The 267,611-nt window shown below is 35.1% G+C and overlaps 19 protein-coding genes and 2 long non-coding RNA genes across 32 annotated transcripts in view; 9 read left to right on the top strand and 12 right to left on the bottom strand.

Annotated features, from left to right (window-relative positions):
- Window positions 1-14,690: 14,690 nt before the first annotated feature.
- Window positions 14,691-16,301, bottom strand: LOC115988477 (berberine bridge enzyme-like 17). Its single transcript, XM_031112049.1, has one exon. The coding sequence runs from the start codon at window positions 16,299-16,301 to the stop codon at window positions 14,691-14,693; it is 1,611 nt and encodes a 536-aa protein (XP_030967909.1).
- Window positions 16,302-28,743: 12,442 nt separating this feature from the next.
- LOC115991739 (transcriptional adapter ADA2-like) lies at window positions 28,744-39,689 on the top strand. The gene is made up of 13 exons (XM_031115630.1): window positions 28,744-28,904; window positions 29,027-29,216; window positions 29,300-29,460; window positions 30,545-30,610; window positions 30,758-30,883; window positions 30,995-31,070; window positions 32,882-32,942; window positions 33,027-33,082; window positions 34,624-34,725; window positions 35,403-35,625; window positions 38,090-38,300; window positions 38,812-39,120; window positions 39,422-39,689. Exons 2-13 carry the CDS (start codon window positions 29,054-29,056, stop codon window positions 39,611-39,613), a joined length of 1,746 nt encoding a protein of 581 aa, XP_030971490.1. The 5' UTR covers window positions 28,744-28,904; window positions 29,027-29,053; the 3' UTR covers window positions 39,614-39,689.
- A 13,158-nt stretch (window positions 39,690-52,847) lies between these two features.
- On the top strand, window positions 52,848-58,663 carry LOC115992729 (gamma-soluble NSF attachment protein). The gene is made up of 9 exons (XM_031116952.1): window positions 52,848-53,076; window positions 53,174-53,241; window positions 53,328-53,412; window positions 53,516-53,674; window positions 54,413-54,550; window positions 54,845-54,923; window positions 55,445-55,524; window positions 57,634-57,763; window positions 58,378-58,663. Exons 1-9 carry the CDS (start codon window positions 53,030-53,032, stop codon window positions 58,480-58,482), a joined length of 891 nt encoding a protein of 296 aa, XP_030972812.1. The 5' UTR covers window positions 52,848-53,029; the 3' UTR covers window positions 58,483-58,663.
- Window positions 58,664-58,695: 32 nt separating this feature from the next.
- Window positions 58,696-60,226, bottom strand: LOC115992730. Its single transcript, XM_031116953.1, has 2 exons — window positions 59,540-60,226; window positions 58,696-58,774 (listed from the first exon to the last, which is right to left on the bottom strand). The coding sequence occupies exons 1-2, from the start codon at window positions 60,107-60,109 to the stop codon at window positions 58,724-58,726; spliced, it is 621 nt and encodes a 206-aa protein (XP_030972813.1). The 5' UTR covers window positions 60,110-60,226; the 3' UTR covers window positions 58,696-58,723.
- Window positions 60,227-75,580: 15,354 nt separating this feature from the next.
- On the top strand, window positions 75,581-78,159 carry LOC115990919 (FAS1 domain-containing protein SELMODRAFT_448915-like). The gene is made up of 2 exons (XM_031114687.1): window positions 75,581-75,603; window positions 77,505-78,159. Exons 1-2 carry the CDS (start codon window positions 75,581-75,583, stop codon window positions 78,157-78,159), a joined length of 678 nt encoding a protein of 225 aa, XP_030970547.1.
- Window positions 78,160-79,621: 1,462 nt separating this feature from the next.
- LOC115990918 (formin-like protein 14) lies at window positions 79,622-80,788 on the top strand. Its single transcript, XM_031114686.1, has one exon. It carries the CDS (start codon window positions 79,622-79,624, stop codon window positions 80,522-80,524), a length of 903 nt encoding a protein of 300 aa, XP_030970546.1. The 3' UTR covers window positions 80,525-80,788.
- Window positions 80,789-81,733: 945 nt separating this feature from the next.
- Window positions 81,734-89,462, bottom strand: LOC115990335 (lysine-specific demethylase JMJ18-like). Of its 2 annotated transcripts, none has more exons than XM_031114174.1 (11): window positions 89,356-89,462; window positions 88,704-88,790; window positions 87,894-87,971; window positions 87,290-87,790; window positions 86,973-87,197; window positions 85,941-86,102; window positions 85,203-85,571; window positions 83,954-85,076; window positions 83,735-83,838; window positions 82,876-83,064; window positions 81,734-82,379 (listed from the first exon to the last, which is right to left on the bottom strand). In XM_031114174.1, exons 2-11 carry the CDS (start codon window positions 88,743-88,745, stop codon window positions 82,008-82,010), a joined length of 3,165 nt encoding a protein of 1,054 aa, XP_030970034.1. In that variant the 5' UTR covers window positions 88,746-88,790; window positions 89,356-89,462; the 3' UTR covers window positions 81,734-82,007. The 2 variants fall into 2 exon arrangements, with proteins under 2 accessions (XP_030970034.1, XP_030970035.1); XM_031114175.1 differs by lacking the exon at window positions 89,356-89,462 and adding an exon at window positions 88,936-89,059.
- A 5,362-nt stretch (window positions 89,463-94,824) lies between these two features.
- On the bottom strand, window positions 94,825-97,525 carry LOC115991925 (CASP-like protein 1B2). The gene is made up of 3 exons (XM_031115905.1): window positions 97,161-97,525; window positions 96,763-96,886; window positions 94,825-95,301 (listed from the first exon to the last, which is right to left on the bottom strand). The coding sequence occupies exons 1-3, from the start codon at window positions 97,391-97,393 to the stop codon at window positions 95,068-95,070; spliced, it is 591 nt and encodes a 196-aa protein (XP_030971765.1). The 5' UTR covers window positions 97,394-97,525; the 3' UTR covers window positions 94,825-95,067.
- Window positions 97,526-98,465: 940 nt separating this feature from the next.
- LOC115991926 (protein LSD1) lies at window positions 98,466-107,338 on the bottom strand. The gene is made up of 8 exons (XM_031115906.1): window positions 107,195-107,338; window positions 106,987-107,066; window positions 106,397-106,504; window positions 102,926-103,036; window positions 101,041-101,153; window positions 99,239-99,319; window positions 99,018-99,089; window positions 98,466-98,902 (listed from the first exon to the last, which is right to left on the bottom strand). The coding sequence occupies exons 3-8, from the start codon at window positions 106,500-106,502 to the stop codon at window positions 98,861-98,863; spliced, it is 525 nt and encodes a 174-aa protein (XP_030971766.1). The 5' UTR covers window positions 106,503-106,504; window positions 106,987-107,066; window positions 107,195-107,338; the 3' UTR covers window positions 98,466-98,860.
- Window positions 107,339-112,428: 5,090 nt separating this feature from the next.
- On the top strand, window positions 112,429-112,947 carry LOC115990917 (oleosin 1-like). The gene has a single exon (XM_031114685.1). The coding sequence runs from the start codon at window positions 112,429-112,431 to the stop codon at window positions 112,945-112,947; it is 519 nt and encodes a 172-aa protein (XP_030970545.1).
- A 16,592-nt stretch (window positions 112,948-129,539) lies between these two features.
- LOC115991560 (protein ROOT HAIR DEFECTIVE 3 homolog 2) lies at window positions 129,540-147,088 on the bottom strand. Of its 3 annotated transcripts, XM_031115348.1 has the most exons (22): window positions 146,706-147,086; window positions 146,527-146,593; window positions 146,143-146,245; window positions 145,709-145,779; window positions 145,362-145,425; window positions 145,219-145,284; window positions 145,056-145,103; window positions 144,910-144,972; window positions 144,756-144,812; window positions 144,252-144,410; window positions 144,051-144,119; window positions 143,869-143,960; window positions 142,817-142,895; window positions 141,598-141,763; window positions 139,790-139,914; window positions 138,609-138,871; window positions 138,423-138,519; window positions 138,164-138,334; window positions 137,984-138,088; window positions 131,284-131,378; window positions 131,069-131,165; window positions 129,540-130,083 (listed from the first exon to the last, which is right to left on the bottom strand). In XM_031115348.1, exons 1-22 carry the CDS (start codon window positions 146,863-146,865, stop codon window positions 129,793-129,795), a joined length of 2,508 nt encoding a protein of 835 aa, XP_030971208.1. In that variant the 5' UTR covers window positions 146,866-147,086; the 3' UTR covers window positions 129,540-129,792. The 3 variants fall into 3 exon arrangements, with proteins under 3 accessions (XP_030971208.1, XP_030971209.1, XP_030971210.1); XM_031115349.1 differs by lacking the exons at window positions 129,540-130,083; window positions 131,069-131,165 and having other exon boundaries at window positions 131,371-131,447; window positions 146,706-147,088; XM_031115350.1 differs by lacking the exons at window positions 129,540-130,083; window positions 131,069-131,165; window positions 131,284-131,378 and adding an exon at window positions 131,456-134,391 and having other exon boundaries at window positions 146,706-147,088.
- A 6,479-nt stretch (window positions 147,089-153,567) lies between these two features.
- LOC115991687 (protein TRIGALACTOSYLDIACYLGLYCEROL 1, chloroplastic) lies at window positions 153,568-159,084 on the bottom strand. 6 transcript variants are annotated; one of them, XM_031115534.1, is made up of 5 exons: window positions 158,930-159,084; window positions 158,393-158,492; window positions 157,607-157,719; window positions 154,976-155,234; window positions 153,568-154,877 (listed from the first exon to the last, which is right to left on the bottom strand). In XM_031115534.1, exons 4-5 carry the CDS (start codon window positions 155,020-155,022, stop codon window positions 153,878-153,880), a joined length of 1,047 nt encoding a protein of 348 aa, XP_030971394.1. In that variant the 5' UTR covers window positions 155,023-155,234; window positions 157,607-157,719; window positions 158,393-158,492; window positions 158,930-159,084; the 3' UTR covers window positions 153,568-153,877. The 6 variants fall into 6 exon arrangements, with proteins under 6 accessions (XP_030971394.1, XP_030971393.1, XP_030971395.1 ...); XM_031115533.1 differs by having other exon boundaries at window positions 157,607-157,715; XM_031115535.1 differs by having other exon boundaries at window positions 154,976-155,228; window positions 157,607-157,715.
- A 2,770-nt stretch (window positions 159,085-161,854) lies between these two features.
- Window positions 161,855-164,000, top strand: LOC115991686. The gene is made up of 3 exons (XM_031115529.1): window positions 161,855-162,189; window positions 162,950-163,074; window positions 163,560-164,000. The coding sequence occupies exons 1-3, from the start codon at window positions 162,002-162,004 to the stop codon at window positions 163,607-163,609; spliced, it is 363 nt and encodes a 120-aa protein (XP_030971389.1). The 5' UTR covers window positions 161,855-162,001; the 3' UTR covers window positions 163,610-164,000.
- Window positions 164,001-164,259: 259 nt separating this feature from the next.
- Window positions 164,260-172,407, top strand: LOC115990916 (vacuolar protein sorting-associated protein 52 A-like). The gene is made up of 5 exons (XM_031114683.1): window positions 164,260-164,267; window positions 164,423-164,447; window positions 164,501-164,596; window positions 166,549-166,650; window positions 171,789-172,407. The coding sequence occupies exons 1-5, from the start codon at window positions 164,260-164,262 to the stop codon at window positions 171,819-171,821; spliced, it is 264 nt and encodes an 87-aa protein (XP_030970543.1). The 3' UTR covers window positions 171,822-172,407.
- A 7,080-nt stretch (window positions 172,408-179,487) lies between these two features.
- LOC115991912 (trihelix transcription factor GTL1) lies at window positions 179,488-182,004 on the top strand. Of its 2 annotated transcripts, none has more exons than XM_031115894.1 (2): window positions 179,488-180,861; window positions 181,484-182,004. In XM_031115894.1, the coding sequence occupies exons 1-2, from the start codon at window positions 180,178-180,180 to the stop codon at window positions 181,847-181,849; spliced, it is 1,050 nt and encodes a 349-aa protein (XP_030971754.1). In that variant the 5' UTR covers window positions 179,488-180,177; the 3' UTR covers window positions 181,850-182,004. The 2 variants fall into 2 exon arrangements, with proteins under 2 accessions (XP_030971754.1, XP_030971755.1); XM_031115895.1 differs by having other exon boundaries at window positions 179,489-180,865; window positions 181,500-182,004.
- A 10,133-nt stretch (window positions 182,005-192,137) lies between these two features.
- Window positions 192,138-199,207, bottom strand: LOC115992008 (ras-related protein RABF2a). Its single transcript, XM_031116044.1, has 7 exons — window positions 198,992-199,207; window positions 197,809-197,886; window positions 197,540-197,707; window positions 195,843-195,891; window positions 195,563-195,636; window positions 193,018-193,111; window positions 192,138-192,568 (listed from the first exon to the last, which is right to left on the bottom strand). The coding sequence occupies exons 1-7, from the start codon at window positions 199,028-199,030 to the stop codon at window positions 192,468-192,470; spliced, it is 603 nt and encodes a 200-aa protein (XP_030971904.1). The 5' UTR covers window positions 199,031-199,207; the 3' UTR covers window positions 192,138-192,467.
- An 8,889-nt stretch (window positions 199,208-208,096) lies between these two features.
- On the bottom strand, window positions 208,097-208,612 carry LOC115990915. Its single transcript, XM_031114682.1, has one exon. The coding sequence runs from the start codon at window positions 208,610-208,612 to the stop codon at window positions 208,097-208,099; it is 516 nt and encodes a 171-aa protein (XP_030970542.1).
- Window positions 208,613-218,189: 9,577 nt separating this feature from the next.
- LOC115989106 lies at window positions 218,190-219,908 on the bottom strand. Its single transcript, XR_004091780.1, has 3 exons — window positions 219,738-219,908; window positions 219,089-219,141; window positions 218,190-218,553 (listed from the first exon to the last, which is right to left on the bottom strand). It is a non-coding gene; the product is annotated as an uncharacterized LOC115989106 (long non-coding RNA).
- A 10,017-nt stretch (window positions 219,909-229,925) lies between these two features.
- On the bottom strand, window positions 229,926-231,362 carry LOC115989585 (probable aspartyl protease At4g16563). Its single transcript, XM_031113339.1, has one exon. The coding sequence runs from the start codon at window positions 231,333-231,335 to the stop codon at window positions 229,926-229,928; it is 1,410 nt and encodes a 469-aa protein (XP_030969199.1). The 5' UTR covers window positions 231,336-231,362.
- Window positions 231,363-257,474: 26,112 nt separating this feature from the next.
- On the bottom strand, window positions 257,475-259,432 carry LOC115992440. Its single transcript, XR_004092514.1, has 2 exons — window positions 259,286-259,432; window positions 257,475-257,950 (listed from the first exon to the last, which is right to left on the bottom strand). It is a non-coding gene; the product is annotated as an uncharacterized LOC115992440 (long non-coding RNA).
- Window positions 259,433-265,944: 6,512 nt separating this feature from the next.
- LOC115988789 overlaps window positions 265,945-267,611 on the top strand; it is a 7,387-nt gene continuing 5,720 nt past the window's right edge. Inside the window, exons 1-2 of one of the 3 annotated variants that reach the window (XM_031112402.1) lie at window positions 265,945-266,158; window positions 266,475-266,606. In XM_031112402.1, the coding sequence (XP_030968262.1) occupies window positions 266,526-266,606 (81 nt within the window). In that variant the 5' untranslated portion in view covers window positions 265,945-266,158; window positions 266,475-266,525. The other 2 variants (XM_031112403.1, XM_031112404.1) reach the window with 2 other exon arrangements.

The following is a 267,611-nucleotide window of genomic DNA, read 5'->3' as shown; positions in this document are numbered from 1 at the left end:
TGACTTTTATTAGCTAAACAATGGTTTTCATTGTCAATGGAATCAAAATTTATTTTGTTATATGTTTGTGAATGTGATTCTGATTTGTGGTAGGTTATTTATTGTTGATCGTTATGGGATTGATTTTTTTTTTCTTTTAAATGGTAGTTAAACCCAATAGGTTCATTTATGTTATACAGTGGAATTAACGGAATCATTGTCAATTTTGTTAAGCCATCACAAGGCAGTTAGTGTAGATGATGCAATTGCATTTGTCAATTAAGTGCATTGCACAATTTCACTTTTTGCATAATCTGCACATTACTTGATTTTCAAACCCCTTAAGCTCAACTGCAAATTACACAATAGCAAAAAATACACCATTTAGGGAGTACAATTGCCATTTCATTAAAGTGAAAAGTACAACAAATACATTCTCAAAACAGCTGAAAAATACACCATTTGGGGAATAAGATTGTCATTTAATTAAAGTGAAAAGTACAACAAATACATTCTCAAAACCTTAAAAATATCTAACAGAACCAGCAAAATTATCATACATAACTAGCATATGCATTGATACCTGGAAACACATTGACAAAAAACACTCCACTACATTAAAAACTTCTCTCTCTTAGTTTTTTTCTCTCTTAGTTTAAGTACAATAAACCCAGCCCTTTCACCCACCAAAACTACAATCACACAAATGCAGATCCCATATATTGCCAATGACACTGCCAAACACATTGTCAAAACCTTTTTTCTCTAACAATTTGCAACTTCAGCTTGAAGTGTGATAATCTCTCTGCCTCTACTATATTAGCACCTTGTCTTGCTTGCCACACTCACATATCTCATCATTAAGTCATTGAAAAAAATTTCATTAGCAAACAACCTGCAATTGAGTTTACAGAGTTAGTTGGCCTATTAAAATAACATAATTTTGATTAAAGCACTACCCCTACCCTGGTTGTAAGGACAAAGAATTCATAGTAGTTTATATTTTCTTTGCTAAGCTGTTTATTTTCTTTGCTTTCTCATCAACTTAAGAAGCATAATTATTGGTCCACTTCAATTAGGATTTCACAAAATTGAACTTGATTGCTTATACGAAAGCCTCCAAATAAAAGCTTAGTTAGCTTACAAGGATACGAACAAACATGGTGACCCACACATCATTCTAATTAACATTATATCACAAACCCATTATAGGTGGAATAATATTATGAAAAACTTATTCTTAAAATTCACAAAGAAAGTACGCATAACTCACCTACTATTTGGGTTTGTCATTGACGTTTGGGTTCTCTGTTTCTTCATCACTTTGAGGGTCGAGAGCTCAATTGGGAATCGGCAATGGAGTCGGCGAGATGAGAGGAGCTTTGATCTTAGGGATTGGGTAAGAAGAGATGTGGCTATGAAGAAGTAGGAGTTCATGTTCGTTGTGGGTTAGGGTTCAAAATTTCGTTTTGGGAATTAATAATTCAAGCGAGTCTGAGTTGTTGCCTAGTGAGGATGCTGTTAAGTGAGTAATTGAGAGTCACGTAGGATTTTTAATAGGTGAAAATGCGCTTTTGGTTCCTATATTTTGGGCCGATTCTCGAATTGATTTCTAAATTGATTTCACTCTTAGGTCAGTTCCTAATTTCAGAAAATCGTTTTTATTTTGGTCCCTGCCATCAACTCAGTAACAGAAAAATCAAACGTGGCAGACAGAGCACATTGTTAGCATGTTAAATGCTGACGTGGTTAATTATAGAGCTGAAGTGGTCATTAAAAAAATATTTTAAAATGCCATGTCAGCAAACAAATTAATTAAAAATAAAAGAAAAAAAATTAATTTCTCAAATTTAATTTTAATTATAAAAAATGTAAAAAACAAACAAAAAATAAAATAAAATACAATCTAATTAAAAAGAGTTAATTATTTTCTTATTTTCTTTTCATTATTTTTGGAAGAACAATGTAACATGTTCTTCGGGAAAGAACATGAAGGTTGCCCAGAAAATTAAAATAATCAATATTTTCTTTCCTTTTATTACATTTTCTTAGCAAATAAACATGCAAAAATTCATTCAAACTCCCTATTCTCCACCGAAACCTCCAACAAATCAAACCAATAAACCCAAAAAAATCATCAAATCCACATGAAAAAAAAAACCTAGAAATTTAAAGTAACCAGAACAACAACCCGAAACCCAACCCCAACCCACATTGTTATGCTCTACATTTTTGGTCAATGGCCTCCTCGAAACATAGAAAATACTTTGCAATCTGAAGCCTAAACCAACAACAAACCCAACCAATGGTCGCCGATCTAACCAACCAACCAACCAACCAATCCTGCAATCTGAATCCCACATGAACAAATCAGACCACCAATCACCACCATTGTCGCCGATCAGTCCCTCAAATAATTGCTACCCACGCCAACAACAAACCCATCCAACGATCCACCCTCACCCACCACCACTTCACAACTATTCATCCGATAGAGAGCTTTAGAGATTTTCCTAGATCTACGATCTAAGAGAGAGAATTGAGAGTTTTAGAGCTTTAGAAAGATGAAAGAGAGAGAGAGAGAGAGAGGGAGATTTTGATCTGAGAAAGAGAGCTTTAAATATTTTCATTTGGGTAAGCAAAACACCAGCTCTCATACTTGAATCATTATGATTTGAGACTTACTTTTGTTGTTGTTGTGCTTGTGATGAAGGCCACACAGACTGAGGCAAACCCAGATCTACGATCTCTCCCTTCCCCCAACCTCTAACTGAATCAACTCCATCCAACGCAGATTGAGGTCTAGTTCGTCTACGATAGCTCGATCCGTCCGCCGCTACTCCTTTAGCTCCTTGTCGTGGGATGACTCCACCACCACCACCACCACCAGTAAGAGAGGAAAAGAAAGAGGGTGAGTTAGAGAGAGATCTATCCATGGAGCGTGAAGAGAGTGAGAGAATTTGAGATTAGTCTTTGAGTGTAGGGATTTTTTTAAAGCTGATGAGGTTAAAGAAAATAAAAACAAAAAGAATTAAAAAGTTAATGATTTCTTATTTTTTAAGAAATGATTTTAGTATAAATTAGATTTAAGGTTTTTTTTTTAAATTTAATTTACTTTAAAAAAAAAAATTCTGAGTTGGTTTTTTTTATTAATTTAAATGCTGATGTGGCATTTAAAAAATGCTAAATATAAATTTTTTTTTTATTATTTTATTAGCTACGTCAGCAAACAGTGCATTCCGTCTGTCACGTTTGATTTTTCTATTACTGAGTTGATGGCAGGGACCAAAATAAAAATAAATTTCTGAAATCAGGGACTAACCTAGGAGTAAAATCAATTTAGGGTCCAAATCGAGAATCGGTCCAAAATGTAGGGACCAAAAGTGCATTTTCGTCTTTTCAATAACAGTAGAAGCTGATGTGGAAGGCTGACGTGGAATAACTATTTATATTTTAATTTAATTTATGCCATGTGTGCATTCCGTTTGCCATCTAAGCAAATTCCGTTAGTCATCTAACGGTAGGAACCAAATTGATTGTGACTTGAAAATAACAGGGATCAAATTGACTGCTCTCAAAATGTAGGGACCAAATTGACCGTGATCCCAAAATGTAAAGACCAAAATGGTGTTTTCGCCTAAAAATATTAAACCTATCCCCGCTTGGCCCCAAGGTGCGAGGACAAATATTGCCCCACCCTCGCCCCACCACCTTTGCGGGTTGGGGCAGGGCTGGACGGGGCAATATCGTCATCCCTATATATAAGTCATTAATTTTAGGAGTATTTAAAGTATATTTTAATAAAAATATATAAGTAAATTTCTTTAGCAAAATATTTTTGTTGTTTTCCAAAAATGAAGTTATGTGCATTTATTTAGAGAGTTAAAGTTAACGGACAAATTACATTTTTCCACCCTAAACTATACACCAGATTATACTTTACACCCTAAACTATTTAAAAGCACACTTTACATCCTAAACTATCACACTTATTACACTTTACACCCCAATGTTAGTTTTATTGTTAAGTTAGATAGAGGTTAATAGCACATGATTTACACATGATTTTTGCTTAGGTGGCGCATTATTTAAAGACAAAAAAAATCCCTTCACAAACAATTAAAAACAAGAGCTTATTTCATTTTTATTTTTATTTGGGTTGAAGATTCCCCACACCCTACAATGGAAGCTTTGTATTTTGACTTGCTTCTTCATGAAAGTTGCAGTTTTACTCAAAAAGGAACAACGGTAAAAGGCTGCAATTATAGAGTGACTTTTTGTTATCAGGGTATGAGTATCTGTATGATTTTATCAAACCGATTTGAGTCTGCACCTGGTATATGATGTAGTCTCCACCATTTTGTATATGATGCGGTCACCATTTTGAAGTTATTATATTAAAAAATATTTGCTTTCCGTCAATGATGCGCGAGGGAGAGAGAGCTTGAAAAAAAATAAAGAACAAGTTTTCGTTTTAATTGATTGTGAAGATGGGTGTTTTTGTCTTTTAATTTTGTTACATCTAAGAAAAAATCATGTGTAAGTCATGTGCTATTACTTTCTATTTTCAAGGAAACTTGTTATGTAAAAGTAATCAAGTGTGCAAATAGTTTAGAACACGGAATAAATGATATATGTTGAAATACAAGTTGTTACGTTAGAAGATAATACTTTTATTAATTGTTGTCTGAAACTTGACCGAATAAGATCATAGGGTTATAAAGTAATCAGCAAATTATAAGATAATGTTGAAATTTGGTTCTCAACTTGACCTCAGTTTGCTCAAGTCAAGTTAATTCTGAATAATATTGAATTTATGCCATTACAAACTTTGTTGATTTGGTTGAATAACTTTACCCGGTATGTCAAAAACGTGAATTTCTACCTTTGTTTACGCGTAAAATCTGTAATTATAAAATTTACTAATTAATTTATGAGTAAAACTTATGAGAAAATTATTAAGTACTCTCGGAATACCATAAATGCGTAGTCTCTCCTCTCACATGAATGGTGAGTCTCATCATAAATTTATTTAGTGGGACCTACCATTCATGTGAGAGGAGGGAGTACGCATTTATAGTACTCCGAGAGTACACAATAATTTCCCAAACTTATGTACAATGCTTAGGTATTATTCCTTAAGTTATGTTTTTAAAATTCACCTTTGTGGCTTTCTTCTCATGGAATGGAAGTGTATTATTTTTTGTTAAGTAAACATATATTGAATTTTAAAAGGAGAATTTAAGCAACAATATCTAAGGTACTATACCTAAGTTTTGTCTGTAATTAATTTACACTTTGAGAGAAATAATTTTTATATGTAATGATAAAAAATTATATTTTTAAAAAATTTGACTTTACAGTTGCAATGTAATGAATGTATCAATCAACTCAAGTGGATTAGTTATAATCCGGGTGGTCATAATATGTTCAAACTGGACCAATTATGCAATTCGACTACTAACTTGGTAAACTGATGCCTAAGCTGATTTGGTCGTTTAATTGGACAACTTATGCAATTGAACCGGTAAGATCCAGTAAAATCCAATAGTTTTTCTGCAACCTAAATAGATTGCTCCGACCCAACTAATTATATAATTTTGAGCAAAATTACATTTATATGTTGATTGCAATACCATTTTATAAATTTGGAGTATAATGAATATATGAAATTTCATAATGACGTTTAATGTTAGACTTTTTAATAAAGATAGTTTTTCAAGTTTTAGTTAAGATTGTAATCCATTGGATTAAAACAACTAGTGAGATGTGTAATATGCATAAAAGAAAATTGAAAGGTTGCATGGAATAAAAATGTGACATTGATGAAAATCTATCAACCATCATATATATGGTGACTCCCAAAAGTATTTGGAAATCCTTGTACAAAGTTTATACTAAGATCTTTCCAAGGAATATAAGGTACTAGTACTTAGAATTCCTATGACCTGTAGATAGCCCAGTTTGAAGACTTATAAGAGGAGAGGGAATGCTGGTTCTAGTGCTCAAGTACTAATTTAGGATGTTTCAGAGGGGCGAGAGCTCTTGGGACATTTCTTAGTTAGTCTGAGTTAAATTAAGTCTTATTTATTTTTTAATTATTTTTGGATCGGTTTTAGTTAAGTAAGGGCAATTTGTTAAGTATCAGATTTCTTGAATGGATTGTTCTTGGCTGTACAAGTTATGAACTATCCATTTTTATATACATATTTTTAGACATAAAAATACTAAACATAAACTTGTAACAAATGAAAGAATTTAAAAAATATATATCTTATTTTCATTCTATGTGCACATATTTTTTGTACTAAGATATACACATAAAAGACAAAATATGGATAAAAACAACTATTAAGATGTGTAATATGCATAAAAGAAAATGCAAAGGCTACATTAGTTGTTAAGGTTATACATAAAACAATTAGTTATTTTTCTTGGGAAAATAGAATAATTTATATTTATACGTATATCTTTCTTTCATCCAACATAATGTCTATTTGGTGAAATGTGTTTTTTTTTTTTTTGTATTTTTTTATTAAAAAAATTAATAACAAAACTAACATTTTTTGAAAATAAGTCGACTTTATTTTTTTGGCACATATTAAGAATAAGTTTACAAAAAGTATATCTTTATATCATATTTTGCAAATAAGCTACCGAAAACTACATATATCAAACAAATCATGCAAGTAATACTTTCTCCTTTGATTAAATAATGATAATACAGCTACCCCACTTTTTCCTCAAGATTCTTTGATTAGACTTTAAAAAAAAATTATAAAAGTTGATTGGCCACAATGACCAGGGTTAATAGTCATAGTGAAAATTTTCCAAACTAATTGAAAACCTTTTTATCGAAAGATATGAAATTTGACCAAGTTAGATTGAATCCAACCCAATCAACCATGTGAACAACTCAAGTATTTTTTTTATTGGTTTTTGATAGTTTTTAGACCCCTTAAAAACACAATTGGATTAACCTAGGTAATTAGCCAAGTTGTTACTTAGTCTAAATTCCAAATTTAGGTTATTACAATCAAACAATCATATCATGTAAAGCAGCGGAAAGATAAATAAGATAATGATATGATCACCTAGGAAACCAAACCGATAAAAACCTGGGGAGGATTTAACCTAGCTATCCTCAAGATAAACCTGAATCCACTCTGAAAGAATCGAAGTTGTTCAACAAGACTTAGACCACTAACATCCTATTGCTACCCACCAGTAGAATCTTACTAACACGATCACGTGTAAACTCCGAAATCACGAACTCTTTCTTTCTTGGATTCCCCAGGAAGTACAAGCACACCCGCTTATGTTTATTTAAGCTCTTTAGTACAGCAACTAAATGATCATCAAGCTCTTGAATGAATCTCCTTCTTGATAATCCTAAACTTGTGTAAAGGAAAGCTCTTCACAAATCTCACAAGAGATTTACACAAACAGCAATATAAGCAACAAAGTCCTTAGAGAGCTTTTAGGTACCAAACCCTAAATATATAAGAGGCACTCTAATCTCTCTATAACTTCTAAAAAACGTTCTAGGGTTTCCCTTATATATAGGAGAGTTTTACTAGAACCCTAATACGTTTAAATAGAGTTTGGGCTGAACTGGAATTCTGCAGAAAATTAAATTTGCACATGGTTCGATCGATCGAGTCTAATTTTCTATCAATCGAGCCTTGCATATTTAGTTCAATAAATTCTGCAATCACTCGATTCCAATTTTACAAATAAACATACTTTGAGCAAGCCTAAATCTAGACTCTATGTTTTGATCATGTTTTGCCAACATAATACAAATTAGAGTTCTAATACATTAGTTCCTAAAATCTTAGAACCTAACAATCTCCCCCTTTGGCAATCCGTGACAAAACACATCACAAACATGAAATGCTCAAAGTTACAAATAGCCCAAATACAATTCAACCTAACTACTATCTATCAGTTGCAAGTGTAGACAGCAATACAACTAAATCAACCTGTATATTTCCTAAAACACTCAACAAACGCATAAACGCATGTGTGACAGAAAAACAAAAACAGTAAATCAACAAATATGCAATCTAACTCTCCCCCTAAGTTAGATACATCAAAAACAATGTTAACTCCCCCTAATCAGAACATTCTTGTATTTTCCACACATATTTCCACATTTCATCTAAATCTCCCCATTTTTGTCACGTATTGACAAAGACAACTCAATAAAGAGTAAACATACGCAATAAAGGATAACAGAAAATAGAGAATCAAGGAAACACAAAACAATTCAACTCTATAGAAAAATAGAGACAACTCCCCCTATGAAGAACAAAGGATAAAAACAAGCTTCTCCCCCTATAAAAAAAAAAAAATAGGAAAAACAAAACAAGCGTTGGGAAAAATAGTTTTGGGGAAAATTTAGGAGGTGGGGAAAAGAAAAACACACAAACCTAATCTTAAAAAAAATTAAGTTGAGGATACACATAAAGAAAAAATATTCTCTCTTTCAATAAATGCAAACATGACACTATGTGACCCATAAACAGTTGCATGAGTAGAGAAAATATTTGCACATTGATTATCAATCATATCTCTTAAGAAAAATATTTTCTACAGTCCACACATAAAAATAGCATATACTAAAATGTACAAAGGACTCAAAAATTAATCAATCAATTTTTAAATCAAGTTGAGCACCCAATTTAGCAAAGTGTATGCATGCTATGTGTGAAACAATGAGAGATATGACTGTAAAATTGTATGATGGATACAAAAAATCAATGCAATGCATGTGAATCCTTAACATAAATGATGCATGAAAAAAAATTTGGTCAAAAACTTAAAAACTGAAAATTTTTCAGTTTTGATCGGTTGAGCAACAAGTTCGATTATACACTTGCTCATTGATAAGGTGAGAGCTTGTAGTCAATGGAATCTCACATCACCTAGGTATGGAAAAAGTAAGGCTTTATATGTGAGTTGAATATCCAAAAATTTAACAACATATTTTCCTCTACTTTGCATGTGCTTGGGTTGGTAATTTGACATTTTGGTGGAATACAACCAGTTGTTTATTATTTTTCTACTTCTCTAGTTTGTTTTGCCTGAATATTATTGAAGCACCTCATTAACCTTGGTGGAGTATTCGATTATCACAATGAACTGTCTTTTGGCCAAGTACATAACGTTTTTCAATTAAATTCAAGGTTTTTTTTTTTTTTTTTTGGGGGGGGGGGGGGGGGGGGGGAGGGAGGGGGGGGGGAGAATGGACTATTAAATACAATTGAAAAAGCGACAACACTGATTAGTTTATCGACTTTGTTGTGGTAAATTATTAGTTTGGTTTAGATAAATAAGCAAAAGTGTGGTATTGTTAAATGATAAAATGATGTCTTATACCATTTCATGAAGTTTGATAATAATTCTATGATTGTATATTGAAATATATATATATATATATATATATATATTAAGGAGAGTTAAAGTAGGAACGTATCTAGTATTCTATTTAAAAAGTTTTGTTCCTTCTTCAATAGGATCATCAAAACTACTTATTAATCAGTGTGGAGTTCATGATAGAATTTTGTTGATAATGATTATATATGTGTAGAGTAGCAATATAGATACAACTAATTGTTGGCAAAGTAAGTAAAGTTGGTGAAATAATTAAAGTACTCTCTCTCTCTCTCTCTCTCTCTCTGGTTGTGGTGGATTGTTGAATTAGGGCAAGCAAGTGGCTTGCATGGAGTAATAAGGTGGTTTTATTTGATATTGAGAGTGTTGACTGTTTTGTGTAATATTGAATGATTATTGTTGAGTTATTTTTTATTTGATTAATTCTTTTTAGTCTATTGATCGTAATGATGTTATAGTTACCAAATGTATTGATAACTTTTCTCTGCGTTTAAATTCATTGTTTTGTTAGGAATATAGCTGAAAGTGAATGATTAAAGATGATTTATTTCTTAAATTAAAGTGAAATTGTGTAAATGAAATGCGTGTTAACTTTTACTTTGTGCTTTCATGAAATCACATTATAGTTATTTCTTATAAACCACTTTATAGCAATGGATAGGAGTTAAAAGAAAATTACAAATAGAAGGTCACGAGAATATTTAGATGGAGTCCAACAGTTTCTGAATTTTGCATCTAACCATGCACACCCGGATGGAACGATTTCATGTCCGTGTAGAAAATGTGTGCTTACAAATTCGTGGACTATAGATGTCGTAAAGGCTCACTTAGTGTCAAAAGGGATTTGTAGGGGTTATAACCATTGGGTTTTTAACTGTAAATCATCATTTGCACAGACTTCTTTTGAAATTCCTAATAGTTATGTCCAAGAAAACCCGATAGAGTATTCCGATCTTTGTGACATGTTGCATAAATCTGGAAAAATCAGTTTTTTTTGAAAAACAGAGCATTTTAATGAAGAAAACTCCTCAAAGGACATTGTATTATGAATAAAATGCATGAGTATGAGATGAAAAGTTTTTCAAAAAATACTTGAATTCAACCCAGATCTTCCAAAAAAAATTTCAATCAATTTGACCTCAAGTCTCAAACTTTAAACGCATTTTGCATTAAAATCAAGGAACTTTAATCTTGAATGGCCACAACAAGATCACACACAATATAATGTACCAAGTTTAGCAAAGAGTAACTTGTGTAGTGTGTGCAACTAGTAAAAGGTTGAGATACATGTGAGGTAATATGTAAATAGAAATCAATCACAAAGTTTACAAAATTCATCACATAGAATTTGAAAGAGACTATCACCTAAAGAGTTACATCATATAACTCCCACATCTTCTAGAAAATAAGCTTGCAATCATGTAAGTTTCTTGATTTGCCTCATAATGTACACACAAATTTTTACTGTTCGATTTAGCTTTAAGTCCAATAATGTACACATCAATTTTAACATTTAAACCGAGGCTACACCTTATGTTCTTTTTGTGCATGTGCTATACTTTCTCGAGCACAAAATCTTACGATATGTACTAAGATGTTCATGATTGGCTAGTGAACAGTGGTGAAATGGTTATTTATGCTTTTCTCTAAAGGTTCAAGTTCGACAGTCAAAGACATGTGACTTCAAGATCAAGACAAAGTGATCAAAACCATAAACATCTTTCCCACACAACATGCACTACAAAACTCAAACTAGTAAAGTGCAATAAATAAGCTCATCCAAGCTAAACAAGGTACAAAAGACATGTTATGTGAAAATAAATTGGACAACCTTGATTTCAAATCCATGATGTGTAAAACAAAACACATAAAAATCTTTTTGGTTTAAAAATTTTATGACCAAAACTAAAAGCACACTATATGCTAAATGAACAATGCAAATGCAATGCATGACAGTGCTTAACTAAGTTATAGAAGGTACACAAACAAGAAATATCAATTTCTTAATTAACCCATGAGTTATGTACACATTAGTACATACTCATACAAAATTATAAATAGCTTAGCACTTATATAACACATACTATTCAAGTTTCTCCACAATGTCAAGCATGTTCTAAATCAAGAGAGAGATATTATAACACATGTAATCCTCAAAACAAATAAAACAAGACACAAAATAAAATATTTTTGTCTTTTTGAAAATTTTCAATGTTTTTGGATTTCTTTTTAAACTTAAAAAAACAAAACAACCAAAAATAGAAACAAAACATGTCCACAAACAATTGAAAGAATTAAATCAGGGACAAATTAGCAACACTCACCTTAGAGAATCTTTTCTCACCCATCTAGCACAAGTCTTCAGCTTTGTAGGTGAAAATTCATAAGAAGCAGAGTGTATTTGAGGGATTACACCAATCTTCTGAGAAAGACTAAAATTTTGCAAATTCCTTTCACAAGCCAACAAGCTTAAATTTTTCAAAAGAATATGAAACAATTTTATATGGACTTATGGTAGGAGAAATATCATCACATATCCTAGACTGAAACACAGAATGCTTAAATTTCAATTTATGACAATTAAGACGTATGTGACCAGAGATACCACAAAAGTGACAAACAGGAACAAATTTAAGAACATCAGTATTCCTAACAACAAATCTAGTCTCAGATTTTGGTTTTAGCCTTAACAAAGAACAATTTGGTCTAATATGACCAACAACACCACAAAGGTGACAAGTAGGCACAAAAACAGATTTATTATGCTCTCTAACAGTAGGTTTAGACTTAGGTTTAGAAACTTCAGTGTCTACATCAGAACTTTTACCTTTGTCTAACCTAACAAAATAAGCTTTTTCTTTATTATTCTTCTTAAAAGGAGGGATATAAACTTTCTCAGTTTTAGGCTTAAGAGAAACAGAAATACTTCTATTATCAATAGCAGGCTTGGTACTAGTCAAATTTTCAATTTTAGTTTTAGATTCAACTAACTCTTGTTCCAAGCTTTTCATCTTCTCATCTTGAAAGGAAATTTAATTTCTTAAAAATTCATTCTTTTTATTAGATTCATCTAATCTAACAATCAATTCCTCTTTTTCAAGATTAGCCAATTTTAACTCTTCCTTGAATTTCTTAGCAATTTTCATAGATTTTAATAATTCCTTACGAAGAGTTTCACAGGCATCAATAAAATCAACAGAAGCATGAGCAGAAACATGATCAAAAAGACACTTCAAATTATCCATGATAACAGGGGTCAAGGATCAGCTCTTAGATCAAAAGATCTAAAACAAAAGAGCTACCTGCTCTGATACCACTTGATAGTTTTTAGACCTCTTAAAAACACAATTGGATTAATCTAGGTAATTAACCAAGTTGTTACTTAGTCCAAATTCCAAATCTAGGTTATCAAAATCAAACAATCATATCATGCAAAGCAACAGAAAGATAAATAAGACAATAATATGATCATCTAGGAAACCAAACCGGTAAAAACCTAGGGATGATTTAACCTAATTATCCTCAAGGTAAACCTGAATCCACTATAAAAGTATCGAAGTTGTTCAACAGGACTTAGACCACTAACATCCTATTGCTACCCACCAGTAGAAACTTACTGACATGATCACGTGCAAGCTCCGAAACCATGGACTCCTTCTTTCTTGGATTCTCTAGTAAGTATAAGCACACCCGCTTGTGTTTCTTTAAGCTCTTTAGTGCAGCAACTGAATGATCATCAAGCTCTTGAACGAATCTTCTTATTGATAATCCTAAGTTTGTGTAAAGGAAAGCTCCTCACATATCTTACAAGAGATTTACACAAACAGCAATATAAGCAACAAAGTCCTTAGAGAGCTTTTCGGTACAAAACCCTAAATATATAAGAGGCACAAGAGGCACTATAATCTCTCTAAAACTTCTAAAAAACATTCTAGGGTTTCCCTTATATATAGGAGAGTTTTACTAGAACCCTAATACGTTTAAGTAGAGTTTGAGATGAACTGGAATTCTGCAGAAAATTAAATCTGTACGTGGTTCGATCGATCAATTCTAATTTTTGATTGATCGAGCCTTGCAGATTTAGTCCAATAAATTCTGCAATCACTCAATTCCAATTTTACAAATAAACATACTTTGAACAAGTCTAAACCTAAACTCTATGTTTTAATCATGGTTTGCCAACATAATACAAATTAGAGTTCTAATACATTAGTTCCTAAAATCTTAGAACCTAACAGTTTTTTTGTTTGGCCTATATATGTATATGTGAGAGTGTTTACCTTGATTTGCTTGAACTACTTGTACTAGTGGGATTGTGAGCATGTGTGTGTAGGAGGAGTCGTAATGTGTGGAGTTGCTACCAATCATTGAGATTTTTTACATTGTGATTGACTACCTAAGATTTGTGATTTAAGGTAAATTATGGTTCTAAAGGTCCTAGAGTCATCTAACCTAGATTATGTCAAATCGTGTCATGAACCAAGAAGATAGATTTAGGGTCTGCATGGGATGGTGTTAAGCACTCCCTAATGCCTGACCATAGATAACTAATTTTGATTATTACTTTCTAATGTTATGCAATGCAATAAAAAAAAAAAGGATAATTGACTAGTATTGGGGGCATATCACATATGTTCAATGATGTCTTGCATACTCCAAGATTGATACATGAGGAGTGATATTAATCATTTTGGTCTAGGGAAAACCAAGATAGATTTGATTTTGAAAATTCTAATATCAAGATGCACTCAAAATATTGACAAAGCACATCGTGACACATGCTTGATGAACATGTTGTGTTAAGGTTGAGGGATCCTGATATAACAATTAAATGCATCATGTTTGTATTTACCTCTATAGTTGAATACTCACGAGTCGACAAGATACGAACATGACACGCGAACAAAAATTTTCTATACTAAAGAGAGAGAGAGACATGAATAACTTGGAAGGGAACATGCTTGGTTGCTAAAAGGGTATGAAATATGTTCGATTCCGAATCCATGATTGTTTAGTCAAGAGAATATTTTAAGTTGATTTTGTTTTCAAAAACTCAATTTAGTAAGCAATAGAAAATATTATCTTTAGATAGAATAGAATGGAGGAAAATAATCCATACAGTTGACCTTAACTAATTTGTTGAGAATCAATAGCTGACCTCAAATTTTTTGTACTAAAACTTTGGTATTGTTATATTTTTATTGTTTTGGCCAACTAACAATAATCACCAACAAGAGTTTCAAAAAATAAAAATAAAAATAATAATCACCAACAAGTGGTGGGCCATTATTAAGTTTTGATCCCTTCTTTTTCTACTTGTATTTCGGAAGAGTTGGAATACTTTGTTCATTTCTGAAGAAATTATTTGGGTCTACCGTGGTTTTCACACGAACCAATCTCTCGAAATTACCCTTAAAATAGCTAGGTCCATATTCTTGAGCTTTTTGAAAAGCTGTAGCATTATCTGTGGCGGCACCAATGTCAAGGTCCCTGTAGCAGAAGAATGCTTCTCTTGGAGACTTGGAGACATATGGAGTCATCGCATCATATAAGGCTTGTGATAAATCTATATTGTGTTCGGTGATGTTAACTCCGTCCTCCATCCAGAGGAAACCGTACTGAATCAAAAATAAATTTCCGGCTCGGTGTGGGAATGGAGTCTCTGATTCAGAAATCTCTTGCATTCTTCCCCCATAAGGATTCCATTGCATCCATCCAAGCCCTCCTTTGATCATTAGCTTCCATATGGATTCCAACACTTCCTTTGGAATGACTTCTTTTACATAGTCAGACCTACTCTTGTAATATACCACAGGCTGCTTTGGCCTTTCTAGTAAAACATTTATGGATGTTCCAATAGGATAGTCAGCCCAGAATACTGTAGATTCAACCCAACTCATCTCATTGCACTCATTTTGTTGTAGTCCTAGTTGGGGAAAGCTCTCATTCAACAACGAAAGTAGTCCCTGTGTTTGCCCTAGGAAGAGGCCAATAAATGCAATTACTACTGTCTTCTTGCCCTCTTGGGAGTCTTGGCTTGCATTGAACACTTGGGGCATCACTCTTATGAATAAGTCTTCAGGTAGTTTGTGACCAACATGTTGCCACTGATAAGCAATATCCGTTGCACCTTGTTCCAGGGTCCTATTAGCATGGAACACTGTCACAATAGGCGGAACACGAAGCAACTTGATCTTCCATGAAAGAATAACCCCAAAGCTTCCTCCGCCACCTCCTCTAATGGCCCAAAACAGATCTTCACCCATAGACTTTCTATCAAGGATTATACCGTTGACATTGACAATTTGTGCATCAATGATATTATCCACTGAAAGACCATATTTTCTCATCATGTTTCCATACCCACCTCCGGAAAAGTGCCCACCCGTGCCAACGCTAGGACACGCCGCAGCAGAGAATCCATGTTCCTTGCTTTTCTCAGCAATTCTGTAATAAAGTTCGCCAACAGTTGCACCAGCCTGAACCCAGGCGGTCTCATCTGCCAAATTTATATTGATGGATCTTAGATTGAACAGGTCAAGAATAACAAAGTACAGATATGAGGTGTATGAAAGGCCCTCAAAGTCATGGCCACCACTTCGTATTCTAATCTCCAGCCCATGATTCTTTGCACATATAACAGTTCCTTGGACGTGGGATTCATGCAAGGCTGTTACAATTGCCAAAGGTTTTGGGGTAAATTGCGTTGTAAATCTTTTGTTTCTTATATATGACAGCAAAACAGATTGAAAAGAGGAATTTTCGGGAGTGTAAATGGCGTCAAAGATTGGGTTGGAAGGCTGCGAATAGTTTGAAAGACACTGGATGAAATCGTCAACATTACGTGGACTTGAGGTTGCACATGTAACTAAAAGCACAAGGACACCGAAAATTAAGAGTAGTGTAGATCTTGAAAGCTTCATCTTTTGAGGACTCTTTTTCTTCTCTCTTGATTGCTCACTTGTAAATGATTCTGTTTATTTATAGGGAAATCAAGCACTGTAAAATTAATTTTTGGTCATACACTGTAAAAAATATTAAATATGAAATTAATAATTATGATATTTTTTTTTTAAGAATAATTATGATGCTTAGTAATAGGTATCTATGATTGTATTCTTATATGGAATTATTAAATATATGGTTATGATAGTTACTAATAGGTATTTATGAACTTATTAAAAAAATTAATAGGGATTTATTATGATTTTACTTTAAATAGAAATTTCTTTTTAAACCCCTTTTTTTTTAGGTGGAATTTCTTTTTAAACCTATATTGCAATATTTATATAATTATGGTTATTAATGATATATATTTATTATGGATGTGTATGTATGTAAAAGTAAAACTATTTAGCATATCATTTAAAGAAAATAACATTGTAAAGATTTTAGTTGAGGCAAATAGTAATATATGGTACACGTACAATACGGACGGTTATAATTCAACATCTTTTAAGAAAAGTTGGTTTCAAAAACTCAGCAAAGTGTAATATGTTTATATTTTAAAATTTGGCAATAAAAATATGGAAACATTACCATATAATTTTTTGGAGATAAATACCAATTAAATTCAACACATTACAGTCTTATAGAAAATTTCAACAATCTAATTTAAAATATAATTTTTAATAAAGAAAATTATTTCAATAATCATGAATAAATCAACTATACCACTAATTTTTGTTGTGAAAATAATAATCAAATTATGTACCAAATAATGTTCTACTTATTCATAGATCCAAAATAAATGATCTTACCTAAATAAAAATAATATAGTAAACTTTTTCACCTGATTTTTATTTGTCTACTTTAGTTGAACTTACTTACTATTTGCTCTAGAATACATTAATTTATAAACCATGACTCCCCTTAGCCACTCCTATCAATGGGTAGATGGTGTGGTGTGGTACCACCACATCGGATTCAGATCCTCTAGATTTCCTAGGATACTCTAATAATAGATTTCCTTAAATCCTAACTACTCTTTTATGATTTGAAGGTCTAGATTTTGTCATGTTAGCATTCCACTAACAATACTCTTAAAATAATAAAATAATGTTGCAAACAAAACAATTAAGATTATTATCAGTAGAATGATGACATAGCAAAATCTAGACCATTAAATCATTAAAGAATTGTTAAGATTTAAGAAAATCTATTTGGTAGAGTATCCTAGGAAATCTAGGGGATTTAAATCCCACCACATCCCTCGATCTTATCCATCCTTCACGTTTTTGGTTTTCAACTTTTTCCTCTTTTGACCTTGTTTTTGGGCTACGATTTGAAGGTCTTTGAGAGCTTGGATTTCTTTGGAGGTCTTTGAGAACTATTAAATATATAATTATAATAGTTACTAATAGGTATTTATGAACTTATTAAAAAAATTAATAGGGATTTATCATATTTTACTTTAAATAGGAATTTCTTTTTAAACCTTTTTCTGTTGAGGTGTAATTTCTTTTTAAACCTATATTGCACTATCTATATAATTATGGTTATTAATGATAGATATTTATTGTGGATGTGTATGTATGAAAAAGTAAAACTATTGATCATATCATTTAAAGAAAATAACATTGAAAAGATTTTTTTTTTTTTTAAGAGAGTTTCAACCTATGACGTCCACTCATGATAATGCTCTTTATCATCAGACTAAGACACCAATCGGTTTTTGGTGTAGGAGGGGATTGAACTCCAAATCTCTTACTTAACCATCAAAGACTTTACCAGTTGAACTAACTGGAACCCACTCATTGAAAAGATTTTAATTGAGGCAGATAGTAATATACGATACATGTACAATATGGTAAGTAAACAGACAGTTATAATTCAGCATCTTTTAAGAAAAGTAGGTTTCAAAAATTCAACAAAGTATAATATGTTTGTATTTTAAAATTTAGCAATAAAAATATGGAAACATTAGCCATATAATGTTTTGGAGATAAATACCAAAATTCAACACATTACAGCCTTATAGAAAATTTCAATAATTTAATTTAAAATAGAATATTTAATAAAGAAAATTTTTCAATAATCATGAATAAATCAACTATACCACTAATTTTTGTTGTGAAAATAGTAATCAATTAAATTACGTATCAAATAATGTTCTACTTATTCATAGACCCAAAATAAATGATCTTACCTAAATAAAAATAATATAGTAAACTTGTTCACCTGTTTTTTATTTGTCTACTTTAGTTGAACCAACTTACTATTTGCTCTAAAATATATTAATTTAGAAACCAAGACTCCCCTTAGCCACTTCTCTCAATGGGTGGATGGTGTGGTGTGGTACCACCACATCACCTGATCTTATCTGTTCGCCTTCACGTTTTTGGTTTTCATCAGCTTTTTCCTCTTTTTGACCTTGTTTTTGGGCTACCATTTGAAGGTCTTTGAGAGCTTGGATTTCTTGAAACTTGGTGTCCCTAGAAAGTTCTGGATGTCTAGTTTTCATAGGCTTTGACCTCATATGATTTTAAGCTACGGTTGAGATATCATGCCTGGAAGGGGGGTGACGTTGTGCAGAAAATTTAATAGTACTATTTTTGAAAAATTCATTCCTCCCAATCTAGAGAAGATATCATCAGCCATTTTAATGGAAAGTAGCTAACCCATCATGCTTCAATTTGGTTCAGGCAGTTCGCACCAATTGTGGCTGGATTGATACAATTTATTGTGCGAAAACGCCCTAAAAATTTTCCTTGACATGAAAAACAATACATTTAATCATGGTATTTGCATTTTCTTGATATTTAATCCATTTTAACTCCAATTTTGGTCGATAAATTGTTGTTTCGAAGGGAAATTCATGATATTTAAGATGGTTAAAAAATTATCTTGATCAAACGATCAAATTTAAAAATCAACGATTTGACCACTCTTAGTTACGGTTGTAGTGGGCCTTTTTGGTTAAATCAGGCTGGACTGCCTCCTACGGTACTGAGCCCAAATATTCTGAGTAAGGGAGTTGAGACTGGTCCAACTGCAACTCAATTTGGTCCGGTTTGTGTGCAAACTATGCCTCGTCTACCAGGAGCACGCTTTTGGCGGGCATAACTATTTCAGATAAGTCGTGGCAGGCAGATATAATAATAATAAGATAAAAGAAAGTACTTTGACTTCTTTATTAAAGTAAATAGATAATCCCTACTTAAGAAAAGATAATCACAGTTTAACAACAATTATTTTTATAAGGAAAGTAAGGGAAACAAGTAGGTAGTATATGGGTTAATTAAAGGAGGAAAGAAATCAAATTAAATCTGATCCACAGGACCAAAACTAGAGAGGGAAGAACACCTCTTCTCAAAGTGAATAATCTCCCAAGGAGGTCCTGCCATGGAAATTAATCACTTTAAGGGAAACGGACCTGAATGGTTGGTGCACAAGAGAACTCTTTGTTTCCGGCAGAGAGCAGGACTTTGAGAGAGAGAGGGAATCAACCTATTGGTGCATGCCTGCCACTCTAGCTCTCTATCTTTTTTTTTCCTTCTCTTCTAATATTCTCCTTTCTTATCTTTTTTCTTTCTACTTCTTTTTCTTAATACTTGTTTTCTATTTCCTGGTTTTCAAATTCCTAATACCGTGGTGCTTGTGTCGTCCTCCTCCTATACACGGCAATGACCTCTTTATAGTATCTGCCGTGATCGGATTTTACTATTTTAGCCCTTAACCACCTTTGTCTGGTTTGGGTGTACTTACTGACCACCACTGGTCCGTTTGTGTGCCACTCCCCATCGCCAGACAAAAGAAAACTATTTTGTTTGTTTGTCTGCCGTGGCACCCTTTCTTGCTATGGTATGGGTGTCCTCTCTCTCCTTATCCCTCATGGCATGCACCTAGTGGTTCCAACTCAACTTTGTTTCTTTTGGATGGTATGTCATCCCAGCAAGACACTTCCCCCAAAAAAGCCCGAATAGGAACCTCAAAATAGGTTTTTCCCCTCTCCCCACCGCTAAACCATGCCCTCTTACCTCTGACCCATGACCTCAACGTGTCCTATATTGGCTAGGTACAAGTTGCTGAGGTCTGGGCTTTGCGCGTGCCTCTCTTCCATGTATGTCCAAAATCTGTCTGCTGCTCACGCGTTTGTTGTGGTTAGCCTGCACAGTTTGTCGTCCGTTTTTTACTCTTTTCTGGTTTCCCTTTCCTTTATGGCTCACCTCATTTAAGGGCTGGGCCTTGCTTGACGGTGGGTTTTGCCTTTCTTTTGCTCACCATTTTTCCTGCTACCATCTCCTGCCATACCACTCTATCATTCTTGTTGCGAAGTTGTTTGCCTCAATCTTGTTGGGCCTCTTTGGGCCTGCCGTTTATTCTTCTATCAATGGCCCAGTACGGCCATTAGTTCTTTTATTACATCACTGGCGGGCTCCTGTATCCTATTTGTTTTCTCTTGGGCGTCCCTGGCCCATTTGCTTTCCTTGGGCTTCCTCAACCCTTTTCTTAACTTTGCATTCTCATGGGATTTTACTGAGTTCTTTGGGTTTCCCCGGCCCAATTACATTATCCCTCATTCTTGGGGTTCATGGGCTTACTATCAACCCCTTACTTTCTTTACTTTCATTACTTTGGGTCTATCGTGGCCCATTCTCACTTTTCCACATTATATACCGCTCATGGTTTGCTTTTTCTCTCTTTCTAGGCTCCTTTAAGCCCATTTACCCCCTCAAGGTCCATTTGTTTATCTCATGAGCCTGTGATCCATTATTCCCGCCGCTTAGGCTTAATGGGTTTTCTATCCATTTGCCAGCTCTTTTCTGTCCGTGTTGCTAGGCTTCTCATTTTCACTTGGGCTTCCAAAATGGCCATCAACAAAGGTCTAGTCAATGTTAGTCAAATTTTGCCAAAAATGGCAAGTTTAAAATGTTGAAATCTTAGATGGTTTATTTTGTCAATCTGGTCAAGATAAACAAGTGTGTATTTCCCTATTTTCTTAGTCTTGAAAACACAGTTCTCGTTTTTTAAAGCTTGAACTGACCTTTTGACATGCATATCAAGGTCAAACAAAATACCATATCAACAAATATATATTAATATATTGTGATGGCTAACAATGAACCACTTTCATAGAACCGCTTCTTGTAAAATTCCAGAGCAAAAATGTCGGCGAAAATGGGTAATTACCCATCAAAATCGAACTATTTAGTTAATAGGGTCCGTTTGGAAACATATTGGCAAACTAGCAACTCGAGCCTCAGAGGCTCGATTTTGGGCCCCTAAATCGAGTTTCTAAGGCTCGATTTTCATGCGTCGTTCCTCTCCGTTGTGGCGCTTTGTCCAGGTGGCATCTACATGGAAATCGAGTCTCTAAGACTCGATTTACATTTAAAACGAAAACAAAAAAAAAACTAAAGGGCAGCAGGAAAAGAAAGCCCAGAAACAGAGAAGAAAACCAGAGGAAAAGAAAACCCAGAAACAGAGAAGAAAGCCAGAAAACCACAACGCGCTCATCAGAGAAGAAAGAAAAAAAAAAAAAAAAAAACCCAGAAACAGTCGCGCGGCGAGGCGACCTGGGTCGCGCGCGGCGACCTGGGTCGAGCGCGGCGACCTGGGTCGCGCGCGGCGACCTGGGTCGCGCGCGGCGACCTGGGTCGAGCGCGGCGACCTGGGTCGCGCGCGGCGACCTGGGTCGCGCGCGGCGACCTGGGTCGCGCACGGCGACCTGAGTCGCACGCGGCGACTGGGTCGCGCGCGGCCTGGATCTGTCGCCCGGCGACCTGGTCGCGCGCGGCCTGTGTGTGTCGCCATTCCTTCTTCTTCTTCTTCTTCTTCTTCTTCTCTTTCTTTTTTTTTTCTTTCTTTCTGCATTTTCTTTCCGCTGTTTCTGCATTTTGAGTTGCATTTTGGGTGATTAATATTTTATTTTTCGGTGGAAATCGAGTCTTAGAGACTCGATTTTCATGTGGATGCCACCTGGACAAAGCGCCACATCAGAGAGGAACAACGCATGAAAATCGAGCCTTAGAAACTCGATTTAGGGGCCCAAAATCGAGCCTCTAAGGCTCGAGTTGCTAGTTTGCCAATATGTTTCCAAACGGACCCTATTAACTAAATAGTTCGATTTTGATGGGTAATTACCCATTTTCGCCAAAAATGTCACAATGATATACTATTACACTTTGATTCTAGAGCCGAAAACATTGCGGTGTTGCATTTGTCTGAGGAGGATCCGAACCAAAGGTCCAATAGAAAGGGACCCACTACCACTGCTACTTTTATTTTTTATTTTTTTAATTTTTTTGCTTGGTAAGTGCAGGAGAGAGAACCCCTGAGCAACAGGTTACAAAGAAACGGCTATGAGACCATTGGCCACTGCTACTTTTAATAATTCTACTTCCGACCTAGAAACCATAGAAACTACTACGCCAACAGGTACGTGCTTGTAATTATTGCAACAAAGATATCTCAGGGAGAATTCAAATCTCGGAAACCTAACAGGTACCCAGAGCTCCACTTCATTATCTTAAAACCCTTTTTGGTTCTTTCAACAATTATTAGATTGATCTTGGCTGTAATAAAACTTGGTAATGAACGCGATATCAGTCAACATCCATTACACGCACAAAAGAGAGATAGTTTGGGTTTTAGGGATTAAAAATAATAAATAAATAAATATATTGTACGACGCATAAGAAATGGTCTATTCTAAATTGAATAGCCAAGATCAAGTTCCAGATGTATCATAAAGGCATGCAATAATAATGGTTTTAACTTTTAACATACTAAGCTTTGATCATCACATCCCTTCATTTGCTCCGCAGCCAGACAGAGGGGCAGAGTTCAGATATGATTTTCTTTGAAAGTTAAAATGAATTAAATAATTTAAAATCTGACATTTCAATTTTCTTTTCTTTAATAGCTAACATGTCATAATTATTTTAAGGTTTTTGTTCATGGATTATGACATGGTATAATGTCAACAATTTATTTTAAAATGAAATAGTAAGATTAAAAGAAATCAATCTGATAGAGTAATTTACGAACTCTATATGATCTTGATCTAAAATAGAGAGGATTTTGTTACGAATACCTTAACATCTGCCTTCTAAACAAAATTTTGTAATTAATATAAAAATAACAATATCATTTTACCACAGAAAGGGGAAAAAATTAAAATAGTACCGCCTATCTCCTAAAAAATTATCTTTATAAACTTATTCACACACTTACACATCTAATCTCAAGTTTATATTCTTCTAAAAAAAAATCTCAAGTCTATATAAGTATGTATTTATACGTATGTAAATATAAGCATATAATATTATATATACTTAAATTGAGGCATGTAAGTTTTAACAACACAAGGTTGGTGAATTTTATTTTTATTTTTTTACAATATAAGGCATAAACCTTAGAGTTTGGAAAAATTCATATGATTAAGGTGGGAAGTAATATGAATTTCATGTTGAAATTGTTGGTTTAGAATGATCCAATTTTTATTTTTTATTGAGTTAGATTGTCATTTCATCTGAGAGAAGATTAAAACTGAATGATTACGAAATGATTACAAAAACTAAATGTGTAAAACTGAATTTCATTCTCATTCAACATAATGAATACAAAAACTCGGTTCACTTTATATTTGGGCAGAGTAAGCGTGAAACAAAAATACTAACTAACAAACTACTGTCCAATAATAACATGATATCTGTCACCTAATATATACGACTTGTAGTTCTATACACTAATACATACAAGCTACATGTTGCTTACTCTGAGCATCTTAATACTTCCCCTCAAGATTAAGGAACTGAGGACTGCCAAGGGCTTTAGTGAACAAATCTGCTAATTGATACTTAGTGGAGATATGAAAGGTTTTGATGACTCCATTTTAATCTTCTCTTAGATGAAATGACTATTTAACTCAATATATTTGGTCCTCTCTTGATATACTGGGTTTATTTGCTAATGGAGACCAGGTTAAAGGAAAAAGTAGAGACGCAAAGAAAATTTTTAAGGACTAAGGCGGATGTTAATCTAACTGTCTCTATATGTGTAACTTTGACTATATCTCCATTAGGTAGTTTGACATACATATGGGCAATAGAAGTGATGGTGGTAAGAAAATTAAGAGAATAGACAATGTAATCAGTGGCTCCACTATCAAGAATTCAATTATTTGATGAAATCATGGAAGCATTGACATTTGAAGAGAAAACAGAATGCACTATGGAATGTGAAAAATTTTGGAGGTTCAAAAGCTTACATGGCACAACATAAGAAAATCGACTACTCGTCTACCGTCTTCGGTTTTATAGTGTTTATTGATAGATTATAAATTTATAGATTAAATCATTTAAAATCAAACATTTGAATTTGCTTTTTTTTTTAGTAGTTGATAGGGCATTAATATTTTAAAGTTTTTGTTAACGGATTATGACATGGTATAATCTCAACCATTTATTTTAAAATGAAAGATCAAGATTAAAAGAAATAAATCTGGTAGAGTACTCTAGGAAGTAGGAACTTTAGAGGATCTTAATCTGAAATAGAGATGATTCTATTACAAAAAGCCCAACATTTGACTTCTAAACCTACATATGTAACAAATTTAAGAAACTGACATCATTTTGTCATAGAAAGGGAAAAAAAATTAAAAAGAGACTCCCTGTCTCTCTACTCTAGGTTTTTCCCACATGTTTTGTACAGGTTGATACTAGTTTACAATTTCAAAGTTACCGCTATATTCATATATTTACGTAAATAATATATGTTTATAAACATGTACATAAATAAAACATATGTTTTACTTATTAAATGTTTATTAACATATAATTTAAGTAAAGCCCAAATATCAGCTTAAATATGACAATGCAATTTATTACTTTTACCTTCTTTTTTTTTATAATGTACCAACCCAAACACCCGGAAAATCTCTAGTATAAGCTGAAACTACCTAATATTTTATCTTGCACATTTTAGAGATGTACCAAAACCAATTTAATGGCCAGTATGTTATTACATATACTTAAATCAGGTCACATAAGTTTTAACAATAAAAGGTTAGTGAATCTAATTTTTATTTTTTTAGATCGTAAAATAAACTACTTATATCTAATTAACCCTTAAGAAAGAAATTCATGATAAAAAATATAAAAAATAAAAAGGCAGGTGTAGTGGATTTGGACGGAGGATCTCTGGCAGTTTCAGTATCCATATCATGAATTTGGACGGACGGCTGCTGAGTAGGAAAAACAGGGAGGCTAGACTTGACCACCCTAGGTTTGGACGACCTGTGTTTGGCCCTCTTCTCCTTGTGACGACTTGGAAGATTTTCCAAGTCAATGGCCTTTGACAAACTTTTCCTTTTGTCCCCAACAGCAGGATGAGGCTGAGATTGAGCTTCAGGCCTAGCTGCCTTGTCCACAACTTCCTTTCCTTTATTTTCCTTCATGGTTGCCATCCCTAAAAGAAAAATATTGAAGTATCAGCTAAGGAATGTATAACAATCAAATAACTTCTAAGTAAAAAGAAAACTCACGTCTACGAATGGTGAGCTTGTGAGCTAGAGCTTCAATAGAGGGCTCAAGACCAAGACCCCACGTGGCAAGACGTTGTAGGGTCACCAACGAGTGAAAGCTCCTATCAATGTATAGACGAGCTCTGTGGACGCGATCTCGATGAAATTTACTTAAGGTTGGTCATTTAACAGCTTAAACAAAGAAGGGAGAAAAATGTTAGACGATTATAAATAAATAAATAAAAACAAACAAACAACACAAAAACATACCTTCAGGACGAAGGTTGCCTAGTTCTCCAGTATATGGGGCAAATGAATCCCTGCCAATCTCAACAAGGTGCCCAAACCAGAAACCAAAGACGAAGAAAAACTCTGTCTTCCAGTTTCTGTCAGATGTAACCAAGGACTTAATCAATCTACAGTCACTGCCCCTCGCTGTAAATTGATAAAAGCCCAAAGACTGATTAATCTCGGAGGGTTTGTAACAGAAGAGGAACTAGTACACAGTGAGAGGACGATCCCTTTCAAATACTTCTCTCCATAAAACTTGCATAGAAACAACGAGTCTCCATGCATTAGGCTTAAATTGGCAAACTCCTAAACCTAATCTTGTAAGTAGTTCCCTAGCAAAGGCATTTAGGGGTAACCTAAGCCCCCCTAGAAGGTAAGCTTCATAGATGCCTATCCCAAAACGGGGTTGGCAGCACCACTCCCCACGGATGGCTAACCTAGGGTTAAGGTCGTTTGGGACTTAGTACCAACTCTTAAGGGCAGCTAGTCTCCTCTCATTCGTCTTGGAAGGGATACCTACAGCACAACTATATACAATCTCTACCTCATCTACAGGACTGGACGGAGGAATACTCGTTGAGGTACCAGCCTGAGATCCCGAGGCTGCCCTTATCCTAAGCTGCTCCTGGAAAACCTCTAGGGGAATCCCAGGAACACCAGATGTTTATTCCTTGTCGGTGTTACCACTACTATTACTACTACTATGGCTACTAGAATCAGTGTAACTAGTGGAGTCATGATACTCGTCTATAGCCTTATCTACACTATTGTTAGATAAGGAAAGAACATTCTCAGACATTTTGAAATTCTAAGGAAAACCTAAGGAGGATATAGATAGTACCTGGCTCTAGACGGAGGAGAACTAAGGACGCGGAAACACTTCTAGATGAGGTGCTAGACGACAAATGTCAAGGAAGAAAATTTTAGAAATGTGAAGGGTAGGAGAAGAATTCTACTATTTATAGGCAATAGAATTTGGCATCTAAAATGACGTGACTAACCAAAGGATGACACGTGGCATACTTCTCGAAAAAGTGAATCAATGCGACCAGTCACTAATGAGTTCATGACACGTGGTACACATAACCGCTAACAGAAGGACACACGTCCAAAGAATAGCATTAGGCTATATAGTACCTTGGACGACCCCTGGACAAGGGGGCAATGGATGGTGAACTAAGAATTGAACAAACTCCAAGCTCGTCCATGAGAGTCATCCATGTTAAGAAGGTGAGAATGGACCTCCTTTATAGAACTGGTTGTCCATGCACTTAAGGGTCGTCCATTAAGAAAACGTTTGGATGACCCCAGACACTTAGGAAATTCCAAGTGTTTCTCTATAAGAGTTAATGAATTGGACCATGTGTTCTTATTCTGAGGCATGTGTAAAAATCGAGGTTCATTGCCACAACTTCTTACTAAGTGCTTAACTTTCAATAATGGTTACGGAAGATAAGTTCAAATAATCTGACTTCCATAGCGGTCGTGGAAGTTAACCATGAACTTTTGGACCTTCTCAAAAATAGGGGAAGTTACCAGACAAGTAACCGCTTCAAGTGTACACTATATAAATGCTCATTTACATCAAATGAAGGTAAGTTTCTAATATTTCCTAAAAAGTTGGAACTCCAGAATTCAAGAGAGAAATTAACTTAAGCATCAGAGGGTTCTTGGCCGGTCCCCCCCGGTCACATTTGATTGTGTATTTTTCTTTTCAGGTTTCCCAAGCAGTTTCTTAACCATTGAAACCTGAAACATTCAGTCTACTGATTTTTCTTCGCATCATCATCATCATCATCATATATATATATATATATATATATATAACATTTTCATAACATTATTGTTTGAATTATAATGGATTCTAGTATAATATTTAGGTAAAAATTAAAATACATAGTTAGTCCCTAAATTTCATTTATTAAATGTTTTTAGGTCAGAAGTTTTAAGTGTTATTGGTTCCTAAAGTTTCAAAAATAAGTGTTATTTGTCATTTGGTCAACTTTATTTAACTTCCTTGTCTATGTGTCTAACAAAATAATGACATAAACATTTTTTTAATGATGGTGGAAATTTTTTTTTTATGAGTACTGCTATAGATATTACCATCACTACATTAATTTTACAAATCGATGTCTCACCAATTAAAAAGAGACAATTAAATTTATACATATATATATATATATATATATATATATATAACATTTTCATAACATTATTATTTGAATTATAATGGATTCTGGTATAATATTTAGGTAAAAATTAAAATACATAGTTAGTCCCTAAATTTTATTTATTAAACGTTTTTAGGTCTGAAGTTTTTCCTAAAATTTCAAAAATAAGTGTTATTTGTCATTTGGTCAACTTTATTTAATTTCCTTATCTATGTGTCTAACAAAATAATGACATAAATATTTTTTTAATGATAGTGGCAATATTTTTTTATGAGTACTGCTATAGATATTACCATTACTACATTAATTTTACAAATCGATGTCTCACCAATTAAAAAGAGACAATTCATTTTTTTTTTATATATATAAAAAATTCAAAATTTAGTTATAAGAAACTTGAAACTTTAAAGTATATTAGGTTGTTGTGAAAATGAAAATGTTGTGCCTATATAAAAATTCGGAGCCAAAATAGTTCCCTCACGAAACAAACGAAATCGCTTTGTGCACTCCCTTACCTGGAGCTTCAGGCTTCAGTTTTTTCCGATCTCAAAGTTTAGAGTACCGTTAGCACCGTGTTGCGATATCGAAAACTGGTATTTTTTATTTTATTTTATTAGCCCATAAAATAATTGACTCCTCCTTTAATTACAAACCCGGATTTCAATTCCAATTTCAAACCAAACAGCCCCTTCTTATTTATTTTCAAACTTTCTAGGGCTTTGTTCTTCGGTGAATCGGAGCGATGGGTCGGTCTCGGGCGGTGTCGCATTTGTCTGAAGAGGATCCGAACCAAAGGTCCAAGAGAAAGAGACCAACTACTATTACTGCTACTACTACTACTTCCAATACTTCCAACGCTGCCTCTGCTTCCAACGCAGAAACCACAGAAACTGCTACGCCCACAGGTAACTAATTTTGATTCATTCACTACTAACCAACAAAATAACTAACTAACTAACTGACTTACTTTTTTAATTTTTTATTGAAGGGAAACTGGCATTGTACCATTGTAATTATTGCAACAAAGATATATCAGGGAAAATTCGTATAAAGTGTGTAATGTGCCCTGATTTTGACCTCTGTATTGAGTGCTTCTCTGTTGGAGCTGAGGTTACACCCCACAAGAGCAACCACCTTTATAGGGTTATGGTCAGTACTTAATCTTTCATTTTATTGTATCTATACATATTGCTCTCTCTTTCTATGTATATATGCATATGCTTTGTATTTGTAATGTAATCCTTAGCCAACTACAACCTTCAATACCCTTTTCTTATCTTTAAATTCAATGATTGTTTGATATATAAGTTTTCGACTTTGTGTGATAGGGTGTTAGTTGGAGCCTAAGAAGCTTAGACATTCCAAAATTTCCGGGGTGTCCATGTTCGAAATGCACGATCTTGCATTTCTGTTAGAATAAAACAGATTCTTTTATTTTAGATATGTTTATAAAAAATTTAATGTTCGTTGTCGTCGTTTCCCAATTTTTTAAGACTTGCCATGTTGCCATATCTTGTACCATGTTGTGTCCGCGTCAGTGTCCATGTTCATGCTTCTTTGGTTGGAATGATATGTATTAAATTCCTTTCTTTCATGAAGGATAATTTTATGTCATCTCTATTTTGCTACTTTTCCAACGAATTGCGTAAAGTTTTGATAAATTTTCTTGTTATTCTTTTAATAATGAAATTTTTGGTTTTACTTTTGTTTTCTCAGTAGTTATACTTATAGATGAAATGAGAATGTTGAGATTGATTAGTGGCAAGATACAAATTTTATTAGAAATAATGCAATGCAACTGTGAGAAGTTAACATAGTTTTTAAAACCATACTGGGTAAAGAACTGGAAAAAGGAAGTGGTCCTTGATTTTACGGTTGGGAATGGTGGTTGGTTAGGCTTTCAAGAAAATATAATGCAGCATTTGACTTATCAGTGAATTTTGCCCCCAATGAAGCAATAGTGCTGCAAAGGATAAATTTCTTTCTCTTGGAGCATTTTAAATTCCAGTCTAAAGAATAACACCATTTCCTTTATCTATTTTAAGCATGAGTGTGCAAATCTTTTTAGGAGTGCAAATAGGAGCTAATTTGGACTAATATAATGATTAGGAGATGGACTATAAATGTGTTTTATGTTTTGGTTCACTATGAAATGAAACTGGAAATACCATACTGCCTTTGTTATTATTCATGTATATCTTGTTTAAGGGGAGAAAAACATTTTGCTTGGCAGGACAATCTCGCTTTCCCACTTTTGTGTTCGGACTGGAATGTAGACGAAGAGATGTTACTTCTGGAGGTAATTTGTTTACATACCAAGTTCACGTATCACTGAAACAATATTATGTTTTATTTAGTTGTTTTGGTAAATGCTGCTAATAATCTTTCATGAATCTACAATGTCATTGTCCTTGATGTTTGGGTGGTTAATGTGTATTATTTTTAGGGAATTGAAATGTATGGATTTGGTAACTGGACTGAAGTTTCTGAACATGTTGGAACAAAAAGAAGATCACAATGTATTGACCACTATAATGCTGTGTACATGAATTCTCCATGCTTTCCTCTCCCGGTAAGCAAGTTTTGATATATGCATGCATATGAACACTACATACATACATACATACATACCTACATGTGCATAAAAATTAATATGCTAAAAAGTTGTAATTTATGTACCTAGGATATGTCACATGTTATGGGAAAAAGCAGGGAGGAGCTCCTTGCTATGTCTAGAGGGCATGGTGAAGTCAAAAAAGGTTAGTTTGCCTATATTCCATTGACTATTACTTGTAGCACTTATTTTAGTGATTTTGCATGATGAGATTTGACTATTTTGAATTAGTGTTGGTAAATAATTCTTAAAGCACAAAGCTCCACAACTGAAGTGCTTTAGATAGCTAATGCAAAGCACATTCTCAACTGAACCATTAAAAAGGGTTCAAATCCCCAGTTGAACGTGCTCAGGCCCAATGAGCCTGATCCCAAAGATAAGAATCCCATGTTGGGGGCTTATGACCAGATTGACCTGGATCCAAGTAGTGAAGTAAGGGGATTGGGTCAACGGATAACTTGCTTGAGAATTCTCTTGAAACAGAGGAATGTGCTTTAGGTGTGGAAGAAGTGAAAGCTTTGCTGGTGGTTTCTCAGCTCTCATGCTGGGGGCTTATGACTGGATTGACCTGGGTCCATGTAGTGAAGTGAGTAAGGGGATTGGGTCAACAGATGACTTGCTTGAGAATTCTCTTGAAACAGAGGAACAGGCTTTAGGTTTGGAAGAAGCGAAGGCCTTTTCAATGGTTTCTCAGCTATCATTGGTTATTAGAGAGGACAAGACAGGCAAGAAGCAATAGCCACCTTCCCAATTCAGAGCTCAGTTGATGTTTGAACCAGTGACATATCTGGGTCACCATGAGGTTAAAACTATGGTGAGTCTGTTGAAGGAGGCAATTCAATTACTGTAGAAAGAAAATATGAGTTTGGGAGGATCAATATTAGATTTATTAGACATCAATGATTAAGAGTTAGCAGTGGATTCATTGATGGAGGCTTTGCATTCCAACATGCCAAGTAGAGGGCCCTAATATATTGATTTGGAGTCTGAATGGAAATGGTAGATTTAATGTTTGCTCATACTATGAGGTTTTGCAAGGCTCCACTAATGCAGTTTTACCTTGGAAAAGCATTTGGTGTTATAATCTTATGAAGAGAGCTGTAGCATGTTTAATTGGTGCTGTATATGTAGGAGAAATGGGGAGATTGTAAACCACCCGTTGGAGGAATCAGTTTGGTAAATACTTGTTTATTTGGAATTTAACCCCAGTATGCTTGTTGTGTGGATATTGTGGGGAGAGAGAGAGAGAGAGAGAGAGAGAGAGGAATCATTGTACATTTGAAGGCATAAATGTCTTGGTGGTCTAACTGAAGTCATCTTCTATTAGGACTTTGTTTGAATGGTCTGGTGTCTTAGGACCTAATAATTTTGACAATGTTGTTGATTTCATTGGTATCCTTTCTTTTTGTATGTAATCCCTATTTTTGTGCGTAATTATTTTGGCTATATTATGCATATGTTCTGTATGGATAAGGTAGCTTCATTTTTTTTCAATAAAAGTATATTACTTATCCCAAAAAAGCCTTTTTTTTGGGTATTGTATTACTATGAATCCTATGGTGGCTTACATTTTTCAACAATATTATATAATAATTTAAGAATTTTTTTTTGCAGTTCTGTGCATGCTTAAGTAGGATATGTGTTTATTGTCATATTTCTGTTGCTCAATTTAAGTGTTACTTCAAAAGCATACCTTTTTATTTTATTTTATTTTTTTGTTTCTAAGGAGTTGTGTGAATTTTACTCTTATAATACAAAGTATTATTATGTGTGTTATTAATCTTCTCTTTCTCAAACTTGTTAGAATTTATTGATATTTGTACTGGCAAAGCTTAGATGTGATCTTCATCTAGTATACTACCTGTGCACTTAATTTTTTTGGGTTCAATAAAATTTATTACTTATCAAAAAAATAGGTGTGTTATGGCTGTCGACTTTTTCTTTTATTTGCCACAGAAATTCCTAATGTTGGGGAGCTTACGCTGAAAGAAGAGTCTTCATTCTCAGCTAGAGTCAGGTATAGTCACCTTCATAACTCTATAGTTATGTTTCAATTTAGCTTTGTGATTCTAATTTGCTAATTCGTGTCTTGTTTCATCAGATCTGACGAATCAAAAGAAGGTCCAGCTTGGCAATCCTCATCTAGCTTAACATCAGGTAGAGTAGTCAATATCTTGAGGGTTGCTGTTTATCATGATTTTTCTTTTGTGCCTGTTGGCTGTCCCAAAATTAACTCACACACAATAATGTAAATTAATAGCTGTGTTTCATTGCTTAATTTGCTCAAATGAAAAGGAATTAAGTTGAGGAAATTCGAGATCTGGTTGATGGGTGTGGTCTATACAATTGCAGCTGATAGGATTGGTGGTCTTGTTTGATCTGAGGGATCCAGAAGGACGTTCAGATTTGTTGTAGCTGATTATTGGCAGCTAAATTGTAATTTCTGGAATAAGTCCACTAGTCTTAAAACAGTCCAAATAAGCCTTCAAAGATTAAAGATAAAGTTTAAAGCTAAGGGCCTGGAGTGTAAATGGTTTAACAAGGCAGCATTGGCCATTAAAAAGGAGCCTTGAAAGGTCCAAAGATATGCCCTGTTTCCATTTAAAATATGGGCCTAGTTCCAAGCCCATTGCTGGAGATTTTTAAGCAAAAAAATATGTCCATTTTGGGTCCCATAAGTTCCAGATATGTTCAGGAGACAAAGGTCACTTGTTGATATACTCTTAGAGGACATGGGAGCTGAGAATATTGTTCTGGATGAAGTGATTTTCTGTTGGCAGCAAGTGCTAGTTTATAAGAAAATAAAGTTAATGGATGAGAGGGTCATCTAGATAAGGATAAACACAATCTGATTGGTGGGGGAAAAGGTTAATTAGGTCACAAACAGAATCTGATTGACTGAGAAATCAAGCTCTACTACCTCATACCCTATAAATAAAGAGCTGCACTAAATATATGTGCATATATATATAGGGAGAGAGAGAGAGAGAGAGATAGAAGGAAAAGGCTGTAAATTTGATGAATTTTATTTAGAAGATGCTTCTGTTGGAGATAGAATTCTGTTAGCAAAAATGAGGATTTGAAGCATACTCAAAGGAAAGCTACAGGTAGATTTAAAGAACACAGCAAAAATCTGTTGGGGGCTTATTGAATTTTATTTTTTGTCAATGTTCTTTCATTGTCTTTCTGATTTGAAGTCTGAGGATAAATATCTATAGGAATGTATCAAAACTAATTAAAGTACCCTAACAAAATACATATTATTTATGGATAGAGTTTAGGTACAATTCCTCGGGTGCTGTACCTTAGTTTCCACAATAAAATTCAACTACATGTTTGCATTGACCAATGCAGTTCAAACGTGTAATGTTTCCCAAAAATAATTTAATTCAACCACATGACTTATTGGCCATTACAATCACACGGTTTAATTTAATATGGTAACATAAGGTACAACACCTAAGGAATGGTACCTAAGTTTCACCCATTATTTATGTAAATTTTCTAATACATTTTGACTGATTTACCCCTCACATCTATATTACGTTTAAACTTGTGGCAGTTTAGAAAATTAGGTAATATGTACATTCATACTTGCCCTTAGTTACTTCTTCTTCTTCTCTTTTTATTTTATTTATTTATTTTTTATAATGTTTTTGGAGTTATGATTGACAAAATTATAAACATATCTGGCACAGAAACAGGCAAAGGTTTGGGTTCAAGTAGTGGCAACACATTCTCCAGTGTGATAAAGAAGGCTTCCAACAACTCCCAGATCAAGGATGGAATTAAAATGGAAGGTAGGCTTTCTGTATTTTACTATTAGTTGCAATCATTGCTTGCATACTGCTTTCTGCTTGATGGAAATTCTTGTAATAATTTATTTGGCACCTTCCATTTAAATGGCATTCCTGTAAAAAGCTGATATGTAGAAGTAATTTGGTTGCTGGAGACATTATTCAAGTATGTGGATACTCAATAATATGATCAGCCAAAGAACTTCTTTGCTCATCTACAATGAGAAAAGTTGAGGGTTCATCTTGAATAAAGGTTTTGTTGAATCACATTAGGATGTGCACAGTGCACAAAGCTCGCTTTTGCAGGGTCTAGGAGAGGTCATGATACATAGCCTTACCCCCAATATGTTGGAGGCTAATTCCTAGATTTGAACCTGCAACCTATCGCTTTGGGTGGAAGGCCCTTGTCATTGCACCAAGGCTTGACCTCTTTTGTTGAATTACATTCAGTTATAATAAAAATATAATAATAATAAATAAATAAATAAACATTAAACTAAACTAATATTTTTAGATTGATATGTATACAGATTGCATATCCAAAACTTGGGTGTGGGGTGGGAGAGAGAGAGAGTGTGTTTGTGTTTGTTTATCAGGAGATGAGTTGGTGAAGAGAACATAAATATTTCATTTTTGCAAGCTACACTTAATACATTTTTTTTTTCTTAATAATTTTGCAGAATTTCAGTCAGACAGGAGCATTGGTGAGAAAAAGCCTAGGGTTCCAGGGGATGAGGGACCTTCTATGACAGAGTTGAGTGGCTATAACTTCAAGAGGCAGGAGTTTGAGATTGAATATGATAATGATGCAGAGCAGATATTGGCGGATATGGAATTCAAGAATACTGACTCTGCTGCTGATCGCGAATTGAAATTGCGAGTGTTGCGTATCTACTCAAAAAGGTAACCATGTTTTTACTTGAATGTGTGCAGTTTTTGTGAAACCAAAAAAAAGAAAAAAAAAAGAAATAGAAAAGCAATTGTATAGACAAGGCTGATAGATAGCCTGCATTTATCAATCAATAAGGTAGAAAAAGAAAAAAAAAAAAAAAACAATATGATTAATCTGCCATTAAGTTCAAAAGGAACTTCTATAATCTAGCTCATGAAAGGATTTGAGGCATTGCTCTTGATCCATGAATGGTCCTTTAAGAGCAACCTGTAATCTCACAATAGTATGTTGTTTCTTCTTTCCTTGGGCTAGATATCCATTTATTGAGATTCAACTGTCTTCTTGACAGTGCTGATAATGAGTCAAACTAAGCTGGGTATTAAATGTTTAAGATTGATTTCTTTAATTTTACATCAAGTATGGGTTGAGTTTGACCTTCATACCAGAATCTGAGCTATATTTGTGCCCCTGATGAGTCTCAAACTCATGATCTCAACCTTCACCTTGCTCATAGAGTTAGAGCTCATATGTAATCTAAGTTACATGTTCAAGATTGATTAATTAAATATTTGTGTAAGGGCCATCAAATTAGAGTTCATTCAAAACATTTTCAATTATTTTTATTTTTATTTTTTTAAGTAATGAAACTTTATCAATGAACAAAGGCAAAAAGTACCCAAGTATACAGGGAAAAAAATTTCAGTTTATGTTACCACTCATTTATTTATTAGATATGTCCATGTTTTCACATGTTTTATGCTCTCTGGTAGTTGACAATGATTGTTGATTTTGGTGCATATTGTTGTCTGCTGCAGCAAGTTTATTGTCTAGTAAGCAAAACATGCCATGACAAAACATATATCCATTTTCCCCTATTATGTGACGCATGTAATTACCAGCAAATCAAATGCATTAGCAGCTTGAAATTGTTGAACCTGAGAACTACGGTTTCTGGCACAGATCCTAAGTCAATTATAATACCCACGCATGTTCAATATCTCATTATTGTTATAACATTTAGATTTTCCAGCTTTAATGAAATATTAAAAAATTTTATGGCTTATTTGGAACATTTGGCATAACACATTTTGCCCATTGGGCTGTAGACATGCTGCCCCTTTGTTATTGCTGTCTATACCTCAGACAAACTCGTAGCATAATAAAAACTCATCTGTGGCAATGAGAGTTTTTATTCTGCACATATTAAACCTACCCCATATTTTTAGTAAGAGTCATGTTAATGAATGTCCTTAGGGTCCGTTTGGTTAGATGGTGGATAAGTGGGAAGATATAAAATGATAGGAGGATGGAAAAGTGGAAGGATAGAAAAGATTTTAATTCCTGTCTTTTTTGTTTGGTTGGAAGTGGAAAAGTGGAGGGATGGAAAAAGTGAATTTGTATAAATTTACTCATACACCCTTGTTAAAAAATGATGGCCAATTAAAACAAAAAAAAAAAAAGTAAAAAACAACCACCAAAAAATAAATAAAAAAATCGATCACCCAATTTATTTATTTTTTTAAAATCATGTCTAGTTAAAAACAAATAAATAAATAAATAAACAAAAACAAAACAATGATCACACCCTTAGCCCAAAAAAAAAAAAAAAAAAAAAAAAGGCAACTTCCAGTAAAGAAAAGAAAAAAAGAAAGAGATAATGTGCCCACCCACAGCCCAAGAAATCAAAAAATGAAAAAAATAAATGCATCATCCAGAAAAGAAAAGAAAAAAGAGGCTACGTGCCCAGCACAAAAAAATAATAATAATAATAAGAAGAAGAAAGGAACTAGAGATGGGCATTTTTGTCTATTAAGCAACTCTATTTTCTCCCTTCAGTTTTCTTTCTATTTTGGAGAGAAAACTTTTTGGTGGGCCCAGGGAGAAAACACTCGAGCCTTACCATTTATTTTCCTTCCTCCCCACCCAACCAAACACACTCTAAAAATATTTTCCTTCTCATTTTCTTTCCAAAGTTTTCCATCCACCTTATTTTACCTCGAAACGAACACACCCTTTGGGTAATTGTTAATAAACTATAATAGGAAAGTTTTAACACCACTTTCATAGAAAATATAAAAAGCTATCAACAACATTTATTGTTTTATCATTCTCTCAATAAAATATTTTTTAAAATAGTTCCTAACATTTCCCTTTTAGTAATAAGTTAAACATCAACACCCAGCATAACCCAACCTATAGAAAGCTGTCTTTTCAGTCACTACTCGTAACAAGTGAAATTTACCTTCCCTTTCTACTTCTGGACTAATTTATCTTCAGGTGATCCCTAAGAAGGTGAGTGGGCTGAGATCCTTTTTAGTGATCCTGAGCTGCTAGTTAGCAAGCCTTGCCATTCAGATGGAAAAAATTTCATTCTTATTTAATACTCCTTCGTTATCAATGTTTTGGGATGCCTGATTGTGTTGGTTGCCCTAGTTGGCCAATAACCCATTAAAATGTATTTGGACTTTTTGACAGGCTTGATGAGAGAAAACGCAGGAAGGATTTCATATTGGAAAGAAATTTACTTTATCCTGACCCTTTGGGGAAGGGCCTCTTACCTAAAGAGAGAGAGATATGTCAGCGCTACAAGGTCTTCATGCGGTTCCACTCGAAAGAAGAGCATGATGAATTGCTCAAGAATATTATTGAGGAACAGCAGATTGTCAAAAGAATACAAGATCTTCAGGTGTGATGCAGCCCCCGAACTTCAACCTCTATATGCTTTTTTCACTTGATCTTATCTGTTGATATTACTGTCAGTTACTTTAGTTTGGTAAGAGAAACAAACCATGCGAGATACAAATAAGGTTTTTTATTTTTTATTTTCCTCCTTTTTACTTGTTTTGTTTTTTTGGAAGATTTTTCTTTTTGTTGGTAAGTTACATAGCCACATAGGTGTCCATTGGGTTTTGAAACCATGACCTCACCCTCTATCCATTCTTGCTGAGGAGGAAGTGTCCTTTGAGTTAGAGCTCATTAGCATCTGGAAAATTTGAACCTAAAACATACCTTGAGCTAAGAGCATTAGAAATGCTATTTATTTGAAATTCATGAATAACTGGGTTTGTGATCTACATGCTCCTTTCACTTTTTGCCAAGCTCTAACATTCATGTCTACCAAAGGCTGAAGAAGTCTGACTAGTACTTGACAAAAGCTTACTAAGAGCCTTTACAATCATGTAAAAATAATTATGCAGGAAGCTCGAGCTGCAGGCTGTCGAACAGCTGCTGAGGCAAATAGTTTTCTTGAACAAAAGAGGAAGGTGGAAGCAGAAGAAAGTGAACATGGAATTAAAGAAAGTGCACAGGGTCCCAGTGGTAAAGTGTTGCAAAGACCAACTCAACTCAAAGGAGAATTTGATGCTAGTCCTCGGGGAGTTGTCAAAGCTTCCACAGGTCTAGAGCTCAGTGAGAAGGATTCATCTTCAGCAATGCAAGCTATATCGAGTGATCTAGACAAGTGGGACATCACTGGATTTGTAGGGGCTGATTTACTCTCTGAAACTGTAAGAATCCTGTTCCCAATTTCTTTGCTTTATCATGGAAAGATGGCTCCTTGTTTACCCTGGTTCTGATATTTTTACTAATCAGATAGTTAATCTCTATAATGCAAGTCAACATTGTCATAGATTGTAGGTCCAACTTAGCAAATGACTGCCCAAACTAGTGCATCCGATCCATGTTTGAAGAGAAAGAAAGCTTAAAAGATTATATAGCAAATTGTGCATAATTAGGTGGCTGAAGTTTGTATCTTCCAAATATAACTTGAGATTTTTATTATGATCTAGTTATGTTGCTTACTTGCAGGAAAAACAGCTTTGTGGTGAGATTAGAATACTACCCGCGCATTACCTCAACATGCTGCAGATCATATCAGTAGAAATTTTGAAGGGCAATGTCACAAACAGGTCTGATGCCCATGGCCTGTTCAAGGTAGAACCAAGCAAAGTTGATAGAGTATATGATATGGTGGTGAAAAAGGGGATTGTGCAAGCTTGATGACATATCCCATCTCCATCTTTGTATAGAAACTTGTACAGTTATTATTAATAGGAAAATTATTAGTTTTCGTGCATCTTTTAGGAATTTTTTTTCTGGTAGGCTATAATAGTGCTCCAACTTTTTCTGGGCCAATTATTTATAGTTAAAGTCGGATCGGATTTGTCAATTCACAGTTGAATTCCACCCACCCACCCCCACCCCCCCGGCGCGGCGCAACAACTGGAATCAATCTTTCAATTGTTTTGGTGGTCATATATGGTATAAATTCAAATTCTTAGCATATTCAACATAAATGTCTGCTTTAAAAAAAAAAAAATTAGTTCTTTTGAGTTAAAACTCTGAAGAATTTTTTAATGTTAATGACCATCCGAACAACAAAATGATGATGGTCAATGTTTTTTATTATTATTTTAATTTAATGTTAATGACAATGTAAAATTTGATCCAATTGTTTCAAGATTTCAAAATGAATAGACAAGCATTTAGAAGCTCAGGATCTTATAATCGTTCTTGGTACTTAAATAAATAAATTAAAAAAAAAAAAAAGCGTTAATGTGAAGGAGTTATTGCCCTTAAAGGTAAGGGGGAGGCTAGATAAAAATGTTTATTATTTATGATTGAATAGAGAAAATATATATACACATACATACATATATATATATATATATATATATAGTCGTGCATTTGAATAATAAATTAGTTAAAATAGGAAAGGCAAAGTTTGAATTTAGTTGAACTCCAATGAGGCTGGTGTGTGAGTGTGATGTGTGAATGCTATTAAACTGATAAATATTTAGTATTTATTCATCTCAATAAATAAATAAACCCTGATTATGAAAAAAATATTTAGTATTAAATAATATCATGTTATTTGTATCAAAATCTAATAATTGAGAGATGTGTGCAAAATAACCATATCAACATTCTACCCCTAATCTTAGGAGTTTTAGTGGGGTGGGGTGGTTATTTTTGTGCAATGTCTCTCATTTATTGATCATTTGATGTCAAATGCCTTATCATTTATCTAAATGATCTAATGAATCATGGGGTGCAATTTATTTTTTCAGTGTTTTTGAAAATTGACTATTTGAAACTGTAGTTGCACGATTTTCCTGGCCCAAATTCTATTGATCAAGCCTTGACCCAAAGCACAACCCACAATAAATATTTGTAGAGGATGGGTCAAAGAACTTAGCCTCAGTGAGCCTATTCGGTCTGATACATGGACAGTATTGTTGCAGAAATAAAAACACAAGAATGGATCTCTCCCGTATGATTCTATTCCTTCAGTTCCTAATACAGTTTTTCTGTCCCTCTCTTTGAGGGACTCCACTACATTATATAGTTCTTCTCCTCTCATCTCCACCTTACACTTGTTGATCATCTAATCATCTACTTGAGCACCTGTCCTATCAACCGCCCTCATCACTCCCTTTGTGAGTTGCAGAGGCCAAGGTGGTACTGTTCAGGGGTTTTTTCCTCATTAATGCGGCCAAGAGGGTGGTTGGGGCGCAATTAATGTGGTGGTAGCTTTTGTGAGATATTTTGGATTTTATTCATTTTATATGTTGGGAGGATGAACTGAATTGGCTGGGAAGAGTTCCTCGTCTGGGCTTCGTGATGTCCGAGGAGGAGTTACTCCTCGGACAGGTTTCCTTGGCGTTATTGGGATTGAGTAATACTTCATATGTGGTTTCTCTTCGGACAGGACGCTCCTCGGTCGGGCCTGAATTTGGAATAGCCCATTATTTTTGGGCTGGGCCCCACAATAGCCCCTAAAAACTCCGGTTTTTATCTCCTTCCGAGGAGAAAAGCGGGGTTTTGATGTTAGTGAGAGGATGGAAATAAGGAGAGCTTGGGGTGCACGTGCGGACCGTTACTTTTGACGCGCTACAATTTACGAGGCACGACCATTAACTTCTGGAGGCGTTATGTTCCCTTCATCCAACGGTGTGGCATGGATCGAATGGCCATCGTCTTTTCTTGTATTTTTAGGTAGGAGTGATCTTTTCTCTCTCCTCCCGGCTATATAAGATGTCAGAGGGGTTCAGTTCCTTCTTTTTATCTGCATTTCATAAACCTCAAAGGACTCCAGAGAACTCCATCGAATCCCAGAGATATTCGAACACTTGCGTCCGTTACGCCACCGTAGCCGTTTTTTGTGAAGCGTTTCGTCCAAGAGAGATTTCCAGGCGTTCCATTGAGCGTTTTGTGAAGGTACCGGTACATTTCGTTCATCTCGCCGTTTCAATTCCCTCCTCGGACTCTACTTTTCTTCTCAGTCTTTACTTTCGTTTCCCCAGTTCAGTTCAGATGGGTAGATTTGAGAAATTAGTAAAAACCTCAACCGCTATGGAGGCCTTTAGGGCTAAATACCACATTCCCCCGGGGGTTGGGCTGCAGTACTGTCCTCTTGAAGGAGTATTGACAGATAGAGGTGAGGGAGAAGTCGTTATCCCCATGATTGCTTTCATAGAGGGAGGGATGACACTTCTCATGCGTAGGATTACAAGGGAGTACCTGTTCAACCATAGGTTGACGCCGTATCAGTGTGCCCCGAATATGTTCAAGATACTAGGCTGTGTAGATGTCTTAGACGAGCGGATGAATCTAGGCCTTACTTGGCACGATGTGGCTTATCTGTACGAATGTCACCGCCTCGGGGATGATGGGTATTATCTTAAATCCCGGAATGAGGACGTTAGGTTGATCTCTTGTCTCCTAATATCCAATAAGACCGTGAAGAATGACTTCCTTATTGCTTCTGGGGAGTGGTTCGACGGTATTCATTGTCCAACTCGGGCAGGAAACCCAGGTACGGCGTTTTTAGGATCGGTCCTTTTTGGAAAAGGATTTAGTATTGAGGGGTTATTTTTCTTGCTTTCTTTGTAATTGGAAAATTTCGTGAACTAACCCAATTTTTCTTGGTTGTTTGCAGATAAAGTTCACGTCGCTCATCGGCTAAACTTTGTGAACGTGCCAGCGTTGAACTATCTTCTTAGGTCGGAGATTTACGTTTCCGAGGACGGACAGTTGCGTGCGGCCCATCTGGTTCTGGGCTATCAACCTCTTAGCAGCTCTTTCCAGGCTATCGGTCACGCTATAAGGGCTGGCAGTCCGAGGTTGGCTAGGATTGACGTGTCCAAGGACGGGTTCCTAGCTGAACACGATCTCCACCAGTCGTGTTGCCCGGTGTTAGAAATCCCTACTTAGCAGAGCAGCTACCTCCGCCAAACGAGCCTGGTGTTGCCGTTCAGGTTGAAGAGGAAGCTGAATCATCTCGTCTTTCCCTTGAGGAAGAGATAGACGAGTTTTATTTTGAGGAGGAAGTTCAGCAGACCCCCTTGGTGGAACTTTCCGATCCTGAAGGAGAGCGGGACCGACATTCTGCAGTTGGCGTTCCTTCCATCGTTATCTGCTCGGACGATACTTCGGACGAAGAGACGGAGCCCATGGCAGGAAAGGGAAAATCTCTAAAGGAGCTGATGGCCTCTCGAAGGAAAGGTCAGTCATCGAAGGGTCAGTCATCGAAGGGACCACCTCCATCACAAGTCAAAACCCTTCCTCCTGTGGTCCCTCAGGGTACTTCGGAACCTGACCTTAAGGTTAATCCGGACCTGAAGAAGAAGAGGCCAGTTGACACCCCTGAGGAGGGTGAGGTGGTTGCCCAGCCGACCAAACAGCAAAAAACCACTCGTGCTCCAAGGAGCAGAAGGGGTAACTCCTCGGAGAGATGGGACAAGGAGAACATTGCTGAGGTGCGCGCTACTCCGCGTACATGGAGCCCCAAGTTGGAGCTGGATGGGGTTGCCATCCCCTACAATGCTTCGGTTCGAGAGTACAACCGAGGCCGGGCAGGGTACGTGGCTGACGCCTTAGAGCAACCCCTACTCCTTCCTCGGGACATGGAGGCTTATAGGCGGTTTTCTCAGCCCGAGATCTTCCTATCCCTTAAAAGGGATCTCGCGATGGTAAGTAATCCTTTTACTGTTTCATTAATTTATTTGACCTTGTTAGATTAAAGCAATCTTATTTCGTTTGTAGATTACTTAGCAGGTATTTGTGGCTGAGGAATTTTGCCGTGGTAACAGTAGTCGGGCTAAGGTCGAGAACCAGGCTCGGGCGGAGATGGAGAAAACCTTGGGGTCCCTCAAGCACGATCACGTTGAACTGATGGAGAAGTTCAAGGAGTCGGAGAACCGGCGCAAAAGTGCAGAGGCTGGTTTGAAAAGCGCCGAGGCCCAGGCGGAGGACCAGCGCAAATAGCTGTTCTCGACCCAGATCAACCTCGCCACCGAGAAGCAGGCCGTGATGGATCTCAAGATTGCCCTGCAGAAAGTCGAGGATGAGCTGCGGCGGGTCAAAGAGGAGGCCCAGCTGATCCGAGAGGCTACAGAGGCTGAGAAGAGTGTCGCTCGCCAGCTCGGGGCCGAAGAGACGAAGGCCAGGCTATCCGAGGAGATCCCCGAGGTATGCCGTGACTATTGCAGCATCTCATGGGCTCGTGCCCTTGATGCTGCAGGAGTTCCTGCCGATTCGGCGCTGAGACTGCCCGAGAGCATTTTCTATCTTGAGGAGATCCGAGAACATCTTGATGGTGTCCAAGCGGTTTCTGAGCAGGATCTAGTGGTGCCTGATGCCGCCCCTGTGCCTGATATGGCGAAGGATCCTGTCACGGACTCTTCCATCGAGGTTCCTCCCCCTCAGCCCGAGCCAAAAGAAGATCCTCCTGCTAAGGCTTAGCTTTTTAGGCTTTTGATCTTTGTACTCTTTCCTTCTTTCCTTTTTTTTTTTTTTTTTTTTGAATGAGAGTCGTCCTATTTTTTCATTCTTTTGTAAGGACCTCTCTTTCTAATGTACTCGGAATATTAATATAAAATGTTCGTTTTGCTTACTACGGATGTATGCCAGTAACGCTTTTTTTTTTTTTTTTTTAAACATTTGCAACGATATAGATACAGGTAAATGGTCAAAATGAAAGGGGTTTTTGGGCTGCACACTTGAGGGTCGCGATGGTGCCCGACTGCGTGCATGCCTTAAAATGATTTCCTTTAAGTAATAATCCCCCAATCTATCATAAGTAATAATTTCACCTAAGACTGTGGTCCGAAGAGCCATGCAGGACTTAGGTTCTGTTTAAAACTATGAATAATCGCCGTAAGTATTAATTTCCCCTAAGTCTGTGGTCCGTGGAGCCATGCAGGACTAGGTTCTGTTTAAAACTTATAAAAATTGTCATGAGTAATAATTTCCCCCAAGTCTGTGGTCTGAGGAGCCATGCAGGACTTGGGTTCTGTTTAAAACTATGAATAGTCGCCGTAAGTATTAATTTCCCCTAAGTCTGTGGTCTGTGGAGCCATGCAGGACTAGGTTCTGTTTAAAACTTATAAAAATTGTCATGAGTAATAATTTCCCCTAAGTCTGTGGTCCGAGGAGCCATGCAGGACTTGGGTTCTGTTTAAAACTATGAATAGTCGCCGTAAGTATTAATTTCCCCTAAGTCTGTGGTCCGTGGAGCCATGCAGGACTAAATTCTGTTTAAAACTTATAAAAATTGTCATGAGTAATAATTTCTCCCAAGTTTGTGGTCCGAGGAGCCATGCAGGACTTGGGTTCTATTTAAAACTATGAATAGTCGCCGTAAGTATTAATTTCCCCTAAGTCTGTGGTCCGTGGAGCCATGCAGGACTAGGTTCTGTTTAAAACTTATAAAAATTGTCATGAGTAATAATTTCCCCCAAGTCTGTGGTCCGAAGAGCCATGCAGGACTTGGGTTCTATTTAAAACTATGAATAGTCGCCGTAAGTATTAATTTCCCCTAAGTCTGTGGTCCGTGGAGCCATGCAGGACTAGGTTCTGTTTAAAACTTATAAAAATTGTTATGAGTAATAATTTCCCCCAAGTCTGTGGTTCGAGGAGCCATGCAGGACTTGGGTTCTGTTTAAAACTATGAATAGTCGCCGTAAGTATTAATTTCCCCTAAGTCTGTGGTCCGTGGAGCCATGCAGGACTAGGTTCTGTTTAAAACTTATAAAAATTGTCATGAGTAATAATTTCTCCCCAAGTCTGTGGTCCGAGGAGCCATGCAGGACTTGGGTTCTGTTTAAAACTATGAATAGTCGTCAGCAGACCAGCAAGCAGCGGATAGTCATGAAAGAAAAGGTATGCTAAGCCATTCTCATTAATAACAATATCTTCTGAGGTTATTTACATTCCATGGTCGAGGTACAGCTTTTTCGTCCAAATCTTCTAGGTAATAGGCGCCTATTTCGGCCACGGATGTGACACGGTATGGTCCCTCCCAATTGGGCCCCAACTTGCCTTAGGAGGGGTTCTTTGCGCTGCCCAGAATTTTCCTCATCACGAGGTTGCCTGGACCCAGAGGCCGCAGTTTGACGTTAGCATCATACCCTTGTCTCAGCTTTTGGTGATAATAGGCCATATGAATCATTGTTTTTTCTCTTCTTTCCTCGGCTAGGTCCAGACTCCTTTCCAATAACTCGTCATTACCGTTTGGGGTAAACGATCTAGACCTTAGTGTAGGAAAGTTGTTCTCGATTGGGAGCACGGCCTCAGCCCCATAAGTCATCGAGAAGGGGGTCTCACCGGTCGATCGTCGCGGCATCGTCCGATAAGTCCATAAGACGTGGGGGAGTTCTTCTACCCATCTCCCCTTTGCCTCGTCCAGTCTTTTCTTCAGTCCGTTCACTATGACCTTGTTCACGGCTTCGACCTGCCCATTTCCTTGAGGGTAGGCAGGGGTGGAGTATCGGTTAATGATTCCAAACTCGCGGCAATACTCCCTAAAGTTCATACTGTCGAACTACAGACCATTGTCAGAAATGAGTGTACGCGGAGTCCCGAAGCGGGTGATGATGTTCTTTCAGATGAATTTTTGGGCGTTCACGTCCCTAATGTTGGCCAAGGGTTCAGCTTCCACCCATTTAGTGAAGTAATTAGTTCCGACTATTATGTATCGCTTGTTCCCCGCAGCTTTGGGGAAGGGTCCAACTATATCAAGGCCCCATTGTGCGAACGGACATGGGCTAGAGAGGGGGTTGAGAACCCCTCCGGGTTGGTGAATATTCGGGGCGAATCTTTGGCACTGGTCGCACTTCTTAGCGTATTCTTGGGCCTCTCTTTGCATGTTCGGCCACCAATACCCTTGGGTAAGTGCCCTGTGCGCCAACGACCTTCCTCCGGTATGACTTCCGCAAATCCCCTCGTGTAACTCTTCAAGTAGAGATTCAGATTCTTCTGGATGCACGCAGAGTAGGTACGGTCCAGAGTAAGAGCCCCGATATAGTTTGTGGTCCTTTGATAGCCAGAACCGAGGAGCATTCCTACGTATCTTCTCGGCTTCCAATTTTTCCTCCGGCAGGATGTCGTTTTGAAGGAAGTTCTTTATGGGGTCCATCCAGCTGTGACTCTTTCTGATCTGATGGACTCTGGCCGGGCTTCTGCTGATGGGACTTGCCTGGGCTAGATCTTCAACCAGGATCATCCGCGGCAGATTATGTGTCGAGGACGTGGCAAGAGTGGGCAGCGAGTCTGCATGGGTGTTTACACTCCTGGAAATGTGCGTCAGATTGAAGGATTCAAAATTCGTCTGCAGCCGCTTGACTTGTCCCAGATACTCTTGCATCCTAGTATCTCGAGCTTCCAGCTCACCCATTACTTGTCCGACTACCAGTCTGGAGTCCGAGAATGCTTCTATTATTCTTCCGCCCAATCTTTGAACCATCGTCATCCCTTGGAGTAAGGCTTCGTATTCGGCTTCATTGTTTGTAGCCGAGAATCCGAGCCTCAGTGATTTTTCAATGGCAACACTGTCCGGGGATATTAAAACTATCCCAACTCCTGACCCTCTCTGGTTAGCTGCGCCATCCACGTAGACCTTCCAATGCATGGTCCTCCCTGTTGAAATCGCACCAACCGATTTTCCATCCATGTCTTTCTCCTCAGTTATTGTTTCTACAGAGGGCTCAGCAAACTCCGCCACCAAGTCTGCGAGGACCTGTCCTTTGATGGAGGATCTGGGCATATATTTAATATCAAAGGCCCCCAAAAGTGCACTCCACATGGCGATCCTTCCGGTGTAGTCAGCGCTTCGCAGCACTGCTCGAAGGGGAAGCTGAGTTAGAACGATGACCGTATGCGCCTGAAAGTAGTGAGGAAGCTTCCGGGTTGCATGCAATATCGCCAGAATTGCCTTTTCTAAAGGTAGGTACCGCACCTCGGCCTCATGTAATGATTTGCTCACATAGTAAACCGGTCGCTGCACCCCATTATCATCCCGTATCAGTACCAAGCTTACAGCATGGGGAGCTACAGCGACATATGCAAACAGCACCTCATCTGCCTCAGGGCTGGACATGATGGGTGGTCGGGACAGGTAGTCCTTAAGCTGTTGGAAAGCCTGAGTGCAATCCTCTGACCATTCGAACCCTTTCCATTTGTTTATCAGGAGGTAAAAAGGCCGACATCAATCCGCCGATCGCGATATGAACCGGTTTAATGCTGCAATCATGCCAGTGAGCTTCTGCACTTCCTTCGGATTCCGAGGAGCCTGTAGGCTGTTAATGGCTTTGATTTGGTCGGGACTTATTTCTATTCCCCTGTGGGTGACCATGTACCCTAGGAATTTCCCAGACCCGACCCCAAATGAACATTTGGAAGCGTTCAGCCGCAGCCGGTGCTCCCTTAAGATAGCGAAGATTATTTCGAGGTCTTTCACGTGCTCGGACACCCTTTTACTCTTCACAACCATATCGTCTATATAAACCTCAATGATCTTGCCCAGTTGTGGCTCGAACATCCGAGTCATCATCCTTTGGTAAGTTGAGCCTGCGTTCTTCAGCCCAAACGACATCACCTTATAATGATAGTTTCCGATGGGCGTCATGAAAGCCGTTTTCTCTTGGTCATCTAGCGCAAGGGGTATCTGATGATAGCCCTGGAAGGCGTCCAGGAAGCTCATTCGAGGGTGTCCTACGGTTGCGTCCACCAGTCGGTCGATTCGGGGTAGGGGGAATGGGTCCTTCGGGCACGCCTTGTTCAGGTCCGTGAAGTCCACGCAGACCCTCCACTTCCCTGTCTTCTTTCTTACCACCACCGTGTTTGCCAACCATTCGGGGTAAAAGACCTCTTTAATAGCCCCTGCCCTTTTTAATTTCGCCACTTCGTCTCTTACGGCACTGGCATGTTCCTTCGAAGGGCGTCGGGGTGGCTGTTTCTTCGGAGCGGAAGAGGGGTTGACGTTCAAGTGGTGACAAATAAGGCTAGGATCAACTCCCGGGGCGTCGTAGGCGTCCCATGCGAACACATCGACATTTTCTCTGAGAAATCTGACCAGCTCCTCCTTTTCCTGAGAAGGTAATTAAGAGCCGACCTGAAAGAACTTTTCCGGGTCGTCGTTGACAGCGATCTTATCTAAACTTTCACACCCTATCTCCTCGGCCAGCCCATCGCCTTGCCTTGCCGAGGGGGTTGGTTGCTATAAGTTCTCTGGGGCCGAGGACTCGATTGGAGGCCGATGTAAAATGGCGGCCACCATACACTTTCTGGCCACGGCCTGATCTCCTCGGATTTCTTCTACTTGTCCTCTGGATGGGTATTTCACTTTTTGATGAAGTGTGGAGGTTACGGCCTCCAGGGCGTGGATCCATGGCCTGGCGACTATCGCGGTGTAAGGTGAGTAAGCGTCAACGACGATAAAATTCACCTCCTCCACCTCCGACCCCGTCTGTATGGGTAGTCGGATCTGCCCTTTTGGCGTAACAATTTTTCCTTCGAAGCTAAGAAGGGGGGAGTCATAAGCTGCCAAATCTTCTGGCTTCAAGTTCAGCCCCTTGTATAGGTCAGGGTACATTATCTCTACTGCACTTCCCAAATCCACCGACACCCTTTTCACGTCGAACCCCCAATCCTCAACGTGACCACCAAGGCATCATCGTGAGGTTGAATAGTTCCTCTCTTATCCTCATCCGAGAATCCCAGTATCAAAGAGCTTCCCTTTTTTGACCTTTTGGGTTCCCTTTGCCTGCCCTCGGAGGGGAGCCGATCAACAGCCAATACTCTGGGGATGGGCGGCCCCGTTCTTCTTGGTGCAGCGAGGATGACATGTATTGTCCCAGTGGGGGGTCTTAAGGACACGTCCTTTCGAGGCTCTTGTGTTGCTTGGCCGGGGTGGCCACTCGATGGGTGCAGCAGGTGACGTAACTTTCCTTCTCGGACCAACTGATCTAGGTGATTTCATAGATTCCTGCAGTCCTCAGTAGTATGCCCATGGTCCTGATGATAGTGGCAGTACAGGTTCTGGTTACGTTTGGAAGGGTCTCTAGCCATCTTTCCCGGCCACCTGAAATAGGGCTCATCCCTTACTTTCTCCAGTACCTGTTGTACTGACTCTCTGAATACGACATTCACTGTTTGCGGGTTGTTCTGCCCAGCCTGTCGCGAAAAATCTCTCCTCGGCTGACCAGGGTTGTGCCGTTCCGACCTGAAATCATTTGCTTTGGGGGGGATAACCTTCTCCTTTCCCCCCCCCTTGCAGTTGATCTTCCTCTACCCTTTTGTATTTGTCGATCCTATCCCTCAACTGATCAACGTTGGCAACCGGTTTACCAGTGAGGGACTTCCTTAAGTCATGGTCGGTGGGGAGCCCGCTTTTGAATGTGCTGATAGCGACAGCATCATGGTTGTCATCCAGGTCGTTATACACTTCCCAGTATCTATCCGAGTATGCTTTCAGAGTCTCTCCCTCGTACATGGATAAGGACAATAACGAACCGAGGGGCCTGGGGACTCTGGTGTTGGTGATAAAGCGGGAGCAGAAATCCTGAGTGAGTTGCTTGTATGAGCTTACGGAATTTGTCTTCAGGCCGTTGAACCACCTTATCGCCATTGATCCCAAGCTGGACGGGAAGATTTTACACATAAGGGCTTCATTTTGCGAGTAGATCGCTATCTTTTGGTTAAATTGACTCACATGCTCTACCGGGTCTGTTCGACCGTTATAGATGGCGAATGCCGGTTGGTTGAACCGTCGAGGCAGCTTAGCCCCTTCAATTCTATACGTGAAGGGGGACCTTGAAACCTAGTCCAACGCCTTCTTCATGGCATCGTTTCCCGAACCCTTGCTGGATGTGCTCTCATATTTCCACACAGGGCGTGGTTTCTTTTCGTAGGAAAAAGTTTCACTTGGGGGGGTCCTTGATCTCCGTCATTAACTCGCATCCTCCGCATTAGAGCACTCGTCTGAGTCTGAAGGAGATCGCTTTCGCTGTACCTGTCGTAGCTTCCTCTTCAGATCGTCTATCTCTCGCTGCATGGCCTGGTGACTATTTCGCCTCTGGGACACGTGACTACCTATCTGAGTGTGACTCTGGCTTGTCCGGATAGTATGCACACTTCCCTCACGATTTCCCCTGTGGCCTGGGTTGACGGGGTTATTTTGCCTCTGGGACTCGGTGGGTTGTGTCTGTTGGGAGTTAGCCTGGTGAGGATTCTCCTGGTGCGAACCTAGTTCTGCCATGCTCGACCGTTGTGCTAGCTGATGCCCTAGTTCTTCCCACAGACGGCGCCAATGGTAGTTGCACGATTTTCCTGGCCCAAATTCTATTGATCAGGCCTTGGCCCAAAGCGCAACCCACAATAAATATTTGTAGAGGATGGGTCAAAGAACTTAGCCTCAGTGAGCCTATTCGGTCTGATACATGGACAGTATTGTTGCAGAAATAAAAACACAAGAATGGATCTCTCCCGTATGATTCTATTCCTTCAGTTCCTAATACAGTTTTTCTGTCCCTCTCTTTGAGGGACTCCACTACATTATATAGTTCTTCTCCTCTCATCTCCACCTTACACTTGTTGATCATCTAAGCATCTACTTTAGCACCTGTCCCATCAGCCGCCCTCATCACTCCCTTTGTGAGTTGCAGAGGCCAAGGTGGTACTGTTCAGGAGTCTTTTCCTCATTAATGCGGCCAAGAGGGTGGTTGGGGCGCAATTAATGTAGTGGTAGCTTTTGTAAGATATTTTGGATTTTATTCATTTTATATGTTGGGAGGATGAACTGAATTGGCTGGAAAGAGTTCCTCGTCTGGGCTTCGTGATGTCCGAGGAGGAGTTACTCATCGGACAGGTTTCCTTGGCGTTATTGGGATTGAGTAATGCTTCATATGTGGTTTTTCTTCGGACAGGACGCTTCTCGGTCGGGCCTGAATTTGGAATAGCCCATTATTTTTGGGCCGGGCCCTACAGAAACAATTGCACCTAGAAAAAAAAGTTAAGTATGGTTTTAGAATGGGATGCTCAACATGCACGCACTTAATACATATGATAGTCAATGATTTTTTTAAACCACAATGTAACAGGTTGGACGAGGTTTGGAGGTCTTTTTTGCTAAATATTCAGTTTTTGCCAAATAAAAAATTACTAATAAGTCTTTGCTAGAAGTTATTTAGTTTTGTAGACTCTTTTGGAACTCAAGTTCCAAGTCAAAATCAAGTTTAGTGAACTCATGTGTATTGTTTAATTTGATATTTTTAATTAAAATATTCCACTCCAGTTTAGTAAACTTAATTCCATTTCAATAAATTTTCTTTTAGGGAACTCGAGTTTTATCAAACTCAAGTTTCAGCTTGAAAAACAACCAAATGAAACTTGAATTTACCAAACTCAAATTTCATGTGAGATATATTACTTTAAAATACAAAATTACATTATCCACGTATATTACATAACTATAAATTAGTAACCTTTTCATCTTCCTTTTTTTTTTTTTTTTTTTGGTTGGGAGGAGGGGGAGGGCATATCTTTCCTCCAACTACACTACACTAGAAGATTATTTATATATACTTTCAAATATATTACATAACTATAGAGTATATACTGATAAGATGTTAAATGGTTTTTTTTTTTTAAATAAATTTTTTATGATAATTTAGAAAAATTTTAACTCGTTAAAGAGATAAGGCAGTTAACGATATTTTCCTAAATAATTGGGTTCTTCTAACTAGACCAAACAATTTAAGATGGAATGGGTAATATATACTAATGATATTTTAAACCATTACATAATGAGCTAGAGGATACCAATAAGCCAAAATTAAATAAATTTATAATGATTCCAGGCTTAAAAGATCAAATAAATAAGTTTCTTAAAAAAAATCAAATAAATAAATAAATCATTTCCCAAAAAAAAACAAAAAGGGTTTTCCGATGAGGAGAGGAGAGTAGTTTTAATAAATAATAAAAAAGAGTAAAACAGGGTGGAATTTGGAAACTGGACAGTGCAAACTGCAACTGCATCTGCATCTGCATCTGCATCAGGGGATTTCATTTTCATTTGGGTCTAAAACCACGGAATCAGCTCATACCTAATAGTTCATAGCTCATAGCTTATACACCATGGCTTCTTCCGATCCCAACAAGTTGATGGCCAAAGCCGACAAACTGTATTACTTTTCTCTTCTCATCTCTTTTTCTTCATTCTTGATTCTCACTGCTACTTTTTTCTCTCTATTATTCTCAAACATTTTCTTCTATAATCAGAACAAAACTGAGTCTTACAAGGTGGAGTGCCGATTGGAAATCTGCTACCCAGTTATACGAGCAAGCCGGTACTTCCTACTTTCTCCTCTATACAATACAAAGTTATAAAAATTCTTGTTTTTGATTTCTACATTTTTATTGCTTTGGTATATAGCTATTGGGTATAGGGTCGCCAAGAACCATGAAAAAGCAAAAATTGCATTTGAAAAGGCTTCCAAAGGACAAGAAATGCTTTCCTCGTATCCTCTCTGAGTAATTAGTATTTCATTTCTTATGTTGTTTAATGAAGTAGTTGTTGTTGTTGTTTAAGTCCTTTACAAGTTAATAATAATTATGGTAAAGACCCTGGGATGCTGCTAAGCATATGGAGTCGGCTGCGGCTTTGGCTAAAGAAGTAGGCAATTGGACTGAAGTTGCTGATTTCTATAAAAGGGCTTCTGAGCTTTACATGGTCTGCGGCAGACCACAACCCGCATCCGATGCTCTTGCAAAGGGTGGCCGGTAATATTATTTACTTTTATATATACTGATTTCGTTGCGCCTTTTTAGTTTTGCATTAATTGTGAGTAGAATTTGGCAGTCATCCTCATGTATTGTAGTTGTAGCTTAGTGGCATTGCTTGGTTTTCGTTGTGAGGGGAACCGGGGTTTGAATCCTCCTTCCTCACTTGTTATAATATGATTGAATGATCGAAAAGAATAGAGATGGATTAATTTTATGAAATTGTAACATTGATTTCACCGTTGTCCCATTTACATTGATGGCTCAATTTGGATGATAGTTTTGTGCTTCAAATGATATGTGAAAGAAATAATGAGCCTATCAGTGCCCTTTGGATTTTTGAGACCACCATTACTAACTTGGTGAGGAACTTCATTTCTTTTCTATTTTTAACATGTCTCTTCGCTATTTTACAAGTTCTTTAATGCTTAATTTTCTTTACAATAGAACAAAGAGGAAGGTGGACAAAAACTTTGTAAATAGTTTCATTACTAATAAATATGCATGCCTATGCCAATGGAGACTGACTTGTATGAATATGCATGCCTCTGTGTGTGTCTTTTCTTGTGTTTTTATTTCCCTGGTTGTTCTTCTACTTCCTTTCTCCGTATGGCATAGAATCTTAGAACTGACCTTATAGCCTCTTGTCCATGTTTTTCCTCCCTTTTCTTCCCAAATTTTACCATTCAATTTGGAATGTCTTTGGCAAACTAACTGAAGTATTACTTTCTATTACAGTGCTCTTGAAGATGCTGTGCCTGATGAAGCTATTCAACTTTACACTGATGCTTGTTCTATTCTTGAAGAGGATGATAAGGAACAAATGGCCTTTGATCTATATCGTGCTGCCACATGTGTTTATATAAAGCTTGAGAAGTAAGTTTGGATAGTATCAACATTTAATTTCATTTTACAAAGTCTAACTATGGTAAAACATCTATTTATATGACCAAGTGGAAGAAGTGAACAGTGCGTACTTCTCCAATATACTTCTTAGTTCTCTTTTCTATTAACTTCACAGTCATAAGTTGCATAAATTAATAATCTTTTAAAAACATAACCTTCCTGGTCTTCAATATTGGTTCATATCTGGGTAAAATGCAAGTTCATTGTAGTTGTGAGACACTTCTATGCAATTTCTTTTGAAAAGGTAACCTTCCTGACCTGCAGGTATACAGATGCTGCAACTTTCTTATTGAGATGGGGCTTAGCAGCTGATAAATGCAGTGCTACCAATAGTCAATGCAAGGTCAAAAATTTTTGTTTTGGTGTTATATTCTTTATAGCCATAAATTATGTGTCCAATGATTTCCTTCCATTGATTTCCATGGTTATGTGTGAACCATCCATAACCACCCACCCCCTGGTGGTGGTTTTTCTTTCCAATTACATTCTTTTGGTCCTTCCTCTTAAATTCCTTTTATATAATGAACTCCTGATTGATGCTTTTAACTGGAGTGTGATGCGGCTGAACTCATTTGCTAATTTCTCTCTAGAACATTTATGTTCTCAACCATCGAATTCTGTTGCCATATCATCTGGTATGTAAATGTTAAAATGAAAAGCCAATAATATCTATCAGGTTCTGCTTTTACCATGTGATATCTCAAAAAATGACCATAGACTGAATTGTTGTTTTCCCACAATTGTACTTGGAGGCAAATTATATTTTCTTGCAGAGTTAGCCTCTGTGTTTTATTGTTTAAATCGTCGTGTTCAAAAAGTCTTTTTGCATTTAAATCATCCTTGACACACCTTTTTTGGATTCAGGCATATCTTAGCGCAATTATTGTTTACCTCTATGCACATGACTTCAAGCAAGCAGAGAAGTGCTATAATGACTGTTCTCAGTAAGTATATTTTTTCTTGCAGCAACTTCTGGCTTCAGTAATATAGGTATTTTATTAGCTTTCAAATTTTAGGACATGGGAATACTACTGTGCACCCAAACGATAGGTGGAATTTTTTTTATTTGGTCTGGTTTGTCCCCCCCCCCCCCCCCCCCTTCCCTCCCCCCCCCCCCCTTTTCAAATTAGATCAACATCACCCTTCTATCTATTATCAATTATCTCTCTCCAGTCCAACAATCCATTTTTCTTCAAAGGATGACTGAGTCCAATTATTGTCGTTTTAACTTTGGCTTTTGGAGTTTGGACTCTTCTTCAACTGGTTGTGTTATAAATCCTTTTCTTTTTTAAATTCATCAATTTGGAGAGGGAGGATTTGAACCCCAGGATGTCTCCTTTGGTGACACAAGGAGGTGTCAAACTAGTTGAACTACAAGGCTCTTGGTGGTTGTGGTATACATCATGATGGAAGCAAATGAGCAAAAAACTTGCTCCAAACTTCTGATATTGGAAACAATTAAAAGGAAATGGTCTACTTTGTCAAGATGTGCTTTTGCACCAAGAACATGTTACATTACATAGAGCTCATAGAACTAATTGTAATCTTGTAATTTTCTGATATAACAAATCCATTCCTTTCTTATGACGTGAATTTCCACTAGAAAGGATGATGCAGGACAAAGGGTGGAAAATAGAAATAAGGGAAAATGAAAAAAAAAAAAAAAAAATCAAATAAAAGGACAATCCTTGGCTTCACCACTTAGAATTTGCTTGAAACCTTATTCTTCACCACCTAAGGGTGCTTGGAATCACAACCAAACTTAGAGAAACATGTCTAATAGAAAAATTCTTATTCAAATTGCATTGTTTCAAACTATTCTAGGAGCTTCTTTTTAATAGACTTAAGGAATTTCATTAAGGCACAATTACATCCCATAAAATTCTCAAAATCAAAGCCAAATTCAAAGTTCAAGGGTCAAAATCCAAAAATGAAATCTAGAAGATGATAGGCCAAGAGCCTTGTAGCTCAATTTCTACCTTCTAATGTTTTCAATGGAAACATACATGGTTCAAATCCCCCAACTCCATTGTAAATATTGAATTATTAAAATAAAATAAAAGATATCTAGAAGAAAATAGGAAATAATGAATTCTGAAATAATTTTGGTTGTATGGGTCTATGTCTATGGGTTTGAGTGATATGGGTTAGCGGGCAATTTATTTTTCCTCTGTTGGGTTGCTGTTAGTCATGATGGATAGTTTGTGAGTTATTTTTTATTTTTTTATTTATTTTTTTGTGGGTGGGGGGGGGGGGGTTGGGTGGTCATAGTGATTTATTTGATGGGTTTAAGGTGTGGGTTTACTAAGGGAATTCTAGGGCTTCAAGTCTGGAATGGAGAGGGTTGATGGGCTTCACAGATTGTTGAGAATTGGTGGTAGTGACCTTCACTATTTGTTTAGAGGCAGTGGTGGCGGTGCAAAATTCGTGGGGCATCAAGATGTGGTATGACTTTCTCATGACTTTATGGGGGGAGTACTTCACTTAAATATGTGTCATATGGTGGTTTGGTGTAGTATTTTTAGTTTCAGGTTCACAATGGTGGTTGGTGGCAGATTGTAGGTATTGTGGTGGGTGGATTCTCAACTGTTTTTGGGCAAAACTGGATTAAGGTATGCTCTGATACCACTTTGATGCAGGACCAAGGGTGGAAATAGAAACAAGGGAAATGAAAAGAACATGACAAATCTTTGGCTTCTTCTTCTAGAATATACCTGAAACCCTAGGCTTCACCACCTAATGGTACTTGGAATCACCACCAAGCTTAGAGAAGCGTCTCTAATAAGAATTTTTTTATTATTCAAATTGTACTGCCTCAAACCATTTCTGGAGACTCATTTTAATAGGCTTTAAGGATTGCATTAAGTCACAATTACATCCTATAAAATTCCAGCAAAATTAAAACGAATTCAAAATTCAAAAATAAATATGGTTTGAAATTCAAAAGTGAAATCTGGAAGAAATTATGAAATAATAAATTCTGAAGTAACTTTGTTTGTGCTCCCTCCAAAGCATTCTTTTGATCAGACTCCCTGATTATTGGCCCCTTGTAGGATTGATGTTTTCTTGAGAAATGACCATGGTCGTTGTGCTAGTAAGCTTCTCTCTGCCTATTCAGAAGGTGACATTGAAGAAATCAAACGTTTGGGTCAGTCAAGCACAATTTCTAATCTTGACCATGTGGTAAGAATGTCAATTCAGTTGTACCCTGTTAATTGTTCAAATTTGCCTCAAGCTATCTTACACTAATACCATATCTATTGTGAGTTCTGATATGCTTAATCTGTTTCAAATACATTTTGGATGTATTTTTTGAAGTGTAGGACTTGATAAACAGTTACAGATCTGAATGAAAATATTTGACTTGCTGATACTGTTGCAAGTTTCTGATACGAATAATACCATGTCTTTTTTTGAAAATTCTGAATCTTAAGTTTACTAAATTACGACCAACTTTTCTGCATGGAAATGGACACTGCTCATGAACTTCACAAATCACAGGCATGCAGACATAGGATGTTTTTCTATTGTGTCAAACATATAAAGTGGCAATTTTTACAGTTTCATTTTTCATTTATGGAAATCTTCTTTGCCTCATTTAAAATGGAGCTCTAAATTATCCCTATTTTTATTTTTTATTTTATGTTCTAATTTCCATGAATCCTTACCTGAATGCTGATTACTGTGGATTATGTTTTGACATCTTCCAATTATTACTACTATTATCATTAATACTGACCAGATTCTGGCAAATACACTTTGGTTTGCAAATATTTAACTCAGATGTAATGACTCAGATCATCAGGCTTGCAAGGAAACTTCCTACAGGAGAAGTGAGTGCACTAAAGACTGTAGCTGCGGAAGAGCAAGAAGAGCCATTGGATGAAAATGACCTCACTTAACTTCTCAAAGATCGTGTGTGGATACAGTATGTTTGTGTAAAGGATATTATTTCAATATGAAAATTGATTGAGGTTTGTATTGTAAACAGTATGAGTTCTTTTAAAGAAGCAAACTCTTCTCTCTGATGAAGTTTTAGTGAACAGAGTGTAGTCAAATAAAATTGTGTTTATGATGGCTTCACACTGCATTCTTGACTCCTTGCCTAGATTAAGCACAGCATGGAATTTTGAGTTCTCTTGCTCAAGGGAAAGGAATTAGCGTCCTTGTGTCCGGATCTCTCCACCATTGTTTCTAAATTTTATTGAACACATAGGCAACCAAAAGATGGAATTAGACTCTTAAAAACTCTACTACGAGTACAATGTTTTTATGATAATAAACATGTATAAAGGAATTACAACTGCCCTACACTGTAATTTATATTTGTATGATTAAATATCTAGAGCTCAAAGGAGAGCTTCACTGTGTCACGTTGGAGAGCACATTCATTTTGTCAACACGGGGATTGAAGAGGGAAAACAGGAGTTCTTTTTAGGCGAAAAACATATTTTTGTCCCTACATATTCACGCAATTTCACTTTGGTCTCTATTTTTTTTTCCACCGTTTTTACTCCCTATCCTAGAAAATGCATCTCGTTTTAGTCCTTTCCGTCAGTGCCCTAATGGCAAAGTCCTACATGGCAGACGGAACTATTAAAATAATAATAAAAATTTTATTTTGGCATTAAAAAATGCTACGTCAGCATCTAAATTAAAAAAAAAAATTAATTTATTAATTTTAACTAAAAAAAATTAAAAACTAAAAATTATATGAATTAAGATTTAAGTATGTCTTGAACAAGAACAACAAAAACACAAATTTAGATCTAAGAACACAAACCCAGAAATTAAAATCCAAAAATTAAAAATCCAAAAATTAAAAATCTCAAAATCACCATTTTCTCAAACCCAGCAAAATCATCAAATCCTACCAAATCAATCCAAAAATACAACACAACCAAATTAAACAAAAAAATCTCAAACTCAGAAAAACCCATCTCAAGCTAGCAAACCCACCTCAAACATGAGTCTTGGTCGATCCTTGCAATTTATGTTCACAATGGAATAACCCTTTTCGTCACAACTCTCAATCTTCACCATTGTCTTCATCCCGGCCTCCTCATCACTTTCTGAATTTGATGGTGTCGTTGGCAAGCTCACGGTCCTAATCGAGAGCATGAGCTGATGCAAGCGATGTTTGACATTTGTCACGGCGCCTTCTCCTCCAAGAAAATTTGCAATCTTAGCTTCTAGTTGGTTGATACAGTGTGCACGCTTACCACCCCTACCACCGATTAGACACCAAACCAACAATCCACCCCACTGGTCTGGGTCGGGTTTGGGGTTTGAGTTGTGGTAGAGTTTTTTGAGGCCGAGGTCTTTCCAACAACTAGAACATCTCGGAGCTTTGGGAGAGAAGAGGTACAGGCCGGTGCTGGAGATCTCGGGTCTCCGGCGGGTTTTTGGAGACTTCGGTGACCTGATCTCGAAAATGGTGGCGTCATTGACTTGAGGTTTGACCGACGAGAGCTGTAGTGGAACAAGCTTTCCGTCGGAGAAGAGCTTGTCAGCGAGGAGTGTGGCCATCGAATCTAGGTTTGCTTGAGGTGGGCTTGCTGGGTTCAACTTGCTTGAGATGGGTTTTTCTAAGTTTGAGATTTTTTTGTTTGGATTGATTGTGTTGTATTTTTGGATTGATTTGGTACTTTGGGGCTTTAGGATTTGATGATTTTGCTGGATTTAAGAAAATGGTGATTTTGAGATTTTTAATTTTGGATTTTTAATTTTTGGATTTTAATTTCTGGGGTTGTGTTCTTAGATTTGGGTTTGTGTTCTTATTGTTCTTGTCTAAGACACACTTAGATCTCAATTCATATAATTTAACGGAAAGGACTAAAACGATACACGTTTTCCAGGATAGGAAGTAAAAGCAGTGGGAAAAAAAGATAAGGACTAAAGTGGGAATCGCGTGAAAATGTAGGGACGAAAATGTGGTTTTCGCCTTCTTTTTAAAGAGAATATTAAAAGCCAAATTATTATTATTATTATTATTTTACGAAATAGATAGAATTCTACTCTAAAATAATTTAAGTGTATATGTGTATAAAACTTCCTCTTAGAGACTAAAATCCCATACCTTGCCACCTACACCCTATAAGCACTTATATTTGTAGAGTGACCATCATGCAAAGAGTGTGTAGTAGACTAGTGGTTACTCTTAAACTACATATTGAATCTTAAATTTGAACATGTGCACTTAAAATTTACCTTAATATAGTTAGTTAATTGTAAGATTAGATTATGGCGAAAACCACATTTTCGTCCTTACATTTTTGCACGATTCTCACTTTGGTCCCTATCTTTTATTTTTACCATTTTAGTCCCCATTTAGAAAAACGCCTTTCATTTTAGTCCTTTCCGTCAGTGCCCTAACGGAAGAGTCCTACATGACAGAAGGAACTATTAAAATAATAATAAAAAAATTTATTTTGACATTAAAAAATGCCACATCAGCATCTAAATTAAAAAAATTAATTTATTAATTTTAACTAAATAAAAAAATTAAAAACAGAAATAAAAACCAAAAATCACATTAATTGAGATCTAAGTGTGTCTTGAACAAGAAGAACAAGAACACAAACCCAGATTTAAGAACACAAAATTAAAATCCAAAAATCACAAACCTAGAAAAGAGAAAGTTGTGGTGATCAAAATCATAAACCAGTTCTCTGCTTGCTTACTAAGAAAATCGTAACCCAAACTAAAAAGTAGAATTACACATTCAACCTCCTTGCTGCACTTGACACCACAACTTTCGCATCAAAATCAAAACCAATTCCAATTTCAATTCTCAAATCCCAGAAAACTCTTTTGTTCTTTCAATTTCTCAAAAAATGTTTGGGTGTGGAAAGGGAGGCAAGGGTTTGGGCAAGGGAGGAGCGAAACGACACCGTAAGGTTCTTTGCGATAACGTCTAGGGGATCACAAAGCCTGCGATTCATCGTTTGGCTCGCAGGGTGGAGTGAAGCGTATCAACGGTCTGATCTACGAGGAGACATGTGGCAACCAGTTACAGATTTGAGAAGGGAATCGACTGGAGATGGAGTTGTTGGAGAGATCTAGGGTTTAGAGGCTCTGGCAATACTTCAGACTCTCCGGAACCTCACTGGAAAGCTGCATCGTTGGAAGCTGAAGGTTGATGAGCTGGTTCTTCTTCTCATTCCAGCACACAACTCCTTGGAGCTTGCAGATTGAAGCGACGGACGAATTCGTGAAGGTCCATGAACTCAGTTTGTTGGCCGGGTCGAGGCCAAAATTAGGAATTAACACTGGTTTTCAAACAATATAATTAGTAAGCATTGTTTTCAAACTATATTTTTTACTAGTATCTCGAGTCTAAAAGACTCAATTTATGGCCTACAAATCGAGTCTCAAAGACTCGATTTTCATGGTCTAATCACGTTTGATGTGGCATTTTTTTCACGTGGTGACCACCTGGAAATCGAGTCTCTAAGACTCGATTTATAAGGCCGTTCAGCTACTTTTTTCCTATTTCACTTTCTCACATGCACACACACAGTTCCATTGTCACACACACAAACTCAAACACCTTTTCTCTCTCTCTCTCTCTCTCTCTCTCTCTCTCTCTCTCTCTCTCTCTCTCTCGGTAAAGCCTTCATGGCTGATCCGCCTCCATGACAATGGGTTCCTCTGTGGCCGAAAGCAACGCCCGACGAGTTCGACCCCGTCCCACGTATTTGTCGCATAATCCTTGCCGTCTATGAATCGAACCTCTGAAACCCTCAGTGGGAGCCCTCGGGCTGGTATAGGCTCAACCCGAACTAGTACCTGATCTGTTGAATGATGGGTTTTGGGGTTTTTATTTTTTTAATATGGATTTTAGGTGGTTGTTGGGGGTGGATTTGGTTGGATTTATGCTGAGTTGTTGGATTAATGCTCGGATTTGTGGGTTGTATTTGATAGTGGCTGGTCTGTGCTTGTATTCTATGGTGGCTGATCTGTGTTTGTGTTTTGTACTCCAACACTTGTGAAAAATTTTTCAGTCTGAAAGTTTTACAGATACAAATCGAGTATTTAAGAGTCAAAATATAAATCAAGTTTCTAAGACTCGATTTCCAGGTGGACAAAGTGCCAACTCAGATCTAATCAGAACATGAAAACCGACCTTCAAATACTCGATTTATAGCTCAAAATTGAGTCTCTTAGACTCGGGATGTCTATAAATCGAGTCTCTTAGACTCGAGATGTTAGTAAATTATATACTTTTGAAACCGGACCTACTAACTATATAGTTGGAAAAATGGGCTTAATTCCCAATTTTGGCCGTCAGGTCGAAGAGAGAGTTCTTCATGCCTTCTAAGCACATCACATTGTCTTCAATGGAATTGCTTAGAGAAAAGCAGAAGATTGAAGCTAATGAGAGAATCAGAAAAATCTTCATAGTGTTTTAGAGTTAGTGTTTTGATTTTGATTTTTATGTTTTGTTTTTGTTGTTTTTAGTTTGGGTTTTTGAGAGTGAGGTGGGTTTGCTGGGTTCAACTTGCTTGAGATGGGTTTTTCTGAGTTTGAAATTTTTTTTGTTTGGATTGGTTGTGTTGTATTTTTGGATTGATTTGGTACTTTGGGGCTTTAGGATTTGATGATTTTGCTAGGTTTGAGAAAATGGAGATTTTGAAATTTTTAATTTTTGGATTTTAATTTCTGGGTTTATGTTCTTAGATCTGAATTTGTGTTTTTGTTGTTCTTGTTCAAGACACGTTTAGATCTCAATTCATGTGATTTTTAGTTTTTAATTCTGTTTATAATTTTTTTTTTTTAGTTAAAATTAATAAATTAATTTTTTTTTTTAATTTAGGTGCTAACGTGGCATTTTTTAATGCCAAAATAATATTTTTTATTATTATTTTAATGGCCATGTCAGCTTTTAGTGTGCCAACAGTGCATTCCATTTGCCACGTGTGCATTTTTCGTCTCTGATGTAACAGTAGGGACAAAAACGAGACACGTTTTTCAAGATAGGGACTAAAAGCAGTGGAAATAAAACTTAAGGACCAAAATGAAATCGTGTGAAAATGTAGGGTCGAAAATGTAGTTTTTGCCTTAGATTGAGAGAGAGAGGATATTACCTTTGATGGTGGAGGGCTATGCAAGGATGAGTCAGAAACCAAACCGCGATGGAAACCTTTGACAATCGCACAATCTATTTCTATGAATGGGAGGAGATGGAGAATGCTAAAGGAGAGGGCAAGATTGGTAACATAGATGAGCTAAGTGGAGGAGATGCCAAAATAGGAAGAAAGAAGCTAACAGAGAAACTTTAGATATTTAAGTAACTAGTCGGAAACCCGTGCAACGCACAGGATCTTACCTATTTATAATAGACTAAAATAATTTTATAAAATTTTAAATTGATTATGAAACTATACTATTGCGTGAATTACTCCTATTTTTTTGAGTTACAATTTGATGAATAAGCCATTGCTTGAACATGCAATGGGTTGCAAAAAATCTAGCTAACAAATTTAGATATTGAAAAAAATTAACTAAAAAATTCTAATGTTAAAACGTCCGAAAGGAAAAAAAAAAAAAATATATATATATATATATATATATATATATGACTACCAAATAGAGAAAATATAAGAGAAAGATAGGTTACCTTCAAGAGAATAATCCGTAGTTATAACAATTGAAATTTGCTAAATTGTTTCAAATATTGCAAAAAATTGAACCCAAAAATTTAGATGGTCAAACTTTCAAAAGACAATAAAATTTAAAATCAAAAGATTCAGAACCTACAAATTATAAAAACAAAACAAAAACAAAAAGTCATTATTGCGAGACAATTTTAGTAAGGATGGAAAGTTTTTCTAAGTTTTTTTTATCCAATTCTTCCTAATTGATGAAAAAATTGGTTCAAACATTGTCAAACACTTTGAAAGTGCAAATAATATAGGCTTCCAACATAATCTTTAATTAATAAACAAAGAAGCATGACACCATAAGAGAAAACATAAGATAACATATAGTGCATATACCTTACTCCACAGCTGTGAAAAAATATCCACACAAAAGGAATTGAAAACTTGTACAACAAATGCAATAAGCTACTTCTGATGTAAGACAACCTAACATACGTCTCCATAAGGTAAAGCTTAAGGTTATATAATCTAAAATAATATAGAATATAGCATCTTTGAACCACACAAAAAGTTAGCAAACTTACCACAATACTTGTAGTTATACTATATATTGTAAAGTACTACTCCATCGCCAATGAAAGTCATGTAAAATCTCATGGGGCCTAGAAGAACAGACAGCCACAAGATCACCTCCACCAAACACAAAACAAAAGCAAAAAAAACTTATTCACAAAAAAGAGAAAAAGCAATAGCAAGCGTACCAAAGAAATTGAAACTTAGGGTTTTCTCTCTTAGTGGAGACGGACAGAGGAGATTGCTTTAGGGTTTTCAAAGATTTTGTCTCTTTTATATATATATATATATATATATATATAAGAGACTTCTATTAGGAATCTCTCACTATTTAGTTTTAAAAATTAAAATTTTTTTAAATTAAAATGATGATGTGGAAAATTGTGGGAGTTTCAAAGGCTTCGGTTTTATATATATATATATATATATATAGATAATAAAAAACTTGCGTGGAACTTGGTATTTAAAGTATCGAGTTTCATTAGTTCAAAAAGATTTCAAGGAACTCTACTTTTGTAAAAATTGAGTTTTACGTGACTTTTTTTTTTTTTTTAATGGAGAACGCCACATCAATGGCTCAACCATGCAAAAATCACACCAAACTTGATTATCTGAAAATCAAGTTTTACACAGAACTCGAGTTCAAGAAACTCAAGTTCCAAAAAAGAGACTTCAATATCAATATATATAAAAGCAAAGATCTCATGTGGGAGTGTATGAAGTCCTGTTATGTGGCACTCTAATTTTGCATTTAGCATTTTTAACTTCTTTTTATTAAGTTTTCTTTACTGTTATCCAATAGATCATAGTAACTTCTTTTTACTAATATATAAAATATGGGATGCTCTTAGCAATTAGACCAAATTTTATTCTTTACAAAATAGGCTGCCTTTTAAAAACAAAACCAACCTTATGAAAAGCCCAAGCCTAGTTATTACTTTACATATTATGACCCAAGTCCAATCCTTCCTACATGTAGATCAAAGCCAAAACTCTTACTCACTTACAAACTCTCTTCCACCTCTCCCATGCGTAAATGATACTTCTAGAAAATCTCATGCTCATGAAAGCATGTCTATGCAATTTATGCAGGCAAATTCTCTTTGTCATCAACCAGTGCAACAAAAATATATATAAATCTTGAGATTCTTGAGGTTGATGAAATAATTGACAAATGCATATTTTTTAAAATTATTAATAACAATTTTTTTTTTGATAAATAGCATATACTATCTCACAAAATGCCATTTACATAATATTTTCTTTTAAAAAAATTCAATGATAGGAATGATCAAAAACATGATTCTATACAAGAAAGATAAAAAAATACATGCAAAACGATTTTCATAGGAGGATTTATCTTTAAAGAATATGAAGACAATAGAAGAGATCAAATGCATTGAATGAGATCCTACGAAGCAGGTTTATTAATCATTTCAAATTATACTCATCATTTACATGAAACAATAATAATGCATCATCCTATTTACATTTAAAAAAAAAAAATTCATATTAACTTCAAAGTTCATTTCAGGATGTGAACTGTTATGGTATTGCAACAAGCAACATTGATACAACAATGGGTTGGTATTACATTTCATGCGTGACTTATGAAAAGAATGTCAAACCATAATTAGGATCATTTTGGTGTGCAAAATGTGAAAAAAAAAATAAAAAAAATAAATCACCCTATCCCAAGTTTAAAAGCACTCACATTAACTACATACTCTCCAAATATTTATAACATATTCATCTCATTATAAGGACTATATATACAATTGCAAACTACGTCATATACATGATTCAAGTTAAAGATTTTGATGCAACTAACAAAACAACTTTTGTGATATTTGATCGAGATGTTGAGAAAATCCCAATTGAACTTAAATTTAATTGGCTTGACCTTCTTTAACTTCATCATGGCCCTTATAAAAATAAAGTCCATTAGCTTTCTTCTTTGCACAAATCCACTTATTTAATTCCATTCACCTACAAAAAACAAATTCACGCAATAAAATTCAATTACGCACAAAATTGATTATTTAGCATTATTCTAAAACCAAATATAAAATGCATGAATTATCTCAAAATAAGTATGATAATGCTTTCTACCAATGATATAAATATTCAAAATTAAGCTATTATCAATGCACATAAAATGAAACAACAATATTAGAGCTAGATAAGTGTCACCGAAATATTGAAGGTAAATGACATCATCTTTTGTCCATGCGTATTTGAAATGGGATAGCATGAAGGGCAATAAGTAGGTATATATAAAGGGGTAGAAGTGCAAGAGGTGAAAATTGAAAGCTCGAAAATGTGTGAAAACACAAAAGCTGTTTAGACTCCCAAATTAAAAATAACGACTCGGTTGATTTTACTCTAACTTAAACTAAGTGCGGAATATATTAAATGCAAGCGGATAAACAATATAACTACTCTAAGCCATATTCATCAAATCACAGCAGTAAAATGAAAGTTAAAAGAGTAAGGAAGAAGAATGCAAACACAAGATAACACGCCGATGGGTTATCGAAGAGGAAACTGAAGAACTCGACGAAAAACCTCTCCGTTGCCTTCCAAGCGGTAAATCGATCCACTAGAGAATAAGTTGGAGTACACGAATAACAAAAGACCCTCTAAGCCTAGTTTACCCCCTATACTCGAGCCCTCCAAACTCCTGCTACCAACTGACTTCGCCAAGACTTGTCTTCTCTAGCTCTCCAGATCACGCAATTCAGCCCGATTGCATCCACCAAAAAAATGGCTTCTTCCAATGCTTCCCAACAGCACCAAAACCTCATTTTACACTCAGGATGGGTGTGGTAAGTGTTTGGGCTATCAACCTCTCAAAGATTTAAAAATTAAGAGGTAAGAATTGAAGAAAACCATAATAAATTGTGTAGAGAATTGTGGGTATAACAATCTATCACTCTCAAGGGTAGTGGCTAGGGTTTTCTCTCTGAAAAGCACTCCTCAACATATGTGGGTAATGTGGGTATATATAGTGTGGTTAGGGACAGGGTGTATCAGATATGACAAATTGACAAAACAAAATGTTTCGCTTGTATCTCGCAGGAAGGCCTTACTCGTGAGACACTCGCGAAAACTAGTTGTCACCACCTATTATGACTCTTCGCATTCCAGTCATGTGTTGAGCACATGCTTCACTTCACGGGAAGGCTACTCACGAACTACTCGCGAAAACTTCTTTGGTCTTCAATTGCCTTGAGTCTTCACACTCTCTCTCACACACAACTCTTACAATAAAATCCCACATAAAATACAGGGTACAAAAGATTGAACTTAATTACAATCAAATTTTGCACGGAATTAAAACCAACACAAAATAGTTGTAAATCACAACTTTACAATCTCCTCATTTGGCTATTCGGTGACAAAACCCCTAAAACAAACTCTAGACTTAAACGTGAGTTTGGGAATAGTGGTAAAACTCACTCACACCTAATCTAGAAGCTGTGAAGCACTTGCTTGTATATACCTGTAACCTGAAACACTCACACACAAACAAAACTTTCATTAAGCTTATGACAAGTTGAATACACGGTACGTATATGAGCAAGTAAAATGTGATCAAAGTAATAAACACTATATAAACAATTAAGCATATCTTGATCAAATAGGGTCAGTAATTGAAGAATGACTACAATGAACATTTAGCTTGTAAATGATCATCCGGACACGCAATGCAATTAAGAGCAATGCAAAAATCAATTGCATGTCCAACACACAACCAATGCGAAATACAAGAAGTATTTGCATCAAGGATACAAGATCTAACAAGGGCACAAGTGTGTAGTACTCAAGATAATGCAACAAAATCTAAAAGTACTTTAAAAAATGCTACAAAGCAAGGATGTAAAAGAAAATACTGAATATAAACTGAAAGTTTTAAACCAAAGTACTTAAAGCTTTAAAAGAAAGTAATGTAAATATCCAAGAGTTATAAAAACTATAAAGGTAAACATGAAACGAATTATAAACACGACTAGTCCTCAAAAACTAATAAGCTGTAAACTAAACTAGCCAAACAATGGTTAGACTTTCCAAAAGTATGTGTGTATGTGTCAGCTTTCTCCTTTTGAGCACACAAAACTCCCCCTTTCAATATGCACATTTCCCTTCTTATGATGTATCACCCTTCTTGTGATGCTCTCCCCTTTACTATATGCTATCGTCCAATCTATACAATGAGTTGCTCTCCCCTTTTTTGGCACGAATAACTAAAGGCTTTCCTTTAGTTTGCATTGAATCGTATCTAACTGAGTCTCAATGGTTGTGAGACACATTTGAACTTGGCTGTTGGTGGAGTAGATGAAATTTACAAGTCTTGAAATACTCTCACGCAAACCTTCAACCAAAATAGTCAATCTGTCGGCATGAGAGCTAGATTGTCCTGGCTGAGTGCTAGTAGTCCGAGGCTCAGGAATGTGAGGAGATGCAGTCTCGGTATGTCCAGGGGTAGTGTGAGCAGCTGAGCCATGACCGGAAGGAGTGACATGTGGAACAGATTCACTCTTTGGTGTTTTGGATGGATTTTGCTTTTCCCGTTTAGCAGAAGAGTGACTTTTGCTCGTTTGAAGAGACAGCGTGGATATTAGGCACTGGTGAACTAGGATCGTTCCATCTCTTGGCGAATGAACACCCTTAAGTACCATGATTTTCATGATGAGACTATAGAAAGGAAGACACATCCGTACTGCTGTTCTTGTAGCTGTTTTCCCCATAGTCTGGAAGATGTGAGCGCAAGTATCAATCGGAGTTCCTGTGATGAGATTACACAAGAACTGTGCTCTTCCAAGATTGATGAACCCTGTGTTAGATAGTGGGTAGAGATTGGAGAACATAATCAATGTGTGTGTCTTTAATTCAGGTTCAAACTTTGCAGTCCCAATGGATGTTCCTTTGGCTGAAACCTCATGATCAGCTCCAAGAATTTGCAGAATATCTATCACTAGAGGAAGTCTATCATCATATGAGAGATGTCTACATTTGCTAATCAAGTGATGCGAAGGATCTTCACAAGGTAGTTTGGAGTGATGATGAATTCCTTTCCTCTTACCCAGCACTTTAGTTCAACTCTGGTGAATCTAGCATTCGAGTAAAACTCTTTAACTAATTCATCAATCGGATCCTCGAAGTTGCCAAATAGATTAGCCCAATCTTTATCCACAAAGATCCTAGGGATAAAGGCGGATCCTAGTGTCAAATCGGACAATACGCTCTACTACAGTAGGGGCATCCTTAAAAATGCTAGAGAAAGTCTGAGAGTCCAGGGGAGTATTGAATCTCTCACTGTTGGAGACTTCGGAATAATGTCGGGTCCTTTATGAAACAGGTGATGATGTAAGGTCAATCATGGTTTCTTTACCGCAAGAGGAACGACAATACATTTGCAAAAACAGACACAAAGCAAAAAGAAACAAGTGCAAAAATACAAAACAAGAAATATCTAGCATGAGTGATATGCAAAACATGATAAGTGAGGAAGTGTGTGCATCAAGTGTGCAAGTGGTGTGCCTATGTGATGCATGTGCAAGGCATGGCTAAGCACATTTCGGTCAAAGTGTGCAAAACACACAACCAGTGATCAAAACATGATAAACATGTATAATCATGGTAATTTCCAAAGTTTGGAACTCATTGGAGTCCAAAACAACACCAAAATGCCATTTGGACATTTTATCGAACACTTGATATGCATCTATAAAAATAACATGTGGGCAATGCATGAATATGATTGAATCTAGCCTAAATTCATGTTAAAATGCCACAAGGGGCCAACACAAACCCAAACAACCCAAATGGGACAAAGCCCAATCAAGAAATTAAAAAAAATTTCACAAAAATAGAGTTCCCAACCCTTTTTTAAAAATACACCAATTTAAGAAAAACCTAGAAATTTTCTACATAATCTAAGGAAATAAAGAGAAAAGATTGTATAGACATACCTTAGATATGATTTGAAGAAGTTTTCTTTTGATTTTTGGTTGGGTTTTTGAGTGAAAATTAGTTTGGGGTTGAGGGAGGCACGAGGAAGGCAAAGTAAGGGAAAACAAGTGATTTGAAAAACTGTCTACATCAGCCCTATAAAATTGAAAACATGCGTTTTTCGCAGGTTACCTTCTCGCAAAGTTACTCGCGAAAAATGCCTCTGAAGCACAAAACTTTTCATGGGAAGACTTTACTCGCGAAACAGTCGCGACACAATCGCGAAAGTCTTTGTCTGAAATTTTGTATTTTCAATATTTTGCCTTAGCTCATTTTCACAGGAAGAGCTTAGTTGCGAGCTTCTCACTAAAATGCCTCTAAAGAAGTTTTTGAAGAAAAAAATGAAAAATGTAATTTTAACAAAAACTCAAAACATGAAAGCATAAAAACACTTTCAAAAACATATAAAATACTCAAAAATCTTTTTGGGTTTGATCGACAAGCATTTGAGTATACACATCACATTTGATCATGTACAATCACACAAATGAAATAAGCATTCATTGAACAAAAGGCTTGTGTGTTGTGTGTGAGTATCAAATGTGGAATAGTCTTTAATTCAGAGTGAAGTTTCAATGATCAATTCAATCAAGTCATGCATAACTGGTACTAGGTCAAGAGGTCTATCTCAATTATAGAAATGAACATATATGACCTCCCATAAAAATAATTACATATCTTTGAAGCTTTTTCATTTGGCTTATTTACAATTCATAACATTTGATCATTTTTTTTTAACAATACATCTCATTTTGAGATCAGTGCCTGAAATTTTTGATATTTCAATTTTGTGAATAAGCCTTTGGCTTTATGGGACCATACATTTCAATACAAGTCACTTTCTCTTTTTCCTAGTCAAATACTAGTATGTGTGACAACTTTTGCAACTCATTATCTCTTTTCATTTTGAGATTTACGTTGGTTGAGCTCTTTAAGCAAAAACATAAAAAGTGTGGGAAGATATATAGGCACAAGTCTATACAAGTATCAAAACCATCAAAACTATTGATCAATTATTCATGACAAGCTTGAAGATCGATTTACAACAATCACACATAGATTTCTAGATTTTTCCCACAAAGATAGATGTGCATACATAACAAGCTAAGCTTGTAAATGCACTATGCCATTAGTACGAAGGTACTAGGCCAAATTCACATGTGATATACACAACACAAGCGATCAAACTTTTTAGAGATTTTTCAATTTTATGGATTTTTGAATTTTCCAACGCACTCAAAAACAAAATATGTAAAGTAAAATCAACAAAAGTGACAAGTACAAACAAACTTGAAAAGAAACATGCTAACTAAACAGGTGAGCCCTATATAGCAAGTATGCATCACTGAACAGAATAGGGTCACACAAGAGATAGAGTTCAAGGGATGATTCCAACACCAATGGTCTTATGCAAAGACTCAAACCGTGGACCATCAAGAGGTTTAGTAAATATGTTTGCTTTCTGGTTGTTAGTGTTTACAAACTCTAAACACACAATCTTCTCCTCCACCAAGTCTTGAATGAAGTGGTACCAGATCTCGATATGCTTTGATTTCGAGTGTTGAACTGGATTTTTTGACAGGTTTATGGCACTCGTGTTATCACAGAACACACACATAGTGTCTTGAGTGATTCCATAATCATGTAAGAGCTTCTTCATCCACGATAGTTGTGCACAACAACTCCCCGCTGTAATGTATTCAGCTTCTGCTATTGATAGAGAGACTAAATTTTGCTTTTTGCTCATCCACGACACCAAGTTATTTCTAAGGTAAAAATAGCCACCTGAGGTGCTCTTCCTATCATCAATACACCCGGCCCAGTCAGCATCCGAATAACCAACTAAGCACTCATTTGAGTCTCTTGAATACCAAATTCCATAGTCGAATGTGTCATTGATGTAGTGGATAATTCGTTTGACTGCTGTCAAGTGGGAGTCTTTGGGTGCTGCCTGAAATCGTGCACATACTCCTACACTAAAAGCGATGTCCGATCTACTAGCAGTAAGGTAGAGAAGACTGCCGATCATGCTTCGATAGAATGTCGAATCTACTTCTACACCGGCTGCATCAAGGTTTAGCATCTTTCTGTTGTTTCACTTAAAGCCCTAAGAAGTAGTTTAGCTCTCCCACCATGCTCATCTCAAACTTCCTTTTCATTTCTTCCGAAAATTCTTAAGCAAGGTGATCAATCGTGGATCCAAAGACAATGTCATCCACATATACTTAAGCAACAAGGAGAGATTTCTCATCTCTTTTAACAAACAGAGTTCGATTGGCTTGACCTCTCTTGAAGCCATGATCCAATAGGTATGTGGTGAGGCGATCATACCAAGCTATTGGCGTTTGCTTCAGCCCATATAATGCCTTCTTTAGCCTTAGCACATGGTCCGGGAAGTGAGGGTCTTGAAACCCCTTTGGTTACTCAACAAACACTTCTTCGTTTAAAAATCTGTTCAAGAAGGTACTCTTCACATCCATTTGGTTTAACTTCAAGTTCATAATACACGCTATGGAGAGAAGAATTCGGATTGACTCTAGTCTTGCTATTGGAGCAAATGGCTCATCAAAGTCTATGCCTTCAACTTGAGTATATCCTTGAGTCATCAATCTAGACTTGTTTCAGACAACTTCACCATCTTCATAAGTCTTGTTCTTAAAGATCCACTTGATGCCGATTACATGTGTATCCTTGGGCCTTGGTACCAACTCCCATACATCATTTCTAACAAATTGATGCAACTCTTGGTGTATGGATTCTACCCAATTCTCATCTCTTAAAACTTCTTCCACTTTCTTAGGTTCAAATTGAGCAAGATAACAGTTGTATGTCACATGATTCACACTATAGCTCGGTCCTCTTCTCAAACGAAGTCCCTCATCTAAATCACCAATGATATTGCTTGCAGGATGATTGAGAGTTACTCTTGATGACAGTTTCTTGGAAGTGGAGGGTTCCCCATCACAAGAAATTGGAGGTTGAACTTCTGGAGGGGTGAGTAGACTTAAAGATCCTTGTGTTGATCTAGTCTCCCTTCTTGATGTAGGAGGTGTAGACTCATTTTCCGATGATTCTCTCTCACCATCATCACTTTGAGACATGTTGTCATCACCCTCATTCTTCTTAAGACTCAGTCCTTTGCCATCCTCATCAACAACCTTTTCTGAAATGGTGTCATCTATGACCATGTTTATCAATTCCATCACTGTCTTAGTGCGCTTATTGTACACTATATGCTCGGCTGTTTGTGGAGTATCCTAGGAATATCCCTTCGTCACTCTTAGCATCAAATTTTCCAAAATTATCCCTATCATTGAAAATGTAGCATTTGCTTCCAAATGCTCGGAAGTATTTCACCTTAGGCTTCTTTTCCCTCCAAATTTCATATGATGTCTTCTTTGTTCCTGCTTGGAAGAAAATCTTATTCCCAATGTGACATGAAGTGTTCACCGCTTCAGTCCAAAATTTCTATGGAAGGTTTTTATTGAGAAGCATCACTCTCGCCATCTCTTGAATCACTTGGTTCTTTCTTTCAACCACCCCATTCTGTTGTGGAGTCTTTGGAGCTGAAAATTCCTTTTTGATACCGTGCTCATTGCAAAATGCCTCAAATTTTGCATTTTCAAACTCCTTTCCATGATCACTTCTAATTTTGACTATAGAAACTCCCTTTTCAATTTGGAGCCTCTTGCATAACCTTTCCATCTAGTCGCATGCCTCCAACTTCTCTCTAAGAAATTCCACCCAAGAGTACCTTGAGAAATCGTCAACTACCACCATGATATAGTGTTTTCCACCCATGTTTTCCGTTCTCATTGGACCCATTAGATCCACATGAAGTAACTCCAAAGGACGAGAAGTAGCAACTACATTTACTTTAGTATGGGTTGGCTTTGTTTGTTTTCCCAATTGACATGGACCACACACATTCTTCTCAATTTTTCGAAACTTTGGCAAACCAACCACTGCTTCAAGTTTTGAGACTTTTGCCACTTGTTTGTAATTTGCATGCCCAAACCGTTGGTGCCATAACTCCAAGAGATTCACTCGAGCACTTCGACATGATATGCTTGGTTTGGGAATGACACCATAACAATTGTCGGTGGTCCTAAGTCCCTTCAATACTTGAACACCTTCTTCATTGAGGATTAGACAACCTTTCTTTGAAAATTGAACGATAAAGTCTTCATTGCATATTTAGGTGATACTCAGCAGGTTCACTTTTAATCCTTTAATGTACAGAACATCAGTCAATAAGGGAAGTCTTGGAATATCAACGGTTCCTTTTCCAAGAACTTGTGAGTAACTGCCATCTCCAAATGTCACATAGCTGTCTTCCTTCTCCTTAAAAGTTTTGAATAGTGATTTATCTCCTGTCATATGCCTTGAACATCTGCTGTTAAGATACCACAGACACGAATTAAACACTTTCAATGTGGTATGAACAAAAAGACAAGCATGAGATAGGCATTCTTGACCATCAAAACATGACTCATTTTCCTTTACTTCATTCATAGATGAGTGAATCTTTCTTTTCAAACAATCAAGTTTATCACACAATTGTCTATTCCTTCTCTTGTATTTAGCAATTAGGGAATTTGACTCACACAAGCTATTATGAATATCATGATTCCTATGTTCTAAGGATTTCAGCATGTGTACAAAAATTCTAGCATGTTTCTTTGATTTGAATAACTTTAAAAGCTCATTGCTGGGACAATCTCCAAAGATGCTCATAGAGTCATTATCACAAACACATGAACTATCTTCATGTTGGCCTTTGCCATAGCACTATCCATAGTAAGCCATGGGGTCTAGGATCACACTTAGGTAATGAAACCACAGCAAGTGTACCCGCTCTAATACTAATTGAAAGCTCAAAAATGTGTGAAACCACAGCAAGCACATTTCACTCTCAAGGGTAATGGCTAGGGTTTTCTCTCTGTAAAGCACTCCTCAACATATGTGCGTAATGTGGGTATATATAGTGTGGGTAAGAATAGGGTGTATCAGATATGACAAATTGGCAAAACAGAATGTTTCGCGAGTATCTCGTGGGAAGGCCTTACCCGTGAGACACTCGCGAAAACTAGCTATCGCCATCTGTCATGACTCTTCACATTCCAGTCATGTACTGAGCACATGCTTCACTTCGTTGGAAGGCTACTCGCGAACTACCCGCGAAAACTTCTTTGGTCTTCAATTGCCTTGAGTCTTCACACTCTCTCTCACAAACAACCCTTACAATAAAATCCCACATAAAATGCAGGGTACAAAAGATTGAACATAATTACAATCAAATTTGGCACGGAATTAAAGCCAACACAAAATAGTTGTAAATCACAACTTTACAAAAATAGTGAATTAAAATGCAAAGAGTTTTGTGTGAAAAGTGAAAAGTCTTGAAACATTGAACCAAATAATACAAAGAATTTTTTTTTTTAGAAAAATCTTAAAACATTGAACTAAATAAAACAAAGAGTCAATAATTTATTTGTTCTTATCTCTGATGTGGCTTGAATATTTCAATTCTTTTCATAAAGTGAGCCATATGGCAGAATCTCATACTCTCCTGTATATATTGATGTAAAATTGATGTATATTGATGTAAAATTGTAGTAATTTTGTTAAATTTTCCTTTATTTTATATTAATGTTATTACCATTTAAAAATTTTCTTCTTTTTTAAGGTGAAATTAGTATAAATTAAAAAAAAAATGCTTTTGAAAAGTTCTATGCTCCCCCCCCCCCCCCCCCCAAAAAAAAGAAGAATATCATATATAGGGTTAAAAAAAATTATCATATATATTGGTGAGATTATTCTAATAAAATAAAAATAGTGAGATTATTTTTTAATCTCCAAATTACCCCTTAGCTACTAACTAGCATGATCTGGTAATTGGCTGGAAGAATTAGGTACAAATGTCGGTTAGAAATAAGTTAGATCAACTTCCAAAACAATCTTCTCTGCAAACAATTTTCATTTTTGTTCTCTAATGCTATGTTTGGATGTGGGGGGAAGGAGGGAGAGTAGGGTAGAGGGAGGGAGAGTAATTTAAATACCTTGTTTGGATGTTTTTTAAGGAATGAGGGAGAGAGATTTGGAGGGGTTTGGAGGGGTTTCAACTACTTCCAACCCCTCATTTTTAATTCCTCCAAATTGGAGAAATTTGGAGGGAGAGTGGAGCATAAAAATGCTTGATCAAATGAATTATCAAATTTACCCTTACTATATTAACAAAATTACAAATGAAAAGATTTAATTATTCTCCTCCCCCTTACTTGATTTTAAAAAAATCCAAACAAGGTAGAGAATAACCATTCCCCTCTACTCTCCTCTCCACTACTCCCCTCTACTCTCCTCTCTCTCAAAACTTCCAAACATAGGATAAAGAAAGAAAGAAAGAAAAAATTTCAAATTTCAAGAAACACACTCATGACAAACAACCTTTCCCTCCTTCTCTCTATTCTATTGCTCACCATCTCCTTATCCTCCCCAACCCCATCCCCAAACACCACCCATTCGCCACCACCATCCCTACCACCCCCATCACCACCACCACCACCACCACCACCACCACCATATCCTCCTCCACCACCGCCACCATCTCCATCCCCACCTTCACCATCACCTCCACCACCCCGGCGACGAAACCCTCCACCTTTACCACCACCATCTCAATCACCTCCTCCACCACCACTACAAACACGTCCTCATCCATCTTCATCAAGACCAAGACCACCACCATCATCACCCTCACAACCACAATCCTCCCAAGAAATAAACAACATAATCGAGGCACTAATAGGCGCAAGTGATTTCACCAACTGGGCAAATATTATCTCAATGATCAACCCACTAACACTCCCAATCAGCGCAACTCTCTTCATTCCACAAGACCAAGACAGTTCTCTCAACATGAACACAAACATGGACCCTTTGCTCTTACCTTACCACATAGTCCTTCAACGCCTCTCTTTCTCTGACCTCTTCAACACCAACACTCGCCTCCCAACTCTCTTACCAGACAAAACTATCCTCATCACCAACACCTCTGCCACCAATTTCACCCTCAACGACTCTCCCATCACTCAACCCGATGTCTACACCACCAATGCCGTCACAGTCCACGGCATTGCAGTCCTTCTTGATTACTCCATTTACGGCGATCATGACACTGATGGGCTCGGGTTATCATTGCCCAAACCTCCACCCCAGCAGCCACAGCTGCAAGTTTCACCTGCAGATCATGGCTCAACAATACCACATCCTGTAATTTCACTTCATTTGGTTTCAATGCCATATGGAGCCTACTCTCCGATCTATATTCAGATTAATCAACTGCTACTTTTTTCTCTCATACTAATGGGGTTGATGGTGAGGTAATGGATTCAAGAGAATCCATTACCTCTGTGGGTAACTTATTAATAAACAAAACATTTGTTCAACTTTGAAAAGCCTAGTTTTGGGTTGATAGGACTAATTCTCGAATAATTTGCACGTGTACTTCTTTAAAAAAAATTTGGCGTGTCATTCATAGTCCCATAGAGGCACCAAACTATTGTGCTTGACCATCTTGGTAACTCTACTAAAATGAAATTTTCTCGCTGTCACGTTAGAGTGATTACTAGAACCATATAGAAATAATGGCAGTAAAAAGACAATGAGATATGTAAACCAAAACCGTATCAACATACATTGTAAAACTGAAATGGTTGTTATTTCAGAATGGTTAGTAAAATTTTCTAATATACAAGCAGCCTTAACTGCAATTGGTAAATGAGATCAGTATCATTAAATCCAGACCCTGTCAAGGTCTTGAGTAGCCACATTGCAAATATTTGTGCACAACTCAAACCCATGATATTTCTTCCCATTTTATGGATCTTTTGAAAGAATAGGCCTATCTTACTAAATGGAATACGAAGCTACCTTGAATGAAAAGAATGATGGGGACCTATTTCTTTTCCTTAATTTATATACAGGATTTCTGGATCTCCTCTATCAATGATGTGAATGCCACTCTCCATTTAGAACTTTGTGACTCACTGCAGAAAATCCTATGCATTATTCTCAACTCTTCTGGACTTGCCTTCTTTAACAGTCCTCCAAGTACTACCAAATGTACGTCTTCATCAATTGAATTATTACCTGGTCCTTCAAATGGATTATCAGGGTCATGCTTTGTCAAACTGATACCAAAATCCTTTTCTTTTGTGTCTCCTACAGAGCAACTCAATTCAAAAGAGTATTTATTGGCACCACTAATACTGTCCGTAGTTAAAGGCTAATGTGCCTGTGATTCCAGTACTCCATGCATTGATGATTGGGATCAAGAGCCTTAATAGCCTGAGACCAATTTTGTTAGTACCAGAATATAAAATTTATAAGCTAAAGAACATTTGATGGATGACATTGCACGATGGGAATCAATATATATGCATCTGCATGCGCATGAACATTTGGATAAATAAATAAATAAATCAGGGTGTACATGCATTTGCAAGTGTGCGTGCGCGAGCACAAGCAAGCAAGCAAGACATTCATGCTCGTAAGAGTCAACTATCAACTAGCATGATTTGGTAATTGGCGGGAAGAGTTAGGTACAAATGTCGGTTAGGAATCAGTTGGATCATCTTCCAAAACAATTTTCTCTGCACACAACACTTAGAAGCTAGATTCAGATAGAAACACAAACTCACCCTGGATTTGTATATATTCACCTTACAATTATATATACCATCCATATTCAAGAACAAAAATACTCATTTTTCAGTTTTCATTTTTCTTTTCTAAAGAAAGAAAGAAAGAAAGAAAGAAAAGGTTTCAACTTTCAAGAAACACACTCATGGCCAACCACCTTTCTCTCCTTCTCTCTATTCTACTACTCACCATCACCATAGCCTCACCAACCCCATCTCCAAACACCACCCACTCTCCACCACCATCAGCACCACCACCACCACTCCCATCGTCACCGCCACCATCTCCATCCCCATCTCCTCCTCCATCATCTCCATCACCACCACCCCCATCTCCTCCACCACCACCAACTCCATCCCCACCTCCCCCATCTCCTCCACCCCCACGACAACACCCTCCATCTTTACCACCACTATCTCAATCACCACCTCCACCGCCACCATCATCGCCATCACAACCACAATCCTCCCAAGAAATAAACGACATAATCGAGGCACTAATAGGCACAAGTGATTTCACCAACTGGGAAAATATTATCTCAATGATCAACCCATTAACACTCCCAATCAGCGCAACTCTCTTCATTCCACAAGACCAAGACGGTTCTCTCAACATGAACACAAACGTGGACCCTTTTCTCTTACCTTACCACATAGTCCCTCAACGCCTCTCTTTCTCTGACCTCCTCCTCTTCAACACCAACACTCGCCTCCCAACTCTCTTACCAGACAAAACTATCCTCATCACCAACACCTCTGCCACCAATTTCACCCTCAACGACTCTCCCATCACTCGACCCGATGTCTACGCCACCAATGACGTCACAGTCCACGGCATTGCAGCCCTTCTTGAGTACTCCATTTACGGCGATCATGACACCGATGGGCTCGGGTTATCATTGCCCAAACCTCCACCCCAGCAGCCACAGCTGCCAGTTTCACCTGCAGATCATGGCTCAACAATACCACATGCTGATGCAGCGCGCTTGTCCTTGTGCAGTGAGTTTCCGATTGTCTTCTTCTTGATTGTTTGCGCCGGTTTGCTATAGAGCATATATGTCCGTATATATACGTAGGCAACCATCAATGTCACATTGATGGAGTCTTTGATGAGCCTTTTTTTTTAGGGGGGTTTTTTTTTTTATGACATTTCTTTGATGGGTTTGTTCTAAATTTGGAGGAATCTTGATCTCTGCAAAATTATGCAGACCAAGCATGTGATCAAGATTCAAGAACAGAAGCCTTGTGATCATGCTGTACATAAATTTGTGTATTCATTGACATGAATCCTGTAATAACACCATGCAGTTACACAAGTTACAACATATTTGTTCTATTTTTCTTTGCTTACCTCATTTCTTTAATCTCAGCTAGTTATCCTGATTGGGGACAATTTTTTATTTATTTTTAAACTCCATGCCTTTGTTAATTTCCTGCCCTCAATTCTAAAAGCTTCTGCGAGAAACAATAGTTGTGCTGCCAAAATCTGAGAAACTGTAGTGTTCATTGGTGGAGATCAACAAAAATTCTAGAGGCACACCAATTTTCACAAAATGTTGCAGCTAGTAAGTTGTGAATGCTTGATGATAAATTAATGTCAATGACAGACTTAAATGAGAACTAGTAAAAAACCATCAACTCAATTGTTATGAAATTACTCAAGAGTCTTCTTATCTTCACTTTCAGTTTCAGTAGGTCAGACTTTAAGCTCATTGATGGGTTAGACCCAAAAAATAAAAATAAACAAATAAAGGGAAATAAAAAGCCACTAGGTTCACACTCACTATTTTCATGTTTTTTCTGAATTTCACTTCATTTGGTTTCAATGCCATATGGAGCCTACTCTCCGATCTATATTCAGATTAATCAACTGCTACTTTTTTCTCTCATACTAATGGGATTGATAGTAAAGTAATATATCAAGAGAATTCATTAGCTCTGTGCGTAACTTATTAATAAACAAAACATTTGCTCAACTTTGAAAAGCCTAGTTTTGTTTTGGGTTGATAGGACTAATTCTCGAATAATTTGCATGTGTACTTTTCTTTTTTTTTCTTTTTCTTTTTTTTAATAATTTTAGCGTGTCATTCATAATCCCATAGAGGCACCAAATTATTGTGCTTGACCTTCTTGGAAACTCTACTTAAATGAAATTTTGCTCGCTGCCACGTCAGAGAGTGATTAGTAGAACCATATAGAAATAATGACAGTAAGAAGGCAATAAGATAGGTAAACCAAAACTGTATCAACGTACACTGTAAAACTGAAATGGTTGTTATTTCAGAATGGTTAGTAAAATTTTCTAATATACAAGCAGCCTTTACTGCAATTGGTAAATGAGATCAGTATCATTAAATCAAGACTCTGTCAAGGTCATGAGTGGCCACATCGCAAATATTCGTGCACAACTCAAACCCATGATATTTCTTCCCATTTTATGGATCTTTTGAAAGAATAGGCCTATCTGACTAACTGGAATAAGAAGCTACCTTGAATGAAAAGAATGATGGGGACCTATTTCTTTTCCTTAATTTATGTACAGGATTTCTGGATCTCCTCTATCAATGATGTGAATGCCACTCTCCATTTAGAACTTTGTGACTCACTGCAGAAAATCCTATGCATTATTCTCAACTCTTCTGGACTTGCCTTCTTTAACAGTCCTCGAAGTACCAAATGTACGCCTTCATCAATTGAATTATTACCCGGTCCTTCAGATGGATTATCAGGGTCATGCTTTGTTAAACTGATACCAAAATCCTTTTCTTCTGTGTCTCCTATAGAGCAACTCAATTCGAAAGAGTATTTATTGACATCGCCAATATTGTCCGTAGTTAAAGGTCTAATGTGCCTGTGATTCCAGTACTCCATGCATTGATGATTGGGATCAAGAACCTCAATAGCCTGAGACCAATTTTGTTAGTACCAGAATATAAAATTTATAAGCTAAAGAACATTTGATGCATGACATTGCATGATGGGAATGAATATATATGCATCTGCATGCGCATGAACATTTGGATAAATAAATAAATAAATAAATCAGAGTGTACATGCATTTGCAAGTGTGTGTGCGCGTGAGCACAAGCAAGCAAGACATTCATGCTCGCAAGAGTCAACTATCAAACAAGCCAAACAACAATTAAAACAGGGCTTTAAGCATGACCCAGGTTACATTTTACATCCTTTTGATGCTTCTTTTGGGGCCGTAGATCTAAGTACAATTCAATTAAAACTTGGTATATTCTCAACAAATTTTAAAAATTAAAAAATAAAATAAATACGGATATTGCAAAATATTGAAATACAGTCCCATTGTCCACCAAGTGTAAGGGATTAGGTTTTGTCCTTATATGAAGGCAAAAATGAATGAAGTTAAGGATGCATGAAGGTAGCATACCTTAATAATGGACTGAGAGTGAAACCCAAACATGTCAAGCCCATTAACACTTTGCAAAGGAGGCAGTCCTTGTTCTCCTAGACTGCTCCGACTAATGATTTCTTGGTTTAGTCTCTGTAGCACCATTTCCCAGCACAGCTTTGCTGAGACATTTGTGTAAGTCTCACTTGGAGATTCTTCTAAAGTAACCTGGAAATTCATTTAAAAACAAGAGTTTAATACATAAACAGCTTAAAGAACTGATAGTAAATTACAAACTGTTATTGGAGTTGTAATAGAGTTTACTCCTCATAACTTATAAAGAATGTTCCAGTATAATTTGTTATTAGTGATTCATTAGTGAATGCAACTCCCCCAGTTATATAAGGAAGTCATAGTTCTGACACCTTTAAACATCTAAATGCACACAAAAGAGCATGACATATTCAGATTGAAGTTAAATGGTTTTTTTTTGGGTTACTAATTCCCATGCTGATCAATCTGGTCAAGACAAGAAGAGCAATGCATGATTTCAGCTTTGGCAGAAAGAAACATGCCAAACAAACTGCCCCAGTAGCATATCCATCCAGATTAATCAAGCTTGGACAAGACTGCCTAGAGTTAATCTAGGCCCAGGGCAAGTGTAACATGACACAAATAAACTAATTTAAGCTTATGATGGGAGCTCTGATTTCATAGACATGTTCTGGTGACATGTACATATCAAAGACATTGAAGAGGAGGGACTGTGACTTCTTTGTAAAAGCTGTCGTATGCAAGAATCCAAATGGTTGAATATACCCATGTATACTCACCATCAAACTAAAATCCCTACTAAACTGACACAAATATTTAAAACAGAAAGGGAGGAAATTTCCACCTTAAACAGAGGCCCAAGAAGGCCAGCATCAACAACTTCTGATATGTAACTACCAACTTTTGTTGGATTCACCACACTAAAGAACTTGACACGACTTCGAAATCCTGCACAAGTCAACCCAAATTAAGGGAAAAATAATCAATGGAATACTCCTTCAAATTAATTAACAAATAATATGGTATTTTACAAGATCCATGCAGATATGCTTCTTCAGCATACCTTTCGGAAATATGGCCTGCTTACTGCACCAAAGCTTTCCAAACGTGACAGTCCCCAAATTTATAAGTTCGACACAAGGATCCAACTTTTGTATTGGAAAGCTTTGGTCCTTCGTGGTTATCTTTACATCCAAGGTATCCGCAAATTCTGATTTCAATGAGCTGTCCGATGGCACTTTAAAACGGGGACTTGAAAACAAAAGATCAAACCCAAACAACTTGTTACTGTCTCTTAGAAAGGTATGCTCAACATCTCTCGAACATGAAGGAAAATCTTTATTTGAAAGGACAGGTGAAAGTGAGACAGATAAATTATGGTCACTATCTTGTTGCATTAAACATGGTTCCCTTTCTGTATCTGAACTATGAACATTTTCTTGTTCACAGTTTGGTATAAATGTCTCCTCCACATTTGTGATACCCTTGCAATTAAAGCTATCAGATATAAGTCGCAGCCCACTTTTATGCTCATCACACATAACATTGAGATTAAAATCAATACAGCAGTCCTGCCCCAACTTACCTTTCTTGTTCCTGACTAAAGTTTCATCATTAACGATAGCATTATGACTTTCTGTACTGATGTGAGATGCGCCTAAACTAAATGATCCATGCTGGGACTCTGACTGGATAACTTCGGAAGAAACATGGCTATATGAACTGCAGGGCACATTTATGTTCAACTTCTCCTCAGTTCCTTGGCAACAAGATGAATTTTCCATTTGATCAAGATACTTGGTTCCACATGTATCACTTTCCATATCTAGCTTAGCTACACAAGCAACCTTATCACTAGCAGAAACCAAACCAGAGCCCCCTGATACCCATACTTTGATTGAATCCACTCCTCCTTCCAGTGCTGCAACCAAGGTATTTAGCTCATTTATAGTGTAGCGGATAAGAACAAATCTATCGCCCACTTCACATGAACAAAAATGGTTTGCATGTTTAAGACATGAAAATTGATCAGGGGAGCACTTGCAGCCAGCAGCAGATAGGTGTAAGTCATAGAAGCAAGATAAACACTCTCTCTCTTTTTCCAAATCAAAGTCCCTTTCCATCTTTTGCAACTTCAAATGCCTTGGAAGGCCATCTATTCGTTCCTCTTCCATCCGTACTCTTGTCTGTCAATAGTAGTAATGATTAAAAAAATTAGTTCTCTAAATCATGATTCGTGCATGAACATGTGGATATTTATTTCACCATGAAAAATGAGAAACAAGTGAGAGTGAGGGAGAAGAAGAAATTACCTTAAATACCTTGGTAAGTACTCCATCTTTACCACAAAAACTTTTCCATCGCAAATTTCTTGGAGTTTCCTTTCCAAGAACAGATATCTCCCAAAGGGCCTTTACAGCTTCCAGAGCAGACCCTATTAACAATTTGTCATGAGAAATTGATGTCATGCGACGCTGCTCACTATAAAGCTCCACTGCATTTTGGCCATGTACCAACCAATCAACGGGGGCCACATTCACAGCCTCGGCACAGTTGAAGCCACAATTAAATCCAGAGTGATACGCCCTTGGAAAGGTAAGAACAAATTCCCCAGACCTCTGGACAGCTCGATGTACTGGTACAGACTCAGATTTTAGAACAGAAGGAGATAGCTGAGTGACCTGCCCCAAGATGAAAATCATTATATGAAAGCCTGAAATATGGTCATAAAGTTTATAAGCAAAGTAGAGACAGAATAGGATGTAGACACCATAATGTCCCTGTGATATCAGGATAGACACGGAATAGCAGAGTGGTGGTATAAAGCTAGGTACCACCCAACGCAATAGGAATGTAGTGGGATTGAACCCAAACATTGAGCATGGAGAACCTCTTGCTGCGATGGCATTTTTCTTCATTACTTAAAACATAGTATTTAGCATAAACTTAAAATGAAATCACTTTGGGATAATCAAGTATTATGATCATTCATGGATTGTCTAACATAAATTGATAAGAAGACAGAGACAATCAACTATATATCATCATACCAGTTCGTTAAGTAAATTTGGTTGTTCTTCAAATAAATCGGGTAAATGCTTTCTCATTGCATCTTCCAAAGTGGTCGCATGGCTTCCAGGTACTCCATACCATACTTTAGGATCACCCCAATGTAGATAGTTCAGTGAATAGAGGTGGTGGTCCTCAACATGCTGTTCCAAATCGCAACAATAGAGAAACAAGGTTAAATACTAATTTGGAAAAAAAAAATTAGTGCAACATTCGGTTTAAGATCACAGTTTTTTGTTTTTTTTTTTTTTTGGAAGGAATGATAACAGATTGGATGGCCAATTCAACGAAATGATATTGATCTAAAATTTGACTGAATAAAGAAACATCTTCCACTTTAGTTCTTGTTGCATATCCTTAACCAATTGAGTCTCCAAGGAAGTTTAAAATATGTACCATCCCAAAAATAAGAGTGACACAAACCCTTCAACCTTTATATACCATTTAAATATCAACGGCCTTTAGTTTTTTCCTTTTCTAGACAGAAAGCTCCAAATATTCAGATGTTCAATAAAGTGTTAACCAGTGTGTATTTGAGGATTTACTAAGGGAATGTGATTTCCTTGCCGGTCAACCAGGTTTGAAGGCTAGGCTTAGGCTGTAATGCAGGAGACCAAACACTCTTAGAAACAATAATTCTTGTGTAACAAGTCATAATTTAACTTATCAAATAGATAATTTGGAAATCAGTGAAACCTAGTACATAGAGACAGCAAATAAAAATTTTGGCAAACACCATTTGTAGGCTTGGATAAGTTAAATTTCTTTTTTCTTTCATGCAAAAAACTTCAATTTAGGGAGCGAATAGGTCATAAAATTTGAAGATCACCCTGAGAAAATAGGTATAAATTTTTTAGTTTAGTACCTTTCCAGAATGTAAAGAGAATCTGAAAAGGCATTAAGAGTGTGTGTGTGTGTGTTTGTGTGTGACAAAGTCCAATATCCATCATTGTGTTTGATATGATTAACTCATTATGCATGTAGAAATTTGAGAAGTAATTCCATTGACCTACCCAACAGAAAGAAGAAAAGCACATCCCAACATAGAGCCATGGTACTAGAACTCCCGAGATATCACTTCCTTCAAAACATAGTACAGAACCTGGCAGGCGTGGTAAGTTGTTTAGATTCCAACCTGACGTCGCATACTTATCCAAACCACTTTCATTTACCATGGAAGATGCCTTAGGAAATCCACTTCCAAATGGTCCTGTTTCTAAGTCAGCTCCATATATTACCTGGAACACGGCAGAACAGAAATTCACGTCTTTTTCATAAATAGACATACAAATAGTAAATGTAAGAGGCAGAGTATATTCTAATTCCATACCTCAACTTCATCTGTGGGTTGCTCAACTATCCGCCAGTATTCACCTTCAATATCGTCCACAGAGGGTTCCCATCCTTTTTGCTTTACAGTTTCAACAAAGTTTAGGTCCTCAGCATTCTTCATTCCAAAGTAGGACTCCTTAAAATAATCAGCGTGTTTCTGAAAATCTCGAAGTGTGAGGTCTGGTCCAGAATGAAACCCAAACTTCTCATCAGTCTCTGAAGCTTCAGAATTACAATTGGCATGTCTCCTGGTTGTTCCAATTCTAGAGTGCTTCCTTCGTTTTCGCTTCCGGCTTCTGTTTTTCTTTCTCATGGGCTCCCTATTTTGAAGCAAGTCAACATGCTGTGTACGTGTAGAAAATTTAGCAAGTTCCCATTTATCTTTCTCTTTAAGAGGGCAGGGTGGAATCCAGGAAGATGGAGGAACAATCCGACATATGCCATATGGTTCTGCCTTCGGACGTATCTTTGCTATGTAACCAAGTGTATCTTCAAATTCCTGATATAAGAAGAATGATGTGAAATTAAATTGAAAAAGTAATACTACAGCCAAAGAAAAATTAACGATGACATCAGATCTCTATTTCTTGACAGAAGAATACCTCAAGAGAAGGATAAAATACAGGTGCTTCATCGATGAGAGGCCTGCATGCTCCAGCTGGATCCCATCTGGCTGATATCTGCAACATGCCAAAAATTATTGACCATATGTGACAAGAACAAAAGAGAATGGTAGTTTTGCAAAGTTCCTCACAGTAGAGTAAGAAATAATTTAGAAGTGGTAGCACAGACTCCAAAATCAAACAACCTCAAAAAGAAAATGCACCAATTTGAAAAATATGATCAAGAAAAATAGGAACCTTTTTGGCTTATGCCAATCTGGTTCCTTTTCCAAACTAATCAAGAAATGCAATCCAATAATGTAATGTTTCAAAAGTTAAACTTTATAACGGTCTTAGCTTTCTCTAAAACTATTATCCAATACCTCATGTTCATGTATACGACTACATCCTAGATCTGACTAAGTTTGTTGTCCTAAACCTATTGTTCATGATGAATCCTACAAAGACTACAAGAAGGTCAATTTATAACCTAAGATCTAATGAGCATAAGTTTTTTTTTTTGTGAAGGAATGGATAACAAAGTATCATACTCCTCAACACCCAGAATTAGATTACTGTACACAGTTATCCCATAACACATATTATAGCCAAACAAAAATTTACAATAAATAAAAACAAAGGGATCAAATTTGCAATGTGTTGAGGCCTGAGGATCAATTATAAGAGAGGTAATAAAAAGACATGAACAAAAGTAAAACATAAAAATATTCTGATCATGTGAGATGGATGGATAAAACAGATATTTTGGATAAATAGGTTCAACCCAATAGAAAGAATAAGAAATCTAACCTGTTTGATATGAGATTCTGCTGCAAAATTGAACTGTGCCATTGGCTACAATTACAAAAAATGCAAACCCTAATTTACCAACTATTCCTGCAGAAATAGACCCCATAATGAGCAACCCAAATAAAAAAAATGCTGAAACAATTAATCAGAAACAGTTTCTCATTCTTTACAAAAAAAAAAAAAAGACTTAAAATTTAGATAGAAAAAGAAGGCTATCAATATCAATATATACCCAATTCCCAGAGATTCAGTAGCAGCACCCCAACTATCAGTTTTGTTTCTGCTTTCTGAATCAATGCAAACTTAAGCCAAAAAAATAAAATCCCATAAAAGAATGAATAAAAATATAATCTTTATAAGAAAATTCAATAAACTACAATTTTGAAAAAGATAAAATATTTTCTTCCACCCCCACAAAGAAAAAAAAAAAGAATGCAATCTGATTTTTCAAATTAAAAAAACAAAAGGGAATTGACTTAGTAAACAAAATAATTTAATTAAAGAAAAATGATTAGTGGGCAGTAATAACAAGAATGAAAGAATGTGAAAACACAAATAAATAGTATGAAAAAAATAATAATAATAAAAAAAAAATAATGGAAACAATGAAAAAGAATAAAAGAGAAAAAAGAAAAAGAAAGCAAACGGGCACCTCAGGTTTTTTAAGGAGGTATTAAGATTGAAAGACGTGTAAAGTGTAGTTTTTAGTTGAACACTTCTTCTCTCTCCTTCTGCCTCGGCTCCTCCAATTTATATGTATTGTCAATGTAAATAAATACTACTGAATAAATAGAATAATACGTTTTATTTTTGTTTAGGCCTTTAAAATAAGAATAATAATAAAGCGGGATTTGATTAAATGAGTCCTTTTACTAATTGATTAGGAGTCCTAATCCTAAACACCTTCTATCTTTTAGGAATAAAAAAATAAATAAAAAATAAAAAAATTCTAAGCAAACGAGGAAGTTGAATTTTTTTAAGATTATTATAAAAAAAATAGAGGTAAATATTATATTTTTCTATTTTAGTGATATTTATGGTCAAAGGAGAGAGAGAGAGAGAGAGTCAACATTGTATAAGAAACGAACCCGCTAAAACGCACGCCGCACGCACACAGTATTTAACGGAAAGAAAACGGTGTGCGTCACAATCCAACCTTGTATTCTGGTTGTTCTATGGTACTATTCCTCAGTTGTTTTAACTTGTCACACAAACTAAGCTTTTTATTTATTTCTACCACTTTTACTTTTTTTATTATTTTATTTTATGGAAAAATTTAGGAGCACACTTTGTCATGCATCATTAGTGATTGTATTCCATTAAAAAAAAAAAATTTAGTGATGGTATTAGACTGTTTTTCATTAAAAGTGTGTATTTGGCTCCAAATTAAAAAGTCAGCTTATTTTACTATTCAGTTTTTTTTTGTACTATTTACGAGATCCATTGCAGTTTTTGATACTATTCATTCTCACTGTATTATTTCAACTAACTTTTACATTTATTTATAGTATTTTCAGCAAAAAATTTTCAGTTTTAGCAAAATAAACGGATTCCAAATAGACTTTAAATACGAATTGTGGATGATTATGTAAATGATTTAATCCAATCACAAATTGACAATTAATAAAGTGTGTGATCACTAATCAATTGTTATTTTAATTTACCTTTAAGGTACCAGCTTGTGTAACTTTAGGTCATCTAAGAACACGTACTTAGAGCATTTGCATTAGTCAATGCAAAATAAAAACAGTGCTTAATTTTACATATTTAAGTTACAAAATCACTCATATCAGTTAAGTTAAAGATATGTAAATTTGCAAAATTGTTTTAGTAATCGTGTAAATTTGCACGGACATTATTCATTTTACATTTAGTTTTTTATTCTTTTTTTAACATATTACGAGAGTGAAGGACAAGAGTGGATAATAATTGTTTTGAATAAAGAAAGAAAAATAATTTAAAAAATGAAAAAAAAAAATTGATATTTTAATAAAATTAAGTGTATAATTGATAATACGATATAGGCATTTTTGAAAAGTGGTTGTGTAAAATAGAAAAAAGTAAGCTCTTCTACTAAAATAAATACAAATTTTTGCATGAACTAATGTGAATGCTTGTCCGTTTAAGCATTGTTTATTTTTTGTAGTTTATCTTCATAATATGAGACAAAAAGTATAAAAATAGCTTTTTTAAAAAAAATAATAAAAAAACTAAAATTTAAATTATTTGAAATAAAATTGAGACAGAAAGTAATGTGGAACCTGCAAACAAACATAAAATAAACAAAAATCTAGCTTATAATGATTCCCCAAACACATATGTGGAAGCAAGAAATTAGCCCGAGCTTATTACTTGCTTGTAATCACAATTGATTTCTATTAAGGGTGCAATACAATCCACAACGAGAAATTTGAATAAGAACTAGATAACTCTCTACTATATAAAATTGTGTCCAAGACTTTATTTATATAATTTGTTTGTTACATTTCTCACTATGTGTTTCACTCTTCTCTTTTTTGGCTTCTATCTCTTTCTCTAATCCTTCAAAAACCGTCTTCGTTTGTCTGCCTTCTTTTCTTTTATACTCTTCCTCTTTCTTCTTCTTTATTCTTATCCTTTGCTTAGTTCTCTTCATTTTCTTCTCCAGCATGTGCCATAGTAGGTGTTGTCCTGGTGTAATTGGGCAATTTTTTGTCCCATCAGGCTCTTCTTTTCTTGAAGTTGTGATGAACAAAAACTTTCGGAGCATTTTGTTTTATTCTGATATGTTATCTATTGCATTAAATGCAACTATGTTAGATGGACTATTGTAGATTTATCAAGAAGATCTAGAGGGCATCCTCAGATATTTTGCGAATACCTTAATAGGATGATTTGGTTGCTCAAAACATAGATTGGCGTGGGCAGTCTATGTTCTTTTGATTTACTCAAGCTCGGACCAAGGATGATGGGTCTTGTTTGGTCAGATTCCGAGGTTCAGGATCTTGAGGGTGTTTTTGATGACTTCTTGTTTAATTTTTGGTCTGTGTTTCGAGGTATGTATCTTTGTGGTTGGGCTTCATATCTCATAATGATATGTTCTTGACCCGTTCTAATCTAAGGCCCAGTACTTACTTGGGTTTTATGTACCACTCCTATACAACACACTTACTCACACTCTTGTTAGATGTCACATTTTTTTTATTAGACACCTGTCACAATTTGCGTTTGGGGGTGTTAATTGATAATTAATTACATTATTTTTACATTAATCTACTACTTTAAAACACTAAAATCACTAATTTAGTTGATATCAAACAAGTAGAACAAAATATACATACACACTTTGGACTTTTTTGGTGAAAGTAACATCATTTGAATCACTACATACTCTTGGTGCGATGGTCATTTCTTAAATTTAAGTACTTGTGAGGTGTGGAGGGTAAGGATCGGGATTCAAGTTTCTATGAGAGAGTTTCACACACTTACACTTAGGTTAAGTTAGAGTATAATTTTTATCTTAAAAAAAAAAAAAAAAAAAAAAAAAAAGAAAGTGAACTGAGTTGATTAGACTTTAAACAGACGCACGTGAATTAAAGTAACAACTCAGTCTCACTTTTTTTTTATTTTTTATTTTTTTTACTTTTACTTTTTACACGTTCGGTCGGTACTAGGAGAAGCAGTATTGTACATACTAGATTGTATTTTGTTGTACTGTAGTACTTCTCCTAGACCTAGTACCGAATGAATTAGACTAAGATTAGATTCTATTTCTATTTATATATATTTATATATATATTTATATTTCGCTATCAGTACTTTGCTTGCATCATCTTGTCCACGTATATCAAACCATCTTCCCCTTCCTTCGTTTTCCCAATATTATCTCTTCTATACTTTTGATTTAATCTTTAATATATATATATATATATATATGCATTTATCCCTTTTTTATAGCATGTATTTTATCTGTTATCAATTTTTTTTTTAAAGCAAGTATTTTATCGGCTTTGATAATAAATAAAAAATTATCCATTAAGGCAATAAGTTAATATTAATATTTTGATGTAAATGTAAATTTTTGTTGGATGAAAGGCTAAATAAAAATAAATTGTTTACTTTTTAAGGAATGCATAACAACTTTAAATTTTAAGCTACTGCAATTCTGATTCATCCTTTGTAAACAGTAAGTGCCTTGGTGTGATAATAAGTGTGTTCCACTAAAAGCGATATATTGAAAATACCAAAAAGTATCACTAAGATTTATAGTTGAATTGAAAATTTAGTAGATTCTCAGGAAAAAAAAAAAAAATGATAAAACATTGTAATAAATGGAATGGAATTGAATGTTCAAAATAGATTGACACCAAAATATTCCATTATAGGAAAAACAAATGGTCAATAGAATATAATTTTTAACTTTGAGCCAGAGTTATTTTTGCAGTTCCATTTTTCAATGGAACCACCTACATGCTTATTTTATTATATTTCTCAAAAACCATTACATGGGTGATGAAAAATAAGTCATTGATTTTATTTTTCTAAATTAGTGACAAATATTTTTTTTGTTCATATGCTTATATTTATAATTTTTTCTATATATTTTACTAACCGTCATCAGTGTTATGTATCTTAATATAGGAAAATGATAAATTGATTTGTAATACAATTAATCAGTTGACAACGGTGGTTTCAAGTTTGACTTACCAAAATAGAAAATTATAAATTTTTAGTAGGAAAATTCAATATGATTCAACCGGTGGATTTTTTTTTTTTTAAATACAAGATATAAATTTTACTTTAACCTAATCTAAATGTATGCGTGTGTAGAACTCCCTCCTGGAGATTTGAACCCTGTCTCTTGCTCCTCACATCCCACAAGGACTTATAATTGTGGAGTAACCATCGCGTCAAGGGTGCATGGTAATACCAATAGATTTAATTGACTGATGTTCATAATTTTTCCAATTCAATTCACTAATATGAATTTTTTCCCCTTTAATACAATAGAGGAGGGAGTTTTGAATCCACATTTTTCTCCATGAGAAAACTAGAAAATGTCATTTATAAGACTCTTTGACACCGATTTGGTAGGTTGTGAATTGTGATATCTATTTGTTGAAGTCTTCAAAATATTTACACAAACTATTTTACAACATTTTTACAAACTGCTGATGTGGCTTTACTATTTTTCAAATAGTTATTACAAGTAAAAATATGATGTTAGTGATAAACCCATATTAAAACTAGTAAGAATTTACTACATCAGCAGTTTGTAAAAATATTGTAAAATAGTTTATGTATTTATTACTAAAATTTTTGATGTAAGACTAAAATCCCAAGAATTACTCATGCTAGTATGAGGCATTAAGTTCTATTTTCTCTTCTCTCCTCCTTAATTCTCTCTTATTAGTCTTTCCAATTTTGAAGCACAGCCTGCTTCTTTCTCAAATTATTTCATTTTAAAATCTTTTCCACGCTTTCCTTTTTAAATTTTTAACGCTTTCAATACTCTCCTTTTTCTCATGTGTTTCTTAGGCGAAATTTGTAAAATAATAATTTTTTAATATTAATTATTTAAATTGAAATTCTTTTGAAGATATTTAGAAATTTAACATTTTTTTAATTGTATTTTAGAAATATGATTTTATCACTTTTAGACTACATTTCAAAATAATTTAAGAATAATGTCAATTTAATTAATAATTATTAAAAATTTATTATCTTACAAATCTTGTTAGCTTCTTAACTTTTCTCTCTCACAGTAAAAGCATAGGTCAACATCACATATATATAAACTTTGCCAAATTCATAGTCAATTTTATTTTATATTTTATTTTGTTGCTAACAAAGGTGTTTATAATTATTCGGGTACCTAACTATTCAACAAGATGTGTGTAGTCTCCTTTCTTAAAAAAAAAAAGGTGTGTGTAGTCCCTCGTGGAACCCACCAATTTTATCCAATTAAAGAATGTGCGAAAATGGCTAAATAAGTTGGAGACCATGATTTCCATTGAGAAATCAAGTAGTTGTTTTTTAGAAATATCTCATATTTATCCAATTAAAGAATGTGCGAAAATGGCTAAATAAGTTGGAGACCATGATTTCCATTGAGAAATCAAGTAGTTGATTTTTAGAAATATCTCATATAACCGCATATGCGTGGATAGGAAACCAACCATCCCCATATTCACATATCATACAAATGTAGGTTTTTGAATTGGAGAGAATTAACAACCATGGTTACATAGGCATTAATCACAGAGAGAATTACACTTAAGAATTGAGCAAACACAAGTAGTGTGGAACAAAGCTCAAAAGGCTAGCAAATACACAGGTGAGACTGAGAATGGAATTGGATCCACCACAACTACATTTACATAAATTAAATGGTATTGTAGGATTTTGGGTTGAACAATTTGGCAATAGAGATGATATTGATGATCAAGAGAAGAATGAGGCCAATGAAGGAAGCAATGAGAGCTCCACTGCCATGGTCACAAAAGGTTTGGAACTTGTCACAGATTTTGTTCCACCTTGCATGTGAATTACCATTCTTCCCTAGCTCTGCCATGAACAGTGCTGCTCCATCCCCAGCCGCTGCCAGAACCACAATCAACTGCTCTCAAAACAACCAATAAAAATAATTAATATTGTTTTCAACTTATTTTTTTAGTAGAAAGAAGCTGTGATTTCTATTAAAGAGAAGTCAAATCAGCTTGATATACAACATGAAGGTGTGGAGAAACATTGTTCATTCACACTGAAAAATTTGCGACATTAATAGCATGTCTAGCAAGGTTATGAGTTACAAAATTGCCTTGACGACAAACATGTAAAAAAATTAAGAGAATGAAGGATTTTGAAGGTAGAGATAATACGGGCATCCCTAATTTCTTTAGGGAACTATAAGTAGATTAAGGGAACCATGTATAAATATATATGTTGTATGAAAGTTTTTTTTTTTTTTTGTGCGCGCGCGCAAGAAATTCATACTTGGCCACATAATTCATACATGTGACCGGTAGTCCCTTTCCAAAACAAAAATAAAAATCCTTTCTTACACACAACATAAGCAAATCCTTAAAAACAAAACTCAGCTAAGAAAAGCAAAATGACTAGACACATGTGTCATAAAATGTTTAGCTTGCATCTAATATTTTTAGGCACTGAACACGACATGTGTCTTCAAATGGTCATATATCAATTTCCATTCAAATGAGCACCACACAAAAACCTTGCTCTTTGACTAAAACAAGAGAAAGAAAATAAAATTGGACACTAAATGTCAAAAAAGATAATTTAGATTTTAGATTGCAAAAGTGGGGTTCTCAAAAAAAATAATAAAATAAAATAATTGCTAACATGGAATTCGAAAGGCAATCAGTAGCACACAAATACTAGCATGGTTTTTTAAATTTTATTCTCTCTCTCTCTCTCTCTCTCTCTCTCTCTCTCTCTATATATATATATATATATATATAAATAAGAATACTTTTTTTTTATTATTTTTTTTATACAAGATAGAATTTCTACTTTAACCTAATTTAAATGTATATGTCTGAAGTTCCCTCCTGAAAACTTGAATCTCGGTCCTTATCCCTACACTCTACAAGTATTTATATTTGTAGAGTGACTACCGCACCAAGGGTGCAAGGTAGTATATAAAAGAATACTAACATAGTTTATTTTGCCTTTTTTTCATAATTATTATCTATTTCTTTGAATAGCAACAAGTAATTTATGAAATTTATTGAGCTTTACATCACTTCTGAGTTACAATTTTGATGTGGTCAACTGTGACGGTAGAAATAAAGTGACAATTTCATGTAAAAGTGATTGTCCACTACTCATAGTCAACCACTTTAATAAATTATGACAAAAGTTATGACAAATGATATGATGCTAAAAAATTCTTATAATTTTTAATTTTTTGGTTCCAGTTAGTAATACCAAGTCTTTCTCATATTACTTCTCAAAAAAAAAAAAAAAAAAATCCTTCTCATATTCTTCTCAAAAAAAAAAAAAATCCTCATAAAATAAAATAAAATAATAATAATAATAATAATAATAATAATACCATGTCCAAAATGGCGATGATGGCAAGGCGCAATCCCTTGTAGTCAATCTTGTGCCCAACAATTTCCAACAATAATATCAACAAATTATGGAAACTGGCCATGACGTTGGCTACCACAAAGAACCTGTATCAGCAACAAATATTTAATATATACGTACAGATGCATATAAGCACATTAGCATTCTCATATATATATATATATATATATATATATTAGCTTCAATGCAGGTAAGTTCTAACTCAGCTGACACATTATTAGATGTGTGCGTAATTTACTAATAGAAAAACACACACGTACAAACACAATCACTGTTTTATTTTTATTTTTTTGAGAAACACATACACAATCATTGTAAATGTGCAAAAGAGAGAGAATCAAAAGTGAATAAAGGACTAACACAAATGCTGGGGTGTGTTGAAACTTGGCAGTAAGAGAAGCTTTTATTGGGTTGTTGCCGACTGTGGCGACCACCAAGGTATTGGTCTGTTTGTTAAGTGCCATCACAATAGTTGCTGATGCTGTGGCCAAAAATGCAACCAACCTCAGCAACAAAAGGATCCTATCCTTTTGTTTCTGTGCAGGAGTAGAGATGAAGATAGCCTCTGTTTTACGTTCAGTTTCTAGTGCCATTATGATTTGTATCTTTGTGTTTGTTTGTGCGTGTGTGTGTGTGTGAGAGAGAGAGAGAGATAACTGAGTTTGTAACCAGGGAGAGGTGTCTTAATATAGACTATGGAAGAGATAAATGGATCAACAATATTAGTAAAGTGAAGTGTATTAGTAAATTCCTTGGGTGGTGTAACCATCCACTGACCAGTGTGCTTGTATTGGTGTTGGTGGTTTGGAAAATTAGGTCCCGCACATGTGGTTAGATCTTTGGTTGTTTGGAAACTGGTTAAAAGGCTACAGAAAAGTTTGTACACTGCCAATGGTTGTGTCCCATTGATTACAATCTCTTGCCTACCAGGATAGTCCACTCCCATCTCCATCAATATCTTTTCAATGTCTTAACGAATTTTGTTACAGGAATTCCAAACACGTTTTTTTTTTTTTTTTGGGAGAAAACCAAAGCATGTTTAAAAGTTTTTCAACTATCCCACGACTTTTTTATGCTTTGTCTACTGATGCACGAAACAGTTAGATTAGATGTATGTAAAATGGTTAAGCAGTTGTCATCCTCGGACAAGTTTTGCAGCATTCTTCGACTCAAATTTGGCGAACCTGTTCTTCAGAGAGCGAACCCAACACTACCAAATAGATGCTAGTGGTCACTATTCAAGCCTTGAACAACCACTACAGTAGTTTTTCTTGTAAAACACTATTAAAACCAAAATGAAAAACAGCAATAACCGTGCATAGCCGTTACTGCTGAGTAATTTCAGCTCTGTTCCGAGGGTCCATTCAACACTGACAAAACATCTCATTCGCTCCTAAACAACACAAGTACCTTAGGATTGAACCTACTTAAAGGGGCCTCACTGCCATTACTTTTGTTTCTATGACACCCCTTAAACAGCGCATTTTTGACAGAAGATTGTTATCGGGTTTCAGCACAAAAATATTGATAGTGTCTTCAGACACAAGTCCTTTAATAGCCAATGTCGCTTCCTTTGCATATACACCACCAGACACCAAACAACATAGAACAAAGCTCTGAAGTCACCCCAGTACAGATAATGTGACAATATAATAGAAACACAACTTTATCAAACAACAACAAAGCCTTAATCCCAAAATTTGGATGGCTAAAAAAATCCTGTTTATACATTGTTTTGCATTTGAAGAAGACATACTGTATCAGCATATTCACTACTAAACATGTTGCAAAGAATGGGTTCAATATGACATTGACAATCATAAATGACTAGTACAACAACCTCCACTTTTCTTATCCCCTTAATATACATCACACATAAAATTTCTCTCAAGCATTATATTGGAAATGGTTTCTTAAATTATTGTACTGATGCCAATCTCAACAAAATATACACAAACAATTTCCACGTCCATCTCCCAAGAGATGGACGTGGGGAGATGGACGTGGATTGTTTCTTACAATATAAAACTAGCAGCAATAGTTCCTGATATGTCATTGTATTACTTTTTGTCTGTTGTGACCCCAACAACCACATTGCTCACCTGCCACATTCAAAATCTTATCAGTACACCTTTTCCTACTCACAAGATTGGAAGGACAGAGAATATGCCCCCCAGGGGGGAGGGAAGAGAGATAGAAATTGGGTACAATACTTACCAATTTGCCACTTTCATCAAAAGACCTAGGATTCTCAACAACAACTGTTTGGCTTTGAGAGTAAGGCATTGACTGCAGGAAATACAAGAAAAAAGAAGATTTAGTAAGCAACATATATTTCATAACCATCTACACTTTCTCATTAAAAAAGACAAAAAACCAGCAAACTTAAATTATTGATGGTTAGTCCAGTTAAAAGAGAAAAAGAAGAAAGAGCTTACCGTTGAAGTAGAGGGTGTTGTTCCAGAGTAGGCTGTCCCATTAGGTCTGTGCATAGGAATTGGAAGCCTTGCATTGGCCATCTACAAGATATATAACAAAGCATGAGACCGAGACAGCACTCACCATTAACTGATAAAGGACAAGCATAAACCAGGGTTTTTTTTTTTTTTGGGAAAGGGACCAAGGAGGTAATATTTAAAAATAGAAGAACATGATGTATCATCCCAGCAGAGCAGAGATTTCAAAGACAATCACATAATCAGTAAAATGAAAATTTTAGTATTTGTGTGGATTCAAAATAACAAATCACAGCTTCTATGCACTTGCATACATGTGTGTATACTTGTAATCAGAAACTTTACAAGTGCAACAGATGAAAAGCTGAACTCATTAAGCACACCAGATTTTATGGGTTTTCTCAAATCAAAAAGTGAGATAGGGAGCTCACTACAAAGTAGCAAGTTCAAAGCCTGAATAGAACCAAACTGAAATGTATAATGAAACTTGGGTTGATTGCACTAATCCACCCTAAATTATGGGGTCTTTGCACTTTGCACCCTGAACTATTATAACTTGTAATCACCACCTAATTTTAACAAAACTTGCAAACTGCACCCTACAGGCAGATTGGTTGTTAAAACTAACAGTCACATGCAAGTTAAGTGACCTTAAAAAAAGTAAATTCCTCAGTTTTCCCTTACACGGTGAAATTAAAAATTATCCATACTAATTTTCCAAACACATGAGCCACCTCTTCCTCTAATTTCACAGCAATGTGATTCACAAAGGGAAGCACTAGTTGTGCTACACTTGGCCAAGAGGAAGGGTTTAATTTGCACTTCAATCAGTGTGAAAAGGTTGTATGGTAGAGTTTCCGAAGGTGTTTTTTCTGGCTGTGGACCAATTCAAATCAGATATACTATTGAGGAAGATGAAGACCTATTAGCTAGCAAAAAACTATCTTCTGCAGCAATAATGCACCATCCAGAAGGGAGTCTAGAAACTCTTCTACTACATCAAAGTCGACTAAACTTCCTGAGCTTGTAATAGAAAAGTTCAGGGGATAACAAAACTCTGAGAATAGGAAGGGTATATTTTACATCTTGCATCTCAGTCACTTTGAACATAACCCAAAACTTACAAGCTATTAAAAGATGGCTTAGAATTTGGATTAATAGGAGATGAAAAGATGAATTCAGAGGATCAAAATGTCAGCCTACCAAAGTTAATAAGAAGAATGGTTTCTGGAGCATTGATAAAATTAAGAGATGACCCAGAAAGTACTCACCCTACCATGTGCTACAATCAAGCAAACGAGTACAGGAGGTAGTTCCTCCTAATTTCAACAACTCCTCAAACTATATTCTCTTAGTTTATAGATAACAATCTGATGTTGCCAAGGGCTGTGATGGGGTGGGTGAAATTGGGGGATGAGGAGGCTGATTTGTTTGGGAAATTAGTATGGATAGTTTGTAATTTCATCATGTAAGGGTAAAATTGGAAATTTATTTTTTTTAGGGTCACTTGACTTGCACATGACCGTTAGTTTTAACAGCCAATCTGACTGTAGGGTGCAATTTGCAAGTTTTGTTACAACTGGGGTGATGATTGCAAGTTCTAATAGTTTGGGGTGCAAAGTGCACATACCCCCATAGTTTAGGGTGGATTTGTGCAATTAACCCTTAAAATTATTGACCAAGAAGTAAAAAAAAAAAAAAAAAAACTCTGGGATCTGAAGTAAGAAGTAAATTCAAATATAAGCAACTGTTTCTTTAACAAAGATAAGATCAATCCTACTTACACCAACATTAGTAACATAATGACAGACTGCACATTTGACAGATGGAGCTCCATATGGATACATGAGTGTTGTCCGACAGCTCCCACAATTGACATGGGCATACTGAGTAGGTACTTTTTCATAGTCACAAAATCCAAAACAGCAAAAGTCAGTAAACAATCTCATAGCAAAAATTACAAGGAAATGTAGTAGTAGATTATGACCATTCATGCATACTGTCAAATGTCAAGGAATGTATGATAAAACCTAATAAGAAACTGACTAAGCCAGAAAATTTCACATGCTGGCTGTGAAGCATATGGAACAATCGTTTTATAAGTACCAAGCATATGGAAAAGTGTCAAAGGCAGTTTACTGTTTGGTGGCAGATTTCAGTGTTTGGTCATAAGAAGCAAGAGCAAAAGTCTAAAAGATTTTACCATTCCCCAAAAAAAAAAAAAAAAAAAACGGCACCATGGGTGCTTATAAACGAAAAATAAAGACTACAACTAATCACTAGACTAACTGCTAGTTACCAGCCTTACAGTTTTCTTGTTCTTATAAAAGTAAAAAGAATGGCCAATCCACTACCAATGTTCTCAGAAAGCAACTTCTTTTTTGATAAGCAAGCAAGAATATATTTTTCTTTTAATCTAGTCCCCTCCATCGCCCCTTTCCTCTCCAATCACCACCTCCGCCTTCCTCAAACTCCGATTGCCATCCCTCACTCCAACTAAAAAAAAAAAAGGTTTCCAAACTCCAAATCAAAGAGATCTACTCTAAAGGGCTTTACATCTGCTCTAAAAGAAAACTTCTTCATTTTCTGAATTTGAGATCTGAGATTTTAGTGCAGAGCGTTTTTGAGATTTGTGGGTTGTGTTGCGATTTAGTCTATCTGATTTTCGTGGATTTTGATCTTTTGAACTCTATTAGTCTCTCTCAGATCTACTCTCTTTCTCATGGTTGTGGGTTTACTTTTCTTCTTTTCCTTGCCGGCCAGAAGCCAACTACTGCACCAACAAAATTGGCCACTGATGGGGTTGGAATTTCAACCCTGTGGTGTGCGGCAGTTGGGATTTAAAACAACTGACCCTTACAGTGCAGCCCAAATCTTTTCCTAAAATCAGCCTCACCAAACCGTGTTCACTCCCTATGCATCAGCTGTCTTTTTGAAAAATAAGCATGGGCATTTCTATCCATTTTTTTTACTTCTAATATGAAACAATGCACTAAAGAGTTTGAATAAAACTTAGATACAATATCTTAGTGTAGTGCATTAGGTTCCCCAATTGAATTCAAACACTTGGTTACATTGACCAATAAGACAAATAGTGTCATCTTTTCCAAGGAAAATTAAATTCAAAACAACCAAGTGTTTGAATTCAATTGAGGAACCTAATGAACTGCATCTAAGTTTTACCCAAAGAAATTTAAAGCTAAAGCTTGGAATTCCAGCTTTAGACTGGGAGAGAATGCTATTTAACAAACTTACCAAAAGGGTGGCAATTTTTGCTAAACAGATTTAAGCCTGTCTAATGCAATATCATATAGGCCCTAAACATTAAGTATACTAGAATGATGTAGTTCCTGGAAGTTGATTATACAGTCGCACACAAAGACACAGACGCAGCAATTTCATGCACGAAATGATGTTAAAAATACATTGTTCAACTTGTTTCTGATGTAGATTTGTAGAGTTAAAATTCCCCATAGTCATTACAAAGGGCATCCCAACCCCTAAGTTGTTTACTTTGTGAAAGAGTAGGACAAGAAGATGAGTCCTATTGCAACACTGAAGCACAAGATTGAACCATCAACTGCCCAGGCAGAACAGAATGAGATTTGCAATTTCATGACACGTTGACTTACAGATTCACACCTTATGTACATGGAGCATATATTGTACCTGGTGCTAGGTTCACTGTGCTGCAGCAAGAGCATCTAACACTTGTCGCCGTGCGTGTATACATTAGCAATGTCCTGCATCCTGCACATACAAGCTGAGCCATTTCCGTCCCTGCAGAGGCAATGTACAAACTTAGTAATTGAACCCCTCAAAATATGCTTATATCATGAACATGTTAAATACAAGTCCAAAAAGTGTTTGGTCCCACATTGCATGTTGTAGCATCTTCTCCTGCATATGTCAATGCAAATGTTCTGCATATTTCCACTCATAATCACTAATTCCCTCCATACTATCCATTCTGCCAACCACCATATCAGTCTGCATTTATTTTTATGTACATGTTCTAAATTACATACAATTCATGACAGAAGCTCATGTCAACCATCAGCAAACCCAAGTTCCTAACAATATATATACAAAGAGAGCAATGTTTCCTTGCTGCAGGCCAAGATTAACAAAGATTTTGCTACATATGCAACACCTGACTGGTGAATTATAATATGGACGACGGCACTTGTTAAGCCATCAATAGGCAGTCACCGATGCCATATCATTACTTGCAAAAGTACTTTGACAACCATGCCTCAAAGTAATAAGTCAACATCTGACTAAAATCTCCTCCCTGGTTCTAATGGAATTAAATTTCTGTACTGAAAGTTGACTTTGAGGGCCCGTTTGGATTGAGGGGGGAGGGAAGGGGAGTGGAGGAGAGTAGAGTAGAGTTGGCCGGAAATAGGCTAATTTTCGGCCAACTCCACTCTACTCCCCTCCCTCCCCCTCAATCCAAACAGACCATAAGAGAACAGTGGGAATAATAGGTTCTTAGAGATTTACTAGCTTAGAACTCTGAGCAATTAATAATACATGTGCTACATACCAAGGAGGAGTGATGACAGTAGCAAGAGCAGTTTTAGATAATCACCGATTAAAGACAAAATCAAATTTATGACAACCCTACAAGATGAATGGCTCTGGGAAGATTAGTAAGGAGTGAGGCATGGGAAGCTAGACGTGGAGTCGATGCCAAGTTCGAAATCTGGAGGGATGCTTTAGAATTTAAAGGGTTTAGGTTAAGTATGTCTAAAACAGAGTACATGAAGTAAGTTTAGTAACAGGATAAATAAGATGAAAGAGTTGTAAAGCTTAATGTTCAAGAGATACCAAAGAGTGCGTACTTTCGATATCTTGGATTAATAATTCATAAGATGTTGAGATTGAAGAGAATGTGAATCATAAGACAAAAGAATGACGGATGAAGTGGAGAATCACATCAGAAATATTGTGTGATTGCTAGAATACCTATTAGATTAAAAGGAAAGTTCTACAAGACTGCTATAAAACTAGCCATGCTATATAATACTAAATTTTGGACTATTAAGAAATAACATGTTCATGTAATACTAAATGTAGTTGAAATTAGTATGTTAAAATGGATGGGTGGAAATACAAGGTAAGATATGATACAAAATGAAGAAATTTGATTAACAATTAAAGTGGCTTCCATTAACGAAAAGATAACGGAAAATCACTTAAGATGATTTGGCCATGTGCAATAGAGAGCGATTATAAACAAGTGAGAAAGAGTGATTTGATTCAAATTGATGGAATATAAATAGGTATAAAAAGACCTAAACTTACAATAGTAAAGTAGTAAAAATGAGATGCTAATTAAGGAAGTAACAAGGAATATAATTTTGGATAGGATAAAGGTCAAGCCTTGGTGTGTGATGGCAAGTATCTTCCATCCAAAACAGCATGTTGCGAGTTCGAGTCCAGGAATCAACCTTTCAAAAATAGTGGAGAGTGGGGGAGATAAGGTTGCCTACCAATCATTTCTCATAAAACCCACAAAAGTGGGAACATTGTGCATTGGGTACTGCCTTTTTTTCAAAATGACAAAGAAGAATTTGGGAAGAGTAATGGGTATTGAAGTATGATTTCTTTTTAGAGTAAATGCATGGTCAAGTACAAAAATGTATTTAGTTTGAGGGTTTTGAATTGTGTTAAAGGCAGTCAGGCTAAGGGAGTAGATGTTTTTGTTTGTTTTAAATTGTTTACAAATTTTTGTTATCTAGATCTTTACTTAGTGTTGCATGGTCACCAAACTGATTTTGCTGAACCCAAAATCCTGGATATTAGGTGCAAAACACAATGGTGCTTGATCACAAGTGCTTGTGTGGCAATCAAATGGTTGTTGCTGTCTATAGCAAGTGTTTTTTCTCAATGCCCAAATCAAAGCTCTCATGTAGTTTGTTTTTTCATCAAGGCATGTATGAAATAATCAAAGCTTTTTTTTTTTTTTTTTTTTTTTTGGGGGCATAACAGAGAGAGAGAGAGAGAGAGAGAGAGAGAGAGAAAAAAAAAAAAAAAAACAAAAAAAACAAAATAAGAACAACAACAACTAGGTTTTGCATCTTTTCAATGATAAACATAATGTAATTATACCACAAACTTACTTTTACTTATAATTGATACTTGGCTTCATGCAATGATAAAACCATAAACATCAGTTATATATATATATATATATATATTATATACCAACTTGGGGTGCAAATAAGGACTTTTTCGCATGTAATGCATATATATAGTTAATACTAATGTTGCTGCATAAAGATGATTGTATAACACATTATCTATTGAAAAAGCCTTAGTCCCAAACTCAAAGAAAGTTCTAGAAAATAAAAGACTAACTTGGACTCAAAGAAAATAAACCTAAAATACTTAGGATATCCTAGAAAATTTTAGACTCAAGTAAATTATTAAATAAACCTGAATCCACAAATGTTGCAGAAATTACAGTTTTGCACTTGAATACAAATCTGAGCACAACTTGTAAAATAGAAAACCCAAATTAAAAACTGTCATAATCCTAGAACACATATAACTAGACCTTTAAAAACACACTTTTACTTCAATTGGACATTACACATGCCCCCAAACTAAATCTTGAATAGATGAATTTGTTAAGTAGTAAAAAACTAATCTTCTATGGCTGCATCACCTGTAAACCATTGTTATTGATGAATTTCCCTATGGAAGTTAAAGATTTTCAACTGACAGATTAAAATTTAAAATGCCAATCTATAAGGTTTTGGCTTCATTATCTTTTTACTTCTATGCGCCCTTGGGTTCAATTAGTTTCAAAATTCATCATTGAAGACCAATTAGATCCTCTTATCTATTTATCGCATAATTTTGCTTACACACCCATGAATACTCTCGCTCGGCCAAACCTATTTTTCTGATTCAGTGGCATAAACTACTTTAAACATAAGGAACCCACATAGTTACAATTTAAAAAAAGTATCTTTCAGACTATCAAGCTTCCATATACACAGTTACTATCAAGCTTCCATATACACAGTTAAAAAGAAATTCTTAAAAGTATTCGCATATCAGTAAATGTTCGAAATTTGCAATTGTAAAGGAAAAACAAAAAACAAAAACAAAACACAAAGAAATTACCAGGGACTGGTGTCACTGTGTTGCATAATGCACAGCAAACATTTGTCGCTCCTCCAGGATACAGAAGAACGCTCCTACACCCATTACAAACGAGCTGGCTCTGCATATCTGCAATGTCAAATAAAATAAATCCACATTTATGAGACTATACCTTAAACCCACAAACAAAATTCTGCTAGCTTTAAAGACCACTACAAGCACAAATAGACCGGACTTAGAATCTGTCCTACGTTAAAAATGCAGGCCATCCTTATGAACATATCCTATTGTCTAGTCCAACCCCTTACATTATCAATGTAATTCATTACTTCTCACCAACTCCCTCTTCCTTCCGCGACATGGTACTTCTTCCTCTCATATAAAAGTGGGTCCCGTTATTAAAAAAATAACGTAAGATCTGTCATTTATGTATAAGGGTCCCTTGACTTTACAACGTTTTTTTTTTTTTTTGCGAAATCATTTGTTGTTTGTTGCAACAAAGTCAAAAAAATAGAAAATCTCATGAACATGTCCTAAGATTTTAATTTACACTTAATAAAACAATAATTCAATTATTATTATTATTGCACAAAAAAAAAAAAAAAAATTACCTGATTATTTTTCAAAAGTAGCGAGCCCCTTCCCTGGGCCCCCTTCTTCCTGACGATCGCTTGGCAAAGCAGCAGCAGCACTGAAATTAATTGATTTTCATTTTGAGATAAATCAATTAAGAACCAAATTCTCCAAAAATCAAAACTAATCAGATATTAAATTCAAAATTAAAAAAAAAAAAAAAATTTGAGGAATGAAAAAGTGTACCTGAAAGCGCTTGAGGGGATGGATTGAGATCCAGAAGGAAGGAAACGGATTCTCTGGAGGAGAAAGGGGGGAATGAGTCAGAGAAGGAAGAGAGAGAGAAAGAGAGAGGAAGATGGAATTCCTTTCTTTTCTAAATATATGCGATTATATCTTATTCTTATGGACTTTTAACTACTATATACTTAGAAAATTAATCTCCTATTTTAAAATATACTATTTTTTATTTTAATTTATTACGTCAGCTTTTTAGATTAACTCTTTATTATCATATGCCAACATATCACCATAAATTTTTGATGTAGGTAAAAATTTAATATATACTATTTTTATTTCTCAAAAATTATATATATTATTTTATATTTATTTATATACTATATTATTCTCATTATAAGATGTATATATATACTATAAAATATGATACTTTGTCTTTATCCGTGGGATTGGATTTGTGATTTTCCACTTTTAGAATCTTCGGACGTCTAGTACGAACGGAAACCCCTCTTGTTTTGATTTTTTTTACTGGGGACTCTTTTTCGTCTTTTACCTACGGTAAAAATATCTTTTTGTTAGGTATATTTCTGAATTATTTTTATTTTTATCCTCGTGCTTTAGAATTTTTTTTTTTTTTATTTGGTTGGTCTTTGCACTCGTTTAAGTGACAAAAAATACTTACATGATTGATGGATTACGCAATTGAGACAGTTAAAAATGATGCGAATAGCTAATAAATAATAATAAAGAAATTTAGTTGACACAAAAAATATGTTTTATAAAAAATCAACATTTAAGTTGAATAAAAAAATCATGTTATAAAAAAAAAAATTAATTCTTGAATTTTAAAGAATGAAAAAAAAAATTTCATAGAAAAGGCTTAATTTGTAACTTTCTTAGCAACAAAAGCACTAAAAAAAAAAACCATCAATCTCTAATTTCATAAAGGGTTTTACTAACGTGTGTCTTTAAGGTATATATTAATAAACCATTTTAGAAAACTTTATCTGGAAAATAAAAAAATGATTTACTGTTTTGACAGTTTTTTCAATTCCCTAAGGGCATACATTAACCGGACTCTTTCATAAAATCTTCAACTACAAAATCATATAAATTTCTGCAACAAACATGAATTAAACATTTGGTTTTCGATACCTGTAAACCCCAATGCTTTGAGAAAGTCAAAGAGAAACTCTTCCACCTCTAGTTTCTTTTAGATTTTTTTTTAAAAAGGGCAAATTAAACTTAACATCTTCAACTATTAAAATGCACGATTGGACCCCCAAAGTTACAACTTTGTTTCAATGTTTTTTCCTACTGTTTGTTTTGGTGTTAAGTCTAAAAAAATTTAGTATTAAAAAAATAATTTATCCCTCTCTACAAAATAAGAAGTTGAGGTAAATTGGTCTTTTTTATGCTAAATTTTGTTAGAATTAACAGCAAAACAGATGGCAGAGGGATAAGTAAAACATATTTTTGAAATTGACGGGTCGATTGTCCTTTTCAATAGTTTTGGGGTGGCAAAAGTTGTGGCAGAGTGTGTGGTTAAAATACACACTTTGTAATCCAAGCAGTCATGCTCACAACCCATCTCTCTTTTCCTTGAATTCAAACAACCCTAAATCCCAAAACCATTTTGGACAAAGATGTGAGAGATAAGTTTGGTAGACAAGTTAATATTACCTAAAAATATTTGTATTAATTGTTTTGACTTGCATGCAGGGGCGGAGCTACTTAGCTCCTTCTCCCCCCCCCCCCAAAAAAAATTTTAAATTTTCCCTTAGAGTATATATATAGAAAAAAAAAAAAAGACATGGGCTCCTCCAAGAATTAAATCTCCCCCCCCCCCCAAGTTATTTTCAACAACCAGTCCAATACAACTTAAAATCAAACAACAATATTTGTCCACATTCAGCCTAGCTGACCAGCCCAAAATCCTTAATCATACAAAATTCTTCTCCTCTAAACTAAAGGCACTTCCAGCCCAACCCAACCCCAAATCTGAAATCCATAATCCTAATAAAACAAAACAAACTCTTCGGTCATCACCTCAAGCTTCTGCCTAAATTCCTAGTCTTCACGCAGTCACGCCTTTGCGCTCTGCTTGACGGCCTCGGTTCATGCTGCCTGAATTCCCAGTCCTCACATCATGCGGTCACGCCTCTCCGGCTCGCCGTGACGCTGTAGCTCCACTAGCCTTCATCGCTCAACCTCAAATCCTAAAGCCCTCACCTCAATTCCTCAAGGTATCTCATTTAGTCATTCTCATCTTAGTTCTCTCTCTTTTTCTCTAGAACTGAACTAAATACTAAATAGCATAATAGAAATATAAAGTATGAGTATGTGATATTTTTTTCCAGTAAAGCAATTTATATTTATTTGACTTTATCTTCTTGTGTTTATTGTTATTGGATTCTTTATTCTTGATCCACTGACTCTATGACTCAGCCTTTTTGGCTTTTGTGTTGTTTGTCTCTTGAGTGGGTCTGTGTGGGGTGAGGGCCATGAGACTGTATAATTTATTATATCTCTCTTCGAAGTTAGGTGCCAAATAATGAGCAAATGACAAACAATTAATGCATTTTTAAGAAAAAAGTTGTATGTCATTCAAAACTTAGGTAATCTGTAGAACAAATGTTGATACTTCAATGTCTAATGAGCATCCCTCAAATGTTCAAGAATTCAATTTAAAGGGATAGACCACGATCCAGGATCACGTAAATAAATATATGAATTCCCTAACAACGAACAAGAAGAAATTCGACCTGCTTATCTCATAACAGTTCTATCAACCTAGAAACATATAGTATTCATACAAAGGATCGAAAAATTATTGTCGTGGTTTTCAATTTTCGTGGTTTGAATCACATGAAAATTGGTTGAATTATATTTTAGTATATCTCTACTACAACCCGCCCCCCCTCCCCCAAGTAATTATTCCTGGCTACGCCCCTGCTTGCATGTTGTGATTCATTGCCAAATGTCAATTTACATACGAACCCATCAACTTGTATGAGTTACACAAATGTCAATTTGCTAGTATTCCATTGCCAGAGGATTTTGCTGAAGACGCTGCCTATGCTCCTTGGTCCATCTACTTCCGCTTCAGCTCCTCCTAGTGGCATTGAGAAGACATTGGTTGCTTTGTTGGATGATGTGCATCTCTTATGCGATGATGTACGTCAGGTATGCGATGATGTGCGTCTCTTACGCAATGATGTGCGTCAACGAACGCAATGATGTTGTGCCTGGTTTGAGATACTCAATCCTCCCTTACATGAATTTAACAATTTAAGTATATTCCAAAACAAGGACTACTCTACTCAAGATATTACTTGGATACCTGTCGATCACTCTTTTGTAAGAACAAACATAGGTAGCAGTGTTAGGAGATTTTCTAATCCAGCTTTATATATTAGGAAGCATTATGAGGGATGCATTAGGTAAGTGAATGTTAGGATTTTCTCTTCATTCTTGAAATCACATTCACTCATCAAGCTTAAGCAGAACTCTAAAGCAAATTAGACTTATCTGGAGAGAGGCATAATTTTAGTACAGGTCGTTTGGCTTTCTAGGGTATTTCATAACCAAAGACGAAATTAAGACTTGAAGTTAGGGGTGGCTCTACTGCTAACTATGTGCAGCGGAGGCTCCAATGTCTGCTCTATTGCTGCTTAGTCACTGAGTGATTTTTTTTTTTTTTTTTTTGTGCGTTAGCAGCTTGATAAGGACAAAAATATTTTGTCAATTTTTTTTTTAAAGGATCAGGTTTTTTTTTTTTGGGGGTTAAATTAGTTGATTGAACTTAATTTTTTTGGGTTTGTATATTTTGTTTTAAATTTTAAATCTATAAATTTTTTATGGTCTTTAAAATGAAGAAAAGTTTTAAATTTTTTTTTTTTACAAATTATTAATGTGGTGAGTGGTTATTAGTAAGTAAAATAGTGGTGTAAATGGTGAGCCCAAATGCAAACTAATAATAATTTGCTACCTCAACCGTTTGTAAAAATATTGTAAAAAAATTTGTGGCTATAGTCAGGACAGTTTAATGCATTTAGGGGCCTAAGACGAAAACTAAAATTGAGGTCTTTTATATATTTAAATATGATTTAAAAAATAAATAAATGTTACTTAAATTTTATTATCTTGTTTTAAATGCAAAATTTCTACTAATTAACATGAACCACATAGATTTTTTTTTTTTTTTAGAAAGTCTATAGACAAAAAATTTGACAAAACTTTTCACACCTGTTGATGTGACAAATTGATATTGATAAGTAAAAAAGTGATGTAAGTAGAGAATTTAGATAAGAATTAGTAAAAGTTTGTCAACTTACCTTGTGAAAAATGTTGTGATTTTTTGTGTGCATTGCTCTTCTTCTTTTTTTTGGTTGAGAAGTACTACATTCACAATATTTTCACAATAAATCATACGTGTTAAGTTGTTACTAGTTCTAATTTGAACCCATCACCGAAATTAATTTTTTTTCATCAATAACATTTTGTAACAACCTGTCACTTATAATTTATTATGAAAATATTGTGAAAAACATTTGGACTTAAGTAATACTATTATAATTAAAAAAATGACCCTATTAGTTAAAAATTGGGAGCCTTTTTTTTTACTTAGGGTTTTAAGCAACGCATCAAACTTCTATTATACAGCCGGCATTAATTGGCTATAGTATTACTCTTAAAATAATCAATGATATTATTAAGGAGAGGCAAGCTTTAATTTTATAGAATAAAATTGCAAAAATTAGTACTTATATATATATATATATTTTTTTTTTTAATTGAGAAAAAAGTAGCTATGTTTTAGGAATTCAAATTGTTCCCTCCGTCCGTGTCCATAACTAAAACGAGAATTCCTACATGATACTTGGCCTACTTTTCTTTTGAGTGATTTAATTTGAATACATACAAATACTATTAATTTTTTAAATATTTTTATTAAAGCCTCCGAATCTAGTTGAGTGTATACTTTTCCCACTCTGGGTTTTCTAGAAGAGGAAGAGAGGAATCGGTGAGGGATGGATAAGGCCAAAGACCACGAATAGAATAGAATAGAATGGAGAGAATGCTCCAAGAGAGAGGAACACGGAATTCCTTTCTTTTCTAATTGTTATTTTACTAGCATATAATAAGTAGTATTCTTTATTATTGAAAGTCACAAATTAGAAACCCTCTCCGTTTCTCACTCTTTCATTGTCTCTCTCTCACAATATCTCAAGTACTCAACCATGGACATCATTGAGCGTCCCCACCAAAACCATTCCATCGCCTTCTCCAACTCCACCACCCCTGCATTCCTACGTAAAATCAAAGACCATGCACCAACCCTCCTCATCTCAGGCTCCATCTTGCTCCTCCTCACTGGCCTCACTGTCACTGCCACAGTCCTCTGCATCATCTTCTTCTCCCCATTAATCATTTTCACGAGCCCCATATGGTTCCCCATTGTGACATTCCTCCTTGTTGTAACCGCAGGGTTCATGTCCCTATGTGGCTTTGGTGTTGCCCTTGCGGCCGGTCTGTCATGGATATACCGCTACTTCCGTGGGATGCACGCGCCCGGTTCGGACCGGTTCGACAATGGGAGGAGCTTGATTTACGACACTGCCTCTGCAGCTCAGTGTAGGGGTGTCAATGTTCAACCCAACCCGCGAACACTACACGACCCCGACACGGGTTTTTTCGGGTTAGGGTTAGGCCTTAATGGGTTTGGGTCACAAACGAGTCGACCCGAAAGCGAACGATAAGAAACGTGTCATAAACGGGTCAACCCGCATAACTCGCAATAGACACATTTGACACGCCAATTTATTTGTATCAACCCGAAATGACCCACTTAACACAACCCATTTACCTCGTATAACAAATAAATATTTATTTTATTTTAGATTTGTCAAATACCTTTTATATCCAACATATATTTTAAATTTAAAAAGAAAAGTGAGTAATTACAAAATTTTACAAGGGATATAATTGGAAATTGAAACTTTACAGACCCTAATACTTTTTTCTTTATTTTTTTGGCATAGAACTTTCACAAATGAAATTGGATGAGCTTGTGGAAGATGTTATGAATTTGGATATCAACAAAGAATCTATAGATGATAATTGTGGTCATAGTTAGGATTAGTCTACTGTTTACTCAAATTCTTTCAATATTGATACTTAGCATTTGGCAAGTTCCAATGATATTATATTTTTGTTGAACTATGTTATTTTATTTTTGTTAAACTTTGTTATTTTGAATTTGGGTTGAAGTGTATACACTTCTTTTGGAGTGTAAAGAACTTATTTCTAGATGAATGTTATATTTTTGTTGAACTATATTATTTTGAATGTGGGTTGAAAACTTAAAGTGTATGCATTGCTTTTTGGGATGTAAAAAAAAATTTATTTCCAGATGAATGTTATATTTAATATTTTGCAGGTTGAAATGGGTTGTGTTACATTCGTGTCAACCCAACATGACTTGTTTATTAAGTGTGTCAAATGGATTGGGTCAGGTCAACCCGCCTTATTAACAGGTCGGGTTAGGGTTGAAGGATCATGACACGATTATTAAATGGGTCGGGTTAGGGTTGAGCCATTTAGTCGAATACCCCTACCTCGACACGACACGAACCCGATACGCTAACCCGAATTGACACCCCTAGCTCAGTGCGATGGGCGCAGGCCCTGCAGGGAACGGGCTTGAGCGGCTTGGAAGATTTCTGGACCGAACCAGACCGGGTTTTCCTGCATGGATTTTTAATTTTCTTTCTTTAAATGCCCTTTTGTGTTCAATGAGATTTTCTTTGTAAGTATGGAAATTGGGTTTATCAATTAAAAAAAAAAAGTCACAAATTAGTATTAAACTTATAATTTGATATATATATATATATATATATAAATGGGTTCAAGTTACACCTAATGTAATTCTACAAAAGTTATACATTTTTTATACCGTAGATTTTTAAGAAATCTAATGGTTAGAAAATCACTATAATCAATGTCATCTTTAAAATTAATTACTTTTTATATTAGCTAACCTAATTAATTTGAGAAAATATTATATTATTTTCTTTTTAACTTTCTTTCTCTCTCCTAATTAATTCATCCCTAACCTCGCACAAGAGCATATTTCTCAATGTTTATGGGCATGGAGGCAGTTGTGCTGGACTTTCAATTGTTAAAGAAGCAGGTGTCAACTTTTATAGTGACTTTAATTCACTGGTTTGACTAAAACTCTTGAAAGTAATCTTGCAAAGTAGTAGTTAAAATTTGAACTGTGATGTACTGCTTTGTCACAGCATGCTCTCTGACCTTGTAACAGAATCCAAGCCATTGCTACCAAAATTAATCTTGCTTGTAACATTTGAATTTTCTGTGGGAACTAAATACTAAGAAAATTTTCCACCGATAGACTTGTTTAGTTGAGAGACTAGAGAAAGAGGGTCACCTCCTAGGCCAATTATGCCTGATCCTGCCTCGCCAAATGTACCATCATTATTGTGCCCACACCCAAATACAATCTTTGGTATTGTGGCTTGATGACTAGTAGTTGAGCCAATGGTTAAGGTTTCAACACTAAGATCACCATCAGTGAATGATTGGTCTCCATATAAATAACCATACTGGCAGGTGTTTTTATTAGTGCCACAAGAGGCAGTGTCTAATGCCTTGCAAGGACTTGAATTGCAGGGCACATTACCATATGTTGAAGCTTGCCAAGGATCAAAGAGTGGAAGGTTTTGCTTGTAACATTTTTCACATGGCTCACACTGTGTCCATGTTAGATCTCTGCCTGTATCTACAATGAAAGTTGCTTCTATCAATGAAAGTAAAAGTATTTTGAGAGTCTTTCAATACCTACAACAAAGTCTAGAAACGTGGAGATAGAGAACAACTAAAAGCAATAGTTGTGTTATTCAACAAAGTCTGGTGGCTATGACTTTTTTTTTTTTTTTTGTTGCTGCCGGCGACTTGGCCATGGAGATGGAAGGGTTGTGGAGGAGATAGAGAGAGAAATGTGCAAAGAGAAAGAGACAGAGAAAGAGTCAGGCATATAAATTTTTTTGGGTTTAGAAATAAGTATTAAATGTATTAAATAAATGATAATAAATTAAATCAATTAGAATATTAGTATTAATGAGAGTCTTTTTTGACCGTTAGATCTACTTAAATTCAATGGTTTAAAGAAAGTGTAACTTTTTTTTTTTTTTACTGAAATGGTATAAAAAAGTGTAACTTTTTTAGAGTCACACCAAATGTAACTTAAACCTATCTTGTATGTATGTATATTAACCTAATTACCCAAACCCAAAAGTTAGAAAATATATTTCATAAAAGAAGAAAACGTATTATTATTTTTCAGTATGATAAAATATAGTATGAGTCATTGTCTATAATCTATATCCTAGGGATTGGATTTGGGAATCTTCATTTTAGAATATTTGGACGCCTTGTACAAACGGAAAACCATTCTTCGTTGTTTTCTAGAGAAAAATGTGACTTTTCATTTTTTCTTGGTTGGAGTGAAAAATAAGAGGAAAGAAATAGGGTAGATAGAGTTTTCCACTCAAACACACTTTTTTTTTTCTCATCAAATTGGGAAAGTGGATTTCAATTAAGTCAGCTGGAAGGTTTTTTGTCATCAAATGAAGAATCCAAGGTTCGATGACAGGTTGACAACTAATATTTTAGCCTTACAATTAAAAACAATTATCATAAAGCAAACAATATAAATTGAAAATTTATCATATCTATCAAATTGGAGAAAAATGATGAGAGAATTTAGAAGAAAAATAAAAATAAAAACTACCCCAGCCACTTTTTGATTCTTCTATTTTTAATAATAAATGTATAATGGTAGTTTACTTTGTATCCTTACTCCGTGTTCTATCCTCTCTACCAAACACGCATGATGAAAATTGGAAAAAAACATATTTTTTATCCTCTCAATATTTTCTATCCTTTACTTTCCATCCTCCCAACCAAGTAGAGCTTTAACTATAGAAAAACGATCTTTTGATTTATATATATATTTTTGCTTATTTTCATTTTGGTTCTCATATTTTAGAACTTTCAATTTAGTCCTTGACCTTTTGAACTTATTATTTTTTTGATCTTTATCATCATCTCAATGATAAAACTTGCTTGGTTGACGGATTATATAGTTGGAAAAATTAAAGATGATGTGGTTGGCTAATAAAATAATAATAAAAATTTTTGTTTACACTAAAAAAAAAAAAACCACATCAACATTTAAATGGATTAAAAAGCCAAGTCATTAAAAAAAAAAAAATTAATCCTTGACTTTTAAAGTAAAAAAAAAAAAAAATGATAAAAAAGTATTTAAAAGAAAAGGCTTAATCTGATTCCCCCCCCCTTACTTTATTGGCAACAAAGCACGCAACACACCCAAAAAAATCAATCCATCAATCTCTACCACATATTAGAGCTGCGTTGTTTTAAACGCAGCTTTAACATGTCTGGAGCTGCGTTTAGAACAACGCAGCTCTATAAGTTTTGAAGCTGCGTTTGTTAAACGCAGCTCTGAGATATATTGAAAAAAAAAAAAAAAATCCCAGGATGGCTCTAAAGCTGCATTTTTGGAAACGCGGCTTCATTCCTACTCGGGTAAACGTAGCTCCAACATCAGAAAACGCAACTTCAGAGCTGGTCTATGGCCGGGTTTAATAAACGTAGCTCAAATAGCACCCTGAAGCTGCGTTTTTAAAAAACGCAGCTCAAATTACAACCCTGGAGCTGCGTTTTTAGAAAACGCAGCTTAAATTGGCATTTTTAGTAGTGAAACTTCAACTACAAAATCACATAAGTTTCCACTACAAAATGAAAAGTGCATTTCGTTTATGAGATCTATTTCTATGAACCCTATCAATATCATATGTTTTAAGAAAGTCAGAGAGAAACTCTTACACCTCAAATTATAAAAACCCTATCAATATCAATATCATATGTCTTTAAAAGAAACTCTTACACCTTCAAAATGAGAAGAAATTTTGTTCAAACCTGAACATGTTCAGGTTTGAACAAAATTTCTTCTCATTTTTGTTATTGAAAGGCATCTAATAAATTGAAGCAATAATATTTTTTTTTTCCTTACTCCGATAGTGTAGATGAGCATGTACGTCTTCCCCATCAATGCAGGTTGCTATTTGTGAGTTTTATTTTTATTTTTGATACTATTTATATATGAGCTGGTGTCATACTTAAGTACCCAGGGAGCCAACATTGTTTATGAATGCTTGTCTATGTGATTGTGACAGAGACGCTTTTATAATTTGAGGGAGGCTAGAGAACTCAACAACAAACGGAGGCCGGACATGTTTCTTCAACTCAATTACTTCGAGGTCACCAGCCGATTCCAACGTTTTCCCCAATGAAATATTCAACTTTTAAATGAGCTGGTATGAGAATGAAATGTATTGTTGAAGTTTGTGGTGGAAATTTAAGGATTTTAATGAAATTAAGGATTGATTATTTGGGAAAAAATTGGCCTTTACCTTTTTTTAAAAAACAATCTAGCATTTTGCCCTCTCTCCCAAACTAATTAGGGAAATATATCTCTTTTGAAACTCAATTTTCTCAAAATCGATTTAAGCCCTATAATAGCGTTTTTAAGGAGCTTATAATGACGTTTTAAAGACATATAGTGGCATTTTGAAACTCGAGCTCCTTGAAATCGAGTTATAGGCAAAAAAAAGAAAAAAAAATTGCATGTAACTCGATTTCATGGAGATCGAGTTACAAAATGCCATTATAGGTCCTTAAAATGTCACTATAGACTCCTTAAAATGCCATTATAAGGCTCCAGAATTTTTTATTTTTTTTTTTTATAACTCGATTTTGAAAAAATTGAGTTTCAAAAAAGGGGATTTCCCTAATTAGTTTGGAAAATAGGACAAAATGCTGGTTTTTTTTTTAAATGGGCATTTGCCCATTTTCTCTTGATTATTTGATTTGTTTTGCGTATGTTGTATGTTTGGTTGAAATGAGAGAAAAATATAAATTGTCAATTTAAGCTCCTTTTTTAAAAAAATAAAATAAAATTTTCTTTCTTTAAAGTTGAGGAATTAAATTTATGCTTTCTTTCTTCAAATTAAAAAATATTTTTTATATATTTAAATGTTGAGATGGCTTTTCTTAATACCGATTAAATTTCCATGTTATATTTTTTTTTTTTGCCACATATGTGCAATTCAGTAAGTTTTTTCAGGCATTGAGTGGTAGGAATAAAAAATGACAGGAAATTCAATAACTCAAAAACCAAATTTAAAATTCCAAAAATATGATGCCCAAAAAGAAAATATAAGGACAAAAGAAGTATATTTTCTTCCGCTAATAGGATTGGTCCTTACTTTCTTATTATTTATACTTTAAAACCAAATTGAGTGTTAGACTCTCTTTTTTTTTTTTTTTTAACTAAATTACATTTATACTTTTTAAAGCTTAGAATTATTTTGATGTTGTCTCCAAAGTTTCAAATTTAATATGCATTATTCACATCACATAGCATTCGGATTTAAGTCAATCTGTTCTTGTCCTACTAGGAGGTGGCCATTATTAAAAATGCCAATAGTTGAAGTAAGAATGTGTGTGAGGAGCAATTGCCTGTAAAGATGCTTTTTTTCTTTTTTTTTTCCCCATAAATTCACTAGAAACCCTAAAAATTATAAAGAATGATTTTTAAAAGATAACAACAACAAAATTGAGATGTTGGTCGATGATTACCATTTCATTTGTCAACTTATCATTTCATTTTGTATAAAATATGAGGCGTTTCAATACAAAATTTTGTATGAAACTGATTTGGTTAGAAAAGAATGACTTGCTATATATGATTGATAGTCGAATAGATGAATAGTATGGGAGCACATTGAATATGTATAAATGATCATGAATGAATGTGTGTGGTTAAAGAATCTTGGACCAAGTAATAACCATTGAAACTCACTTTGCTTAGAGACTATTGGGACGTGGCAAGAATTATGAGCTTCTGTTTGCATCAAAGGTGAAGCCAAGAGGAGAAGGGGGCAATTGCCCCCATGACCTCCCCAAAACCTCCTTTCATGCAGGAATCATGATTAGTTTGCTCCCTTGACCTTGACAGGATTTATAGATTAGTTTCTAGCACCCCTCTAAGTAATAAGTACAAAAAATTATTTAAAAACAAAAAACATACAATGGACTCACGACATAATACTTTCACAACAACTAAAATTCAATTTCCTGTATTATGGTTTTTTTTTTAATTTTTTTTTTAGTTCAAATCAAAATAATGGATCCCATATTTTAAAAATTAAAAAAAAAAAAAAATTATGGCAATAAATCCTCATTGCCATTTTCTCTCCACTAATCTTTTTTCCCTTCAATCTCTTAACTTTTTCACACTTTCAAATTTTGGGTTTTTACTACAAACTCAAATTTTAAATAATTTCAAGAATAGGGAAAAGAAAGTTATATTTTACATGTGTTTTAAATGCAATCAAGGCAGTGGGCAATATACAACTTTTCAATTATTGCTCTATTTTAAACACTTTTACATTGCTTTATTTTTTTCAATTTATTTTGAGTAATCAAATTACATGTTTAAATTTTATGTATTGAAGCTAATCTTTAATTTGATTTTATTATTAATGAATTGATTGTTTGTTTAATTTATTTTGTTTTTTGTTTTTATCTTTTGATAATAAAAAAATACACAAACTTATAATTAATTGAGATTGTGAAGAAAAAAATATGAGCATAAATAATGAAAAATAAATTATAGCTTACATATATATTACGATTTGTATGAAATTGAATTAATATATAATTGTCTCTTTATTTTTGTTGATCTTGATTGATAATTTTTAGACAAATTTTGCTTTAAATCTTATCTATTAATCTCCCCCTACCCATTTGACACCGAAGTGTTCCAAGATCTAGCAAGCTCAATCTGATATCAATCCGGCTCAAAAGCTTTTCTTGAAAATTAGAAGAACAACACGTTATTTTGAATTTTTTTTTTGTTATTAATAAAGAAGTCAAAACAGTATTTAATTAGTGTTTCTTAGGATGTATCAGAATTTATATTTTATTTTTCCTAGGCAGACAAGTATTTTATTGTGTTTCTAGTTCCTAAGAGTCAAATCTGACTTTGGTCAAGTTAAGTATATGTTTTAATTATTATTTTCATTTTCCTATGCTTGTGGGGTTGTTCCAAGCTCTATTTAAGCCTTTTGGCTGAATCTAATAAAAATCTGAGTGTATTTTCAGAATTAAAACCCTTGTGTTTTTCAGAAGATGGATTTCTTCTAAATTATCTCTTATCTCTTGAGTGGATTCCTTTGGGTGAAGAGTATCGGTTTCTATATCTCTTGGGTGATGTTAATCTGTATCCCATAGTGGTGAGTCAATCTAGTTTTGTATCCTTAACTAAATTCCTTTGGGTTGTGTTATCTGTATCCCTTTGGATTTACTTTGATGGTGAACTTGTCTATCACTTTATTTATTGAGTATTTTTATTATCCCATATACCAGAAAATATTAAACATATTCATCCACCCTACCCTCATTTATCATATTGGTTAAGTTTGGGTTGCCCCATACGAATTTGGTATCACCCTTGGAATAGAAATCCTACTTAGACACTGGTTTGTGTTTTGGTTAATGTTTCCCTGTAATTTATGAATTATAATAAATACAAGCCCCTTTCTTAGTAATGCAAAAGATTTTGGAGTTGATTTTGTAGCATCCACCTCCCCCTCCCCCCCCCCCCCCCAAAATCCTATGTATAAATAGTTAATTTCTTGAAGAACTTAGGCTATATTTGTTTTGGGTGTAAATGGACTTGGGAAAATATTTTATAGCCTCGTATGTGTTTGGGTGCACATGTACAATACGGTCAAACTAAAAATAATTTCAATTGGCCGTAAAATAAGGCCCCTTGACCCATAAATGATTTTACACATCCAATTTACCTTCAATTGCTTTTCCAGACTCACAAACCCGAAGAGAGAGAGAGTGAGCTAGGAACCCAGCCAAGCTTCAGACCATTACCCTGATCATGCGGCCCCACCACCCAGATTGCGCCAGTGAGTTCTCCTTTTCTTCCTCATCTCTTATTCTCTTCCATTTTCGACCTTTGCTCTTCCATCCCTCTCAAACCCAAGCCCAGATCCTCCACACATATCAATCTCACTGCCTCAACCCATCCCCTACCCACGCCGTTGTAGCCCTCTTTGGGTTTTTTATTTATTTATTGTAAAATAACATTTCTTCTTGGGTTTTGGAGGATTGGTGGTGGGTTAATTCATGGGTTTGTGGGTTTTGATAGTGGCCAATTAGGGGTAGCGGATCGGTGGCTGTGGTGGTTTGTGGGTTTCAATGGTGGTGGGCTGTGGGTTTTGGTATATGAGTTTTGATATTGATTTTGAGATTAATGAATTTTGATTATAATTATGATTTTTTAGGTTAATTGGTTATGTGGTTGTTGATGGTGGTGGGTTTATTGTAGCTAGTGGTTGCTAGGATTATGATGGTGACTGGGTTTTCTAAAAATATGTTTTTACATGCAATACCAAACACTAAAAATACTTTTTTGGTAATTTTTACAAGACACAAATAAACAAATGAAATTATTTTCCTTTTAGTAAAATATTTCAAACTAAAAATATTTTACACTCGGAAAACATTATACATATTGCCAAACATAGCCTGAGTTACAATTAAATGAATAAAGGTGCATATTAAAAGAGAATGTTAAAATTTTCTTATTATGTTTACACATATGTTGAACATAATATTTGAATGAAACATTTTTGTACTCAAAAATAACTTTTATAGTGTTAGAGATTAAAGATAAAATTTGGCTTGTTTATACTCATTAATGTTGTGTTTATGTGTGCCAATATGTTTAATATAGTATTTGAAGTGGAAAAATAAATTCCTATTTTGACTCCATTTTTTTTTCTCAACTCCACTTCTTTTACTTTCAAATCTACCATATAAGAAGGGTGAAGTTTAAGAAACAAAATTCAGTATAGAAATAATGTTTGCCTAAAATAATTACTGTTATTTATATGTTTATGAACATGTTTAGGATTCTATATGTTTATAGATATATTTAAGGGATTTTGTGTAAAATATTGTAATTATTTTGTTAATTTACATTTTCTTATAAAATAATAAATTTCACACTACATTATAAAATTTTAATACCAGCACAAGACTGATATTTTTCATAACCTATGTCCAATCATTATTTCAGCATTCATTTCTAAATTTTTTGTCCATTCTTGTTAACCAAATAAAATGACATTAGAATATGGCCCAGAGAATACAATTTTCAAGCATAAACTATATGTGCCACATGCCCAACAACTTTTTATATTCAAAGATAAATAATGGTTTAATTTACAAACCAAATTATGCACCCAAAAAAAAAAAAAAAAACTGATGATATAAGATTGTATGAAAATATTGCGATTATGTAAAATAAATTTTGTAGGACGTTTAATTTCTTTATATCAACTTTGACATAGTGTATATACTAGCTTTGCTGACAATGACAAGCAATCCACTATAATTTTGAACTTCGAAAGAGCCTCAGATATAGAATTACTCTTGATTATTGTATAATATCCTATACAACTTTTTTTATGTTAATTTTATAACCCCAAAAGAAGGTGGTTAATTATATCAAGAACTGAGTTTGAATTGAAAGAACAATTCTTATAAAAAAAATGTCAAAGATTTTTAAGGTGGTTATGTTTAAAATGTTATTATTGTATTTATCTTTTTTTTAGAAGATTATAATTGGATTTATCTTTAAATGTAAGCTTAATATAATAATTTAAATGAATCAACTTCTTATTTGAAAACAATCCCTACAATTTTGGAGTCCCATTAGAGATTAAAGATAAAATTTGTTATGATACTATTCGTTATCATTGTATACATGTGTAGAACTATGTTTTTAAGATAAAACTTAAAGTGGAAAAAAAATCTAATCTTAACTCCAAATTACTATTCTTACAATTCCACTCCTTATAATTTTGGATTTAACATATCATGAAGGGTGATGTTTAAGAAACAAAATATATTATGGAAACAAAAATTTTTTGCTAATAAAATTATTGTTACATAAATGTTTATATTCATGTATATAAATTGTTATGTTTATAATAAATGAGGGATGTTTACATAAAATATTTGAATTCTTTAATTAATTAACATTTAAAGAAAAAAAAACCAAGTAAATTTTTTCTTATAACATAATGAATATCTTACTATACATAATACATTACAATACTCCAATTATTTGCATAAAATTGATATTCTTTGGGGATCACAATGGGGCTGGTTTTCTATTCTTTGCCCCCCACCTCACTCTTGCTTCAAGGCATTTTTTTTTTTCTCGGCCCGTCCTAATGGGTACCAATCAGTAATTGCCCTTCCTATTACACTCGAGTTTTTTTATATATATAACTTATTACAAGTTTATTTGAACTATATCATTGATAAAACTCATAAAATATTATTTTTAAAAAGAAGTCCTAACATTACAAAACCTTCTTAAAGCATAACAATACAACAATTCAAGTATTGCAATACATAAAAACAATTCAAACATAACGATACATCAATTAAAAAATATAAACAATTTAAATCTTAAAATATAAAAATATAAATTAAGCCATACAACATCAAAAGACATCATATATTTAAAGTTTGAAAGCAAATAGGACATATGTATGCCTTATTAAAAATAAATAAAAATTAAAAAAAAAAAACCTCTAATTTTTTTTCAATTGTTTAAATATGAATTGGGCCGGTATGGGGGAAAAAGTTAACCCCTGTCCCCACCCCATTTGCTATGTAGGGTGGGTGAGGCGGATACCCACAATAGTGGCAATGCCACACTATCTCTAGGAGGTTCAAATCAACCCCCTAAGTTAGGGGAAAAAATTTACGTACAATATTTTTATAATTTTTGCTTTGATCACTCTAAAATTAAAATTTGAACTCCCTAAAATACCCCCAACAACAAACCAATTTGATCTAAAATCTTGAAGGAGGGGGGGGGGGGGAGAGGCCCAAAAAAAAAATTAGTAATTTGTTGGTTTTATACTTAGAAAACGACAATTAAGTGGGCACTAAAGTGTAAACACTAAGAGATTATTAAGGGTGAGGTAGTGGGACAATAGAGAGTAAAGACACTTTTTTTTAATGATTGTATTGTTGTGTTAATTCTTAATATAGTAATGCAAAAGATACAACAAAAATTTTTCTTAATGGATTACAAAGACCAATAAATTAAAGTATTCTAAACAATAATAATTAAAGTTCACTTAACCACAATAATTAATAACTTTATGATAGTCAAAGACAATATAATAAATGACATCCAAGATTTAATCCAAGTAACAATAATTAATATATTCATTATACTAAGAAACAATATGTCCAATTAACTTATACCTAAGATAAATGTAAAGTTCACTTTATCCCTTATTCTCTTACTATTACTATGGATAAATTTTTTATAAGGAAATCACGTGTATCACGAGATTCTTCTCCTACCTAAGATTCATCTTCTAAGAGAGCTCGCCTTAACTTGAAAAATCTTCCTTTGAATCATGTGTTACAAGAAAATATATCATTTTATCATCCTAATTAATGATTGAGATGAAATAAGAAAGAACAAGACTTAGGTAAAATACTTAGGTGCTATTCATTAGGTTTCTCTCTTAAGATTCAACAATGTGGCTACTTAACTAAAAAATATACTTCCATCCCATGAGAAAAAATTTACATGGCAAAATTTTAAAAGGGGAACCTAAGGAACAGCACTTAAGTACTGTACCTAAGCCTTGCTCAATAAGAAAATATCATTTACAAAGAGGTCCTTGTCAACCTTTTCAACATGAATTTGAATGACCCTCCTAAAAATATTTCTAAACCCGCTACTAACCCATAGAGTGAGTTTAAATTGCAATCCCTATTCTCTATAACATATGTACAAACATCAATTCAAAGCACATTTCTATAATCTTTTTTAACCTTTATGACTAACCACAAAAATGACTACCATATGCTATGTATGCCACATGCCTAATAATTTTTTAACTAAAAAATATAGAATGTTTTAATACATTCTATACTTATAATGCAAGGTTGCAATTATGTAACCTAATTTAATTTCTAAAAAAACCAATCGGCCTCCAAATTCTCAAAAAAGAAAATATAAAATCCAAAATCTCTCAAACCACCTCTAAAAAAACTGATATGCCCTCAAAACCTAAGAAAATGATCAAAACACCCCTATAAGCTCCAATTGATGTAAATAACCCCAAAATTTTCAAAATGACCAAAATATCTCTAAAAACCTATATTGACCAATAGGGTTGTCCATGGGTCAATCTAGGTTAAGTTTGTGTCCAACCTGAAACCGATCCGACTTAGTTGGGTGACAAATCAAATGACCTGCCATCGACTGAAACGATGATTGGATCTATTCAAGTTGAGCTTGGCATGGGTCAAGTCAATTTTGGTTGGAATCAAGAAGAGGATGGTGCTAGGAGGATCTTGTTAAAGACTTCAATTTTCCTTCAAATCTCCAACGAGATCTTAGCTATATCTAGGAGATATCACCGTATTTTCACCAAATCTAGGCGGAATCTTGGATGATGATGTGAATTTAGATTAGATGACTTGCCACTCAATCCACTACTGTTGGGTTTTGGAGGTGGTCACCCGCTGCTGACCTCCACAGGTGTCGATTCAGGGTGTTTTACTTGATTTTCGGGTGGCTGAGTCTGGTGGACACCCTTATTGACCAAAATAGCCCCCAAAACACCTTTAAACCTTTAAAATTACCAAAACACCTATTGAAAACATCCAAAATTATTGAAATACATCTGAACTTCCAAAAAAAAAAAAAAAACCTAAAAAAAATAGTGAATGAAATACCCTTATGAAGGTTTTTAGACTCCTTAAAAACATACTTGGATTAACCTAGGTAATTAACCAAGTTGTTACTTAGTCCAAATTCCAAATCTAGGTTATCACAATCAAACAATCATATCAAGCAAAGTAGCGGAAAGATAAATAAGACAATGATATGATCACCCAAGAAACCAAACCGGCAAAAACCTGGGGAGGATTTAACCTATCTATCCTCAAGATAAACCTGAATCCACTATGAAAGAATTGAAGTTGTTCAACAGGACTTAGACCACTAACATCCTATTGCTACCCACCAGTAGAAACTTACTGACACGACCACGTGCAAGCTCCGAAACCACGGACTCCTTCTTTCTTGGATTCTCCAGCAAGTACAAGCACACCCGCTTGTGTTTCTTTAAGTTCTTATGGCAGCAACTGAATGATCATCAAGCTCTTGAAGAAATCTCCTTCTTGATAATCCTAAGCTTGTGTAAGGGAAAGTTCCTCACAAATCTTACAAGAGATTTACACAAACAGCAATATGAGCAACACTAAAATGTGGCTAGGGTTTGCCTTTTATACCTAGGGCAAATTAGAAAACCCTAAACGTTTTAAACAAACTAAGGCTAAGTTAGAATTCTGCAGAAAAACGCCTTTGACCTGATTTTCGATTGATCGAATCTAAGCTTCAATGGATCAAACCAGGCCGAGAAGCATAAATGAATCCTACAACAGCTTATTCCAACTTTACATAAAAGAACCAACTTTGAGCAAGTCTAAACACGACTAACCAACTTGTTTTGATCATGGTTTGCCAACAATACACATTAGAGTTCTAAATACATTAAATCCTAAGTCTTTAGAACCTAACACCTTAAAAGATCCAAAATTACTAAAGTGCCTCTAAACCACTAAAGTGGCATATCCTTCATCAAATCTTAAAAATGACTAAAATACCCCTTGAAAACTCTAAAATAATCGAAATAGTCCCACCTCTAATAGTAGAACTTTATAACATTATTCTTTGACAACTAGTCATTAAAGACCAAGATTTAGGTTAAAAATATGAGAAATTTTTTTTTTGAATGAATCGTGTTACTTACTCTCCAAATCAAACATGAATTGACCTATATGGTTGCCGTGTCACAATTCTTTAAAATTACTTGCAAAACTGCTTTCCGCTCTGCCCAATTTCAAAATCCATGTGTTGGACTGTAGACATTGGTTAATTGTCCGAGGGCTAGGTAATGTTGGAAGAACAAAGTTTGCCAACAGCTATGTCATTAATCAACCATTTAAATTTCTAGTTTTTGTAGTCTTAAATAATTCATAAAAAATAAGTTTTATGAATCAAATAGTAAACAATATCTAATTTGAATGAAATTTAACATGCATATTAAGAATATAAAGAACATACAGTCCAACAATTAAATTTTCAAAGAAAACATGTTAGTTTTTTAGTAGGAGTTTGTAGGCAAACTTTATCCTTACTGGAAAAGCTCAAATCCTAGTTTAACTATTTTGATTTTGAGCTACGGAAGTTCAATAACTCAAAGTGCATTGAATTTTTCATTGAAAAATTTACAAGACCTTTTTCTTTTGTGTTGTAGTGGACTCAAGTGAAGTGCCATGTAAAAGTGTGAATTTTTGGAAGAAAAATATGATAATTTTAGAGGCGCACCCAATCGCACATCCAATTTCACAACTTATTGACTTGTGTGACTATCCCAATTTCGTAACTTACTGACTTGTGTGACTGTGAGTAGTGAACATTTTTTGCTCATATGGACCCATCGCTTTTCATCAACTAGTCATAATAGCACAATTCAACAATTTGTGAAATTGGGTGCCCGAATGGTTATGTCCATAGCATTATTGGTAATATAATTGAAGGAACTTTGAGCTGTTTGTTGGGGTGGGTTGGACCCCAGTGCCCAATTGTGTTTGTGGCCCTATACAGCTGCTTTGTTTGTTGATTTATTGGGCTTAAAAAACCATATGTTGTGTGGTGTAGCATTTTGATCTCTCCGGCCTTGTAAGCCTATTTCCGTGTATTGCCATCCATTTATTGACTTGAGCTTTAGACATGGTCGAGCAAGACATACACACACACAACCAAATAAAGGACTCACAAAAGAGAACCTTGATCAACTACCAATTCGTGCGAGCTACAACAAATATTTCTAGAGTCTATAATTTTTTTCATGACATTTTCCTAACAGTTGAGATAGCGAGTTATAACTTGTAAGAGATAGACAATAAAATGATGTTAGTGGTAAATCCATATAAGAATTTGTAACATAGTATCCGTTAACAACTCTGACCACAATTTATGGCGTCCAACCAATGTCATGGACACTCCCTTACGTTCAGCGTACTGTGTACTATTTGTAACGTAGTATCGGTTCTTTTCTCCTCTTTAATGCCTTTCCCACCTGTAATTTTTCTGCTTAAAAGCAGCTCGATTTGGGTACACTTTAGGAACTAAGTAGAGCCAAACCAAATAGGCAGAATTTGTAAATTTTAGAGCTAACAATAGTTAGACAAAGTGTGCAGTTGGCAAATAAACCAAACAGCACCCATTGCAGCTTGACAGTTGACCTACTTTCTACTGCAGTCTGCAGTTTGGGTTAAAGGTTCATATTTTTCTGTCCACAAATGTTAGCATTCCTAGTGCATATATTGTATGATCTAGTTGGTTGGAAGGAGAAGGGGGGAAGGTTAGGGGAAGGAAGAAAGAGCCATTAAATACATAAGACATGAAGGTGAAAGGGAAAGACAACATGTTTCTTTCTTCCGTCCACTCCAAACCTTTCCATCTTTTCTTTCCATCCAAATTTAACCAAGTCTCACTCAAGATTTGTTTGAACCATAGAGACTGTAAGTGGCTAAAATGATTGTAACTTGAATAGTATGACATCAAACTTAAAGCTACCGCATCGGACTTTGCATGGATTCTCTCGCAGGTCAAAAGGTAAATCAAGCTAAAGGACTTTGTAATTAGTTCAGTTCAGGCTAGACTGGTTTTGTATGAGTCGTAAGTTCTCTCTTTAAATATAAATAATTTTTTTTATAGAAAAAATTAACATGTTATTCACTGATCCTGTAGCTAATAGTTGAGATTCTTGAAATCCAGCTGCTCCAAAATATTGCTTGCTCCTCTTTGCAAGTACCCAAACCCTCTGCAGTCATTGGAACTTGTCATTGCATTGAGCTAAGGTTACTCGTGCAGCCAGGATTCAGAAACAGAGTCGTTTCCATTGCTGTGAACTGATTTAATAGTACTTCCCCTCTTAACTGGGGAAAGGAAACGAAGGACCAACAATCACCACTGTTCATCCTTTCCATACTTGCTTCTGTATTGTAAAAGTTTGCAAACACTTCGAGACAAGATGCACAACTCGTAAAATGCCATTTCAGCATCATAAAATAACCACATTATATATATACAAAATATTTGTATGTTATACAGCATCAACAATCTTCACTTTATTTTGTAAAACTACCCCCCCACCCCCCAACATTACCATCTTCCCCCTTCTTTCCTTTTTCTCAATAAAGAAAAGGAGGGAAAAATTTTGAGTAAAAGTGAAAAGCATTGCATGAGGGAGCAGCTATCCTAATATGATACACATTATACATGTAAGAGCAATTTTGCATCAAGAAAGTTCTTCTTGAATGTTTGTAGTACGCCTGTGTATCAAGTTTGGGCTTGAGTAATCAACACCACTATCAGAAAATGAAATATCAGATGATACAGATGACTCAGGAATCGACTTTGAAACAGGATTTGGCTGAGAGGTTTGATTCCTGAAACTCTGAGAAGCCGAAGAATATGGTGGTCTTGGTGCTTCAGGTGTTGGATGCCCTTGAGCTTCTTCAGCAAGTCGTCTTAGAAGGTTCATGACAGTGGGAAGAAACCTTGATGAAATTGATAGTAGTCCAGCCAGCTGATAAGAAAACACACAATATTCAGCATCTGTTCAGAGAAGGACACGCTCAGATTTAAGCAGCCTCTCCTACAACATCATTCCTCAAGGGGCTTGTTATGTTTCTAAACTTTGTTTATCTGAAAATGATACTAAAGTTACAACCAACTAGATATCAAACTATGCAATGTCAAAATTTTGTATGATATGATATAAGTCGGATTTGGCTAAAGTATATGTTTGGTTCCTAAAAAATTAGCCAAATTTCAATTTCATCCCTAGATAATATTTTGTGTCAAGTTAGTCCTAATAATTTTTCAAATGGGTCCATTTAGTCTGATGAGACTATAGTGGTACCCTTTTATTATGACATGGTGGTGCATGCCAAAATAAACATGTTACCTATTCAGTCAACTCTCAAAAAAATCAGTGGTGAATTGTGCTGTGCATTACACGCATGTGCAGCAAAATGGGAAGGAAAATGAGGGGGAAACTCTCCCCCACAAATATTTGGGAGTTGGCTTTCTAAGCAAGATGGGTATTTTGTTATGTATCAAGTAAAAAATAAAAAAATGAATAAATAAAATAGTGCACATCAGCCTTTCTGGTCACAACTGTGTTAAGAGACGAAATTGATTCATTTGATAAAAAAGTGGGGGAAAAACATAAAGAGTAACTTGAAATATTTCTGATAGACAAAATTGAAATTGAATTAAAATTTTAGAGACCAAGCATATACTTTAGCCATTAATGTTTAATTGATAACAAGGGATATATTACCAAAATAATTCATACAGATACAACAAGCCTTACATTGGAACCGTATGGATGTTAGAAGTGGTACCATTTTAAAACTCATGGACCAAATAGCAGTTGCTTATAACAAAGTCATCTGTAACAGGTCTTATTTCATAAACATTAAGAAGTTAGGTTTTATTTTGTTACACCTAAAGATTCATTTATTTTAAATAAAGGGAAAAGTGATTAATTTTCCTTGTATACTTACAGTGCTATTTTGAAACTCTCTAGGTATGTCCATCTGTACCCACAAGGCTTTTGATAGTAAAAGGAAGATAAATAAAACCATGAGATAGAGCGGATTCCTGTTTCATTTGAGAAAACATGTCAATGAACACAAAAAGACTAAAGAGCCAAATGCTAAGAACATCAGACTTAAAATTAACTATACAGGGATTAAGAGACTGCATTAGCTAAAATTACCTTAAAAGGAGCATAAATTCATTAAAACCAAGGACAATCATTGCCAATATCGCCCATGGAGGAGGTAACCAACTATTACTTTTCCTATGAGCCTCCTAGAAAAAAAGGATCATACATGAGTGTGCTGGATAGGTGCCAAGATAAAGTGAAAAGATCATGAGCAACTGCAGAGATAAGAAACAAATGAATGGGGGAATTTTCACATTATAAGACCAAGAACTAAAACACTATAAATTCCCAATACAAATTCATTTTTTCATAAAGACCAAACTGCATTCAACAAATCACTTATGAATAGCAAACTGTTGCAGAGGAGAAGCTAAATCTAAAATAAAGTGAGATATTGACAAACAAGGCAACATATTGAACAAGTTAAACAAATAATTCCTTGTTCTAGTTGTGTACTTAATTCTTAGGACTAAAGTGCTTTTCCCAATATGCATTGGGTCTCCAGAAAACACAATGTCAGTAAACTCAGATTCCACCACAGGAAAACCCTGCCTATGAGCACATTAACAGTGTAGATCTTAGAAGCAGGCATTTTCAATATTGTTAATCACATAAACAGGGGAACCAAACAATTTGTACAAGAAAAATCATCCAATTGGGAAATAAAATTGACTCAAATATAGATGAAGGAATAATTAAAAGCATAGTTTAAAAATAACCGCACAACTACAATGACCTTTTTTTTTTTTTGTGCTTACAAGTGGGAGTGGGGGATTGAAAAGGGTAATGCCACTGAGCCACAAAGCTCTTGGCATTGAGTTTACATAAGCAGATGCAAAGATCAAGTTCCCTAGTAGTGAACAATCCTGTAGTGACATACAGCACAGTCAAATAGGAAACCTCTCCAAGAGAAACAATGCTGACATTAATTTGGCAATCTGCCCACTTCCTCTACTTTTCCCTCAATTTACAAGTTATTTTTCATTCTTTAACATAACACTAGCTCACAACCTCTAAACCTCACATCACCATATTTTATTTACAGTACAATGACACCACCTAGATTTACGAGAGGGAAAAAAGCTGGTATCTTACTTTTAACTCAAGGGTCTTTTAAAGATAATTTCCCAATCATTAAGGGAGTATTCAAAGTCCTAAAAAGCTTCTCAAAATCATCTCCTCTACCCCTTTTTGATATTTTAACAGAAAAAAATGCCCTGATTTAAAAGGAGCCCAATCCTCAATATTCCCAGGTTGAAATTGGGGCATCCTATGCGCTGCCACTAGTAGTGTCTTCTGTTAAGCAAGCTCCACCCAATTCTCAATATTCCCAGGTTAGGTAGTTGGGGCATCTGAAGCACCACCAATAGCAGTAGCTTTCTGCTAAGCAGTTTCCCAGAAAATGTATTCTAGACTCAAAACTATCCTCAGTTCAGTAAAGTATAAAGAAATCAATTCAACACAAATACATCTGGTGCAGGAGCATCTAAGTGCACAGCAAAGAAGGCCCATTAGACCATTTCGTCTAGCCCATAGCTATTACAAGAATAGTTATGTCTCTATGTTATGTTTTCTTTAACATCTCTTTTAGTATTTTAGTGGTCATGTGGCTAGCATATGCCTTTAAATAAAATGGAGGGTTAGGATTCTTTTTGTTATAAAAAAAGAGTAAGGGCTAGGATCCTAAGTTACTAAAAGCTATTAAAAATACTCTCTTTTGAGTTATTGTAAGCAGTCTTTTCTTTACAGATCAAATTTCATATTTCCTATACTTTGGGCCTAGAAATTGATTTTTTAGTGTTCTAACTTCAAATTTCAATCTCATTTTCTTCTCCTAGCTATAATCTTGTTTTACAGCTAGCACTTATTTAAACCCTTTGTAAACATAAATTTGCTTGAAAGGTGGCATCTTTCAACTGGATCATATCAGATCTACACAGGATCTTAAGTTCTCCTTTCCACATAAAATGGGACAAAAACAAAAGAGCCTAGACCTAAGCCACACTATTCAAATCTGAGTTGAAGGTTGTAACTTTAGGCTGTGGTTTAGACGTCATGGGGATATAGGAAATCAAGGCTGGTAGACAAAGATGGCTGAGATGAGTTGTATAATTAAAGACTTTGAAAGGCAACCAAGAAACCTTAAACATACAAGAAGGCGGGCTTGAAGATGAGAACCATGATATAGAAGATGAAAGCCCTTTCATGATGCCAAACTCATGGAATGCCACAGGAGGCAGATTGGAGGATCGGTTGGTGCACTTAGAGGATTATTTAGACTGGGAAGCTAGTTTGGAGGCTTATCTGAGTAAAAGACCATGAGTGAAGATAAAATTTGTTGTTTGTGAAGCTTAAAGTGAAGGGTATTGTGCTTCAATGGTGGAAGAGAGTTGGTGATCAGCATGCTTGAAAAGGCAAGAAAAAAAAATCAAACACAAGAGCACATGAAAGCAAAGTAGCAGTAATAATTTTTGTCAACTAATTATGCAATGGAATTGTGTGAAAGATCCCATACATTGAAACAAAGTGGAATGTTTGTGGAAGAATGCACTTTGAAGTACAAAATCTGTCTATTTCAGTTGGCATCTATCAGACTAACGAGAAAATATCATGATGTTAACTTAATGGTTTAAACCAATTCATTAGAGATGAATTAGGAGTGGTTGATTTGTTTAACCTTGAAGATGCTCAACAATATTCCTTAATGGGAGAAAGTCAGGTGTTGCATTATGATATGAGGAGACCCTTTGTTTGGAAGAGTATACAGTGCACCACAAAGGGGTTCAACAGTTGTGTAAACTTCAAAGTGTTCCATGTTGCCATGTAGCAAAAATGATTGGTTGACATACTATCATAATGATCCAAACAGAAGAGAAAAATGTTTCTAATATTGATAGGAGTAAAAAGGGAAATGACGTAGTAAGATATGAAGTACAAAGCAATTCTGATCTGGCTGATTCCAATGATGGTTGGGGGTCAAAGGTGCTATGTTTTGCATTTCAAGAAGAGGGACACACCTCATATGCATGTCCACAAGGGCGCATGTGACCCGTGTAAAACTTGAAGAGGAAGAAGAGGTGCTACCAGAGTCAAACAATGGTGGTATATGAGTCAAGTCTGTTTAAGCACACAAGCCTCTTGGAACCTAGACATTCACGCCTAATAAAACGTAAAGAAAATATGTTTCAAATATAATATATAATAACATCGAATATAAGGATTCATAACATATACTAGAAGAGAGAATTTAATAAACTCAATTCCACATAGAGTGTTCTGTTTCTGATAGAGGTTTACACCTCAAGAACTCAAACTATATACTTAAAAGAGTAGACAGATTCTAGTTTGGAGTGAGAGAAAGAGATAGAGAGAGAACTACTAAATCTAAAACATAAACTGAAATTAGAAAAAAAAAAATTATGGAAAAAAATTTCAGGACTCTATCCCCAATTCAGTTGGGATTATGGCTTACTTAAGTAGAAATATTTCTAAAGCAAAAGACCACTCCCACCACCACTACTTTATTACTGCCTGATCTTTAGATTAAAATTGATTATCTATATTGCTTCTCTGTTTGTACTGAGGGCTTCTTCTATTCCAAGTTTGGTGAGGCTGGGACTGAAAGATGGGACTTCATGAACCCATGCTACCATCACTCAAGCTAACAAGCTCCACAAGCAGCATTTTCACCTCAAATCCAATAAGGATAGACCCCCAGTTCTTTGTCCCTTAAGTAGCACATTCCATATTCATAATGATAAGAATTTTGCTCCCTTTAATTGTGGTCACTTTTCTTGATTGAAATATTAAAAAAAGAGTGAGAAGCTATTTAAGCAGTTGCCTCTTAAATTGCACATTTCATATTCATAATGATCACGTTTTGCTTCCTTAAGTTCTGGACACTTCTCACCATTGATAAATTAATAAAAGAGAATAAGAAAGCTATTCAAGCAGTGCTAAGCACTTCTAATGAAGCAAGAAAAACATAGACCTTATGTAGACCTTATGTAGGCCTTATCTGAATGTCAATGGCCTTATGGCCAAATGGCATGCCACCAGTGGGGTAATTTCAATCCCCCATCTTACACTCGGAAAAAAAGGGAACGTAGGTATTATCTAATCTAGCCAAAAAGATACAACCTTTCAAGCAAATTTACACTTACAGAGGCTTTAAGAAGAAACTCCAGCAATAGAACAAGAATCAGAGATTTTGTGACTGGTGTGGATTTGTTCAATAGCCTTTTATGTTGATTTGATCCACCCAGAATTAGCAACCTTTAAGCACTCAATGATAGGACTTATGATAGTGCTGGAATTTCTGATAAATCTATTGTAAAATGAGGCTAATCCATGAAAGCTACAAACATCCCCCATAGATCGTGGTACTGTTCACTCTCCCTGATAGCCCTCTCTTTCTTAAGATCCAATCAAAATCCATTTACTGAAACAAGAAACCAAGAAACCCAGCATTGTGACGCAAGAAAGAGCACTTCTTCAAGTTCATAGAGAATTTCGCTTTGTTGATACCTCTAAAACTTGGTTCAAATGATCTTCTCTAGTTTCAAATCTACATCTTATAGCCCAAGAAAGGTTTACCTACCTCAACCATAACATGTATGAAAGTGCTTAACGCATAAGAGTCAAAATGTCATCACTAGCTACTCATTAATCCCATCTAGTGTCTTGAATGTAGTCTTCCATTTATCGCCACTCAATCTAATATGACAATATCACTCCTCAAGTCTATTTTTGGAGAAAACCTTGATACAACTAGCATGTCAAGCATATATGATAAACAAGGGACTGGAATCCATTACTTGAATGATCCTTTTTAGATATAAGCAAGAGCAATGGCAGCACATGGGGGTTTTGCTCTCAAATACCAAACCTTTGGCAGTCAACTCCTCAACTTGCTTTGCATTTCAGCCTACTACATAGGTGGCATTCTGTAAGTTGGCAGATTTGTTATTGCTGCCCTTGTACTAAATCAAAAGCCTGTTGAATAATTCTCATTGGAGGACAAACAGCTCCTTAAAATTTTATAATAGTTGCCAAATCTCTACAGGATAATCATCAAACTCCAAAAGCTGAACTTCTTTCCCAAATTTGTCCCATATCTTGATTTTCAACTTCAAAATTTTCAGCAGTCAAGATGCCATTAACCTGCTGTCTCAAGACAAAATTATGATATCTTCCGTAAGAGGACAAGCTATATTTGTGTTACCCTTCAGAAGGAGTATGTATTAGCTGTAGTGTGATGGATCATGTCATTGTCATATAATCATGGTCTCCCTAAAATGTTGTGACATGCATCCATAGGAAGACACAACCAACTTCGCTTGCTTGTCTTCTATTTTCGGAGTTAGATTAGTGATGCCAAGGACACCTATTAATTTGTTCACTTTGTTGGCAAGGCAAACATGGTCGTAGTCACCTTGCCTTACAATTTGTAGAGACAGGAATAGTCGAGCTTTTGAAGGTGTTGAACTTGCATTAATCTCAATAAAACCTTTATTCTTGAGAATTTTGTATGATTGGATGTCTACCTTTGGAGGGGTTCATTCTACTTTTTTTGCAGATTTTATTGATCTTTTAAACTTTCAATTGTAACATTTGAAAGTAGCTCTAGAATACTACATATATACTAGAGCTTTCTACTCATCTTAAAAATAATTATTTACTTACATATAAAAAAAAAAAGTGATAAATGTAATTTCTTGCTCAATTCTTTGAAAAAGTTCAGAGAAGTTCTGGCACTTCTCTTGGCTTAGTCCATTCCTGAAGCACCTATATACGTGTGTCTTCATGAATCTAATTTATATATATATATATATATATATATATATAAATATATATCCTGTCTGTGTCTATTTGCATGCAAACACTAAAGATAATAAAAAATATAACTATAATTTCTACTCTTTGTGTGTGTGTGTGTGTGGGAGGCAGGGGGGCACATAATGGTTCAATAATTCTACATGCTTTAGATAAACAAAGGTAAATTTTTTACTAGTTGTTTCTGTGAACTTGTAATATTTTCAATAGTCCTAAAAATTATAGTATGAGGGTTTTCCTTTCTATTTTGGGTTGTAAAAAGATTTGACCAAGTCATATATCATATCCACAAGCATTTTCATACAACCACACACTTCAAAATTCATAATATTTCATTACATTTTGAAAACGTTAATTTAAAAATGAGAACTCAGCCCCAACATGCCCCTTCAAATTCATGTATATACTATAATTTATAGTAAATACCAATTAGTAGTTTTTCAGGGATGCAACTCCCCGGATCACTCCTCTGTAGTGCAAATAATCACAATAGCATGGCTTGTTTCACAGAAATCGCAACTCAAAACTCGTAACAGAAACTCGGGTATTAGATACACAAATCAAAATACATGTTAAGAAACAGTTTTGGATGGTGCATACCCATACTTCGTTAAAATCTAAAGCTTACCAATCAGCACATAAGTTAAGGGTCAGAAAGTGATAGACAAAGAAACTTTTCAAATTAAAAAGGTTATTCATTTCTATTCAGCAGAACCATACTTAGCACACATTAAAATATAAAGCTTCCAAGTTCTAATTAACTTAATAGTCAATCCATGATAGAAACTTCAGATTAATGAAAAAGGTTATTCATTTCTATTGAAAACCATTAGTAAATATTGCAGGTACTATTAAATAACATAAGAAAAAATGCAGAATAACTTATAAAAGAGAAACAGAATGCATAGAAATTTACCTGTGCTGAAATAGCTTGAGTAACAGTATACTCAGTCTCCGCTTTGAATTGTCTCCACAAAGACTTACACTGCACTGGTGTAATCAATGTATCCATTGGGGAAACCTATATTATAGCTGATGCTTAATGAGAAATTGTTTTGGTAATAAGAACATTATTGCTAAAAGACACAACTAGTACCTCCTCCCATGTGCTTGAGGCAAGAGGGTCTGTAGAAGCTTTAATGCTTCTATCTTGAGAAGATGGAACAGCAACAGCACCATCCATGAGAGAGGAAAAAAGTATGTTTTCAATCTTATCTGGATTTTCACTCAAGCGTATGGCAGCCAGAACCGATAAAAGCCTTAGAGACTGCCAGAAAGATTGTAGATGATTTCATTTTAGGAATACACAGGTAGATCTTATTAAAATCCATTCATAAAAGTCCTTTAAAGATTACCGCAGAGCGTGCATCCTTTGTAATAGCTCTAATATCTTCCTTCCCAGTCCAAACCCTAGGCATTGAATCATTGTCCTGCTTGAACACTGTTGAGAACCTGAAATTTGTTAACCAATGCAGTAAGCAACTAAAATGCCAAAAACAAAAAGAATAAAAAGAAAAATTCTGAATATTTAAGTTTGTTACCTGTCCTTCATATGGATCAAAGCTTTCCCAGAAACTTCTCTTGCCTTTTTCCTCACCAAGTTTCTTGCGTAATCCCTTAACTTTTGCACCATCGAATCAACTGTTGTTTGTTTCAACTCAAAACCTGCAATCGTATTTGAAAAATCTGATACAGCAACCTCAGTCTCACGTTTAAGAAGCTTTCTTATAGAAGCCCAGGTGTCCCTCCTACCAGCTTCAAGTAGGGATTCTACAGGTTCATTCAATGCTAGGGTAAGTTGTTTCTGCACACAAAATGGTATTTGCATTTAGCGACTTTTTGGAAAACAATGAATTGACTAAAATGAATTAAATACGACTTCATTCTATGCAAATCATGTCATCGGAACAAAATTAATTCATATTCAATTCATGTTTTTGGAATACCAAATAAACTTAATGAATTGAATTGATTTAGAATTCAAGTGAATTGGCCAACAAAGGACCAATTGCATCAAATTTTCCCCAATTTCCAATTAATTACAATTTACTCAAATGATTTCAATCAATTCTGGACAATATTGCTATCTCAAACATATAAATTGAATAACAAAGTCAATTCATGAATGAATGAATGAATTGAATAGTAAATTTGAATTGCATTTCATTTCATCACAATAAGTATAAATTCAAGTCAACCTTGAATTGGTTCCAAATGGAGTGTTTGTGATTCGGCAAATGATATATAACAGGCAAGATTTGAAGAACACCCTGGTCCAAAAGCCAGTCATTACTCTTTGCCACTCCATTTGTTCTGTTGTAAAATGTTTTCAAATGCAAAATATTTTACTTGTAAAACATGTTTAATAAAATATTTTTAGGTGTTTGGTTTGGCATGTAAAATTCTTCAAACACAGACCACCAAAATCGGTGGCTCAGCCACCAGTACTGAAGGTCCAGTGAACAGTACTGCCCACCTTATTGCTGGCACCTGCAGCTCCAGCGACCCAGACATCAGATGGGGGCAGAGCCACAGTTTGTTTTTGTAAAATGTTTTACCAAGGTTTTAAGGGTAAAACGTTTTACAACAGATTTTATGCAAAAACATTTTCAGGTTTGACCAAATATTACAATGAAACAAACATGGTAAAATGCTGAAAATATTTTTTTGTAAAACATTTTACAGCAAAACAAAAAGAGCATATATTAATCATGGACAATACCTCATAAATGGCAATAATTTCAGACAACTTAGCACTACAGACAGATGATGCATGCGCATCAATATCACGACAAAGTTTGTCCCGGACTTCTGAAGCATCCCAATTAGCCTGTCTTATGGCAGCTTCTGAAAGGAGAACATAGAAGGTCATCAAATGGAGGCAGGACTGACTCTATGATTGACTATTAAAATTCCATACAAGATTTAAATACCAATAAGGCAAATCAGTAATTTAAAAGCTGAAATTGGTAGACTACACATAAGATATCCAAAGTAAGATCTTACATCAGAGAAAATTATTTTCCTTCAACACAACTAAAGAGCAGTACATTTAACAAGGCCCAAACTAATTCACAAGAGACTAAAGTGTTAATAAGACCATGCATATAAGCAAACTAGATATCGAACTTTCAGCTAAATATTCATAAAAGAAGACGCATCAGAAATCAAATCTATATCAAACAACCACATTAGAAATGGCCTTGAGTTCCTCTTTCTTTGATATATAAAATTTCACAAAAAGAAAAAAATGAGAACACTTAATTACACAGGAAGCATACCAAAGACTAAGAGTACCCTAACCATTACAATCTAAAGTTCAAAAGATCAATAAAGTTCAAAAAAGAAAGTGAAGGGACATTGCCAATGGCTATCTGATGCAGTGAGGAGAACTTAAGTGTAGAAGAAGAATTTAAGAAGAAATTTCCAGAAATAAAACAAGATTACAGCTGGGAGAAGAAAATAGGATGGAATTTGGAACTGTATAACATTGATCTCTAGGCTCAAAGAGCTCAAGAAATATTCAAATCTGAAATTTTATAGATCAAATAAGAAAAGTCTGCCGGAAATTACTCAAAAGAGGCTATTTATGATAACCTTCTAGAATCCTAATCTTCCTCTTACATATAAAAATTAAATCATTACCATCCTACTTTATCAAAAGTCACATGTTAGTCACACGACCTTTTAAATATTAAATACATACAATAACAACAAAGCCTTTGTCCCAAAACTATGGTCGGCTATGGATCCTCAACAAACCAATCATGATACTTCACCTAAATTCTTTGTCACCATTCTATCCTATCCAAAATAATACTCTGTCACCTCCTTAAAATATAGCAATGGACTAATGGACCTTTTTATTTCCTTTTGGGCTAAAATTCTCCTACATTACTATCATCATCCCTTTTTTTTTTTTTTGGGGATAGGTAAGAAAGAATAATTTTATTAAAAGAGACTACATAATGAATAAAGGTCACAAAGTAGCGTAAAGAATTACAACAAGAAAGAATTATGTACAAAAAGGCAATGACTCTATAAAAGATGCAATAGAATGACTAGTTGTAAAACTCCAAACGCGAGACACTCATATAAGGAACTAGTGAAAATTGCTAACAATTGTTCAATAATCTCATTAACAAAGACATGAGCAAATTCCAATCGTTACATGTAAACCTAGCACAAAATAAGACCCAGTTTTCTTTTTTTTCTTTTTTTTGTTAAAATAAGACCCTGTTTTCACAAACTACATGGACAGAAATAGTAGTCGATTCAACTTTTCACAATGCTTGCACAAACTTCTCAGATGTTGCACATCAAATGTAATGTGATAAACGCATATTAAGAGGCAGCTAGAAAATTCACCAGGAAAAGAAGAATACAACTCCAATTCAATGTAGAATAAACAAAAATAGTAAGCACACTCATCTAATGATTGACATACAACATAGCCACAGACACAAACAGAATGATGTCCCTGCACAAGTGTGTGTATGCTGTATGGATTAAAACTTCATCTGCTATTACCTGCACATTCATGGTCAAACTCAAACATACAAGAGTGAGTACAGGTACAAACAGATGCTGCAAACCCTTCTCCTTTATGCAATGCCTGCTCCAGTCTAGTCTTAAAACTCTCGAGTGCGTTATAATGCAGATGTCCCAACATGGTAGTGTAAGCAGGGTGCACAAACTGGAAAATTCATAAGACACCAATAATCAATTGAAGATAAAACATATTATAGAAATGAAAACTAACAATAAGACAAACTTCTCTTTAAGACAGAGTTTTAAGAATATAAACTGTGTATTTTATATCAGAATATGACGTAGGACAAATGGAATGAAACCAAATCAGATTTGGAAGTTTTGGACAGCCAGGATTTTGAAGAATTAGGATAGGGTTTGGTGGGGAAATTGGTGGAAAATAATAATAATAATAAATATAGGATTTCTAATGGTGAAAAGGAGTAGGAGTATTGGGGATGAAACAAAGGGGAAGACCTAAGATTTGGGTTGCTGTTCCAGGGCAGTGAAGAGCAACCCGGGAACAGTACTTTGGCACTTCGTGGGTTATTCGGGCTATTGAAAAAGTGGGTGATTTAGGGTTTTGAAATTTTGTATTTTAGAATTTTGAAGATGAAAATTCAATGTTTAGTTGCTAGGTTTCAAGTTGCTGGAAATTAAGGATGAAGAAGAATAAAAAATAAACTTCTAGGCATCACACTGAGGGTTTCCTCGACATCACATATCAAAGAAGGTTGCATCACATAAATCTCAATCAAAACTTTCTAGTACTAGTAATATCAGGACTCTTAGTTTGACTAATAAACAAAAGACCTAATAAAGTAATGAATAATAAAAGACTAACTTGTACTCCAAGAAAATAAAAAAACAAAATACTTGGGATATCCTACAAAATTCTAGAATCAAGTAAATTATCACAGTCGCAAGGGCTACAGAAATGACAGTTTTCCCCTAAGTAAAAAAATTGACCATAATTTGTTGAAAAAAAATCCAAATTTAAAATTTTAGTACACATATAACTAGGCCTATAAAACCACATGATTTAACTTCAATTACACTTCACACGTGAGCCCTATAAAAAAAAAATCTTGAAGATATGAATTTACAATGTAATAACAAATTAATCTTCAAGGGTGCATCAAATAGCCAACAGAATTAGCAAATAATGTAAGCACAACTGTGTTAATAACTGAAACATTTGAGAAAAATGAAGCCTTACTTGCAATGCTTTTGACACCAGTTGTTGTCGTTTGGCATTTCTTACACCTTCATCATAGTAGATTGTCTCCATGTCATATCTGTGGGAAAAGAAATTGACAACGCATAAGTAAGATTAGATACGTTAGAAAAAGAAAACAGTCCTAGACTATTTATAACATACTAAAAATTGACACAAGACAAAAACAAAAAATATGCAACAATAAAATTGAACAGAAAAAATAGAGGATAGGAAACCTAAGAGTCAACACCAAGCAAGAGAGAATGCTATAAAACTAAACTATAATTCTAGTTGACATTGGAAACCCAATTATTAAATTACAAAAATACCTTTTACTCTAGGAAATTAATAAAGTAACCTAATTAAAATTAAATTGACATCAAAAATCAAAATAAATATTTCTTAGCTTCCCACATCAAGAATTGTATGTGCATGTGTGTGTGTAGAAGCACTTGGGATTGAAACACCGCTTGCTGATTCTTATTGGGGTAAATCAATTATGGTCAATAGGGCAACAGTGGGATGCATTCCAATTAATAGAATAAAGTAAGAGGTGAATGTCTTCTCAAAAAATAAAGTACAGAGGTGAATGCAGCACTAGATTCAAAGCATGTAGTTCAATCAATGAGTTCTAAATCAAGTGGCACTTCTTTCTCTCACATGAATAGGTGGAGAGTGAGGTTTTGGGTTAAAAACTCATTGGGTGCATGTGTAACTTACCAACAACAACCACAACAAAGAGTGAAATACCCCTCAACGGTAAGTGTTAACAGTGACTGAGCTCAGACAACATAGGATGTATATGCGAAGTCATGAATTATAGTAACGTTACCTTTCCATCTACCAAAAGTAAGGATTGTGCAATGAATGTAGAAGATCAAAGTTAACTAAAATACAGTGTGCAAACAAAGACTATATAAGAAATATTTTCCCTTGATCAAAAGAGTTAAATGAAACTTCTGTGATATTATGCATTGCAAGTCATTTACTGCTTGGATATATATGTGTATTTAGAATTTGAACATCAAATACATAAGAAGAATGGAACTTACTCTGAAAAATACATTTCTAAAACTGAGCTGAGCTTTTCCCCAAAACCTAATACTGGACCTGCTTGAACAGCATCCTCCAATTCCAACCAACCCTAAATTAAATTCAATACTGACTGATAAGGAATATTATTTCTTTGTTTGTCAAGAAGGAACTTTGGAATAGAGGATGCACAAATGAGTACCTCATCAGAGGTCAAACGACTTAGTTTCTCATTGGCAATCTCTTCACACCGGACAGTGGCAACCATTATCTGATAAACAAAAAGATAAATGCATATGAAATTACTAGAATTAATTACATGCACACGCACACGCACACACGCACATAGAGAGAGAGAGAGAGAGAGAAGAAGAAGAAGAAGAAGAAGAAGAAAATACATAACCTTGTGTGCAGGGAGATCCAGATCTTTGTTCTCTTTTATAACTTTCCAAATCTGTTGTGCACTGAATGAAAATCCTGAAGCAGGAACAACACCACTTCTATCACCAGCAAGCCCTCCTGGAGAAATAGAATGGAAAAATCGCTGCCTCAGTTGAGCAACCTGTATAAGATGGCATACAAAGCTGTAAGCCTATAATACCACGCTAAACTCAAGAAAAATGGAAATTTTCCAAGGCCTGATCATATGACACCTGGATGTCTAGAATCTTAAGTTCCAATTATTGAGAAATTTTTTTTTTTTTTTTTTTTTAAATAAGATAACTTGTTATAAAAATCCAGCAAAGCATGATTGAAATACAAGAGAAGCATACAAGTAGCTAATCCAAAAAAGAAAAATTAAAGTTTACATGATAAAGAATCCAAAATTTCCAGAAACGATTGGAGCAACAGTAGAAGGGCCTTCAAGAGAAGATTTTATAAAAAAAAAATAATTTAAATGGAGTACCTCCTCTTTGAAATTCTCCTCCTTCTCTTCATAACTGGATAAAGCAGTGATCTCAACCTTCATGTCAGAAAATAAATCAGAGACACAAGTTAAGATTAATTACCAAGAAAACATAAAATGCACAATAACTGATCAGAGAGAGGGTGTATGTTACATTAAAAAAATCACTTAGAGGAGTATTCTTATGAGCCTGGGGCTTAGGAACTTCAACCCATATCTGCAGAACATATAACCATTGAGATGCTAAAGAAAATTAAGAGAGTAAAAGACAAAAATCTGTATATAAGAATAAAAGACAACCTTCTGAATATCTTCCCTTAAAACAGGTTCCAAAAGTTCAAGTGGGGTCTACATGGACAGCCACAAAGACGTCAAAGATTTAATAAGGAAAAATGGTGGATTTCAAGAAAAGAGGACAAGTATTGAGAAACACATTGCCTAAATAAATCGATCTAGAGCAGACCTTTGTTTTATCACGTATAACAAACATCAGTGTTGTTTTACGGGGGCTGAACAAACGCATCATGACCTACATACCACACAGTACCCATAAGATCACATACTGACCAACAACTGTTGATTGGAAACAACATGACTACACAATACCTGAAAAATTGTTTTTAGAAGCGGTCTATTAGCAGCATGCTCCCGACCAATATCATGGCACCACCTGCACATAATATCTAATCTCTGGTTGGAATCTAAAATGATTCTTCATTACTTGCATACATTAATCAATTAGCATACTAAATGTTGCATGCATATGTGTACAAAATACTGTTAACTTCATATTTTCATCAAAATCTAAGAAACACCAGACCAAAGGCTCATTAATTGAACAGCCTCTCCAAAAAGCACAGTTCTTTCTAAAGACTTATATATTTTAAACATAATATATACATATATATAATCAGTAATAATAATCACGATCCTAAAAAAGAAAAACTACTTACATGTTTATCAGTACAATGTCAGAAATTGCCAAAGCAAATAGTGCACTTTGTTTCTCAAATGTAGTATCATCCTGAAGTGAGAAATAGGACACAGTGAGTATAAACGAAATTCCAACAGAGGTTTATAAGTTTGATAAAAGTTTCAAGTGAAAGTTACTCATCAAAAAAATATATTCATATGTATCCTGTTGTTCACACTAAAACTAAGAAGAGAGAATGGGCCTCAGAATTTAAAAAATGCTCAGACACATCTACCATTATTAAAAGTAAAGTGCAAAGAGACTTCAATGCTAAAGAAACGCTTGAAGAGAAATACACTATACCACAATCCATATACCCTTGAGTGTTGACATCTACTAATACTGCTCTATTAGCAACAAAAGCATAACCAGCATCCCTTTTTTATATTAAAAAATATATAAAAGAGTGAATACCTGGCCTCTTTCTCTGCCATCAGTACCCTCCAAATCCATGGCAATAGTGAAAGGTTGAATGCCAACACATTTTGCTATCCAAATTCCTTTAGTTGTTTGAATCCTATAATAACACAATCAATATCAAAAATAAGGATTTTGTTATAACAACAAGGGGTGCCCTTATGCACTCCATAAGGAAGTTTAAAGTGGGCCCCACCTAAAGTAACAAAACTACAAAAACAAACATCCTTTGAACTGAAAGTGACTTGACTCGAATCCCAATAAAAAACCAACAAACTGAATGCTCTAGGCACCCATTAATCAGAGCCTGATAATAATATTGGATTAGGAGGAGAACAAATAAATAACTAAGAGGGCAGAATAAGAAGAAGAAGAAACAACCTTCCCTTGTAAGCATCCATCTCCCTGAAATTTGTATGGAAAAGATGATTCAATAAGGTGCTCTTCCCTGCTCAGACGAAATAATTAATTAAAAAAAAAATTCATTAAGAATATAATAATTGTATTGGAAAAAAATTAAGAAAGAAATGCAACAAGAAGAAGAAAGTTAATATGAATACCGCTACTTTGAGGACCCATGATGGCTACAATGGCATAGGAGAGGCCACAGTTGATGAGTTTCACTTTCTCCATGAAATTGTCAAGCCCTTCCACATTGAAATTCCCATTAGCGTCAATCAATTGCGTGACGCAGCAATCTTCTACTACTTCTTCCTCCATTCTTCTCTCCACTCAAAATAAAAATAAAAATCCACACCAAAAACTAAGTCTTATAAGCCTTCTTTTTTTTTTTTTCTTATTCTTTTCTTCACTAAACAAAAATAAAAAAAAAGTATCTGGGTTTCAAAAAGCTAACTTGGGACATGGGTTTCGGATTTCTGTGTCTACACTCTTCTAGAGCATTTTCTTTTTATGGTTGCTCCTTATTTATAGTTTGGTTTTATTCCAAAGTTAATGAGTACATGCGTGTGTGTCTATGTCGGGTCTGGTTTTTGTTCAGTGGCTAGTGTCATTGGACACGTTGAATACGCAACACGTGTCGTGTATCCAACGCGTCCAGTGGCCACCGAACAGAAGCTGAGTCCGTCTAATATCTATAATTTTTTATGTATGACATTACAGCAAGTTGAAACGATACGATGTTCCCTTGGCTTATTCACTTGTTTTTTTAATTATTACTACCCAATTTTGTTTGACTTCTTCACTTGTTTTTTTATCATTACTACCCAATTATGTTTCTTCTTGACTCTCTCTCATCATTAACAACAAACAATTCATGCTTCTGTCTGTTGTGTATTCCATACTTATCCACTTATCGCAAAGGGAATTTTAGTTCAATAGTCAAACGGATGAATTGTATAAATACCCAATTTTACAAGAAATTATACAATACTAATGATAGATCCGTCATTTATCTACTATTTCACTAAAAGACACCGGTTTGTTTTAAATTGTTAAGTTATGATAAAAAAATTAATTAAACTAATTCAGCAATTTTAAACATATAAGATCATGAGAGTTTTTCAGTAAAATGATAGACAAGTAACGTGATCTATCATGAAAACCGTATAATTTCTCAAATTTAAAAGTGAAAGTGTGAAAAACAACCAAACTATTTAAAAAATAATAATGCTAGAATCACAACTTTTAACACAAGTTTGCCGCAATTTAGTGAATTGTGAGTGGTAAAGTAAAATTTGTGGTGCCTTTACTCTACCACCATTCACAACTCCGTTGTGTGGTCCTAGCATTTTTGTTTTAGAAAAGGGAAAACGTGGTTATATATACTGATATACATTAATACACATTCTTACCCACAAGTCCCCAACATATGAGACGATTGCTAATTTGGTTTTCAATTCATTTTTTGTATAAACAAGAAAGTGTATTAGCAGGCGTGTAATAGACTCTACTCGAAAAGAAAATTACCCAATTGCACCGTTTTTTCCGAATAGTTTGATATTTTTATGTTATTTTAATTAAATAATCTTATTTTCCTTTCATTATGTAATTTTATTCATGAATTTTTTAAGTCTTTTGTTTTGTTTTTAAACTTGAAATAAATAGCCAAAATATCACTTCAAGTGTTCAATTTTTAGTCATTTCTATGGTTTACTTAAGAATTTCTCACCATTGTTAATTTGATTCTCTTTATTATTTATTTTTCAACATTTTCTTTTGGAAAAATTAAATTTGGTTCTCTTTCTTTTAAATCACATATTTGTATTATTTATATCAAAATAATTGCAGCATTGCTTTATCCATATTGACTATATCACCCTAGAATTCTAGCTCTGATACAAATAATGATGACAAAGAAGATAATATAATAGGATAGATATAAATATGTCCTCTTAAGAGCATTTCGGCTCAAGCAATTTTTTTTTTTTTATCATCTATTTTAGTATAAGAACCTATTTTATTTATTTATTTTATATAACCACTTTTTTATTTCAAAATACCAACATCAAATTACCTATTTTAAAAATTATTTCAATAGATTCTCAAAAAAAATTATTTCAATAAAAATTAATTATTTCATTATTTTTTATTATTTCTGTAAGGGCAGATTTCGAGGCCCAGGCCCAGTGAGCAGGCGATTCTGGCCCAAAAAACCCTCAACAATGAATTTGTAGAGAGTGGGTCGAAGAACTAGGTCAAGACAAAGTGCACGTAACTGTTAGTAAGCCATGCAACCATTAAAACGTGGGAACGTTTTATTAAGCTTCTTGGGATAACAGTTCATGGGACAACAACTTAAGCTTTTCTTACAGAACTTCTCTCTTTTTCTCTCTCCTTTCCTTACTTTTTGCTCTCCAGCTTCCGATCTCCTGATCATGGGGGTTTTCTTCTCTTATATAGTATCCTTTGAATGATAATGACCCTACACTTGTTGATCATCTGGGCCTCTACTTGAGTGCCTGTCCCATAGGACATCATCCTCTTTTTCTGTGAGTTGCACTGGTCAAGATAATACTGTTCTCCTGTCCTCTCCACATTAATGCGGCTGGAAAAGTAGCTTCCTTACATTTAATGCGGCAGTTGTGGTTGCCCCCCTGTGCGTCCAGCATCTTCCTTCGATTTGGGACGATTTCCCACTATGTGAAGGGTGTGCGTTGGATCCCCATTTGATGCGTTCGAGGAGACATTCCTCCTCGGACACCTCTTAAACAAGCCCGGCCCAGCCCAACAGGGTTGGGCTGGAAGTCCTCTAGCCATGTCCTCACTTCTTGTCATGGTTGGGCCCTGCATAGGTGCCAAGGCCCTCTGTTGACTGATGAACTTTACCCCCACAATTTCCATCATGAATAACTACCTCTTTTAAAACACTCACTTCACTCACACACACTAATCAAAAAAGTAACAACTAAGAACGTAATAAAATAATCCTTCTAAAACACTAATGTCTCTCAAAATTTTGTTTGTCATTTTTTGGTGGAATTTTTTTTTCTTGCATCTTTACTTTAGGTTGATAAATTTTTGCATTATTTGGAACTCTACTTTAGGTTAATGTGATTAAATTATGTTTTTAAGTTGTTATATTTTTTATTCTCTTTGATTTCATAAATGTTATACTATTGCATTTTAAAGATAGTATATAAGAATATAATATTTTTTTATTATATAATATAACATGACTTAGATAATTTGGTATTTATTACTTTTTTTCTTCTCATATTATTTTATATAAATTTCTTATTATTCTCTCTTGAAAAAAGTGGTTACTCTCTCTCTCTCTCTCTCTCTCTCTCTCTCTCTCTCTCATGATGAAGCACCGTGATTTTTAAAACTCTATTTTGGGTTCTTTTGCTTTGGTGTTAATTTTTTTGTCCCCATTACAAGTAGCATCTCTTTCTCTAATAGTTTTGGTTTGATTTTCATTTGAGTTAATACTTGATTATTTTGGAAGTAAGAATTTGAGTTTATATCATAACACAATCTTGGCTATGTTAATTACAGATCAGCATTCGGTCCACTTCTTCTATTTGGTCTAGTTCAGTTTACTTCGGTCCAATTTGGCCTACTTCGGTCCACTTCAGTTCAATTAGGTCAATTCGTTCTACTTTAGTCAATTCAGTATAATTCGGTCCATTTTTTTACTTTGGTCTATTTCGGTCCATTCGGTCTACTTTGATCAATTCTGTCCTGTTCAGTCCACTTTGGTCCATTCTATCCAATTTGGTACATTAGGTCCAATTCCGTCCACTTTGGTCTATTTACTTCAATTTGGTCCATTCACTTCACTTAGATCTATTTGGTCCATTTGGTCTATTTCAGATCACTTCGGTCCAATTCGGTGTACCTACTTAAGAATGAGAAAATACAAGTTTGAGTTGAGAGTATTATCAATTATTTGAGTAATATCAATTGTAATTATATGATAAGTTTTGGTTATCATAATAATCTCCTTAAGAGAGTGAGAAATTTGAATAATAACTTTGAAATTTAAAAATTTTAATTGCATCAAAAGAAACTAGGAAAATATAATGCATAATAAAAATAATTAGAAGAATATGGACCATTTCAAAAAATAATAATATCAATCAAAATGATAAAATTATATATTTGTAAAAATAGAGTGATGGAAATTACTTTTTGAAATTGTTTAATTTTTAAAGAGAACAAATTATCTATAATAAAATTTAGAGAATAAATTATACATATTTAGTATGATAACCAAAACTTAATATATAATTAGAGAATAAAATTTTGATTATCATAATAATCTCTTTTAAGATAATGAAGAATTTGAATAATTTATTTAAATAAAAATTATACACACACACACACACACACACACACATATATATATATATATTGTTTGAAGGTATAATAAACCACATGCAGTCTATATAATAATACTAAAAGCTGAAGCGTAACATTTAATGTTACTACGCTCACATTAAGCCACATCAGTAGCCATGTCATTTCCATCCTCTTTTCTAAATTTTCTTACAATTTTAAAATAGTTTTAATCAATTTTAAAATACTAATAAAATTAAAATAATTTCCAGCCCATCTCCACTATAAAGCCCACTTCTTATAAATCTAATTCCACTAGCCCACTTCTTGTAAATTTAATTCCACCATAAAGCCCAAACCCAAGCCTTTTCAACTGAAAACCCTTTGAAAATCACGGTTACAACTTTCTGTATTTCCTTCCCTTTTGTTTCACGGTTTAAAATTCTAGTCTCCCCATGTTTAGTTCCTTCGCCTTCTCCACCTTTTGTTTGTCACGCAAATTTAGTTCCTTCCCCTTCCCCACCTTCTAACGATAGCCTTTCTGTCTTCCTTCCTCCTCTCCTCATAGTATATAAATACTGACAAAAGCTGGATGATTTAGTTGAGGCATCTCTAAATCCCAGTTTGTTTTGTGCTCTATTCTTTTGCTTGATGTTTTTTATTCCCTTTTTACATTTATTTTACTGCCTCTTTCATGCTATGGTGTGGATAGTTTTTAATCAGAGCTCTACCTCTTTATGGTCTATTCATCTTAAGTTTTTGGAATGGGTCTTATCTTGTGTGATTCCAATGACTTTAGTGCGACTCAGATTAATTCGTGTAGTGTGTGCAAAATAAGGCAATGTTATATAAATCAATATTGTTGCCGCTTAAGAAATTTTCCCAATTCCCTTGGTGATAGTGGAATGAGAAATCTATGTATGTAATACAATGCCAAATATTTTGTGTCAGCATAGATTGATACCCAAGGTAATTCGATTAGAGTTTTCAATATTATAGCAGCTTTTCTTTGTGATAGTGGGATGAGAAATTTGTGTATGTATTACAATGCCAAATATCTGTATCAAATTTTATGTGTCAGCGTAGATTGATACCCAAGGTAATTGGATTAGAGTTTTGACTTTGTTGTTTGTCTCCACTTGTATCAAATGTTCTGTGTCAGTGTAGACTGTTGGTACCCACGGTAATTGGATTAGAGTTTTGACGTTGTTGTTTGTCTCCACTTCTATCAAATGTTCTATGTTAGCGTAGATTGGTACCCGTGGTAATTGGATTAGAGTTTTGACTTTGTTATTTGTCTCCACTTCTATCAAATGTTCAATCAGCCCTATGTAGCTATATTTCTCCAACAAAGTTCCCTCAAAAGGTGCCTTGAGCAGTAACACTAGAGAAGGACTTTGCACGATTCTGTTGCTACGCTCATGGCATTTTTGTTTCATACTTTTCAGGCCAACAATATTGATTTCATTCAAAAGGAAGGTGTTAATTGCAATTATAGTAGTTGGAAAATCAACTGTGGAGCAATAAGTAATTTAATGAATTTTTGACCCAAACTCACATGACTGATAAAAAATTCAGACTATTTAATTCTACCATATATTCTGGAAAAAGAAAATATACAAACCAACTAAACAGTACAAAAGTCTATTTTTCCCTCCAACAAACCACTATACTAAGACTATGAACTACTTAGTTTGCATTCCTTTTCTTCAAACAAAAGAACAATTATCAAACTCCTTCATAAATATTTCATTTTGGAATTTTCCCGTGCATCGCACGAATTAGCGACTAGTTCATTTAAAAGTAATGATTTAACAAAAACAAACAGTTTTAATGCACAACCATACATTAACAGCAAACTTGTTGGACATAAGCATAAACTTTTTAACATCTTAGATGTGTAGGTAGATATTCGAAAAATCATTGTTGCTTGAATCTCAAAAGTCAAATATCTCCTAATCATATTTCAAGTTAATAGTTTTGCTAATAATGAAATTGATGCCTAGCTCATAGCCCTTTAGCACCTCAAACTCACATCCTTTCTCATAATTTTGACCACAATGGTTTTTAAGTGTCGTTTGTGGAATGTTGCTTTGCAGTTACTTGACTAGGCTTACCTATCATAACATGTCCAACACTCCAAAGACACAGAGTTAATTGAAATGTTAGCAAACTCCTGCATTTTTCATGTCACCCTATAATAGTCTATGTATATATGTAGGTGCGACTCAATTGGAGTTGCATACAATGCACATGTAAAAGGAGATTGTAACTCATCTTTGACAAATCTCTTTGATAATAAACTCTTGGAACTCATGGTTGACGCCTTTGCCATCCAATATCAATTTGGACATATAGATTTATACACTGAAATGTAAACTCTATAAACATCTTTAAAAGATTATTTTAGTTTTAATTTTGAACTCGTTTTTTCCGAAAGAGAAGTCTAGAACTCATCTTTTGGAAAAACGATTTTTGAACTTGACCTTTGCAAAGACGATTTCAGAATACTCGCCTTTTGGAAAGACAATTTCAACATAGACTTGTTGTCTAGCATTGTCAGGTATGTTATGTGTTGTGTATACCTGAATTTGTCCCTTCAAGAGAGAATTATGAAAAGGCTCCCAAAATATTCAAAGTGATCCTACTTTGAAAATTAATTATTAAAAAAAAGTACTATTAACCAAAATCCCCTTATTCATCTTGTCTTGAATATTAAAAAAGGTGGAATCAACATTGCCTATAGAAGTCCTTAAACAACAAATATGGAAGTCAACATATAATGGGGGAAGCGACATCCCCAACACTTCCAACCTTAAAAAATAAAGTAATAGGAAGGGGTAATCAAGCTGGAATGCACATGGCTAAAAATCATAAAGTAGCAACTATTTATACACGATGTGTGTTTTGCTCATCTAAATTCTAGGCAATATCCATTGACTGACAAGAATGGCAGAAACTCCCATTAAACAACAGACTCACCAACTGTTTATACGCAATTCTTAAGTGAATCTCCAGCACCTTGGAAGAAGACGTAAGAGAGTGCAAAGTCAGCCATAAAGATACCAACAAGTGAGATAACCACAGCTGAAGTAGTAGACTCCCCAACACCTTTAGCACCTCCCAAAGTAGTAACCCCCCATGCACAGCTCACAACAGATATTATTGCACCAAACACTTGCGACTTTATCATCGCACTAATTATGTCCCAAGCTCTAAGTGCTCTCTGAGCAGAATCCAAGATAATGTTAATGCTAATCCCATAAACACTATCAGCCAAGAGCGCACTAGATGCCAACCCCACTGTGAAACACATAAGAGTCAAAAATGGCAGCGCAATACAGGAGGCAATTACCCTAGGAGTCACAAGATAATCAACAGGGTCTGCCCCAAGGACTCTTAATGTGTCAGTTTGCTCAGAAACCTGCATTGTTCCTAACTCTGCTGCAAATGCACTTCCAATTCGCCCTGCAACAACTATTGATGTAACCACAGGGCTCAGTTCCCTTGAGAAGGCCAGTGCTAATACCCCACCAATAGATCTGTTTAATCCCAATCTGGTGAATTCCCTAACAAATTGGATGGTGAAAGCCATCCCAACAAAAGCTGAAGTTAGAAGACAGACACCCACTGATCTTGGCCCAACTCTCTCCAGCTGTTGGATAGTATTCCTCCAGTGGACTTTTCCCTTTATTGTCCTGATAATAACCTGCCCTGCCAGTATAGGAACTGTCAATCCCCTCCACAGATACCTAGGTGGTGACCATTTGCTAAATAAAGTCTCTGGTTCCAGATTAGGTGCGTGGTTGGTATTTGTATCTTCTTCTAACACATGGGCAGATGGGTAACCATCACCTTCGTTGGGAATAGCACACAATCTAGTTGGTGGCACAGGCATTAGAAATTTATGAGTCGAAGGTCTTACTGCAAAGCGATGTTGATAAGAGGATTGCATTTTTGTCTGCCTATCTCGATTTATAGTGTTTCTTCTGCAAATTGTTTAAAACTTAAATAAGAAGTTGATAGGCATCAAGCACAAAGCATGTGCATGCATGCAAGAGAGAGAGAGAGAGAGAGAGAGAGAAACCTGTTAGAGAAGTACAAGGATGAATGAAGATGTGAAACAGTCTGCATAGTTTCCAGCTGTTGATAATCTGATTTCAGGCGTTTGTATGGTAGAGAGAGAGAGCCAGACAGGTGACAAAGATTCTGTAATCTGTGTCACAATACCTCAAAAAATTACGGAACCCAATATCATTGGGTGGAATGGGCTCTTCTAAAAATACTGTAGCCAAACAGCTGTGAGACCAAGCAATAGTTGTCTCAATTGAGGGTGAAACCTGAATCTACCAACAAAATTATAAGAAATGGGATGTGACATGAACAGAGTAAACAGATAATTATGAACATCATCTTCAAAATGGAAGAAACTATCAATAAAATAAAAAATTCAGTACGCTATAAGTGGTCCAATCAACAGAGATCAGGTTAAGAAGTGTAATAAGTCAGTATCAGGTTTGGGGAATCCCATTATACTATATGAAGGTAAGAAGACATCCTGAGATTCTCTTATTATCTTGGAATTTGCTCTATAAAATGTTTACAAATAATTTCAGCACGTATAGCCCATACATAGAAGAACATTAATAATTTAATAATGGAATAGACACAATCTTAATCTTAGCTTCACTCAAACAAAACAATAAAACAATCAGATATAGCCATCTTAGGTTTGAGGGAAAGGGGAAAAAAAAAAATCCTCGAGCTTGTCTATAGAAGTAAAGGATGAAGTTGGATGGGGTGTGATAAGTCCTAAGTTGAAATTATACCAACAATTTAAAAAATAAAAAAAGTGAAAGAAATTACAATGCAAGAATAATGCTATTTTTGCGAAGGCAAAAAGCCTCCCAATGAAAAAACCTACTATAACTCATCAACTCTATATAAGAGGCAACTTGAGTTCTTTTGTATCTATTATTATTTTTATAGATACAATGGTATTTCAAACCTATGGTGCCCGCTCTTTTTCGACAACAAAAGACTTTTTCAATGGAAACTTAATTTTCTTATCTTCATCTATTATGCACCGGAATGTGCCTCCCAAAAAAAACCCACTTATGCTTCATTAAAATGCTCTAGGCATGACCTACTAGTAGAATTTATCATTTATCCAAGACTTGCCAACCAGTGTTATATCAACGCCATCGAAAACACCCACTGTTACTAGATGCAAAACAGGGCATTCACACTGGGTGTTAAAGTGACTTACAATTTTTCAATTCTTGTTTAAAATAGATTTTCCAAGTTTATCAAACAAAACATTTCTAAACAGTTTTCTATATTTTCCATTTTATTTTTTTTGATAAGTGATATTTTCCATTTTATCAAATTGTATCAATAAAATTTTCAATATTTATACCATGATCAAACAATATTGATGAAAATAAGTGTATAACAGATACAAGTGTTGAGCCATTGAGATATTTATTAAATTATGTTACTAATTTAAAGGCAAATTGTAATGGTTTGATTGGAGACATGATTGCATCCTTTTCTAAGCATGAGTGATTTGGATGCATTACTGAAAGCTCTCCTGAAAGTTGATGCCTTGCTCACCTTTCTGTGAAGGTGTTGCACCTCTCAATCTGAGCTGGAGGGTTTGTAAAAGATACCTCTAAGATGAATGTTTGATGAAACTATGCATGATAAACAAATAAAAGATAAAAGAATTTAACTGGATTGGCACAAACCCAGTTATGCCCCCTAACCATTTTCTAATTGTTTGGTGACTACAAATCATCAAATTATTGGACTCAAAGAATTTATGACTCTAGTGTTTTTCCTAGAACTAAGCACGAACACTAATTTTTGTGCATCACTTAGTGCAAACCAGCTCAATTCTCTCATGACTCATCAATTAGAATAGCACAGTAAAATGCCATGATCTGCCCTTCCTAAAGTAGTTGTGAAAGGTTTGGGAGAGGAGGGGTTGAACATGCTTATAAAGTTTGAACACGATTTCACCAAAGTGCAAAGCCAAATCTCCAAGGGCCTTTTAAAATAATTCCCTTATTTTTACAGCCATGTTAATCTTCTTAATATCGCTCCACTATTATGATAACTGTTTGAACCATTAGTTAGATACAATTTAACTATTAAGGCATGACATATCAGGTCCTACATGGACCATAACAAGCTCTATAGTCATACAATTCCCAAATTGGTCTAATTTACTAAATCACAATTTTCCTCTATCCATTATCTCATCAAACAATTAGACATAATGCCAAATAAATGGTTGCCAAGGAGTCATGCAGAACTGGTTATAATTTACTACAACCATGTTTCATACAAAATATCATCAAACATGTAATGCCGACAACATTTTTAAAACAATCTTATAGCTTCGAAGAAAAGAAAATTTGCAGGGAGAGGAGATTTGGAGGTCAAGCTGCTCTGAGGCAAAAGAATTATGCACAAAATAGGGAGTGGCAATTTGTAAGACCCCACGCAAGAGCCCAATCAAACAGAGTTCTATTCAGCAATAACTCCAACCGGGCCCTTGATGTTTCTTCATCTTCAAAAATCTGACTATTTCACTTAAACCACAATAGCCACATCAAACATAATGGGACGAAATTCCAAATATCTGATGAATGATTCCCAAACGAATTCCTGAACCCAAACAAGAGATCCAAGTTACTAGTAATTCACAAACCTCAAAAGTATGTGCAATCCTCCCTCCACGGAAACCACATCATACACAAAGGAATTGCCTTCAAATTTCATCGCTATAATGTTCACCAAAGTGTGCCCTCCAACATTTGCTTCCTCCCAAAAAAAATTTCAAATAGTTCAATTATCGACTTTTGCATGACCCAGCAAATCCAAAACAAGCAAAATACAAGACCCCACATTTCTTTACCTATATCATTATGAAGATATAGGTGCCCTGTATCCATAATTATCTCTCAATACAATTTACACATGCAATTTCCATATACTTCTCCAATGGGTACTAACCATCACCGTCCCACCACAACATAAAAGCCTTGTTACAGGCTTTATCTTGAAAGCACTTGGTAGAGTATGTATAGTGTTTGAAGAAAAGGAAAGCAATGATTTTTTAGTTTCGAATCTAAGAAACGTTGGGTTTCAAACCCAATGAAAGACTATTTCAGAGATGCTGCATTGGAAAATCACAACTGGGTCTGACCTTACTTAACATGGTTTCAGGAAAGCAATCTCTCTCTCTCACACAAACACAGTGCACCATCTAGTACTCCTTCAAATTTTAAAACAACAAATACACATATAGCATAAAATCCCAGCAAATAATCAGGAGCATAATCGATCATGGAAATTATTTTTATTTAAAATTTGATAATAATAATAAAATAAAATAAAAAGAAATTCTTGTGACAGACAGAGATATATAGATAATAGCTATAGATGCAAAATAAAAATAAATGTAATTGTGGAAATGATAGTTACAAAACCTTACCTAAAAAAAAAGTATAAGAACCATTTGGGAGTGAGGCTGCAGAGGGTGGCTTGGCTGTGATTGTGTTGTGTTGTGTGTTCACTGCGTTTCCTGCTGGTGCCTGTAAAAAGGAGAGAGAGAGAGAGACTTATATAATAAAGAATATATATGGTGTAAATACTCTCCCAGATAAACTATACTAAACTGACAAAAGAGTGCATACAAAATTTGATAAAGATGCGGTGTAAAAGGCCATATTTACACCATCCAATGTCAATATACCACATTAGATAAAAACAGAAATTGAACACAAAAGCTAAAGGCAAGGCACAGTTTTGAGCAAAACAGTAGAATTAGACCCCACTTGAGCAGCAAAAAAGAGCAAAAGCAGTAGCAAGAAAATGAAGACACCAAACCCAGTACAAATTTCACAAGAATCTATGAAGGAACGGAGAATATCATATGAACTCAAAAAGTAAGAGAAATACTCTCTATGGCAGATGCAGTTGTGAAAATTTTTGAACAAATGGATTATTATTATTATTATTTAACACCAACCCTGATGACGGTAGTGGGGGGCGGAGTCACCGGCGCCTTCTCTCCGGCGACTTCTTTCCAGTGATGGTGAGGCAACAGTGATGTTGCAGAGGGAGAAAGTTTGAGACAAAAAAAGAGTAGAGGTGTGATAAATAAGGTAGGGTAACGTGGTTTTGTTTTTGCCCATTAGATTTATCATTTGACAGGTGTCTCAAATCTATTTAAAAACGGAGGTAATGGGAGGGTTCTTAACGGGAGGTGAGCCGGTCCCATTTGCAAGTCATCCACTTTCTCCTACAAATTTTTTATTTTTTACTTTTAATTTTAACTTTTTAATTTTTTTTAATATATTTTATTTAATGGTAACAACTTTCAATTTCAGCCGTAAAAGAAGGTATAAAACTTGCCTTTTGCAACAAATTCATTCCAATACAAGGTAACCACCAAGTGTTATATATATATATATATATATATATATATATAAAAAAGTTGATGTAATTTTTTAAGGTATATTTGGATAATATGTACGGGTCAATATCCATTATTGAATTTATTAGTATTAAAAAAAACTCCCATAAGCCTTTTCTGTATTTTATATCAAAATTTCTTTAGTCATCTTCATTTATAGTACATAAAAATTTATTATTTATAAAAAAAAAAAATGTATTAAATATGGCAGATGTTTTTAGTAAAATTTGTGTAATATATTTTTAGTGTTAGTTACCTTCTATAAGACATCATTGAGATTTTTAAAAATATTATTAAACTTATTTGAATCACTTTGGCTAAATCAACCTAATACACCGTACATGCATCATCCTACTGTAGGGGCGAAGGTTAAATCAGAGAGGATTGGGCCTGGTTTGAGCTTTAAAAAGGCTCAATTGTGCGCTAATGAAAGAGAATTAGGATCAAAGTTCAAACCAAGCATTTCAAATCCAAAGTTAAAAAGATTTGGCCCATAGACATAGAAGACTTGTTCGAAAACGGACCAAGGAGAAGGGCAAGCTCAGAAGCATAGGCAGGCAATTGAAGATTATCAGACTACACCTAGGATACAATCTGGCAAAAGAATAATAATTTACTCAAGTGAAGGTTGGAGGAAATTTCCTAATAAAGCAACCATCTCCTCTACATTAAATACATTACACCAACCATTAAATACATTACACCAACCAGCTATGCCGTATTTATGACGAATGACCCTCCAGAATAGTGCTTTGAAAGTTTGTTACCTTCACATCTTAACCTCAAAAGGAGGTGAGGGGAAAGATGAGACAAGTATCTCACTTGAAGAATCATCCACCCTACAAGTGGATAGTTGAGATGGAAGCAACTAACCTATAAATAGGAAAAGATCCATTGTGTTAAGGGATCTTTAAAAATAAGATTAAGTCTGGAGAGAGAGATTATTGTAAAAAACTTGAATATTATATTGTGATTATCACTATGTATTAGCCTTCCTTGGACAAACTGAGGTGAGTTTATAAAAGAACTTTCTTCATTTATCATATCTTACAGTATATAAGTCTTTTTACTTTAAATTTCTTTTCACTATTTTAAAAGTAGTTTTTAAGCCCATTTCTACAAATTAGTTGTTTCAATTAAGGGCCCAACTCAAGAGAGTTATTCGGTTTTTACCCCATACGCCTACCATGATAAATCTGAGCAAAATTTAAATGTTGGTTTTTATTCTATTAACTTTATTTCATATTTTATATATTATAAAAAATGCACCTAAGGTTGATATTTGGTCCAGGGCATTTAGTTTTTCTTTTATTCTCTTGTAAACTTTTTAGACTATTGAACTTTAGACCATAAATTTAAAACTTAATATATTATTTAACCTTGGATTAATTGCACTCCCCCCTTTAACTATGGGGTACTATTCAATCTCCCATAAACTTTTAAATCGGGCAATATCCCCCTAATGTATTGGTAATATGCGAAATACCCAATTGTTATTACCAATTTCTACTAGCTTCACAAATTTAAAGGATATATTCTATAAAAAAAAAAAAAAAAAAAGATTATATTATATCTATAAAAAAAAAAAATCATGAAAAATACTAGGTATACCCTTAATTGAAAAAATTAATAATTTTGTTCATACCTATGGTGAGTGATGTCAACATATTGTAAAAATGTTGTGAGACTTTGTTGTATTCGAATAAAAACTCATTATGAATTTCCATAACGTTAATTTTTTTTTTTAAAAAAAAAAAAAAACCTTTAAACATTGATTCTTTGGGTTTTAAATTTTAAGCATAATTTTTGGTTTTCTTTTTATGTCTTTGTATTTTCATTAAAAAATAATTTTCACTTTTATATAATATAATGTTGTCCTTTTTTTTTTTTTTTTGAAAACTTTAGTTTGGTAGTTGAAAAAAAAAATCACTAAATATGATATCAAGTGATATTAATTGATAAATTCTTTGATTGTTAAATAAAAGATTTGGAGTTCAATTTTTGTTTACACAAAAAATTGAGAGAGAGAGAGAGAGAGAGAGAGAGAGAGAGAGAAGAAAATATAAAAATAGATAGATGGTACGGATAATATAAAAAAATTCTTAAAAAGGGCATTGTTGAGGTTAGGTAGATTGGAAATAGGATTGAGTTAATTAGGAGAAGAGACAGGCAAAAATGGCCCATTACCATCAATTTTGGAAATAATTTGCCCAAAAACACTGTTTCTGAACTATATAGTAATGTACCACTTTTTCGTGTACTCGAGCTCACCAAGCTCGAGTACCATGTTTTTTTAGTCCACCCTAGCCTGCTGACATGTGAGGTACACAGCCCTAAAAACACACTATTATCTCTCACTTCTCAATCTCACCTACCCAGAACACACTCTCACTCTCACTCTCACTTACACCTAAACATACAAACCCCAAACCCTAACACCATCGACGTTAGAAGACTTTCGTCAACGGCGAACCTCTCAGCTCTCTCACTGTCTTAAGAGACTGAAACGACGTCGTTGTGATCTGTTTCGCGTATCGATGATGGTCGGGGGAGTGGAATCGTGGTCTCCGTCGCCGTCGCCTTTAAGGGAGAGGGGAAGGGAAAGCGGTGGTTGTTGGAGGAGCAATGGTAATGGACTTTCCGTTGGATGACAGTGGTGCGACGGCGTTTTCGTCCTCCTCTTCTTCTTCGCCCTTTCTCCACCCAAATTGCCTCGCAGGCTTCGCCGGAGACTCTCGGAGTCTAAGTCCCCGCAGAACTGTACTGTCGAAGATATCGAAGCGAAGCTCCGCCACATCGATCTTCGCCGCCAGGTCTCTCTCTCTCTCTCTCTCTCTCTCTCTTTTTGGTGTGGTTCTTGGTTTGTGAAATTACTTGGAACTTAACTGAGCCAATTAATTCTTCAGGTGGTTAAAGATTCTTGTTTTAAACGTGCTGATTAGTTAATTAAACATTTTGAAGACTTATCAATCTGAATTTCATTTACAGAAAATCTTCAGAGATCACCAAACGGTGTGATCGTTTCATAAAAGTTGGTACAGTCTGTAATTTTCTCAGGAGCCAGATCAAAATTTGATTTTTTTTTTCTTGGTAACCAAACATAGGATTTGGATATAAGCTTCCTGAATCTCAAAGAATCATGGGTTATGTTATTTATTTATAAATAAAATTTTTTTGGGAGGTTAAAAGTTAAAAGCTTTGTATTGAAGGTTTTTTTTTTTGGGGGGGGGGGGGGGGAGGTTGTTAGGTAAAGTTGGGTGCTTCTTCTGTTTGAGTTTTTTCTGTTTTGCACTTTCTGGTCTTTCCTTTTCACGTCTGGTGGGCGTCTCTTTGTTCCATTTTCAAAATATTTTGCTTTTTAACATTCTTTCCTTAAAAAAAAAAAATGATTACTTGTTGAATTGAATTTAAATTATCCCTTACTTTTTCAATAAGAAATTTAGTTTTGTACCCATTTTTTAAAATAGTTTTTTGTAGTCATGAATCCTACATTGGTTTTTTTTAATTGTTCTTAGTCCCTCTGAATAGTGAATCTTACATGAGCTTTATTCTATCATGTTGTTTTGGGTGCAGCAATGCGATGGGAAATTGTCAAACAAGGCTCGAGCAAAGCCCAGAAGCCCATCACGGTCCTCATCTAATGAGGAAGATCTTGGTTAGCGCCTTGAAGCGAAGCTCCAAGCTGCTGAGCAGAAGAGGTAATATTTTTGTATTGCATAACTTATTTTTCAGCCTTTTGAAAATGGGGTTGTTTGAGAAAGCTTCACCTAGGAAAAAATTGAAGTTCAAAAAAGCTGTGCTCTGAAAAAGTGCAGTTAGAAAATGCATGTTTGCATTACCAAACATGCATTTTGAGATCTTTGACTTTGACCAAAATGTCAAAATTTTCAAAATGGACCTATCCTACTCAGTTTTTCGAGTAGAAAAATTAATTGTGGTAGCGTACCTGTGCATTAGGCTTAATGTTAATATCTCGTTGACATGGATTCTGGGGACTTATTTCGTTAAGAAAATAATATAGTCTAGATTTTCCTTGTGACCTATAGTATTCGGTGCTGGATGGCTATAAAAAGCTCAAGTTTTTTTCACAACAAGAACTCAAGCAAACCCTCACTCTTCTACCCCAAACCTTGTGATTTTCTAACCTTTCTTTTATTTTTTTTTTCTTGTGTTACCCAATTAGTAATCCATTATGGGCAGCAAGTTGGTGCCGAGTTCAGTACAACAAAGTGAGCTGAGCGTGTTAACCATGTCCAACCTCGACATCATGAACCACATTTACGCAACCCATGTTCATGGTGACGAAAAGTTTGATGTTGAGTCTCTTTTCGTTCTCGTCGAAAACATCCTTAAGCGTGCCACCCTAATTGTTGACCATGTTGCACTGGTACACTACCATAATTCTTTATTAGAATAAGATGCTCTCTCTCTCTCTCTCTCTGTCTTGTTTATTTTCTTTTTCCTAAAACGGAATTTTAACTTGGACTGAAGCATTCCATAGTTTGGAATACACTATAGTGAGGTAGGGTAGCCATTACTTTTACCAAAGAAATTGAAAAACCACTTCAGCCTTAACGAAGTGGAATAAGCACACAAGGTTGCTTTACATTTTTGTTTCTTTAAAATGAGGGATATGTAATGCAAGTCCATGTTTGGGGACTTGTCTGTGGAGGAGGATGCCAGCAGGTAGGATTCATCCTTATGTTTCTGCGTCTTGATTCATTTACAAATACATTATATTCTCATTCCTGTTATATGATGACATTACCCGGTTCATCAGCCTCCAGTTTGAATATGGCATCTTGAAAATACATTTGGTTTTCATGTTTGACAGTGATGATATATCTTTGGATGGCTAGAGCAAGAACTGGAAGAATGCAAAAATGATGATGTAAGTAATTCCATATCATTTCCTTTGAAAATTCATTCCTTTAGATATATATTTTTTATCAACGGTCCTTTAAGCTGCAATTCTTTATTTATTTTATTTCTTTTGCTTTTTCCTTGTACATTTTAATCGTGTTTTATTATGTAAATTGTTTTCAGTTGCTTACCGGAAGAATGCTTTCATGTTTATTTTTAGAGGTTTATATATTTATGACCCCCGTCTCTTTAATAATGTAGGTAGTTGCAAACATACTATTTGAAGGTACAAAATTAAGGGCGTATACAAAGGGGGTTGAGAACAATTTACGGAAAGTTGAATTGGACTCGATTCAGGTTTGTGCTTACTTAACGAAATCCTTTTTTGCCAATCAATAGTTTTATAATTCATAGAGACATGATTTATTTTTGTAAACTTTCTTACTAGGCTTTGCTTTATTTTAACCGGAAAATTGTCTCACGTAGCTCATAGTTCTATGAAGTTCACAACATAAAAGTGTTTGCTGCTTTGTTGCCTGAAATCCTATAATTATCCATATAAAAAAAAAAATAGTGTAAAGAGGCTTCTCTTCTATGTCAGGAAGTCTTCTTTGTAATGCTTGGTTCTCCACTTCTACATCATATTATATTGTGCAAAACTTTTTCTTCTTCTTTGATTCGTAAGTTTACATGCAATTAGTGAGTTTTGGAACCCAAAACCTTACCCTCCGCCCTTTCTTATTGAGGAGGAGGTGACGTGTTAGCTAGAGCCCATTAGCCATATTGTGCAAAAACTTTGTGGAGCATTGCTTCCTTTTGGAAAGCTTATTGTCATGAGATCATTTAGTTGGTGATTTGGGTGTCGACTCACCATCACTGTTTTTTCATAATGAATTATGGAAAGTTGGTTTTAGTGTCTCATGAGACACTTTTTGCTGAATGTTTTGTTAGTGTAGTTATCCAAGTTAAAACTAGTGGTGATTAACAAATAGACCATGCAGTTATTGGATTGTGATTTATTTGTGTGAAGTTTTGAGAAGCTTTGGTATCAAATCTGGAAGTTTATATTACCGTATCTGCCCTATATTCTAGTACTTTCATATTGCCCAAGTTTCATGCTACTATCATTGTTTCCTTGTGCCAACTTTCTTTGACTGGTTAGATTTTGGACCAAATATATCTTTTTCTGTCCCACCCTTTGTCAATTAACTGCATGGCTCTGTTATCATTTTTATCCTTGTACTCCAGACACATTCTCATTCTCTTAGAGTTGGCAAAGTAAGCCCTACCTCATCTAGTTAGGCTTGCTTGTCTAGGTAGCCTGCATTTAAGGTTATAATAATTAGGTGTAGCACTTGGAGCTAATGGGCCATGAAGGAGGACAGCTTTAGTGACATACACTTTGGGGGCCTTTGGTTCGCCGTGATGTTCAATTACGGCATAATATTACGTTATTGTAATATTACATTAATGTAATCTCAATACAAGAATACAACATTACATTGTTTAGGAATGGATGAGATTAAGATGATATGATATATTTTGTAATTTTAAATTATAGTAATGTTAGAAAAAATAAAATAAACCAAAAATTTTAATGTCACATCATCGTAATATGCATCATATCAATGGTACATCATAGCGAACTAAACGCCCTTTCGTGATGAGCTCTGGTTTATGGTTATTTTTTGGTCATTATTATTAATTAGGTATTTACAATTCTTTAAAATGGTTGTTCTAATTGTGTTGGACATTTTAATTTGTTCTCCTTAGGTTTTGAGTTTGACCAATTTAAAATAGTTCAATTTGTTACTGTTAGCTTGTGTGCCATTATGGGTTTTACAACTGGCCCAAACTTGCCCTAAAATTGTTAGTTTCCAACTTTAGTTACCTTAAGTGTCGCTTTGGCCATGGCATGTGCATGATCATATCTCCTAAGTGAATAGTTGGAGAAGCATCAGATGTTGCAGGTTGTCTCAATTTATGTGTATGGGGAAGATGTGCTTGAGAGCATGTGTATGCACATCAACTAAGAATAAGACTTTTTTGACTTGTTAGATTGCTCATCCTTTTTGTTGTATTGCTCTTCTGTGGCACTATATTAGATTATAGAAACAAGATTTATTTGGTAAGAATTTAAATAGAAAATGTGTGTTTGGTTTATTTTGATTTTTGATTTTTTTTTTCATTCATTGGTAAAGATTTGTGTCGCAGAGATACCTTCAGAATCCTTTTTGAGTACTCTTTTATTATATATTTTATAAAGATTAAATGTTTTTTATTGCATTAAAACTTCTTCAACGTTGCAGGATTACATAAAAGAAAGTGATAATTTAGTGTCGCTTCATGATCAAATTCGTGAATGTGATAGAATCTTGTCACAGATGGAAACTCTCCTCAGTGGATTTCAAGTATGTTGTCCCTTACTTTGCAATAAGCAATTATTTACTTGCTTGCAGCTTCATTGAGACTGTTTCTCATTTGTTTTATACTGATAAAATTTATTTTGATGGATATACACAATTGATCACCCTCTAATAAAACATATTGGCTGAAAATGTAGTTGCATATATCTTTGTCACTTTGCAATGATCATTTCCCCTTCAATGGCGCTTTGTAAGCTCTCTCTCTCCGAAAAATTTGAGTTCTTTTTCTCTTAATTTTCACTAATCCAACTGGTTTTGGCGCTGCAATTCCATGTCTTGGTTTTTGTTTTAAATTTTCAAGAAATTTCATACTTTTTTGAATTTTGGTGCATAATGTGTTGTGAAGAACTTAGCATGTTGATTTTTTTGAAAGAAGTTCTAATTTTTTTATCTGGGTTTTAGTTTTTGGTGAATAATGTGTTGTGAAGAACTTAGCTAGTTTGATTGTGTGGGTGCTGTGAGGTTGTGTTGGTGAATTTGGAACTTAGTGTGTTTGAATGAAAAATTGGAAGCACTGAAGGCTGAAGGTATAAATCTTGGACTTTTATAGTTTTTTTTTTTTTTTTTTTACAGAAGTGATAGAAGACTTTTATAGCTTTAAATTGCACTAATAATGTAAACTTACGTTATAGACAAACAAATCCACATTATTAAACCCCCAGCATTCATTGTAAATGAAAAGAGATACTACTACAAATCTATCATTTAACAAAATGGCGATTTCCACTAAAAAAAGACAGAAAGAAGGGGGGCATTGTTAGTACGGACCAAATTAAGATAAGATGGACCACATAATTGTCTTTGGGGTGACACAAGAATTGTGTTTCCTGCATGTGCTTCATGATTCTCTTAATGTATAAATTCAGTTTAGGATTCTATTATTGAAAAGGAGATCATTACTAGAATAAGTCCACCTCACAACAAAAAAAAGGTTAGTCCATAATTAAGGTTGTGGGGTGTGTATTCTTTGGGAAAAAGAAAAAGGTTTTGAGGGTGCGCATCCCCTGCCCATCTCACCCTAAAATCCATATTTTTCATGTTTCCTGTCTTGTTTGTCCTCATATGTCCAAGCTGACCACATGCCCCACAAACAAAACTCTCTCTTGCAGATTTCTTGTCCTTAAAAACCTTGACTTTATCTCCCGATATTTTGATTTTCTTACTGACTAGACCAACACTTGTGATATCATTCTTTTTCGTTAAAGCTTTCACCTAAAGCTTTCCATACTTGCCTTTTTTCACAATAACATTTTCTACCTCCTTCATGTCTTTATTAAATATCTCTTTGGAAGAATAGGACCCATCAGGTTGGGCAGTACTGATAATTTGCTTGATCCGATTTGTGTTCTCAAAACCAAAACTTGGTTGCAAGCCCAAAGCCAGCCCTGTTTCCTCCCTCACAACTTTAGTCTTTTTCTTCTTCCTCCTCTCAGCCTCATCATCTTCCATCAATATACTTGCATAATTCGGCAGCTTCAACGGCTTCATCTTCATTTTCCTCTTCTGCCTGAGCTATGGATGGGCGCCTTCTCATTTTGAGCCCCTTAACACCATCTGCTTTGTCATGCTTTGACTCATAGTTACCTACTTCTTCCTCACATTCCTCTGCATCAAGAAGATTCTCTAAATCCCCAGCAAATGAATCAAGATCACTATTTCCTTCAGAGTCACTCTCATTTTCACGATCTAAGGCAGAAAGACTCTGAACTTGTCGTTCCCAAATCTCCTGACACTTCTCCCTTGTCTGCTGTTGCAGTTGAAGAAATGACATCTGCTGGCCACGCGCATACTTGCTGATAGTTGTGGGATCAATCTGTATCCCCGATGCAGCTTGCTCACTTGAAAGTTTGCGTATCATAGCAATACGGTGTCACCTAGTCAGTTTCGCAATCTCCTCCTCACAAACATCCAACTTCAGAAGAACCTCCCGTGCTTTGCAGTATTTGATAATTCAACTATTCTTTTAGTCTTCCGGAACTCAAAACTAGGACTTCCATCCTGACTGACCTGGTCCAGGTCAATAATTTCTTTGGGCCGTTTGATTATGATTTAAGATCTGAGGCTGTTCTCTATCTGTTTCTGTAGGTGGATAAGACTGTTTTCTTTTCTTGCATGAGCGTCAGTGATAATGGGAATGGGTTAGAATTCATTGAATTTGTGGTTCCCACTAAGTTTTTTATTTGGGTTTTAGTTTTTGGTGAATAATGTGTTGTGAAGAACTTAACTAGTTTGATTGTGTGGGTGCTGTGACTTGTGAGGTTGTGTTGGTGATTTTGGAACTTAGTGTAGGTAAGTTTAATTGAAGTTTCTCCTTTCTAAGGTGAGAAGATATTCAAAGAGGGAGAGAGAAATAGATCATAGAGAAAGGGGATTTGGTTCCATTTTTGGTATTTTCAGCTAACACACTATAGGTAAATGCTCTCTCTCTCTAATATTTCCACTTTGAAGTTTCACTGATCATAATTTGGTTCCATTTTTGCCTAATCCCTTGTCATTCTCTCTATTTTTTAACAACGGGAAAAAATGGACTGATGATATAGACCTATACAACTGAGAGAGAGTTTGAGTCTGTAAGGTAGAGATTGAAATCTGTGGGTTGCCTCCACTGTCAGCATGGACTGATGGTTCTTTTGTTTTTTATTTTTTATTTTTTATTTTTTGGTATTTGGGTTATATTGGGTTTTGCCTAAAGAAATTGGATTAGAATTGTTTTTGTTTTTGTCTATTTGGGTTGCATTCGTTTTGGGTATCTGTTTAAAATCAACATGCATGCCTTTTTATTTATGTTTTTATTTTTTTTTATTTTTTTTTATTGGTATTTATTTCATTCCTTCTTCCTATGTTCTTGTTTCTAATGTTCTCTTTGTTCGTTTTTGTCAAGTTATTTGAATGCTTTTTATTAAAAAAATTAAAATCAAATTTAATTTTTTCCTTGTAGTTGCGATACATAGGTTACAGCGTTCACAGATTATAGTGATTACGTCATTGCATTAGAACGAGCACCAAAAATTTTGAAAGGTAAGTTTTTATGAATTTCCCCCTTAATTGTTCCATTCTTAATTTAATCTTTTGTTAATAAATGGTTGATTAATTTGTGCTATATGTTCAAATTCCAACAAGATTTGGTTTTTGAGATTAATTTATGATTAGTTTTGGAGTTAGTTTACAAAAGAAACACAGTTGACAAAAATCTACATAAATAAGTAGTTACATGTAAAACTATAGCTGTTGAACAATTATTGATTATGATGTGAGGGGGTGAATTCTATTGAATTTTGAGTCAATTTTTTTTTTTTTTTAAGTTCAATGTAGCCAAATAGATGCATTGAGAATCGAAAAGAGTTTTAGTTTCAGCATTCAAATTTAGTTAGTTGGTTGGTAAATATTTGTTTTTAAGGCATTGAAATCGGAAAGATATGTTATCTATTTGTTTATTATTTTGACTCAACCTATTAACTGAGGATAGAACACAAAAATCATTTACTTTTTGTTTGTGGGTCTGGGTTGATACTCTTCAAACTTTGTATTACATGCTGAGATTGGTAACCTAAATGCATGTGTATGTATGTTTTGTTTGAAATGTGATTTTACAATTAGCTTTTGTTTAGATAGTTTCCCTCACCACGTGTTTGATGTGGAGCAACTTAAATGTTGTAGCCTAACCATCTTTCGACTACATATATTGAACAAGGGCATACCTCGCCTTCCAAATGAGCATCCAAAAGCAAACTTGAACGATGCTTATCCTGCCTCGTGCACAAAGTCTGTATAGCTCCATGTGGGTCCATATCTGGCATTTGGAAACAACATCATTATGGTTATATGCAACATCATTATATGTGATCTGTTTCAACTTTCAAGCTTAATGCAAAAAAGTGAAACATTAGAAGTGCGACAATGAATTCTATTTGTGTGTAAGAGTTTAGAGGCTATATATCTTAAAACACTGCCACATGAATTTGTTCTATATATAGGTGTTACTTTAATAAGCCTATATTAGGTTATAATAAATATTTCGAAACTATTGTTAAATATCTCCTATCTCCTAGAGTTTCACACTTTGAAACATGGCATAAGATTACACAGATAATTCCTAATTTCCTATTAATCACTAAATAGTACGATATGCTCCCTGTATGGTGTATATATGTGTATCATGAAGATCCCTTTTTATTTCCTTAATCTTTGCATTTAAAAAAGAAATACTAATTACTTGTGGAGAAAACAGTAAAATATATTTCATGTCCATTCAATTAGTTCACATTTGTCAAAAGATTTTTTTTTTTTTAAACACTATTTTTTTTCCATCTATTTGTTTTGCATTTATCAGTAATATTTTGACTTTCATTCCATTCTAACCAGAATATTCCGTTCTGGTACATAAATAGGTACACTATATACCTAATATTTTTGTCTTTGTCAAAAGTCAGAAGCCTAAATTGGCCATTTGGACAAAATTTTGGCATGAAATGAGATCTAACTTTGTGGATTAGAGTTTGAGGTTTGGAAACACCTCATTTAAGAGGACCCTTGTTGTAATGCAAGTAACAATGAAAGACAAAGACTAGAATGACTACAATTTCTAAGAAACTAAGTACCGATATCTAAGTTATTTCCAATGCAATGGATTTGAAGTAATCTAATTCGAAATAAATTGGCTTGAAGTGAAATATAAGTAAACAAACTAATTCAATTCAAAGTAAACTACATAAACCATATACTAGTCATCATTCTAAAACCAAACTAATTGAAAGCAAGCACAGCAACTAGATACAAGAAACTAACTTAATTAAACTTGATCACAAAGTTCACAGAAAGCACTTACAAACATAAATTCTTCACTACTCCTAAGAACTACAATATCTCCTACAAAACTAAGTACAAATGATCTCAACAAATTTTTTAGTGTATTCGCGGTGTTATTTTCTGTAGAATATGCCTCTATTAATACTTAAGATTTTAGCGGTTATTATCATTTATCAATTTATGCCTTCCATGTGTTTCCTTGCTAATTGTTAATGACACTTTCCAAATTTTCAACTATTCTCAGTAAACTTCTTACAACTTCTTTGAGGCAATTATTCCAAAGTTAACTGCATCAATGCCATGTGTTGCTTTTGCAGATGTGTGTTTCAAAAATTGCTCAAGGCCCTTAACTACGTTGAGGGAATTGCTCCACCCTGCCCTCAACTATTCGAGTATTACTATGCCTAGCATTAGTCCTAGTTTTCAATTATTTTTACTGGGGGCACCACATCACCTACACCTTTTCAGTTGTACGTTTCTTACTGTGCCTCTATTTCATCCCACTTCAGAATTATTTTAACCCCAACAGAAACCATTACAAACAACATTTAACTCCATGGCAATTGTCATTTAAGCCCAAGAAGAGAAACACGTGAAATGAACAATTGTCAGTCTCTCACCTAACTGCCAAGGGCCTCAAGTACAAATAGAGGACTCGTTTTCAAGAAAAAGAAACCTAACAAACTTGCTTATACATAATGCAATGATCATTCTCTTTCTTAAGAGTCTTGAAAGCTGATTATAGAGATGTTTTGATGGGATTCAAGGCTGCTAAGATGGGTTTCTTCAACACTTGACTGGTGGCATTGATGGAGGTTGGTGGCAATAATTGTGGATGGATGGGTATGGATTCAATGGGTATAGAGAGAAAATTTAAATAAATAAAAATACAAACCAAAAAAATAGTAATTTACTAGGAAAAAAAAATATAATATAATTTTTATGTGCTCAAAACAGCATAGTTTACAGGATGTGGTTTAATACTGTACATCAAAACTACATTGTTTTCAGCTTAGTAGGAATTTAACAACGGCCCCAACAACGGGTATTGACAAAGGGACGCATATCAAAGCGTATTATACTTTTCGGATCCAAAATCTAAATGTTTAAACTTTAAGCTTTAGAGACAAAACAAAATGACCACGTACTTTAAGAAACAAAGTGCAATTTAATCAAATATAAACATTCCTCATCTCTCTATAACATTTGAGACAAGTAAAGAATATTTCCATTCCTTCCATCGCATATAATCAGCCCTACCAGGAAATTAGAATGGGGCAGAACCATGTCAAATTTTGTTAATTTGCAACAAACTCCTAAAGTATTATTCTCACTGTTTCGGTATCACTCATAGCTTTTTATGAGACAGCATGAACAAAACATTTATGTTATATAGGGACGAACTGCTCTAATATATGTCAAATAAAAATTTTATATTTTATAGAATCTTATACTAACAATTGAATTACTTTTCAACACCATTCTCTAGGTTAGAGAGTTTCCAAATACGAATTGAACAACTCTTCTTGTTTGAGCTTACTGAGTTGCTAATCCAGAGTTCAGCATTTCAGCTCCAGTACATGTTTATGACTTAAGAGACAAATATGGCCCTAACTCACAAATCACAATTCACGTGTCTGCTTCCAAAAAAAAAAGCGTTATCTTACATCATTAGCATCTTGGACTTCATGTTGAATCTTAGTAAAACTAGGGTCAAAGCTTGGATCCAATGCACTAGAGCACTGGACCCAATCCCAGTCTGTAAAACTATATGCATTTTTTAATTTAAACACTACTAAAATCAAGTGAAAATTAACACAAATCACACATAGGTCACTTCCTAGTTAAGGTTTACCCTCAATATAAGTTGGCTTATTGACACATGTATCATAAGCCTCTTCTTGTCAGTGTAGAGTAAATGTTCAATTTGTATAAGCTATAATGGAAAGATAATTTTGAAACCAAAAATCTACGATCAAGTATACCCAATGCTCCAATCTGGCTCCAGAGAATGGTTCTGTAACTACAAAATAACATTTACAGCATCTCCTCTACAAATACCCACAAAGACCCACATATACCCACAAATACCCACAAAGACCCACAAATACCCAATGCTGAAACAAATATTGAGATAAGGAGACATACCTGGTGAATCCAAACTGAAGATGCAGACCGACAGTGACAGTGAGAGCGAGCGCGAGACTGAGAGGGAGACCGCGAGCGAGACCGGCGAGACTGAGAGGGAGACCGCGAGCGAGACCGAGAACAAAAACAAGAACGAGACTCAGAATGAGAGCGTGAGGAAGATGATAGCGTGATTGAGAGGGAGATTGAAAAAGTGATGGCGAGATTGAGAGGGAGTTTGAGAAAGTGATATCTGAGATTGAGAGGGAGTTTGAGAAAGTGTAAGTGTGGGTAGCAATCTAACAAATGGTTTGGTTTGTGGGTAACAGGGGGACAACGGGCTTTTCTGGTACTCGAGCTTCCTGAGCTCGGGTACCAAGCTATTTTTTTAATTCCTTATTTCCATGTCACGGTGCCAGGTGGATTAAAAAAACATAGTACTCGAGCTCACCAAGCTCGAGTACCCGAAAAAGTGCTACATTGCTATATAGTTCGGAAACAGTGTTTCTGAGCAAATTAATTTCAAAATTGATGGTAATGGGCTATTTTTGCCAGAAGAGACAACTAAAATAGTGTAGAGGACACTTTTGCTTTTGCATTTTTTTCCTATGCCAAAGGCCCAAAAGCCTGACCCAACCCACGATTGACACTGGCCTACAATCTTCATTCTTCATTCAAAAGGCCACCTATGTTCAAAAGGAATCAAGCCCATAAATAAGCGGAAAAAAAAAATCCCAAACGCAGCCATGGCCAAAGCCCATGAAGTTTAGATTTAGAAAAAGAGGAAAATTGGCATGGCAAGTAGGGGTGGGCCTGAAATTCCTAAGTTTTGGTTTTGTCATGGAAATATCAGATTTAAAAAAATTAAAAATTAAAAAAAAAAAAATTTGTGGAGCCTCCCTATCATTTGTGGGATGACATGAATATGACGTCTCTATGTTGTACATAAATTTGGTTTGTAAACTATTAATATGTGAAAAATAATATAAAATTCCCATTTCTAAGGGGACAAAAACCTTAAATGAAACCCATGAAATAATAAATATCTGATATTTATTTTATTTCTTATTATGAAATATTGTTAACAATCTTATTATGAAATATTTCTTACCTTTCTTTTTTCTTTTCTTTTTTGGGGTAAATATATGAGTTGTAATTAATTATAGAATTTATGGAAGTGGTTTGGATATGTGGGGAGGGGGGGTAGCACCATAGTTGGTGTGGACATCTGATCTTACACACACGTGGTCTTGCATCTCTATCAAAATCCAAATTGAAGTTCTGACACAGTGGCCCACTATAAAATAAGGAATACAGTAGTTAATAGCAGGGAGAGAGAGAGAGAGAGAGAATCGGCGGATTGAGATACTACTGCATCATACAATTACCCTTCAGTAATTCATAGCAAAGTCGGAGTTACATACATGGGTGGGCCCCCCATTTTGAAATTTTACTTAGAATTTATATAATTATTTAAAGGGAATATCGTACCGTGTTTGTTAAGGTTACACTAACACAGGTCTCATTTAATAAAAAAAATTGAATAAATAAAAGAAAAAGATATAAAATTGACCCCACAATTTATTTAAATATTTTTTTCTCTATAAAACTAGCTCCACAACTTAAAAACTGCAAAAATATGACATAAATATGCGATGAAACTGCAGAAAAAGTATAGTAGACTGTAGTTAACGGATACCTTACGATGCCAATTAACACAACCCTTATTTTAATATTTTCAAAATTTAGCCTACAAAAATAAGAGTTGCCATCCATCCTCCAAATATTTGAGTTAGTCCAACAATTCTCTTAAAAAAATAATTGGTTTAATAGTTATAAAGACATAATTTTATTTTTCTCAATTTAATTTAATTTATTTTTTGTAAAATGTGCTTTTATATTTGTTAAATATTTGATAAAATTTGGCACAAAACATGTTTAGATCTATCCTTTTTCAACTTGCTATGTGACGATTAACAAATCATTGATTCATTCAAAAAAAAAATCTTGTGACTAAAACTACACAAGAAATGTCTCTTTAGTTGTTACATAATGAGTTAGAACAAGATAGTTTCAAATATGTTTGGACTTTAGAGCCTAACTTATTCCTCCAAGTTTTGGATCATTCATGTTTTTGAAAATTTCATTAGTTTAATTGAAATATTTTTTACTTACTTTAGTATAAAATTTGATCATTTTTATTTAAAATGAAACTTTTTAAGAATTTTATTATGAAAATGGTAAAAAATGATTTTTATTTTATGAAAGATCACCATCAAACATAATTTCGATTGAAAATACTAAGTTCTTTTTTTGTTGGGTGTGTGTATATATATAACTTATCAAATAAAAAGTGTGTATACACACACACACACACATATGTGTGTGTGTGTGTTGGAGGGTTGTCTTGATAAATATATTAGTATTGCAACTTAACCCTCCAAACAAAAATTCCTAATTCTACCCCTGATTCATAAGACTACACCTTTTATCGGCATTCTTTTTCATAACTATTGTATATAGTAAATTATAGTTAGTTGTTTGTCACTTTTATATTGATCCATTATTTTTTCTTCATTACTCATAGCCCACTATATCAAAATTGTGACAAAGTTTTGGCATAAAAGGGCATGGTCCTTAATTTTTTCTTACAATCCCACGAGGGATATTAAAGTTGAAAAGGTAAAAAAATTAGAAAGATCAATAGAATTTTTATCGAATAAACTTTTACATATCACGTGATTGGTAATTACATGGTGAAATAGTGCTAACTATTGCACAAGATTCAAATCTCTTATTTGTTTGATTTATTTTATTGGGTAAGATACAAAAATCATCACTTGAATTTATGTTAATGCCACTATTCCTCTCCTCCATTATTTACTATTGACTACCCAAACACTTGCATATATAATTGTTGCTTGGGCAAAAATTTCTCTATATTTTAGAATCAGAATGTACTTTTTATGTTTTACTTAACCATTGTTGATGCGATTTTACCATAATTGATGCGAGTGCTCTTTTGTAGTCAAATCAAGCTATCGAGACTTGGAAGAGAGCGAAAGACTTAAAAGGAGTAAAGAAATTTCAAATAGTTTAAGAGTTGATTTTGTTTATGGGGCAAATTGGATATTTTTTAACAATTTTTACATCTTACCTTAGAAAAAAATTGAAATTATTAAAAAATTTATTATTTTAATCTTATTTTATTTTGCATTTGCCAATGACGAAACTACCCTTAATTTTGGTGTACACTAAAAAGTGCAGGCTAGACTCCAAAAACTAAGAACGAAAGAGACTGGTCAGGGTTCTCATGAGTCATGACCCCCATAACATAGAGCTGTCCTCTCTGGTCAAACCCTAGTCAAACCAGTACCCCCCCCCCCTCTCAAACTCTTACAACTCTCGTGTCCAAGCTGGCAAAATACAAAACAAAAGCAAAAAAAAAAACAAAAAACAAAAACAAAAACAAAAACAAAAACAAAAAAGTTTCCTACGTGGCATCCAGGCTTTAAATGTCCTTGCCTCAAAAGACGAAATTGACATCTGTATTTTCTTAAAAGGACAAAACTGTCCTCTTTGTCAGAACTCACAAAATCCAAATTTTGGGGGTGGTCATGTAAATTAGAGGAAGGATAGGGGTTAGATTTTAACTAGCAATTATTATATATATTCTTTGCGATTACATGGGATTTATATGAATGATGATTTGTGAGGTTAACCAAATGATTAGCATTTAGGGGCTGTTTAGCCTTTTGATGTAGATTTCTTCTGCTTGATTTTCTTCAACAAATTAAGTATTTGTACTACAGTGCTTCGCACTCTATCATTGACACTACAAGTCTGCAACCCATCCACCAGGCACACATTGGCCCATGGCTTCTCTCTTTCAAGTTATAAACCCCATTAATTAGTCAGTGGGTCTGAGGTCAACCTTTTTTTTTTTTTTTTTTTCCACAAATTTATTATAATCGATGGAGCAATAAATTGTAAATAATAGACAACAAAACGGTATCAATAAAGAGTTCAAGAGGTATGTGATTTAAACACCGTCTATACATTAAAGTGAATTGACGTTTTGATTTGAGATATAGACAAATCATCATTTTTTGAGAAATAATTACAACATGCTGTTAACCCGTTCGAACCCTTTCACCCTTAGACCCCCAAGCACTTTGTGCATAAGAAAGTGTCAATTCAGCACTTTTTGAAACTCTCTCTCTCTCTCTCTCTCTCCTATATATATATATATATATATAATAGTATAAGTGATAAACTCACATGAGAATTAATAATAACTTGATAACTCAATAATTGTTAAGTTTATTTTGAAGCATTGTTCATATCAATTATATTGATACCATTCTAATTATAAACTTAATTTTGGTAACAAATCATTTAGCTAGTGAGTACAAACTTTCATCTTCACTATTTTTTTTGTCAAATTATAGTTAATTTCTTTTTGCTGAATAAGTATAGTCTTAAATTTGTACTGAATGTTATATTAATGTTTGTGAATGATTTGTTAAATAGTAGCTTTTGAAAAATAATTTCACTATGAACTAAACCCTAAACCATAAAATTTTGAAATATGGAATTTTTTTTCATCTGTAGGATTCAGACAGTTTCCCTTGCATTTATTGGTAACAAAATATAGCTTAATATAAATTTTAAAAAAACATAAGTAATTCTAAAGCTTAAAGGAAGTCTCAATGACCTGCACAATGAAGTTGTGCCTTTTAGGATGGTAGTGTTGCAATATTTGGTTCATCACAAGTATTCTATACAAACAAAAGTAAGTCTGCACAGAGGAATGACACAAAATATCATACCTATCTGATCAATGTTCTGGATCTAACAACTTTTTATTTTTATGCAGAAGACAAGCTAATTATTATTTTTTCATCAAAAAAATTTATAAAAAGTACAAAAGGCCTTAAACATGAATATAGGTGAGGAACATACTTTCTTATATAGGTGTAACATGTACTCGTTAGATTGTTAGAGCATTTGCAATAGAAAATTGTATCTTATCCTATTTTACTATTTCAAAAAACTACTTTATCAATTATATCATATCATTTTACAACACACACAACATCCCAATTTTTATTTTACTATTCTACTCATTAAAATAGTATATATTATCCATTAAAATAATATAATATATTTCAATACAATTCTTCATCCCTCTTCCACTTTATCAATTAAAATATATTATAATTTTTACAATTGTACTACAGTGTCATCCTACATTTAGAATGGCATTATAACATAATTGCAAAAAAATTTACAATTATGACATTTTACAAGTCCGGTTGCTAACACCTTTTTGTGCCTTGATTGTTTTCCTGTACATTTCCCCTTTGCAATTGAAAATGCTCTAATAAAAGAAAAGGTCTTAAACTAAAGTAACTTTTTTTTACTAAAATATTTCCCATGCACCTTATGAGAGTGATATGAGAGTGATAGAGATGAATTATTAATTCTTTTTTTAAAAAGTTCTGAAATATTATTTCCTTTATTATAATTTGTGTATGTGACAGCATGTCATATTCTATCATTTAATTTTTTTTGTTATTGGTGAGCTATGAGCCTATAAGAAATAAAACAGACAAAATTCCTTGTGGTATAGGTGCAAGTGCAACCGAGTTTATTCTCAAAAAGAGAAGCAAATAGAGTATAGAGTCATAGAGTCCCCACAAGCCCTACACTTTTGGGACTGGCTTCCATTGCAGTAACTTTAAGTCTTTAACACATAATGAAATAATGAATACTTGCAATTCAAACGGGTGTGATGATTGGGGGGCTTGACCACGTGTAGTAGGGGTAGTGGTAGTCATGCTCATACACATTAACACAGACACCATATCTTTTCTCTTCAAATCTCTCTCTTTCTCTCTCTGAAATTTTTTGGGGTTTGTTGATCTGTCAGTTTGAATGGGTTTGCTTGGCCTTTTCTTATAATGGTACGCTTCATGACTCTCTCTCTCTCTCACAGGGTTCCCCTTACTCTGTGGGGAGCACTGGTTTGAATAAGTAGATTTAGATTTCACCTTTAAACTTTGAAGATTTTTGAAGATTTTAAGGGGAGAGAGTGCCAATCAAAGATAAAGCTCCAAAAAGGTTGAAAATTTTAAGAAAAAGGAGTAGTAGAAAAAGATGGTGAAAACATGCATCAACACACCTTTGGTGTATCATTATCTTGATATGTAATCATTTTCAGATGCACATACAAACCACAAAAATCATGGAAACAGCAAGACCCCATTTTGTCTCAGACTGTGTTATGGTTATAGAGCCACTGATCCGTATGTTTAGGTATACCTTAATTATGTTTTACCTGAACTAGAAATCTTTTGTGGGATTTGACTAGTTTGAACTTTGAACACACACAAACACATCAAATCAAAAGAGAGATATATAAGGGCCCCTTGGACCAAATTTTCACTGCATGACGCCACTCTTCTTGATCTTTTCTAGAGACTAGCTCTCTCTCTCTCTCTCTCTCTCTCTCAAACACAAGCACACACACCCTCTCTCTCACTCGTTTGTGTGTTGCTTGCATGCATTTGGTTGATGGCTGAACAAGGGGGTAATAGTATAATGAGGGACTATAGGAAAGGGAACTGGACGCCAGATGAGACAATGATTTTGATTGATGCAAAGAAGATGGATGATGAGAGAAGAACGAAGAGGATTAGTAGTGGGGACACTAGTAGTGAAGGTAGGAGCAAATCTATAGAGCCAAGATGGAAATGGGTTGAAGATTATTGTTGGAGAAAAGGGTGTTTCAGGAGCCAAAACCAGTGCAATGACAAGTGGGATAACCTTATGAGGGATTACAAGAAAGTGAGGGACTATGAGAGGAGGATAGCTGAGAGAGGAGAAGGAAACAATGTTGAAGGGTCATATTGGAATATTGAGAGGAATGAGAGAAAAGAGAGGAACTTGCCCACCAATATGTCCCCTCAGATATATCAGGCTTTGGTGGAGGTTGTGGAGAAGAAACCAGGAGCAATTGTAAGTCAAAGGGTTGTGGTTGGTACTAGTGGTGTGCCTATGTCTGTAGCTTCCAATCCCAATATTGGCTTTGTGATGGACAGACCTGCTTCTTTGCCTCTAGCACAGCATCACATCTCTTCTACTACTACTCCACCTCCAACATTAGCACTACCAGCATCAGCAGCACCTACTCTTCCTCCACTGCCATCACCAGCAGCACCAATTCCTGCTCTAACATATTCTCAGCATACGCCCACAGTAGGTACTCTCTCTAAATGAATCAAAAACCTCTCCATCTCTTTTATGCATTTTTCAAGTTCTAAGATTAGCATATCAGGAGATAATATATTAAGCAAACTCATATGATCAGCATCAGCAATGTAGGTATCATTAATCTCTCTGGAGCAAAAGCTCCACTTTCTTTTTTCTTTTTTCTTCTTTTTTTTTTATGGGAATATAACAATTTCAATGAAAAGAAGCTGGATTACAACAGAACCTGAAGGAAAGCAACAGAACCTGAAAAATTATAGCAGAAAATTTTGGCCATTCATTTTTCTACCCAAAGAAAAAAAAAAAAAATTGATGCCTAAACTTCACCGTATGACGTACATTTATTATGGAATTTAATTTCTCTTCTATGCAATGTACTTTCAACAGAATTATAAAACTGAGATGCACAAAATTTAATGTCATACCACACGCAACTATGTATATCTGTTTTTAATATTAATTTATTCTCAGAAGAAAAATGAAGGTAACATTTGAGTGATTTCATCATCACTGTTGCTGGTTATAGATGAATGTTAATTAATATTTTTCAGTCAGTATTTTATTTATTTATTTTTGGTTTGATTTAGTTCCATATGTATATGATTTGGAGATGTGTGATAGCTCAGATTCTGATACGAGTGAGCATTCAGACTCACCAGCAAAGAGAAGGAGAAAAGGAGGTGAAAGTGGAGAGGGGACCAGTGGCACTGCAAATGCAAGCAGCTCATCACATGAAGTGGGCACTGCCATTTCCAAAAGCGCTTCTATCATAGCAGAAGCCCTTCAAGCAAGCGAGGCGAGAGAAGAAAGGAGGCACAGAGAACTTTTGAATTTGCATGAGAGAAGGCTGAAGATTGAGGAATCTAAGACAGAAATCAGTAGGCAAGGCATTAATGGCCTTGTTGATGCTATCAACAAGCTGGCAGATTCCATCCATGCCTTGGCTTCCCACAAGACCCAATCAGCTCCAAAATGATCTTACTTTACTAGTAAATAAACATTATTAATATGCATTTAATTATAGCTAAGAATTAAGATAGAGAGAGAGAGAGAGAGAGCAAAAGAGAGATTTTAATCCTATTTTGTTGGGTGTACATAAATTCTAATCTCATTTGTGCATGCTCTATTTCATGTTTGATTCACTTTTATCAATAATTCTAATCCCATTTGTGCATCTGTTTCATGTTTGATTCACTTTTGTTAACCAATTTCTAATCCCATTTATGCATGCTCTATTTCATGTTTAATTGATTGACTTTTGTTAACAATTCTAATTAAATCTCTATTCCATGTTTGATTCCCTTTAATCAATAATTCTAATCCCATTTGTGCATGCTCTATTCCATGTTTGATTCCCTTTTATCAATAATTCTGATCCCATTTGTGCATGCTCTATTTTATTTTTGATTGACTTTTGTTAATAATTCTAATCCTATTTGTGTGCACTTTTCATTAAAAAAAAGGTCCCATTTGTGCATGCTTTATTTTATGTTTGAATATTTTATTCACTTTTATTTCTAATTCTCTCTCTCTCTCTCTCTCTCTCTCTCTCTCTCTCTCTCTCTCTCTCTCTCTCTCTCTCTCTCATATTGACCCTATAACCTAAAGGGTTAGGCTCTAATTCTATTATAATGTTCTATAAGTGTGACTTGATAAAAAAAGTATTGTAATGTATGTAACACTCACTCACGTATTTACGTAGAGGGTTAGGCTCTAATTCTATTATATTGTTTTATACGTGACTTGATCAAAAAAAGTATTGTAATGTATGTAACACTCTTAAGTATTTACATAGAACTTTCACTCACAAAACTTATATATATATATATATATATATACACACACACACGTGAAATTGATTTGGCACAACATACCTCCTCTATTCTCAAAAAAAGAAAAAGAAAAGGGGACATCACAATTTAATGACTTTGTATAATCTTTTCTAGGACCACTTCATCAAGACAAAACCATGATTGATTTGTGTGACATCGAACATGGGCAATGAAGTCCAGAACACCTTATACTTTGCAATTACATACAGTACGGTGCATTTGAATTTGCCACTCTTGTCTACAAGTCACACAATCAGAAAAGCTTTGAATATGCATAGAGATAGTAGTACCTCATGCAAATATGGGTCTAACATGAAAAATCCTCTTTAGAAAACAAATGAAAACCGTATCAAAAGGCCCCCCCCCCCCCCCCCCCCCCCCGGGGGGAAAATTGGTAAGATAGCAATTGTAATCATTTTTAAATGAGATCCATATTTATTATCTACTAATTATTATATATTATCATAAAATGTGCGAGTAAAGTTGTGAATTTTTATTTGAATAAATTACAATTTACCTTTCTTATGATTTGTTCATAAAATAATTCTCAAAATTTCAATTGCTCTATTAGAATCTTTAAATTTTGGATTAAAATGAAGGAAACAGCTAATAAAGATCCTAAGGGTATAAGTTTAAGAAATGTTTTTAGAAATATTTTATGAAAAAATAAAAATGCAACTGATTTTTGGCATTAAAACTTTTTAAAAATAATTCATTATAAAATACCTTAAAAGCACACTTGTTAACAAAACCCTAAAATGAAATAATTAGATTTTGTTCAAATTAACAAATTTTGTAATTTGTGTATATACAATTTAACTCCTCATGGTTTGGATCATTCACAATTTAATTTTACAAGTTTTTTCAATTACTGCATCTTTACCTTTTTAAAGTTTTGTTTAAAATGAAATTATTAGGAATACTTTAGACAAAATCCTTATAATTTCATTTTAGTTCAAACTTGCCCGTTTGGATTGAGGAGGGAAGGAGCGAGAGTGGAGGGGAGTAGAGTTAGCTCAAATAGATTGATTTTGGGCCAAATTTACTCTACTCTATTCCATTTCCCTCTCCCTCAATCTAAACGGACCATTAGAGATTCATTCCAATTTGCAAACAAGTAAGGGTTGTATTAACGGGCACCGTAAGTTACTCGTTAACAACTTTATAAAGAGAAAAAAAATATTAAAATAAACTATGTGACTACTTTTATGTATTTTTCTCTCATTTATCTAATCATTTTATTAAGTAGAACCTATATTAAGGAAACCTTAATAAGCACCCATGCTTGTTAACATTTTCCAATAATTAATAGAAGTAATCATTAAAAAAAAAAAAATTGTGAAAAAAAAATTTTCTTTCAAATTTTAATTTACTAAATTATTTATTTATTTATAAGAATTTACTAATGTGTGTCTTTAGATCATATATTAATAATTTATTTTAAGAAAACTTTATTTATATTTAGCTAGAGGAAGAGATTAGAGATTGATGAGGATGAAATGGGTAAGAGCGTGTAGCGAACGCTCTTAGAAAAGGTTGGGGGTGGAGGTAGAGGTAGCTAAAGTATCATTAATGAGGGTAGAAAGAAATAGGTGGGAGAAATGTTGGCAGTGAGTAAGAGTAGTACAGGGAGGGAGCAGTATATCTGAAAAAAGTGCAGGTACTGACATCCCCAAAAGACTGGTCAAAGGCGACCAGTCAATGATCTCTCTGACCCTGTGACTGTGTTTGTGAGAGAGAGAGAGATGCTTTGCCCTTCTGTTTTACCAAACTGCCATCAGTTTTTATTATTATTATTATTATTTGGTAATTGCATTCTATAGTGACAAAAAATAAAGTTGGTTTTTTTTTTTTTTTTACTTTTATTTGTAATTTGTCTGGATCCTTTACTTTCCCACTAAGAATTCTGACTGTATGAAGGGGTTATTATTGGCAATTTCTTTTTTGGCTGTAGCCTCAGTTGTATTTTCTGACAAAAGAGCTTTGCTAAAGTTTGCCGTTTCCCTTTTGAGATTGAGAGAGAGAGAGCCTGGATATAACGGGCATTTCAGCTTAATTTTTTTTTTTTAAATCATATATATATTGAGAAGGAGGAAAAAAAAGAAAAAGATATCTTATGTGTGTGTTTGATTTGCGCGTCCACGTTAAATGTTTGCCTTTTCAGCTTTTTTTTTTTTTTTTTTAAGCAGCACAATTTGACTTTTCTACTAATTTTCAGCCACACAAGTGGATCTGTGTACTATTTACGAGACCCACAAACTTTATTTTCAATAATTTTTTCATTAAAATAGGCCTCACAGAACTATTTACATATTTACAAATTAATTTGTTACAGTCTTTTCAGTTTTCAACTGTATCCAAACAGACCTAAATGCCACACTTTTTCTTTTTTTTGGGAAAATTATGCATTATCCCTTTAAACAATACTCCTTTTATACTTTCCCACAAAATTACCAGAATACACATTTAATTCTTAAAATTATGAGAATGTACTTTTATATTTTAAATTATATCCATTTTATACTTACCCTTTAATATTTTAGGAAAGTAAGTGAGTATTTTCATAGTTTAGAGGAGTAAGTATAAATATGATCTTTTATATTTTACTCTTTTAAACTATAAAAATGCACATTTATTTCTCTAAACTATTAGTCATAAAATAAAGTGTAAAGTGTTACAACTTATATAGATAATAATTTATGGAGTAAATGTGCATTTTTATAATTTAAGGCGATAAGCATAAAAGAGTGATAGTTTAAGAGAATAAAGTATAATTTCACTCCATTTTTTCTCATACGTTTCTTCGTGTAGATTATTTATTTATTTTTGGGTGAAAAAAAAAAAACAAAAAGCATAAGAATGGGAAGGTGGCAACCCTACATGCCTAGAACAACACAAAGAAAGATGGGCACCAATGAACCTAGCGTTGGCCCTTTGCCTTGTTGGACTACTGTCTAGCCATTAGACCACCTACTGCATTGACCTTTGTATGGATAATTGGATGATGAAATTAGTACCCATTTGCCTCTATCACATCTCTTTTGCCTGTGGGGTGTGGGGATAAGAGCCGAGATTCAAGTCTTTAGGAGGGAGTTTCACATACACACATATATAGATTAAGTTAGAGCTGAATTTCTATCTTGTAAAAAAAAAAAAAAAAAAAAAAAAAAAAAACTAGAATTGACCATTAGAGTTCCCTATTCGTCCTCTTAACTATTGCAAAAAATTCTTAGCTTTCAAATGACTTTAGACCAAAATTAATGTTGGGTATAAACGTTAGTAAAGCCCACATTGAATAACGTTGAGAAGAATAAGTAGTTAATATAATATAATTGAGCACATACCTATTGTTTTTATGCCTTTTGGGTTAAAATTTGTCTCTATATATTATATTAACTAATTAAAGATACTCCCAAGGTGTTTATCTCCTCAACAATTGAGTGGGTAAATAAGAAATTGCCTACCACAACTAATAACAGCTATAGCTATTACAAATAAGTGATAAGAGCATGATAGGAAAGGTCATCCCTTACTCCATCTTTTAAATTTTGAGAAATAGAAGAAATCTTGAAAACAAAGGTCGGTCCTCCCAAGGTTGTTAAAATTGGGATCCTACCTAGGATTGTGAGAGGTAGGTGAGATCGTGGATCGTAAGATCCTACATTTTTTTAGAAAAAAAATGCAAAAAACATGCACATTGTAGTGACTTTTTTTTTTTTTTTTTTAGAGTTTCAACCTATGATGTGCACTCCTGATGATAGCTCTTTATCATCAAACTAAGATACCAATTGGTTTTTGGTGTAAGTGGGGATTGAATTCTAGATTTCTTATTCAATCATTAGAGATTTTACCAGTTGAGTTAATTGGAACTCACTCACATTGTAGTGACTTTGTATGTTAAATAATCACATAAATCATGCATTCATAAAAAAAGAAAAAAAGAAAAGAAAAAAGATTTGCATTAATATGAGATAATTTGTATATCATATATTATTATGCTTATACTAACGAAATAAATATATTTAAATTTAAGCACAATTTATCCTAAAAATTCAATAAATATTTATTAGGAACCAAGTACAACAAGTTATTATCAAACCGGACCATCAATTTCAATTTGCTTAAAAATTAAAAAACCAGAAAACTTCAGTTATAAAAATACCAACCGGACCATCAATGGCATTAGAAGGAAAAAAAAAAGGTTAAGTTTTATTTGAAATTCAAAATACTAGGAAAGGTTACATAGTCAAATTTACTAATACCCTAGCATCATCATTTCAAGGGGGAAAAAAACTAACTATTAAAATTTAAAACCCAAAATGTGGCACTCCAAGCTAGGGATGGAAATGGGGTGGGGCGGGTATGAAGGATGGAGTCTTTGCCCTCGCTCTGCATGATTTTGTCTTTGCCCCATCTCTGCCCCACCCCGCATGACGGGAAAAATTTTCTTGCCTCATCCCTGCCCCTTGAGGCCCTACAAAGCCTCGTCCTATCCTGTAAAACTCTACTTCTTGTTAATTTGCCCACAACTATTACAATTGTTTCTAATAAAACTTGTTTCGTTAGTAAAAATATACTTGAAATTACAAATAAATTTATCCCATCAAATCAAACTAATTTTTAGCAAAAATTGAATAATATTATTAAAGTGGTTAACAAGACAATATCACAACAAAAACAAAAATCTCATAATATAATAATCAATGATTCAATAGTATATAAATTTGTTTATAATAAAGACAAAAGAAAATGTTAAAATTGGTACCTTATTTCCAACTTTTCTAGAGAAAAAAAAAAAAAAAAAAAAAAGAGGTTGAAAGCCTTACTAAGTAGAATAAAATAAGTTGATGATATGTTTGTTTAAATAATAGGGTTTTAAGGTATGAAAAATTTACAATTTAACATTTATCAATGCGGGGTGGGGGGTGGGGGGGGCAGGGTGGGGCGGGTTGGGTCTAAAAAGTCTAAACCCATCGCCACCCTGCCCCGTGGTGCAGGGCTAAAATCTTGCCCTATTCCCGTCCCACCACCTTTGTGGAGTGAGGCAAAATTGCCATTCCTACTCCAAGCTCCATCTTAAACCCCAATTCCCCATATTTCCTGAGTAATTCCTAGGTACTCCCGGGACACAGAGAATGATACTTCCTTATCTCACATTTATAATGGGGTATATTTATTAAATTCATGGTAGTGTTTACCACGAATGTGAGAGGAAGGAACACAATTTCTTCGTACTCTGGGATTACCTAAGAATTTTTCCCTTCCTCCACTTTCTAATTTCTTCTTTTATCTTTCTCCTCATTTACTTGAACTCTCTCTCTCTCTCTTTTGTAATTCCTTTTCTCCTCTATTTCAACTCAAAGTCTTCATTGCAAATCTATGAACTATGAAGCATTAATGGCTATGTAGAATAAAGATCTATGCTACCTCTTTCACTTTTTGATCTTCAGCCCTCTATCTCACAAATGTGTGAGTTTGTTTTGGGTAGATTTTGTAAAAACTCTCTCTCTTTCTTCTCATAAACCTTAGAACAACAAAATGGGGCCTATTGGGACGTTGTTTTTCATTTGAGCTTCTATTAGGCTTAAGAAAAATGCCAGAAACTAGGATCGTGTGGGATCGTTAGGATCGTACAATACTAATGATCTTGAACGATCCTCCCACCAATCCTTGAATGTGAACAATCCTTGAATGATCTAGATCGTTTTGGGCATGTGAGATTGTAGGATCATGTGATCTAAATTGTGATTTTGACAACCATGGTCCCCCACCCAAAAAAAAAGAAAAAAAGTAAGACAATGAAACTTGGAGAATAGAACCATCCAATGACAATTTGAAAACTTTGAAATTGTGAGAATATAGCTGTTAAGAATATTGTGCTAGGTTGAATCCAAAAATGAGTATGCCCACCTCAAAACTCAATAACCTACTATCTTAAAACTTTAAATTCAATGGGAAAATTATGAGAAAGAAGAAATATTGAAAACAAAAGTTTTTAATTTTTTTTTAAAAAAATTTTCCTTATACTTAGGCTATAAGAATGAAAGACAGTGAATCTTGGAGAATAGAACCATCCAATGACAGCTTGAAAACTTTGAAATTGTGAGAATATAGCTGTTAAAAATATTGTGCTAGGTTGAATCCAAAATGAGTATGCCCAAAGTGAGCTCAATCCAATTCATAATGAGGAGTTGTGACTCTTCATGCATTGGTTTAATTCTCGGCGAATTGGCGTGACTCTTGGTAAAGGATTATAACCTTTGGCAAAAGTTGCAACTGCTTGACGACCCCAAAATTTCATGATGAGGTGCTATGTGTCTACAAATAGGAATATAGGATACTACACTTTGTTGTTAGACAATCATTTTGAGTGGCGTTCAGAACAACACACAAGGAAATCTCTCTCTCTCTGAGTGCATTAAGTTGTGGATATTGTGTGTTTTGTTTTTGAATAAAATACCACCGTGTGATTCTCACATTAATATTTTGTTCATGAGAGGTAGTAAAATACAACGTTGAACACTTACAAATATCCTATTTATTTGTGAGCTTGATTAACGAAGGCATGTGAATAAAGAATCTCTATGTGTGTATCTGGGTGGTCGGCTTATTAGTTTGGAGCATGACATAAATTCAGAGGTTTTAGGTTTAATTCACCACACTATTAGTGTCTGTTTAGCTAGTTTATTTTTTGTCAGCTTATTTTACTATTCAGCTTATTTTTATTACTATTCATGGGTCCTATTACACTTTTTGGTACTATTCATGGGTCCCACTATATTATTTCAACTAACATTTACCTTTATCTATAGTACTTTCGCAAAATTTTTTCAATTTCAGCAAAATAAGCGAATCCCAAACAGACTCTTAGTTTATGTGGTTTCTTGAATGTCTCATAAGAGTAGGAAGTAAAATAGTCTGAACAACTGAGAATATATACATAAAATAAAGAATTATTGCTTTCTACGTTCTTCATTTCCCTTTTCTTGTATGTATATCTCTTAATGGTTTTTCTTTTTTGTTTTTGTTTTTGTTTTTGTTTTTTTTTAAGTTAAAAAAATGACAAGGAATCATGCTTGAATTAGCACCGTTTTTGTGGCATATACCCATTTGATGAAATTATCCTCGGAAACATGCCTTTAAAATTTGATGGCCATTGGTGGTGTGGGTTGAGAGATAAGTCGAACTCTAGTTTTTCAACTTAAAACTTTGTGCCGCATTTTCATGAAATAAATTGGTTAATTGTAGAAACAGAAAATTGCATAGCTGCCATTTACATCCCATAAGCTTTCCAACAACAAATGATTTTCTTATTTTGGGTAAAAATTGAAAGAAATATGAGATGTCAAATAGACATAACCATACCATATATACAAATAACCAAACTGATCATGGTTAGACATGGCATGCAAATCACATATATAGTCCCATGAGTGTGGATATTTTCAAAATATATATTAAATGCCTGATTGCAAGCCAGATGATATATGTATAGGTAATTAATAGATGGACAAAGTTTAACTACAAAATTGGTTGTAGTTTTAGGCTACAAACTCACTCAATAAAATAAATATTAGTGCATATTTTGAAAATCTAACCGTTGAATTACATATTCTTTACGCTCTTAATACACGTCAATTTTTGTGTCAATTGGATATTTTTTTACGACCAAACCTTTTGAAGTCAAATTGATTCTCTCATTAAACAAAAATAATAGAAAATTAAATATTATAAACTAATCAAATATTCAAATATTAAAGCATTCAATTCAAAAGTTCCAAAATTTTAAGTTAATGAAATGCGGGGTTTACACGGTTGCACTGAGTATATGATAAAAATAGAGGCAATAAAGGAAGCAACTGACTTAGAGGCCTGGTTGATGAGTTTGTTTGAAGCAAGACAACATGGTGTTGCATTGTGATAGTTAGTGTGCAATTCATATCATGCAAGAACAAAGAATTTTAATACGTGAAATCACAAATTTACAGAATGGTTTTCTTTGGGAAATGATTTTTTTTTTACACAATAATGACTATTTCTTTTGTAGATCTACAAAATGAGAATGCCTTTAACAGAGGCAATGGAGAAATTTTGTATGTGAGGTTTGACCAAATTCAAAGCTAATATGAAGATTTGAAGTTACTTGTGGCTTGAATTTTAAGAATAAAGCTGAACGGATATCTATTAAGGTTTGGAATTTTGGATATTTCTAACTAAAAAGTTTAATCTTATTCATATGATTTACTTTTTCATATTATTTAGAAATTGTCTTAAAAACACAATTTCAATTCTACTTATCAGTTTGGATATAAGACATTCAAGCCTTTAAGGTTTAGATATTTTTAAGACAAAAATTCATTAGAATTCATGCTATATAGAAAACATATCTTATAAACACTTTTTCAGTTCTATATATCAGCTTGGATATCAAACATCCAAATCCTAAATCTTTAAGGTAAAAATTCAGTAAAATTCTTGTTATACAAAAATTGTGTCTTAAAAACACTATTTTTGTTCTGCATATTAGTTTGGATATTAGATATCTAAAATTTGAAGGTTTGGATATTTCTAACGCAAAAATTTAATATAATTCATGTTATACAGTAATTGTGTTTTAAATGTTTAAATGTCTGATATCCAAATTGACAAGTATAACTGAAATTGTGTTTGGAAGACACGATTTTTAAATAACATGAATAAGATTGAATTTTTGCTTGTGAATGTTTGATATCCAAATTCATATGTGAACTGAAATTGTGTTTCTTTAAGACAAAATTTCAGTATAAAATAAATACTATTTGAATTTTTGCCTTAGAGACATCCAAACCTTAATTATTTTATTAAAATATTTCTTTAATTTAGCTCTTGTTTTTTTAGTTCTTTCTTTTTTTAAATTTATTTATTTATTTTAAAACTAATCCTTGCTTCACACTGGTTTAAAATCAAACTTCACCATAACAAACCGTAGGCCACCTGGTTTGCAATGGTAAAGAAAAAGGGGGAGAAGAAAATAAAATGGGGGCAAGGAGAGGGATGAGAAGACTGATTTTAAATTAGTATGTAACTCTCAAATGACTTTCGCTAAATTTATGAGCCCTCAAACAGAAAGCAAGAATTTGTAAAAATGAAGAATCATAGAGCTATGCGAACTAACACCTGAAGGATGAGATTATGGGTTCAAGATACTAGTATGCATGTAGATGTTACCCCATAAAAGCTATTGTTCACTAATACATGAACATTATTATACATTTTAAGGTAGGTCAAACTCATCAATTATATTTACTAGTGAAACTATACCAAATATTTAAATTGAACAACAATGCTTGCTTCTCAAGGTAACAGGCACTCTTTCATTGGCTGCTTAACATTGTTACAAACCTCAAGGTTATTTTTCCCAGTAACAGCATTTATTACTTTTACATGTAGATCTGTCACATGTATTGTAAGCTTATAATCATGTTTGCTTCTCAATGGAAATGTTTTACTGAATCATTTTTTTAAAAAACAAAAAAACAAAAAAAAGTATTACTGGCAACTGAACCCTGTTAATTTGCAACTGAAACTAAAGCATAACACACCATTAGTTACATAACACAATATCCACAATCATTTACGGCCAGTAAATACAGCATCAACAAACATGCATGTACAGTTCAGAATGAGTTGTACACCCACAGCCAAACTTGATAACTAGAACATTGATTTCAACTGTGCATCACAAAGGCTGCGCAGGCAACGTGCAAAAGTTCCCTGGGTCTTTTAAGAGCAACAAGATGTACTTGCAACCCTTTCTGCAGGTCTATCCATAAGAACCATTCCTGATGAGTTCTGTGCCGGCTGCACTCGAGGTAGCCTTTTAGCTGTACAGAAAAATGAAATAATCAACTATAGTTTCACAGAGAAATTACACGTACAAACACTCAGCACTAGCAATTTTGTTTCGGTAGGTGTGAAAGATGTAGTTGGCTTTGGAAAACACCCTAAATGATTATGTTGGTCATTCATAAGTTTTCAGCATTATTCTCACATTAACAGGTCAACAATTTGAAGAAACTTTCTTCAGAATAACTTTAGCAAATGCATCCAGTAAAGTCTAAATACAGAAACAGGTCTCACAAAATTAGAGACAAAATACAAGATTTATTGTTGCCTGAGTACAATTTAAACTAGTTTTTGATTCAAGACCTTTAAATATTCTTCTGATTTCCCAATCTAAATGACCAACTTAATACTTTTATATTAAATTTCAGTTTCAAACTTGTGTTTCAACTGGCAAGGCACCTTTAAGTAATATTCCCTAGAAGTATACCTATCTCATAGAAGACGTCATTGACATTGGCTGCAGTTTTTGCAGAGGTTTCCATGAAGAAAAGGCCATGCTCCTGAGCATATGCTTGTGCTTCCTGTAACAAAAGTGACAATCACATAAGCAACACACAAACCCTTGAACATACAACATGCAGACAGAAGTTAGGACAAACTAAAATAATTTGTAAACAAGAGCCAGGTTCCAGCCTGAGATCTAGAGTAGAATTACTAAATGTAACTCACTTCAATAATGTATGATATAGAACTCCAAGGAGGTGACTACATTACAAATCAGCCCTCAGAAGATGTATGGTTTAGATATAACACATCCATTTTCATTATATGTTTACCTTTAATTTTTTTTTCTTTTTTCTTTCCCACATGGAGCATGTTTAGCCACTTAACAGGTATGATCAGAACATGGGAATATCAGCTATGTGTAACATCCAAACAAATTGACATTCTCGATTGCATTAAATGCAATCTTAATTGAGTTTAAAGGTGTATCCGATATTTTTCATAAATAATTTGGGGGTTTCGGTGATGAGATGGTAGAGATAGAATAAAACAAAAGGAAGACAGTCTTAATTGAGTTTAAAGGCATATCCAATATTTTTCATTAATAATTTGGGGGTTTGGGGGATGGGACGAAGAAAAAAGATTAAAACAAAGTTTTGGCATATGCACTGTTTTGAGAGGGCTGGTTCAACATTAAATTTTGGATGCCAAACAAAAGGAAGCAGCAGACACCCACAAAAAGAAAGGAAGCTGAAACCCAGATCTCTATTTTTCTGAGAGGACTGAGAATTGCAAAAAGTAAAGTAAATTAATACAAATTAAAATTTTTTCCAACACACACGTGAGATAAGCAAACAAGACAGTTCTGGAAAGCAACCTAAATGATCCAACCCCCCATCCCTTGCCCCAAAAAAAAGATGGCAAAATACAGTCACACAAAGATAGAAAGACAAAAGGAGAAAACTGAAGCTGCTAGAGGAACGCATGGCTGTGGGATGTGGAAGAACATTAGGAAGGGGGCTGAGAGTTTCTTTGGTCATGTGTTGTATGCGATAGGAGAGGGTTTTGGTATTCGGTTCTGGCATGACCCTTGGAGTATTCCTACTTCTTTGAAAGAATTATATCCGGAAATGTTTGCTTGTGCTGTGGATAAAGAAGCTAGGATTTCTGATATGGTTGTTATTGCACCTGATGGGGGTGATATAAGCTGGAACTTACTCTTTCGCTGTGAGTTTCAGGATTGGGAGATGGCAAGGTTTTATGCTTTCTTTGTGCATATCTCATCCAAAATACCTAAGGGGGGTTGATGCCACCATGGTTTGGCAATTGAATTGTAGTGGTGTCTTTGATGTGCGTTCTTTTTATAATTCATTATTGGAAGCTCCGTTGGTTTTTTTTTTTTTTTTACCTTGGTAGTGCATTTGGAGTGTTAAGAATAGAAGGGTGTCTTTTTTCTTATGGACAACGGCTAGGGGTGGGATTCTCACAATAGATAACCTTGTTAAGAAGAACTTCCCTCTTGTTAATTGGTGTTGCTTATGTCGGTGTGATGAGGAAACCGTGGATCATTTATTGCTCCATTGCAAGTTTGTCCATACCTTGTGGAGTGAAGTCCTCTCCTTCTTTGGGGTTCAGTTGGTAATGCTGAAGACAGTAGTCTCTCTCCTTTCTACATGGTGGAATTGGTTGGGGAATCATTCTTCAAATGTTTGGAATATGGTACTGGCGTGTCTTATGTGGTTAACCTAGAAGGAACGTAATGCCCGAACATTTGAGGACATTAATAGAACTGTGGACCTGTTGAAGTCTTTGCTAACTAGGAATTTATTTGAGTGGTCTCGTATTTGGAGTTTTACACATTGTACTTCTTTGTCTGATTTCCTTAATTCTATTAGCTTTCCCATTGATTTGTTTGTATCCATTTTTTTGCTGTGAGTTTACTATTGTGAACTCATTGTACTTTTCTTTTCAATAAAGATTTTATTACCTATAAAAAAAAAAACATATATATATATATATATTAGAAGAGAGTGGAAGGTCATGACTTTAGTTCACAAGTAATGTTCTTTGGTTTCTCACTCCATCTTTTTCCACTATGCTAGAAATCAAATCTCTCATAGTCTGACAGTAATCTTAATACCGTCAGTCTGATCCACCATTTTCCTCTTATTTCTGTTAACTTTTCGTTCAGAGCAGAGGATTGGAGTGAGACTTGCAAAAAGTGGCAAAAAAAGTTACTTTAAGCAAAAATTCCCAACATGCATGTCAACTGTCATCTTGTGGAATAGTGAAGCAAATCATTTGTCATATTCTCTACAAAGACAACTCTCAAAATCACAAAATACTCAGACATCTAAGCATATATTTTAAACTCTGCAAAATCTAAAAGACTCTTTAAATTTTTTTGGAATTTCGTGATCTCGTGAATCTGTTATAGTCATCTCAAATTCAATGATTTACAACAGGGGAAATTGAGGCTAATTAAAGACTAAGAAGCACATTACTAAAAGCAAAACTAATGTACTTGCCTCTGCTTCCACCTTTTTCGCATCTAGCAAATCTGCTTTGTTGCCAGCCAGTGCCATGACCATATTTGGATTTCCTTGTGTCCACAAAAAGTAAAATAAAATTATTTAATAATTCTGGAAGAAATAGAGTCACAAAAACCATTTAGTAATATGAGTTATATCTTCCATTGCAGTCAATACAAGTTTGTGTTCAATCAATGAATGGCATAACAAAATCATAAGAAATAGAGTCACATAAAATCATGTTTGTCTACAGACAACATAGGATGTAAAACACTACCCTGTGCTTGAAGTTCTTGGACCCATTTTTTCGCTCGCTCAAATGAGGCCTACAAAAGAAGAAACCAATGTTGGAACTTGGCTTAAATTGAATTACAATAAACAAGGCTACAGTCAACATCTTTTTTTTGGTGATATAAGAGGCTACAGTCTGCATCATTAACATAATTATGCACACATAATTTTCCAACTTCTATAACCATCCAAGAAGCTAACAAATTTCAGGTGTAAATATAAGCAATAGATAATGTCATACAAGGAGAAAAATAATATAAAAAATATGAAAGCACACAATAATAAACAGAGAAATATATAAATTTTTGACATGCTGCATACAGATCTCCAGCTAAGCAAGCCTAAACAATTTCATTTAGACAAGTCAACTGGGAGGGGGGTTTTGTGACAGTGACACAGCGTACACACTGGGCTAGGGAAAATGTCAAGAAAATCCTGATGCAACTAGCAAAGAGTATGAGGAGAAACAAGGTTGAATACCAAGATATTCAAAAATTGTGATCTAGTTTTGAAGTGAGGCCTTCTCAGTTCTCATCACCTTTCATAGGCTACTTTAGTTCATATTGAATGTTAGAAATTTGGAGAGAAGCTTTAGAATCTACAGGTTTTCAACCATGTAGGACTACAACTAAGAATATAGAAGGTATATTAACAAAACTAGATGAGTGAGTGCTTTCACTGATTAATAATTCATAAGGATGAATAGAATGAAAATGAAGTGAATTGTAGTACCAGAGCAGGGTGGATGAGGTGGAGAAGCACATGAGGAGTATTGTGTGATTGTAGAAACCTATTAAGTTAAATGAAAACTTTTATAAAACTGTTATAAAAACAGCTATGCTTTAATGATCCTGAATATTGGGCCATTAAGAAGTAACATTTTAAAAAATGAGTGATTATGAAGTGAGAATTTTAAGATGGATGACTGGAAATATAAGGAAAGATAGGGTTTGAAATGAAGAAATCTGCCTAAAGATAAAGAGTGGCCCTTATTGATGAAAAAATGAGAGAGTCACTTGAGATGATTTGGTCATGTGCAGAGAAAAGCAATTAAATAAGTAGATTCAAATCAATGGAACAAAAAAAGAGGTAGAAGAAGAGTGAAAGAGTATGATTTAGGATAGGATTGAATGGCAGAAAGAGTACATGTGACAGACCTTGATTAGTTTGTTTGAGAATCTATAGCCAAACCCAAAGTTTTGGAACAAAGACTTGTTGTTTCTGTTTAAGGGTTCAAACATAGCAATTGAAAATTTATGGAAAATATTGTGAAATGACCAAACCACAAGAGGTTCACTTATAAATCCTTACCATATATAACAATGCGTGGTCAACAATCTATTGAATTTCTTGTCTTCTATACATACCCTACTTCCCATATGTACATATAGTTGAGAGTTATTTCGCATTTTTACATAACCTTGAACACATAACACATCTGTCTTCTCATTGTAATTCATTACAATTACATAACTCTTTTTTTATTGGTACGGTACACATGCACTAGTGGGTCTTGAACTCACAACATCAACCTCTGCCTTACACTTACAAGGGATTGAGCTAGAAAGCATTGGCCAGTACAATTACAGAATAATTATCACAACAAAAGACAATTGCAGCAGCATTACAAATTTTTTACAACCAAAAGGAAAGGTGCCATCCACATTGTCATAATTAACTTACTTGGTTTGTAATATCATACACAATTATTGCAGCAGCAGCTCCTCGGTAGTACATAGGAGCTAAGCTATGATATCTCTCTTGACCTGCTGTATCCCAAATCTCAAATTTTACAGTTGCATCATTTACAGCCAATGTTTGTGAGAAAAAGGCAGCACCTATGGTTGATTCCTAAAAACAGTAAATGAAAAAGTGTCAACCACCAGGATAAAAAAAAAAAAAAAAATTCAATAGAAAATGTTATAAACCCCAAAATTTTGATAGCATCCAACCTGAAATTCAATAAATTGCCCTTTAACAAAGCGCAACACTAAACTAGACTTTCCAGCTCCAACATCACCAAGAAGCACCTGAAGCAAACACCAAAATTACCCTTATGCAACTCAGTATCATCTCAAAGAAATTGCAAAAGAAAGAAATGAAAAATCTTAACAATTTTATTCATAACTATAACCCCATCTTCATATGAGAACATACCTATACAACAAAGAAAAAAAAAAAGCTTTGCATTTCAACAAACTTCTTGACTTAAAGATTCTAAATTTCATATATTCTAGTGCACTAACAAACCGACAAGCCAATGAGCACTACTTTAAATGTCACTTCCACATCTCACAATAATAGGATGGAGGATAAGATCATGGCTCAAGATCCACAAGGTGTGTATAGCTTACCAATCAAAGAAAAAGGTGTCCTAATATACATTACACCCTATGTTAATTGCCCTAATCAAAAAATTCCATACATATTGAAAAATGACCTTGCTGTTCATCGAAACAAAGTGGACCAATCGTGCAACTCATGTCATACAACTCATGCTTGACAATATCACACCAAAACAAGAGTTATTAACAATTCAAACAAAAAGAAGAAAACTTTTCGGTACAAATTTTGAAGTTATAATTGATAACAAAATCAAACCAAACATCAGCATTTGCATGTAAAAAGAGACAAGCATCATAAGATTCTACAGAACTAATCACAATTTGTTCAAAGAATATACCAAATAAAGAAAAAAAGCTTCATACCCCTCAACTGGGGGTTTGAATGAAAAGCATTAGCAAATCCAAGAACTGAAAAAAATAACAAGATTGCACCAAAAATTAAGCTCAACACAGACAAAATCCTTCAGAGCTAAGACTCACATCAGAATTTGCAATTGCACAGCACAACCCAATCAAAATCCTCGAGAATCAAAGCAAACCAACATCAAAAAAATTGCATCAAAATTGCGAACAGCCCAAAATAAAATCATTGACCTATATTAGAAATTGCATCAAGATTATCAAACAACCAAGCAAAAAATGAAAATTCTTGAAAAATAAGCAAAACCCACATCAGAATTTGCATAAAAAAAATCATCCAGAAGCGAAAATTCTTCAAAATCAAATCAAACCCACATCAGAATTTGCACAGTCAAACTGATCTTAAATTAAAGAAGAAAAAAAATCTCACCAACTTAGCGTTGATATTCTTGTTGCCGGTGGTAGCCATCACAGTGATCGATTGATGGATCAAGATCAACAATTTATAAGAGAAGAAAAATCGTAATTCGACAAAAGAAAAAGAAGAAAATGAAGGAGGGGTTTGACAGAATTATCAAGAAAATGGAGTAGCCCGTCTCTTTCTCTGTCTCTCTGTTTCTACGAAAGACTCAACGCAACGCAAAAGTTAAGTACACGAAAGCGATTGAATTTTTTGTGTGTATTAAATTAAATTACTTAATTCCGACGTGTTTAGCAAAAAAAAATTCCGACATCTTGCACGTGGCAATCATGTCTAAGACTCAAAATGTCAAAAAAAAAAAAAAAATGAAAACTTTATTATAAGATTGTACCTTAAAATTTTACCTGAAATGTAATTCAGGCTGTGTTTGTTTTGGCTTCAAATTACTTCCGAAAATACTTTTCTGTAAATGCGGGTGTTTGGGTGTGCAAGGAAAATTGGGTCAAACGGAAAATTATTTCTGTTGACCGTAAAATATGCCTTCTGACCCTGTAAAACCATTTCTGTTTGTATTTTACCTTCAAATCAATTCTGCCCCAGGAAAACAAAAGAGAGAGAGAAACAACAAGGAAGAGAGATCGCACATCAGCACCGGCGAGCTTGCGCCACCTGAAGCACCACGGAGATCGCACACCAGCACTAGCTCGTCGCACCCTAGCACCGGCGAGATCGCACACCAGCACTGGCTCGTCGCACCCTAGCACCGGCGAGATCGCACACCACCATGAGCTCCGATCCACATCCAAGCTACCCAGAGAAACATAACCTAATCCCCATTTCGGCAAACCCATACCTACCTTGCCCGATCCACACCCACTCGATCTCGCGTCGCCTGAAGCACCACCGAGATCGTACCCCAGCACCGGCGAGATCGCACCCATGACCCACCCATGCCCGATCTCTCTCTTTCTCGATCTACCTCTCCCTTTCCCTCACTTGTCGATCACTCTCTCTTCCTCCTTTTCTCCGTTTGATCGAGTTTTTGAATTGTGGAAATGTTTTGTTCTGATTTTTGTTTGGTTTTGTTTTGATTTTTGTTTGTTTTAAGTTTATATATTGAAATTTTCTATTATAAAAATTGTTTGGTAACTGAGTAAATGGGTGAGAAAATGTGAGAAACAGCAGGAAAATAGTTGTGCGCGTCGAAAATGAGACTGTTGGGCTTAACCTCACTTGAGCTCACAACTTATTTATAAGGTGGGCTTTAGGATTTCCTACTTTGGGTAATTCTTGGCACAGAGACTCAGAGTAATATCCTCTCTCCCTTCCTAAATGACTGTTTTTTCTCCCTTTTTTCTGAACCCCCATTTCTTCCCAGCTTCTCCTATTTATAGCTCTGAGTTAGTGGGGAGATCATGATTACTGCCATTGTTAGTGTAATTGAAGGTCCAATATTATCTGTTGTAAGTGGATGTTTAGGTGAGAGTGGAATGCAGTGATTATGGCTTTGGAACTTGGTTCCAACTCAGGTTAATATGCTCGGTAGTGATGTTTCCTGAACTGCTGAGCATCCTATGGTACGTCTGGACAAAGTTTCATTGATTGTTCGGGAAATTTACACTGAGCATCGGTTAGGAGTCGAGGCTCAAAACTCGTAGTTCGTGAAGGTAGTTTCAAGCAGAATTTAAAGTGATGGGGTCGTGCCATTGGGCTTGAGCCCAGGGCCCATTTGGTTCTCGGGACCTCAGTACCGTTCATTAGCCCCCCCTTGATTCATATCCGGCTGCCAGGAAGAATCAAGGAACCGACCAAGCCTTTTGGTTTTGAAAGCCCTACGACTAGGGACTCATGCGATTATGGCTTCTCATTAATGTTCTTCTCAAAAGACGCGCTATTCTGGGGCGCCAGGTTCAGTTGTCATTATTGCCTGACGGTTCGTGAACCGAAGCGGCGTGCATGTCAGTTATCTTTGGCATTCGCAGGGTCTTTCGTGAATCGTGCCTATTTATTGCTGATTAAACGTTCTCATGCCCTCTTCTGCTCCTATAAATAGCTCTCTTTAGAACATTCTTTCACTTTTTCACCTCTGATTTCTTGAGCATACTCTCTGCCGATCACTTCTTTGTGCGCTTACTCACCAGCCCAGAGTTCCTTTCTCCCTTAGAACCTAAAGTAAGTTCTCTTCCCTTTCCTATTCCTTCAACTTCTTTCTACGAGTTCCATTTCACAATATTAAGTTTCAAAAATGGGTTACTCTTACCTCCTGGAGGCCCCGGCGGCTTTGGCCACCTTTAGGCAGAAGTTTAATGTTCCCGATGACGTGGAAGTGGCTTATTGCCACGAGAGCGAAATCGCTCTCCACCGAGGGCGTGGTACAACTTTTTTTCCTTTAATGGCAATTCTAGATTGTGGGGTTAGGTTCCCCGTGGATCCTCTTTTGATTAACACACTTAGGTACTACAGGCTGTGTCCCGACCAGCTTCCCCGAACTTTTATCGGGTAGTTAGCTGCGTTAGTAGGTTGAACCACACCTTTGATTTACAGTTAGATTACCATGACATTAACCACATGTAGTCTTTGTGGGAACAAAGCTTCCAACTATTACCTAAAAACTAGAGATAATCGGGTACGGCTGATATCATGCCTACCTGATTCGAATAGGAACTCGGCCGGGAAGTTTGTCCAGGTGCGCGGCAACTGGTTTGCCGGGGAGGTCCCCTGCCATCTTTCACAGCATGAAGTAGGTTTGTACCAATCTCTGACTTAACTGTTTCCCCCCCCCCTCTTTTATTTTCGCTTTACCGAAGTAGCTTTTCATTACTGGCTGTTGATATAGCATTTTGTTCTTTTGCAGACGACAAGGTGTTCGTTCCGGACATCAGAACAGTCCACGTCAAAGACTTAAACTTTATTCTCCGTTCCGAGGTATTCGTGCACTAGGACGGACAGCTCCGAGCCTCGCACCTGATCCTCGGAGTAGAGCCCGTTTATTCCACCTGACAGTCCTTTAAATAGGCGCTGTTAGTTAACAGTCCACTTTTGTCATACATCGACGTTCGGTACTCGAATTTTTTGCCGTCGAAGCTTACGACCGGAGAGGCAAAGGAGTTCGGAAAGTGCTACACTTGCTCGAACGAGCTAGCGCCTTTGCTGGACAAGTCTACGGAGCGCGTGTCTTGGCATTTTCGAGAGTTAGCTCACGAGGCTATTCAAGAAGAAGCCTTTGTTTAAGAGCCCGCTCAGCCCAAGAACCCCGTTGAACTCGAGAACCCAGTTGTGGAGGCCGAGCATCTTGCGCTTCAAGCAACCGACTTGTCGGCTACCGATACTTATCTCGGTGAAGACATGGTGACTAGGAGGGTCATGACCATCGATCGTTTCGTGCCCGGCGCATGGCAGCCCACCCAACCCCCACCTTCTCAGAGTCGAAGCCAGGTGCCTCCCCCTCCACCCTTTTCTCAAGCTGGACGAGCCCGGGAAAGGCAGAGGGTTACCGATCAACCGCCTACGGGTCCGGGAGACGTAGCCATCTAGACTCCTCCCTGGCCAATAGGAGGTATCGTTATTCACGAGCTGCAAACCTAGGTCGGGCCGGGCGTTGCGTCCTCCTCCCAAGCCACACCAGCGTGGAAGCCTAAGTTTTTGCTGGACGGCAAGCCTCTGCCTTCAACCGCCTGTGTGCGAATGTGGGAGAAAGGTAAGGGGGGTCGTATTGCTCAGACCCTGGCCGAGGGTCTTCTTCTTCCCGACGACGTGCATGCTTTTGAGGACGGGTCGGAGGAGTCCGTGGGGCGCCGGTTAGAGTGGCATACTATTGCGGTAACTCTTTGTTTGTCTATTACTTACCATTCCTTTCTTTTAATTTCCGTACTAATTTTTGTGTTTGTCAGGTTGCTTAATTGGCTCACATCCTGACTAGCCGCGCAAAGGATCTTGCCGAGGAGGTCAATCGTGAGAGGGGGGCACAAGAGTCAGTTGCCAAAACGACGAAGGAAAAACTGAAGGCAGCTGATTCTGCCGAGAAGAAGGCTGCTGCCGCGGAGAAGAATAGAGCGTTGGCGGAGAAGAGGTGCTCGAAGCTCTTGGCTAAGCAGAACGAAACAGACGTAAAGCTAGCTGAAGCGATTAGCCTAAACACCTCCCAAGCCGAGGAACTCACCGACCTGAGGACAGCTTTGGAGGCCTGTGAGCAAAAATGGTATAACGAAGGGTTTGCCGATGCCGAGAAATCTGGAGAACCGGTGGTGGCCCAAGCTCGAAGGTTGGGTTTTGAGGTTGGGTGGTTTGTCGCCCTGCAAGCTCTGGGCGTTCCTGAGGATTCCCCCCTAAGAGACCTTGGCCAGATTCCCTTTCCGAGCCCCGTTACTGCCGTGTAGGCGCCGACAGTGCACGCTGAGGAGGAAGAAACAGCAAGCATGAGGGAGCTGGTGGAACAGATTAATGCTCATGCAGAGCCAGATAAGATGGAAGCCACCAGCATCCCAACTGTACAAGACCTGCTCGGTGAGGACCTACATTTTCCCGTGACCGACCAGCGGCAGCCTGAAGCGACAGATCCAACTAGGCCCTCCACCTGATTAAGTTACTTGCCGTCCAGCTCTTTTCATGCTTTTACTTCTTTTTACAACATTTTATTTATTTATTTTATTATTGGTATATTTGCCTATGTCACCAAGTTGTGGTGACTAAACAATTTCCTTATTTCGTGGGGATGACCCGTAAACGGTTGCCGAGTTTTGGCGATGAGACATTAATTCTGCCTTTAACTTTTTGAATGACGTTCTGTTCATTGTGTGTTTACTTGGATTATGTCTGCGAACGCTTCACTTTGACCCTCTGTGCCGCCTTTCTTTATCTATTTTTGTGGTTATTTATTCTGTAGCAAGCTGGGCCGTGAGCTGCCTACACGGTGGGTTAAATCATGCCCTAATATATCGTGTTCATACAACGGGTGTTAGTTTCCGTGACTGTAAATGGCGTGATGCCTCAAAACCTGGTGCACAGTTCTCCTTTGCTCAACGATTTTGGATGATCCGAGAATGAAATTGCAATCCTTAGTGTTTGTAAAGGTGTTAAGGTTTCTGCTTGCTCGGCGATTTGGATCGAACCGAGGATGAGGCTTCTGTCCTTAGAGTTTTTTTTTTTTTTTTGCTAATGATAAGATTTCCACCTGCTCGGCGATTTTGATCAAACTGAGAATGAGGCTTCTGTCCTTAGAATTTTTTTTTTTTTTTTGGTAGTGATAAGGTTTTCACCTGCTCGGAGATTTTGATCGAATCGAGGATGAGGTTTCTGTCCTTAGGTTTTTTTTTTTTTTTTTTTTTTTTTTTTTTTTTTTTTTTTTTTTTTTTTTTTTTTTTTTTGTTCTTAGAGTTTTTTTTTTTTTTTTTTTTTTTACAAAACATGCAATTTTCTTAAAGTGCAATGACGGAATCGAAAACAGCTTAGACAAGTAACTTCATCATTAACTTGATTTTAGCAAAGTACAAGGTTTCGACTTACATTTTAGTGTATGGATGGTCACGGATGAAACTTCTTTAGGTTGTGGACATTCCATGGCCGGGGGAGCGGCCTCTCGTCAAGGTCTTCCAGGTAGTAAGCCCCCGCGCCTGCAATGGCGGTAACTCTGTATGGTCCCTCCCACGTTTGAGCAAGTTTCCCTGCAGCTACGTTCCGCATGTTTCCCACGACCTTTCTCAGCACCAATTCCCCGGCGCTGAATTCCCTACCCTTTATATCTTGGTTGTATCTTTGGACAAGTCTCTGCTGATACTCCGCGAGTCGTATGGTTGCTGCCTCCCGGCATTCTTCTAACCAGGCCAAGGCCTCGGCTTCCGCCCACTTCGTGAAATAATCAACTGCCACCAATACAAACCGGTGGTTACCTATTGCTCGGGGAAAAGGGCCGAGGATGTCCAGCCCCCATTGTGCAAACGGCCATGGGCTGCTGACGGGGTTTAGACGACCTGCTGGCTGGTGGATCAGAGGGGCGTGTTTTTGGCATTATTCACACCTCCGAACATATTCCGCGGCATCTTTCTGCATCTGTGGCCACCAAAACCCCTGGGTCATCGCCCTGTGTGCTAAAGACCGCCCCCCAACATGGCCACCACACACTCCGTCATGCAGGTCAGAAGTTCGTTCACTTTCTCAGGATGTAGGCATAAAAGGTAAGGGCCTGCGAAAGACCTCCGGTACAATTTGCGATCTGCCGACAGCCAATACCAGGAAGCCACTCGACGAACCTTTTTAGCCTTCTTTTCATCGTCCGGAACTTTATCCTCGGCTAAGAAATCTATGATAGGGTTCATCCAGCACGGATTGGCCACTGACACCACGGCCACCTCAACCTTGGCCGGGTCATAATCATTTTTCACATCGATACTTGGCTTCCTTATAAGTTCTATTTTGACGGGCCGAGGAATATCCTTGGTTGTAGACGAGGCAAACGTGGCCAGCGAGTCGGCGTGTCTGTTTTGTGCCCGACCTACTTGGGCCACCTTCACTGTCCCAAACTTGCTAATGATTTGCTTAGCTGTGCTTAGATAGGCTTTCATCCGAGAGTCCCGAACTTCAAAACTTCCTAAGATTTGATAAACAACCAGCTGAGAGTCTGAATAAATCTCCAAATCTTTCGCGCCCAGATGCAATACGACCTTTCATTTGGCTAGAAAGGCCTCGTATTCGGCTTCGTTGTTTGAGGCTTTGAATCCTAATCTGAAGGAGTGTTCTAGTCATATGCCCTCCGGGGTGATTATGACAATACCGGCTCCAGCCCCCATAGCATTCGAAGCGCCGTCTACAAACACCTTCCATGGACGACTTTCTGCATTACAGATTATCTTTCCGTCGTTCTTAAGGGTAAATTCTGCAATGAAATCAGCAAGAACCTGTCCCTTCACCGAGCTTCGCGGCCGGTACCTTATGTCGAACGAACCCAACCGAGTTCCCCACTTGGCTATTCGGCCCGTGAAGTCTGATCTTTTTAACAATGACTACAGGGGATACTCGGTGAGGATGAACACAGTATGAGGCTGAAAGTAATGCGGCAACTTCCTCGTGGCGTGCACCAGTGCCAACACTAACTTCTCCAGGGGCAGGTATCTCGTCTCGGCATCTACTAAGATTTTGCTTATGTAATATACTGGCTGCTGCACTCCTTGGTCTCTTAGTAACACAGCACTCACGGCGTGGTTGGACATCGAGAGGTGCATAAACAAATCCTCTCCGGACTCCGGGGCCGTTAACATGGGCGCTTTTGCCAAGTATTCCTTCAGATCTTGAAAAGCCTTGTCACATTCCTCGTCCCACTGAAACCCTTCCACTTCTTTAGAAGTTGATAAAACGGTCTGTAGTGATCAGCAAATTTGGAGATGAATTGGTTTAAGGTGGCTAACATCCCGGTTAGCACTTGTACTTTCTTGGGATTGCTCGGCGGTCTGAGACGATTCACGACCTTTATCTGGTTGGGGTTGGCCTCTATCCCCCGAGTAGAAATCAGATAACCTAAGAACTTGCCAGCCCCCACACTGAAAGTACACTTCTCGGCATTCAGGCGCAACTTATGCTGCTGAAGTATCTCGAATACTCCCCGGAGGTCTTCCGTATGTTGCGACTCCTTTCTGCTCTTTACCACCATGTCGTCAATTTATACGTCCACTGTGCACCTAATTTTCTCTCGGAACATCCTCGTCATCATCTACTGGTACGTGGCTCTGGCGTTCTTCAACCCAAACGGCATGACTTCATAGTGATAGTTTGCACTCGGGGAGATAAATGCTGTCCTTTCTCTGTCCTCGGGCGCCAAGGCGATCTGGTGATACCCCTAGAAAGCATCTAAGAAGCTCATCCTCGGGTGCCTATACGTGGCGTCTACTAATTGATCAATCTTGGGCATTGGGAACGGATCTTTAGGACATGCCTGATTTAAGTCTATGAAATCCACACAAACTCTCCATTTATCGTTCTTTTTCTTTACTACCATCGTATTTGCTAACCATTTCGGGAAGAATACTTCTCTTATCACTCCTGCCTCCTTCAGCCTATGGACTTCCAAGTTTACCACGTCAACATGCTCCTTCGATGCTCTTCTTAGTTTTTGTTTTTTCGGGGGAATGATGGGTCCATGTTAAGCTTGTGGACAATGAACTCGGGATCTACGTCGGGCACTTCATACGGATTCCAGGCAAAAACATCCACATTCTGCAAAAGGAATAACAACATCTCTACCTTTTCTCGGTCATTCATGCTCGTGCCTATCTGGAAATACCTGTCAGTGTCTGGAAAGATTCTAACCTTCAAAACCTCCTCGGTAACGTCCGCCCCCGTTTCCCCTCGGGGCTTCTGTAATTGCTATAAAGTTTCTTTTTCGGTGGCCTCTGCTTGTCCAATCTATTCGCCTTTCCATCTGACCGCGGCGACAAGACACTGCCTAGCCACTCGTTGGTACCCTCGTACCACGGCGACTCCATACTCGGTGGGAAATTTAACTTTCACATGCAGGGTGGACGGAACAGCCTTCATTGCGTGAATCCACGGCCTTCCTAGGATTGCAGTGTACGGTAAGAATGATCGGACTACTATGAAGGTCACCATTACTTCCTTGCCTTCCATGTCCACCGAGAGAGAAATCTGACCTTCGGGGATCACGACTCTTCCGTCAAACGAGACCAGCGGCGTATCATATTTCACCAAGTGCTGGCTCTTCAATCCGAGCCTTTCGAACAAATCTGGGTACATTACGTCAGCTCCGCTTCCCTGGTCTATCATCACTCTTTTCACCAAGAACCCGCTTATCTGAGCTGTTACTACCAACGCATCATCATGAGGTTGGATCGTCCCCTTCAAGTCTTTCTCGCCAAAAGAGATTGTCAACCAACCAACTTTCATCCTTTTCTCGGGTGATTCTCCCTCCGCCCAGGCCACTGTCAGTACTCCCTTAGCTGCGGCCGCATCTCTCGGGGCAGTGTGGATGACTTCGATCACTCCCAGCGGGGGTGGGAGGGGATTCCTTTTTTGCTGAACACCCTAGCAGGCCTCTCAATCTACGGAGTCCACTACGAACTCTTTCAGATACCCTGCTTTTACTAGCTGCCCGAGATGATCTTTTAGTACCTAACACTGCTTGGTGGTGTGCCCTTTATCCCTGTGGTATGTGCAGTACAAGTTTTGATTCTTCCGAGATGGGTCACCCCCCATCTTGTTCGACCACCTGAAGAACAATTCGTTCTTAATTCGATCTAGAATTTTGTGCACAGGCTCTTTGAACGCCACATTAACTCCTTCAATTTGCGCCTCTGGTTCCTGCATCCTGAAATTTTTTTTCGATCTTGCCGGAATAATGCCCTGCCGAGATCTGCCGAGTAACCGAGCTTTCCCCTTATTTTGCAGCCGATCATCTTCCAGGCGCTTATACTCCTCAATGCGCCTCATAAGTTGCCTCATATCCTCGGGAGGTCTTTTCGTCAGCGACGCCCATAGTTCAGAATCCTCGGGGAGCCCCATCCTGAAGGTGCTTGCCGCTATCTTTTTATTTCCTTCACCGATCTCGTTGTATAGTTCCCAATATCGACTGGCGTAACTCCGAAGGGTTTCACCGACCCTCATCTTTATGGAAAGTAGCGCATCCATCGGCTGCGGCACTCAGCTGCATGTCACGAATCTACTGCCAAACTCTTGGATCAGCTCGGTGAAGCTGCGAATGGAACCTTTTCGTAACCCATTGAACCATCTCAGGGCCATGGAGCCGAGACTAGAGGGGAATACCTTACACATCAGCACATCATTGTGTGCATGCAAGGACATCATGTGGATATAATGACTGACATGCTCCACAGGATCCGTCTTCCCATCGTAGGAATTGAATGGTGGTCGTGTAAATCGACTCGGCATAGGGGCCCGTTCAATTTCATCAGAGAATGGTGAGCGGGCAGCCCTTCGTAAGGCTCGGCTCATGGCGTCCATGGCAGCATTGTGGGGTCGCCGTTCCTCTGGTGAATCCGATCCTCGGTCGTCGTATCCGTGTGAACGTGAACTGTTCCGGTGATGACGTGTCTCTCGGGAGTGTGAGTGATTCCTGTGCCGACGTGATTCTCGAAAGGGTGATCGGTTTTGGAATCGTTGGGTACCGGATTGGCTAGAGCCCTCTTCGCCTCGATTTCCCGTGCTATCATCTCTCCTTTGCTAGTGGTTTCGGTCCCTTTCCTGGCGTCGACCCCTTGCTTCCAGCTCTAGATCCATTACCAATCTGCGCAACTGCTCCATCTCTTGGTCCCTATCATCACGCTGCCCGTGTCCCGAGGCACCCGACATCGTTCGGTGGGTTTGGTCCGATCCTTCTCCCAGGTAGATTCTTCTTCTCCTCGCAGACGCTCCTTATCCTCACACCCTTTCTATCTTCTTTCCCGCCATGTGGATCCTCGAGAAAATCCTATCGAACCGCTCTGGGCGCGCCCTCCCAAACGCCCCTCAGACATTTCCCTTACTTGAGTCTCAATTGAACCACAGCTTCGTAGGAGAGCCCCACGGTGGGCGCCAATTATGCGCGCCGAAAATGAGACTGTTGGGCTTAACCTCACTTGGGCTCACAACTTATTTATAAGGTGGATTTTAGGATTTCCTATTTTGGGTCGTTCTCGGCATAGAGACTCAGAGTAATATCCTCTCTCCCTTCCTAAATGACTGTTTTTCTCCCTTTTTTCTGAACCCCCATTTCTTCCCAAACTTCTCCTATTTATAGCTCTGAGTTAGTGGGGAGATTATGATTATTGCCATTGTTAGTGCAATTGAAGGTCCAATATTATCTGTTGTAAGTGGATGTTTAAGTGAGAGTGGAATGCAACAATTATGGTTTTGGAACTTGGTTCCAACTCAGGTTAATATGCTCAGTAGTGATGTTTCCTGAACTGCCGAGCATCCTATGGTATGTCCGGACAAGGTTTCATTGATTGTTCGGGAAATTTACACCGAGCATCGGTTAGGGGTCGATGCTCAAAACTCGTAGTTCGTGAAGGTAGTTTCAAGCAGAATTTAAAGTGATGGGGCCGTGCCATTGGGCCTAAGCCCAGGGCCCATTTGGGTCTCAAGACCTCGGTGCCGTACAATAGCATTTTCAGAATGCAACCAAACACATGAAAACATTTTCTAGAACAATTTTCATAATGCAGCCAAACACTTGAAAATATTTTCCTTTCCCGAAAATAGCATTTTCGGAAAATATTTTACCTGAACCAAACCCAGCCTGAGTTTTGTAATTTTAATTTCTTTTGACCCGTCTTCTCAAAAAAAAAAAAAAAAAAAAAAATCTTTTGACCCTATTCTCTAAATTTTTTATTATTTTTTTGAGAAATTTTTTTAAACTTTATTTAATTCAACCATTTTTGACTAGTCCTATAGTGATTGAGAGGTTGTAATTATTTATAAATTAAATATATACACATTAGTAAACATTTGATATGAAACTTAACACACATCCGCACAACACATACTCAAACAATTTGATCCAACATATTTAGACACACACATGTAACAGACCCATCCAAGATAACATGTTCCAAATCCTAAACATTGTCATCATGCATACAAAGCTATTGTAAGAGTAGTAGCTTAATTTTACATATTTATATTATTATTATACTCTTTCTTGATAATGAGTATCATTATACATATTTTATGTTAACTCATACATTTTATATATGGGTTGGAATAATGTTCAATAAATAATTTTTTTACTTAAAATGATTTTTTTTGGGGGGGGGGGGGGAAGGACACTTAAAATGAGTTTTAAGGTATGGATATGTCTTTTGAAGGAGTTTGAATGTGTAAAAATGTGCTCCCCCCTAGATCGAGGGTTTTACATGGAGTCGCCACTTATTTAATTTAAAAAGGAAAAACAAGAAAACCTTTAATGAAAAATACTTCTGTTGTATTAATGTATATGACAATTTACATCGAATTTTGTAACAAAAATTTACAATGCTTTTTGTCCTAGGTACAATCTAAGAAAAATAAATTACATTGCTTTATTTCCTAGTTACATTCTAAAAAAGGTAAAATTGTATATACAAAAAATTGTCTAGAACCCTTGATCTTGGTTCGGAGGCTAATTTACGAGATGGGAAGGGATTAAGCACCCATCTCGCCCGGTAAAACCGGTCTCCTAGGTTAAGGTGGCCAATGTCATGTCATGTCAAACAAATACAAAGAATATGTCATATAAACATGTGATTTGCAAGAAGTGTAAATAAATATATGTTAGAGGAATTTGACATGAAGAAAAAATAAAATAAAATAAAATAAAACTTGTTAGATAACAAAAAAAATGAAGGTAATGGCATGTTCATCCAAGAGATCAATATAAATAAAGAATTCCTAGCCTAAACATGTTCATCTAAGCATGTGAGGAAAAACAAAATTGTCATGTGATTTGACATCAACATAATTGCAAAGAGAAGCAAATAAAAATAAAACCTTTAGGCATATTTGATCATCCAAGCAATTATGAAGAGAAGTAAAAGAAAAACCCTAGACATGTTTATCTAGGCAAAATCAAAATACTTTGACATGTTTGTTCAAGCATTTAAAAATGTAAAAGAATTACCTAGACATGTTCATCTAAGTATTGAAGAGAAAGTTGTGTTTTAGCCTAGAAGTGCTCATCTAAGCATTCAAAAGAAAATTGTGTATTGGTCTAGAAATGTTCATCTAAGCATGTAAGAGAAAACCAAATAAAACATGGGCATGTTCATCCAAGCATAGCATAAAAGAAGTGAATAATGATTTGTAAACATTTATTCTAGCATGTATAAAGAATAAAAAAGTTAACTACTTACCAGCATAAATCAAAAGGGGAAATGATCACCTAAAGGGCTAAGGAGAAAGCAAGGAAGTACTCAACTACAACCAAAGTAAAAACAATGGTTGCTCAATAGCTTTTTTTTTCTGCTTTCTCACTAGCTCTTTAGAGGGAATTTGGGGTCCAGAGAATGGAAGAGATCTTCTCTATTTATAGGGGAAGGGATGGCTTAGCTTTAAAGCTAAGTTCTTAGCTTTCTTCTGAAGCTAAGGGAAGAGATAACCTGTTTAAATGAGCTGGGGACGGATTTGGGGCTGATCCTCATTCAAATTTTGAAATGATGCTGCACCTACTTCGTATTTTGGCTCCAATTTTCCGCTCAAAATTCCAATTGATTCAAGATGGTTTTTTTTTTGAAAGAAAATTCAATTATCTACAACTTTTTCAGAAATAGAGAAAGCCAAATTTCAACGTTATCCATGCCAAAAATGTGTTTCAAATTGCTGCTGAAAATAGTAACGTATTTTGAGCGTTTTTGAATTTTTTCATAGGCTGTATCTGTTTCTTTACCCAATTTATTTTTTCAAAAATATTTCTTCTGAAGTAAAGGGAAAGGATAAGTCTATCAGATAGGCTTGAACAGATTTGACGTTGAACTCATTTGGAATTTTGAGAGAAAATTGAAGATAATGCTGAATTTTTGTTGTCTTCTGCACCTGTTTCGTATTTTGGCCATAACTTGCTGATCAAAATTCCAATTGATTCGGGATTGATGTTTTTTGAAAGGAAATTTAATTATCTACAACTTTTATAGAAATAGAGAAATCCAAATTTCAACGTTTTTCTGACCAAAAATGTGATTCAAGTTACAGCTGAAGATAATGACGTTTTTTTTTTGAGAATTTTTTCTTTTCTTTTTTTTTTGAATTTTTCATGGATCATATCTTTGGAATTTTTTTCAAAAGAGCAGATAAGATGCCATAAAGAAAAACATTTTTTCTTTTTAAAAAAAATAAATAAATAAAACCCAATCAAAAATCACACTTGATTAATTTTAAATTAATTCTTGTGAGAACCAATCAAAATTAAGTGTTTAGAATAGGACGCGATCAGGCCCATCGTGTAGGTAGGCCATGATCATTGAAAATTGCTTGTATGATAACTTTTGATCAGGTGGTCCGATCAAAACCCATGACATACCACTATGATCGTTAGAACATCAAGATTTGTTTTGTATCACAAATCTAAAGATCTACCGGTTGGTTAAATGCAAGTTATAAAATTGGGTGTCTACAGAATGTAATTCTAACAAGCTTTATCAAATTCACATGAGTTAGCGCGTAAATTGCACAAGAATAGCATAAGCAGATTAATTTAAGAGGGGAGTATAATAGGAGAAATTATTAGAGCTACCAAGAGGAATGCTGAAGTGGTTCTCTCAATCAATGAAATAATGCCATTTATGCAAATGTGTGAGTTAGATTTCTAATCAACACAAGAATTAAAAATTAAAACCCATTAAGTGATGTCACATTTGCATAAATAGTAGTGTTTTATTGGTTAGAAAGACCATGAGGACCACTTCAGCAGCTCGCTTAGTAGACCTAATAATTTCTCGTATAATGGATTGAATTTTGACATGGTCTTTTATCAGATTAAAGAAGGTCAACTCAATTCAATTTAAGCCCACAAAGGAAGCAAGCAATCAAAGGATTGTCGCATCAAATCCACATCCATTTTGGATTAAGCTTGTGCAAATCTTCTTGTTTTATACACATTATGTTTGGCTTAAATGATGGATTGGAGAAAACAAAGTTAGAAAGGTGATTCATAGGGCTACAAATTTGTATTTACAAATAATGTTGAGGTTTAAGGGGTCAAAAGAGGTGGTCAATTATAGCCATTAAATTAGTCTGTTAAAAAAAAACAAAAACAAAAAATTTTTCATATGAGAATTCTATTTGCATTGGGATTTCTAGATTTATTTAATGGTCATTAAACCAACTTCAAGGGGTAACAGCCTTAGGAATGAAATTAAGGTGGTTTAAGAGTTATTTTTCATTTTTTAGGGCTTTCCTTTGGTTTAATGGCTTGTTAGAAGTCTTAACCTTCTACTCGTATGCTCTTATCAATTCTGTCATGTTTTTAATACATTACTAGTCGCTAACCCGTGCGATGCACGGGAAAAATATTGATAACTTCCCCAATATAAAAATAAAAAATAAAAAATAAAAAATAAGATCATGGTATAAAAACTTATCTAATGAAAACCCAATGGTATACTATCAAGCCTATCATGCAATATGCAATGATATCATTGAAATAAAATATTATTTGATAATATCATATATATTATCAAGCCCACTTCTCAAAAAAAAAAAAAAAAAAAATCAAGGCCCCACTCCAAGTTAGCCGGTTTTTTCTGCACCTCAGGCCCACAATTATGACCCAAAATGTTTGCTCTTTCATGAACGATGACCAGAAGGAGAAGATTGACTCTTTAGAAGGTTTTTATTATTATTATTATTATTTTGAGGAGTTATCTAAAATAAAATAAATCATTTTTAGATTATTATTATTATTAATTTAATGTACAGTAAAAGAAAATCTAAAAAGTGATGTAAATTGGAAGTTTTAAAGGAAAAAAAAAAAAAAAGCAAATTGGTATTTTTGTAATTTAGTAAATATAGAAGGGTGTCTATATATCACACACCTTCTACGAAGCATCCTTTTTCACTTTTGCTAAAATCTACCCCACCCTACATTATTATCTCAGAGCTGTAACTCTCTTTCATCTCTTTCTACTTCTTTTTTCTCCTCTTTCTTTTATTCACTGGAACTTCTCTTATGGTTTTCTGTTTTTTTTTTTTTTTTTTTTTTCTTCACTGTAACTTTTGTTTTTCTTTCTTCATTATCGTCATTCCCTTCCCTTCTTTGACATTCTCCATCAATTTTTTTTTCTCTAACAGTGCCCTCCGCATCTCCCTGTCATCTCTTTATTTTTATTTTCTTTTGCCGACAATAAGATCCACTGCCTTTCTTCTCTTCTTCTTCTATCAAATGCTTTGAAAGTTGAAAAATGGGAATCGGGTTTGGTGGAGTTCGGACCGGAAAAGTTGAAAATAGAAAACTTCGGGATTTTGTTTTTTGTTTTGAAGGAAGGAGAAGGAAAACAGTGGAGGAAAGAAAAAGGCTCTGCATTTTGTTTGTCAAAGGTGGAGATCGGGGATTTGGAGAGCCGGTTTGAGCTTTGGCATAGGATTGTGAAAGCAAAAGGGAGAGTCGGGTTTTAAAAAAAATTTATTACGTTTTTTTTTTTTTTTAAATATTATGCTGACGTGGAAAATTGTGGGAGCTTAAAAAGCTTCGGTTTTATATATATATATAGATTATGTAATAGAGTTGTGCCCTATTGGTCTCAGATATGAGCCCACTACAAAAAATGCGGGCTATAACCGTGTTTTTTTTAGCCTCGTTTACAAAAAACGTGGCTATAACTGATCTATAGCCGCGTTCTTAGGACTAGTCGATTTTTTTTGTTTTTTTTTTTAAGGGGGACCTATAGTTGCATTTTAAAAAACGCGGCTATACCTAACCTATAACTATGTTTTAAAACGCAGCTATATGTAACACCAAAAAAAAAAAAAAAAAAAAACTTTTTCTTTCCTTTCCCACGTACCCCCCACTTTCCAACCTACCCCCAGTTTCATCTTTTCTTTCTTTTTTCTTTCTTCCTTCTTCACTCACTCCAGCACAACTCTTCAGTGGTTCTTCTTCTTCTTCTTCTTCTTCTTCTTCTTCATTTTATTTATTTATTTTTTTTCACTCTAGCGTAACTCCTTTTTTTTTTCTTTGTTTCTTTGGAGTTGCTGCTTCTTTTTTTGCTCCTTTCTTTTGCAAGTCACACCAGGTTCTTCCTTTTCTTCCTTTTTTTGTTTTTTGTTTTTTGGTTTTTTTTCCTTCTTCACTCCAGTGTAACTCTTTGTTTTTTCTTTGTTTCTTTGGAGTTGTTGCTTCTTTTTTTCTTCTTTTTTTGCTCTTTCTTTTGCAAGTCACACCAAGTTCTTCCTTTTTTCTTTTTTTTTTTCATTCCAGCAGTACTTTTTTTTTCTTTGTTTCTTTGCAACTACTTCTTGACTTTTTTTTCTTTCTTTCTTTTTTTCTTCATCTCTAGCACACTGATTTGTCTATAGATCTAGTTTTTTTTTTTTTTTTTTTTTTGGTTATTTTATGTTTAGTTAGTAAGAAAATGGAGGAAATGCTGAAAATTTTGAATGAAGTGGATATTCTAGCAATATTTGTGTCTATATCTTGATTTGGATTTGAGTTTTGATTTTAAATTTTTTGGATCTGTGCTTGAATTTGTGCTATTGTGTTGCTGATATTGTGTTTATGTTTAAATGAGTTTGTGTTCTTGAGCTTGTTCTTTTGTGTTTCTGAGCTTGTGCTTTTGTGTTCCTTGAATGGAATTAGTGTTAGATTTGGGTTGGTTTTGTTGAATGAGAGGAGATTCATGGGTTTGTGTTCTTATATTTTGGAGCACAATGTGTTTGTATTGTCAGTATGTTGTGTTTGATTTTGAATTTTTTGGGCGTGTTTGTATTGTCAGTATGTTGTATTTGATTTTGAATTTTTTGGGTTTGTGTTTGATTTTGAATTTTTTGGGAAAAAAAAAAAAAACCCCAGAATATATATATATATATATATATGTATGTATATATAATTTAAAAAAAAAAAAAAAAACCTGTAGCCGCATTTCAGAAATGCAGTTGTAGGAGGCTTTAGCCGCATTTTTAAAAATGTAGCCTAAACTGTACCTATAGCTGCGATTTAAACGCAGCCCAAAGCGGGCCTATAGCTGCATTTTTTACAAAACACAGATACAGTTATAAGCCTCAGCTTATAGGGGGTGGAAAAATGCAAATATAGGGGGACTTGTAGCTGTGTTTAAAAAAACATGGCTATAGACCCCATAGGGGGCTATTGTCACGCAGTAAAAGCCGTGTTTGGAAACGCAGCTATAGCCTATAGCTGCGTTTTTAGGGCCTATAGTTGCATTTTTGAAACGCGGCTAAAGCTTGCGTTTTTTGTAGTTACTTAGACCACTAGCATTTGCTCTTCTACAAAATTAGTGTTTGACATATTAAAAAGTTATCTATTATAACACATTATTTTACAACTTACTATATAAACATCACATCTCTTATTTTTCACTTCTATTTATTTATTTTTATTAATAAATGTTGTAACTCTTTACTTAGACCACTAGCATTTGCTCTTCTACAAAATTTAGCATTTGACATATTAAAAAGTTACTTTATCTGTTATAACACACCATTTTACAACTTACTATATGTACATCACATATTGTTTCATTTGATTTGTGTAACCAGTGCAAGCTAGTCTTAGCCCAAAGATATTCTACATGTGGTGTGGGGGTTGTATGGAGGTTGAAAGTGTGTGAAGAAATCTCAGCTGGGCTTACTATTTTGTTCACCCCTCACCTGGGGACCTCACTAATCTTATTTCAAGTTTTTTGCAGGTTTTTGATAACTATAGAGCTGAGTTCTTCATTATCATGGCTTGGTTGTTATGGAATTGGCGAAACGCGGCTTAGCTTGACTAAACCACCCTACTTAACCCGTGGCTAACATGGTCCTTGCAGCAGGTGGAATTCTCCAGGATTTCCTAAATATGTAGGAGTCCATGCCTGTGGTAGTCTAGACTTCCATCAAGCCTCATTGGTGCTCGCCAACTCAATCCAAGTACAAGGCCAACTTCGATGGAGCTGTTGTCATGCCCCAAACCCAAAAGGGTCCAAAGTAAGAGAAAAACATCTCATAGATACTTGCTGATTTTTCCTTTTTGACAATTTAATCTAAAATTCATTATCAAAGTATCAACATCAAGAATTATCATAAAAATTTCATTAATGATATTTCTAAAGTAAGTTAGAGTTCTATGCAATAATTACGAGGACCATTGGTCACAAAAGAATAGAGGTCTGAATAAATACAATTACAAATCATTAACTTGTCTCATTAGTGGAAATAAAGTCATAACCACTATAATATACAAAAGAATGAGTCAAGATATACATCATCTAAATATCTCCATCACAAAAGTACAGCCTCCATTAGGAGTTAGTCTAACTACTGTTAGCCACAAAATTATGTCTCAAAACAATCATTGCCTACTCTGAAAAATTTGGTAAAAGAATAGGCTGAGACAGAGCTTAGTAAGTAGCATAATTAATAGAGGTAGGGGAAATGCAAGTTTCATGATGATGAACAATTTACAAAGCATGTTCTAGTTTGGGAAATTTCTAACTGAATACGACAAGATCATTTTCAATAATAATATGACAAATAATGAAACATAAAGTTTCTCAAAGTAATAACCTTGAAACTACATACTATAATCTGTGAGCACTAACAATCTAATTTCCAAAGCCATAAAATATCTAACATAAGGTAAATTATCACAAAGAAACCACAATATCACATAGACCGGTCAAGGGATCCACCCATTCACAACTGGCATGATATTGTCCTCTGGTATATAGTCTCTTGGCCCCATGGGTAGTAGTCTCACCCATACCCTCAAGGTTTTTTCTCTCCCCCCTATGGGTAGCAGGAAGAATGCGTCAAATATGACATTTTTTGTACGTGGTCTTTTGGCCCCATGGGCAGTAGCCTCACCCACACACAATCGAGGAACCTCTTCCCCCCATAGGCAGTAAGGAAGACCGCGTCATCCAAAGTGAAAGGGCACTGATCTAAATTTGACATTGTTGTTACAAAGATTACAAAATCAAATCAAGTGATCACCAAGAAATCACACATGGCATAAGGTTAAAACAACATAAAATTCACAGGTTACATGTACTTTTAAATACATAGTTTATATCCAGGTAATTTTAGAAACACTTTAAATAATCTAACTTCCACAAAATTTGTTAGGTTTTCAACTTCATTCTAGTAAAAAAGATTTTCTATCAATTTCCCAAATAACAAGATAAGATAAGCATCTTTAAATTTTCCAATATACCATAAAATCAATGAATTCCTTATCAAAGATTAAATCAAAGATGCTCATATTTTCCATGTCAACAATTCATGCATTTCTCCAAATGCAATATTAAACATGATGTGCTTTTCATAAATAACCATATATAATAGGGTCACAACACAACACAACACTTTTTAAGAAAACTTAGTTCCACAAATAATTTTCCAAAATGTGTTTGACCCAAAAATAATGTTTATGCAACTTGGTTATTTTCTAAAAATCCCATTAAAAAAGCTACTTACCTTGCAACGCAAAAAGCCTAACTCTCCAAGCTCCAAATGAGATTAGCTAGAACCTAAAAAATATCAAGCAAACTTATCACAATAAGCATAAAGTTTGAAATTGTATCTAGATACAAATTAGGAATTGCCAAATAAGCACTTAATTAGGCAAGCCTAGTATTTAGCCTCACAAATAATATTTTCCACTTCCAAAGTTTCTCAACCAATTAATTACAAGGCGTAGACTCCAATTATACTCATGAATCATCCAAGGTGTTATCTCTAATATCAAAACCTCAACAATTTGTAAGTAGTTCCCACAAGATTTACCCCACATCAACAAGAGATGCATGACACCAAAAATCATAATATCCCCCAAGACAAACAATTTGAATATTTAACTAGCTCCAAATAATCAATAAAAATTATATTCACCATCTATTTCACATTAAAAAACCAAAACCCCCAAATCTTCACCACTTAAATAGCCACCATTGTAAAAACTATAAACCCACTCGTCAAATAAATCTATCAAGATAAAATCCATACATATAAACACATAAATATCACTTCCAAAGCTCATAAATCACATAAATATCATTATCAAAACTTAGATTAAAATAACCTCAAGCCAAAGTACAAAACCCATCAAAAGATTAGAAATCTTTACCTTAAATAAAAGGGATGAAGATGCTAAGGTTCCTAAGAAGTTTTTCCCATGTTCTAGTCGAAAAATGATTGTGGAGATGGTGGTGTGGAGTGGCATCGGTGGGAGAGGATGGGGGAGTGAGAGGAGAAGTTTTTGAGAGAAAAAATGAAAAAGAAGAAAAAGAAAGGGATGTGAGAGTCTTTGGCTGGCCAAGACAATGTGAGGGAATGTGAAAATGAGTGGTGGGGATGGGTGGGGTAGGTGGGAGTATGTGGGACTTAAAAAAAAATCTGACCATGTATATATATATTTTTTTTTTTAAAGCTGAGACATTACAATTGCGTTCTAGAGAAGCAATTCGGCAGGAATTGGGGTGTCATTCAAGACCACAGAGGAGAAATTATAGGTGCCCTATCCATGCATATTCCCCTTCCTTCAACGGTGGTAGAGGTTGAAGCTCTCGCATGCCAATTGTGAGACTGGGAAATTTGCCTCTCAAAAAAGAGAGATTTTTGGAGTGCTTTTTAGGGCACCTCTCTTTTTGGGTAAGTGGTGTGGAGTCGCTACTTATTTTTTATATAAAAAATAAGAAAAAATAAATATATACAAATACATGATTGAATAGTATCCTTCGTATTGATTGAATAAAAAATTACATATTTGGAAAATTGAAAATTACGGCTTTAGGTCCTAGTTACAAACTACCAAATAATTACATGGCTTTTTGTCCTAATTACATTCTACCTAAAATAAAATAAAGACAAGGCTTAGATCTACTTATCCAAAGACCTAAATCCGAAGGTTAGGTTACGAAATGGGAAGGTGTTAGGCACCCATTACGCCTAGACAAAGATTGGTCTTCTAGATTCTTGTGACCAATGTATCTTTTTATGCATGTCATGAATGATATGTTGAACATGTGACACCAAAATTAAATCATACAAATTTATTTATGAGTGAAGTCTCTTCTTTTGAAAAGAATCAGATCTGTTTTGATTGGTGAAAAAAAATTGATTTTGATTTGTCAAAATACCAGATCTGTTTTGTGGTATGTGGAGAAAAGTGGTTTTTCGAGATAAAAAATTCAGATCTATGTTTATCACATAAAACAAAGTCTTTTGATTTGAAAAAAGGATTTCAGATTTGTTTTTTAAGAACTAATTTTTTTTTTTTGGTTTGTAAAAGATCATATCTGTTTTATGATAATTAAAAAAAAGGGGTTTTTTGACAATAGAAAAATCAGATCTATTTTTTTATATGTTTTAAAAGAATGAAAAAAAGATTTTTAAGAAGAGAGTTTCACTCATAATTTAAATTCATGCAACATGAATTAAATAAAACAAACATAAGCACAATCATGTTTTATCTTTTTCTTGATTTCAAAACTCTGCATGCATTAAAAAAATCAGATATGTATCTAAGGAAGATACAAATCAGTTTTTTTTTTGCTTTTTTATTTTATTTTTTTATATATATACAAAATGTTCAGATTTGCATCTAATAAAGACACAAACCAGTTTTGATTAAGGAAAATCTAGATCTACATCTAAGGAAGATGCAAATCCGTTTTATTTTGAAGAAAAATTCAGATCTACATCTAAGGAAGATGCAAATCTGTTTTATTTTGAAGACAAAGAGTTAATTACATGCAGATCTTTAAAACTAAGAAATAGATTATAGCAACAATAAAGGAATCAAGAACATCTTATCATAAACGAAATTAACAAGGTAGAATATGAATATTTGAAACAATTAAACATGCATCATCATCATAAGAGAAGCATAAAAACAAAAGGGTTAGAAAGCAACCTCTTGCATGGAGCACTTTTTGTTCTTGAGAGGATGTTTTAGGATTCAAAGAAATTTATGCAATTATCTTTGAAACCTAAAAACTCTAGCTTTAACAGAAAATCAAAGAGGGGATCAAAAAATATGAGCAATTTGTAAGCCTAAAACGTATGCCTCTTAGAGTGTAAAAAAAAAAGATGCTGAGTTATGAGACCCAATCTCTATTTATAGAGGCCAGAAGACTCTAAAAAATAGGCACAGACGATTAGGATGTGAATCCGAACGCATCCTTTTGAGAAAAGATCGAAAATGGTGTGCCTTATCATCACCCAAAGGCCGTTAGGCCAAAGCCCAAAAGGGGGAAATTCGGCCCTTTTAGAGTGCCGTTTGGCACTCCAAAAGTGCCGAATTGGCTCTTGGACACCGAACGCTCTTTCGTGTTCGGGTGCCATTTGAACTCCTCTTCTAGGGTTTTTTGACCGGTCCTTGCACCTAGACATGTTTTCATCCTCCATCTATGATTTTTTTTTTTTAATCTCTTTTCTGGATAATTCAGGCTTTTTAAGAACAATTATCTTGTAGATAAATATCCTAAAATAAATCTTGATAAAGTTCAGAGTATCCACAATTTTATTGTTATCCAACCTTCCCTTTTATTCCTATGCATGCATCCTTATTTTAAACACTAATTATCAACCAATCACAGAATTATTTAATTAATTTTAATTCCTTAACCAATCATAATTAACTTCAATTAATCATGTGTGGTCGACCCTACCTAGACATAATGCATGTTGATCGTGCAAACTTGATCATGCAATATCTTTTGATTCGATGGCCCGATTTGGAAATCAGAAACACCGTTGCGACTGTTTGAATCTCAAGATCATTTTTATGGTATGCAATAAATGAATTTATGCATGTAATGCAATGACAAATTGATGTAGGTAATGCAAGAACAAATTGATGCATGTAATGCAATCATGATTTTTAGGGTATGTGGATGGTCATTCAAGTCATTCTCCTTGATTAAATCATGGGTGCAAAATTGAGTATCTACACCAATACGTAGTTCAGTTAGTCAATGAATTAAGCCTCCACGAGGTGATCTTCAAAGCTGACTTGTAGGTAGTAATCCAAGGTATCTCAGCTAGTATGGCAAACCAAACCATGTGTGTTCATGTCGTTGATGATATTCTTCATGAAGTAGTTTAGATGAGGTTTTTTGAGTTTTGTTATGTTAATCATATTTATAACAAAGTTGCTGATGGATTGGCGAAAAAAGCTAGTGTTGGGTTAGACTTTCAAGTTTGGTTAGAAGACATTCTGGGGGACATTATGGTGGTGGATAGGTTTTAATGGCGGCCAATGATTGGAGGGTATGGCTGGTGATTGGGATTGGTGGTTGAAGGTGGTGCTTGGCTATGCGGGCTTAAAGGTGGGTTTAACTGGTGATGCCTTTGGCTTTGGTGGTGCATGGTGGGTTTCGCCGGTGATTTTGTTTATGTGATCGGTGGTGATTGGTAGAGGTGTTGTTGAAGGTGGGTCTTTGATGTTGTTATTGTGGCAGTGGGTTTGTGATATTGTTGCTATAGCAGTGGGTTGCAAGAGAGAAAAGACAAAGAAGACAAGTGAGAGAGATGAAGATAGAGAAGAGAGAGAGAAGACAGATATGAGAGAGAGAAAAGAAGACGGAGAAGAGAGAGAGAGTCAATAGAGGAGAGAGATGAATATTTTTTTTTAATAACATTTGACCGTATCATCTCAAAGATTGAACATCATTGTAGCATGTTCTAAAAAACATAGAGATTTGTCACATCTCATGAAGTAAGGATTTTGGTGTTTGGTGTGCCAAATACTAAAAATTTAGTATTTGGCACACTTAATGACAATGCTTTTACAACTCTTTGAATAGATGTACATTTTGCAAGAGTTGTAACACTTCACTAAACAACTTAACTGTATCATTGAAAGCAATAGCAGTAAACCAGAGATTTCAAATGAAGAAGATGATGACATTGTTCCAATGGTAAAATCCAAAACGGTGTCGTCTGTCCAGATTGTAAAACGCAAGTCTCGCCTAAAGAAAAATGTTGTCGTTCCTTATTAAGACTAATAGTGTCGTTTCTGCTGCACTAGACTTTGGGCTATTGAGTTCAGTTATCACATGTGCTGAGTTTAGTTATCACACATGTAGAATTCTGTTGTAACTGTTTTTGTATTTTACTCTCTCTCTCTCTCTCTCTCTCTCTCTCTCTCTCCCCTTCATATATATTGTAACAGAGACTCATAACTGTAATTAATCTTTGATAATTGCAATTACATAAAGTTCTTCTCTTTGTATCCTTTTCTTTTCTCTGTGTGAGTGTGAGTTCTTTACATGGTATCAGTGCTTTGATCCATATCAATGGCTTCTGCAAATTCAGCTTCGTCTTCTTCCTCATCTACTTCAAATTCCTTGCCTGCTATGTCTACTTCATCTTTACCAATGAATACTTCTTTGCTTTTGCTCTCAAACATGTCATCCATGATGACTGTGAAGCTTGATTATGGCAATTATATTTTATGGAAGCATTAAATTGAAGTGATTTTGGATACTTACTCAATGATTGATGTTCTTGATGACTCAATCATGGCTCTAGATCGATATCAAAAAGATTCGTTTGGTAATCCTACTGTTGAGATCAATCCAACATTCACAACATAGAAAAATCGTGAACAGGCTATGTTTACATTTCTGAATTCAACATTTTCTCCTACAATTCTTGCTCTTACAGTTGGGTAGAAATCTACGAATGGAGTTTGGAAAGTGTTAGAGAAGCGATTTGCATTAGTTTCTCGATCTCATGTTATGAGTTTGTGTAATGAATTGATTGCGATCAAGAAGGGTATTGATTCCATTGATGGCTATTTCCAAAAGATTAAACAAGTTCATGATAAGTTAGCTATTGTTCATGATGATGAAGAGCTTCTTCATATTGCTCTTGATGGTCTTCCTCCTAAATATGATTCCTTTAGCTTTGCTATAAGGACTCGAAGTGATGTTTTGTTAGTGGAAGACTTGAATACTTTGCTTAATGCTGAAGAGAGAGTCATTAAGAAAAGATCTAACACTATTGATCCCAATTTAGTTGCTATGGCTACCAATTTTTAGTTTCAGGCTTTTTCTTGAGGAAGAGGAGGTAGGAATCAAAATCAATGAGGTAGAGGTGGTCAAGGAAATAACAATAATAATGGTGGATTTAATTCCAATTACAATGGTGGTGGTTATTCCAATTTTGGAGGCTATAACCCTAATTCTATTTCTCAGTTTCAGAATTTCAATAAGTCTAAGCCATCAGGCAATCAGGGAAAATCACAATCCAATAGGCCAACCTATCGAATTTGTGGTAAAAATGGTCACTTGACAATTAACTGTTATCATCGTATGGATTTTGCATACCAAGGGAGGCATGCACTTGCTAAGCTTGCATCCATGGTGGCTATTGCTGCTCAAGTTCAGGCCTCCAATTCTTGGCTCACAGATACAGATTGCTCAGATCATGTCACCCCAAATCTATCTCAGTTGTCTCTTCATTAGCAACTAGTGCAAGGAAATGAAACTGTCACAGTGGGGAATGGTTAAGAATTGCTAGTGACTCACATTGGCCATGGTGAGCTTCAAACTTTAACTCATAATTTAGGCTTAATAATATTCTAAAAGTGTTTAACCTTGCATCTAATCTGTTGTCTGTTCATAAACTTTGTCTCCAAAGTAATGCATTTTGTTTTTTTTTATGCCAGTAAGTTCTCAATTTAGGATTTGCCCTCGGGGAAGATCCTCAACGAAGGGTTGAGTAAAGATGGGGTATATCCCATTCCAACACGTTTTGACCTATCTGCATCACTAAATCATTCCAACTATTCTGCCTTTATGTCTGTCAAACCACAACAACTCTTGCTTTGGCATCATAGACTTGGGCATCCAAGCTTTAAACTCTTGTATTCAACTCTTAAACATGTATTTTCATCTCTTACTTTATCTTTGATTGATGGGTGTTGGGTTAAGATAGCTTAATCCCGGTTAATTAATTCAATTACCCAAGTTGATTAATTATGTTAAATTACATGCAAATCGTGAAGGAACCAACAAATCACCAATTAAACTAAATGCAGTAGAAATTAAATTGACACAGTGATTTGTTAACAAATGGGGAAAACCTCTCGCAAGGCAAAAACCCCACCGGGTGATTTTAAGGTCACCACTCCCAAGAATCTACTAATCAACAATCATGTAGTTACAAGTATAAGGAATCTTACCACTACCCTGGCCTATCCCAAAATACCGACCTACAGTTGAACCTTTTCTTTAATACCCAATTGAACTTGATCTTGTAGTAGCCTTCTTTCCTTTGATGCACAAATCTCCAATTTGTGACTAACCCTTTTATATGAATCCCAGTACGTGACTAACTCCAACAACTTGAATGGATGTTATTGGCTGCAAAGTTCTTCATTTCATCAACAATGAAGATCAGGAAGCATTTGGTTACAAAACCCTATGGTGTACAAACACAGTAGCTTCTTACTAAAAAAAAAAAAAACTCTTGGTCTCTGTATCCGTGTGTGACAACTCTTAAAATAAGTCTTATATATGTCTAGGGTTGTGAGAAAAGAAACCCTAAACAAGTACATAAGCTTGGGCCAAATTTTAGATTTGGAAAACTGAAAATCATAATTCTCGATAGATCGAGCTTCTATCGAGCCATCTATCAAGCTTCTCATTTAGCCTTGGCAATAGTATCTGTCGAGATTTAATGAAATAACTTTTCTTCGCTTGTTTCTTAGATCAATCTTCATGTCTTTAATACGAACACTTGATATGCTTGAACAATATATTTCTTGATGTATTAAACCTAACTTAGATTTACCCAATTACAAGTAAAGTATATTTTGTCAAAGAATTAGCCACTTATATAAAATTATTACCCTAACAATGAGGTTTCGTTCCTCTTGTGAGTTTTGTATAAGTGCTAAGATGTACAAACATCATTTGAATAAAACTCCTATTGTATGCACTTCTGTCTTGATATTATTCATAGTGATGTTTGGGGTCCTTCTCCTATTACATCTTTTCTTAGTTTTAATTACTATGTGATATTTGTTGATGACTACACTCGTTTCACTTGGTTCATTTTACTTAAGCATAAGAGTGAGGTCTTATCTATCTTCAAACACTTTAAGTCTCTTGTTGAAACTCAACACTCCACTAAGCTCAAAGTTTTAAGAATTGATAATGGGTCTGAATATAATAATTTTGATTTTGCCTATTGTTCTGAGAATGGTATTCTTCACCAAACCTCTTGTCCTCACACCCCTGAGTAGAATGGTGTTTCTAAAAGGAAACACAGGCATATAGTTGAAACAGGTTTAGCACTTCTCTATCAATCCCATCTCCCATACAATTACTGGACATATGCCTTTTCTGTTGTTGCCTATCTTATTAATAGGCTTCCATCTTCTGTTTTGAACTTTCAATCCCCATGGGAAAGACTTTATTCTAAGCCTCCACCTTTCCAAGCCCTTAAAGCTTTTGGTTGTGCTTGTTATCCCTATCTCAGACCTTATAACCAGAATAAATTGCAACTTAGACCCAAACCTTGCATTTTCCTTGGCTATCCACCTTTGTCTAAAGGGTATATCTGTTTAGATCCATCCACTAACAGAATCTATATTGCTTGCTATACTATATTCAATGAATCTCTATTTCCTTTTACTCTTGACTCTGCCTATACAAATCCACATCTTCCTTTCTCTTCTAGTTTCTCTCAATGGTTTTGTCACTCTCAATCTTCACCTGATACTCTTGATACACCTGCTCCTACATTTGCACTTTGCCTGATCTTACCTCTACATCTGCTTTACTTGATCTTACCTCCTCTATTTTACCATCCTTTCTTTCTTCTTCTTGGCCTATTCCATCTGTTCCCTCTCCCACTGACACTCCTTTGATTGTCATTGCTTCCACTTCCACTCCCTTGTCTGTTCCTACTGATCCTGAGTCTTCTTCTCCATCTTCTGATATTGTTTCCTCCACTAATATTGTTCCTGTCACTCAGAATGCTCACCCTATGATTACAAGGTCTAAGTATGGTATATATAAGCTTAAAGCTCTGCAGGTTAAATGTGATTACATTGTGATAGAACCCCCTTCCTTTGCGGTTGCTTCTATAAACTCTCAACGGGTGGCTGCAATGGATGTTGAATTTCAGTCTTTACAAAAGCAGAAGACTTAGTTATTAGTTCCTTTTTCCTCCTCATAAGAATATTGTCACTTGTAAATGGGTTTATAAGTTGAAGAGAAATAGTGATGGCTTTATTGCTAGGCACAAAGCTAGATTAGTAGCTAAAGGGTATCTTAATTTAGCAATTTGGTTTGGACTATGAGGAAACTTTTAGTCCAGTTGTTAAGCCTACTACTGTGAGGCTTCTTCTTGCTTTGGTTGTCAACAATGGCTAGAAGTTAAGGCAACTGGATGTTAGTAATGCCTTTTTGCATGGTATTCTCAAGGAAGAGGTCTATATGGCTCAACCACAAGGATATGTTGATCCAGCGTTTCCTACGCATGTCTGTCTTCTCCACAAAGCTCTTTATGGCCTTAAACAGGCTCCTAGAGCCTAGTTTGAGAGATTTACCACATAATTACTTCATATTGGTTTCTCTGCTTCTGGTGCTGATGGTAATCTTTTCATTTTGAAGCATGGTTCATATCTGGTGTTTCTATTGCTATATATGTTGATGACATTATAATCACAGGCAACAATCAGTCCCTTATCTCTTCACTTATTTAGCTTCTTAGATCTAATTTTTATCTCAAGGACCTTGGTCTTCAGATTGATTATACCTCTTCTAGTCTTTTTGTGCATCAGACAAAATATGCCTCTGATTTGCTTCAAAAGTTTGCAATGACTAATTGCAAGCCTTGTAAAACACCATGTTCTCCTAATCATGAGCATCTTCTTCCAAATGATAGTCCACTTTTGCCTAATCCTAAATCCTATAGAAGCTTGGTTGGAGTTTTGCAATGCCTTACATTTACTAGGCCGGATCTTTCCTTTGCTGTTCAACAAGCTTGCCAATACATGAGCAACCCCACTTAGAATCACCTTTAGGCTGCTAAGAGAATTCTTAGGTACATTCAAGGGACTCCTCATTATGGCCTTGCTTTCACTCTTGGTCCTTCTACTTTGTCTGCATATAGTGATGTAGACTGGGCTGGGATCTAGTTAATCGTAAATCCATCACTGGTATTGTGGTTTTCTTTGGCAATTGTCCAATTACCTGGTCTGCTAAGAAACATGCTACTGTTTCTTGGTCTTCCACAGAAACTGAATATCGTGCCTTGGCCTCTACAGTAGCTGAGTTATGTTGGATTCGCATGCTTCTTTATGATCTTGGTATTTTTCTTCCTCAACCTCCTTTACTTTGGTGTGACAATGTGAGTGCTTTGGCTATTGCCTTGAATCCTGTATTTCACGCTCGAACCAAACACATGGAGGTTGATTACCATTTTGTTTGTGAGAGGGTGCTCAAATGAAGAAGATGATGACACTGTTCCAATGGTAAAATCCAAAACGGTATCGTCTGTCCAGATTGTAAAATGCAAGTCTCGCCTAAAGCAAAATGCTATCGTTCCTCATTAAGACTAACGGTGTCATTTTCGCTGCATTAGACTTCAGGCTGTTGAGTTCAGTTATCACACGTGTGGAATTCTGATGTAACTGTTCCCGTATTTCACTCTCTCTCTCTCTCATATATATATTTTTTGATAAACCTCTCTTCTTCATATATATTGTAACAACAGAGACTCATAACTGTAATTAATCTTTGATAATTGTAATTCAAGAAAGTTCTTCTCTTTGTATTCTTTTCTTTTCTGTGTGTGTGAGTGTGAGTGTGAGTTCTTTACAATCATGAAGCAAACAATTCCTTTCAACATGGAAATGTAGAATAAAATACATGAGGATGTATTATATTATGATGTGATCACCACATGCATTTCCATGACTGCAACATGATAATAAGGCATATCCATCGGTGATTCGGTGCAACGTGCGTCAGTGCATGCCCATATGGGAATCCCATTTCACCGATTAATGACAGAAAATAAAAATATAGCTTTTAATTAATGTTGGACCAGTTCAATTTTGTTCTTTGTTGCCAACCAACAAGAATATATCAAACTCATTTCTTGATCAATAAAAGCCGTACAACGAATCAAAAGTACTTAAATCATCATCAAACAAGGAAAGAAAAGTAGTGAAAAGACAATCAAATCAATAATGCCTAGGAAAACTGCCATGCCTCATTGTTCCCGTTGAAAAGCACGAATACATAAGAAGAACCACCATTAACTTCAGCAAAAAGAGAACCACCATTAACTACATGTTGTGCAGTCCTTGAGCAGCCGCTGCTACAGCACAGTCCCTGGGTTGAAAGCCAACTCTCTCATGCTCCAAGTCATACACAACCTCTACATTTTGCTGTTGGAAGCTCCCAAATACTCCAGCTGGGCCGTAAATATTATCATCCTCGTTATCCATGCTTTGGAACAATAGGCACTTCACCACCGTGGACTCACTAGGGGCTCCCATGGCATAGAAGTGATTTCCTTGAGGCAAAGTAAGGCTCACATTGTTTAGGAAATGGAAAGTTATTAGAGGAAGATCATCGATAAAGGTATTATTATTTTTGCATGGGACTTTATAACAAAGATCAAATCCTGATCTCATCTCTACATCCTTGGCTCTAGGATAGGTTATGGCTGACTGGAGAGATGAAAGAATTTGTGAATACAATGGCTCAGGAAGGTGAGTATAAGTGGTTCCCGAATCCATCATCATAGCCCCATTACCTCGTGAATCAAACTCCCTTAAGTTTAAGGGCACTTTGATTGCACTGACAACATTGCCAATGGTTATGGCCTCTAGACCAATACAGTAGAGATTGGGATAAATGGGACTCCTCAACATTGGTGTGAATTGCAAATTGTCTTTAGAAGATATAGCAACATCTCCTACAACCAATGGGCTGGATATATTTGGGTTATTTGCAAACTTGAAGGACAAAAAGCAATGAGAGAAGCCTATTTTTAGGAACCCTAGTTGTGAAGGCAAAGAAAGTGTACCTCTACCAAACCCTGCAATACCAATGGGTTCTTTATATGTGGACCCAACACACCCAAAACAAAACTTTGGAATTTCCCTAGTGGCACTAGGGCTATTTCCATGAACCATAAGTGTATCCCTAGTTAGTGCCCCAGTGACAACCCGACCAGCCCCATAGGTATAAGCAAATAAAGGGCATGGTCTAGGACATGTGGATTTGAGAAGGGTAGCCAATGAGCATCCAGCCATAGTACATGTGTCATAGTCACTATCAGAGCTATGGATGTCATTGCAAAAGGAGCTACCACAAAGGTCCCTAGAAGATGAAGAAGAAAAAGATGGAGAGAAAGCTGCAATAGTCAACTTATTGTTCCTATATTCATCACACTCAATACAATCAAAAGATACATTCCCACAAGGAACCCAAGTGAGGTCACTCCCAGTATCCATGTATACTTGAATGACTTGTGGAGGTGACCCCAAATTAAGAGAGATTAAATACCCATTTGTAATCTCCCTCAATGGTTCCATCATGTCTAAAATTTCAGAAGGTTTCTTTGATGAATTCCTAATCCTAGAGGCTCGTGGTATTGGAGGAAGGGAATTCCTAGAATACTGAGCCATACCAAGGACCATTGGGTTATGGTTTCTCTCTTTTGCTAGAGTTTGGTTGAAATTAAACATGGAAGCTGTGAGTAGAATGAAGAGGAGAAAGGTGGCAATTGTGATAAAATGTGCTGCCATTATGGCCTTTGCTTTGCGTTTAGGTATGTTGAGATGAATAGCGTTTGTTAGTACTAAGTATTTATAGAAAGAATTTGCGCTGATCTGGTTAATTTACAATCTGAAGAATTAGGGTTTGTGATACGATAAAATTGAGTAACAGATGTCTCATGCATGGATGAGAAAGAAGAGGATTAATGGTCTGAGTATGCCTTTCCCAAAAAAAAAAAAAAAAATTCTTAGTATGACATGAGTGTATATAAAATGTGTGCCTATGTTAACTCGAGGAAAAAAAAAAACATGGAACTTTCAAAAAAGAGAAGGATAAATTAAGAGTCCATTTACTAGTGTTATTCTAGTAATGTTATTTGTATTTTTTGAAAATAATATAGATGAAAAAATGTATATAAATACATAAAATATTATTTAAAAACTGAAAATTTTTGTTTAAATACATGTCTTAACCCTAAACAGCAATACTGGCATGAGGTGTTCGCTAACTGTATGAAAAAACATAAGTGCCTAAAAAAAGATCGGAGATCACTTGAAAGCCTATAAAATAAAGAGCACGTGAAATCCGATCTTTTTTATGGATGAATACATTCAGAGTGAAGAGGATCGCATATGTTTTTGTTGTATGGATGTAATTAATGGAATATTGACTCAAAAATACACCCAAGTACAACTGTGTCAGAGATGGTGGAGGCCACCTACTAATTACGTGTAATTAAGGTTTGGATATATATATATATATATATATATATTCCTTTTTAAGTTTTAAATTTAATTACTTGAACAAAGTATATTCCATGTGATACCCAAAAAAAAAAAAAAAAAAAAAAAAAAAAAAAAAAAACTTCCATGTGCTAGCGGTCCAGAGCCCATCTCGTAGGAGAAAATTTATGGACACAATTCTTTAGCCATAATTTTTACTACAATCCTTATGAAGTTGAGTATGAATGATAAGAAAAAATAATGGATTCATATAAAAGTGATAAATAATTATTTATAGTCTACCACATTAAAATTATGACCCAAAAATTATAGTCCTAAAAGAACTTATATTGTAGCGTTTTTAAAGAGTTGATAGGTTAAAGCTAGATTATGCTAAGAGTTTGTAACTTATATGTTACTTTTTGGTATTCCTAAAGAAGAAATTTAGGGTTTAAATCTATTGTAATTATCGAATTATTGAGTAGAAATGCTAAAACTAGATTATAATTCTAATCTTACATTAAGAAGCGCATATAAAACTGAGTTCTAAAGTTTAAATGATTAAGAAAAGGATAGTTTAAGCTTTATTCCACTCTTGAGTGAATGTCCATAAAGGGATGTGTGTTTAACTGTTGGTCTCAGCTAACTTTTAATTAAATTCATTAAAATAATAAGTACTAATATTCTATATCTAAAAAATAATAATTTGTAGAAGAACGATGAAATATGAAGAATGAAATAATAACTCTCAACTTGACTGTTCTCATGACCGGTTCACAGTTAACCCAAAACATGGTTAGATTATTTGGTCTGATCTGAGTTTGAAAACCTTGTTTTAAGGCTGGAAATCAATTAGAGACGTTTGCAAAGATACTCAAAATAAGCAAAAAAAATAAAATAAAATAAAATAAAAAGAAGAAAATTCATGGTCTCGAATTCACAAATGAAAGGAAAATCTACAAAGAATCTCTTTAAAAACCAGTTGTTGAATCAATTCGTAACTCTCAACTACAAGTTTTATGACATTTTGGTATTTTGTAACTTTTATTATGACTAGAGCCAATAACAAATTTACAATTTTAAGTGGGATTTTTTTTATCCATTTAATTTTTTTTATTTAAAATAAATACTTCTTATTTATTTTATTACATTTAGTTTTTATTAACATCTAGTTTTTAAATGATAATATGAGTAATCCATTTAATGTTCTTGTGACATAATTGATTTTAGGTAATATTTTATCAATTTTAACTTTGAAAAACTTCTTTTTACAAAAATAATTACGATAAGTTTGTCAAAAAAGAAAAGAAAAGAAAAGAAATAATACGTACACCCTCACCATTTTAAAGACAATATGAAGCAACCTCCATGAAGCAATCTTACCTATCAATAGACTAAAAAAATCAATAACACTGATTAATCAATAAGAATTTGTAAAATTTTGGATGAAAATGATGCAAGACAAACTATAACCATGTAGTGCAAAATAATAATAATAGTAGTAGTAATAATAATAATAACCAAAAATAGGAAAACCACAATACAAAACTTAGAATTCAGCACCTAGGTTTAGTTAAGGGTCACCACCGAGTAAAAGAGAATCTATAGAAGATAATAATAGGAGTATGCATGGATTAGGTTGGGTTGGATTAATAAGTTTTTTTAACCTAATCTATCATGGTGGGTTAAAAAAAAGTCCAACCCAACCCATCACAGGAGTCAACCCAACCCACGTGGATCAGGTTAGGTTGGGTTGGACAATTTTTTTTTAAATTACTATTATTATTATTAAATTGAACATTAGAACAATACCACTACAAATAAGAACAAATCTTTAACTAAATAATCATGAGCATAAAACCAAACAAACACAAACTATACGAGGAGAATTTAGGGTTTCATTTATGACGAGGGGCAAAAAAGTAAATAAAAAAATTGTATAATATATATAAGTATATAAAATTTTAAATAGATATATTAAATATAGATGAGTCCGATCAAGTTATGCGGATTTGTGAATCTTATAACTCAAGCCTAACACGACCATTGTTAAAAAAATTTGCATAACCCAACCTAACCCACTAACCTTTAAAAACTGACCTAATCTGTTAGGTTAGGTTGGATTAAGTCAGTTTTAGCGGATTCCTTGCACACCTTTGGTTAATATTTAGAATTGGCTGGAGTTAACACCATACCATTAAGATAATTGCAAGAGAAGTTTTATATATCATCAAAATAATATGTCTCCAAAAGATTTAGAGTAGACAGCGGCATTCCTACCCCTTCCGATAAGCCAAACTTCCCTTCAAATCTTTAATTCCAAAAAAAGAAAAGAAAAGAAAAAGAAAGTGTATTGCTGGTGTTAACTTGGTAATTGAGGTCCCCCATTTGAAGTTTCGAACAGATCATCTGCAACATATACTGGAACCTGTCGAGGTGATGGAGATGACGCAAAATCCACAAAATGGGGGCATCACCTATTATTTTTTGAACCACTTACAAAGTACTATATAATCTCAAAAAAGTAAAAAGAAGTATATAATTACAGGTTTACAACCCATGACATGTACTTTACACCTTTTTCTTTTATATAAAATCAAAAGGGTGTTTCATTGTTAAAATAAGATACTGGAAACAGGGGCGGCGGAGCCAGTGCAGGATGAGAGGGGTCAATTGACCCCCCGACCCTGCCCCAAATTTCCTTTTTTTTTATTATTATTTAATGTGTGTAGCGGTAGAAGGTGGAGATTTAATTAAAACTGTGATAAATAGCACGTGTCTAATTGAGCTGCATTAAAAACTCCTTCAACTACATGTTTCAAAACAAAATTGTAAAAGTGGTGGAGCCACAGTAAGCAACCGCCTTTTTTGGTGTGTATATATCTTCATATCTTTTTTAAAAGTCAAACTCAATTGATATATCACATATCTTCATATCTTTTTCCACTTTATCAATATTTTTAGTGTTCAAAATTTATAAAAAGAAAAACAATGATAAAAAATAAACTTAAATAAAGAAGAAAAACACCTCCCAAAAACTAGAATATGACTAAAACACCCCCCAAAACCTAAAAAATTGCCAAAATACCCCCTAAACATGAAAATGTCCAAAATACCCCTAAAGCCTTAAAATGACCGAAATATCCCCCGAAACCTAAAAAATGACTAAAATACTCTCCAAACCTGGGTTGATTGGTGGGAATTCGCATGTCCTTGCCACTAGGATACCCAGAACTTTCTTGATATAATTTGTACAAATTAATATTTAATATCTAATGTAGATATAGTAATAAAAAAGCTCTTACTATGGTTTGAACTTGGGCCAAATATTATCACATGCGTGTCTTACCACTAAACTAGTGTAATTGTACATAAATCCTAGTATTATGCTTGTGCGATACACGGCTTAATTAAGAATCAATGTGTAAATTAATAAAAAAAATTATTTTAAATAAAATAAAATTGATAATAAAAATAAAGTAATCTTTTACTCTATTTAAAAAAAAAAACAAAGTAACATTTTACTTTAAACAAAATTTCAACCAAGGTAAACTTCAACAAAAAAAAAAAAAAAAAAGTTGATAAGAAGTTGTTTCTATTTAAAACAATAATTTTAAGTTATGAAAAAGATGATATAAGCAAAAAAAGCAAAAATCAAAATTAAAATCCAATACCTTAAAAATCAAGTTGTTAACGTTAATTACAAAATTTTATTTTTTGTTATACCATAAAAATCATGTTGTTAATTAAGGTTATTAGCTTCTTTTTTTTTTTTAATCCAAAAAATTGATATTTATCCAAAACAATTAAATTAAAAAATATATATTTGGGAAAAAGTAGATAACAAATTTATTAGCAATTCCTCCTTGTGTGTATATCCTCCCAATGAAAGTCATTTTTTATGTTTATTTTATATAAATGTTTTCTTTTCACGTAGTAACTAAAAATTAGAAAGTTGCTACTTTTTTTTATAATACACTATACGTATATAAAAAAAAGGATTAGATGGATTTGATAAATAATTATACGGATTAGATGAAGAATTTGGATTATAACACACCACACTAAAAAATAAGGATTAGATGGATTAGATGAAGAATTTGGATTGTAATCAAATTAAGATTTTTATCAACATAGAAATTATAGGAGAAGAAAAATTATATATATATATATATAGTATTATTGATAAATTATAGGGTAAATTACAAAGTTGGTCCCTATGCTTTATATCATATTTCAATTTGGTCCCTAAGCTTTCAATTGTATCAATTTAGTCTCTAGCCTTTCAGTGTTGCGTCAATTTAGTCCATGTCGTTATGTTTTGGATGAAAATTGCTAACGTGGCAAACAACTCAAATAAAAAATAATTTTTTGCCATGTCAACGGACACCTATACCGCAATGTCAATTTTTTTTTATTAAAAAAAAAAAAAAAAAAACACTAAACTAAACTAACTTAAACAGTTTGAAACATTTTTTGACTGAATTGAACCTCCATAGCTAAACCTTCAATACTCCGTTCTTCTCACTTGTCTCCTTGAACTCGTCATCTCCTTTTTCACTCCCTTTATTTTCACCCTTTCTCCCTCTTTCGCTCGAACTCAGGAAGGACTCCACTGGACCTTCGCTGTTGCTATTACTCTATCACTCTGTTTCCTTTCTGATTCAAGTTCAATATAGGAATTGAATTTTACAGTAAATCCAACGGTAATTTTCAAGGAAGTACCAAACTATTGGAGGAATATCAAAGGTTAGCAAAAGTCAACAACACTCCTAGTTTTGTAACCTTTTATTTGTTTTTATCCTCTATTTTGTTATTATCCTAGACACACAAAACCTAGGTTAGTTTTGTGTCTCCAAGACTTTTGTATACTCATGATCATGATTCAATTTTAATAAAATTTCTATCATTTACTCAAAAAAAAAATTTGTTAGGACATATGTAGAACTTTTTAGAACATATGTCATTTAAAATTGGCTAATCTTTTGATAAAACACACTTTACTTGTAATTTGGTAGATCTAGGATGTGTTTAATACTTCAAGGAACAAGAGTTCAAGTCTAAGTATTCAAGCCATGCAAATCTGTCCAAGAATCAAGTGAAGAAGTGTTGTTCATTAAAGTTCGACAAATAGCTTAATAGATAGCTCGACAGATGTATCTATCGAAATTTAATATTTGAAGCTCAACAGATAGCTCGACAGTTGTATCTATCGAGAATTATGAAATTCAGATTTCTAGATTTGTTTTTCACGCATATCCAAGTTATTTATGTAGGGTTTCTTTTCTCACAATCCTAGACATATATAAGGATTATTTTAAGGGCCGTCTTAGTGGATGCAAAGGTTGTCACACTTGTTGTTACATGCATATTGTGACCGGAGACAATCTGCCCTAATTTATCTTTCTCTTGAAGAAACTGCTGTGTTTGTATGCTGTAGGATTTTGTAACCAATGAGCTTCTTGATCTTCATCGTGTGAATGAATTGATGAACTTTGCAGCCAACATCCTTCTCAAGTTGGTGTTGTTAGTCATATACTGGGAACTGTGCATCGATTGGTTAGTCACATACCTGGAGCCGTGCATTGAAAGGAAAGATTGTTACTACATTGCAAGTCCAATTGTGTATTGGAGGAAGGGTTCAATTGTAGGTTGGTATAAGATATTGGGATTCCTTTACTTATAACCGCTTGTTTTAATAATAGTGAATTTTCGGGAGTAGTGACCTTAAATTCACCCGGTGGGATTTTGCCTCGATGGTTTTCTCCATTCGTAAACAAATCACTCTTGTCAAATTTAATTTCCGCTGCATTTAGTTATTTGGTGATTTGTTTGTGCTACCACGCGTATTGTATGTTAATTGACTTAATCAATTCACTTGGTTAATTAATTGGTTAATTTACCTAAAGGGTTAATACATTCTTGGACTATCAAGTGTTATCAGAGCGAGCACACTCTGATTAGGGTTAATCTTTGCTGTGTGATCCATTCACCCTTATAGTCATGGTTGCAACTGGCATGAAAAGATTTTTTGTTTCAAATACATCTTGTTTTTCTAATCTCTATTTGATTGAGTGTTTCAGAAAATGAAAGTCTAAAAGTTATTTGAAATATATCATGATGATTATTGGAAAAGATCTTAGTATGACAAAGAAGAAACTAGACTGTCTTAGAATGAAAATGTGCAGAGAAGTTCATCTGAGAAGAGTGAAAGTTAAAAGTTTTGTTTCTTAAATGGCAGATGAGAGAAAACACCATTCCTACTGTTTTGTCATATAAACATAAGGTGTGCTTCATGATGAAGTCCGCATTTAAGGTAATGGACACATGTTTGTGGTACCTTGACAGTGATTGTTTAAGACACATGACTGGAAACCGCTCTCTCTTTAAGGTTTTCGAGTCTAAGAAAGGTGGTAATGTCACTTTCAGTGATGGGAGCAAATCACAAATTAAAGGGAAGGAAACCATCTCTTTACTTGGACTGCCAGACATTACAAATGTGCTATATGTAGAAGGTCTGAGAGTAAACTTGTTGAGCATAAGTCAGATATATGATCAAGACTTTATGGTGCTGTTCTCAAAAGGGAAATGCCTTATATTGAATGAGTCTGGGAAGAAACTCATAAGCGGTGTACGCACTCTAGATAACTGTTATGGACTGGTGCCCAATGCTGATATTGTGTGCAATAGCATTTGTTGGCCAAATGAAGATCTATAGCACCAAAGGATGGGACATGCAAGCTACAAACATCTTTCAATTGTATCTAAGCATGAATCAATTTTGGGGATACCAAAGCTCAGTAGAGTGAACAATGTTGTGTGTGGACCATGTCAGCTTGGAAAACAGACAAAAGCTAAACATCCAGGCACCCAAACATCAACTACATCTAGACCATTGAAGCTACTACATCTAGATCTCATGGGTCCAACTAGAACCAAATCTTTTGGAGGAAAGAGATATATCATGGTTGTGGTAGATGATTTCACTAGGTACACTTAGGTCATTCTTCTAAGATCCAAGTCAGATGCTCCTGAACACATTGAAGCCTTGTGTACAAGATTACAAAATGAGAAGAGCTTGAAGATTGATTGAATTTGAAGTGATCATGGTAAAGTATTCGAGAACTCATACATGGAATCCTTTTGTACTAGATCAAGTATATTTCAAGAATTCTCTAGTCCTATTACTCCTCAGCAAAATGGTGTAGTAGAAAGAAAGAACAGAGTCATTCAGGAGATGGCTAGAGCCATGTTGTATAACAAGGATATGGCTAGAAATTTGTGGGGAGAAGCTGTCAACACTGCATGTCATACGGTTAACATGGTGTATTTCAGACTTGGTACCAAGAAGACTCTCTATAAGTTATGGAATGGAAGAAAGCTAAATGTGAAGTATTTCAGAATCTTTAGAAGTACTTGTTTCATCCTTAAGGATAGAGAGAATGTGAAAAAATTTGATTCTCGAAGCGATGAATGAATATTTTTGGGATACTCCTTTACTAGCAAGGCTTATCAGGTATACAACAAGAGAACCAAGAAGGTGATGGAAACAGTCAATGTTGTTATTGATGAAGTTTCAGAGCCTGGTTCTAAGAAAATTAGTGAGGAGATCCCTAAGGAAATTCTTCCTCCTGAGCCTAAGGGTGTTCAAGAAATAGTTGATCAAGAGCCCGCATCTCTAAGTACTCCAAGTGGTGTAGAAGTTTCAGCAGACATTCCTACCTCACCTGATTTCAAATCTCATGAAGAGAAAGGACCTTCCTTAAGGATTAAGTTGAATCATCCTCCTCAAGTTATTATGGGAAATATGAATGAACTTACACTAAGAAAGCGTACAGTTGATAAATGTGTTATTAACTTTGTGTCTTATTCTTGCTATTTGTCGCAGGTTGAACCCACCAAGGTTGAGGAAGCTCTTCAGGATGAAAGCTAGGTTGAGGCTATGCATGATGAACTGCTTCAATTTCAAAAGAATGATGTCTTGACCCTAGTACCTCAACCAGAAGGAGAGCACATCATTGGCACAAAGTGGATATTCCGCAATAAGACTGATGAAGAGGGAAATGTGATCCACAACAAGGCTTTTATTGTGGCTCAAGGATACTCTAAAATGGAAGGAGTAGACTATGATGAGACATTCACTCCTGTAGCTCACATGGAATCCATTAGGATTCTCCTAGCCCTGGTGTGCCACTTGAAGTTCAAGCTTTACCAAATGGATGTAAAGACTGCTTTCTTGAACGGATTTCTTGAAGAAGATGTCTATGTGGCTCAGCCTAAAGGATTCATTGATCCATACTTTCTGGATCATGTGTTGTACCTCAAGAATGCACTCTATGGATTAAAGCAAGCACCCTGAGCTTGGTATGATCGGTTTACACGATACTTGGTCTCACATGGTTTCACAAGAGGAAAAACTGATCAAACACTTTTCATCAAGAGGGAAGATGGTGAGTTGATAGTTGCACAAGTATATGTTGATGATATCACCTTTGGGTCTGTAAAGGATGAACTTGCTCATAATTTCTCCAAACTCATGCAAGCTGAGTTCGAGACGAGAATGATTGGAGAGTTGAATCACTTCCTTGGGTTGCAGATCCATCAGCAAGAGTTAAGTATATTCCTATTTCAATCTAAATATGCTAAAAATCTTGTGAAAAAGTTTGGTTTGGAATCTACTAATTCTGTTAGAACCCCCATGAGCCTAAATGTTAAACTTACTGTTGATTTGTTGAAAAAAAGTGTTGATTCTTCTTTTTATAGAAGCATGATAGGTAGTCTTCTTTACGTAACTACTAGTAGATTTGACATTAGTTACAGTGTGGGAGTGTGTGCTAGATATTAGGCTAATCCCAAAGAGTCTCATATGATTGCTTTGAAAAGAATCATAAAGTATGTCAAAACCATTGTCGATTTCGATGTGTGGTATAGCAAGGACACTAATGATGTCTTAGCTAGGTATTTTAACGCAGACTAGGTTGTGAATGCAGATGATAGAAAGAGTACTTCGAGGGGTTGTTTTTATGTGGGTAATAATCTTGTCTCCTAGATGAGCAAAAAGCAGAATTCCATCTCATCGCCGCCGGTAGCTGCTGCACCCAACTTCTATAGATGCAAAAACTTCTCCTTGATTATGGTATTCTTCAAGAACATCTTGCCATCTATTGTGACAATACCAATGCCATTAACATCTCTAAGAATCCTGTTCAACATTCTTGAACAAAGCATATAGAGATTCGACACCACTTCATTCGGGAGCTTGTCGAAGATGGTACTTTTACTCTTAAGTTCATTCATACTGATGATCAGAAAGCTGACTTGTTCACCAAACCTCTTGATAGCAAACAGTTTGAATTCCTACGCCAAAACATTGGTATAATCTCCATGGAGTGATCTCTCCTCTTTCTCCTCCTCTCTTATACATTTGCATCTAGTTTTATGCTATGTTTTGTTTAACATGTTTTTGTTTTTTTGTTGTTAGTTTTTTGCCTTATTTTTTTTTTTCATAAAAAAAAAAGTTAGAAAAATACAAAAACAGTGTGTGTTTTGTGTACATTGGTATTTGTGTATCTTGGATGACCATTGAAACAAAGTTTTCTAAACTTTATATCTTTTGTAACTTAGATGAGCATCTCAATGCATAACTAAGCAAGTGAGATTTGTGGTTCGTGTTTGTGATGAGTACGATTAAGTAATATCTTGTACTTAACACTCACATCATTCTTTTTGACGGGAAGGACTAAAAAATCCTAAGAGAAAGACATAAATAACCATCTCACCACTAATGCCTGTCAATTATGAATAATATCTGTATGCTTTCGCATAACAAAATTGATGTTTAAACTTAACATAATTGGGTATTTCTTTTCTCTCTCCTATATGCTCATGCATGATATGTAAAAAGAAAAAGAATATGCAAGGAATATCAAAAGAAAAAAGAATTAAAATACTTTTAAATATGGTTGCAAGCGTGTTTTTAAGAGATGTGTGAGTTATAGGATGTATCTTGAAGATGATAGTCTCAATCAAGTAGTTATGATTGTATGTGAGTTAAATTGATTTTCTCATATCTAAAATTGTCATAACATGAGACACTTATGCAATCTTGCGATATTTTTTCACACACAACACGCAAAATTCTTTACTATTTGTGATACATGTGCAGGTACAATGTGATTTGGCTATCACAAATAATACATGTGTTAATATATACTCACTAAACTGTCTTGACTTGTTTTTGAAATATAAAATTAGTTAGATTTGTTTTGTGTGTGTGTGTGTGTGTGTTTGGATCTTAAATGCTTTGCATTTTTCTTGTTGAGAGATGTTTTTTAGAGCTTAAAATGTTGTTTGGATCCTTGGTTTTCATTCATTTTTGTGTTTTTCTCCTCTTTGAAAAACAGTTTTTATCAAGCTTGAGTACTAGGGATGGCAATTTTACCCCATCCCGCTTGACCTGTCCCTCCCCACTTCGCCCCATGCGGGTTTTCCCCACCCCACAAAGGTGGTGGGGTGGGGATGGGGCGAGATTTTAGACCCGCACCACAGGACGGGGTGGGGATGGGTTTACACATTTTAGACCCACCTCGCCCCGCCCCGCCCCGCATTAATAAGGTTTAAAAGGTAATTTTTTCATACCCTAAAACTCTACTATTTAAAAAAAATATCATCATCTTATTTTATTTAAGTGGAGATTCTTTTTGAAGAACCAGAAAATTTTTATTTTGTTATGTATTAGGAGTTTGAATTATTTTATTGTGTCATACTATGAGATTTTTGTTGTGATATTATATTGTTAAATATTTAGATAATATTATTTAGCATTTGCTAAAACTTAGTTTGATTCGATAGAATAAATTTATTTATAATTTCAAGTATATTTTTATTATTGAAACATGTCATTTTATTTGAAAAAATGGTAATAGTTGTAGGGAAAATTAACAAGAAATAAAGTTTTACTATGTAGGGCGGGGCTTCGTGGGTCTTCGCGGGGCCTTAAGGGGTGGGGAGGGGGCAAGAAATTTTCCCCATCATACGAGGTGGGGTAAGAAAAATCCATGTGAGGTGGGGGCAAAGATCCCATCCTTCGGCCCCGCCCCATTGCCATCCCTAAGCTCGACAGCTTTTTGACAGATCTTGACAAATAGCTATCTATCGAGACCCTTAGACTTCTTTTCTTAATAGATCTTATCGCATCTTCGATCCATTGAAGCTTTCTAGAATATGTCTCAATAGCATCTCGAAAGATTCTCGATCCATCGAGAACGTTTTTGTCTGGCTGATAGATTCTCGATAGCTTCTCGATCCATCGAGGCTTTTTGCCATCGATAGATTCTCGATAGAACCTCGACAGATTCATCTGTCGAGAATTAGTGCTCGACAGAATCTTGATAGATCCTCGATCCATTGAGACGCGTTTTTTTTAAATAGATCCAACGTGAAATTTGTTTCACTTCTTTTCAATTTCTCTCAACAGAAAACTTTCTTTTTCTCTCTTAAACCTTCTCTTTTCTCTCTAAACCTCAAACCCACTTGGATTTCATCCTAGTGTGATATTTTCTTCACTGGTATGATCTCTTTTTCTCTCATTTTTCATGCATTTCATACATTTAGACCTAGGTTTTTGGGTTTTTGAAAATTGATGAGTATTTTGTGAATTTTTGGGTTGGGTTTTGCTTAAATGATGTTATATGATAATACATTACATTTCATTTGCATTTTTAACTATGTTTCATGCATTATAGATGTGTGTTTCTATGTTGGAACCTTGTGTGCTGGTAGGTTTGGATTAGGTTGAGCACATGATGAATTTTTTGTTGCACGTCATATGATCATGCATTATTCATGCATACGTACCTTTTCATTTCCTCTTTGGTACATTCTGTTGATTGGTGCTTTTCTGTTTCTCTCTCTCTCTCTCTCTCTCTCTCTCTCTCTCTCTCTCTCTCATAGTCTATGCATGGCACCCAAGCGTAAAATTACTCCGTCCCGAAACCCTCCTTGTTCCAGGGCATCTTCTTCTGATTCCACACCTTTCCATGTCAGGTTCCGTGATGAGAAGGCCCATCAGGACTTCTCACAGAACTTTTTCAAATGTGGCATTCATTCAAAACGCCACGTTATCTTATCGGACTTCTCCAATACTACTCTTCCAACTATCATACACAAGTGGGGTCGGGAATCTCTTTGTGAGATACTTGTGAGTTGTCCCTCCATGATCATATAGGAGTTTTACTCCAATATGCATAGTTTTGATTATTCTATACCTCATTTCATCACTTTTGTTCGAGGTACTCATATTGTAGTTACTCCAGAGCTTATCTTCGATGTGCTATATGTTCCGAGGGAATCACATCCTGATTATCCCGGATGTCCTCGTCTACGGACTGTGTCCAAAGACAAATTCTTGTCTCTCTTTTGTGAGACACCTTCATCATGGGGTGACCGTCAAAACACCTCATGCTCGGGTTTTGCAAAAGGTCCGAGGTTCCTGAATATGGTGATGACATTTGTTCTACATCCCTTGTCTCACTATAATTCTATTACTAAGCCTCATGCTAGCTTTTCGTTGTCCCTCATCAAGGACCTTACTATTGACTTTCCCTTTCACTTCATACTCTCTCTTATAGATGTCTATAAGGACACGACAACCTGTGATAAGCTTATCTTTCCTTTTGCTATCACAAGGATCATTCGCCACTCCTTTGTCTCTTATCCCGAGTCTGCTCACTTTATCGTTATAGGTGCCATTAACCCGGTGTTGGTTAGACGGAGCGAGGCCCAGCTTCAACCGAAGCGGCCATGGACCGAGATGGCGACTCTTCCAACTTATTCCACTCCATCCACCTCTGCTCTTTCTTCTTCCGCGGGTGGTGTGACGCTTGAGGTAATCATGGTGTAGCTTCAGCGTATGGATGCTCGCCTTGACACTCTCATTGATGAGATGAGTCAGGTGACCACCCGTGTGGGTCGTATTGCACGACGTCATGCTCGCCTTGGTGGCTTTGTTGCTTCTCCCTCTCCATCTCCATAAGCTTCAAAGGATAAGGACGATGATGATGGCTCCGGTGATGATGATGATGATGATGAGGATGAGGAAGCTAGTTCTTTCGGTGATGAGGAGATGACTGCTTCTTAGTGACTTGCCCTTTGTCATTCGTGACAAAAGGGGGAATAGTTTTGGGTATGGGAGTAGTCATGACTTAGGAAGAGAGTTAGCATATGACTTTTTGATAGAGGGAGTGTTTTTATTTTTTTTAGGGATGTAGTGAGGATTATTTGTACTTTTCTTTTCTTTTATCTTTAGATACATTATCCTTTTGTACATCGGTCTTGTGACCACTTAGTGATAGCAAACATTGTTTTTATCCTTGATATATATATTTGATGATGTTGTTATCAAATTTCACCTATCTCTCCATGTCTTGTTTCTTTTCTCTCTTTATACACATATTTCTTATTTATTGTATGCAATCTTTTATTTTTGTTTTACACTAAGATGCCTTGATGAGTTTTGTTTAAAGTGTTTCAGAAATACAGTTCGTCAAAATCTTTCATGCCATGAACTCTCTTCTTGCAAAGTTTTTCAAGAGTTTGTGTTAGGATTAGATTTTATTGTATTCAACAAGTGAGTATGAGTTGAGTGATTTATGACTTCTCTCATATTTCATTTTTTTGTTGTGGTTTTGTCACGGATTGTCAAAGGGGGAGATTGTTAGGACATATGTAGAACTTGTTAGAACATATGTCATTTAGAATTGGTTAATCCTTTGACAAAACGTACTTTACTTGTAATTGGGTAGATCTAGGATGTGTTTAATACTTCAAGGAACAAAAGTTCAAGTCCAAGTATTGAATCCATGAAAATTTGTCCAAGAATCAAGTGAAGAAGTGTTGTTCATTAAAACTCGATAGATAGCTCGACAAATGTATCTATCGAGATTTGATATTTGAAGCTCGACAGATGTATCTATCGACAATTACGAAATTTAGATTTCCAGATCTATTTTCCACACATATCCATGTTATTTGTATAGGGTTTCTTTTTCACAGCCTTAAACATATATAAGGATTATTTTAAGGGCCATCTCAGTGGATGCAAAGGTTGCCACACTTGTTGTTACATGCATATTGTGACCGGAGACAATCTGGCCTAGTTCATCTTTCTCTTAAAGAAGCTGTTGCGTTTGTACGCCGTAGGGTTTTGTAACCAAGGAGTTTCTTGATCTTTATCGTATGGATAAACTGAAGAACTTTGCAACCAACATCCTTCTCAAGTTAGTGTTGTTAGTCACGTACTAGGATCCGTGCATCGATTGGTTAGTCACGTATTTGGAGCCGTGCATTGAAAGGAGAGATTGTCACTACATTACAAGCCCAATTATGTATTGGGGTAAGGGTTTAACTATAGGTTGATATAAGATACTAGGATTCCTTTACTTGTAATTGCTTGTTTTGATAATAGTGGATTCTTGAAAATTGTGACCTTAAATTCACCCGGTGGGGTTTTGTTTCGGTAATTTTCTTCATTTGTAAACAAATCACTCGTGTCAAATTTAATTTCCACTGTATTTAGTTATTTGGTGATTTGTTTGTGTTACCACGCGTATTGCATGTTAATTGACTTAATCAATTTACTTGGCTAATTAATTGGTTAATTTACCTAAGGGGTCAATACATTCTTGGTCTATCATAATTGAAAACAACTAATAAATTCCCATATTACTTATTTTAAAAAAAAAAAAATACTAAATTGATCTTACAACGAATATAATATACTCCCCCTCAAGTTGGGACATATTTATCATATAGTCCTGACTTGTCACATGATAAATCTAAACAGGTCTTTCATAATGGTTTAGTGAACATATCGGCAGTTTTGCCTCTATAGAGACATGCCAAGTGACAATCACACCACTCTCCAATCTTTCTTAGGCAAAATGACAATTTTTATCTCTAATTTCTCTTTATGTTTGGTTCACTCATGGAACATTAAGTTGCAATATGAATTGTTGCCTCATTTTCACAATACATAGTCATGGACAACTGCACATCAAACGTAAAGCTCTTATAAGAGGTGTTAAATCCATATACGCTCACAAGATGTAGAAGCCATGACATATATTCGTCTTTTGCACTAGAACAGGACACAACACTGCTTACTTCTCCAAGTGATCAAGTTTTCTCATAGGATAGAGCATTATCCTATGGTAGATATCCTATCTATGGGTGACCCTGCTGAGTCTGAATCTGTAAAAGCTTTTAAATACAAATGACTATTGGCTGTATATAACAGTCTATTTCCTGGATGAGCTTTAAAGTACCTCACAATCCAAAGTACCACCTCCCTATACTGACTCACAACATTGAAGGAAAACATAGGTATTTGGTTGAGTAATGGTAGGATCATCTTACCAACCAAACAGCGATACCACTTAAGATTAGAGAATAACTTTGGATTCGTAAGCTGCTCTCCTTTGTATACTCTGTGTTCTGGGGTTTGCCCCCTTTTCGTTTTTTCAATGAATTATACACACACACACTCAATTTTTTGACAAACTAATTCCTTCCATTGAGGAGCAACATCAATACCTAAAAAATTACCTAACTTTATCAGATCTTTAGTTTGAAACAAAGTTTTAAGAAATGCCTTTAACTTGACAGCTCCTTTCTTGTCATCACTAGTAATAATGATGCCATCTTTATAGACTATCAATAAAATATTCTGATGCAGGACAACCAAAACTGATGCAATGCAACACAAATTTAACAAGAACAAAAAATAATATAAATCTAGGAATATACACTATGCCATTGAAAAATTTTCAACTGAAATTTTATTCATCATAAACTTGTTGTCATAGGAGTATGATTGCATTCTTATATAGACTCTTAGGACTAAACACTAATCCTAAATGACTTGAGTCAGAGCCTAATTATTGAATTGTGAAAATAACTTTAACTCTATGAAATTGAACAAAATACCAGTAACTTAATTTGATTGAGACCATCAAAAATAATTCTGGGAGATCTGTCATCAAGTACCTGAAATTTCTTTTTACCCAGACAAAATACTTCTACTAATTTTGCCCCTTTGGCCGTATTTATTACTTAACTTGATTGATATCTTTGAAAATAATTCAGGAGAAAACTAGTAGGCCCCTGGTTCAGTTCTGTCATTGATTTCATGACAGTAGATGATTAAGAAATCATTTGCATGTAATCAAACTACAAGAACCAATTGATCAACAACTCACAACTTCATAGCTAGAGCAACCAACTTGTCAATTCAAGTATTCATAATGACCTTTTTTTTTTTTTTTTTTTGAGAAACAAGTATTCATAATGACCTGATTATGTTTTTTTAAGGGATTCTGAGGTTTCTTCATTGTAGCGGTGGATTTATGTGCCTCTTGGTTGATTCAAGAGTTTTGGATTGAATAAATATTAAAATATAATACTATCATGCATGCTAAGTAATTATTAGGTATTTCTGAAGTATAGTGATGTGGTGCTTTCTCTTTTCACATTCATGGTAAATGTCACTAACTAAATTTATGGTGAGATCCAACATAAATATTAAAACTTAAAAGAGGGAGCACCGCATCAATATGCTCTTGGGGCGCCTAATAATTTTTTAATGCATCCCTGTGTTTCAGAGTGACAAAAGCACAGAGTTAAAGGAAAAACAAGTTGAGGCCTTGCAGGAAAGCCTTTTTATTTTTATTTTTTTTGTAAGTAATGCAATTCTTATTAATATCAAAAAGAGTCACCCAAGTACACAGTTGGGTACCATACAATCAATCAAGCAATTTACAAGAATCTATCAAATCAATAATAAAACATAAAGACTAACTATGCAAAACAGAGATCCAATCCAGTCGAGGCATTCTTGGTTGAGGAAAAAAAAAAAATGATTCCCTCTAGACAGAAAGATACTCCTTCCTACACGAGTAGTGAAGAACTATAGAGAGCTGTGGTTGGTTTTTGATCAATGGAAAGCATGGGAGAAAGAAAGATGCACAAATAAAAAAAGACAGCAAAGAGGGATCTTTTTTATTAAAATGCAATTTAAAATTCTTTACAGTTCTAGTTCAACATATATAAAACTTAACTAAAGCAACTATAGGGTCTAAATAACCATCATAAAGATTTGTCATCAGAAGTCTCAATTGCCCTGAGACAAGGGTGAAGGGACTGAGTTCTAGTGTTAGAGAACGATGCCTTCCCAAACTAGACCGTTACAGCCAATACACTTACAATGTAATTACAATGCGGTTAAAGTAGACAAAAGAAATAATAAAAAATCCTCATTACTGTTAAAGTCAATGCAATTACAATGTAGCAGGAAAAGAGTTTCCATATATGCTAACCTTCTAAGGAGAGGACCATACACCTATGAATGTCCTTAATTCGAAGTAACCTCTCGGTCAAAGCCTACTGCAGAGCTTTCTTTTGAATGTTGGTTGTGGATCATTTCCTTAGGTGATTTGGAAGACCAAGTTCTGATTGCTTGGGGATGACTCATCCCGGATGAGTTGGTTTTACAAAGATCATGGAGTTAATATTTCCATGAATAGTCTCAAATTTCATTCTATAGGCTAGAAGGTGCAAAGTGTATGTATAAGTAGAAAGTTGCAATAATACCAAAACAAATTTGACTGGGCAATGCTGTACCCTTGAATCTGCGTGGCTTGATCATTCCGAAGTTTGATCTTCAATTCATTTCAAAGTTTGACGTTTTATAAATTTATAATTGAGTTAACTCTGTGAGGTCATTTAATTGAAATATAATTTATTGTTGCTCGAACACCTGGTCAATTTATGGATGTTTGAATTTGATTCTCAATGATTACTTAAGCTTATTAATTTTCTGACCAGTAACTTCTCTAAGCACTTATACAGGGTTCATTTTGATGGAATATATCAAAGGAAAGGTCAAGGATTCATCTCTTGTTCCTGGAGAGCATGCTAAATTTATGGATTGTTGCAATTTATTGAAATTTACTGTTGAGGAAATTATGAGATTAATTGGCTCTTCCAAAAAAAGTCCGGCAAGAAGGTGAGTCCAAGCTGCATGTCTTGATTATGAATGTATTTTTGGTCGTGATATGAATTTTTTTTTTTCATACATATTTTTGGTCGTCATATGATTTTTGGTAGGTGTACTGGTTTAAAAATCTTGTCAATTGTTTCCGAAATCAAACGAATTGGGCAGCTTTCATTAGGATGCTTTAGCATTTTAGCTTATAGGAACTGAGTTGATGTTATTCCTCGGTGATGGAAATGGCCTAAAATATTGTTTTCCTACGTTTAGGGCAAATTCACTTGTCAAATTTTTTTTGCAAGCTTACGGACAGATTAAAGAGTATTGGTGGCAAAATCATTAGTTGACTGAGGCAGGTCATAGCACTGGAAAATTCTATGCATCACAGTTGATGGAATATGTTCTTAGCTATTACGGTATTGGGCGCCAAAATTTTCCAATCCATATTTTGGGTAACACTAGATTCCAGGAAGTCTTAGGATTTCCCACAATCATGCCATGTCATTTCTCTGTCCATTAGCTGCCCTTATTTCCATGTCTGGCATGGCCTTGGAAATCTTGGCCTTTATGACATTTCGTCTCGACAGTATCTGTTAACGTATATAGTGTTGTGGGCTTTAGACCCAATTAAATTATTTGTATAGCACATATTCTTGTACTATACTATTACTTGTAATATACACATATGCCTCTTATATAAAGGCACTTATGTATATTCTATTAATTTGAGAAATACAATACACTTATTCAGTATTTCAAACATGGTATCAGAGCCACCGCTCTAATTTTCTTGTGTCTTGCAATCTTGTCTTTGTTGGTATTTTCCGCTGCCTCAACTTCTGCAGTCAGTAAGCCCTTTTAGTGCCCTTTCTCGACTGCTCCGCTGCTGTCAGAGGTCCTTAGGGTTGAATCTCCGCCGCCAGAAGCTCTTTCTCCACCGCCAAGACCATTGCCATTGTTGGATCTGTCACATCTGACCTCCGATTACAACACAAGATATAGCATCGTGTAGACTGTTAACCGATCTACTAAACTTCGCTAAAAACTTCCACATTTGAGCCTCCATGCGCTCTCACGTGCCGCTCAAAGTTTCAACGAGACGAGCCACGCGCCACACATGCCTCCACACGCTGTCACTCTTCTTCATGTGCTGCCACGCACCTGATCTGGACTTGCTGACATCATCAATCGCCACGTCAGCCCTAGGTGACATCATCACTGCCATGTCATCAACTAACGTCATCGCTTACATCATCCTAAAGTCAGCCGCTTACGTCATCCACAAGTTAGCTACTTACATCATCTTTGACCTACCACTGTTGACCTTGACCAACATTGACTTTACCTGTTGACTTTGACTTGCATTGACCATTGACTTTTTGTCAGAGTTGACTTTTTGTAGTCCAGGTACTTCTTACCCAGTTTTTCGTGTAGATTTCATTTTTGCAGTCCATTTTTGCATATTTTGCTTCTAAATTAAGAATAAAGACAGCTCTTCTTCTTACTGCAATAATCGTCGCAGATAATCCAGCAAACGTTTTTGTAATTTTTGCAAATGTTTTAGCCACAATATTGAGACTTGCTATTATCGCAACAAATTAGCTGTTATAATTTCTGCTGCTAGTGTTGCTAACATTGAGAGTGTTCAACCAATGGCTCCTGTCTCTGCACAGTCTAAGTTTTCAGGACGCACTTTCACCATGTCCACAGATGATCTTAAAAACATCATCACTAATGTCATTCGTATGGTTGGTAATGCATCTTATTCCTCTTCTCTCTTAGCTCTATCTGGTGTGTCTCCTTCCTCTTGGCTTATGGATTTTGCTTGTTGCAAACACATGACACCTCACTCATCCTTATTTTTTGAACTTAAACCTGCACCACACCCTCTCAATATTCACATAGAAAATGGTTCCACAATGTCTGGTCATAATATAGGTTATGTTTCGACCTCCAATCTCTCGGTTCCTGGGGTCTTTAATGTTCCTGACCTTTCTTACAATTTATTTTCTGTGGGACAAGTAGCTGAGTTGGGTTATCACATTATCTTTGATTATTCTGAGTATATTGTGCAAGATCCAAGGACAGGACAGGAGCCTGGGACCGATCCCAGAGTTAGGCGTATGTTTCCCATGGACAACCTTCGTCTTCCACTTGTTGCTCCTATTTCTATTGCTACAGCTGCTACAGTTTATTCAATTCCTTCCTTTGCACTTTGGCATGCTCGACTTAGTCATGCATCTTCCTCTCAGGTACAACAATTGGCTTCTAGGGGTTTGTTAGGTTCAGTATCTACAGAAAATTTTAATTGTATTTCATGTCAATTAGGAAAACAACCAGTTTTGCTTTTCAATACTAGTAAATCAATATCCACTGATATCTTTAACCTTATTCATTCTGATATTTGGGGGCCTTCCTCTATCTCTAGTATTGGTGAGCCTCGATATTTTGTTATCTTTGTTGATGATTACTCTCGCTATAGCTGGATTTTTAATATGAAACATCGTTCTGAATTATTGCAAGTATATTCTAATTTTGCAAAAATGGTTGAAACTTAGTTTTCCAGATGCATCAAAATTTTTTGATCTGATAATGCTCTTGAATACACTCAATATGCTTTCCAACCTGTTTTGTCTTCCTATGGCACTGTTCATCAACTAACTTGTCCAAGTACCTCTCAGCAAAATGATAAAGCCAAACGAAAATTTCGTCATATTCTTGACAATGTTCGTGCTCTCCTTCTCTCTACCAAAGTTCCTACTCCTTTTTGGGGCGAAGTTGCTCTTCATGCTGTTCATGCTATTAATCGCATTCCAATTCCTGTTATCTAAAATCAAACTCCATATGAACGCCTTTTTGGGACACCTCCAGACTATCACCACCTTCGCTTCTTCGATTCTGCTTGTTTCGTTCTTCTTCAGCCATATGAGCATAACAAACTTGAGCCTTGGTCAAGACTTTGTTGTTTTCTTGGCTATGGCGAAACTTAAAAGAGGTATCGGTGTTATGATCCTGTCTCTTATCATCTTCGTATCTCCTACAATGTTGTCTTTTGGGAACATCGCTCCTTTGTTGAGCTCTTTCACTTCCGTGCCTCCCTATCTTCCTCCTCTGTCTTAGATCTTTTTCTAGATGAGGCATATATTCCTTCTGTAGCTACTTTTGATCCTCCTGTAACTGCTTATGATTCTCCTGTAGACTTTTCTGTCCAACCTCCAGATATCCTTGATCCCTTTCTTAGTTCACCCTTTAATGAACAAATGGAAGATGAAAAGGTCGAAGATGAGCTACCCAAACCTGAGCTTAGGTCCCTTGCTCCTGCTCCGCCTGAAGATCTTGCACAAGACATTCCACCTCGTCACTCAACTTGGGTAAAATCCATTCTTACACATTTACTTTACTATCATTGTTACACTGCCCTTACTATACTGCACAAGCTTCACACCTATCATGAGGCTTCCACTGACCCTTTATGGCAAATTGCAATGAAAGAGGAACTTAATGCATTATCTAAAAATTATACTTGGGATTTGGTGACTCTCCCCCTTGGAAAATCTGTGATTGGTTATAAGTGGATCTACAAGATTAAGACTCACTCTGATGGGTCCATTGAGTGCTACAAAACTCATCTTGTTACAAAAGGTTTTACACAAAAGTATGTGATTGATTATGAAGAGACCTTTGCTCCGGTTGCTCGTATCTCATCTGTTCGTTCCCTCTTAGTTGTTGCTGTTGCCAGTAAATGAGACATTTTTTAGATGGATATCAAAAATGCATTCCTGAATAGGGATTTAAGTGAAGAAGTTTATATGCAACCTTCTTCTAGTCTCTTTGTTGAATCAAACAAGGTTTGTCACATTTGTCATGCACTTTATGGCCTTAAACAAGCTCAACGAGCTTGGTTTGCCAAATTCAGCTCTACCATCTCTCGCTTAGGTTATATGGCCAGTTATTATGATTCTGCATTATTTCTTTGTCGCACTGACAAATGCACTATTTTACTTTTCCTGTATGTGGATGATATGATCATAACTGGTAATGACCTCAATGGCATTCAAGAACTCAAGGATTTTCTTAGTCAGTAGTTTGAGATGAAAGATCTTGGACATCTCAGCTACTTCTTAGATCTTGAAATCACTCATTCTACATATGAACTTTATATTACTCAAGCCAAGTGTGCCTTTGAACTCTTATCTCAAGCTGGACTTACTGATTGTAAGACTGTTGACACTTTAGTTGAGCTTAATGCACATCTGACTCCTTAGGAGAGAAACCATTGTCTAATCCCTTTCTTTACAGACGCTTGGTTGGCAGCCTAGTTTATCTTACTGTCATTCGTTCAGACATTTCCTATGTTATTCACCAGGTGAGTCAATATCTGTTTGTTCCAAGATCGACTCACTATGCTGTTGTTCTGCGCATTCTTCGATATCTAAAGGGCACTCTCTTCCATGGTCTTTTCTACTCTGCTCAGTCTCCTCTTGTTCTTCGTGCATTTTCTGATGTTGATTGGGCAGGAGATTCCACTGATCGCAGGTCCACCACTAGTTATTGCTTTCTTCTTGGTTCTTCTCTAATTTCTTAGCAAAGCAAGAAACAAACTCATGTGGGCCGCTCCAGTACTGAAACAGAATATCGTGCCCTTGTTGATACCACATCTAAGCTCCTTTGACTACAATGGCTTCTCAAAGATTTAGGTGTATTCACATCTTCTGCTATTCCTCTTTATTGTGACAACCAGAGTGCTATTCATATTGCTCACAATGATGTCTTCCATGAATGGGCTAAACATATTGAGTTTGATTTTCATTTTATTCGTTATCATCTTGTCCATAGTGCTTTCAAGCTAATCTCAATCTCCTCTATAGATTAACTTGCAGATATCTTCACTAAGTCACATCCTAAGGGACGCCTTCGTGATTTGGTTGACAACCTCAAGCTAGTCTCACATCCACCTTGAGTTTGAGGGGGGCTGTTAACATATATAGTGTTATGAGCTTTAGGCCTAACTAGATTACTTGTATATCACACATTATTGTACTACACTCTTGCTTGTACTGCACACATATGCCTCCTATATAAAGGTACTCATGTATATTCTATTAATTTGAGAAATATAATACACTTATTCAGTATTTCTAAAAGTATCAACAGTGGAAAGCAAGGCCGACCCCTACTTTTGGAGCCTTGGTGGCGCGTGTGCATGAATTATGTATGACACTTGGGTTGATTTGTGTGCATGTGTGTCTTTTTATCTTTTATTCATTATAAGAGAATTGCCACCAATCATTGATTTTTGAATGTGTCTAGTTGATGTTATTCCCTAATTTAGCTTAAACAGTTTTAAGAGTTACTAAACTTAAATGGAAAATACAAAGATGCCTTGAACCAAAAGACATGGATTTGGAATCTCTTATGTGGGTAAGATTTTAGGCACCCCACAATGCTCATCACATGATGGTATCTCAATTGAATTACTCCTATATCTAGCTATGTCTATTTCAGAGTAACTTGAAAAGGTTGGGTGGTTGGATTTTTAGGGAAAAAAAGAGGATTTGCAATATAAGATGATATACTTGCTTTATTCAAAACAAATTTGGAAAGTGACAACTTGAATTAAATTCTTCTAATCTTGCGTTTTTAGCATAGGGACAAAGTTTAGATACAAAATTGGTTATACCCTTAGGTTACAACCTTATTCAACAAAATAACTATTAATACATATTTTCAAAATCTAATAGTTGAATTGCATATTCTTTATGCTCTTAATACATATGTTAAATTTTGTGTCAATCGGATATTATTTACTATATGATCTATAAGCTTAAATTTATACATAATTTTAAAATACAAAGCCTTGCAATTTAAACAAATTATTAATGACATAGTTATTGATCTTTAATTTTCTAGAACTTTTGCAAGCATAGAGGATATAAGAAGAGGATGTAATCCAATGATAGATTTGTCAAAATTCACCTCCAATAAAAAGATATTGAGTAAGGTTGTAGTCTAAATTTACAACTAATTTTGTAGTTAAACTTTATTTTTCAGCATAGCAAACTTTTTTTTTTTGGGAGAAAAAGCATAGCAAGCTTAATAAAGGCAGCAAAGGACACAAGGTTAAATAGCTTTTTTTTTCTTTTTTTTTTCTTAGATCAAAAAATAAATTTGGGTGGGTTGGGCCTTGTTTGGCTTGATTTGGACTTCATTAGGTTAATTGATTTAGACCATGGACAAAGTGACTTTTTTTTTTTTCCTTAAAAGGAATTTCAAGTTTGAAAACTTGTTTTTGGAATTTTTTTCAAATGGCAAGACTTAGGTACGGTACTTAGGTGCTGTTCTTTGTGTTTCCATTTTAAGATTCTGCCATGTGGATTTTTTCTCATGGAATGGAAGTGTATTTTTTAATTAAATAGCCACAAGGTTGAATCTTAAGAGGAAGACCTAAGGAACAGCACCTTAAGTTTTGTCCTTTTTCAAAACAAGGATTAATTCAAACAATTTATTCATTGAAGTAATTTCATATTTTTTATTTTTTAAATAAACCTTGATTCTGGATTTTCTTTTTTGGAAAGAAATGAAATTTTTATGGATATTTTGGAAAAATGAATATACTGTCAAAGAGATGGAAAATTCAATGAATTCTTGATCCTTGCTTTCGTTAGGGGGTATTATAAGGTTCAATCCATAGTGGCAGAGAGTTAAAATAGAAAATTGTAGGGATATTTCATTTCCTAATAATAGACTAACTGAAAAGAACAACCTGAATACCATTTCAATTATTTTTATTAATTTTAATATTTAAAAAAATTCTTAACCTGAATTATATTTGTGCTCAGTGACCCTTATATATTTTTTTCATATCTAAATTTGTTGCTGTTATATTTTAAGAAGATTCTTAATCTACTCCAACATATCACGCTTACTTTCATTTACCACTTAAGAAATTCTAAAGAAATCCTAAGGAACATAAACATAAATATAAAAAATGCCAACAAAAAATATAAAACCCTCAATATATGGGGTATGAATATGATATTAGCAATTGGGTTATCCATTTGAGAAATAATATTCTTGGCCTCTCATTTCTCACAATGACAAAGGAATTGAAACACAAAAAATGTATTATAGTCAATGGGAAAATTCTTAAATTTCATTTACGAAAGCTCTTCAATTTCTTTATATAAAAATAAAATAAATTAACTTGCAATTTTTTACATCCCCAGAGAGAGAGAGAGAGAGAGAGAGAGGAACAAAATCCTGGCATTAGAGTAATTCAAATTTGTAATGTACTAATATCATAGCATAACCACCAAAAACTAAATTGTCCAAATCTACAATGAATTAAAATATTGAGTGTTTATAAATTATATATTGTTTGTAAAAAAATAACACCCAATGAATCAATAATTACACTTTTCCAATAATATTGAAAAACAAAAAGTATAATGGCCCCATTAGTATCCTTAAAGGATGTCTTGATTGCCCTTTAGCTCCAAAAGTAGATGATTGTCCAGATTGCCCATTCTTTTTCTTTGTACACGTCTCCTTGTTGTTTCCCCTCAAGTTGCTTGCCCCCAATCTCTCTATTGATTCCATCATCCTCCATACCAAAATCTTCATTTATGTCATCATCTGATTTAGAAAAATCACTTAAATTGTAATCTTCATCATCTTTGTCATCCTCCACACATATTGGAACATTAACAAATTCAAATTGGCCTTCAGCCTAAGTAGAATCATATTGGGATTGAGGGGTGTACATTTGGCAAAGAAGGAGCATTTGCAGGGAGTGAAAGTGGACATTCATCCATGGCTACAACACAAAATTAACAAGAAGATTAAAAGAAAGAGCTGGGAAAAAAAAGACAATATAGAAAATAGGGGAAAAATACACTAAATTCCCCATCCATAAGCTAAACTATTTCCTTAAAGCTAGTGATTTTTATCAGTCTACTTAATTAAATAAAACAATATGAAATAGCTGTTGTAACAAGAATTTCTCTCTTCTTGAATGAGGTCTCCAAAAAGACTACAACATATATTTTGGCAAGGGGACCATTCAACTTACCTTCCCAAATTCAAAGCCATGCATTCTAAGTTTCTAACAGGAATTCCATTATTCCCAACTGCAATAGATGCTATATGATTTGTAGTTGAAACCATAGAGAGAGGGGGAAAAGTCACATGAGAGTATCGACAAGTCTTGTCCAATATCAAGAACTTTTTCATATTTGTTCAAATTAAGAAAAAAAAACAAGGACAAAGAAAAAGAATAATTGATCTCTTGTTTAGGAATAGCAAGATTATCAACTTCAAATATTTGGAAGAAGTATAACTTTTATGGGCATTGTTTCCTTCCCATCACAAACCCTAGCAAGATTTTTTTTTTTTTTTTTTTTTTGAACAGAATGAATGAGCTCTTGTTAATTTGAAATTCTCGTGTCAAAATCTAATTATTTAAAGTGGCCAAAGGATTAGAAGTGCCATCTCACTACAGTGATTAATAAAAATAAGTTTTATATCCAATTCAAGACTCACCAATATCTGAGGAAAAATAATGAAGATACTGATACATACAAGCTTGAAATGCTCCCTTCAAAAAATCATGTGGGGAGTTTTAGGAGGAAAGATATGCTCTTTGGCATAATATATTTATAATCCATAAGAATTAGGAAAAAAAAAAGCATTTGTGCTTGATTGAGGGGTTTCTGCAATTTTTATAAGTGATGGAGGAATACTGCATAGTAAGTGACAGATGCCACTGTTAATTACTGCCATATTCCTCTCAGGCAATTCATCAAATAGTTGTATAGCACAATCAAAAGTATTGCATTTTCAATAAATGTTCAATAGAGCAATAGCCATGTAAACATCAATTGCAAAACTAGTTTTGAAATGGGCATTTCACAACAAGCTTCAAAAATCATACAAAAACAGAAGAAGTAATTGATAAGGCCTTTGCAAACAAGCTCACATAAATCCCAACCCCCAAAAATTAAACCAAAACAAGAAATTTCGCATAAACCCCAACCCCAAAAATTAAACCAAACCAAGAAATTTCGACAAAAACTCACACATATTACCTTTGGAAAATAGAGTGTACTTGCATTAGAAAGAAAAAAAAAATACGAATAAAAAAAAAATATACCAAGGGCTGACATTATCGAACGATGAGGTAGGACCATTAGGGCACTGTTGGGGCATGGACGGTGAGACGATGGTTAGATAAGAAACATTAAGATGTTCTGTGGTGGCTCTGCCTCTCTCTCCTCTTTGTCGGGGATGGTCAGGCCTGTCTCTCTTCTTTGTTCTTTCTATCGGGTTTGGATGACTGAGTAAGTTTTTAAAAGTCACGTGACTCTCACGTGATTATTCCATTAGTTATTTAACGTAAAACTAACCAGAGTATTAATTTGGCAGCTGTAAATAATTTAAGGAGTAAATTGATCAATAAAAAAGTTGAGGGGGTGTTTTGACCACTAGTCCAAAGTTTAGCGGGTGTATGAGCATTTTTCCTTAAGAAAATTCTTAATCTACTCCAACATATCACGCTTACTTTCATTTACCACTTATTAAGAAATCCTAAAGAGTTATGAATGTAAGGAACATAAAAATAAATACAAATATATTAATAAAAATTCCAAACAAAAATATAAAACCCTCAATATAGGGGGTATTATAAGGTTCTATCCATAGTGGCAGAGAGTTAAAATAGAAAATTGTAGGGATATTTCATTTCCTAATAATAGACTAAATGAAAAGAACAACCTGAATACCATTTCAATTATTTTTATTAATTTTCATATTTAAAAAATATTCTTAACCTGAATTATATTTGTGCTCAAAGTCCTTTTATTTATTTATTTTTTTTTTCATATCTAAATTTGTTATTGTTATATTTTAAGAAGATTCTTAATGTACTCCAACATATCACACTTAATTTCATTTACCACTTAAAAAATCCTAAGGAACATAAACATAAACAGAAACATATACATATGTATATACATAAATATAAAAATGCCAACAAAAAATATAAATCTCTCAATATACGGGGTATGAATATGATATTAGCAATTGGGTTATCCCTTTGAGAAATAATATTCTTGACCTTTCATTTCTCACAATGACAAAGGAATTGAAACACAAAAAATGTAATACAATCAATGGGAAAATTTATTACAAAGGTATCTAACAACTATAATAACTTAACAAACTCATAATAGAACGAGATACAGGTCCATGGTTTTAATCCAAGGCCCTAATGCCTCACAATTAAAAACATAAGAGACATTATACTTTAGCTGAACATTGATATTAATAAAGTGGGTTGAGTTTCCAACACCCATAGGAAAAAAGAAATTTTAAATTCTTAGTTGATTTGTAGAATTTTATGGTTAGTGAATCTGTAAAACTATAAAGAAGAATAAACCACAATTTACACCATTGGGATGTAATTTCAGTTTGTATAGTTTGAGAAATTAACAAATAAGAATTTTTTTTCATAAACATTAAAAATTGTTTGCACAAAACATGAGAAGATTGAATTTCCAAATCATAATGCCCCATAAACCATTAAGATAGACAAAGGAAAAGAAATCATCAAATTATTCAAAAACCCTAACTACATGAAAATAAGTTATACAACTACAAAAAAAATTTAAACAAAACCTCAAGTAATTTAACAAATATATGAATAACATGGTTATAATTTAAATAAAAAAAATTGGAAAGAAAAATGAATAAAGTACAACTTATGAGCTACAGGGTGACATCGTCAACAAGTGAGAGAGGGTCTTAAGGAGGCAGTGTGAAAGAGTAAGGGTTTGAGAGATTTAGGGACTGATTGAAAGGCTAAGACATTGAGTGCTTCTGTGTTGGAGAGAGAGAGAGAGAGAGAGAGAGAGAGAGAGAGAGAGAGAGAGAGAGAGAGAGAGAGAGAGAGAGAGAGAGAGAGAGAGAGAGAGAGAGAGAGAGTTGACTAGGTAAGGTTGAGAAAAATGAAAGACAAAAAAAGTATGCAAAAATACAATTTACAACCGCTAATTTTACCCTAAAGTCATTTTATCCTCTGAGTTTGAAGTGCGTCATTTTAGTTTAGTAAATTTGCCAAAAATAATTTTAGTTTTTTTTTTTAATAAACAAAATTCTATTATTTGTGCCATGTAACTCACTTTATATATACTATCCTCACCACAAGCGCTTCGCGTAGGTGATGAGCATTTTTTTTTTTGGTTACGGTATCAAAAGTTTTTAGAAAAATAAAAGAGAAAGAAGGAACTAAAAATCATATGAACAATAAAATGATTATAAAAAAATCACTAAAAGAACTACCTTGTAGGAAAGGACTACTCCTCCCTCTAAGGGAAAAAATATTGGGATTTTTTTTTTTTTTTAAAGAGTAAACAAAGGAAGAGTGGCATTTATTTATATTTGATTTTAGTAATTGACTTGATGTTTAGAAGGAATAAGGAGAGATGGAAGTGCCTAATTTTAAGAGATATGGATAACTATCTAAAATTTAGGAGTGTTTAAATGAGTAATACTAGAGATACAAACTTTTTTACAAAATTTTTTACAAATTATTGATGTGATAAATGGTTATTGGTAAATGAAAAAGTGATGTTAATGATGGGCTTTGTTGGTATTGGTGTGTGTTCCAAACACTTTTATTCTTATTTATTTTCTAACCGTTGAGAATTTATGAGTAAAATAGCCGTTAGGTAATTATGAGAAAAATAGCTGTTAGGTAATAATTGATAATATAGCTGTTTGGCTTTTATGAATTATTAGTAACCAATAACTATAGACTATTATTTTCATAAGTAGCCTATATAGTACTCATCGTAACACCTTTTCTAAAGCATCTTTCCACTACTCTATATTTAGATATACACAATTCTATTATCTTGCTCCCCCACATATTTTTCTACAATTTATATTTGTTCTAAGAAAAGACAATAGAGAGTTGTTCTTGAACCTTCATAAATGGAAGTGTGTCCATCACGAAGGTTGATGCTATAGTTTAATCCTGGGGTGTTGTTTGGCCAAGAGAACCAGTCACACCGAATTTTACTCTAGGTGGTACAAATTAACCTTTAATAACAATGCTTTTGCAACGTGATTCTATAGTATTGTGAGATTGTTCTAAACTATCTTAATTTTATATTCTTGCTAACTATTTAGGATATTATTTGTTGTATTAAAACTTGTTTATTCACTAAAATATGTCCAATTGGCTTAAATTAAAACCAATAAAAAGTTTGATACATCAACAGTTTGTAAAAATGTTATAAAATAGTTTGTAACTATAGCATTACTTGTGTTTAAATTAGTACTTTTATATATCTAACTTTATTATTTAAACTTTTTAAACATATGAATTTGAGTATTTAAGTTTTCTAAACATATGAATTTAAGGGTATACAAACGAGGGATCCTGTTATTAGTAGTAATAGTAGTAGTAGTGTGTGTTTGGGATTCTCAATTTAGATGCCCAAAATACCCTTAAATTCATCTATTTGTATAGCTTAAATAATAGGGTTATAGACATGTAAAATTAGTAATTTAAAAACTCCTAATATTTTGTTCTAAATTAACAAACAGAAAAAGAAAAACAGTTTTTTCTCTTAGCTTCACATTTCGCTCTCACGTTTGTTGTCAAGCACTAATACAACTTCTTCTTTTTGTTTCTCAAAAAAAAAAAAAAAAAAAAAAAAAAAAAAAAAAAAAAAAAAAACTTCTTTTTGATAAAACTGATTTTTTATACAACTTTTAAAAAAAAATTTAAAAATAAAACTGCTTTTTTCCCCTCACAAACGTACTTTCTTTTTTTTCCCTATTGTCAAAATGAAATTGTCCACATCCTTTTATCACTAAACAGTTTAATAAATTTTAAAAGCTGAAAACATATTCTTTTTTATTAATTTTTTTTTTTTTCTAAAAATTCGCATACATTATCTCTATTTAGATATATCCCACACACTTTTTACATATCTTTTCAATTTCTTTGCACATACTTTTGGATTGCCTCAACTTTTTGTTCACCTCATCACCATCTCAAATTTAAGAAAGGTTTGTGTGGGGGGTATAAAACCGGGAAGTCCATGTCAATGTCTGCGCTGGACCCAGGGCCCGATCCAAGGAAGGCCCACCCCTTGGCCATGGGAAGGATCCTCCTCGGCCATAGGAAGGACCCTCCTTGGCCATAAATGTAGCCGAGGGCAAAGGAAGCAACTTGGTCCTAGTGATGACATTCCGGGTCATTTCGCCGAACAGGAAAAGTATTAAAACGACAAAGAACAAAGGAAAGGCTGCCATTACTACAATTAAGTACTCTGCACCTGACAGAGCCATGCTTTTCAGTTTTTACAACCACCCCTAACCACTTTGGGTATGGGCTGATAGGACAAGTATCAGCCCTATAAAGCTGAACCTACACGTGAACGTTCGAGAAAGGGGAAAAAGTTAGTATAAAAGGAGGAAGAAGCAGTCTAGAAAGGGGACTGGGACCAAGTCCAAGAACTAGAGCCACCCAGGCCATGCCGAGAAGAAAGTCTTCTTGGATAAGCTCAGTTCACCTCTGTGCGATTATCATGAACACCATGACTAATGACTGTCCGTTCACCAAGGCCTAGCCTTTTAGCCCACTTTCTACAAATTCATTGTATTAGGGCCGCTGGTCCAAGATCCCACCCACTGTGTGGTATTGGGCTAAAAAACGAGACCTTACAGTTTGTTTTCTTTGACATTGTTGAAATGATTAATTTGTTAGTTTGTGTATTTTTGTTTCCATAATTTTTTACAGATCACACTTTGTTTTAATTTTTTTTTTTCTTCTTTATCTCTTTCTTAAGTTTATTTTCTGTTTTAAAATTTTTTTGTCTTCTTTATCTCTTTCTTAAGTTTATTTTCACAGTTCCTTTGATCTCCACAATTTTTTTCCTCACTTCATCAATATCTTTCTTTTCAAACAGGTATCTTCTTCTTCTTCTTCTTCTTCTTCTTCTTCTTCTTATTATTATTATTATTATAATATTTCATTTTATTAGTTCATTTGGTTCTTAAAATCAAATGTTGTAGAGAAATTATTACCACTAATGTGATTGTGTTTATATTTAAATACATGTTGATTTGGTTTGGTGTATTCATTTCTTTCGTTTCAAGAGCTCGGTCTATGCACCTTTAAATAGCATGAAGAGATTTACATAAAAAAAAAAAATGTCATGAGTAAAAAAATGGAAACCCAAAAAAAAACCTTATCGCACTCGTGAAGCACATGAAATGAAATTGATAGGCAAAAAACAAATTGACCCCTTGTGATAAATTAATTAATTAATTAGCCAAATTTATTAATTAATCAAAATAACATACAAAGCGCATGGTAGCACAAACAAATCACCAATAAACTAATTATGCAGCGGAAAATAAATAACAAGATGATTTGTTTACGAATGGAGAAAACCTAACGGCAAAAACTCCACCGGGTGATTTTCAAGTCACCACTCCCGAAATTCCATTATTATCAAAACAATCGGTTAAAAGTAAAGGAATCTCAGTACCTTATACTAATCTACAGTTGAACTCTTATCCCAATACCCAATTGGACTTGTTCTGTAGTGACAATTTCCCTTTTTGATACACAGCTCCCAAGTACGTGACTAACCAATGCGCAGATCCTAGTATGCGATTTCAATCATTAACTAAAGAAGGTTGTTGGTTGCAAATCCCAATACCTAATTGGACTTGTTCTGTAGTGACAATTTCCCTTTTTGATACACAGCTCCCAAGTACGTGACTAACCAATACGCAGATCCCAGTATGCGATTTCAATCATTAACTAAAGAAGGTTGTTGATTGCAAAATTCTTCAGTTCATCCCAACAATGAGGATCAAGAAGATGCTTGGTCACAAAACCCTACGGTGCATATACACAGCAACTTCTTCACAAGAATGATGATCTAGGGCAAAACTTTGTCTCCGGTTACAAATTGCTTGAACAAACTTTGCTCAACACTTGTGCAACTTGTGCACACTTTGACAGCTCTTAAAATAATTCTTTTATATGTCTAGGGTTAGAAGAAAAGAAAACCCAAACACATAATCACGGATTAGAGTCAAAATAGAACTGGAATTCTGTTTTTCATAAAGCTCGATAGATAGCTGTCTGTTAAGGTGTTGTTGAGCAGCTTTTGAGTCTCGGGGCTAGAACAGCTCCTTAAGCTCGATGAATAGCTAGCTGTCGAGTTTTAATGAACAACATTTCTTTAACTTGAATCTTGGACAGATTTGCATGTCTTCAACACTTGATCTTGAAACACAATTTCTTGAAGTATTAAACACAACCTAGATCTACCCAAATACAAGTAAAGTGCGTTTTGTTAAAGGATAAGACAATTATATAAAATAGTGACATATATTTCTAACAAGTGAATCACATATGTTCTAACAAGTGAATCACATATGTTCTAACAAAAACATTAAAATAATTTTATTTAATTTATATCTAAATCATATAATATCGTGTACAATTATCATTACATTATATCTAACATATTGTGAAAATTTCCAGAGTTTCATATTTTCAAATACACGATGTGATATATGTCCTAACTTAAGATAAGTTATTTCATTATATTAATATGTGTTAATTATTATTTTATTGAAAAATTTTGGTTTAGTTTAAATATACTTCTCTTCTATAAATATATATATATATATTTATAATTCTTCCGCAACTTATGATTAGAATTTAGAAATTGAAAGCAACATGTTTACAATATTTATATTTTCACAATAAATCTCTCAGCAAAAAAAAAAATCACAATTTATATTTTCACAATAGACGCCGCCATAGTCAACAAAACCGGACCACGACCACGCCCCCTCGTCACGCAATCTGCTCCGTTCACCACAGCCACTGCCGATTCTCTTCTACAGCTCCGTCGCCGAAACCGCTTTGGCTTCTCCGCCGCTATCTTCAACTCCAGAAAAAAAAAAGAAAAAGAAATAAACGATTAGGGTAACCCCACATTCAGATTACCTTTCAATTATTTTTCAATTCTGAATATACATATACATAGGCATGTGGGATTGAAGGAGAACAATGCTAAGTGTTTTGAAGGTCTTGAAAGCTCAATTTCAGGATTGAAACTTCTGGGCAGTTCTTCGTTTTTCTGATTTATTGGAGTTGTTGTTTTACAACACAATAGGTTGTTGTTTGGTTGGTGCATCTATTGTGTGTACTTGGGGTTGCGCCCCTTTTTGCTTTATTAATGAATGCTTTTACTTATCGCAAACTAATGTATCTATATAGCCTTTTGGTTTGATTTTTGCAGGTGTGAAAATTTGGTACAAGTTTGATAATATAGAAGAGTTTGGTTACTTGAATGGATGAGTTAGAAGAATTACTGCGGAGAAATAGGCCTGAAGATGTGAGTTGGCTTTGTTCCCTTTCTGCTTCAGAGCTTGTAAGTATTTGCGTCTAGAGTTTCCAAACCCCATTTATCATTTATATGGCCTCCCTTTTTAAAAAATATTTAATTAGTTATTTAGTTTTTATAGTTTGTGTATTTGTTTGTTCATACAATTATTTTCTTTCATGTGCATTGGAAATGTTGTCACTAATCCGAACTCACATTCTTTGAAATGAAAATTGCTTAGAAATCGTATTAGGTTGTGGGTTTGGTTAAGATATTAGGCAGCATTAATGGATGCATTCTGGTTCAACATCCTAAGGTCTTAATTTTGGTAAGTAAGAAAATCCAATAAAAAAAAGGGAAAAAAGGGCATAGGCTAGTACTCACAGAGGGTATAAAGGAAATGCAAGTCAAATATGACTGATGAAAGTACAAGGATTCTACGAAATCTAGAAAGTCCATAGTAGACAAGGTGGCGGAGGTTGAAGTTCAGTCATAAAGGGTTCAAAAATAAGAACTTGTATTTAATCAAGTTTTGTTCTTTCCATTCAAAGCAATGAGCAGTTCTTTTCCTTGAAAGAAACCTTATTAAGCTTAAAGGAGCCACTTTCCAAATCGCCCCATTAGCTCTCTTACCAAAGTGTCCTTACCAACATGATAGAAGCTCCATCACCGCAGAAGGCATAACACAAGAAACACCAGACAAGCAAAAGACAATGATCACAGTTCTTTGGCCACCGCATGGTGAAGGAAAGAGATGAGCCACACTCTTCATGTCCTTTACACATAAAGCACCAGTCCATAATAATTATCCCTTGTTTCCTTAAATTATCTGTGACCAACTGACCAAGGTCTTCCCTGATGTTAAACACCACGAGAAGAAAGACTTCTATGGCAGTACACAAGCATTCCAAATGCTCTGCCTAGGGAAAATAACTTTTTAACTTCCTCTGCCTCTCAAATATTTGTGATAGATTTTCACTTGAAAACCTTGAGTTTTAGAAGGGACCCATATTAATTTTTCTGCCTCCCCATGATCAATCTTTGTAATTGTAG

Source organism: Quercus lobata, chromosome 5 (assembly GCF_001633185.2).
Source record: "Quercus lobata isolate SW786 chromosome 5, ValleyOak3.0 Primary Assembly, whole genome shotgun sequence".
NCBI lineage: Eukaryota > Viridiplantae > Streptophyta > Magnoliopsida > Fagales > Fagaceae > Quercus > Quercus lobata.
The sequence above is the reverse complement of the archived record's forward strand: the minus strand, read 5'-3'. Positions and strand labels throughout refer to the sequence as shown.

Excerpts from the sequence above, each read along its gene's own strand:
- LOC115991925 (XM_031115905.1), bottom strand. The coding sequence starts at position 97,393 with ATGGCACTAGAAACTGAACGTAAAACAGAGGCTATCTTCATCTCTACT. Across the intron at positions 96,887-97,160 it reads CAACACACCCCAGCATTTGT|GTTCTTTGTGGTAGCCAACG; the intron begins GTTAGTCCTTTA and ends TTGCTGATACAG. Across the intron at positions 95,302-96,762 it reads TCATCGCCATTTTGGACATG|TTGATTGTGGTTCTGGCAGC; the intron begins GTATTATTATTA and ends TTTTGAGAGCAG.
- LOC115990918 (XM_031114686.1), top strand. The coding sequence starts at position 79,622 with ATGGCCAACCACCTTTCTCTCCTTCTCTCTATTCTACTACTCACCATC.
- LOC115992730 (XM_031116953.1), bottom strand. The coding sequence starts at position 60,109 with ATGGCCACACTCCTCGCTGACAAGCTCTTCTCCGACGGAAAGCTTGTT. Across the intron at positions 58,775-59,539 it reads GACCAAGACTCATGTTTGAG|AAACAATGGTGGAGAGATCC; the intron begins GTGGGTTTGCTA and ends AATAAAATTTAG.
- LOC115991739 (XM_031115630.1), top strand. The coding sequence starts at position 29,054 with ATGGGTCGGTCTCGGGCGGTGTCGCATTTGTCTGAAGAGGATCCGAAC. Across the intron at positions 29,461-30,544 it reads ACCACCTTTATAGGGTTATG|GACAATCTCGCTTTCCCACT; the intron begins GTCAGTACTTAA and ends TTTGCTTGGCAG. Across the intron at positions 30,884-30,994 it reads CTCCATGCTTTCCTCTCCCG|GATATGTCACATGTTATGGG; the intron begins GTAAGCAAGTTT and ends TTATGTACCTAG.
- LOC115991687 (XM_031115534.1), bottom strand. The coding sequence starts at position 155,022 with ATGCAGACTGTTTCACATCTTCATTCATCCTTGTACTTCTCTAACAG. Across the intron at positions 154,878-154,975 it reads TCCTTGTACTTCTCTAACAG|AAGAAACACTATAAATCGAG; the intron begins GTTTCTCTCTCT and ends AACAATTTGCAG.
- LOC115991560 (XM_031115348.1), bottom strand. The coding sequence starts at position 146,865 with ATGGAGGAAGAAGTAGTAGAAGATTGCTGCGTCACGCAATTGATTGAC. Across the intron at positions 138,520-138,608 it reads TTGATCCATATGAAGGACAG|GTTCTCAACAGTGTTCAAGC; the intron begins GTAACAAACTTA and ends AACAAATTTCAG. Across the intron at positions 131,379-137,983 it reads CTCAAGCTATTTCAGCACAG|GAGGCTCATAGGAAAAGTAA; the intron begins GTAAATTTCTAT and ends CTTTTTTTCTAG.
- LOC115990919 (XM_031114687.1), top strand. The coding sequence starts at position 75,581 with ATGGGGTCTAGGATCACACTTAG. Across the intron at positions 75,604-77,504 it reads GGGTCTAGGATCACACTTAG|ACCAAGACCACCACCATCAT; the intron begins GTAATGAAACCA and ends ATCTTCATCAAG.
- LOC115988477 (XM_031112049.1), bottom strand. The coding sequence starts at position 16,301 with ATGAAGCTTTCAAGATCTACACTACTCTTAATTTTCGGTGTCCTTGTG.
- LOC115990916 (XM_031114683.1), top strand. Across the intron at positions 164,597-166,548 it reads TTGAATTGGACTCGATTCAG|GATTACATAAAAGAAAGTGA; the intron begins GTTTGTGCTTAC and ends TCAACGTTGCAG. Across the intron at positions 166,651-171,788 it reads CTCTCCTCAGTGGATTTCAA|ATGTGTGTTTCAAAAATTGC; the intron begins GTATGTTGTCCC and ends TTGCTTTTGCAG.
- LOC115991926 (XM_031115906.1), bottom strand. The coding sequence starts at position 106,502 with ATGCAGAGCCAGCTCGTTTGTAATGGGTGTAGGAGCGTTCTTCTGTAT. Across the intron at positions 101,154-102,925 it reads CACAGTGAACCTAGCACCAG|TACCTACTCAGTATGCCCAT; the intron begins GTACAATATATG and ends ACTATGAAAAAG. Across the intron at positions 98,903-99,017 it reads TTGATGAAAGTGGCAAATTG|GTGAGCAATGTGGTTGTTGG; the intron begins GTAAGTATTGTA and ends TGAATGTGGCAG.
- LOC115992008 (XM_031116044.1), bottom strand. The coding sequence starts at position 199,030 with ATGGCTACCACCGGCAACAAGAATATCAACGCTAAGTTG. Across the intron at positions 197,708-197,808 it reads GGCAATTTATTGAATTTCAG|GAATCAACCATAGGTGCTGC; the intron begins GTTGGATGCTAT and ends TACTGTTTTTAG. Across the intron at positions 195,637-195,842 it reads CCAAGAACTTCAAGCACAGG|GAAATCCAAATATGGTCATG; the intron begins GTAGTGTTTTAC and ends TGTGGACACAAG.
- LOC115991912 (XM_031115894.1), top strand. The coding sequence starts at position 180,178 with ATGGCTGAACAAGGGGGTAATAGTATAATGAGGGACTATAGGAAAGGG. Across the intron at positions 180,862-181,483 it reads ATTCTCAGCATACGCCCACA|ATGTGTGATAGCTCAGATTC; the intron begins GTAGGTACTCTC and ends TATGATTTGGAG.
- LOC115990335 (XM_031114174.1), bottom strand. The coding sequence starts at position 88,745 with ATGGCACAGTTCAATTTTGCAGCAGAATCTCATATCAAACAG. Across the intron at positions 87,972-88,703 it reads CAGAATCTCATATCAAACAG|ATATCAGCCAGATGGGATCC; the intron begins GTTAGATTTCTT and ends GGCATGTTGCAG. Across the intron at positions 87,198-87,289 it reads AACCCACAGATGAAGTTGAG|GTAATATATGGAGCTGACTT; the intron begins GTATGGAATTAG and ends GCCGTGTTCCAG.
- LOC115990917 (XM_031114685.1), top strand. The coding sequence starts at position 112,429 with ATGGACATCATTGAGCGTCCCCACCAAAACCATTCCATCGCCTTCTCC.
- LOC115991686 (XM_031115529.1), top strand. The coding sequence starts at position 162,002 with ATGGTAATGGACTTTCCGTTGGATGACAGTGGTGCGACGGCGTTTTCG. Across the intron at positions 162,190-162,949 it reads ACATCGATCTTCGCCGCCAG|CAATGCGATGGGAAATTGTC; the intron begins GTCTCTCTCTCT and ends TTTTGGGTGCAG. Across the intron at positions 163,075-163,559 it reads CAAGCTGCTGAGCAGAAGAG|TAATCCATTATGGGCAGCAA; the intron begins GTAATATTTTTG and ends TTACCCAATTAG.
- LOC115992729 (XM_031116952.1), top strand. The coding sequence starts at position 53,030 with ATGGCTTCTTCCGATCCCAACAAGTTGATGGCCAAAGCCGACAAACT. Across the intron at positions 53,077-53,173 it reads ATGGCCAAAGCCGACAAACT|AACAAAACTGAGTCTTACAA; the intron begins GTATTACTTTTC and ends TTCTATAATCAG. Across the intron at positions 54,924-55,444 it reads CTACCAATAGTCAATGCAAG|GCATATCTTAGCGCAATTAT; the intron begins GTCAAAAATTTT and ends TTTTGGATTCAG.
- LOC115989585 (XM_031113339.1), bottom strand. The coding sequence starts at position 231,335 with ATGTTTAATTTCAACCAAACTCTAGCAAAAGAGAGAAACCATAACCCA.
- LOC115990915 (XM_031114682.1), bottom strand. The coding sequence starts at position 208,612 with ATGGATGCGCTACTTTCCATAAAGATGAGGGTCGGTGAAACCCTTCGG.